Source organism: Onychostoma macrolepis, chromosome 10 (assembly GCF_012432095.1).
Source record: "Onychostoma macrolepis isolate SWU-2019 chromosome 10, ASM1243209v1, whole genome shotgun sequence".
NCBI classification, from domain to species: Eukaryota; Metazoa; Chordata; class Actinopteri; order Cypriniformes; family Cyprinidae; genus Onychostoma; species Onychostoma macrolepis.
In genome coordinates, this window is record NC_081164.1 from 13,673,607 (window position 1) to 13,879,212 (window position 205,606).

At 37.5% G+C, this 205,606-nt stretch overlaps 6 protein-coding genes and 1 non-coding gene across 11 annotated transcripts; 4 read left to right on the forward strand and 3 right to left on the reverse strand.

The window, feature by feature from the left end:
* Positions 1-37,967: 37,967 nt before the first annotated feature.
* efnb3a (ephrin-B3a) lies at positions 37,968-76,455 on the reverse strand. 2 transcript variants are annotated; one of them, XM_058788668.1, is made up of 6 exons: positions 75,980-76,455; positions 75,163-75,318; positions 62,153-62,448; positions 44,247-44,339; positions 44,003-44,065; positions 37,968-42,438 (listed from the first exon to the last, which is right to left on the reverse strand). In XM_058788668.1, exons 2-6 carry the CDS (start codon positions 75,309-75,311, stop codon positions 42,008-42,010), a joined length of 1,032 nt encoding a protein of 343 aa, XP_058644651.1. In that variant the 5' UTR covers positions 75,312-75,318; positions 75,980-76,455; the 3' UTR covers positions 37,968-42,007. The 2 variants fall into 2 exon arrangements, with proteins under 2 accessions (XP_058644651.1, XP_058644649.1); XM_058788666.1 differs by having other exon boundaries at positions 75,163-76,455.
* Positions 76,456-77,779: 1,324 nt separating this feature from the next.
* On the reverse strand, positions 77,780-95,170 carry gigyf1b (GRB10 interacting GYF protein 1b). The gene is made up of 26 exons (XM_058788665.1): positions 94,876-95,170; positions 90,514-91,004; positions 90,317-90,380; positions 89,508-89,637; positions 89,247-89,342; positions 89,035-89,149; positions 87,714-87,816; positions 87,340-87,533; positions 87,034-87,251; positions 86,802-86,904; positions 86,465-86,623; positions 86,238-86,365; positions 85,933-86,158; positions 85,676-85,842; positions 85,173-85,270; positions 84,988-85,088; positions 84,828-84,901; positions 83,521-83,652; positions 83,228-83,434; positions 82,910-83,091; positions 82,661-82,818; positions 82,405-82,568; positions 82,276-82,320; positions 82,049-82,160; positions 79,236-81,705; positions 77,780-79,154 (listed from the first exon to the last, which is right to left on the reverse strand). Exons 3-25 carry the CDS (start codon positions 90,349-90,351, stop codon positions 81,656-81,658), a joined length of 2,997 nt encoding a protein of 998 aa, XP_058644648.1. The 5' UTR covers positions 90,352-90,380; positions 90,514-91,004; positions 94,876-95,170; the 3' UTR covers positions 77,780-79,154; positions 79,236-81,655.
* Positions 95,171-96,240: 1,070 nt separating this feature from the next.
* Positions 96,241-98,012, forward strand: zgc:172339 (uncharacterized protein LOC564384 homolog). Its single transcript, XM_058789908.1, has 2 exons — positions 96,241-96,642; positions 97,142-98,012. Exons 1-2 carry the CDS (start codon positions 96,352-96,354, stop codon positions 97,739-97,741), a joined length of 891 nt encoding a protein of 296 aa, XP_058645891.1. The 5' UTR covers positions 96,241-96,351; the 3' UTR covers positions 97,742-98,012.
* Positions 98,013-101,250: 3,238 nt separating this feature from the next.
* Positions 101,251-102,410, forward strand: LOC131548744 (endonuclease domain-containing 1 protein). Its single transcript, XM_058790247.1, has 2 exons — positions 101,251-101,556; positions 101,802-102,410. Exons 1-2 carry the CDS (start codon positions 101,251-101,253, stop codon positions 102,408-102,410), a joined length of 915 nt encoding a protein of 304 aa, XP_058646230.1.
* Positions 102,411-104,659: 2,249 nt separating this feature from the next.
* epob (erythropoietin b) lies at positions 104,660-108,019 on the forward strand. Of its 2 annotated transcripts, none has more exons than XM_058789418.1 (5): positions 104,660-104,797; positions 106,418-106,545; positions 106,624-106,710; positions 107,018-107,182; positions 107,852-108,019. In XM_058789418.1, the coding sequence occupies exons 1-5, from the start codon at positions 104,782-104,784 to the stop codon at positions 108,014-108,016; spliced, it is 561 nt and encodes a 186-aa protein (XP_058645401.1). In that variant the 5' UTR covers positions 104,660-104,781; the 3' UTR covers positions 108,017-108,019. The 2 variants fall into 2 exon arrangements, with proteins under 2 accessions (XP_058645401.1, XP_058645402.1); XM_058789419.1 differs by having other exon boundaries at positions 107,855-108,019.
* On the forward strand, positions 106,033-106,114 carry trnal-uag (transfer RNA leucine (anticodon UAG)). Its single transcript has one exon. It is a non-coding gene; the product is annotated as a tRNA-Leu (tRNA).
* A 3,786-nt stretch (positions 108,020-111,805) lies between the features above and the next one.
* On the reverse strand, positions 111,806-198,733 carry nlgn2b (neuroligin 2b). Of its 3 annotated transcripts, none has more exons than XM_058789415.1 (9): positions 197,989-198,733; positions 156,208-156,923; positions 141,507-141,560; positions 132,167-132,316; positions 118,631-118,816; positions 114,435-114,700; positions 114,179-114,332; positions 112,836-113,202; positions 111,806-112,729 (listed from the first exon to the last, which is right to left on the reverse strand). In XM_058789415.1, exons 2-9 carry the CDS (start codon positions 156,692-156,694, stop codon positions 111,808-111,810), a joined length of 2,586 nt encoding a protein of 861 aa, XP_058645398.1. In that variant the 5' UTR covers positions 156,695-156,923; positions 197,989-198,733; the 3' UTR covers positions 111,806-111,807. The 3 variants fall into 3 exon arrangements, with proteins under 3 accessions (XP_058645398.1, XP_058645400.1, XP_058645399.1); XM_058789417.1 differs by lacking the exon at positions 197,989-198,733 and adding an exon at positions 141,871-142,080 and having other exon boundaries at positions 156,208-156,345; XM_058789416.1 differs by lacking the exon at positions 141,507-141,560.
* Between the last annotated feature and the right edge of the window lie 6,873 nt (positions 198,734-205,606).

The following is a 205,606-nucleotide window of genomic DNA, read 5'->3' on the forward strand; positions in this document are numbered from 1 at the left end:
TTCAAGCCATGTAGCCTACTGTACATTAGTCTGTTTAATTAACAGAACCTGATGAGGCCGGAAACCACACGATTCCAAGGTTTTAAATGCATGTTTGTGAGTTATTTATTTGAAGAAGATGATGCACAGCATTGTCCTCTGATATAGAAGTATTAAATCCTGTAGAAATGGCTTGCTTCATTGACAAATATTACGATTATTTATGCATAGAGAGAATCCCTATTAAATTTAAATACGTTTAATGAACATATCAGTCACTAGGGGGTGCTATGACTCTTTCCTGGTTAGAGTCTGCCTATCAGTGTCTTCCATTTAATTGCACTGAAAGCTAATTCCACTTAGACAAATAAAATTATAAATTGAACATTTCAGTTTCTGTAACCCCTGCTGGGGTTACAGATTGCTTATTTATTTTGGTTTGTTTATTTCAAAATGTCCAAAATGCAGACTCACATTAAAATGTTAGACTATATTTTCAGTTTATCAACTTTAGACTAATGTACATTAAAATAAAACAGAAATGGGTTTTCATTGTTTGAAAGCATACTGAGGAGACAACAATCACCAATTACTGGCATCAACAGGAAATGCATGATCATTATAGTTCACTTAGACCCAGTGTAATGCCATCCATCAATCAAATCTGAAGTCAGTTAAAGGCTGAAAATGAGAACAGACCAGTGAGGATACAGTTATTTCACTGGTCGTCACCCGTAGTCATGCATTAATGTTTCATTATGGCTTTATTGCAAATTTATTACTGTGCATTATGTATATCTTTAATGGCTTTTATTGGCCACCGTATTATATAACAGCTATTTACTGTTCCAATTTTCTGATTCACATTTTGCATATGCAGTTAAAATTTACAGTCTTTCTCTTCCAGGAAAACTGAGCAAAATATTTGTGTGTCATCCTGCACTATATACATTTTTATCTAATCAAATGCGCTCTAGAATGAGAATGTCCCACCCACTATAATGAGTTGTATGATATTTCATGTCATATCGGTGTTACTATATAGCTTTTATATAGAATATTCAATTTTTATTTTTATATTTACTTTTAATATATGTAAATATTAATAGCAGTAGTAGTAGTTTTTTTTTTTAAATACATGTCTATATAGTTTCTTTTAATAATTGTTTACTTCAGTTTAAGTTTCATATTTCATATCATATCTGATATAATAACTGTGATAATATAGATTTATTGTGCATAGTCTAGAATGAGCCTTTTTAATTCAGTTTTAATGAATTCCATTGTCACAATTTGTTATTAAAAGCATAATTTATTAGCCTAATTAAAATCTCAGTAAACACACTTAGCTGCTATAAAAATAAACAAGGCTGTCACAATGAATGGCTGAAAATATCTGAGCCTGAGTCGCATGATGGAACATGAAAAAACAGAACACGCTCTATTTCTAAATGTTTGACAGGAGCGCCATATGTTTGTTAATTATGAAGCTGTTATGAAAGCACATCAGCTTAGCTTTTTTTCTGCCGCTGGTCATATGGCTCACATCAGCTTTTTGGACACAGCTGGCTGAGGTCAAAGTCTCTCCTTGTTCTGCAACATGCTGACAGAAAGTTTCGGAGCCTGACTAGATGTGAGCCAAACGAGACATCTTTCTGACATCCGAGGGTCGTGATTTGAGGGGAATATGTGGCAAGATGTGGCAATACTGTCGCTTGTTTCCAGCATCTTCTGCAGCAGCATTATTGGACAGTGATCGCTAGGCCCACACGTATCTGCACCCACAGAACTCACAGATTCACTTTGACAACATGTCAATCAAAAAATTATGCACATTCTGTGCTTCCTACTTTATGTGATTATTAAATCGTTGAAATTAATTTAACAATACTTTGACCTACTAATAAGAGTGTAGTAGCTATATAAAGCATTATATGTTTAAATCCATTCCACAGATTTTTCCACAAAATCTGCACAAAAATGGGTCAATGACATGAAAGTCCTTTTTCAGATCTATTAAGTTAACCCTTATAAAGCCTACTTTTTCATATTTGACATATTCATTTCTAATTATCAACATGATCAAAACTATGCTGAATACACACTTTTTTTGTAATCTGATTAATAGTTTATAAAAATTTTTTAGTAAGTAAATATATTTTTGCTGTAAAATCTTAACTGATTTGTATAAAATAAACACTATATTTTCTATAATAACTATATTCTATTATATTTATCTTGTTAAAATATGAGTATAAAAAATGATTGTATTGTATTGCATTTCATTATATGTTTTGCCCCACACTAAAAATTACAGATCATAAAACTATACGCATTTAAATATAATCTTTCTAAGATATATTTTTTGGAGATATCAAGTGACGATTGATATTTATATGCATTTTTGTAAGTAGTCTTGCTACTGTTATAAATATCTCTATGATTTGACTTTTTGACCATAAACTGTAAATAACAAAATCTTCACCAAATCACATATCACTCAGTTTGAGCCTAATAAAACTGAGGTGCTTTGCTTTTTGATTATGAGCTCCATAAAAGCTTGATGTATCAGATATGAACATTAAACGTTAAAGTACATATGCATTATTATTATTATCTTTTTAATGTTTTTTCTAAAGGTTCAATAAATGTTTCCATTTAAAAAAAAAAAAGATTTTGACTATTATTTCATATATCAGGCTTTACAGATTTAAATTCAAAACTAAACTAAAATGTAATTAATACAGGACAATGACTTAAATATACTTCTACTACTTTTCAATTTCTAAATTAAAAGATTTTGATATTTTTTCTGGTGCATAAAACTAGAAATGAGGGCTAAAAATAAAAGTGGCATAAGTAGTTTTGTTTTAATATTAAGAAATGTCTGTCAAATACAAGTTATATATATATGTGTGTGTGTGTGTGTGTATGATGCAACAATAATAACCATTTTCATGACAAATATGAATAAAACTTTAAAATAATGACATTACTTAATAGTTCATGTCATATGTAATTATGTTTTTAAACAACAATCATGTGTAAATTGGTATAAATACATGAAAATACATGAAAAAACATGAAAACCAAAGGTTATATAACTTACATTTTAAACTAGTGTTTTCATTTAGAGTTTTAATTTTAAAGTAGATTTCTGAAGATTTTCATCTTCTTGGATCCATATTTGTTACTAAGCCAAAGGCCTAAAAACTTCAGCTTCGGATTCTGTCTGAGCCTAGTGATCTTATATAAACCCATCATTATCCCACAATGATCCCACAGCTACAGTAGCACAAAGATCGATGATGAAACCTAGCAATTCCACTGACAGATGCGTAAAAGATTAGCCGTTACACTTTGTGCATCACACAGGTCATCTGCAACCTGCCTCTCCGAGTCTCCAACCTTGAGAGTTGTGTTTTTAAAGCACACGCTCGAGGGAAGCAGAAAGCGATATGTCAACAATCACTCCTCATTAGAGGCCAAATAACCACAGCATGTCGCACGGCGCGGTCCCTCAGCCAATTTCTCTGTCCCTCCAAAAACGCATCGCCCTTTTAGTGTGTCCGGTTGGCGTCTGGCTCAGCAGTTTGAGCAGCATTCGTCCCTGCGGTTGTGAGCAGAGTTCTTTTTTACAACTATTTGAGGTGCTCATTTGTCTGCATTCCACACAGAGAGGAGCCATTTGGATCTGACTGACTGATTTAATCCCTCTTAAATACAGCCCTGAAGATTTCAGAGAAGACCTGTTACACACGGGGAATGTCTGATAGATCCCTGCGTATGTGTGTGTGGCCGTTGCCTTTGAAATGCTGTCTTCAAGGAGTCTGACAAATCCGTATTATTGAAAGCTCAGCAAATTTAAACCCTCTCGCTGAAAAGAGGAAGATGAGAGAGACTAGAGGAGTGTTGTCTGAGACGATGGTCGTCTTCGAAGGATCTCGCAGACAGACATGCTGAGATGTAGCAAACAAACACCGATATAAACAGAAAACGGTGGAAGGAATCTAAGAGATGAGGGAGGTGGGAGATTTACACACACAGACAGCACTAGTATTGATTTTCACCTCAGAACCGAATTCTCAGGGAACGCTGGGAAATTTTGGAGGCAGTCGTGAGTCAGACTCTTCATATAGGATTCGGCGGAGACAGAAGCTTTCTCTTCCTAACAGCTGCAGGATCCTGTCGCGTCTCGCCGCAGTCGGCTGTGTCAGATTAGCACATGTGCTTGTTTCACGAGGAGACTAAGTGTGCGATTATTATGAGACATTGATATGAACATTTTGACATCATGTAATTGTGCTAAAGTGTACTGTCTGAATACTGAAGTATGTGACTTTCGAGGTTGATTTCTTGCGGCTTGTCATCCGAGATCTTCTTGAGCTGTCAGCTCCTGGAGAAATTTGTTGCTCGCCCTGTTTGCTTAGATATGGCAGCCGGAGCACCTGTTGACCCCACCCTGCTTGAAAGGAAAAATGACTGTGCTAATCTGTCCTAGTGTATGTGGGGGTCAGGTTTTGCCTACATTATGTGGACCAAATGTCCCCCACAGGGATAGTAAAATGTGGAATCACCTATATTGTGGAGATCAGGTGGCTTTATAAACGTTCGAAACACTGAAAGGTTTCTGATGGGGATGGGTTTATAAATATTGAAATGTAAAAAGAGAAAAGTGTTAGCTGCAAAAAAATATTTATCAGTAACCTAAAAATGTCCATCATGTGGTAACATCTAAATCAATTATTACACAGCTATATATTACACAACTATGCTAGTTTAATGATTCTTGTATCACTTTGCAAATTATATATTCTCGCATAGTAAAAAATAAAAAAATTCAGAAAAATTGTAACATTCTGAATTCAAATAATTTCATAATAACTGCTAAATTGTATAATAATATAATAGAATAGTATAATATTAATATATATGTGTATCTATGTATATATATATATATATATATATATATATATATATATATATGTGTGTGTGTGTGTGTGTGTGTATGTGTGTGTGTATTATATATATATATATATATATATATATATATATATATATATATAAAATATCATATTTTGCATAGCTGTGCTAGCTTCCTGTACACCTATTTGCATAATAAACTAGAAAAAACAACAAATATTTAAATGAATTAATTTTTAAAATGTGGCATTCTGCAATCATTATGGTGATAGTTAAATTGTATAATAAAATATGTAAAAAAATAAAATTTAAAAAAAGTATAAAAAGTTATATGGATGTATATATAGTAAAATATAATATTATTTTACATACTTGTTTTAGTTTCATGCTAGTTTCATCACTCGTATAAAGTCAACTAAGAAAAACACATTTTTAAGGTCAGGTCAAGTAGAAATTGATTAAGCCAAAAAACTGTACGTTTTTACACTGTAAGAAAAATCAAAAGTGATTGAGTAAAAGGACAGAAAGAAAAAAAAAATACAGAGATGATGTATCAGGCACAAATAAAGAGAAAACTGACATATTTAGAAGAAGAGACCTTCAATGTCTGTAAAACAGTCGATAAAAAAGGTCAAAACAGGTGCATCATCCATCTTGGTTAACAGAATAAAAGGATGAATGATAGAGGAATGGAACAAAAAAATGAATAGATAGTAGACACAGGGCACCTGAAAGACGAGTGAGGCTTATCTGCATGGTAAAACGAGGACGAGTTTGTAGTTTAGAGCAAGACAGCGCCTGTCATCAAATTATAGCACGCATTAAGTTCGGGAAGGGCCAAACAATTGGCTTTTTACTTCCCTTTTTCTAATGTAAATTTAATTTAGAGAAAATGTTGATTTAATCTCTGCTTAGTACAGCATGACAGAGCAATAATGAAACGATCAAATAAAGAAAGGAACTTGAAAAGAAATGAAGGCACTTTATAAATTGTGTTCATCCTTATCTAACCACATAATTATAGGTTATGACAGACATTCATATAAACTGTTTTCTTTTAAAACCACATGCCAAAAAGATTGCACTCCATCAGAATTCCTACCTCTAGACTCAGAGATAATCACACATAATTAGAGAAAATTTTTGTTTACAAGCTAATTCTATCACACCAGAAAAATTTAGGTCACCTCTCTCAACATACCCTCACAGTTGTTCCTGTGCAAAGCTGAGAGGCCTGTGAGAGGAAGAAGCAGTTTACTTCGATCATCACATGTGTCCTTAGCTCTGAGGAGCCGACGACAGGAGCTGTGCGAGCAGCCTGCGGTCCTCCAGCAGTGTGCGGTCTCTTAGGACCCGAAGCCCAAACATCAAGAAAGTGTTGAGTTGCTGAAGTGTGATTTGTACTGGAAAATTTTGACTGCTGTTCCACTTTTTTTTTTTTTTTTTTTTTTGTAATTTCTGCACCATAGCAGCACCAAATAACTAGAGTTTTACAATTTTCTCAGAGTGTGTTGACAATGCAGATGTTACCTCCACAATGCTAAGGTCAGTATGACAACATTTTGTCATCTGTCATCATTTACTCACCCTCATGTCATTCCAAACCTATGTAAGTTTCTTTCTTATGTTGTTTAATAATTTGTTTAATTATTTATTTCATTATACAGTTTAGTAATTGCACCAGTTTAGTTTAACAGTAATTTTGTGTTCCACTTTGCTGACCTTGCAAAAGAGGGAACTAAAATATAGAGAGATTGATTACATTAGTCAGAAAAATGTTAAATTTGCTGCCACTCCCTCAGCTGTTTTATTAGAAACACTTACACAACAGGGTTAACTAGTTTTCTGTAAATTAATAAGGTAATATAACACAAAGTATAGTATTATATAAAATATAAACACAAAACACTTTACTAGATTTACGTGATTTAATAACTGTGGAAATCACAGTCTGTGAAAAGAGTCTACAACTAAAATAGAAAACAACAAAAAGGGACTAAACAAAAATATATAATTAAATACATAAAATGTATATTTTATAAACTTAACCTAGACATTATTAAATAGAACTTCTAAAAAGGAGCAAAAGAAGCACCCTGCAATTAAAAAAAAAAAAATCTGGTCTATGATAGTCTGGTCCATATAGGTATCATTAAGCACCATGATTATTTCCAAACAGGTTTACAGCCCCACCCCAAACTCATGCTATTGGTTGAGCCAGAAGACATTAGATAAAACACGATTCCACCATGGAGCCAGTGTTTACAGTTTATGTTTGTTTTCGGACCCATCCTAAAGTCAATAAGAAAAAGTATTTTAAGAAAATTCTGATATTGATACTAGATTTCTGGGTCCATGAAGTCTGAGTTTAAAAAAATGGACCGCCTATGACACATGACACTATAGCTCATCTATTACAGCCAATTCACCCCAATTCAATTTCTGAATCTCACTCAATTCGTCACACATGGACATGCTGTTTTTGCCAAGACATGTTGATCCAATTATCAAGTGGAGGTCGGCTGGCGAGTCAGAAATCTTGCTTTCAGAACATCAGAGATGGTTTTCGTAACCTCGGCTTGTCAGGTTTTGCAACCTTGTAAGTGTCAAGTTCACTAGAACATTCTATCTGATGCATTTTGAGTTTATGGAGCTACAATGTCCCAAATCTCTCCAACGCAGTTGCCAAAAGCATATACAAGCTCTTTTATCCAGCTGTTGAGGCGCTCTAACGAATACTCTATGGGCTAACGCTTCACAGTACCTATGTGAGTGTTTTTACTGTCATAAACCAGGCGATAAAACAACAAGTGCTGCTGGAGAGCCCCTCCATGACTGCACAGGGTGGACAGAAAGGGATTTCAGCTGAGACCGTTGATTGAGACAGACGAGCCGGTTAGCTGATTAAAAACGCCTGATCTCCACCAACCTCAACCTCACAATGTGTAACTTCATCAATTACAGGATTTTCCAGCACTGCAGAGATCATATCGATCCAGCACATTCAGTCAAATGCATTTACAGCAGGATGTTTTCACGGCCTTCTCTTGTTCAGAAGCCAGCTGTGTGATGGATATATAACACCCTCATAATGGCTTTCTGTGACAACATTCTCTTTCAGTCATGTAGCAATTTAATTAGTAATCTTGACGACTGCCTGTCACGGGGAGGTAAACAGAGGATGAGAGGGAAAATATGTTTATTAGACGGTTATATTTGGAAAAGTTCTTTCTGGACTGATTTAAATCGCTGCAGACACACATATCAGGGTGATTAGCGAATGGGAAAAGTAGAACACCAAACTGAAACAAATCTACTGTAATATCTTTTCAGATCTGCTCTATTATGTGAACTTGGCCAATTTTCTCTCTCGCTTTCCTTTTGCTCTACAGGATTTGTCAGGAGACGAACTCAACCATCTTTTCAATTTTCACTTTGGCTGGCCGTGAGAGCCGATATAATTATTTCTCAGGTCTCTTTTTTCCTAACGAATTTCTCTCATTGTTCAGCAGAAGGTCAAGTCCTTGTCTCTCTGCCGCCATCCGGGCACAGTGCGCTCAGAGGGCACAGCTCAGAGTCCCCCCGCTGTGGCGCTTGGAGGGCGAGCAGGTGCCCCTTTAATCTGCCAACTGCAGGCTCTTTAGTTATAATGGGTTTACAATAGTCATTTTGGAAGAAGAGACTATTGGAGGAGGGATGTCGCACATGTGACCTGATATCCATGAAGAATGAACCATCTGCTGCGCTTCAAGACAAGACCGAAGGAATGGGATACTGGAGAGAGGAACACACAAGATGTCTGTCTAGCAAAGAAAACTGTCCCGCACTCTATTACAGTTATTATTTGTCCTTCATGGGTAATTCTCACCTGCTCGGATCACATCCAAGTCATATTTCACCCTAACATCAAAAGAAGTATATGAGAATTCATATTTCTCATATCTGTAAATTAAACTTATTTTAGGAGCACTGTGCATTGCATTGTGAAAATAATTTGTAATGTAATGTCTCCTTTTCACATTCTCATTTCCAAAATGCAATTATTTAAATTATGATGCATTCACAGTGGTTAGTACAGCAGTATATGTGAAGTATTGACAGTCTTTTCATTTGTCATTTTAAAGAGTTAAAAATGCTGGACATATTACATGCATGAGAATATTTTCATGGCAATAAAGCACAGTGGAAATAATGTTGTACTGCCCTTAATTTATGCTGAAAAGTGAAAAGTATTCAGTCTGAACACAAAGTTTTTTTGTTTTATTATTATATATTTAAAATTACACACACGCACACAAACACACACACACACACACACACACACACACACACACACACACACATACAGTGGGGCAAAAAAGTATTTAGTCAGCCACCAATTGTGCAAGTTCTCCCACTTAAAAAGATGAGAGAGGCCTGTAATTTTCATCATAGATATACCTCAACTATGAGAGACAAAATGAGAAAAAAAAAATCCAGAAAATCACATTGTAGGATTTTTAAAGAATTAATTGGTAAATTCCTCAGTAAAATAAGTATTTGGTCACCTACAAACAAGCGAGATTTCTGGCTCTCACAGACCTGTAACAACTTCTTTAAGAGGCTCCTCTGTCCTCCACTCGTTACCTGTATTAATGGCATCTGTTTGAACTCGTTATCAGTATAAAAGACACCTGACCACAACCTCAAACAGTCCAACTCCAAACTCCACCATGGCCAAGACCAAAGAGCTGTCAAAGGACACCAGAAACAAAATTGTAGACCTGCACCAGGCTGGGAAGACTGAATCTGCAATAGGTAAGCAGCTTGGTGTGAAGAAATCAACTGTGGGAGCAATTATTAGAAAATGGAAGACATACAAGACCACTGATAATCTCCCTCGATCTGGGGCTCAACGCAAGATCTCACCCCGTGGGGTCAAAATGATCACAAGAACTGTGAGCAAAAATCCCAGAACCACACGGGGGACCTAGTGAATGACCTGCAGAGAGCTGGGACCAAAGTAACAAAGGCCTCAAATCCTGCAGTGCCAGACGTGTCCCCCTGCTTAAGCCAGTACATGTCTGGGCCAGTCTGAAGTTTGCTAGAGAGCATTTGGATGATCCAGAAGAGGATTGGGAGAATGTCATATGGTTAGATGAAACCAAAATAGAACTTTTTGGTAAAAACTCAACTTGTCGTGTTTGGAGGAGAAAGAATGCTGAGTTGCATCCAAAGAACACCATACCTACTGTGAAGCATGGGGGTGGAAACATCATGCTTTGGGGCTGTTTTTCTGCAAAGGGACCAGGATGACTGATCCGTGTAAACGAAAGAATGAATGGGGCCATGTATCGTGAGATTTTGAGTGTAAACCTCCTTCCATCAGCAAGGGCATTGAAGATGAAACGTGGCTGGGTCTTTCAGCATGACAATGATCCCAAACACACGGCCTGGGCAACGAAGGAGTGGCTTCGTAAGAAGCATTTCAAGGTCCTGGAGTGGCCTAGCCAGTCTCCAGATCTCAACCCCATCGAAAATCTTTGGAGGGAGTTGGAAGTCCGTGTTGCCCAGCGACAGCCCCAAAACATTACTGCTCTAGAGGAGATCTGCATGGAGGAATGGGCCAAAATACCAGCAACAGTGTGTGAAGACTTACAGAAAACGTTTGACCTCTGTCATTGCCAACAAAGGGTATATAACAAAGTATTGAGATGAAATTTTGTTATTGACCAAATACTTATTTTCCACCATAATTTGCAAATAAATTCTTTAAAAATCCTACAATGTGATTTTCTGGATTTTTTTCTCTCATTTTGTCTCTCATAGTTGAGGTATACCTATGATGAAAATTACAGGCCTCTCTCATCTTTTTAAGTGGGAGAACTTGCACAATTGGTGGCTGACTAAATACTTTTTTGCCCCACTGTACATACGAACCTTAAAATAGGCTTTATTTTCGTTATGCTGTAATCATGAGACTTACCCTTATAATATTTGTGCATATAATCATTTATAGGCAAAACGATGATGAAACCACAGTGCAACTATATATATTTATATCGTACAGTAAGAATATCACATGCATTCGTTTCCTGTTGTGGCATATTTTAAACATGAAATGCCAGGGGTAAGAACAGGTAATGACATTTCTGAAATGACATCATTAGCCCTGTTTTCTCACCAAGTTTAAGTTATTAACATTTTAGCAAAAACAGAGAAGGAGGGCACTGAAAGAAAGACGAGAGTGGAGGAGGGAGGGACTGGGAGTGAGTGCTCTGTATTTAATTGCTTTTATTCAGGTCATCAGATGGGTGAACTACGTGACAACTGTACAGTAGATGTGTAATTAGATAGGAGGAGCAGAGGAGGAGAGGAGCAGAGAGAAGGGACAGCGACAGACGGAGAGGTCACACAAAGGTTACTGAAGAACAGTGAACAATCCCACCCACAAACACACACACCAGAAGCACAGGCTCCAGCAGCGTTAGCGGTGCAGATGCACATCAAACGGACTTTGATTCATTAAGGCGGTGATTAGAATCAGGAGATGACCGTGTCTAATTTTCCAATGAACCAATGACTGACCACATTTAAATCGCATTTTCTCTCTCACACTTTCTTTCTTGAATTAGATGTATGTTGTGTCTAATCTCAGATTGTAATCCTTCACTGCAACTGTTCCTCAGCTGCTGTTGGATCCTCTCTGATGTGTAATTATAATTGTGTAACATTTGAACTTGAAATACTTGAAATTGAAATACTTGTATTCCGCTTACTTCACAGTGAAAAGGAAAAGTACATACTGCTTACTATTTTAAAAATAATATGTGCAACAGTATTTTCTTATGATTTATGGGATATGTGACCTAGACATTTACATTCGTGAGATGCACCTTTATGGTATACTTAAAGGGAAAATGATGAAACTACAGTGCAACTAGAAAGAAATTATATATATATATTTGTTATAATACAATTTACTTAATATCAAAGAGTAAAAAAAAAAGTTAATATCACATCCATGTCTCCTTCTTTGGAAACATTCAACTTAGGCTTCAGGAAAACAAGTGTCTACTGCTAACTATTTAAAATGTTCACAGTATGCATTGCACAACAAAAATGTTTTGAACAGTACCACATCGCTGCCACATTGCATGTAAAAATGTATTTAGATTTACTTTTATACAATATTAGTTGCGGTCTTCAAAACTGATTAGTTGAGCAGCATTCCGAGTGCTAATTTAACAGTTAAACAAATGTTTGTATCACTCCATTTGACTATGTTTGCACGTTCCAGAAAGGCTGTCAGTCTGTATTTATGGTGGAGATTTCACGGTGACTCTTTCTGCAGGTTACATCGCTATGCCAGTAGGTGGCGACAAGTGACTGTGTTTATGAGTAAATCACTGAACCGATTCGTTTAAAACCGCTGATTCATTCAGAAACACAAGTAAATATCCTTGTAAATGAGTCATGGAATTATTCACTCAACCAATTTGTTTCAGGGATAGTTCACACAAAAATTAAAATTTGATGTTTTTCTTCTTACCCCAAGGGCATCCCAGATGTAGGTGACTTTGTTTCTTCAGTCGAACACAAATGAAGATTTTTAACTCAAACCGTTGCAGTCTGTCATACATATAATGGCAGTCAATGGGACTCATGGCTTTGAGAGAAAGAAAAAAAACAAAAAAAAACAACTTACACAGAGAAAACCAAATTAAACCCCGCGGCTCGTGGCGATACATTGAGGTGCATTACCGACATATCTCTCAAATGGAACATTGACACTCCTAATTGAGATTGTAGATAGAGTGTCAATGGTCCATTTGAGAGATGCACTTATAAGTCTGCGATCTGCCGTAAAGCAAGAAGACGCGTCAAGCGCCGGCTGTTGTGGACGCACTCAGGACAGTTGGACAGTACGGTGGATCTGAGGTAAAAAACGATGTAAATACTGTTCAGTTTCTTGCACTGACCGATCGTTTTGTGTCTTTAGACCTCAGTGTATCGTCACGAGCCGCAGGGTTTAATTTGGTTTTCTCTGTGTATGTTTTTTTCCCTCTCAAAGCCATGAGTCCCATTGACTGCCATTATATGACTTACAGACTGCAACGGTTTGAGTTAAAAATCTTCGTTTGTGTTCTACTGAAGAAACAAAGTCACCTACATCTTGGATGCCCTGGGGGTAAGCAGATAAGCATCAAATTTTCATTTTTGGGTGAACTATCCCTTTTAAAAAAAAGCTGATTAATTCAAGAATGCAACAAGAGAATGTCCTTATAAATAAGTCATTGCACCATTCATGTAGGCTAATTAATTAGTTCAAAAAATAAATAAAAAATAAAATAAACAAAAAATACTAAGAAACAAAACATCACTACAGTGTTTTGCTGAGAAGCTTAACAGTTCTGTTGTGGCTTTGTTTGGAGGTATTTGCATCGGTGGAGCAGAAACAGGCAGCAAAATAGCAGAAGTAACTGGTAAATTAGAGTTTTCTTTAGGCTAATGAAATGTTGTATAAAAGTAAAATCAATCGCAATATTAAACAAGCAAGTATACTGCATTTCCAGATGGCTGTGTGGCCGAGTACCAAATGTTTGGAAAAACATAACGATTGTTAAATACCTACTGCTTAAATTACTATTAAAGTAACTATTACTACTACTACTACTTTAAGTCATTTCACTCTGCGGCCACCTTGGCATCGAAATCTCCAAAATGCATGTTTCAAAAATACATGTCAAATTACCAATAATATTTTACAATGATAGTAGGCTATCGTATTTTTTTTTCTTTAGCACAAGCCAGGTTTAAAACTTTTTAAGTACATGCACATCGAAAAATCGCAAATAGTATGCATACTGCATCTAGTTTTCTTCTATGTAGCATGCAGTTCCAAACATATGTGCTTGTCTGTTTGTTGTCAGCTCTGAGTAAACACAAATGCGTCTGTTCCCCAAATGATTCTTGGCAGGATCTAGCATGGAAAAAAAACCTGAGAGGGTTCCGGGTATCATCACAGATGAGGGACTTCAATCATCATGCAAATGAATTTACCCACGATGCCGCACAACTGCAGGATAAACCTTAGCGAGTCAAAGGAGCTACACTGCTCAAACATACCGTGACATGTTTACATATTGCCAATTAATAATCCAAGAAAAGACTGCAGACACGTGTTTGCAGATTCCTCAGTGTTTGGTTTAGAGATACAAAAGATTAATAATGATGAAGCTCAGTGTCAAGAGACGACTGCAGACAGATGAACGCGTTTCCATCTGAGATGTGAGGAAAGAGAGGGAGGAAATGAAAAAGCAGATATCAGGCTCAGAACGGCTGATCAGAACCGAAGACAGAAGTGGCTTCAGGACTGCCGCAGTATTGCTGCCAAGAACAGCAGCAGATGCTTGTGAAAACCAGACCGCTCTGGATGCTTGAACTCCACCTGACCTTGAACACACACCCTAGTCTCTGGACAGACACATAAAGACCGGGTTTAAAAGTGCTCCAGTTGACCACAAATCAACCCCGGGTGGAGGGAGGTCACAGTTGCGCGGTGAGAACTGTCAGTGAGTGGTGAGTCCCTGCTTGACTTTACGACCTTCTCTTTTCATGAAGTCACAAGTACCTTTAGTGCAGTAACGGTACGGTCCTGCATCCAAGAGACAAAAATAACCACCCGTCCACTGCATGGTCACTCTCCAAGATAATCAAAATATTCATATGAGAGCACTCAAAAAGGAAACATAATTCAGTCAAAACAATAAAGCACCACATTGGTTGGCAGATATGAGAGCTGCGTGTTTGTCTATGAGCGTTTTGAAGTCTATTTCAATATCAACACTACCTGAGGACATATGCCAACATTTAGTTGGCCAAATTTATTTTCTGTCTGGGTGAATCTCATAAAGAAATGGCCGGTTTATATATCACCCCCAAAAATAAACATAACAACAACAAATTATATTTTTAAAGTAGCATGTAAGAATGATTTTTTTTTTGTCACATTCTCATTGTAGCATAAAAAAAAATTATAAAATATAAATATATTATATTACATTTGAAAATCATTCAGTCTTAACACAATGTTTGTTAGTTTTTCTAATTAAAATGCATGTAAAATCAATTATAGTACAGGCACTAGCATAAAAATAATTTGCGTTATTAAAAAAAAATCTATACACATATATAATGTAATATTATATACAGCATATATAAATTATATTACATATTGATTTTATATTATAAAATCACATAAATATTAAACACACACACACACACACACACACACACACACACACACACACACACACACAGTGGGTACGGAAAGTATTCAGACCCCCTTAAATTTTTCACTCTTTGTTATATTGCAGCCATTTGCTAAAATCATTCAAGTTCATTTTTTTCCCCCTCATTAATGTACACACAGCACCCCATATTGACAGAAAAACACAGAATTGTTGACATTTTTGCAGATTTATTAAAAAAGAAAAACTGAAATATCACATGGTCCTAAGTATTCAGACCCTTTGCTCAGTATTTAGTAGAAGCACCCTTTTGATCTAATACAGCCATGAGTCTTTTTGGGAAAGATGCAACAAGTTTTTCACACCTGGATTTGGGGATCCTCTGCCATTCCTCCTTGCAGATCCTCTCCAGTTCTGTCAGGTTGGATGGTAAACGTTGGTGGACAGCCATTTTTAGGTCTCTCCAGAGATGCTCAATTGGGTTTTAGCTGTGTGCTTAGGGTCATTGTCTTGTTGGAAGGTAAACCTTCGGCCCAGTCTGAGGTCCTGAGCACTCTGGAGAAGGTTTTCATCCAGGATATCCCTGTACTTGGCCGCATTCATCTTTCCCTCGATTGCAACCAGTCGTCCTGTCCCTGCAGCTGAAAAACACCCCCACAGCATGATGCTTCCATCTTGGTCTCATCAGACCAGAGAATCTTATTTCTCACCATCTTGGAGTCCTTCAGGTGTTTTTTAGCAAACTCCATGCGGGCTTTCATGTGTCTTGCACTGAGGAGAGGCTTCCGTCGGGCCACTCTGCCATAAAGCCCCGACTGGTGGAGGGCTGCAGTGGTGGTTGACTTTCTACAACTTTCTCCCATCTCCCGACTGCATGTCTGGAGCTCAGCCACAGTGATCTTTGGGTTCTTCTTTACCTCTCTCACCAAGGCTCTTCTCCCCCAATAGCTCAGTTTGGCCGGACGGCCAGCTCTAGGAAGGGTTCTGGTCGTCCCAAACGTCTTCCATTTAAGGATTATGGAGGCCACTGTGCTCTTAGGAACCTTAAGTGCAGCAGACATTTTTTTGTAACCTTGGCCAGATCTGTGCCTTGCCACAATTCTGTCTCTGAGCTCTTCAGGCAGTTCCTTTGACCTCATGATTCTCATTTGCTCTGACATGCACTGTGAGCTGTAAGGTCTTATATAGACAGGTGTGTGGCTTTCCTAATCAAGTCCAATCAGTATAATCAAACACAGCTGGACTCAAATGAAGGTGTAGAACCATCTCAAGGATAATCAGAAGAAAATATATGAGTGTCACAGCAAAGGGTCTGAATACTTAGGACCATGTGATATTTCAGTTTTTCTTTTTTAATAAATCTGCAAAAATGTCAACAATTCTGTGTTTTTCTGTCAATATGGGGTGCTGTGTGTACATTAATGAGGAAAAAAAAAATTAACTTAAATGATTTTAGCAAATGGCTGCAATATAAGAGTGAAAAATTTAAGGGGGTCTGAATACTTTCCGTACCCACTGTATATATATATATATATATATATATATATGAATATTTCGAGAGAGTTGTCGTGAGATTTACCTGTATTTAGACAGTTAAAAAACAAAAACAAAACAATAAAAAAAAACTTCAAAAGTTAATTTCCAACCTAGACAGTTAAAGCAAACTGAAATTTTGGGGAAGAAAACTATGTGACAGTTTCCAGTGATGGACTGTTGTCTCGGTCAGGTGAGGTGGCCACAAGGAGATTAGCTGCCCTTTCATCCGCAAATAAATTTCTAAAGTATGGCGAAATCTATCTGAGTTATTTACTTTAATCGTTATTTAAATCCCCTTTGACCTGGAGGAGGGAGAAGGCTTTGCCCTTGTAGCCTCTTGTCATAACCTTGCTAACATTCTGTTAACTTTGACTTCAATGCACATGCCTTTGAGCCAACCGGATATTTGGGCATTAGCAAAGAACACTGCACATAGCAAACTGAAGTGGAATTCCTTAATGTGGGACAGAACCAGAGTGGAAAAGTAGAAGATCAGAAGCGTTTGTTTGGCCATTCTGATTCTGTCATTTGATTGCTGTTTATAGAACTGACATGAGTTCACTGTTGTAATCTGATGAAGCTTTCCAGACAAAAGCTGACTTTCATTGCTGATTATGTGTTTTTCCTGAGTTATGTGTTGTGGTGTTGTTTCTCTGTTCTTTATGAAGGTGACTGGAGAAACAGATGTGTACTGCGCTCACTGCTCTGACGAAGGACACTGCAGTATCGTCATATTCTCCTGAGACCTTGCAAAAACTGTTTGGTGCACAATGAACATTACACAGAATGTGTTTTTGAAATTTGTTCTTATTTACTCATACATTATAACATTGCTTGGCAACTCTAGGCTTGAAAAGTCTTAAAATGCTAAGTTACTGAAATATTAAATGTTTAATTTTATTAAATTTTTATATTGTAATCAACATGTACTGTAATAATATGAAAATAATATAATATAAAAATAATATAAGTTACATTTTATAAGCATATAATATATATATATATATATATATATATATACACACACACACACACACACACACACACACACACACATCTACACAGTATATCATATATAAAGGAAGATATCATATATCTCACTCATTTATGCTGATAATTTAATTTGTAATGAAAAAAAAAGTATTACATTTTAACTATTGGGGTCACTCTTTTGGAACCCACTGTATATATATATATATATATATATATAAATAAGCTGAAATAAAATATACATTTTAGATGAAAAACATACAAAAATTAAAATACTTAGATTAAAGTACTAAAATTTCCAAAACTAAAACCGAATGAATGAATAAGTAAATTAATGAATAAATAAATAAATAATAAACATAAAAAAACATAAAATAGCTCAAATTAAAATTAAAGCTAAAAAAAAAAAAAAAAAAGTATAATAGCATATAAATAATACTAAAATAACACTGATATTACCATGGTGGTCACACAATATCACATAAATGACCAAAAATGTCCGCTACAGGATGAACCAGGGCAAAAACACACAATGTGAAAAACAAAATGGAAGGCTCTTAAAATGATTTATCGGATTAATTCATATCCACCTCTCCATCCGTTTTTGTAGTCTATACAACGGCCCATTACTAATGGGAGGCTGGTGTTGTCCAGTCATGTCCTGCATTACTCATCTGTTTCTCATTTTTGCATCCTTTTCTTTTCTCATCCACTCTCTCATCTCTTACACAGGCCAATCAGGACCTTTTCTATTTCAAAGTCCATTTTTTCAAACACTTCAGCTGCCTTTCATCTCGATGTTTTTCGTCATACATAGAGAGAGACTGTGAGAGAGATGAGGAGCAGCTCATCTGGAGAAAGCAGAGAACAATCTCTTCATCTTCAAGAACCACCAGCCTCTGCATGCACAAACATCTTTACCACTCCAAGCCCTGGATCAGGTATGACATATCTCACTCTCACGCGCTCTGTCTGGCTCCCTTCTTCTCTCTGACTCTGTTCTGGAAGATGAAAGGCAGATGAAATGTTCATAGCTTTCACGAAGTCCATACGGTGCTCAAGCATCACCTTATGTGTTCCAAACACAAGTTCAACACACACACATACTTTACTTCAGAATTCAGCCTGGGTAACTTTCAAAGTCAGAAATGTTTGTAGGTTTATGTGCGTAGGTGTTTATTTATTGTGTTTCTATGATGTTTAAACTGAGATCATCCTGACTGAACACCGTCGTGACAGGAAGTCTAAGTAGTTCATGTCATATAAAAGGACAGAGACTGACGAATGGAAAAGAAAAAAAACCCCACTAACACTTGCCTGATATGACAGAAAATGTGTTCCTACCGTTACCAGTAAAGTCCTAGACAGTTCACTCAGGGGCTATCGTGAAAAAACCTAGGCAGTAGGCATAAAAGTATAGCTTCTTGAAATCCTACAAGGCTACATTTCAATATATAACATACAGTCTGGCAACAATGGTATTATATATTTTGATTCTTTATGTCAAATCATGCAATTTTTCAGGTTGGCCCATTGTAAAAAAAGTAGTACACTCTAGCATAGGCTACTTTTGTAAAACTTACTTGAGTATGAACTGAATGCAGTATTGTCGGACACTTAATTACAAGTTAATTGCAATCAAATGAAAATGTATTATAGTCTAATTTTATATTAAATGCAGTTAGCAGAGGTAGAGTGTTTATGACCCAGTTAACTACATCTTTACCTGTAATTTCATAATTACAGATAATGGTTAAGTGTACTGCAAAATGTACTGGCAAGCATTTATGGTAAACTAAACGGAGTGTCTATTTACACTACCTTGTTGGCTAACTCCGCCCACCAAAGTGTGATTGGGCTAATCAACAATACAAAAGTCAGCAATCAAACTTCTGCTCCAGTGGCATAGATGGTAAATCATGTACTGCAATATTTTTGACGCGGTTGACCCGGGTTCAAGCCTGCCTTTTGTTGAAAATAAAGTAATGGGTAGGGTTAGGTTAGGTGTAGGAGGGCTTTATTGTCCCAATAAAGTGTAATACATTTAATAATTTAAATTAAAATGATAATTTACACTCAATACATTATTATTGCACACTGTTTTATAATGCACTAGGCTACAATACTGAGGTGGAGATAATTGCCACTATTTGCATTTAGTAGTAGGCCTATAAAAAAAAAAAGTTAAAATCCTGCTATTGTAACAAGGTGTATAGAATAGATAGCTATTGATAGCACAGTGTAAATAGCATATCGCTAAAAAAAGTATGGTGACCCATTAGCAGTGGGCAGCCATTTATGCTGCGGCGCCCGGGGAGCAGTTGGGGGTTCGGTGCCTTGCTCAAGGGCACCTCAGTCATGATATTGAGGGTGGAAGAGCGCTGGACATTCACTCCCCCCACCTACAATTCCTGCCAGCCCGAGACTCGAACTCGCAACCTTTGGATTACGAGTCCGACTCTCTAACCATTAGGCCACAACTTCCCATTTTCATTAAGTGTAAATAGCATTTATCGCTAATTGCACTTAGTGTAAGTGGCATCTATCACTAAGAAAATATGCTAATATGCTAATGATAATATGCTAACATTAGTCAGAGCTATTTTAATTGCCTACTTTTCCTTTCTGATCTCTCGTTCTCTTCTTCCTCTCACCTGGTTTCTTTTGGAACATAACATTTGAACACTTTGACAAGGCTTGTGTACATAATCAGCAGCAGCTGGACCTACTGAAGCTGGCAGACGGGCAGGTAGACAGGTTTGCAAACCAGACAGGTGCACCGTTGTGATCAAACAATGCTTCTGTTTAGTTCTATTCAGCTGTATCTAGGCATTGAATTTGGAAACGGTTTCAACAAGCATTTTCTTGTATAACCATGGCTTGACACATTGTCATTGTGATTTTAAATGCAGTGAAATGCCAAAACAAACAATAATCACAATGCCAGTTTTGTCTGTTCTCAGGAGGGGGAGGCGACAGTGGTGTCACTGGGTTTTCACTGCAGTTCAAGCCAAACAATCTGTCTTACATCAAGTTTACCTAACGTTGACAAGATGACAAGCTGACAAATCCTTAATCTAATCCCAGCGATGAATCGGCATGAAAATGATCTTAATGTTTCGATCCCGCCAACAATACCCTGGAGAAAAGAATAGATTTCTGCAGCCAAACCAAGACTTGGTGGGATGAGATTGTTCACATGTTGTACACACTGATATCTGTCAAACCCAAAGGTTAATTAACTCCGGGGAAACATGAAGTAAAAATTACGTTTCTTAACACAAAAACTATTTTTTTCCCCCCCATCTTACTGCTGCTTCCAGTAAAACCTCCACCAAGAAATCTGAATGAGAAAAATAACACACAAAAAAACTTTAATTAAAGACAGATAAAGAATCAGAAGTTCTCCATATTTCCACAACAAGCCTCTCCAAAGGTGTACATTATTAGCGCAAATGGACCGAGGGCAGTTTAAGCTTCTGTTCCTTCTGATTAGGATTTGGGGTTTTGTGCCGTCTTAATAGTTTACGGCAAACTAATTAAAAACACAATCATTACGGGAGCTGCCCTGGGCTCCTTTACAGACAGAAATAAATAGAGTCGTGTTTGGGAAACTGTGCCTCCTGCCGTGTGCTAAAGGTGAAAGTGCTTTTGTGTGCATTGAAGTGTGTCGAGGAGATTCGCTTGAATAAGTGTTTTATTCAGGCAGATGAGATAACTGAGCAGTGAAGCAAAACTCGTGTCTATACTTATTTTTTATATACTAGCTTTTTTTTTTTTTTTTTTTTTATACAAATATCAAAATATACAATTTTTGTTGAATAATTACTGCTAGAGAATCAAATATATTAAAATTATTTCTGGTACCAATGCCAAGTGGATAATTATTATCAGGTTATGGTTTATAAATAATAAATGGCAGATATTCAAATTTGATATTATTTTGCACATTTATACAGTTGTACAGTGTGAAAAATCTTAATCTTAAAAATATGACATTTGATTTGCATTTTTTTACACTTAAAAATAAAAGAAACGAGCATGAACAACTACATATGCAAAATAGGCCTTGATCAATACTAATAAAATAAAATACAAATATATATGTATATACACACACACACTTTTATTTATTTAACATTTATTTATAACACAAATGTTTTTTTCCTATTACATACACGTTCCACACACTAAATTTATTGCAAATACAAATCTATACGCAAAGCTATGCTTCAGAATACAAATATAGTGCAGGTGTCATATAGATTACTCTGTTTTATTGTACTTTTAATCTGTTTTTGTGTTATTTTTGGAGCATGACAGTGTACATCCCTATTCACTGAATGGAGCAGCATGAACATTCTGCCTAACATTTTTTTATTTTTTGTTCCATAGAAGAATGTTCGTCCTATGAGTTTGGAAACAATGGCTAAAAATTTAATCATAATGGCCAGATTTGAAACAAAAATAGTGCAAGATTTCAAAAGTTTCACTTTTGCTGCAATCCATTTTTACAGCAACAAAACTCGGTGAGTTTCTCTCATGGGTCTGGTTTTGTGGGTGTGTGTGTGTGTGTGTGTGTGTGTGTGAACGTGTGTATTTAGGCAGGCCCAGCAGGTTTTGTAGTTTATTGACCTGATCATTCTGCCAGGGAATTACTGTCTGATGTGCGAATGTGTGCGCTGTTGTACGTGTGTGTCGGCACGGCAGAGCAAATATTGACATTCATCTCTCTAGCTACATTTTTCCCGGGTGCCACTTTAATTGGCCCGGAGAAAGTCACCACAAATAAATGAAAGCTGACTCTCTAAAAGCTTGTGCTAAATGAAATATTTTTTTTTCTCCCCATTGTTCGCACCACCTTCTCACGCTTCCCCACCTCCCTCCATCCGTGAGAAATCTCAAGCCTTTTCCTCTGAGGTAAATAATGACTTAATACAGCCAGATAAAGGCAGAGAAATAATGAAATAGCAAATTGCCATTTGTTTCTCTTTTATACGCCGTTCTCTGTTTGACTTGAAGAGTTCAGGGGTGAGAGAGTTGCTAGCTGTTGCAGTAAAGTACACACAGTGAGTTTGTCCCTGTCAGTTTTAACACTGTTTTGACAGGAGTGACATTAGTAAAGACACAGACATGAATGTGTCTGAGTTTTACAACAGGGGCCGAGCAAAACAGACAGCTGGTAGCACAGTTACCAAGACAGATGCAATCTTTTCAGCTACAGAGCCCTGCAGGAAAAAAAACAACAACAACAACAAAAAAAACAGCTTAAACCAGACTGAGGTGGCTTTCCTAGTCTGGGTTAAGCTGGTTTGTTTTGACTGCAAGACCAGCTGGCAGAGCAACTAAACCAGATAAACACCAGCTTGGACTGGCTGGAAGACCGTATTCCAAAAGCTTTTTTTTTTTTGCTATACTAGTCCTGGATCTATAGCCATTATATATGTACACAAGCTTCACTTCACAAACTGTCACTCATGCTGATGCTTTTAAGCTCCTGACTGCTCTGATTAAAGCACATTTAATCTCCTGAAGTTTCTTACAGATTTAAAGGTTAAAGCTTTTTTACTGTTAACACATTTCTGACAGTTTTTTTTTAAAGAATAATTTTTAGTATTTCAAGAACAAAGAGGCTAAAACTGACAGTAAGAATCTTCATAGAGAATTGAGAATCATGGATTTCATACAAAATGGAGAAGCGTGAAGAATGACTTTATAGCATTTAGTAGTTCAGGGTCTATTGTGAACTCCAAGTGATTAAATATGCTTTAATCTGTCAAGATTTTTCAAGGCATTTCAAATCCACATGTGATTTGAAAGCCCAGAATAAACAAGCTTGCATGACTGACTGAAAGACTGATTTAATGTAAGCAGATGTAGTCTTAAGGGTCAAATTTTATATTAAATAGCTCACTTCATAATTTTAGTTTTTGTGTAAAAGCAGGTTTTTTCACCAAAACCAGGTCATTTTGTTTGCCGCTGTGCCTTTAAGACTCTATTTAAAGGCTCTCCTAACATGTGAATAGCTGACGCTATGCTTGCACTGCCCTGTCTTTCAATAATGACATGTTTGCAAATCCTTCATCATAATATGACAGGTTCACACTGAAATATGTCACACAGACTGAAATTGGGATCATTTAGAAGGATATGCAGAGCTGTAGGTGCTACATCACAAGCATGGCCAGCACGTTACAGTACATTTAGCACTTTTTTTCCCCCAAGGATCATTTTAAAATGGTGGAATGTGTAGAGACGCTGTTAAAAACAGTATTTGGCAACTTATATCTAACATGGGATCATTCAGAAGGACATGCAGAGCTGTAGGTGCTACACAAGCCTCAATGTTTTTCGGTACTCAAACTGGCCAGTATGTTTTCATAGTACATTTAACACATTTATTTTCAAGGATGATGTAAAAATTAAATTTTATATTCTCATTTAATAGCTGACAGACATCTGACAACACAGGGGACTTTGGCTCAAGGACTGAAGTGAGGCCTTGGACAATGCTAGAATCAGTGAAGGTCCCACGCCAAATTGTCTTGTGGGCTTTCTTACCTAATCCTCTGAAACTAACCCTCCGCTCTGCTCTGATCTCATCCGTCATCACAACTTCTCCAAATACCACTCTGGTCAAATTTGAATGGCTCCTAATTTAGTAGTCAACAGCTTTGAAGGTCACCAAATCTTTGTTCAGCTGGTCTTCTTGGCAAGATTCTCTAATAAACTTTGACCTTTGTGGATGAGCAACTACTTATGGAAATCAAAGGCAGACATGCTGTTGATAGGTTAAGAGAGATCATGTCTCAGGAGAACATGAGAACAACACTTTCTGAATGCCTTTTGACGTCAGGTTTTATTGAGTGCAGCAGGGCCAAATTAGTTGGGGATCAAGGGAAAATGGCACTGAAAATGACAAAAATCCTAAAGGAAAATTTCTTCAGTTTTTTTTTTTTACGTTTTTAAATTGAGTGTAATTTTAAAGTTTTCAGATTTTCAGAATATATGTTAATGAACTGATTAAACTGATATATTCATTTTAAATAAAAGAGTGACGATAGTGTTAGAAATACATGACCTCATAAAGGTAATAAAAAATGAATAAAAATAAATTTCAGACATGAGCTGTCAGACTGGAGCAAATGAAAAGCGATTTATTGCTTGTTTTATTCACCTGGTCAGGAAATAAATTTGAGCCGAACATGTTTTTTAAATTATTATTCCAAAGACCAGAAAGAAAAGAAAAACGGATAGTGGGAAATATTATCTGATTTATTGTCTTGAAACACCCTAAAAATTAAGTGGAACATGTGTAGGTTTGATTGGTTTATATTAAAGCTAATCATGGCTTATATAGCACTTTACTGAATGAGTTACAGTTTAGCTTTAGACTCTCATATGACGAGACAACTGAGGAATGCAGACTGGAAATAAAGAGTTGTTAGCTTTGCAGGGACTCAAACATTTGCTTAAAGAAATTCTGTAACTGTTCTCCTCTTTCTCTTCCCTTAATGGTGCTGATGAGCGCACACACACATACACTTACACAAAGAGAGATACACTACCACCACCACTGACCAATTTTCTCTTTCAAGAGACAGACAGACACATTTGGTCTCCAGGGTAACCTAGCTTTTGTCTATCTCGTTGCCAGGTGACTGGTTGTCATAGAATCTAGACATGTACATTTAGTATTTGATACGAATCTCCAGCTGTTCAGCTGTACTTTTTCTCTGTCAGTCTTTCTCAATATTTGTCTTCATGTCCCAATATTTCTTCATTTTATCACTTTAATTTTTTTCTTCTACATTTTGTCACTTTAAAGAATGCCAAGACAAATGGCATAAAAAAAATTATCATTCAGAACTCTGTATCATCACATGTTTCAGGATTTCTTTCAGAGGAACCTAGCAAAAAAATAAAAAATAAAATAAATTAAAGGCAGACAGCCAGATATATAGATAGATAGAACAACAACAGAACGATAAATAGACAATGATAGAACGATAGATAGACAGATAGACAGATAGATAGATAAACAGACAGATAGATAGATGGATAGATAGACAGACAGAATGACAGAACGATAGAATGATAGATAGATAGATAGATAGATAGATAGATAGATAGATAGATAGATAGATAGATAGATAGATAGATAGATAGATAGATAGATATGATAGAATGATAGAACGATAGAACAATATAGACAGACAGACAAATAGATAGATAGATAGATAGATAGATAGATAGATAGATAGATAGATAGATAGATAGATAGATAGATAGATAGATAGATAGATAGATAGATAGATAGATAAACAGATAGAATGACAAAATGATAGATAGAACCATAGAATGATATATAGATAGATAGAAAGATAGTTAGATAGAGCGATAGCTAGATACATAGATAGAGCGATAGATAGAACGATAGATAGAACAATAGATAAAACAAAAGATAGATAGATAGATAGATAGATAGATAGATAGATAGATAGATAGATAGATAGATAGATAGATAGAATAGATAGATAGAATGACGGAACGATAGAATGACGGAACGATAGATAGAACAATAGATAGATAGATAGATAGATAAACAGATAGAATGACAAAATGATAGATAGAACGATAGATAGAACGATAGAGCGATAGATAGATAGATAGATAGATAGATAGATAGATAGATAGATAGATAGATAGATAGATAGATAGATAGATAGATAGATAGATAGATAGATGAATAGATAGATAGATAGATAGAATGATAAATAGACAGAATGACAGAGCGATAGATAGATAGATAGATAGATAGATAGATAGATAGATAGATAGATAGATAGATAGATAGATAGATAGATAGATAGATAGAGATAGATAGATAGATAGATAGATAGATAGATAGATAGATAGATAAATAGACAGAATGACAGAGCGATAGATAGATAGATAGATAGATAGATAGATAGATAGATAGATAGATAGATAGATAGATAGATAGATAGATAGACAGAATGACAGAACGATAGATAGATAGAACGATAGATAGATAGATAGATAGATAGATAGATAGATAGATAGATAGATAGATAGATAGATAGATATGATAGAATGATAGAACGATAGAACAATATAGACAGACAGACAAATAGATAGATAGATATAGATAGATAGATAGATAGATAGATAGATAGATAGATAGATGATAGATAGATAGATAGATAGATAAACAGATAGAATGACAAAATGATAGATAGAACCATAGAATGATATATAGATAGATAGTTAGATAGAACGATAGATAGAACGATAGCTAGATACATAGATAGAAAGATAGATAGAACGATAGATAGAACAATAGATAAAACAAAAGATAGATAGATAGATAGATAGATAGATAGATAGATAGATAGATAGATGATAGATAGATAGATAGATAGATGAATAGATAGATAGATAGATAGATAGATAGATAGATAGATAGAATGACGGAACGATAGAATGACGGAACGATAGATAGAACAATAGATAGATAGATAGAGCGATAGATAGAATGATAGATAGAACGATAGATAGAACGATAGATAGAACGATAGAACGATAGAACGATAGAACGATAGATAGATAGATAGATGAATAGATAGATAGATAGATAGATAGATAGATAGATAGACAGAATGACAGAACGATAGATAGATAGATAGATAGATAGATAGATAGATAGATAGATAGATAGATAGATAGATAGATAGATAGATAGATAGACAGAATAGATAGACAGAATGACAGAACGATAGATAGATAGATAGATAGATAGATAGATAGATAGATAGATAGATAGATAGATAGAACAGAATGACAGAACGATAGATAGATAGATGAAGATAGATAGATAGATAGATAGATAGATAGATAGATAGATAGATAGATAGAACGATATATATATAGATAGATAGACAGAACAATAGAATGACAGAATGATAGAAAGAGCGATAGATAGATACAACGATAGAGCGATAGATAGATAGATAGATAGATAGATAGATAGATAGATAGATAGATAGATGATAGATAGATAGATAGATGAATAGATAGATAGATAGATAGATAGATAGAGAGAATGACAGCTAGATGGAATGATAGATAGAACGATAGAATGACAGAATGATAAAAGAAAGATAGATAGATAGATAGATAGAATGATAGATAGAATGATAGCTAGAATGATAGATAGATGATAGATAGATAGATGATAGATAGATAGATAGATAGATGATAGATAGATAGATAGATAGATAGATAGAGAGAGAATGACAGCTAGATGGAATGATAGATAGAACGATAGATAGAACGATAGAATGACAGAATGATAAAAGAAAGATAGATAGATAGATAGATAGAATGATAGATAGAACGATAGCTAGAATGATAGATAGATGAATAGATAGATAGATAGATAGATAGATAGCATTCTATCGTTCTATCTGTCGTTCTGTCATTGTCTGTCTATCTATCTATCTATCTATCATTATATCTATCTATCTATCTATCTATCTATCTATCATTATATCCATCTATCCATCTATCGTTCTGTCATTCTGTCTATTTATCATTCTATCTATCTATCTATCTATCTATCTATCTATCTATCTATCTATCTATCTATCTATCTATCTATCTATCTATCTATCTATCTATCTATCGTTCTATCTTTCTATCTATCTATCTATCATTCTTTCTTTCATTCTGTCATTCTATTGTTCTATCTATCATTCTGTCATTCTATCGTTCTATCTGTTGTTCTGTCATTGTCTATTTATCATTCTATCTATCCATCCATCCATCCATCCATCCATCCATCCATCCATCTATCTATCTATCTATCTATCTATCTATCTATCTATCGTTCTTTCTATCATTCTGTCATTCTATCGTTCTTTCTATCGTTCTGTCATTCTGGCTATTTATCATTCTATCGTTCTATCTATAGATAGAATGATAGATAGATAGAACGATGGATAGATAGAATGATAGATAGATAGATAGATAGATAGATAGATAGATAGATAGATAGATAGATAGATAGAACGATAGATAGAACGACAGCTAGATAGATGTCAGAAACACTCACGAGCCGGTAGAATCATTGTGAGTGTGTGTGTTTGTGAAGGCATGTCTGCCCTTCAACTGACACAGTTTAGAGGGAGCTGAGTGAAGTTGGGTAAATTTGGCTAATTCTGCTGATGTGCCGGGGGAGAGAAACACACTCCAGCTGACTGAACTGGGTTAGTATTAAATGTAGGGCAAAGTTCCAAACCAAAACTACCACACACACACACAGAAACACTTTTGTAAATACAAATTGCAGCTGGTGTGCATTGGATACAAAGACGAAACAGAGTGTTCGTGCCACACACTCTCTCTCATAAACACACATTAACAATCACATGCACCAAGCTGGCATAAACATACACAAACACACAAGACCTCTCACACAAGTAAACTTTCTCGGGATCCATGTTCTGCTGATTGTCTGTTGTGTAAATATTTACCTTAACACTCTCTGAATTCCCAGGTCCCATCATCTGGCCCACCATTTCCCCACGCTCCTAATGTGGAAAGAGCCGCAATCACACACACACACACTGTTTACCTCATCATCAAAATAAAATACACACTGCTAATGAGAGCGCGAGACAGAGAGAACACTTAGATGTACAAAGACATATTCACAAAATGTGTACTCACACACACCACAAACAGATCTGCAACACACACGCAATACTCACGCAAGTGAAGAGATACAGATGCATTTGGACAAACTACTGAAGCAGCAACAGCAAACCGGATTCAGTGGGGAACAGAAGCTAACCTGACATAACACTTCTGCTCAAAGAACAGCGGCACAGCATTCCAGCTCACATCTTTTACTGAAAATGGATAAATGCAAAAAGATTATATAAAACATTCATTTATGTCCCACTGTGATGATACTTCATAGTATGAGATCTTTGAAGAATAACTGCTTCAATAAAACCTCAAAATGACCTCAAAATAATTCATAAATAAAGCCATGAAAAATCTAAACCACTTACAGGCTCTTACAAAAAAAAAAAAAAAATACATTGAAGTCAGTGTCAATATACCCCGTTTACTTTTTTAATGCACGTTATTGGTATTAATATTCTTGATTCATTGGTGCACGATATTTCAAATTTAAAAGAAAAATTTAGGAAAACATTTTCATAAACTTTAATCAAAAATTAATGTCTTGTTCTGCCTCACAAAAAGTTTAAAGAAAACCAAATGACTGAAAAGTATGAAAAAACAATTATCAACAAATGTCAGATGAAGATGGTCTGATAGAGACTTAATTTCTCTAGAATGTTTTACAGTGGAAAAACGTCTAAAAATCATTTTTCAGACATTAGTTCATGAGTTCAAAAGTGAGATTTCACAATATAGCACCTCTCATACATTAAATAAGAAATAGCCGCAATGTGTGTGGAGGTGCTGAAGACACTGCAGAGAAGCATGAACTTCAAACAAGGCTGCGAAAACAGACGGAGGGCATGACGGGGAGACAGCGGACCGCAGAAAGACAGAGGAAACAGAGACACGGGAGACAACATGGAGATTCATCCCCCTGGACCAATAATACATGCAGACAGGGTTAATGTCATATGGGGCATGATTGGAACTCTGTGCTTATGGGAAACGCTGACCTTTTAGAGAGAATGAGAGAAAGGGAAGAGGGAAAGCGAGAGAGAGAGAGAGAGAGAGAGAGAGAGAGGGAGTGTGTGTTTAGAGCTGTAAAGTCAGTCAATGACAGCTGGGGTTCCTTTGAACAGCTCAGATTCAAGAGTCAGCAAATATGTGAGTCTCTGTGTCCAATGTATGACTAGAGGGTTGAGTTACACCACATCTTCTGCTGGGGAGGTGAAGTGTGCATGTGCAGGGAATCTGCCCTAGTGTGCTGCTGCGGTTTTTGTTTCTTAGCAAATACAATCAACACTGTAAAAAATGACCGTGATTTTAACGGTAAAAAACTGAAAAAGCTATGGTAAAAACCTGTTAAATGGTTAACGGTAAGTTCCCCTAATATATACGGTGAAAAACTGTAATATACATTGCAGACAATTTTACGGTGAAATACGCTTTTGGAAGTGAAAAAGAATGTAAAATTTACAGGGAAAAAACGTAAATTGACATTCCCAGAATTCCCTGCATTGCATTTCAAATTTTGTTTGAATTTGATGTTTTTTCTTTGAAATAACTAGGTTTCTTCTTAGTTTTTTATGTTTATTAGGGTTGTATGTTACATCTAATGTTGTTAAATTAATGTTTATTGCATATTTCAGTTTAATGAGTCTCACCATGATGGTGTTTAGTGTTTGTGTGAATGACACTGTGCACCTTCTATATATGTTATTATTTAAAAGCTGCTTGTGATGGGCTTTGGTTCATCATGTGACTCTCTCATCATCACCTGCATTTGGTGGTTATCAGTGTAATACAAAGGTACAAAACAGATTTCAGTACTTTAATAGGTTGGTATATTAACATTATATCAGTTAATGAAATTGCGGTATTTAACTGTAAATGTAAGTTAAAACCGTAAAACCTAAAATGTTGCTACCATATATTTTACAGTAGAATTCCGACAACCACAGATGCCGTTTTTTTTTACCGTAAATTTTATGGAATTTTTTTTACAGTGAAGTTGATAATTATTTTCAGTAAATAAAAAATAAAACACTAAAAATGCAATCTTTTTAAATATTTTAAGTGCTTTTACATTTTAAGTGAATTTAAGCATCACGTTATTATAATGCACATTAAGAACAGTGTTGTTGTAGTATTATACTATATATTCTTACACTATATATTTTGAATGTGCTTTTAGTTTTATACTTTCAGTTTTAATTTTAATTTAAGTTTTAGTTATTTTATGTGCTTTTGCAATTTTATTTAAAGTTTAAGTATTTTTATTTAGCATTTAATTATATTTCAATTTTAGTTTCTGTAATTTGAATAATATTTTATTTCAGGTAGTTGCCTGAAAGTTTGAGATTTTACCAAGATTCTATTACATGTAATAATTAAATTAGGCTTTTTAAAGATTTACTTTAAAGGGGTCGTATGATGCGATTTCAAGTTTTCCTTTCTCTTTGGAGTGTTACAAGCTGTTCGTGCATAGATGAGATCCCTAAAGTTGCAAAGACTAAAGTTTCAAACCCAAAGAGATATTCTTTATAAAAGTTAAGAATCGTCCACGTCACCCTAAAACGGCTCATTCAGACACACATAGAAGAACTACAATAATGTACAGTATTTGAAAAATAATGTGTTTTTGAACATTAAAGCATGTCAACATATTCTGTTACACCAAATAATGATCTTTAAAATAGCATCATATGACCCTTTTAAATGAATGATAGATGATGGCAAAGTTAACAATGTAAAAATACAGAAAATGAGCATGCATAATAATAAACATCGAATACTGATCAATATCAACCAGTAACTGCTATGATACCAGTAATACTAACAAGCAAATTTATGATAAAACTGGTACTTTTTTCTTTTGTCAAATTTAAAGCTTGACAGCATCGCTTTGACTGTCACTTGATGGAAAAGAGCATAAACATTCAGCCTAACACTTCCAAGGAAGAAAGTAAGTCATATGGGCTTGGAATGATGATTAGTGATGATTTTTACTTTTGGGTAAACTAACCCTTTAACCAGATCTACACTTAAACCCTAATCCACTCTTCAACTTCAGCTGCCCTCAGCAACATTTTATAATCCTAAATTTATGTTACTACTCAGGCTTCAGAAAACACAGGGCGTGAGACACTAAAGAAGTCCAAGTCTGTGTTTTTATGTGTGTGAGGAGAGAGTTATGCAAGTTCATTGGTCATTAACAGTTTCTTCACCTCCAAAAGCCTCTCTACACTTCTCCAAATCTAAACACGCACAACTATTACCTTCATAAATCCCTGCGCTTTCTGCCACAAACTCCCCCTTTCAAAAACAAATGTTCTCTCTCACTGTCACACACACACACATGCAGACACGGCCATGGTTCACTGCCTCTGTGCACAGCCTTCCCTGTATCTTTTTGTCTGAGGGCCGCCAGGTTTTGTTTTGTAAGGAGAAATAACAAAAAGCGACCCCCTATTCCCTGACCTGCACCGCCTCCTCGCCGCTCTAAACCCCTCACACGCATTCCACACAGTGCCCGGGTCAAAGGCCACGCCAAGCACAATAACGAGTTAAAAAGGAAAGGGACAGACTGGGTGAAGTTCATTCACATCTCAAATCCAGCTCAGCAGAGAAAGCGGGATATAGAGAGAGAGAGAGTTTGAGGGAATGCACTTTGGGGACTGTATTCTTTGTCTAAATGAGCTGAGGGATACTAATCACATGTATCTGAGGAGAATTCACCCGACCTTTAGAGTTCTACAGAAACATCTACAAAAACAGCATCAGCAGAAGAGTTTATATATAACAGCCTGGTTCTTGAAGTATTTTCTCAGTAATTTTGAACATTTAAAAAGCCTTGAAAAAAATAAAAAATAAACATGCAAACATAGATACTTCTTTCGAGTAATTATTTGTGAACATGTAAAAGTATGTTCAATATAGTATGAATTTGTGTTGTTAGAATGTAATCTTCCTGTACTACATTCATAATGCTGTCATTGTCATGTGACCAAACAGCATCAGTTGGGTCGCTTCTGTCTTTTACAAATCCTCTCCCATTGCCTCATGGGATAGTAAAGTGTCTGGATGAACAGTTCAGAATTTCGCCCGAGGTAGCAAGTCATCAGGGTACATTTTGTATACCACATACTACCCTTTCCACATAGGTCTGGGTCATTCTTAATTTGTGGTGGCAAGTTTTAAAATACATATTTAATTGAGTTTTAGAGATTGCATTTGTAACAAAATATGGATGTTCCCGCCATACCTTAGAGAGGTATCATGAAATGTAATTGCAACGATATAACATTTTTAACACAAATAAAGTGGTTATATTGTGAATATAGATTTTATTTAACATGTACAGTTTTATTAAAAATACATATTTTGTTATATTTAAGAAAAAGGTTGTGTCCCCCAAATTCATGTCTGTGGTGTTACAACAATGGATGTAGCCCCTTTAAGAAAAAGGGGAATTATATTTGGACTACTTCCTGTGTGTAAAGGTTACTGCAGATGCTGGATGATCTGAGGGGTGCATGGGGAGTACATTCTCTCTTATTCATTTTCTTAAAGTTAGCTAAATTTCTGACAATTTCATGTGTCACACGTTATTAGTGTCTGTGGTGTTATGTTGATAACTTGCAGATCTGACATATTTTATTCAAAATCTTATTATCATTTCTAAAATGTCCCCTGATCTTGAAATCATCATGATGGCAGCCTCCTTTTTAGAAAAGTCTGGATTTTAGGCTGATTTGTACCAGAAAAGACAGTAACACCACGGAGCCTATAGTAACTTGCAATATAAAGTCTGTGGTGTTACTTCAAAATGACATAGACATAAGTGGCCGTGTCACCAGTGTTTGATTGAAATTATTTAAAAATCAAAATGTTCTTAAGCTTTCATTTGAATGGATATAGCATATTAAACTCATTTTAAATGCATAGCAATATATTTGATTAGAAAAAAAAACAAACAAGCATTTTTTACAAATTCTGCCTCTCATTTGCCACCTCAATTGAAGAATGACCCGTCTACTGATTTTTGCCTTCTAGTAGGGAAGTATGTATGTTGCACAAGTCAAAGGGAAACATTTCAAAACAAAATGGCTGCTCTGTTAAATTATGGCTTCCTAGCATAATAGTCAACAAATGTTAATTAAAATGGTTCAAATAAATAAATTCTGTTCTGTTTCTATTATGTGGACATATTTTAGTTGACAAATCTGGTCAAGTATGAAAAATAAGTTGTTAAATGAGTGTACAGCCTACCAGGTTTTGAACATGTCTCCTCTGAAGACTGCATGATGTCACTTCCTCTTGATCATATCATTTAAAGAGACATTCATTATTATTTTGAGGTAAACATAGTCCTTTGAAATATAAAATATACACTTACATATTATTTATAGGCCAATTAGAATTTTATTATTCATTTTTAAGTATCATTTCTAGCATGCAAATTTAAATTTGCTTAATATGAACATCATTTTTTTAGTTATTTCACATTAGTTCAAATTACTTATAGCTAGCCTGCAAATACTCACCATAAATCTTCTTGCTGCAATACAATTCTAAGCTAACAGCAAATTCTCTGACTTCTCTCTCTCTCTCTTGCATTGTGGGTAATGAAGTACTTCTCTGGGAATTTAGCACAGGGATTTTATAGTTAAAATTACACTGACTGGTAGCTTTACAGAAGCATACTATATATAAACATACGAGCAGGAGCATAAAAATGTCTAACAACCTCTCTGCGCTCACTGTGGGTCTGTCTTGAAAAGTTTTTACGTTAAATCAATTTCTCTATGGAGACTTTAAATGGGATTTTTACTTCCGGAAGCAGTCTGATGCGCTTTATTGTCTGTATTGTGTGTGTGTGAGGGCACAATCACGAGGGCCCTTGTGTGAGAGAATGTGTGTACTTGTTGAAATAAGTGTGTGGGAGAAAGTAAGATAATTAAAAGCTGTTGTGGTCTCTGTGCAGAGCGTGTCTCTAGAGGAAGATGCTAATCTTTATGACTGTGTGTGTGTGTGTGACCTGTGTCTCTTAGGGAGGATGTCTGTTCTGATGGAATGCTGACCTAGAAACCAGAGCATGGATAATCCTGACAAGATCACAAATCTCATTCTGCCACCAAAGGGATGATGTGTATGAGTGTATTTGCAGTTTGGTAGGAAGACAATGAAGATTACATTTTATTGCTCTGTTCCAAAACCTAGTGAGCTGTCTATGGAGACAGCATTTTTAGATCATCAATGCTGCTCTGCTGACAAGAATGTAGGTAACTTAGTTGTGCTGCCTAAGTTCTAAATTCTAAAATTCACCTATATTCTAAAGCAGCAGTGCATGTTGTCTTTGCGATGAAGGTGATAGGCCTAAATGAACTGCAACAAGCTCAGTAGAATAAATAAATAAATTCAAGATGGCAAATGATGCAAGATAAATGTTGATTAGCAATAAATGTATAATTAAATTCAACACTTTTATCCAGCATAATTAAATTCAACACAATTATCCTGCTTACAATGTTTGGTCCCCAGAATGTTCTTGGAACATGGAAAGTAAAAACTGACCATTATTTGTGCTTCCTGTGTTGTCTAGGCTTACAAGTATTGTGATATTAGCTTAGCAGCTAAATTCTGTTAAAATCAATTGCAAATTCAGTGTTTAATGTTGAGTGCTCCCTGTTGGGAAAAAAAAAAAAAACCGGCATATGCTGGTTAGGTATGTTTTGAAGCTGGTCATGTGTTGGTCCTAAGCAACTAGCTCCTGCTTAGGACCCGCTTAAACCAGCTCAAACCAGTTGCCATGCTTCAAAATATACCTAACCAGCATATGCTGTTTTTTCCCCAACAGGGCTTGTTCCTAATAAAAATAATCAAATGAGAACCATAAACTAACATTACTGGAATGTGCTGGAAAATGTACTATTTTTTCCATTATTTGTGTGTACTATGCTTATGAGTGAATGACTGTGCTATTAGCTTAGCAACATGCTTACATCAAATGCTATTCAAATTCATTTTGAATATCTGCTATTTGTGTGGCTGGAAAAGTTGTAGAGCACTTGGTGATTCTGTCACAGTTAGGATGTTACCTGTGTAGGTAGTAGACTGGAAAGAAGCTAGATTTAGGACCAGAGCTTATGTGTGTGTATGTAGCAAAATAACCGACTTTTTCCACATATTAAGTGTGCGTGCTAGTATTGCTAGTATATGTGTGATGCATTGATGGTACACAGATGGTGTGAAATCTGTTCATGTGGTTTAAAAAAAAGCAGAGATAGTCCTGGTATGTGTCAGAATATCAATAAAACTTTACAGCAGTGTGTGTGTGTGTTAACAGTTATGCAAATGATGAAAGAGAGCACAGTGTGTAACATTTAAGTTTTTGATTAATGTAAGACCAGCTCCAGCATATGTACGGGTCAACAAACAGAAGAATTTGAAGGGTGCACACCATACACACAAACGAAAGGATTCAATGCTAACCTCTCGCTTCCAGCCAACCCTACAATTCACTGGCAAACGCTCCGCACACACAAACAGCCGAATGAAAACAAACACGGGCACACACAGTTACGCTATCTATGAGGCCCAGACGGACCCTCTCCCCTCAGGCGGCCATTAGCAGAGCGAAGGTGAGTTTCAGAGAAAGAGGAGTACACACCGTATGATACGACCTGTCAATCACACGCAGAGCCTCAGAGGAGTATGGGAAAATATTTCTGCATTTAAATTTGACTATAATGTCATATTGTGCTGGAACCGCTTTAATAACTCTACGGTTTTGGGCAGAAGAGTCTGTCAGTGGAGAGGGGTACAGATTCTGAATAAATATTTGAATTGAAGGGATCCGTTTAATCTCCTGGTGAATGAACCGAGAGAAAATGAATGATTATGAAACTGATAACGTAACAATATCTCGAATCAAAGCATGTGTGTCCAAATGCGCTTGCGCTTCTGTCTTAACAGCTTCGTCTCCGACAGCCTGTCAGTGGCCTGCTGGCGTGGATATTATTGGACTGAAAAACAACTCTATCACACTCCGCCAGAGTCTGTTTCAAGAACAAACAGACGCTCGAATGCAGCAGCCATCGGTTCTTACGACTATACTGTGAAGGGTCATGTGGGGTTTTGGTAGTGAGGGGTTTTTACGGCGCCTGTCAAAGTGCCCATTTGATTTAGTGCCCGGACTTGACGGGGGCAACACATCAAACACTGATATAGAGAGATGAACCAAGAAGGAAGACAGAACGAACGAAACCGGGAGGGAAAGGGAGTGATTGTGCCATTAAAATGCCAGTGATGTCATCCAGCACTTATTATGAGCCAGCAGCGAACCGTATCGAGTCAATGGACAAACAGAGTAACAACAGAGATGGAATGTGGGAAGATATTATGAGATCAAGTGAGCGAGAAGGAATAAGTAAAGAGGGAAATCTAACAAAGAAATGCCAAAAACAGCATAAAACAACAAGTATGGTAAAAACACCCTCTGGGAGGTTTGAGAACCACTGATATAAAGGTGAATGATAGCCACGATAAACCAGCTCAGAGGCGAGTTTTTTTGTTTTATCAGTGAGTTTTACTGCATGGAATGTACTGTTTATTTGATAGAGTGTCTGGGTTGGAAAGAGAGAAAAAGAAAAAGAGAGTAAGGGAACAGGTGCACCAAACAGTTTTACCCCAACGTCTAATCTCAACATCTTTTAAACATATTAACATTTATTTAACATTGTCTCAGTGTTTTTATAACATAGTCCGTACATCAACTCCTGTCCAGTACATCTGGATTTTTAAAACACTGAAAATGTCCTCTTGAAATCAGCATTGTTTATACTGTGGAGTTAGTTAGAAACAGTCTTTATCACAACTCAGTATCAAGGCATTTCAAATTATGAATTTAGATTAGCTGACAAATGTAAACAAATAAAAGTGTAACAATCAGTACTGAATGACTATGTAAAATGTAAAATGCTAAAACAGGGTTTGGTGTCATTGTGTGGTTACTATTGGAATTTTTTGGTAGGTATTGAAATGCTTTGGGTGGCTTAGGTCAACATTAACCAGGCCAGATGGCTCGCCTTTGCTAAACAGAGAAGCTGGACAAAGAAAAAACTAAATCCGGCCTAACCCATGGCCTGGCTAGCCGAGGGAGTGATTTACATCTTTTCAAATTTAGGCAGCAGAGTATATCACATGATGCTGGTGTGAAGGAGAAATTATACATTTACAAAGAAACACCAAAAAAAAAAGTATGAAAAAGCCTGACAATGGTTCCTTCAGGATTGCAGGAGTCAGTAGTTCAGAAATGCATCTCTCTTGAATACCACAGTATAAAAACTCATTCAAATAATGACACAACAGTCTCTGGCTGCATCCAAAATCGGATAATTTCCTACTATATAATAGGTGAAAAAGAGTATGGGACAAATTCACAATACTCATAAAACAGTAGGGAAAAAGTACCCGGATGACCTGCTACTTCCGGCAAGATTCTGAAGCGTGTATACGATGGACACTCTCCCATGAGGCCACGGGGGAAGATTTGTGAATGGCAGTGAGGCAAAGCAACTTTCATGTATGTAGTACATCAAGTTGACATTCATACTACATAGAACACACTTTTTTAGTGGTCGAAGTAATTACTTATTCAAAATAAGTACCTACTCAAGAGAATATGCGATTTCGGATGCAGCCGTTGTAAATGGTTGTGCACCAGAAAAAAAAAAAATCTGGAAAATACAGTATATGCAGTGAAAAAATATCCCGTCCATTCAGAATTAACAAGTATCAGTTATTTCGCAAACATAACTCAAAAACAAAGCTGAATAAAGTTCTGCTCGTAGATATTCAATTTACTTGCTACTAAAAATCAATGTCTTTCGAAGATTTTATGCCTTAAGTGATTTAAACACATACAGGATGACCAGTGTAGTCTGATTCCCAAACAAATGACTCGCTTACGTATGTTATTTTCATCTTAAGGCTTGTGTGACAACTCAGTGTGGTTCCCGACTCAATATTCATATGACAATGTGCAGATAAAGATACACATTGTGTTTTTGTAATTGGTTGTATTTTATAAAAACAAATTAATGATGTTAAAAATATGAAAATGGAAAATCTTACCACTTTTTTGATGTTTAGTTTTTATTTAATACACAGTTAGGACTAATTATTGGATTCAATTTATGTCACCATTAAAAACTCTGTGAAAAGTCCATCATTTGGCAACAGACTGATAAGGACAGTAAATGCAATAAAAATCACATCTCTTATTTCCCCACCCTCCCAAATGTCTTTTTTTCAGAAGTACTGAAAGAATAGTCAATGGCGCAGTTAAGGGGAATCAGAACCACAATTGATAATTCCTTACAGTTCCCAATGCTAGTTACCATCGAAGGTTACCACAGACACAAGCAGGGTAGGTTGGATAAAACTGCATTTGTTTTTCCTTCATTTAGATTACTCTCATTTGCTCAATCTACAAACGAATTAACACTGTCGAAAGTAATGAAATGGGAAGAACAAAAACATAAAAAAAATACATTCACAGAAATAAGTAAAATGATAAAGGTGCCATTTCTGGTTGTTAGTCATTTGTGGTAATGGCAGCAAGAAATCCTTAAATCAACACGGACAGAGAGAAGTCTGAACCAGAAAGCTCAGGTCACTCCGGCCGGTAACATACTGTCTCTTCTTACATCTCATGTTGATGTCATGTCTCATCCAGTGAAATAACTCAGGTGAACCTTGGACCTGAAGCCTCAAGCTGGCACAGGGTGATAATGTCAGAGATGGTTTGGAGACATTGCCCGAAATGTGATAACGAGAGTCGAGACGCGATTGTAACCAAGCAACGAATATGTGTAACACTCAAGAGGATGTGGAGAGTTTGTGATTGAGTTCATTTAGATGCACAGTGGCATTGGCTGTCTTAGTCCTACTGTCTTCGGCCTGAACCACAATGCTCTGAGCAACATACCAATGCACAGCTGGAGTCCATCTGGGGGGGTGGTTAACACATGAAAACACAAACTGCTGTAATGTGGATATGCGTGTTAAGTGTGTATAATTTGGCATTGTGTGTCTAGGGTAAGTGAGCAGTTTATCATGGCGTATACAGTACTTCAAAAGGCCGGGCAAAGAGCGAGAAGCCCTCAAATCATCACGAGAGGACTCCCGTGCTGCGCTGAGGGGTTTTTCTTTGACCACTTAACTTTGACCTCCAACCTCTTGGAAATCTCAGAAGAGTCTCCATCTGAAACGGTCGATCATCCGTCCACACCTCCTCCACATGCGAATCCTGCTGCTCACATAAAAATGTTTAAAAAACCTCAAAAACAAACAAGCAGGCGCTGAGGAGTTGCGATAGGAAGCTGATGAAGTGGAAGGAATGAAAAACTGTTTCTTTGATGCTTAATAAATAAATCAGATGGAGGTCCGAGTTCAGAAAAGACAGACATTTACAATCAGATGAACTGAGAAAAACAAAATAAAGAGGGTGAATTCACTAAACAGTTGCACTACTTTTGCGCCCGGTACACACAGAGTCTCATTCACTAGCCACCCACAATCCAGTTTAACAAGTGCTTAGTGAATAGTGTTTAAAAAATTTCATTGAATTATTACATAATTTTTTCCTTTTCCGCACAAACAAGCCTTATTTTAGAATGCACAAACATTCTATAATAGATCCAACTAAGCCAAAAAATCTTGATTCTGCCAACTACACTAAAATTTTTTAGATTGTTCCAAAGCGCAAGGAATACTGAATTCGGTATCTTCACCAGATCCTGTCAGAAGACATCTGGTATCCAAAACCGCCTAAAAAGACGCGAATGAGCTAATATTTAAAAAAGATGATTGTGTAAAATATATAGTGACAATGGCAACGTTAATTCATCAAATGATGATCAAATAATGAAAAAAGCTTTTGAAATGGAAACATATCTAGTCAAAACCGTTTTTGGCATTTTAAAGAATCTAGATTTCTAGATCTTATCGATACTGTACAGTCCCAGTAAAGTACAGCAGATTGCACCAGTCCGCAGGTGGCGAATTGTGGCGTGGAGATGGTGTTTAGATCTTTTGGGCATGTTTTTATTGTTTTCATTGAGTGAATAGACCACTAAAACAATGCATGTGCAAATAAACGACGCAATCAGCCAGTGCACTTTCTTAGTGAATTTCCCCCCAGAGGGTAAAAATGTAAGAACTACTTATATTATTTATACAGGTATTCTTTTTTATGAATCACTCTCTACTGTTTGGTTTTGAGGATAAGCACAATAACTCAATTTCAACCATCAGAATGGACGTGTAAACTCATCTCCAACAAGTGTGTGACGTACATTCACTTGCACCTGAGTACATGTGAAATCCGTGATCCACCCGCCTCAGACACACACACACACACACACACACACACACACACACAAACACACTTGTAAATAAATGCTATGACATAAAAGCTGGATTAACCACTTTCCTAGAACTCAACTTCACATCCAAGTTCTAGTATCGCGTATAGGCTCTTAAATATAGAGTCACTTGGACACACAGCGCATGTGTGTGTGGTACCATAAATTCTGGACGGGTTGTCTGCGTGTTCGCTGATCTCATACTTTGTAGTAAATATTGGATGGACTCTGAGGAGGCATCTCTTGAACGATGTAGACGGGGTGTCCGTAATCGCCGCTGACTTTTTCGTAATGGGGGCAGTACGCCGAGTCAGAGGTCCGCAGGGGAATGATGATATCACTGGGCTCTGAGCCATTATTGTTGCCCCCGCCAGCCCCCGTAGCCGCCCCGCAGGAGCTACCTCTCTTTGGGGTAAGAGAGGAGAGCGTAAGGGCTGGGTGGTGAGTTTCGGCGTGCTTGGCTTTCCGTCGCCGGTAACACACGACAGCGATCACTACGGTGATCAGGAGGATGAAGGCTCCCCCAGCACCGCCGGCGATTAGGGCGATGTTAGAGACGGACACGGTGCCGCTGTCTCCCCTCTCTCCGGCCTCACCTCCATCACCTGCTTTAGAGCCACTTTCTGTATCTGAAACATAAAAGAGCTGATAAATCAACGACCCGACTTCTGAAGCTCACTTGCTTTTTGGATTTATCTTCTACGACAAACATCCTGATAGCATTTAGATTAGATTCGATTTAATCCATAACTAGCTTTGATTTCTTCCGGCTTGAGTTCAAATGTGCCTTGTGTTTGGCTTCAACACTGCTGGTTTCTCAAATATTTACCTTATGGAGATCAACCAGTGCAGTCTACAAGTTTAAACAGTCTCTAAGTTTAAAAAAAAAATCTATTACAAAACGCACGAGACATGACAACAGATGCATATGCATATCTATGGCATCAAGGTTAATACGTAAATGCAGCTGAAAGAAATAATTAACAACAATTTTCATAATAAAAATTGTTTACTTGGGATCTTTCTGAACCTGGGTTAACATTCTATTTTAGTGCGATTATAGTTATTATTTATATACTATTACAATATTTATTATTACATTTACATTACATTTACATTTATGCATTTAGCAGACGCTTTTATCCAAAGCGACTTACATTGCATTGAAGTTACAGTTTTTACATTTTATCAGCTCTTGCTTTCCCTGGGAATCGAACCCATGATCTTGGCGTTGCTAGCGCCATGCTCTACTATTTGAGCTACAGGAAAGCTCAAATAGTTATAATTAATAATAATTATTATTTTGAATAAGCTTTTATTATTTTCAATTTGAGTTATTTTGCTTTGCATGCTTTTTATTTTTATTTTGCTTTAATACAAAATTATTTCAGTAGAGATTATTAAATTTGTTTTATTTTAGTAATTTTACAAATATTTTGTAGTTAATGTTTTTCATCTAATATTTATGTTTTATTTCAGCTTCATTTCAATGAACAAAAATAGCTTTTTAATAGTTAGTTTTAGTTCATTTACAAACACGCAATTCGCATATCTATGAGATTTATACATCAATTGAAACTTCACAAAAATCTGCTGTAAAGTTTTTTAAAACCTACAAAATAAAGACAAACATGAAAAGGATAACGCAGAGAAGCATTAACCATCGCTTAACTGTTTCCTCCAGGCACTAAAACAAAACAGTGTAAAAAATGTGTAACTGCAAAAAGTCCTTGAATATTTCATGAGTGCGTGTTACTCATGACATACGGAACTGTTATGTTCACAGGGACCCAGGTTTGAGTCTGACTTGGGTCATGTACCGAACCCATTTCCCTTCTCTCTCCCTCCACTTTCCTGTCAACTGTCCACTGTCCTATACAGTAAAGGAAAAAGGCCAATAAAAATAAACAATAAAAAAGTGAAAATTTAATGAAGCAACCATTATTGGTTTGGCTGATTGGCTGTCTGTTACTAAACATTTTTGCTGTTTCACTCCGTAACTGGGTTAGTACCTCTACGGCAAGGTTTCATAATCCAGGTGCAGTGCTAACATCTTTTCAAAATGACAAAAGTGAAACATTGCTTAACACAGGATTAAAAGTGGCCTTAATCCTGGGTTAAAAAACAGATGTTAAGCCAGGGTTAAGCTTATAAGCGAATGTGAAAGTGTCCCGCATTATTTCTGACTCTTACCTGGGATTCTGTTGCTGGGACGGCCTGGATCAGGTTTGGGTTTTGGGGGAAGGCCATATGCAGCTATGAAAGAAAAACAAAGTGATTATATGATGAAAAACAATCAGAACATTTTGATGCAAAGTTCAATTGCTTCAATTATGAACAGGAGCAAGTGTTGACACAATGTTTATTGATTTTTGACTCCGTTTCATTGCTTAGGTTCATTCATTGATGTGTTTTTGGAGGTGATGATGATACTCACTCTGTCCCACTTTGAGAACCAGCTTCATCCCTCGCGTCACACAAACGCCTCCTCTCATGCTGTCGATCCCTTCTTTTGTTCCGTCAGAGGTAGCTTTGGAAAAAAGATGAAAGAAAAAAAAAAACCACAATATCAATATCAAGGTTCTTTCAGCATTTCCATTGGTGTGAAATGACGGCTGACTGGAACTCTCTGACTTAGCAATAAAACACTGGTTTATGACTCCCCATTACTTCACAGCAATGTGCAGCCACTCACTCATATAAAGGAAAATCAAGCATAACTGTGTAACTGGCAATTTCTATGAATACAGAACACACTGGTGTCCAATTACTTTTTAAGTTATTTATCAGAGGCACAAATCCATATTCGTGTTGTGATAACTATGAGACATTCATGACAGACTAACATAACATAGCATGAAATGAAGCATTTTTTTTTTTAAACAAATCACATTTCTGTATCCCCCCTTAAAACTGTAATTTTAGCAGGTCTCAACTATCAAGCAATTAAAATGATACAAGTTTTGATATAATCTGTTCAAGTGACATTTGTTTCATTGTAGTAAGTCAAGTTAGGTTTATTTTAAACAATACACATTACAAAATAGCTTTTCAGACTGGATTACTATATCATGAATGCATCATAATTGTGATAGAAAATTAGCTTGTGGTACAACATTATAGACTAACCATTTTACTTGAAAGTTACTCCATAATTTTGAACTAAAATGTCATTTAAAAACTGGTAATTAAAAAAATTCTAAAAACAACATTTAGCTGATTTCCATGTTTCACACACAATCCTGAAACCCTAGAAGTCATATCATTTGATTCACTTCTGCAGCATGAGGGGAAATAAATAAACTCAATCCATTTTCTTAATTTTGAGTGCATTCATTAAGCTCAACCTTTATAAACAACTCTGTTTTTGATGTTTGTTTAATGCCTGATTATACAAAACAAAATCTCACAAATCAGGGAAGTCCCATTTTTTGTAAAAGCTTCACAAATCTTATAAGATGAACAGAAAACAAACAGCTCATGTTATATTTAATTTGACCTCCTGCAGTTGACGATCAACATCTTTTGAAGGCTCAACGCTGCTTTCACTCACCATTTCTTGAAAAATGACTTTATGTAATGTAAATGTACTTTCTAATTAATTTAAGTTAATGTCAGTTTAATGAAGTTCAAATTGATATGAGTTTAATTCAGTCATTATCACTTTTGTTGCAAAATATAAGTAAAATTATTGTTGCCAGTTAATTAAAAAATGAATCAAATCAATTAAAATAAATGAAAAATCAATGTTTACATTTTACATTTTACATTTACGCATTTAGCAGACGCTTTTATCCAAAGCGACTTACATTGCATTCAAGTTACAGTTTTTACATTTTATCAGCTCTTGCTGTTTGCAGAGAACAAATTCCAAAATTAAGATTGTGTCGGTAAATCATTAAATAGACAAACACAAAAGGTTGCTTTGGAAGTCAATATGTTATTTCCATGTCAATGCACATGTTGCTTTGAGCTTGTCATTGCGACTGAGGTGGTCGTCCACACAGGATGCGTTCCTGTATGCCAGCACACTTTCTAGCATTGCTTCTTGCCTATTTAGTACTTGCCTCTCTCTCCAGGCTGCGTTGTATATAGGAAACTGTCTCTCAGGAATAACAGAGACTCGACCGCAACTATGTTGCCTTTTAACCATGTATACAATCATCCCTCAGCGTGCACATACACACACAGTCATTGCATCTTCTAGCCTTCACATTACTAAATATTTCATAGGTGAGGCGCCCCTCTGAAAAACTTGGTACTTTATCCATGTAAGTCTGAATAACTCAGCATCCAGGCACTGAATACTGCATTCAAACAATGTTCGAGCTCCATCCCCATGGTACAAAGAGCTTCATCTTTAAACTTATTTTCCTTTCCAAATAGGACGATATTGAATTCTTCATTGCAGAAACACTTTGTATTCGATCCATTCAATATTTTATTGAACCCCTGAATGACACACCGTAGTTAATCTGCAGCGCTCGGAAACCACAGCGCTCACGTTTCAAAGACTTTTCCCATCCAAAATACCTCGATTATTATGTTCTTAGGAAAACATTACGGCAGACGGCCGAGGAGCACATGACGATGAGGGGTGCCAGCAAACATTCAATAGTTTTTCTGCTTGAGGGTAACAGTTTTATTTTTTTATGTGAAGCTTGATAACAAGGAACTGAGGCTGGGCTCCATATTTGCCGGCTGGCTAATGAATTTGAAGTTTATGTTCAAAGCACTTTTGTGCAATGATGTCAGCCACAGATTTAGGATATTTTCTGAATTCAATACAAATTAAGCTCTATCGACAGCATCCGTGACATGCTTTCAGTAACCACCCAAATTCAATTAGAGAAAAAAATTAAATAAACGAATTGTGTTTATGACAATGCTCTTGCAATGCGCTTATATTAATTCTTATATTCTAACTTCTCTATAAATGTGTGTTTGATTTAAGCTATAAAGTATCTAAATAATCCTTTTAAATGAAGTGAGGCTGATGAACCTCTTGTCATTTAAAAATGTTTCTTATGCTCAACAAGGCTGCATTTATTTGCTCCAAAAATACAGTAAACAGTAATATTGTGAATTTTTTTTTAGCATCATTTCTCCAGTCTTCAGTGTCGAATCCTTCAGAAATCATTTTTATATGCCGGTTTGCAGCTCAAGAAACATTTCTCTTAATTATCAGTGTTAAAAACAGTAGAGCTGCATTATGTACATTTTCAGAATTCTTTGATGAATAGAAATCAAAATAACAGCATTTATTTGGAATAGAAATCTTTTGCAACATTAGAAATGCCTTTACTGTCACTTTTGATGAATTGAATGCATCTGTGATAAATAGAAGCATTAATTATTAAAAACATCTTTCTGACCTTAAACTTTTGAATGGTAGTGTACTTCTTGTCTTTGTAAACAGTGACTTCATGGTATTATTGGGTATACATGAGTGAAAAAGTTAATGTAACTTTGAGCAGACAAGGTTAGTATCATTTAACATATACAGTGGGTAAAATAAGTATTGAACACGTCACCATTTTTCCCAGTAAATATATTTCTAAAGGTTCTATTGACATGGAATTTTCACCAGATGTCGGTAACAACCCAAGTAATCCATACATACAAATAAAACAAAACAACTAAGTTCAGAAATGAAGTTATGTGTAATAAGGGAAAAAGTATTGAACTACTGAAATTTATTTAATACTCTGCACAAAAGCCTTTGTTGGTAATGACAGCTTCAAGATGCCTCCTGGATGGAGAAACGTTGCATGCATTGCTCAGGTGTGATTTTGGCCCATTCTTCCACAGAGTCTTCAAATCTTGAAGGTTATGTGGGCCTCTTCTATGAACTCGGGGGAAGATTTAAAAAAAAAAATATTTTAATCTGTTCTGGTAGAATGCCTTGCCCCACAGACCTCCATTATAAGTGCACTACTGAAAACACAGTGATTTTCTGTGGCAATCGACAGCATGACACAGGTGCTGTCCATGGAGCAACTTGAATTAAACCCAGAAAACCTCTTTCAAATTCATGAATTTCAAAACTTTGCAATTCGCCTAAAAAATGTCAAAAACATTACAACAAATTTATGTTAAAATCAAGAACAATGATGAAACCCTTGGATTTCATCCAAAGAGCCTCTTACAATAAAGCCAAATATTACATTTACCCAAAACTGACTTAAATAAAGAATAATCCTTAGAGAATACACACAACATATAAAAAATTCACCCCCCTCACATGTAAACACACAGAAATACACACTAACACACACTCATGGACCGAATCCAAAAAAACATGACCTTTTTAGTGCTCACAGCAGTCATTAGTCAACACACTGGAGGTGTAGAAAAAAAATGATTCATCACCTAATGGCTCTCATTGTGTTCCTCACCTCCCTCGCTCTCTCTTTTCTCCCTCTAGGGATGCAGAGATGTTGAGTAAAGGTGTAAAAGCTGAACTTGATCAGCAGAGAGAGGAACAAAGAGTTACCTAGGGTTGTCGTGATACCAAAATGTCAGTAGTCAAGGTTTCATGATTCTTGATGCCAATTTTGTTACCACATCAAAAACTAATATGCTAATGAACAAGACACTTTACTTAGAAAGCAAAATAAATATATAATTATTAACAAATTAAACGAAAAAGGCATGTAGCTTTTATATTGATCAATAAAAGGATTAGTTAACTTCCAAACAAGTCTTTCTTTCTTCAGCTGAAAAGAAATTAATTTTTTTGAGGAAAACATTCCAGGATTTTTCTCCATATAGTGGACTTCAATGGTAGCCAATGGGTTGAAGGTCCAAATTGCAGTTTCAAAGCAGCTTCAAAGGGCTCTACATGATCCCAGCTGAGGAATAAGGGCCTTATCTAGTGAAACGATAAGTTTATTATATTTTGTATATGTATTTATTACATATGACTAGTTTATTATATTTTGTATATGTATTCATATTTTATTAATGATTTAATTCATTTTTATAATCACAAAAACATTTGGATGTGAGTATTTGAAAGCAGCTGTAAAACGGAGCTATAAATACATTGAGTCTGCAGTTTATCATTGACTTGGTACCAAAGTACCTGCATTTCTGACATCCCTAGAAGGAACTACGAGAAAAAAGAGGAAGAGGGTGAGCAGAAAGGTGAGTGGGCGTAGAAAAACAGTATTCTGGATGGTTCTTATGATAGTTGTGGTAGACAAGAGGCCGTGGGTTTAAAAGGAAGATGAAAAGCAGACATGACACACACTGCAGTGCAGACTTTACAGTCTACATGTTCTCCCGAGCAGTCGAAAAATCACAGACGAGAGAGAACAACGGATGACTTCGGTAATTGAGACGATGATCTGCGGTGATGTACAGAAAAGCATGTCTGGAACTGAGATGAAGGAAAAAAACTGTCCTGAACATTTTGAAACGACCCACATACTGATCCGCTCCACCCCTCTCCCAAAATTCCCCAGCCCCCTACACAACCCCCACCTGAGAAAAGGGGATTGACCCACGATGACCAGCGATGGGAGCAACAACAGCTCGAAAAGATGGTTTTAAACCCCGACAAATAAGGCCAGCGGCCAAGTCAACCTTTTCAGCCCACTAGGAATTAGCACAATCTGTTTGGGCTGCACAAACCCAGAGTAATTTTCCCTAAGTAAGCTCAAGTTCCTGCTGGCAAGAGGGCCTCCATGACCTCATTATCCTGCAGCTGTGCCAGGGCAGGCCTAAAGGGGGCAGCACGCAATATGAGACACACTGTGGGTGTGTGAGAGATTATGTGAGAACACATTCCAACATAGAGAAGAGGCCTTCCAATGACAGAAAATATCTCCGACAAAACCACGCCAGAGCGGGACTGTTCAAGGACACCTCGGGAAATCACTTTTTAAATGTAGCTCAGTGTAACATAGGGACATAGTAAGTGATCTGAAAAGTATGGGAATCTCATTATAAACTTTTTCACTTTGCCTTATGAATATTAATTATTGGCCACCTGATTTGCTGAAAGATACACTGTAAAAAAAAAACAGTTTTTCAAAGTTGTAATCAAAACAAAACAAAACAAAACTATTACACGAAAATACAATTTTAGTTTTTAGGGTTTAGAGCTGTTTAATTCCAAAGTTTTGGAATTCCTGGCTCTGGAATTAACTCTGGAATCAATTCTTCACTGTTGTTTCTGATTCTTTTTCTTTTCTTTTTTTAAAGAATGGAGTTGCTGTGACTATGTTATGATGGCTACCTTCCTTTTACAAATCACGTCTACTCACCATAAAATAACTTATTTTTTTTGACAGAATCATTGAAACAAACTGTCTGAAAGAACTGATTTGTGGAAACGAATCCAACTTATCATCACTATTACTAAATGACTAAGAGGCTATTAAAGCGGAATTGATTCTCTTCGATGGAATTGATTCCAATTTTAGTAATTGATTCTTAATTGCCAACACTTTGGAAACAAGGAATCATTTCAAATTTTAAAGGAATCAAATCAAATTTACTAGCAATTTTGAAGTGAAACTTTTTTCAGCATCACATTATTTTTCAGTGGCACTAAACATTGTAGGATTACCCCTTACTGCTTATTTGCCAAACAGCTTTCTTTAGTGTGTCCTGAAGCTGGAAGATGGGAACATAAACTATTTTCCAAAGGTCAAAACCATATTGGACCTGAAACCTCACCTTTTGACTGTGGGAATGCAATGAACTTTGCAATAGAGTTCAGATGTTCTGGTTTTCGGGCCTGTTGCTGTGATCTGTAACACATAAAGTCCTGTCATGCAGTGGATTGTGGTTAAACAAGTCTCTTTCATCTGCCGCTACACAGATGTGATGAACTAAGTGAGCGCGTTTATGAGGAACAGTTGTTCAATTGCTTCACTGAGCTGTGCAGTGATTGGATGAATAGCTTAAAAGGATAGTTCACCCAAAATCAAGATTCTGTCATCATTTATTCGCCCTATAATGTTGTTTCAAACCTTTCTTTATTCTGCCCTTTAATATGTCCCTTCCCAACTTCCTGGTTGAATATGAAATGTCATAAAGAAAAACAGACAAACAAACAAACGAACTGCACTTGTCTAGCAATGTCATGGGGTGTTTAATTATGACAAATACCAATTTTCTTCCACTGTGATTCTTTAATTAACGCCTCCAAGTCAAGGCTCAAATAAAATCTCAAGTATCTCCAGCGGTAATAACAACATCGTAGTGACGTCCGTTATTCCGGCTTGTCTTGAAGGCAGCATGTGGCTGCCTGACACACACCCTGAGTGACAGTTCAGTCCCTATGGAAACAGGGCTAAAATCCCACAGCTGTAATCTTAAATGTCATCTTTGGTGAGCAATTGACAGGTATTAACAGCTAATCCTGTCTGACATCCTCTCCCCACACACACGTGCACACACACACACAGTGGGTTATCCTGTTTTAATGACTGACCCATCCAGCAGCTCAGTGCAGAAATGTCCAGACCGCGCACAAAGCTGCGACCCCTGCGGTGCACAGAACAGAATGGCGACAGGGACATAACTCAGACTCTTCTACTATCACAACAACAAAATACCAAACTATTTCTTTAACAAGGTCATAAACTCACAGCCAGAGTAATAAATCCAGCCACAACTAATGAAACAAGACATAACTCCCTCCTAGTTAAGTGCACTGTCCAGGCCTGCTGCTCCCTGCAGCTCAGACGAGAGACACTTAGGTGGCAGAGGTTCTGTAAGGGTTCTTGTAAACTTGGTTAAATAATCACAGGGACTGGTCAAAAATTCAAGTGAATCCCTGCATTTTGTACTTTCAGTGCTGCTTTTAATGGACATTTTCATGAGGCAACATTAAGAATTAATGATCTAAACGGGGATAGATAATAGAGAGAGAGAGAGGGATAGAGATGAGATGAGTAAAAGATAGAACAGCATGTGGGAGTGAAGGACAGTGGATGAGAAAGGTGAGAGGCCACAGTCTAATTTAAGAGAGTTTAATAAAAGGGAAAAGAAGAGAGAGAGACATACAGAGTGGTGAAGAATGTCCAGGTCATATTTCATCCTAATAATAAAAAGAAAGAAGGACTATTAAGATTTACAAATTCTCATCACCATAATGCATTCAGATTATATTCTGATCATATTATATTCTATTATATGTGTGGGTTCTCACAAAATCTATTACAAAAATGTCCAGTCCATATTTCATTCACTCTAAAATCAAAATAATTTAATTAAGATTTTTTTGGATTGTGACATTATCTTAATTTTTTTAAAGATAAATAACAAGAAGAAGAAGAAGAAATAAATGAATAAATAAAGATACTTGTTCTCAGAATATCATTATTTTAATAAGGCTTTTAAATATTATTTAAATTTGGGAGGTATTTATACATGATGATTCATTCGTTGCTCTTTTCTATTGTCCTGAAAATGAAAATCACAATGCAAAACATCTTAATGGTCTTGAACATAGAATTAATTAATTAATTAATTGTTTTATTTTTTTACTTATTTATTTATTTAATGAAAAATGCAATTTCTTATTACTTTATTAAATTTTTTGGAAGGCCAGACAAGACCTGGACAGGTTCTTGACAGGTTTCTCCAAGGTACAGAGAAGTGAAGCGAGAGCGGGAATGACTCCGAAGGAACAATCTGAGTGAGATGGTAAAGGTTTTTCTAGGTCATGTTCATGTCAATAATGTTTGGAGGAGCTGGAGAGACGAGGACAAGAAAAGGAAGGCAGAAAACAGATCTACTGTCTCACTTTTAAACAGCTTTTAAAGCGCAAGCACACCTGTCAATCAGACGCCGACAACAGCAGATCCCGCACATACTACCTGTCTAACATCAATGCCGCGTTTATACACACACACACCCTCACACTTTCAGACAAAACCCACACAGCGAACTCAAACTGCATATTCAGCAGTGTGAAATCTCTGTCCCCATGTTGGAGGTGAGTATATGATGCATGTTTGAAGAGGTGTGGAGAGGCATTAACAAAACGAGAACTCATTACTGCTCCGCGGTTCCTCCTCCCTCATCCAAATCCCAGTGCGGCCCCACCACCAAAACCTTGTACCACAAAGAGCCGAGATAAAGACACATTATTGAGAATCAGCGTGCTGAAATAACGCGCTCTGACATCTGAGTCAGCCCGCAGCCAGCAGCGTGGAGGTGGGGGCGCGGGGAACAGTTAAAGAGGAGGGAGATGGGAGAGGGAGAGAGAGAGAAACTCTATGAACTCTGCGCTGATGAGGTACCGCAGTAGACATCGCAGATCTCCATGGATCTGCCCACAGCTTGATGCGGACTAAAGTGCTATACATTAACATCATGAAATATGCATATTTCAGACAGCAGCAGTCCTTATTCATCGCCAGCTGACAGCAAACATGGTTCTGAAAGCGTATTTATAATTAATGAAAGCATCATCCCTATTGGCAAAAACCTTTTTTCAAGGTTGATATTTCCTCTAAATCTGGCTAATGTGTGGAAATGATTTTAAACATCATAAACCAGAGGAAAACCTGTAATCTCCTTGGGAAAAAAGCGGATCATTCCACTCAATTTGACTAATATAAAATGTGCAATATAAGACATTTCAAAAACAAATCTTGAAACTTTTCTATATGCACGATAAAACAGCCTGTGACAGTTTCCGTAGTCTGCTGTCTTTAGAAAGATGTGCGTGTGTCTATATACTTATCAGATGTACATTAAGCACTTCAGCTCTGAATTAATTACAGTGCTTCCCCACAAACGTCTGCGATTAATTCAGCTTAAACCTGCTTTACATACGAACCGCATTCAAACATTTCTTTGTAGATAATATCAGCTTTGAGAGCGTCTTTATAAACTTTCAAATACACTATTGTTCCAAACTTTGTGGTCAGAAAGAAATGAATACTTTTATTCAGCAAGGCTGCATTAAATTCGTCAAAAGTGACAGTAAAGAGTGCTTCTACTTTGAATAAATGCTGTTCTTTTGAACTTTGTTTATCAAAGAATCCTGAAAAAAAAGTATGACATTTTCCACAAAGCACACAACTGTTGATAATAATCAGAAATGTTTCTTGAGCAGCAAAGCAGCATATTAGAATGATTTCTGAAGGATCACATGACACTGAAGTAATGATGCTGAAACGTTGTTTTGAATGCTTGAATCTGATTGGCTGACAAAGGTTCTAAGGTGTGCAATTATTTTCAGGGAAACGTACGCCAAACGGTGTTTAAGTTCGCCAAACGATTTCAGATATTTCGAAGGTACTTACAGAATACAACAGCAAAAGAACCAAAACCCACAAAGTCAATGACCAAGCAAATAAATATAGCAAACAATAGGATAAAAATCCCAAATTATCTCCATGTTTTTGCCACAAAGTTAGGTTGATAAGCGAGGCAATAAGGCGCTGTTTTATAAGTCTATAAGTCTTACATTTTAGCTATGAGTAGACACGCTGTTGCCGAACCATGTTGAAAGTCTAAGGTAATTCACACACGCTTAATCTCTCTCTCGCTCTAATAACTTCATTATAAACTGCTCATGCCTCCGTTGCTAGGTCTAAAATGACATATTGGAATTAGGACATGTTGGATGAGATGCATAAGAAATTATTCTTAACCCACATGAGCGTTTTAAGGACAAAAACCTGACAAATGTCCTGAAATACAACATCTGAACAATATTTGAGGTGTGGTTACCGTAGTATAAGCAGAATAATTGACTCTGGTCTGTTGAATTAGCTATTAGAAAATAACTTCACATAACTTAACTTCACCACCTTGGCTGTGCATTATTTTTCTAATAATTCAACGGCTCGTTGTCAATTATTCCTTACATATGCACTCAGATTTACGAGAAAAAGTCAAAATTCTGAAAAACAGCTCACAATGCAAGATATGAAGTTCAATTACAAGAAATAAAGTGTTAGTTAGGAGATATAATTCGGCAATTGTGTGACAAAAAAGTCACAGTGTGAGATGTAAATGACTGAAGAAATGCTTTTATATCAGATACATGATGACTAGTCGACTAGTCAAATAATAAAAAGGAGCATAATGAATTGAAACTGGGATTCTTTCTTGCATTTAGCCATCTGAAAGTGCAATATATGTGTTTTATTCATAGCTTGTGCGTGCTGAATATCATAGTGCCAAAGCACCTCTGATGTGGAATTAAATTTACGCCTTGCAAGCGATGTTATTTTTTTTCTGGAAATGCAAATCTAGTTATTTTAGTGTCATGTTGTTGTATACTACAAATATTCTTAAAGGAAACAATGGAGATATCTTTATTAGCATACATACTCCATCTTCCCATTCCCCGAGATTACATCGAGGCACTGATCTCAGAGCTTGAGTTTTTCAGCACTGGCTCAGGTTCACCTGCAGTGTTTCCCTGTGTTTTGGCACAATGCAGTCTTCACTCCATTTTAACAAGATGCCAAGTCCCTGCTGGTCAAAAATGGCCCACAGCATGATGCTACACAAGCATACTTCACTGCAGGTATGGTGTTTTAAGGTGTGGGCAGCGTGAGCCCTGCACCTTTGAATTCTGTTCAAAAGCTCTACCTTGGTCTCATCTGACCACAATATCTTTTCTAGGTCTGCATTATGATATATTTTTTCTCCCAACATGGTTCTCTCCGAGTAATGGCTTCTTTTGTACCACCACCCCATGTAGGCCAGAGCTCTTGATATGATTGACTTTATATTTTATTCTTGGTTATTGAACTCTGGGGCTTCTTCAAAGCCACTGTTGACCATACGCAACTCTCCTTCTTCAGAGTTTTGAAGAACAAGCTTTCTACTCAATGTCTGGTTGGTGTGATATAGCTTGTACTTCTTGATGACGGAATGAACAATGGCTACTGAGATATCCATAGACCTAGACATTGTTTTATATAATTTGTAATTCAGTCAAGATGAGAATGTATTTAAAATAGCAACTTGTGCACTATATGGCAAGTCTTCTAAAACCTTCCATGGCTTCAGACTTGGAATATAGTGCATAAATTGTATTATGGAGATTTTTAGAGCACTGGCTACTCTCTGTCATTGTCCATCTCATTTTCTGGTCAATAAAGAGGAAATTCAAATGGATTGGATCCATGAATACAAATACAAAGGCGCTGTATGTCGGAGGAGGGCTGTCTCTTTCTCTGTCTCGTTTCCTCTGAGGTAATTATCTTAATAGGTTGACTAATAGCACCTCTCAGAAGTGTGTCAATGGTCTGGGAGGGATGGAATGGATGGGATGTGGAAATAGAACCTGACAACACACACAGGGCCCTGTGAATCACAGTCTCAACCAAACGCAAGAGAGCCTACATCAAGAATCAGTCCTGATAAGGTCAAAAGTCATTAAATCTCACCTTGTGTTTAGACCACAACAATATGCCCGAAAGAATAACACGTATTTGAAATATCTTGTTTTCAGACAATGTACTGCAGTCTGGAAACGATGCTTCTTGAGTGTTGTTCCAGTCATTATTTTTAAGTAGGAGGTGGGAAAATTCAGAGTTTCAAGCTGTGTGGAACGTAGCATAAGTATAAACAAGCTGAAAACATCTGCCAGTGCAGTGCATTGTCTATGAAAACAAGTCTTAATAACTTATGCAGTGTTGCTTCTGAAGTAAATTTGTCTTGTTTTCATTTCTTATTTTCTAAATTGCTTGATATTTTTACTAAAAAACAAGCCAAAAAAGACTAATTAATTAATGTTTCACTAAGAAGTCTTTCTTTGCACTGTATGCGAATAGTTGTTTTCATGCAGACAGTGTTTGGGATTGACAACTGTATTTACAAAACAGGCATGACTTTAAATTCTAAATAAATCTGTTCACACAGCATATTACAAAAGCGGATCAAATACTCTGTAAGAACAAATAGCCAAAGTCAGGCTTTCTTGTTCCCTTTTCTTTTCTCATGATAGCTGTAATATCACCTGTAAGTATCAAAGATGCTGTCTTTTATACCATTTTATTTATTTATTTATTTTTTAACTGTTTTTAACAAATGAAAGAGACTCAGTTTGGTTGCAAAAGCTGTTTGTCACTCATTTCAACATTGAAAATACTGTTCAAACGTTTAGGGTACAGTAAGTTTTATTTTTGAGAGAAATCAATACTTTTATTTGGCAAGGATATATTAAATTGATCAAAAGTGAAAAGGTTTCTAATGTTCTGTTTAAAAACTGCTTTCTATTCATCAAAGAATCCTGTAAAAAAAGAATCCACAAAAATATTAAGCAGCACCACTGTTTTCAACATTAATAATAATAATAATAATAAGTAATGGTTCTTGAAAAGCAAATCAGATTTCTAAAGGATCATGTGACACTGAAAAATGTAGTAATTGCCGCTGAAAAATCAGCTTATTTACAGGAATAAATGACATATAAAAATGTTTTTAAATAGAGAAATGTAATTTAATGAATGCAGGCTGCAGCCTTCGTGAAGATTTTCAAAACCCCAAACTTCTGAACGATAACTTTGTTTAAAACAAACTGTGTTGTGCTGCTGTGTGAGTGTAGCCAGTGTGTGTGTGTTTATATTCAATATTATTTCCATTTCTCCTTCACAGAGCCTTCACCTACATAACCATCCGATTTCTCCATTCTCTTTCTCTCACTCCATTCTCTCCATCCATCCCCTCAATCCCTTCATCTTCTCTCTCCCTGTCTCTAGTGAACAGCTGGTGAGGAGAATTCCCACAATCCCTCACACCATAATCTCCCTCCCTCTGCTCACACGTCCATCCATCAAAAGAGCCTTTATTCACCCCTACTGCTGCTGTGTGTGTGTGTGTGTGTGTGTGTGTGTGCTATGTCTGATGCCACTGTGTGCATTATACCTAGCTGTGTAGAAAGTTTAGTAATGTACAAATCAAATTAAAAGAAATAAACACACGAGCCACAGTGTCCATAGGGTTTTTTACGAAGATCGTATGTTTGTAAGACTCACTTTGAATGGTTCTACATTTACACAAGGTCAGGTGTGGGTTTGTTTGTGTGTTTTTATGTATATGTGTGTGTGTGTTTGTGTACTTAATGACTTTAAGCGCAGCTGCAGATGCCAGAAGGTTAATGAATCACTGTGTTAAACCGTCTATATCCCATTAACCTGAGACCTACAGCGTGATCTTTATCAGGAGAATATAAGCACACACACACACACACAGATCGCTCAGATCAAGCCGACACATGCAGAAATCGAAATAGAGCTGGAAATTCAAATGGACACATTCACAGGGATAAACACAGACTATACGCTGTGACACACACACACACATGGCGCACACACACACGTTTACACACCAACTGTAGTGTGGCAAGGGGCTCTGATTGCTGACCTAGTTTGGGAGGGACCTGTCACTACTCATAGCCATCAGATGGCAAGCTCACTGGCTCAGCATGGCAGACACACACAAACACACAACCACAAACACTGAACTTTGGAACTCAGAGAGCAGCGGCATCTGTGTGAAATTAAACAGTATGGTTTTGATTTTGACATGGCTTCAAACTGTGCAGCAAGGTATGCTAAATGTTGCCGCTAAAAATACGTAAATGTAATGGCATGCGTTAAAGTGTGCATACGAGCTGGGAAAACCTCTCAAATTTCTACTTTGCAAGTAAGTATGGGGTGCTAAATGTTGTGGGTTGAAAAATGGCGTCCCAGTATTAAGAACAAAAACTGACCAATTTTAGCAACAAAAAGTTTTTTTTTTTTTTTTTGTATGTTGAATAATTTTATATTAAAATTATTACTGGTTACACTTTAATTTAACGTGTCCTTGTTACAGTGTAATTACAGTGTAATTTAAGTACTGAGTAATATTAATTAACTGCATGTGCTTACTATATGGTTAGGGTCAGGATTAGGGTTTGGTTTAAGGTTATTTGCATGTAATTACAGTATGCATAATTTATTGTTCTTATAATAGTAAGTGCATGTAACGTGCAACAAGGACACCTTAAAATAAAGTGTTACCTTATTACTTAATTGTAATTTTATCATCAAATAAATATAAAAAAAATATTAAAATACATTCAAGTGGTGAAATAACAAAAAACTGTCTTTTAAATCAAAATATTGTATTAACATCTAAAATGTACAAATCTTAAAAAAAAAAAAAAAAAACAACATTATAAATTTTATAGCTGAATCTTAAATCAAAATCTTGCATTAAATCTAAATGTAATTTGAATCTTAAGTGTTAAAATTATTTTTAAATCCAAGTACAAATCTAGAATCAACCTAAATCTTATAAATTAATATAAATCATACATCTAAATGCACATTTTAAATCTGAATCCTAAAATAAAATCTTAAATGATAAATCTAAATGTAATCTGAATCTTAAATTTAAAAATCTATATTCAAATTGTAAATTTGAGTCTTAAATAAAAAAATAATTAAGTGTTAATGCTAAATGTAACTCAAATCTTAAATCTAAAAAAAAAAAATCTGAATTCAAATTTTAAATCAGAATCTTAATTCAAAATCTTAAATGTTAAAGATAAATGCAATCTAAATCTTAAATGGAAGTACAAATCTAAAATAATCTAAATCTTAAGTATTATTAAAATCTAAATTCAAATTTTTAATCTGAATCTTAATTTGAAGTGTTACAATCTAAATGTAAAATGTTAAATCTTAAATCTACGTATAATTTTATGCCTTAAATATAAATCTAAATGATGTTGCTCACTTGCAGACAATGTACTTTTATTGACTATAACGGGAGTGTTCTCATTTTGCTGCATCGCGCCACTCGTTTGCAGTATCACACTGTGACACACACACACACAAGTTTGTTTTTGTGAAAAGTGGGGACATCCCATAGGCGTAATGGTTTTTATAGTGTACTTGCTGTATGTGCTATTGTCCTACACCAACCCTACACCTAACCCTACCCCTTACAGGAAACTTTGTGCTATTTCAGATTTTCAATACACTCTAAGCGTTTTGAAAAGTGGGGACATGGGGCAATGTCCTGAAAAGTCACCTTCTCCTTGTAATACCTATGTTATACCCTTGTCATTATACAAATTTATGTCCTCGTTCGTCACAAAAACGTGCACACACACACACACACACACACACACCGGTTAGGGTGGGAGTAAGGTTCATCTCTAATATTTCAGTTTAACCTTGATAAATAAACCAACAAGACCTTTTCAATAATTAACAGCCCCTTACCACAAGTCTAATCCAGTGTGACAAACACACACACACACGCGCATGCAAACTCTGCTGCTCCAAAGTCGAAATATCAACGAGCAGCTGTAGGACGGGCAAACAAAGCCGTACATGTAAGTCCAAGGTAATACACTTAATTTTACCATTAATATAGACAGCGATGCAACGAGGCAAGAGCTCACACTACTATTGTGAATTATTGACTATGCGAGAATGTGCTTTGGAGAATATGATGGTAAAAGGGGAGGTTTTTGGAGAGGGATTCTAATGCAGTGGGTTTTTTGAACGCTTTTTAGGGTAAAGTGCTCCCCTGGGAACTCAGTTAGCGCCCAGTGATCAAAGTTTTGACAAAAGAGCTCGGAGCGTTTGATACACTCTGATACACACTCAGCAGGGAGAAGATCTCAGCTTCAAACAGTGCAGATCACAGGGGAAACAAGCACCAGCTAAAAGCATCACTCGCAGCCTCACACAACAGGACGAAAGCGCAAAAACCTACACTAATAAGCGGTGCTTTTATCCTATATTAAAACACATAAACAGTTTACATCCGTGATTTATGACAGCGCAGACACCATACGTGGATATTTGGGAAGGGAAAGGCACAGTGTGTATGTGCGTGAGTGTGTTTGCCATTGGTCGGCTGTTGTGACTAGCTGCTCTTAAATGCCCTTGAGTCTCACAGGCCCATTACAGCCAATTAAGATCCACATAATCACAAGCGTGTGCAAAACCGCACAGCACCCAACGCTCTGTCTTTCTCTTTCTCATTACAGGCATATTGTAGAAATTAACAACTGCCAACTTAGGTTAATTAAAAGTGATTTCCCTAGGGAACAAACAGAAACACACACACATATTCTGTGTTTTATCGATGGATTCATCTATTGGTGGAGCAACTATGAGGTAAATTTGATGGGACAGAACCCCTGCGGCTGCCGCGTGGTATTATTGCACTTGGGTTATTAGCAAATATTCCCTAAAAATGTTTGTCCATTCAAATCATTTTTATAGCGGAAATTATCACTTTACTTGCAATCTTAATTTTTGGACTTTAAACTCTATTTTTAATATTTAATATTATGAATCAGGGGTCTCAAATTCAAACTAACTGACAGCTTTTACTTTATATATACAGTATAGAAATCAGGTCACACTATATTAAGTTGCCTTAACTACTATGTACTTATATTTTAAAAAATAACAGCATATAGTTACATCTGTAATTAATTTCTGTAACTACATTTATAATTACACTGTTGACCCATCCCTTACACCTTAACCCACCCTTAAACCTACCCAGACCACCAAACCTGTCCCTAACCTTACCCGTATCCCACCTCAATAGCAGCAAAATTGTTTTGCACCACAATATGAACACATTAAGTACACTGTACTTATTTCTTGATGTAAGTACATAATAGTTAAGGCCACTTAATATAAAGTGGGACCTACAATCTTTTACAAGAAGTTTGAGAAAGGTTGTGTGCTATAAAAATCCTACAAAACTTCAAGATAAAATTATTTAATGTGATTTTTGTTCCCATGACTAATTAATTCATGGGCATTTCATTCCTAATTTCAGCGATATTGTGGCCACATTTACAATTCTTTCCCTTGTTTTTGTTAATTTATGAGTACTTTGTAGTAATTTGTTCCCTCATCTAAATTTAGTTAAAACATGGTAACGATTGAATTAAAATGAGGGAACAAATTAGTAAAAGATGGCCATGATTTTACTTAAAATGAAGAAAACGAATTACGAACTGTGAGAATATCTTTTTTTTTTTTTTTTGTGAAGAATTGATTTGTGGGTTGGATGAGTAGATAAATTATTCCTAACATTTAACGAGGGCGCAAGATAACAATATGTGGGATGAATTTGGCTTGTGGGCTGATAGCTTTAATAAAGCACAAAAAACAAGAAATTGAAAATTAAAATGATGAAATATGACCAGGCTTGAACCTGTGTTATCAACTTGAGTACCAAGGAACATTATGCCTCGAACATGTGTTGCTAACTTTTGCATAGCTAGATGGAGAGGACCCAAAATACGGAAATGATTCCCACAAATAAATGCTTTTGTCCAAAACTGTACTATATTGCGATATTGGTTAACACACACACACTTACCTATGATGTAATAGTCTCGTAAGTTCTTGAATTCGTGACCCCACAGGTTGGGCGAATACTCCTGGAACTTGATGGTAAACCTCATATCGCTGTTGGGTTTGTCGCAGGTGAGCAACAGGTTCGGGGCGCCCATCACCTCACACCTGTCGGCCTGCTCTCGTGAGGACACCAGGTACAGTTTATAATACTCATACTCAGGAGGAGAGTTCGGCCCCGATGGACTCGTGGCAGGACAAACGAGATCCAAACGATCCCCTATTTGAGGGTAGAGTATGTATCCCCTCTCATCTCCAAACCTGTAGAATTAGAGAAAGAGAGAGATGAAGTGTGAGTGACAGACAAATGAGGAATGATCGTTTCCATGGAAACTGAGATTGACAGTTTGATATTTGCTTGCGTGTACGTGCATATGAAACCGCAAGGCCTGTCTGAAGCTGAAACTGCCCTTTTGTTCATACATTTTGTACTCAAAATGTAAACATGCATGCCCTTTGGTTCAGGAGAGTGTGTGAGAGGGCATATGTGTGGTTTTGCTTGCCAATGTGATGAAAATGAGCATATGTGTGGATAACATTTTGCCTACAATAGTAAAACCCGAAATTGCTTAGATTGTGGGGACGAGTCAATAGCAAACCTGTATGAAAATAAACAAAAGTAGATATTTTGAACAACTGTACTGGTCGCTCTTTTCTATGCTCAAATGATGTAGGGTTTAAGTGCTTTGTGTTTCTGCACGGATTTGTTGTTTGATGTTAATTTATGTTGCTATCAGTCTTGTGTTATCTATATTGTTTTTTCATTTATGTTGTTTTGCATTGCACCTCGGTTCTGGAGGAACGTTGGTTTGTTTCACTGCCTGTACTGTATATGGTTGAAATGATAATAAAAGCCTACTTGAATTGTGATGAATGGAGACTATCAAGCTGCAAAAAGGACACAAAAAGTATCATAAAACTAATTCATACAACTTGTGCGCTCAATTCAAAGTCTTCTGAGGTCATACAACTGCTTTATGTGAGAAACTGAATGAAATTTCAAAGTCATTATTCATCCCTTCAGCAAGATGTTAACTGCTGTGTCCGGATCATTGAGTCAATGAACTTGAGAATTCGATCATTTTCATACCTGAATTAATCATTCAGACCAGGGGCTGAATTCAGGAAAATCTTCTTAAAGACGTTAAGAAATGGCAAGAAATTTGTAAGAATGTTAGAGCAATTTTTAGACAAATTATGAAGTTCTCAAATATGGTGTTTTCTCCAAAGACCTGCTGATCAACTTATTGAAAATAAGAAAGTCTGTCTTTTTGACACACCTTAAAGTCTGTCTTTTTGTAATGTTTGCAGATAATACTCATTTGCAAATAACAGTCTGAGAAGTAGAGCCGAGGAAAGGAAAAACACATTCCGTGTGAATGGCCCCTCAAGAAATGTTATTTACAAAACATTCATAATTTTATTCTTAAGTTAGGAAATAGAATAAAAATGAGCTGTTAAGAAGAATTTGAAGAAGCTTGGCAACCTCAGTCTTCATAATTTGTTTTTATACTTTAGTGTCCCACAGAATAATGTCTGTCATATGGATCTGAAACAATATATTTTTTTTGGATGAAATATCCCTTTGATAAATACTAAATAATGTCTTAATGAGAAACTAAAAATACAGTTAGGTTTCTGTAAGGGTTCAAAAATTAAATAAATAAATAAAACTTAGTATAAAACCAAGTAATCTATAGAAAATGAAGACCTTGATAGAAAACCAAAAAGTGTATGTGACGAGAGAATTTCCAAATATATGAACGCTTTCATAAAAATGTAACTGAGCATAACAAACAATTATTTGGTATTGTATAGTACATTCTCAGTCAAACCAAGGCCAAAGCTGAAACACAGCATTTAAAAGCTCCTATGCCCTCATCCTCTTGAGGAGAGAAAGCTCTGGCATTTAGTAGACTGACATTTTAGCTCTATTCAGCGACAGAGTCTTGTTCTGAAGTTGAAAATTTACCTCACAAATAACCCCACTGCAGATAAAGGTATTTTGCGGACCCCTTTCTCCTCATGCTAAGTGTACAAAGCTTGACATTTCCATCAGGCTGAGACATCCATGCAAAACTCCAATTAACCACACCACAGTTTGTAAGACACCTTTGCACAGACAGACAGATAGATCCAAAAAAGCTTCCTAGTCAGGAAAAAAAAAAAGAATCATGTGAGAGCAAAAGCACCTGATCTGTGGATCAACACATATCCATTAACACACTGAGTGTAGGCCTCAATCACAGATGCAACAAAAGTCAATGTGATCTCTGCCTTTTCATTAGCTACTAACATGTGGGATCCGACTGAGGGTAAATATCGTAATCTGCTAATCAGACGCTTTAATTTATCAAAACAAAAACTCACTCATCGCTGTTTGGTGAAAAACACACACTAGGCCTTCAGTGTTTACATTGTGCTGCGCATCGAACCAAGCAATTTACCAGAGGCTGTGAATTATGGTGACCACACACACACTCTCTGACCATATAAGATGAACTGGGTTCATCAGACTGTCTGTATGTTTAGTTATTTATACAGACTTGTTTAATCCTTTTGTCTCTGATATATTTACCTAATTGGAGGGCAATCTGGCATTCTTTCCTGGTTAAACTGGATTGTGATTGGTTAGTGAACTCACCCCACACTGTTTAGATAAAGGTTAGAGGTGGTCGACCTGATTACATGCTGAGGCGTTGTGGGTTTCTGTGCTGGTTTGATGCTTCTCATTGGCAGGTTTGAATCCCAGGGCTCCTTTACACTTGCACTGCAGAGCTGGAGTGACTTTGGGCCGCCCTTGAGTTTCTAAGGCCGTCGGAAGCTTTGAATCTAGACTCTGTTTTTCCCCTTTCGCTCATCAACAAACCTCCACTTCACTCACATCAACACAACATCTTCCCATGAGCCCACGCTGGGCTTTCCAAAGTTTGTTTTCAGCAAGATAATTCGACAAAAAAAGAAAAGAAAAGAAAATCATAATTTCAAATTCATACATTATCTTTGTAAGTGTATTATGTTGTTTGACAAACACAGATGAGCGTATTGTCTGTGCATAATGACAGAAATTGAGATACAAAGACAAAAAAAAGGAGTATAACCGAGAAGTTTCAAGGAAATCTTAAAATGCTTCAAGTGAATCTAAGCATCACAACATTATGAGAGTTGAGAGTTAAATTTGAGAGTCGCAAAAGATTACATTTAACAATGTAATGATTTGATGATTAAATTATTAATGCTTTTAAATGTAACTTTAAGTGAGTGTTAGATCATGACAACAGCAGTCTAAACGTGAAAAAAGGGAAAGGAGTGAGAACAATAACAAATTTCTAATATCAGCTAACTGACATGGTAACAATATATTGTGCATCCCTAATAAAAATGATGTACACCGCAAAATGTATTATTTGTGTATCATTTTATACCACTTTAATTGGACACAGCATGAGAAAGAATTTTCCTTGCTCTTTCGAAAATAAATACATTTCAAAGTTCAATGAACGATATAGATGTACTAAGCTGCAAAAATGGATCAATCTGAAACTGACACTATTATTAAGTATTAAGTTTGACAACCATGAGCACATAACCACTCACAAGTACAAATAAACAAGGGCTGTCAATTTAACAAGTCAGTGTGATTTAATAAAATATGAATCATATCCATAAGAAATTCAAGCTTGAAGGAGCGTTCACACAGGACGGGTTCCTGCATTCAGATTTAGCGATCTCTAGACGCATTTTTCAAAGCTGATGTACGCCATCTAAAAAAAGCTCACGTTGCCTCAAATCGCCAACTCTCATTGTAAATGAATGATTTCTGGCTGCTGCAAACTGCTGTCAGTGTTAAAAGGGTCAGAGAGAGTGTAGAAAATGGTCATGAAATACTAAAGCACTACATGTAGTCAAAAGTGTAGAAAATGGCCCCTTTAATTTCACAACAGAGGACAAGGGCGCATTTCATCTTACTCGTGTTTTCTTTAAGCTCAAGCAAAGGGACACGTTAACCTCAAATCCTGCCATCCTACAGATCCCAACTGTTTTCCTTCGGTCCAAACGGAAGACATTTCTATCAGAGAGCTGTCAGACCCCTGCTGAGACATACGAAGCACGGCGGCCGTTACCAAGACCACCCCAGAATAACAAAGGACAAAAATCAAATCTCAGCATAATACAATTTACTGATGGAAGCAAACGTAACATGCTGCATCTGTTTCTGACTACACTACACTGATTTTTCAAAGGCTTTTGAACATGTCAAAATTGCTCTGTGATGTGATCACGAGTTGACGAGCTGAATGCATTTCTTCTCAGGAAAAAACAGCTTTGCTTGTTGAAAGAACTGACAGTCTTTCTCTGTTAGTGGTTCCAGCAAAAACGCAAATATTTTGTGTTTTTTGCAGTGGTTATCAGGCCTGACAATGCTAAATTTCCTCTCGGTTTGGTGTTGGTGGATTATGCAAACATATTTATTCATGGAAAAGGTGATTTTTGGTTGAAATTCGAGTCAAATCAGACCTCCTTTTGCACTGAAGTAAACACACAATCAAAGTGAAATATGCCTACATATGTATTGCAAATGCTCTTTCCGTGAGCTCCATGAACTCTGATTTTAATACACCGCCATCTGAAACTGATCTTTTTATGTATGAAATATGCGGCATGAAATGCCGATGTTTATCTTCATTTACGTGGAAATTTAAGACAGGCAAAAAAAACAACATTCTAACATGGAGAAAAAACAGCTCTGCAACCTAGACATAAACCCTCACAAATCAGTGATTAAGCACTTTAAATGTAAATGTCACAGAGCAGGATTAGAATTCACAAGGCATATTCATTATTGATTCACCACTGCAGAATCACAGGTATTGAAGTTTCCTCATGCCACACTAAAGCAGCTGAAACTCAAACAAACTTGAACCACCGATTACGCTTCACCTCACTGCAGCAATGTGGAAAATGACCTCTATTTAGAGTTTATATAATGATGCTATTTTATTAATTTTAGTAATTGCACAAAACTGGGGATATTTCCTCTCTTCCCCTCGTTTTCTAAGAACGTGTGTATGCATGTGTGTGTGTGAGCATCCCCAAGAGTTACAAACCCTGAATGTCCTTAAAAGTAAACCTTTTAAAACAAATAATGCAGTAAATAATAAAGTTCAAAATGTTTTCTTTTAGGGTCTGGATTAGTGTATACCAAGTGAAGTCTAAACTGAATATGTGGACTTTTATCTTATTTTCTGCACTGATTCAGAGGGTAAATTGTGCAAATGTGAACATATTGAAACATGGTAAATATGCTAAGCGGAACTAAGTGTGTTACACTCTTATCGGTAACTGAAGTAAAACGTTTAATAAAAGAACACGCAACGGGTGGCAATTTGTATAATTTCATGAATGATAGGGGTGACCATCGGTTAATCTGATTCCATGTTGGTCTAGACTGCAGTATTGAGCTTTAATTGAAAACAATAGAAGGTATGTCGTCATTTAAACGTGTGTGTGTGTGGAGTTTACAGTCATCAAGACCTGCTGAGTGCATCCAGATTATCTTAAGGGCTCGGAGAGTGTTGTTTCATGTTCTTATCAGTGCTATTTAATTAGCTAAGGGCTGGAGATAACTTACACATTCCTGAACTCTGACAGACTGAAACCCACTTACCACACAGCTGAGAACCGCATGCCACAAATGCACAGTGACTCATACATATGCAAACACAAAAAAGGGCCTAAAACTAGGGAACTTCTGGGGGGCGATAATGGTAAACAATCAGCGGCTTGCTATGGCTGATACAACGGCAGATTTGTCCTTTTTGCATTTTAACCCTTTTAAATATAGCAGCTAATTAAGAAATACTGCATAAATGCAGTCTGGTCAACTCCTAAACACTGATGCTTTTATTTGCATTTATTTATTGTGAAATATTACCGTTTAGTGTTTTTAAACGCAATTTATTCCTGTGATGGAAAAGCTGAATTTTGGTGCTCAATAACATTTCTTAATATCAAAGTTGAAACCAGGTGTGCATCTCAATGTTGTGGAAAATGTGATACATTTATTTATGATTCTTTAATTAACTGAAAGTTCAAGAGGAACAGCTTTTATTTGAATTAGTTTTTTTCTAAGTCTTAACTTTCGCTTTTGATCAATTTAATATGGCCTTGCTGAATACATTTATGTAAAAAAAAAAAAAAAGCTTACTGATCCCACGCTTTTGAACAGTGGTTCACATGAAACCCCTCAGACACAAGGTGTTGACAAAGGATGGGGCCTTGTGATTGAAAACAAATAAATGGAGAACAAGAAAATAAAATAAAAACGCAGAGGTCCCAAAACCCCATTTTTCAAAACTGAACTACTTTTCTCTGATCCTTGAGAGTTGTTAGGTCTTAAAGGCCCATTACAACAAAATGATGCAATACTGAAAATAATTATGTAATTTTCCCAATTTATTGGCAAGTAATTTATCGGCCAGTAACATATTGTGTACCTCTACACAAAATGTGTCTACTGGGTGGTCTTCTGTTGTGGTCCGGTCGAGTAGCTCCAGGGAGCCGATGGGCTCAGAGGCCGCTGACTCCTCAGCCCAACATGAAAAGACTCATCAAGCTCCAAACACTCAGATGATTAAAAATGAACGTCACTAAAAATAACCTTCCCTTTGTTTGGAAAAGAAGGAGGGGAGGGCACAGGGAGAGAAGGATAACTCCCAACTCACTTTTCATGTGTTCTCTCGCTTTCTCTCAGCTCTCTGTTTTCATGTTCGAACCGAGCCAGGGGGGAATTAACCAATTCTGATTCTTTTTAAAGTTTGTGGATAAAGTGTTCGGCGGCCTGTTTAGTATACGCACATCTTTGCAGTGGCAGATCGGAAGTGTGTGAGTCCACCATTCGAAGCATTTTACCGCATTTATATCCATTCCGCAGAATTCCACGGATGAAGTCTGCAGATTGCGTCTGGGCCTATTAATGAGACTTCAGCGAGTTAAACCCAGGATGTCCATGATTCATCTAGTCTATAAAAACAAATGCATGTTCTCATCACTGTCTGTTTACTTTTCTTCATTGTTTCTCTTGAAAATCTATTGTTCGTGATTCACATATAAGGCCTGCCAATTACCTACATTGTTCCTTCAGAAACAAATGCTCATCCAACCTTCATAAGGATGGGAAACAAGAGACGGCTAAGGAAGAAAAAGAGAGAGATTTTTCCAATAAATTGGATGACATCAAAACCCTAATCCTGTATAGCCTCAATCCATAGACGGCATGCAGCGAAAGAGAACAACAGCTAAAGAAACAATCACTGTCATCATCATAAACGTTGTGTTTTACAAGGGGTGCCGATGTTAACAGATGATGTAAAGCGCAATGCTCGTCTCTGTCATTCACTGTAATACCACCCCCTCCCCTCTAGGTTCAGAACCATCATCGGAGTAATCTTAAAACTGTAATTACGCTTTCCACACACAGCCCTGTATCATGCCAGGGCTTTGAAGGCATGCCAGAGAGGCACCTTTGAAACCAAAAATTAAATATGAGTGAAACAAGAGAAGGAGGTTTTCATCACGAAGATGGCAGGTCCAGCTAAATAACACTGAAATTGAACGCTCAAGAAGTCAAACTATGAAGGTTCAAGGGTTTCTAGTGTAAATTAAATGCCTTTATAAGAAAGAAACACAAAATATAATTAAAAAATAAATTAATAAAATAAAAATTGAGTAAATGGAGAACTTCTTATGCTTAAACTTCTTGTGTTTCGAATGTTTAATGTCGTGTCACTAAAAGTTTTTTTTGCTCTAGCATGTTGGAAATATCCCCTAGTGCATCATACCCAACCCTAAACCTAGTGTTACCAAAAGCAAAGCTGATATAAAAACACATTTACTGATGCAACCGTGACATTTTAGCTTCCTTATATGCAGGCCTATTTTGTCAAACCGTATTTTCACAGGATTCTGACCGGAGCACTTCACCTCTCAAGCACAACTCCATACTGCGTGAGCTATAGCGAGCAAACCTACTGAACATGAAAACCCATACCTATGAAGCTGGATATGTGACGCCAACCTTCGAAGGTATCGGTTTTCAAATGTGGCAGCATGTTAAAATTGTTCTGAATTAATAACATTAAATTCCTCAAGTAATTGCATGAAAATTTGACTTTATTAATCAAAACTGTGGACCTGCAAATGATACTTTGTGTGAAAAGGAATAAAAGTCAGTCTGAGTTTTACTGCCTCTAGAGTTCATTTCAACTGGAAACTGCAGCGATTCGTATAGGTATGTTTTTTAGTTTTGCAGAAAAGTACTTAGAGGCATGCATTTCCTATGAGACCACGTAGCATATCGACATTTTCCCTTGACAAACAAAGTCAAATTTAAATGATTCAGTGATGATAATAATTCACACTGATTTCACTATTTTAAAGTTTAGACTTGTGTAATGCTATCCTTTGAATGGAGTTGAACCACATATTTAACCATTTAAAAAAAAAAAAATCAATGTACACTGTAAAAAGTGATAAGTTGACTTAACTTAAAAAAATTGAGAAAACCCGTTGCTTTAATTAAGTAAATGATAATTAAAAAAATAAGTTAAGTGAATTGTCAAGTTTAATTTTAAGGAAATGGGTTTCCTCAATTTTTTTAAGTTTTTCATTTGCACGTCTCTAAAGCTGTTCAAAGGTAAAATGCTTACAGTTTACATGCTGTCAATATGTTAATAATGTACATGTCAGGGTCTATGAAAATGTGCTAGAACTGCACTTTACCTGCGAATATATGATTATTAATGAGACCACACTGTCAGATTTGCCTACACACAAGTCTGGAAGTTTCAGAACTCAAACATTTCAAAGTATCTGACTAATCTCCTTACTGTACATCAATAATTATCTCATTTGTATTTCCCTAAAGACATTGTAGAATAAATCTCAGCGATAAAGCTGATACTATGAGCTATGAAAGAGCAACCTCTGAGCAATAAAATTATCCTCTGGGAAAGACAGAGAGAGAGCAGTGACACAAAAGAATGAGGTAATGAATGAAGAGAGAAAAAAAAAATAAGAAGATGAATAGGTGAAGGGAATGTGACAGAGAGGGAGAAAGACATTAACCCCGGAAAGAAAAAGCGTAAGAGAGAAAGTGTGTATAGAGGTAGTAATCCCTTCACAGATGGCTTTGTTGCCTGTCTGATGATGGAGCAGTCCATATGATGAACTAATGGAGGGGTGTTGTGTAGAGGATTATCCTCCCACTCTCGCACCCCTGGAAACTGAGGTCAAGTGGTACAATTCCATTTTCAGTCCATTTAATGCCACAATCACAATCTCTCTTTTAACAATGTAACATTTTCCATGAGGTCTTATCTCTTCAAAAAAACACTCTCTTGCACACAAATGGCTAGGAGATGTGGGAGGGCCTTGCACCGAGAAGCACATTTACAAACCCTAAATCCATTCTTTTCACTAACAATGTTTAATCACGCTCTGCTCTCGGTCCCTAGAAAGGCTCTATACAATATCTTTCAGCAAAGGAGTACCAATCAATCACTACAGTAAACCGGTCAAAAGTCTGAAGACCTGATGTAGGCTCTGTGCTCTGCTTGTCAGTTTTCCAAAGTATCTTTTCCTACCCTTAAAATGTTTTAATGTGAAACGCTTAACCCAGTTAAGAAAGCTTTTATCTGTCTCCAATTAGCAGCTGATTCATTAAATATTGAGGGAGCCATGAAGGATTCAATATTTAATGTTCATTTGAGGCACAGAGTTGTACAACAACTTCCCCCGGAGCGATGCATAGAGACAGTCTGTGCTCACCATTGATTACACTCATTGAGGGGCCGAAATCCACTCCTCTCCTCCCACGCACCCCTCTATCCCATAACCTGTCTGACCCGTTTCAACAGCATTTTTTCTCTCGCCACACAGGCACTATGGAGATACTAATGGTTTTCTCCAGACATCAGCGTCCTACATGACTTAACAAGACCTTTGAGTGTTAACCTGTTGGCAGGTTAAAGTCAACGACATGAAATCAGAACTGACCCCGTTTACATTTTAATGAATGTTTCTGGTCTTATTGTAAATTATGCATCAATGAAAAAAAATAAATAAAAAAATTCTTTGTAATCTTTAATAGAAGTGATAAGTTGCTTTTCTTCTTTCTGCTGGCATTAATTAGGCCAGAGTTTTCAAACTTTTTGATCCCAAGAAGCCAAAAATATGATTATCTTTACTGTAACAAAACCCAATGTAAATATATTATCTGTAAAATATTTGCTTTGTATTAGTTTTTTTCAACTGCTTTCAACACATTTTCAAAACTTTGCCTCTTTTTTCAAGACTTTACACACAAATCTAAGAATCGCACACACAAAATGCAAAATGCCTCGCATCTCTTGCAAAATGAAGCACTGCATTCAAAATATCACAAACACATCTCAAAAGCAAACATTTGCAAACACCTTTGCCATATTATTAATTCCTGTTAGATTTTTGTGTGTTACATAGAGAATTATGTGTTGTGTTTTGCAAAAAGTGTTTTATGAAATTGAAAATAAATTCATAAAATTCAGTCCTCCATGTCACCGTAGCGCCATTTTGGAGAGTATCCACTGAAAGCAAACAGCGTATGCTGTTCTGTGTCAGCTGCACCACACGGATACGCTGTTTTTGTTCAAATCAAAATGGTGCTACGGTGACGCGGAGGAGACGAATAGTTGAATAAAGTCGTTATTTTTGTTTTCTTGGCGTACAAAAAGTATTCCCATAGCTTTGTAAAATTACGGGTGAACCACTGATGGCAGATGGACTATTATCATGATGTCTTCCATACTTTTCTGGGCCTTGACAGTGTTAATTCTTTGGCAGTCAATGGGACAGTCAGAAGCCTCCCGGTTTTCATCCAAAATATCTTAAATTGTGTTCTGAAGACGAACGAAGCTTTTACGGGTTTGGAACGACATGAGGGTAAGTGATTAATGACAAAATTTTCATCTTGGGGTGGAGTAACCCTTTAAATGTATAAACCTGACAGCAAGCATTTTAAATGAATTTCAGAATTATTTCTTCACTTTAAAGATAAATATTGTACTTTTTTGTGTTATAAATATATTTCATTCATATTTAATGTTAACATATTAACTTAACAATTAATTAACTTAACCCTAAAAAATTTTTTTTTAAATTTCCACAGACCCTCTAGCACCCCCTTGCAGCCCTCACGGGGTTCCTTACCCCAGTTTGAAAACTCCTGACTTGTGTTCTACTAGGTTAAATTAACCGATTGCCAGGCAACCTTCAAAGCCTTGTTTCAATAAACTTGCATTCGGTCGTGTTTTCCATTTTTGTCATGTCATGATCCAATCAATTCCTGATGGAAAACATCATGTCACAGACTACCATTTTTTTCTCATTGAACATTCAGATTCATGCAATCTATACGTCAGGTTATGAACACAAATGACACATCAACACATTGCCGTAGAAAGCTATTCATGAAGCTTTTTTATATTAATTAACATTCTGGCATCTTTGTGTGCATGATGAAATGAGACTGAGAGAGTGAAAAGAGAGTGAGATGACCTGAGAGAGATGTGGCTGTCGGCGTGTGAGTAAACACGCTGACCTTTTCAGATATAAGAGGAACATTTATTTCATATGGATGAATGACTTTCTCTATCACTTTTTATATATGACTTTTATCTGCACAAACCCCTCAATTCCTTCTCTCTACTTCACAAGTTGAAACTCTGGCTCAGCATACATTTAATCTTTATTTTCTTCTCTGTTTTTGCCAACCATGTTTATCTTTTCCACCTCAGATCTATTTGTCTTCTCTAATTATATTTCTCTACCATCCGTCTGTCAGTGTGAAGCTCTGAAGTTCTCAGAGGCAGTTTTTTTTAAAACAAACCAACTGCCTAGTTGCCTAACCAGTATTTTTTCTTTCACTTATTCATTCACCTCCTTCTCAGGGTTGAGAGACTTCCTGATTCAGTCTCTCACCCAAGGTCTACACTCTTCATAACGTGGCTTCTCCTTTCCTCTTGTTCAGAGAGCATCCTCAGCACAGACAAAAATCAAAGGACCTTTGCATGGGTTTGCAGATTGTGTCAGTGTGGGTGAAGCATGAATGCCTTATCTAGGGAGGGCATGCACGCGACCCATAATCGGGAGGCAGCCAGCCGGAAAATGCCCCCCTGTCTCTCTCAGTTGAGTGTGTCTGTCCAAACCGTTAACTAGACTGTGTCCCAGGCCAAAGTCACCCCTGTCCCAACTGGGGTTGAGTTTATATGTACATAGTTCCCACACTTTCTGACCTATTTCCTTGAATTTTTAAATTATTTTTCAAAGCTGGATAATGGCTTGATAGTGAATTTTAAAAATCATTTTATAGAAATTATACTTGAAAAAACATCTAGACAAAAAACTTCAGAATATGGAGAACAACTACACTTACAAAAAATTAAATAAAATACTGGAGTACATTTTACAAGAAAATAATAATATATCAGTCTTTTTACAAAATTTCAAGTTTAATTCAGTGTGTTAACTGGAGTTTCTTTGTAATTAATTGTGAAACTTTCTACACCAATTTTTTCTTTCTTTTTTTTTTCAGTTTACAAAAACTGATATTGACTATAGAAATCACACTTTTGAATTATATTTTTAGGTTTTCCAGGATCCCGTATGCGGTTTACAATTAACTTGACTAAAAGAATTAAAATCAAAATGTAATTACAATCATTTTTCTATGGTGTAAGATTCTGTTCCAACTAGTTTAATGCTAGGATTATATGCACGAATGCAAATTGACAAATATTACAATTTATTCTAAACTATATTATAGAGATCTCTAATTGGAGGCATTTGACGCTTAAAGCCTTTAAAGTATTTAGAAGACTGAACTTGTTGAAAAACTTGTATCTGGGTGCATGAGTTTTATGTCAACCACCAACATACCTTCTGTTCAAAGAGTTCCAGTAGACTGGCTCCATGTTGGTCGCATCCACTGCTAAACTCTCCATCAGGAAGATTAAGAGAATTCCCAATCCACTGACCCAGTCTGAGAACGCCATAGCCATCCAGGCTCCCCTTGTCTGGACTCCCATGTTCCTCCTACAAGACAAATGAATGGGACCTAATAGAGACAAAAGACTGGTGGAGGGCTGAACTTCACTAGATCCCTCTGAGCTTGAGGAGATGGTGTGACCGCAACATCCACATCTGAAAGACTCGGAGAACAAATCTCTGAATGTTTGTAAAAGAAAGCAGATTCAGAAACATCAACCTCCTTTGTTCCATTCAAAGGAGTCAATGACCTCAACTGAAAGTCCCAAGTAATTGTCAAATTTGAGAAGGCAAAGCCATATGGTCAATGTATGAATCTGATTTGGGATGAATTTCAAACAATATTATGATTGTACATGGAGTGAAGTTAAATGTTTTGAAGCGCACGCAGACTGATGCGGGGCGCCAGGTCCACTGCGGGTGATTTTCTAGAAATGTTTCTCCATCAACCGCAGCATTAGCATTTCTGTCAAGGACTTGGAGTTGTATTTTTACTCCCGTTGAGAAAAATTAACATCCACTCGGTACAAATAATTCATTTTTTTTCGGCGGACAAAAGTGTTTAAGTTGTGTCCTACTAAGAACGCGCCTCTGGCGTCCAAAATGAAAGGTCCAGAACTTTTCGCTCATCTAATATCCAAAATGTTCACGAAAATATGATGTCCCAGTCCTGAAACAACAGTGGGGATGTCCACCAGCACTTACTTACCCAATGAATTACAGTCCGACAAGAAAAACAAGAAACAAAACCCGTTTAGGGCATTGAAAGAAGGTAAGTGGCAGTAATCGGTAAAAGTCTATTGCAACAAACACAGAAACGTTGGTGACAAGAAACGAGATATTCATGTAGTCCATGGATACAACGCGCGCCGTTCGCTCTATCCGCGTCTCTGCTGCTCTGCAAAGTCTCGCGCTTTGACTCGCGCGCCGGCAGCATTGTTGCCAGATCTCAGAAGAAACAAGCAACTTGGTCTGACAAAACAAGCCTAACCGAAATTGGCAAGCTCTGTTTTTCATTTCTAAAGGTGTAGTAGTTATTCATTAATTATGGGGAAGGCACTGTATAACTCCGTAATTTCATTTAACAATACAGAAAAATAAATACAGTCTGGATTAAAAATGTCTAAATTACAAACTTCCACAAGTAGTATTTTATTAAATAATAGATAGTACATTTAAGTACAATAGTATATTTAAATTTTAAATAATAAAAAGCTATTTTTAGTTGCTTATAATAAGCGGACATGGCAACAACTGCTTGTGGTGAGCGCGCGTGTTGATGGCTGTTGGGGAGGAGAGTTTGTGGATGCCGTCTTGAGAAAAGCTATCTTTTTAATTATTTTTCAATACTGTTGAATTTAAATGTCTTTGCATCTTTACGGCCAACAAATCAAAAGAACTACTATGAAATAACCCGCGAGGACGGTAGGGCTCGAATCGACTTCAATTCAGTAGACTATTTCCAAGAAACATGGCGTTTTCAACCGCCTCAACTTTATTCAGGTAACTCGAGGCACACCAGAACAAGGTTTGTGCACTTAAACCTTATGTGAAATAAGGTGAAATGTTAAAAAAATCTGTCAAAAACAGTAGGCCTACACACGAGTGATGCTGGGTTCCCTGGTGAATCAAATGGTGGAGGTTTATTTTGTGTAGACTTAACATGTAAAGTTATCTAGAATTTGTTCCTAACACCGAGACTGAAAAATGACTGAAAGCACGATGATTTTTATCTTAAGTAGTTTCATTAGTTTCATTTGGTATCAAGAAATCAAGCTCTGATTATCCTCGAATCTTTTATAATGTAATTTATACTCCCTGAGGTTCTGAAGCAGAAGTGTGATTGTACTGCCTCATAGTGGAAAACCGCCGCAAAGCAGGAGCCAAATCTGACTACATTTAAGACAAAACAACGAAGGTCAAGCCAGGGGTGCCCACACTTTTTTGTGTGGATCTACTTTTCAAATGAGAAACTCACCGAGACCTACCAAGTGAAAATAAATAAATAATAAAATACATATAGAATTAATATTCCTAAATAAAAAAAGCTTGTTGGGACGTCTTTATATTGCATTAATTTAATTTTTAATAAAAAATAAAATAAAACAATGTTCAATTCTTAGTACCCCTATAGAATTGTGCCTGCCTTTACCAAAAGCAGTGGTTCTCAACCTTTTTTTTTTTACTCCAAGACCCTCTCATCTCCAAATCAATACTGCAAGCCCAAATTTTTCTATTCACTAAAACCTTTGTATTTATGTATTTTTTTTAAACAAACTAAATTCAAGATAGATTTAAACTCCATGTTCTTTTTTGCAAACACACTTCGCAAAAAAAAATGTCTCAGATATTTATATGTGCAGATATTCTATACAACTTAAAAGTAGGCTATGTAAAAGTATGTATATTATGAACTCGGCGATCTGAAGGCGGCTCGACGCAGAACAAGCTGTTTGGAGCGTCTGATGCCCGTATGTACATGAACACCACGGATCCTCACAAACTTCTGCAAAACACGCGAGCATCTGTTATAAAACACTCGCTGTATTCAACTACGTGAATATACGGAGCTGTGTTCAAGCAGAAATATGTTATAGTGATAAGTGAGCCGAGAGCGCATATACACACGATTCGTTTGCGCATCAAATAACGGACACAACGCGCGCCTAATGCACGATCCTGTATGTCACTGTAATCATCTTTACCTTGATTACATCGTCAATCATTAACATTTTAGGCTACTAGTGTGAGACTGGCTTCTTTTATCCAGCCGACTGCTGTAGTTTGCGTATCACATGTTCAGGTTTGAGCCGCCGTTCAGTCTGTATTTCACAGCACGATGAGAAACGGTTGGCTGCTACGAAACACAGAATACGTAGAGAGGTGGTGCTGTTATTTAATTATATATATTTTTACCGTATTTAACATATTAGTCATAACATTAGTGAATATATTGTATTTTAGTTTTAAGTTATCTCGCACCCCCCGGCTGAGAACCACTGACCTAAAGCGCGATCGACCTATTGGGCACCCCCGGTCTAAGCCAACAATAATTGTAACAATGACAGAAAACAAATTCAGCATTTAATTTTTTATTTTCAGTTTAACATATTTTGATCTTCTCAAAGCAAAACTAAGCCCCATGTTCTGTACGTACCCACCTAATCATTTAAAACTAAAAAAAAAAAAAATCAATGCCAAACTGATAGAGGAAGGCAAACTACCTCTTTTTGTAACTTTTACCAGTTCTTTTTCAGATTTCAGCATATACCAATGTTCATAAACCTTCATCTGTACATGTCAATAATTGCAGTTATTCAATTGAACATTAACATACCAACAATACATATAAAATACTGTGGGAAACATCCCACAGCCTGGTATGATGAGTGAAGTCAACGTAGGGGGAAACATCTTCAGCCAGGCTCCGAATCCTTTAGATGACTGAGTGGTGTAGATATAGCCTGTGCTGTTTTTCTACTGAGTGTTACATTAATGTTGACTAGGGCAGTTCTATTTTGTACAATTAAGGCATGTGAAACACCCAAGATGATGGCCTAAGATGGACAGAACTCAACAAACAGGGACTAAAATCATTTACATTATTTACAGGACATCCAGTCCCCGTCTCACCCACAAGCGAGATGGGAGAATGTAGGAGTGTCTTTGTACAGACACTTAAAGTCTCTTCACATGCATGTACACACCTAGTCTGTCTGTGGGTCCCATTCTATGCTGTCAGGACAAAAGAGAGAGGAAGAGAGAAATAGTAGAGAAAGAGTTGTGGCCTCTTGCTTAATCCAGTTCGACGACTTCAGATGATGCATACTGGTGGGTGTGATGGTCCCAGCAGGGAGATCTAGGTTACATCCATCCTGGAAGAACTGAAAAACAAAAACCAGATTAAATCACAACCACAATGTGAGTAAAATGACAATTTTCAATCTCGGACTGTCGCATCTCACCTGCTTCACTGCAGTTCAGCTGTTTCACAAGCATCCATGAACTTCATAATGTCAACAATTGCTGTAATACTCTCAATTTTTCATTGTATTGACAGGCAATCACGACAAGTCTGTGTCCTTGAGATTTAGTTCAAGTGAATTGTGTGAAGAAACAAGGAGAGTTTGCTTCAGTTCATCTCCTCTCCAAACATTCATCACATCTAGACTCCTCAACCTGCAGCAGGTGAGGAAGGTTTTGAAGAAATATGATTGATAGACGTGAGAATATGCGGTTTCTCCGCACAGTAATCTTCTAAAAAGGCATAAAGGTTTTTTTTTCTTTTTTTTTTTTTTTTAAATCAAACATTCAAGATGACCATTTTTTTTTTTCAAATGCTGTAGGAAAATCCTTCATTTGATAGTGTTGCAGAGAGCAGTGGGGATTGCAGCTCAAAGGATGCAGAAAACTCCTTTGGTGTGAGGATGAAATGGATCCGCACATATTCCCTGTCTCACTCTCTGTGTGTAGCACTAAATGCAGCTGGTTGCCACTCCTTTTCGGACTCCAGGATGGCCTTTGAGTTAGTGCTGATATCCACCTCTCCATGCTTGTTATCAGTCATTGTCTTTTGTTATTTTTTTTTTTTACAAAAATATAATCCAGTCAGAATAGAGTGAAATACGCTTAAAGCAGGATTTTTTTTCTTTTCTACAGATCAAGTACCGAAATCTCCTCTGTTCCGATCCTCAGTCTCTTCCTATTCAGAGGATTCAGGCGAATAAACATTTTTGATGCAAAACATCACATATTTCAATCCCAAAACTCATGTATCGGGGGAGGGGGGAACAGATCGTCTTTCCAAAAAAAAATTACTGCTACAGATCCTTGGCTCTCAATGGCCCTGTATCAAGAGCGCAAGTAACAAGATGGCAGAACAACAGATCCATCAAGATGTTGGGAGACAAATGGAATCTCCGGGTGCTGTGAGAAAGTTCTGGAAGAGCACTAGCAGCCGGAGACCATCAGCTTGGTACAGGCCATGTGCATCCCAGAATCTGACCTCTGACAATAGGCATATTCCGAATGGTGAGGCGTGTCCCATTTCACTCAGACACTCAAGCCTTGTTGTTAGATGCACTGTTATACATAGTTTGTTTGGAATACATTCATTCATAATACAACATCCTCCAGAGGCAAATAAAATTTAAGAAAAAAAAAAAAACCCTTAACAAATAAAAAAAAAAAAACATTATTCAAAAAATACAAGGTAGCAGCCTAGAAAGTGCTCCAACTCAAAGTTCAAATACTTTGTATAGAACAATAAAAAAATAAATCATTCATCCTTTTTCAACAGCAACAAAAAAGAAAGTAACACAACTGACATACAGAATCACAGTGCCCTTGTGACTGTCTCAAAACACCAGCCAACAGAATCCACACACACACGCAGACACACACTTTCTGGACAGAAGGCAACATTTCACATCGTGGACTGAGTGAAAGGGGAAGAGTAATGTAAGTAGTTTGTATACAGACAACAGAGGAGCTACATTTATACACCAAACACAAACCCAGAAACCCCGATTGCCCTCTTAGAACAGAGCCAAACGGGTCAAACAGCACCTCAGTCATGCTTTGAAACACTGGAGGGTAAAAATGCAATGCTTGACTGTCCATCGGTCTCTTAAAGAGCCTATGTACAAAAAAAGCGCCAGCACAAACTACTTCTGTCCATTCACACACGCTCAATGAAGTACAAAATTCTGTTGAACAAAATAAAAGCATGGCATTTGTTTTATACACGTCGGTAAGCAATAAAATTTGTGCAGACTTCATCTCTTACGTTTGCACACACGCTCACAAAAAACCTCAACCTATCCTAACTTTTTTTTTTTGTCTTTTTTTTTTTGTTAAACAAGTGCAAATCTTCAAGTTTTCAAATTCATATTTTTATAGCTTTACCATGAACATAAAAATACAACAGTGTTTGTCTTTTAGGAGAGATGCTCAACTTATATCTCCCCAACAAAGTTTCTCAACCTCCACATTTGATACGGTGGAAACCGCGCTGTTTCTACCTCTTGTATGTATATTCATACAAATATTCTACACATAATATATGCAACAATATATTCACACATTTTTGCATTGTAAAAAAAAAAAAAAGACAACTCCATTTCAAATATGAAAACATTAAAGTGCAATGGTTTAGGTAAGGTGCTTTTACTGAAGGGAGGCAGAAGAGGAACTCCTCTTCACACCGAACCTCCCAATAACCTCCTTCTGCTCCTCTCACAGTGCAGAGTGAGAGAAAGAGGGGGAAAGAGAGAGGGGGTGTGGACAAATATTGCCCGCCCCTTCCCTCACTGAGCAGTGCACATTCCTCTGCTGATTTGCTCCAGGTTTAAGGCCTCGGGTAAACTCAAGTAGACGGGCTGGGTCAGTAATCCTCCACCTGCTCCAGCTCACCTCCCCCCAGGAATGAGTAGCCTGCGGAGGTGGGAAACAGGAGAACAGAGGTTGAGAGGTCTGAGGCTTGACTTTCTACAAGAAATTTCCCATCTGGGAATATACTAATGACTAATTCATAAACATTTCCCCCTTGAAGCAGGGCAGAAAATGCTTTTCAATAAGTACATCAGTAAATAGATCCTCTTTGCTAGATGAAGATCTCACTATGACCCAGACAGCAAGAATTTGACAAGGAGCCAGAACGCAGATTAAAACAACAGTAGTTCAAGGGTTATTCTGGGTAATGTATGCATGCTGATGGGTAAAGCTGAATGGAACCCAGCAGGGGTTTGTGAGTGTTTTTGCGAGTGTGCACGCTAACCGAGGATACTGGGGTCAGAATGGAGCATCATGCTAGGCTTTTTCTTCGCTTTTCCTCCCTGAGTGTCGTACACACTGCTGCCCTTACTCATGTGAGCTGCCTGGAACATTGACTGTGAGAAGAAAAACCAGGAAGACTTTAAACAATGGACTAATAGAAAATGAAAACTAAAAATGGAAAAATTATAGCATGTCTTTAAAATTCCAGTAAAACAGTATGTAATCTACCTGCAGGGGGAAGTTCATGTTCAATCCAGAGACTTCCTTGGACAGCTGTGGAAAGTTTCAGTACATTAAGACTCACCCAGTGTGCAGAACTGAACAAACGTTAAACAAGAAAGATCATCATTCACAAACCTGCTGCTGTTGTCTCTGGTGGTTCGCTTTCTGTTTGGCACGGCGCTCCAGGAACTGCTTGGCAAACTCTTTGGCTTCAATGGTATCGCCCAGATAAATACGGATAAAGTCATGAACTTCATATGGAGACTCCACCTCCTTCAGATATGCCACAATGGTGGGCACTACCAAGAGAAATGCAAGCATGATAAATTTAATCTCCGTTCCTTTTGGAGAGGACAGTAGAAAAGAGGTGAACGGCAGATGTGACAGTTACCATCCACTGAAGAGGAGTTATTTGCAGAGGTGTTGAGAGCGTGGAGCATCTGTTCACACCAAGTGGTGAAACCATCCTGAGGTTTCATCCCCTGAAGAAGCTTCAGAAGCCTCTCCTCATCGTCAGTACGCTTACGCCGATTTAGCATGTACTGATCACTGAGAACACAGACACGTTTGGGGTGAACATTGTGTGTAAAAACACTGGTTTAAATGGAAAGGTAAATTGTGTGAGTGCAAATTTGTGTACCTGAGAGAGGGACTGCTGCGGCTGTTCTTCAGGCCAATGTTGCGATGGCTGGCCTGGTTCTTCATGGCCTCATCCCACATGCCCATAGCAGGGTTGCCACCTCCGACCTTTCCTTCCATGCCAGATCCTGACCACATCCCAGATGGCCCATCACTCCACTGGCCCATTGTCAAACCTCCATGCTGAACGAAACAATGTTATAATGAACTAAAATAACAGCAACTCATATGAGGAAGACCTCTTTAAACCCATGACCCCAAACTATTTGCCAGCCATTTGGATGCATATTAAACAATTAACTGCTCAAGATGTTTTTACCCTTTGCTGCTGCTGAGCTCTCTGCTGCTGCTGTTTGTGAAGTCTCTCTGCCTCCAGCTCCAGGAGTCCCATGCTCTTTCCGGCAGCTTTGCCCAGTGACAGAGCTCCTGCCTGGCTTCCGCTCCATCCTGCGCCCCCTGGCACGCTCTGCTGCTGCTGGCTCTGTTGCAGAAACTTCATGATCAGTTCCTGCTGCTGACGGCACTGCTGTAAAACACAAACATACAAATGTGTTACACATCATAAACATTTAAGTGTGCAACAGTCTTAGCCCAGTGTGTACATGTGCTCACCTGTTTTCGTCTATAAAGCTCCTCCTCCTCTCTCCTCTTCTGTTCCTCCTGCTGTCGGCGCTTTTCCTCCCTCCGTTTCCTCTCTTCTTCTTCACGCTTCCTGAGTTCAGCTTCACGCCTCTCCTGCTGGATCTAACACACGGGCAGCACACGCTCAATTACCGAAAGAGCAATATGGGTGAAGTTTACACATACAACATGAAATGTGATCACCGAGAGGAGTGCTTAATTGGTGACATCGCAGTCCTGCTGAAGTCCAAAATTTACTTTGGTTTTTAACGTATAAGCTAGGGTGTGTGTACAGTGTGCTTTACGTAAATTTCTTCATAAGCATGGTACACATGTACAGTAAGCTTGCAAACTGGTTTTTCAAGCTGCACTTTGTCCACATGGTGGCAAAACTGCCACGGCACGAGACATGAGCAACTCTGTTTAAACAGGTACAAAGATTAGAGCCCTGCACGGGCCTCAAATTTAGGCCCTAGCCCAGCCCTTGTCCAACAGCTTATCAGAATTACCGGCTTGCCTAAAATAAAATCTATAGATATAAAACAGCTCAAGCATATAGCAGTGTTTAGACGTTAAACCTAGATAAATGTGCGCTGTATCCAATAGTTTGTGCGGAGAGTGGAAGCTAAAGTGCGCTTTGCAGGACATGGAGACGCCAGCACGATCACTTGCATTTTTTCAGTGAATATGCTGTCAATTTTGCTCAAAAAGGTAAGATTAATGAATCATTCGGAACTGTAAAGGGTCTACTTTATTTTGTGTGCACTCACAATGTCAACAAAATGTTGTGTTTTTATAAAATAAAGAAAACAAACATGATGCGCTTTCTGCCGTCTCGTCTTGAATAGGAGCTCTTCACAAAAATAAACCGAAACTCAGCGAATACATGCCTCAAAGAAATGATAAATATATCTATAGAAATCTTTAAATTACTGCTTAACGAAATAAAACAAATCGAAAACAAAAACCCTTTCATTATAATCATAATTCATAAAGATGCATTTCTCTCTAAAGGCGTGTCTAATGAGACGGCGAGTCAGTATCGGCAACTTCATCCTCATCCACTCGACTCCCGAAAACACTAGTTTATTAGCAAATAATTCAAGACCTCCTTACTATTTCTACTACCTGAGACCTCCTTACTATTTCCCTTGGACACACTCATGGTAATTACTTCTGCTGGTGCTTTCTGGCAAGCTTTAGCCTATTGCGTGCATCTGAACACAGAACTCTTCAGCTGTGCTGAAGGCACTATAGCATACGTTGAAGGCACTTTCAAGATTACATGTGTTACGTACTTTCTGCAAATGTTCAAGAGTTGGACCCTGAGTGGAGTTACTCATGGTTAAGTCCCACAGACTGGTCTCACCGCCTACAAAACAGAAAAACCAGTGTTGTAACAATAGCACTTCACAAAATAAAGTGGCTATTACAAAGCATCAATGCAGCTGGTAGTACCTGACTGCTGAGAGACTGAGGTAGGCATGTCCCACATGGGCCCGGTGTCTGGCACTGACATGGACCTGTTCATCGCAGGCATCATCCCAGTCTCCCCACACCTGAGACCCAAACACATTGCTCATAAACCCAAAACACAAGTATATAACTGGTAAACTGATGCATTAATTGTAAATCAGTGATACCTGTTCATGTGCTGAAATCTCATCTGTAGTTGTTGGTACAGGGCTGCAGTGGCAGCTTGTTCTAGTTGTTTCTTCAATAGCTCCTGGTCCATGTTCCCCTAAAGTAACAGAAAAAACAGCCAAAAAGTTGCATCTCCATCCAACTTCAATACTTTATTTTGTAGAATTTTTAGGACTAGTTAGAAGAGAACAGTCAGGAAATTACAAAGTAGAATGGAAGGATATGAGAGCTGGAAGGGGCCTTAAAGGGAATCGAATTTGGGTCGTCTGTAACATGACCTCAATATGTCGGAGCACTGCCCTAAAAGTTTAAAGCTCTGACACCTACTTGAATATTTTACAAAAGCAAAAAGCAACTCAAGGCTGTGCTTGATTTAACCATGGTTAAGGGTTTAAGATCATGGTAAAAATCATTGTAACACAAAGCTATGAGTGGTTTATTACTAATACATGGCACAAAGCATCACCAAACCCATTTCTGGATATTTCACTGTGTTCCTCACCAGAAGTGGAGGAGGGGAGGGGCCAGGAGAGAAAGGCACACGTCCCCACATCTTGATGACTTCACCCAGGGGCTGAAATCCCTCATCACAGCCACGTTTGACCAGCAGGTTCATGGTGAAATACCCCGCCTGAAACCACTCACACATCTCCACTGTAGTGAATGGACCTGAAAGAGAGACAACCAATACAGCCCACCATTTTATGCTGTAATGAACACATAAAAACCCTCCAAGATTGACGTGGTAGTCAGAATCACCTTGAATCTCCCCTTGAGGGTCTTTGTAGAACCACTTCATTGCAGATTCATGGGACAGGGGCAGAGCGCTTGCGGAGTGCGGGAGAGTGTGTGAGGTGGAGTGAGAGTGTGAGTGCGTATTCGTGTGTGTGTGCGCTGCAGTGATGTGGCTCTCCTGAAGAGCTTGAGTGAAACATTCCTCTTCAAGGGATGTGTCTTGCAGGGATGCCACCATCTTCTCAGCCTCCTTTAAAAGACAGATCTATTTTTACTTTGAATTTCTATCGTAAGAGCAACAAAAGCAAACAAAAAGCAAGCACACTGACCTGCTGAAGATGCTTCATGCCATCTTCCTCCTCGGTGTCTCCCCCTACTGTTGGAAGGTCAGTACCAGTGGTTGAGGGAGGAGAGGAGCTCTGCATCTGCATTGCGGTGCCACCTGCTGGAGCTGCATCTATAAGAACAAACTCAGTCTTGGTCCAGATCTTTTTGCATTGCATGTTCTTGGAACAAAAATGGAAAATGCACAAAAAGAGAGAAAGCAAGAAAGAACCTTCAGATGGTTGGGGTGCAGGTTTTGAAGGAGGAGTGACTATGGGTTTGGGAGTCTCTTCCTCTGCAACAGGGTGCACAGGGGCAGGAACAGACAGAGCATGTGGAGATGATGACTTTCTGTCTCCATCACACACAGCTATTGCTTCACATGTGTCCGCTGAAAAAAGAAGAAAGGCGAGTTTAGAAAACAGCAAAAAAAAAAAAAAAGTGAGGAAATGCATCAGCTTGAGAAATGGAGGACGTTAAACGTTTAATGCTCATTTAAAGTAATCTTGGTCAGAGCAGGTCACATGATGCAGAACAAAGGGCAGCAGTCAATATAAGACTTTTCTTACATTTATCAGCTGGGCTGTCCTTCTCTTGACCACCCTCCTCATCCTCCTCCAGAGCTTCAAATTCCAGTTCCTGATCTTCAGGGATTGCATCTCTGGAGCTTTTCTAAAGGGTCACACAAGCCTGATTTAATCCATCTCTTTTTTTACTCACTTAACAGGAAGTTACTTAACAGTCACATGCAAGAATGCATCTGAAACTTATTTAAAGAAAAGTGTTGTAAGACAAGCAAACCTTAATGCACATGAAGGCTCCAGAAGAATCAAAGGTTCCCATCTCCCCTTCTTCTTCATCTGTGCACCATTCAGGCAGGCCATCTCGCTCTTCCTCTCCTCCCTCACTTCCAGTCCTTCTACGTCCACCTTCTCCATCTCGGAAGTCAAAGTCGAACTTCCTACGACGGCCATCTGCACTACTGTGATCCCGCCAACCTGCTGAACGAGGACCCCCATCTTGATGAGAGAAAAGACAAGTTAAAAAAAATTCAAATAAAATAAAAAAAAAACAATATAAAAAAAATAAATAAATAAGTGAATGTACCATCACGACGGCAACCAGCAATCCTCCAGCTTCCCCCAGGTTCTGTCCCATCATCGTCCTCCTGCTCCTCTCTGAGCGTACGCCAGTTATCGCTGTCTGAGCGCGTATAGTCCTTCCTTCCTCCTGCTCCTCCCTCCTCAAAACCACCACGCCCACTATCACGCCTCAAAGGCTTTTCAAAGCGCCGCTCACCTCTGAAACAGGAAATACTAATGATTACCACAACAGAACATCTGACAATAATTCTGAGAGAGACCGTTCATTCTGCACTCATGTCTTGATGGATTTAAGTTATATAAATGCATGTTATAAACATACTGATGTTCAGACAAATATGTACATTGTATATAAAACTTTATGATGCATAAATCCACCTGTCATCCCAGCTCTGGCTACGGTGCATCTCTCGTCCTCGGCCAAAACCGACCTCTTCATCCACACTTCTTTGGTAGAATGCGCCCTCTCCTCTGCCTCTCCCTGCAGAAAAACCAAAAAAAAAAAAAAAAATTATATATATATATATATATATATATATATATATATATATATATATATATATATATATATATATATATATATATATATATATATATATATATATATATATATATAATTCCATTAACACTATCAAATTAACATGTATTGTACAATATACTAAATTTCTTGAGAATAGATGAAATGTGACCTAGACATTTCTTGAGATTCACCCAAATGTCATCACAATGTAGTCATGATTTTCTCTCTAATGTCTATGGGGTTTTTGGATAAATGCCTGAAATAAGGTCTGCGGTTAACAAGCTCCAGACACTTTCACAATATACTATGAATATATCAGTAATAACTACGCTGTTTTTTTTAAAGCTTTTACTTGTCTTGAAAAAGATAGTTGCTAACAAGTGGCTAAATGTCACTACAAAGGCAGTTTTCATACTGAACAGGAAAACCCATCTACTTATTAGTTCTCTTTAGCCGCATTTCCATTGTTGGGCCAAAAGCAGGCGTGCTAGTGCGTGCCAAGACCAGTCACGTTTCCACTGTCAGTTCCGAGGCTTGATCATGCCTCGTTGGTGCTTCCAATGGCCAGGGTTTTTCGGCCCGACGAAAACCTTGGGCCAAAGCAGGCCAACTGGGGCTAGCGGAGTGGTTATGAACAAAGGCGGAGTTTCTCCGTGTCTGGAGAGCGTCAGCCTCGCAGATCATTTCATAAAGTTAACATTTATAACACCAGCATTAAAGACTTTTAAAATAATTTTAGCTCAAAACTCACTTTCAGACAGCAGCGAGTGTTTGAAATAACTTCTGTTTGAGATCCAATGTGGATTATGATCACCATACAAGGCAGAAATATTTATAAGCGATGCAAAAGACTATGCACGCTAGCCATTAACGTTACCATAGTAAACATGGTAAATACGACCACTTGAAGAAATCAGACTTCAGCTTCATTCATCACAATCGTGTATTTATTCAGTAACATATATTATCTGTCATAAGTCTTGTCTACGCTCCGCGTAGGCCTATGTCATAAAAATATAGCCTAATAATCATTTTGTGATCGCGCAATTTTTTCTGCAATAATCCCAAAGCTGGTGGAAAAATCCTATTGGGTTTTTGTTGAGGGTTGAGTATGAACCTCCAGGCTGTCCTACAAAAATATGTCATCAGCTCTAATTCACACAATTGGTCACAACCCACCTCGACCACCTCGAGTGCTTCCACGCCCTCTAGCGACACCTGTTGGTACAGCTCCACCTCCTTTACCCATAAGCCTTAGCACAGCCACACTGTTCACAGACATGGAGAAGTTTCTCTGAAAGGTGAGAGAAATTAAGATCAGTGATATACATACGACAAACAATATTACTTATCCAGAAATGTCCCCCGTGACTACAATATGCATCACTCACCTGCTCCTCCTCAGTCAGGGGCACCAAGGCCAATGGCTGCTGAGGCTCTTCCTGCAGGATAGCTGCGAACTCCTTATCCTGCATGTCCTCAGGGATCTGAACACGCAAACAAAATCTCAACTAGGCATGTAATCGACAAAAAATTATTGACTCTTATATTAACACTTGAACTACTATAATGAAAAGGCCCTTGACTTATACAGGTGGCCTGTTCGGTTTCATTTATTTGACTTTTACTGCAGGAGCCACAAGTCACCTCACCTTGTTATCTTTGACATAAAGTGCTAACATCTCCTCGCGGCCATAGCGGTAGTCGGCCAACTTGGACTTTGGCATTGCAGGGGAAGGGGGAGGGGACGTCACACTCCCCCCTCTGGATAGTGCACGGAGCCTGAAGAAAACAGACATTGGCGTAATTCTTTCCATCACCCATTTAAAAACAATAAATCATTCTGGATTCAAGATTGTGTATATGCAGAAAACGATAGGAGAGATTGATCTTTTATTTATAAATAATAATAAATTTAATAAAAAATAAAAATCACACAAAAGGGAAACATCTGTTTCCTCCTGTTAACACTTATAGGGAAGTGGGACAGAGAGAAAAAAAAAAAAAAAAAGAAAAAAAACCCCCAGCAACAATCAATGTGGCAGTTCATAAATTTACTGACACTAAATATTTCTCACAAAGGATACAAATAAAGGGAAACGTCAGATTATCCAAAACACATTTTAAATGTTGTAAAAGTACAAAAGACCTGTTTTGTTTTTAGTGGTGATGCATTAGAAAGAAATCAAAGTAGATCAATGGAAGAAGAAAAAGTGTTCTCCTTTTTTTTGTGCCAAATGCAAGAAAAAAAAGTTTTTGGCAAGTAAATAGCCCAAAATTATTGGCCAGAGGGATGGTAACTAAAACAGCTTCTCTGGGTAAGAGCTACGTCAGAAATTTAAAATTATTTTAACTTAACTTGAATTTTGGATCATGGCTCCACATTTCCTGACCATAAATGCGCACTTGCCAGAAAGATCATGTTTATTTCAAGTCATATTATCTGAAATACATATATTACCATTCTGGACCGAAGTTAAGTGTCTCAGCAGTCATATTCTGTGTGTCCAGAGGGCTCAGGGTTTCTGTTAACCAAAGGAAAAACGAAATGAAAAATAAAGCAGAGGTTTTTGAGTAATTTATCATAATCAGAAACACACCAAAATGTGAGATTAAAATGATACAACAAGTATGTCTTAGTGGTGGGGAAGAGCTTACCTTGTCCAAAGAACAGGACTGTAAAGGACCAGTATGAATGGGGGGGGACAGGAATGAGGTGGTTCTGTCAGGACCGGTACGGTGGTTCTGTGTGCTGAGGTGGACTTGGTAATTCTAAACTCTGTACGAATATTATAATAGCTGCCAGTTTCAGAGAGATAACGGCTGATGGATATCTAGCCAGATATAAGAGCTCCAAAAGATGGCACGCCACCCTAATGTGCCAGTAACTTCAGATCTTTTAAAAAAAAAAGATTCAGCAATTTAAAAACACTTTAAAGAGAAAGAGAGATACACTATGATTAAGAATTTGTGGCAGCATAAATAACAGCAATTGCTGTTTGAAAAAAAAAAACTTTTAGGGCAGTTTGTAATGCCGTAACTATTGCTGGGTAACTTTTCTCTCAATTCTTGATCTCTTTTACTTATAATTCAGAATTTTTGTGAATTATTGTTTCATAGGCAAGCATTCGACTCCCAACTCCTAACACCTGCAGGAAAAACAAACAAACAAACAAAAAAACACTGATTGCTTTTTGTGCAAAACAAATGCATGCACATCATATGCATCCATAACAAGACAGAATACAGTGCAGTGTTTCCCACAGACTTGGACTCTATTTATGCAAATTCATTCTCTGCCAGCAGGAGGCACTTTTAGAGTGTGGAGAAATAGTTTCCCCGGTAACGCTGTACACAAAGCAGTGCTCCACTCACAAACGCTGCTTTATTAGGCATTACATGCGAGATGAAATGAAAATGACATCCAAAATTTTCTGAAGACAGTCGGCTTTCCTTCAGAAATACAGTGATATAAAAACACCCGCACCGTGTTTCGATTTTGAAACGTGCGGTGCTCGTTTATTCAACGAAGTCAAAGCTTTTCGAAAAAATCTATTTGTACCGGTCAGTTTTGATATTGTGGCAGACCGCCACAAATAAATCAATGTATGGGAAACACTGCAGTCATATTTGAATTATCAAATTAACTTCTGGGTAGTTATTAGGGCTGTGCGATATGACAATATATATCGGATGGATGAAATAAAAAGTCTGTCGTTTCATATCATGTTCTTTTGTTTACTTCGTGGTATCGCAAAATACATTGTTTACGGTAATACTTTTTAATCATTTGGATGAGTGCGATCTTTACACGTCACCCACGGGGCGTGAAGGGGAGACAGAACCAGGTGGAGAACGACCAGAACAAAACGAGGAGCTCGTTCCTAAACGAGGGACTACATCTGTAGCATGGACACGCGTTTTTAAGCACTGCAGTTTTAAAACAACCGATTTTAAGCCGTTGAAACACAAACAACAGAGTTATATGAGTGTGCCGTCTCCGTTTCTATGTGAGAGGAGCACGCTTTTTTTTTTTTGCCGCTTTATTGACTTTGAACGATTACATGAACACACTTGTATGCGTCAGAATCCCCGTCTTGGCAAGTATCCTCATAAAGACAGCGATTTAGGTCTTAAGAGAGAGGAAACAGCTAAAAGAGAAAACGCATATGTAACAGTATATTGGATCCGGACTTTGGTCTTAAAGGGGAAGCTGTCCAATATTCGTTCTGTATGCCATTCATATATAGCACATTGCTAGAAAATCTAACTTGTAACTTTAATAAGAAGAAATAATAAAAAATAATATATATATATATATATATATATATATATATATATATATATATATATATATATATATATATATATATATATATATATATATATATATATATATATAGAATCTATACATAATACACGTGTTAATTATATCTATCATAGATAGATATAATTAACACAGTGAAGACTAATTAATTTACACAATGTATGTAGCGTTTATTTATTGTAGTTTTTTTTTTCTATTGCTTGCAATTAGTTTCTTATACTTATTTCATCACTGCCTGTTTATTTATTTTCAATGAGCTTGAGTTTTTTTTTTTTTTGTCTATTTTTAGGCTTGTATTAGTTTGATATTGACATTGGTGACAAGGATTATGAAAGTTCTATGGTAAAGATTTTAATATCATAAAAACCTTTTTAAAAGAAAAAAACAAATTCTATATCGTGATATATATTGTTATAGTGATATAAAATTAGTCATATTGTGATATAAGAATTTGGTCATATCGCCCACCCCTAGTAGTTATCATTAAAGGGGTCATCGGATGCCCATTTTCCACAAGTTGATATGATTCTTTAGGGTCTTAATGAAAAGTCTATAACATACTTTATTTAAAATTTCTCAATGGTAGTGTAAAACAACACCCTTTCAAAATCAGCTCTGTTTTCAGCAAGCTATTTTTTAGTCCATGTCGCTTTAAATGCTAATGAGCTCTGCTGACCCCGCCCCTCTCTTCCGTGGGCTGACGAGCAGACTGTAAACTTCAGCGCGAAACTGGCTAACTAGCACATTATTAGGAAAGGCGATTTGCAAAGATTCATAAAAAAACCCTTATACTCACTTCTGTTGACGAAGCTGGATCACGAATGATTCGCGCAAACATAAACGCATTTCGGCAGATCGGGATCTGTGAATTCCCTTCAAAAATTAAAGTGACGTTAATTCTATGCATCTTCAGCGGCTCAGATGTCGGGAGTTAATGACGACTGCAATATTCATTATTACATCCAACAACAAAACGCCTCAATCGCTTAATCGGAGACATCGTATCTTCCCCTGCACACAGTCGACACAATGGTCGGACAGCTCTCAGCTCACTCAGGGCGGGTCTAAGGTAAGACAGCCTTGTCAATAAACTATCGTGGGAGGGGCCTGTACAGAACTACATCATTCTGACAGGAATCTCAGAACAGCCTGATTTGATTTTAAAATAGGAATTAAAAAAAAAAAAAACACTGGGTGGATTTTTATCATTATAGGATGGTTGTTTACACAAACTTTTAACACACATTTGTTCAAACAACTTGTAAAGTGAATTTTGCATCCGATGACCCCTTTAAACAACTTATTTTGTTTTCATACAGTTTGTTCTGCCTCATGTTAATGGAGAGGCTGGATGGAGTATTTTTACATTTAAAAACTATTTTATCACAGGTAGTGTGTTTTTTTTAAACTTTGTCTTCCATTACAGTTCTTATTAATATATTAAATTAGCTTTTTTAAATATTCTGATCATATTTATTTTTAATTTCAGTTTTAGTCATTTTAATACTTAAATTTTGAGTTAGCTGCTAAGGCAACATTTTTCATTCACTTAATTTAAGTTTACACACACACACATTTAGTTTCACACATACTAACTGGACTATCATTTAAATATAATTTAACAAAAGTGTAAACAACTCAAGTATACAACCTCTACTTTACACCACATGTAAATATGCATAGGCTTATAACATTAATTTAAAAATCCGAGTTAAACCTGCTGTATTATAACTACTTATGATTAATCCACAGCTGAATCCCAGCTGAGTAAGCACATATAAACAAGAGCCAAAAACTGATCAGTTTCTTAAAAAGACCTGCTAGTTACAAAGAAAAAAAGTAGCAATTTAATATTTTAGGCAATTGTGGTTGCAATTACACAAATGCATTTATTTTTTTGCTTTTTTTTTTTTTTAAACAAAATATAAAATTTTAGAAACTGTATCAAAAGTTACCTTGTTAAACTACTTTGTAATTTTAGAAGAAGACCCTTCAAATATTATATGCACCAAAAATAGTAGTACATTTAAGACACGCATCCCTTTAAGAGAGATAACTAAAATGAAACAGCTCTGGGCATGAGCATTTACACAAAACTTGTACATATGTGGATGAAATCAAGACATTCTGCACTCTCTTCATAATTGACCACTCTGTGTAAAAACATCAACAAATGCTTTTAGACAGGTCACACTCGGTAATAGTTGCTGGTGGAATTAAATGGGTTAAATAGCATTTTGCAAAAGCCAAAAAAAGAGGGACTAAATAACAAAACGCATGTTATAGCTCAGCATCCGAAACCATTCTGGGAGAACTTTCCAAACTACAATCACAACTCCACAAGCAACAGTAACGTACAGCTCAACGTGAGCAACGCTCACCGCGCTGTTATGCAACACGCCTGTAACTGAGAGGCATTTTTTAATGAAGGTTCAGAAGTTATCTAATTATAAACAACGAAACAAGTCTGAGACATTTTAAGGAGACCAAGAGCAGGAAACGCAGCAGTAACGTCTCAAATCTGCTCGCGCCTTGCTGCAGGCCTTCACTGCTCCACAACGAGCCCTTCAACTATCTGCTACAGTGCGGTTAACTCCAACGACATATGCGTGCGATTACCACTAAAATGTGATTATCAAAACCTGCACAAAGCACACTTCCCATTAAAAAGTTGAAAATGATTTAGCACGCACCTCTTCTGCGAGCCTGCTGGCCAGCTAGGCTAAACTAGCCATCCACTGTTTTCTCCAGAGTTGGATCTTCTTTAAAGAACTCACTCCTTTTGCACGTACGTGCTTTGCAGGAACCGATAGTTTGAGCCACTGGTATGTCTCTGTTTTCAACACCTTGTCATGTGTGAGTTCGATGCTGAATTCTTTATATATTTTTCCCTGTATCTGCAACGGTCGCAATGAGTGTTTTTTTCTGTCTCGCTCGGTCGTCTTGTTGTTTGTGTTTTACAAAAATGGCTGTTGGACATGAACCACATGAGAAAATCATCCAATGAACCGCGAAGTTCTTCTTCTTCTTCTTGTTTGTCGCCGGCTCGACCACTAAAATAGCGCATTACCGCCATCTACTGCATCTCGAACAACATAGTCAAATTCGAACGATATTCGTTGTTTTTGCTGTTGTTAATAATAATAATAATAATGATGATGATGATGCATATTATTATTATTATTATTATTATTATTGTAGCCTATGTAGTATCATTAATAGGCTACTGTTATAATTATGTTTTTACTGTGCTATTATTACTTTAGATTTTTGTAATTGTTTTTGTTGTAAGTCTTTATTTTATTTTCTACATTTGCAAAACACACACACACACTATACACGTATATATCATATATATATATATATATATATATATATATATATATATATATATATATATATATGTATACACACACACACACATACATATATATATATATATATATATATATATATATATATAGTGTTGGGGAGTAACTAGTTACATGTAACGGAATTGTGTAATTTAATTACAAAATAAATGTAATTGTAATTAGTTACAGTTACTGAGAAAAATGTGTAGCCTAATTAAATTATAGTTACTTCTGTAAATGTTAATTACAAAGGGGGTTACATCTGAATTTTTTAAATATATATATAGCCTATATATAGGCCTACACACAAGTATATGTACACACAATAAAGCTACAATAAAGAATGAATGAATGAAAATGTTCAATTTAATAATAAATATTACAATTTTTAAAAAATGCTAATTATTTAAAAAAAAACATTTTTTCAATGTTTTTAATTTTTTATTGGATTTTTTTTGAAGTAATGATAATAAATGAAAATCTTAAGACTTTTTTTAATATTTAAGTTTTTTTCTTTTCTTTCTTTTTAATGCTTTAAAACAAAAACATTAAAACAATAGAAATATTTAGAGGAGCAAGTGGGAAAAGAAGAATAAGTAGTTTATATATTGAACAAAAGTCTTTTGTTGGGTTTAAATTTAAGGTATCTTGATTTTTTTTTTTTTTATCTCTTTTTATATCCACTCAGTTGCAGGTGTGTCAGGTGAGCGGCGAGCAGTTATTTGACTATCACTGCAGTATGGAAAATGAGCACCCGGGACACCTAGGAGTTATTTCAAAGGAGATTTTGAAGGAGAGCTGTTTCATTTCAATCTAATGGATCACCGGACTGTTTTGCTGGCGTTTCTCTGCTTTCTGCTCGTCACTGTGCGCTCAGAAGTGCAGAAAGATTTCTCACCCGAATGCCGTGAGTTTATGTATATGGGCACTCCCCCACGGGGTCTGGAGAACCGATCACTTAAAAAGATCTGTCAGCGTTATAACGGCAAGCCTCGGTATGTCACTCTGTATGATGTGGTGGATCACATCCCGGTGTATTCTGCATACACTTTCAAGCGCTCCGACGGCTTCAAGAAGGTTGATGTTCCTTGGATGTTCGAGCCTCAGGTAACCAACTGTCGAGTTCTCATTTTCGCTCATAATGAGTAAAGCTGAAAGTATCAATAGCTTTGTAGACTTGATGCATACAAAAAAAAAATATATATATATTTTCAACTCAACCTGTTGAAAAAAACTGAAATCAGCCTTAATTGGTCTTATCTTGTATCCCAGTTTGGTTTGTTGGCTAGTTTTAAACATACTTTTGGTGGGAAACCAGGCGCCAAATACTAACACCATCTGAGAGACCAGTTTAAACCAACTAAGACCAGCCAGCAAACCATCTTAGGCTGGTTTAAGCTGTTTTTACCAGCAGGTTAAGATGATTTGCTGGTCTTATAACCAGTTTAAGACCATGAAAAGTGCAAAAAGAACACCTATACAACCAATAACATCAACAATCCTTAGGCTGGTTGTATATTATTTTCCATATGGTGCATATTTGATTGAAAATAGGCTACCTTAAAATCTTGTTGTTTTTTTACATAAATATTCTATACTCATTCAGCTCTCCACAGCATCAGACTCTGGTGAGATGCAACCATTTCCTCCCAATGATGTCCATGACAGTTTTTCAGACGCCCAGGCTGTCTTGGAAGACTACTCAAACATTGTTGACTTCGAACGAGGCCATTTGAACCCCGACGAGCACCAGGCTCACCCCGATGACAAGGCAGCCACGTATACCCTCACCAATGTGGTCCCACAGATCCGCGAGTTCAACGTGGGCCACTGGAAACAACACGAGCACATCATCCGCCGTCGACTCAACAACTACTGCCGCGGCAAGGCGTACATAGTCACGGGGGTCACCACGTCTGGTAGGATGATCCGTAGGTACAACACCGACCGAGTGGCCGTTCCAACCTACCTGTGGTCGTCCTACTGCTGCATCGATTACGATCACAATGCCCCGTTTGATGAGCGATCCAAATTCCCGGCCTTCGCAGCCTATGGGCTCAACGAGAAAGAAGGAGCAGAGGTCACAGAGATGTCTGTGCAGCAAATTGAAGATTTTTTGAAGAAGAACACCTTTGTGGACAAAAGGTTTCAGATTTTCTTTGGGAACTGTGAGCCTAATGATGCCATAATGGCAGGGCAGACTTAGGTGTCTTCATCCTGCTTCTCTTGACTTGTCGATACCTAAATTCATAAACACATTTTCAAACATCATTCAACTGTCAGAATTGTGTTCTGTAGAATGAATACCATATGATCTTAAATAAAAGGCTCCAATTAGATTTTATAACTTAATGAGACAGAAAAATAATTTATTCTAGATTCCACTGAAAACATTCTTTAGTTCTTTAGAAAACTATTTTTGCATCTACACTACCGCTCAAAAGTTTAGGGTCAGTAAGATTTTTGAAAGAAGTGTGTTATTGTTTACCAAGGCTGCATTTATTTGATGAAAGTACAGTAAAATTGTGAAATAGTATTACAATTTTACAATAACTGTTTTCGATTTTAATATATTTGAAAATATATTCTTTTTTTTTTTTCCTATGATCGCAAAGCTGAATTTTTATCAGTTGCCTTCAGTGTCACATAATCCTTTAAAAATCATTCTAATATGTTTTTTAGGAATCAAATGAAAACCATTATTTTAAATTGGAAATCTTTTGCAACATTATAAATGATGTTTCTGTAATTTTTGATCAATAATGCATCCCTGCTGAATAAAATAATTTTATTCTAAACAAATACATACATACATACACAAAGGACCTCACACTTTTGATTGGCAGTTTGAAGAACTACAAAGAACCACTGAATAACCTTCTAATCTAAGAAGATTTTGAGCATCAGACCCTGAATAATATTCCCTAAGATGCATTTTACTTAATTGTGTATGATTCAACATTTGCAAAACACACACACACACTATACACACATATATATATATATATATATATATACACACACACTTCTTTTTTTTTTTTTTTCATTTGAAGGGTAAAAATCTGTATCCATTTCCTTAAGCCTTGACTAGTAGAATGAAGATCCAATTTCAGTTTCAGAAATATTTTATATCTTCTAATTAAGAATATTTGTCCACGAGAGGACTGAAAAAGAGTGATGAAATGAGAGAGATTTAATGACTATAATCATCTGGGGCCTTAGGGGTTTTTATTAGGTCCATTAACTTCTTTATAAAACTGCAACAGCTAAATCATTTCTCACTTTGTAAGCATGTTTACTGCAATTTATCTGAATATTGTATCTCTTCTAAAATAAAAATTGACCACTTAATCTTCTCTGTTTGCCTACAGTTTGTCATTTATCAATACAAAAACACGAAGACCATGAATAACATAAAAGCTCTAGGTATTCTGGATAAATATTTTCAAAATAACATAATAAATAAAGCTGGTATCAAACTTGATCAATTTAATATGTGCACTGTCTACTGATTCTTTTCAAAGTAAAAAGTTGCTTTTGTGTGTGCATGCAAGATTAACAATGGTATGAATATGAGATAGCTCATGTAATATCAGATAGCCAAATAAAAGTGGCATAAAGAGGAGGTGAACGAAGCCCCATTCCTTCCTAAGCCCTTGTTCACACAGGACACAGACTCCATACAGACAGGCTTATCTCTGTATTCCTTTTTCTTTCATCACCTCTTCACACTCTATTGAGGACTGTTTGTTCTCTCGTGATGGGGAGTGTAGAATAGCCTGATTTACATTTTATAAGACAGCCATACAAGCCAGCCATAAAGATGATTAGCTCTACAGAAAAGAGGACCTGCATATATATGGAGAAAGAGAGAGAGAGAATCATTTGTTCTGGGAATATGTGATAAGGTTTCTGCACAGCATTTTCCTGAACCATCATGTCTCTCCCTCCTTTTACTGATTACTCCTTCCAAAGAAAGCTGCTGGTTAAAAGGAGAGGATAACTATTACTTGTGTGATTTACTCTGGAGTAAATGACACACACACACACACACACATACTCAGCTATATACACTCAAGTCTTGTTGGATGTTCCCGGTATACATTATCAGAAGTTCCCGGCTTTTTGGCATGTTCACACCTCAGGAACTAGGAACGTATTTAGTTCTAGGAACTACATTTAGGGAAACTAATTTAGCTCCTATACTTCAGAGTAGGGTCTAAAGCAGTTCTGGAACTACCAGTGACGTACGTGTACACTGTCTGACCAAACGCATACAAAATACCGGCTACCCTGCATTTTTAATAATTAAATATTACGTTTTTTTTATGCTCTTTCAATCGCGCAAACTGTACATTTACATAACATACCCGTTATTATGAAACCCATGACACTTAACAAAAACAGCTCCGAACACGGCGTCCTCCATTCATCGGTTGTTAACATTTGTAAATGCCATGGATAAAAACGTCGATGTCAGCCGCTTCAGAGTTCCTGCTGCAACCAGGAAAATGGCCCGAGGGAGAAATTGGTTCTCTATGAACCACCACGCTGGCTAGTTCCTAGAACTATGCAGTGCGAAAGCACCTATTGATGCACTTTGGGAGCAAAGGCAAGCCAATCTGGTCTAATCACACAGAAGAGCTACTGTAGCTTAAATTGCTAAAAAACCTAATGTTGGCCATGATAGAAAGGTGTAGAACACAGTGCATCATTGTTTGCTATGTATCAGGTTTCATAGCTACAGACTAATTAAAGTGTCCATGATGACCCCTGTCTACCACTAAAAGCTGCAATGGCTAGTGAGAGTCAAAACTGAACCATGGAGCAAAAGAAGAAGGTTGCCTGGTTTGATGAATCACGTTTTCTTTTAGATCTGATGCATGGATGGGTGCATGTGCATCATTTACCTGGGGAATGCAGATGCACTATGGGAAGATGGCAGGCTGGCGGAGGCAGTGCTATGCTCTGGGCAACGTTCTGCTGAGAAACCTTGGGCCCTGGAATCGTGAGCTGGCATTACTTTGACACATACCATCTACCTAAAGATTGTTGCACACCACCCTTCATGGCAATGGTGTTCCCTGATGGGAGTGGCCTCTTTTAGCAGGATAATACACTTTGCCACACTACAAAAAAAAGTTCAAGAATGGTTTAAGAAACATGACAGAATGTTCAAGGTGTTGACTTGGCCTCCAATTTCCCCAGATCTCAACCCAACTGAACATCTGGACCAACAAATACGATCCACGGAGGCCCTACTTTGCAACTTGTAGGACTACAATGCTAGTGTGCTCTTGCTTCTTACAAAACCAAGTCCAGTCAATATGGCCCACCTTCAAGTCTCCATGACTTCTTGCCCCTTGTTCAATGTACGTCTCTGGATAATAAGACACCTCTCCTCAACTATTCATTTCCACAACACCAATAGTGCAGGTCAAGTTACAGATCAAAGCAAAGTTCAAACAACAACAATATATTGTTTTCCTGCAGGTAGAGAAAAAGTTTAAATGTTGTATCCTAGATCCATGTAAAGCCACATTTGTACAAGTTCACCTGGAGGACACACTCTTCTCTTCTAGGCAAAGTGTCATCAGTTCTGTTTTGCTTATCTAATCAATGCTATTCAAAGGACCTAGCTTTGAATTCCTCTCACTCTCTCATTCTATCAAACAAGCACTCAAGTAAGACTGTCGAGAAGCTCCTTTGACTAAAATGCGTCCCTCCACCATCCTTCTGGCCCATGCCATCATAATATTGCTCTCTGAACAATGGGGAACTGCAACCGTAGTTGAAGACTTCAACCATATTGAGAGATGCAAGGACTCGCTGTATATGGGCACCCCACCACGAGGCTTCAGAGATAGCAGACTCAAGAAGATCTGCCAGCGCTACGCTGACAAACCCAGATATGTAACCCTGTACGACTCCAAAAACCGTATCCCAGTTTACTCTGCATACACCTTCAAAAAAACAGAGGGTGATCGGCGTGTGGACTATCCCTGGATGTATGAACCTCAGGTATGAAACTATTCAATCTCAAAATAAAAAGTACAAAACTGTTACTGGGATGGTACCCTTTCAAAATGATTAAATGTATTTCAAAAGTATTAATATGTACATTTAAGGTACTAATATAAACCCGCAGGGTAAAATAGGTACAAAGGTGTACCTTTTGACACCCCAGTGAAAGCTTTTATATTTTTTTTCTGAGAGGTTGAGGGCTGGCTTTCTTCTTTGTAATGATGTGTTGACCTTCTTCCTAGCTTGCAGAGCTTGATGGGAATGGGAACATGATGCCTTTCCCCACCGGATACTTACACATGAAGTTTGAGGACAGCCAGGCGGTTTTGGATGACTACTCTGATGTGGTTCTGTATGAGAGAGGCCATCTGAATCCAGACCAGCACCAGTCAGACCCACAGGACCGAGCAGCTACCTACTCGCTCACAAACGTTGTGCCAGAAATTCGTGAGTTCAACATCGGACCATGGCGCGAACACGAAGAGCGCATCCGTGTGCGTCTCAATAATTTCTGCCGAGGCACAGCCTATATTGTAACTGGGGTTACCACTACTGGAAACATGATCCGGCGCAACAACCAGGACCGTGTTGGCATCCCTGAAGAAGTGTGGTCAGCCTACTGCTGCACTGAATACGACAGGAATGCACCACACAACATACGCATCCGTTTCCCGACCCAAGCAGCCCTTGCCAAGAACGCAAAGGAGGGGAACAGAGTCCAAGAGCTCACTCTGCAGGATCTGGAGAACTACCTGACTGACAAAATGGCCATAGACAAGAATTTCCAGCTGTTCTATGATAACTGCAACTCACCTTCACCTCTTCCTCCCTACCTTCATTATGCCAAATGATCCGACTTACCCTCAGCTTATAGCTTTGGTTGTGGTTTCATTTTTCTTGCTTTCTTCTTTCCAAAGTCTTTTTTTTATTATTTATATTATTTAGTATTTTTCAATGTTATACAATACCGTTTAAATATTTGGGGTTGGTAAGATTTAAAGAAATTAATGGAAATTAAATTAGAAAAAAACAAAATAATAATTATATTTCAAAAATGTATCAGAGTTTCCTCCAAAATATTAAGCTGTGCATCTATTTTCAACATTGATAATAATAAGAAATGTTTCTTAAGCACCAAATCAGCATATTTCTGAAGGATCATGTGACACTGAAGACTGAAATAACGGCTGCTGGAAATTCAGCTTTGTCATCACAAATAAATTACACTTGTAAAAAAATAATACAGTAATAATAATAATAATAATAATAATATTAATAATAAAACAGTTATTTTAAATTGTAATAATATTTTACAGTATGACTGTTTTACTGGGGTTTTTTTTTTTTATTAAACAAATGCAGTTTGGTGAGCATAAGAGACTTTTTAAAAAACATTAAAAATCTTACTGGCTCCATTTTTTTTATATGCCTATAAAATATGATTTAATTCATATTTTGAGGATATTTAAAATTGTAATGTTAAAACAGTGATTGTACATTTTTTTCCCGATCACCCTATGTCTATAATTATTTTATTGCTTTCATCTTAATATTAATCATCCTACGTAAGCATAGTTTAATTGTGACAAACTGTCTGAGTTTACATGTTAAGTAATTCACTGATACCACGTGAATTTTGGGTTGCGATAAAGATGTGTGTCAAAACAAAACAAAGAAACAAAGAAAAGCTGTTTTTCAATCTATATTTCTATTCTCATTTTATTGTTTCAATAAACACTACTGATACACATCAATAAAAACCGAAGGACAATTCTAGTCGAGTTTCATCATTACAACCACATATAGTTTGTTTCATGACAATTCAATCATTAATACCAGGCATCATTTCCAGTAAAAATCAGATTCAAGACCTTTACAGATTTTGTAAAGATGGAAGGAAAGATAAACGGCATGGTAAAAATGTGAAGAGTAGATTCATATGAAAAAGTGTTATCCTGTGCAGAGAGCCTTGAAATCCATAAACAGGAGGACAATTCAAAACTTACTGGGATGGTCAAACAAAAACATTTGCCACATTCTGGTGAAATATTCCACCTAAATAACCATCAATGAACTATATTTTGCCTTTAAAGCAACATAAGTTTAAAGGAATGTAAAGGTCAACAGGACGAGTTTTCATTGACTGACCAATGCAAGCTAATACCATGAACAAGATTAGCAAGCTTGTGGGACATTCCTTTCATTTCTTAAGAGCATAATCTAATCTCAGAGAGACACAAATGAGCAAGGATACGCAAATGCCACAAAGCGAATAAGGCTGTATAAACCTTAACACTCTAACTCATATTCTGCTTCTCCCTTCTATTCCTTTCTGTAAATTGTCTTTGGTTGATATCATAACTGCCGGTTGTAATTTTGTGTCTATACATAGTGTCAGTAATGATGAAAGAACCATTGAAAGAACCATAATGGTTCTTTTCCTCAAAGTCTGGAAGACTTTGCAGATGTGGCCCAATGTAAACAATCAAAGTCTCCTGATCCCAAATCAACAAACCACACTGACAAATCAGCTGCTTTCTAACTATCACATTGCTCCACGTCAGGGACTTTACCTAATTTAAAATGATCACGGGTTCCAAATATACAACATTAAAGATGCTATAGGTGTTCAGAAAGTACTATTGCTAAAGAGGACCCTGGGGCCCAGCTCATAATCCATGCTTGAGTAGAGTAACCTATTTCCACAGCTGTGACCAAAAACTGCACGGCTGGCTGTACTTTAATATTTGAACGCTAGATGGTAGTCCTGTCAAAAAAAAAAAAAAAAAAGAAGCTTGCTGGGGGTAAAGCTTGCTGGTTTTAAGTTGGTCTGCAGCTTTTTCAACAAGGCATGTGTTTTAATCTGTTTATTTAGCATGGCATTTATTTATACAGTGGCCAAATACAAGTGCCTCTAGGAAAGTTTACCAAATTTGCCCTGAAACGTGATACCACTGTCGTCGCAGGATTGTGGGCTACACAGAAACACTGAATGTAAATTGAGCAACACAGTGAAGGCCAAACACAGCACACACACAACAGCGCGCTGGAAAACGATCAAACACGCACGAGGAACAGGGTCACGCAGGAGTCATACGGTGCATGCGTTGAGCTCAAATCTGCGCAGTCTGCAGCAGGGCAACTGTAGGGTGCAAAAAAGGAACACAAAAATCGCAGTTTAGGATTTAAGAACATTATGCCCAGTAAAAATGCACCTTGCGAATGCAAACGTTTTCAGGTAAGCTAAGCTGTTTATCTAAGGGGGAGCAATTAATGAAGAAAATGTTTGTGATGTTGCTAGTAATAGGCTGTTTTGTTTGTATCCGTGCCATGTCGGTCAAACAGTTCTCTCTGCATCTATTTAAAGAATTATATCGTAGTTTGTAATGCAGTTTCTTTTACAATTTTATTATATTTTATTTAATAAATAAGTAAATGCTCAACCCACGATTCCAAATACCACACGTATGCATGTAAATAACGCATTATTCACATGTGATATCATGTAGTTTCTATGATGTTGTGTTGCTGCTCAGACTTCAGTCATGCCATTCATGAACTTACCAGAACTCTCTGTTTCTTTGTGCAGCATAGATACATGATCGTTCTTATTTTGTGATAAATATTCTGAGTGATAGAAAGTCGCATATGGGGGCAGTAACTAGTTCCTTTATGAATGAATTAGTTCACTTAATTCGTTTTTGTCATACACTGAATCCCTTCTGAAATGTGAGGAATTCGGCTGTGACATTTCATTGGTTGAGAGAACGAATAGCCTACATCCCTTCACTGATTGGATGTTTTCAGTATGAACGACTAATGCAATGTTTGTAACAAATTGAATGAAGATTAATCTCATATCTGTGAAGAACCTCATGATGATTTATTACATTGATTAAAATATCGGGGGGAAAAAAATCCAAAAAGCTTTAAACTTTGATAAAAGTAATGCTCAACAGTTGAAAATGAAGAAAGAATAAAGACTTGCATGAATGATTTAACGAATCGGTTGAGTGAACAATTTAATGACTCACTAATAATACCCAAAGTAATTCACTTGCCATCACCTAACAATCCGACCTGCAGGAAGTGTCGCTGAACGCATCAGTGGATGAATCTTTTTAGTATTCTGATTCTAGAAACTGAGTCACTTGGATGAATCAAAGCGGCCTTAAAGCAGCCGTGGCTTTCCCAAGCTGCTATATTACTAAAAGAGGAGTGTGTCATGCTATTTAGAGCGGCGATCCCAGTATGAACAGTGTCAGTGACATAGAATGATGAATCAGATGATGTGTAGAAGCATATCCTGGAGATAAAGAAGCGAAGACGTGTCAGAGGTGAAGGCTGGCTGTGGTAACACGAAACACCAGTGAACTCTGGGAAATGTAGTACTTGACCTCAACTGTGAAAAAAAAAAAAAAAAAACCTTAAAGTCGATTGATGTCTAGTCTACCTGTCTGCTAGTGTTCTGTGGGTAGCGTGGCCGAGCGGTCTAAGGCGCTGGATTTAGGCTCCAGTCTCTCTGGAGGCGTGGGTTCGAATCCCACCGCTGCCATAACTTTAAAATTCTGAACTAACACAAAAGCTTCGTAGGCGTTATGCATCTTGCTTGTGTGAATGGAATGAAGAAATTAGTAAATGAATTTCAGTTTAGGCACAGTGAAAAGTATTCTAAAAATGTGTCGATGACTTCCCTATTCGCATACAATAATAATAATGAAACTACTACTATGAATAATTATTGTTTTTATCAAGACAGGTGCAATTTTTCATAATAAGCGTAAAGATAATGAATAAAGAGACAGGTCTGATTGTGAACCTTCCCACATCAGTTTACTGTGTTTATTTGTCTGTTGAGGTCTGGTGTCAGTTTTGATGGTGTTTGTGTGGCTGGGTGGAAACCAGGTCTCGCCCCTGCGACCCATCTGTGACCTGAGGGTTCTGGACCACTTTGTACGAGAAGCTCGAGATTCTGAGGTCATCATGGTGAGGTCTCTATGTGCTTTTCACAGAATGTCAGGTTATTTTCAGAAACCTCACTTCCTCTGTTTCTTTTTCTCTCAGCGAGGTTGCAGAGGAGGCTGTGGAGTGATGAAACCCTACTTAGTTCCTCTGACTAGTGTTGACTTTGCTGTTTGGGAACATATAGATGTGAGTCATGATATTTAACAATAAAAAAACATATATACATACACATAAATACATTAAATACTTAAAACCAGCATTGTGCAAATCCGTAATACAGCATAATACAAAAACATCAATATCCATCATGCATATGCAACTCTTTTATTGTTTATATTTACTAGTAAGGGTATTTAAAAAAAGGCATTTCTCATGTTATCTTCATATTAGTGAAACCTGATTTCCAGTATTGGCATATTTTATAGGCGATTCAAGCCAGTGTATTTTATAGTAAGTATTTCTACTCATTCATAGACTAAATCTATGTGTTCAGGTTCATGGACAGGCCGTGGAGGTCTGGATTGGTCTGTCTCTGCTGGATCAGGCCCTGAGTAATGCGATGAAAACAGTGAGCAACTCTCCTCTGGCCAATGCGCTGGATAACAACATCAGTAACATCCACAGCCTCGGCCACATCCTGCACAGTCTTGATTTACAGGTGTAGTAACCACTGATGTGTTGTGACTATGAGCCCATGTGTCTGTCACAGCAAGGTCTATTCTGACAGTATTGACTATTCTGGCATTCTAGTAAATTGTGCAGACGTGCAGCGTATTCAGTTTACTTTCTCTTTTTTGGCTACAGTCAAAGTGGCGGCATGATTTTGGGAAATGTGTTTTGTGCAGTGACTGTGAGGTGAATTTTCATGCCATGCTGTACTGTGGAGCTGTATTTAAAATTTTAAAATAAAACGTTGGTTGAATAAAATTACAGTGACAATAGAGATACCTAAATACAGCATGTGTATATATACTGCAGACTATGAACTAAAATAAGTTCAGTCTAAATGGATTTTTCCCACTATAGTAAACCAGAGTTCCAATGTATGATTCATTACTTTCTGGAACTATGAAAATGAATTGAAGGCTGCATCAAAAAATTTAGCTGAACCATTCCCACGCTTAAAATATAGTACTAGAGTACAATACACAATACACTTGAAATGGGAGGGGAAACTAGATTAGTAACCAAAGTAGTTGATTTTAGCGGTAGAAAATAGGCTTGGTTTGTTATGAGGCGATCCAATCAGATCTGAGAGCTGCAATCTATTCAATTTGAGTTTTTGGGATGATACATTTTCCCTAATGAGTCCATTCTGTTTCCACAGCAGGCCAGGTCCACAGTTCTTCCAGATGATTCAGCTCCTGCCAGCACACAGACGCAGGAGGTCTCCTCTCTCTCAGAACTTCTGCAGGTGCAGAGCAGTTTCCTGCGAGGGAAAGTCAGACTCCTGCTTTCAGCTGCACCAGCCTGCCAACGGCAAAACAGCTGATGCGAGCTCGGAGGAGCTCGGGAACTGTTTACAGCAGTCACATATACACAACAAACGCAGACAAGAACACTTGATTGTGACACGTTACCCAATCTAAAATCTTAAAGAGCTTACGAGTTCCAGGTGTCGCTCTTCAAATGGTCTTCTGCATTCGAAAGCCTGCAGTCGTGTTTCTAGAGTATGCATCATGTGGAGAGTGAAGCAAAACAGCAGTGACACCTTGGCTTATTCAACAAGGCGAACATGGCACAAGAGGAACATTTCAGAGCCCACAAGTGGACTCAAAGGCTTATATCGGTGTGGCGAACAGCTTGTCTGGCTGTATCCAGCCACCTGGACTACAGTACATCTGAGACACTTTTATTTAATTATATTTGTATGTTGAGTTTTCTACAAATCCATGAATTGTGCTGCTATTTGCTCATTTTTTAGTAGGCAGTGTACGCACTTCCACACAGGACACATCCTTTTCTGAGATGTGTACATTTAACGGCAGGACCAAAGGAACCCTTTTTTTGAGGGTTCAGCAGGGTTTGCCAAGTGGACACAATGCTACGAGGCTGTGTGAAGTATGCTTCCATCTAGAGGACAAAACAGGAAGTTTAAATGAAACTGTAAGTGAATAAAACCTTTTTTCAAGTAGACAGTTGAGCACAAAAACATGCAAATAAGGAGACAGGTCTATTCGTATGTTTAATAACCTTTTTTAATGTTGTCCAGTTCAGATACACAACATACAGTGTGTAGTAGCCTGTATAGGAAATAGAAATATGAATTTCGATCTTTAGACCCGTTGCGGTCATACAGTCCCCCTCATCTCAAGCCTTTTTTTACGTTGCTGAAATTCAACAAAATGAAACTCAACAGGTGCAAGTCTTTTTTTGGCGACCAAGCATTAATACTCAACAGTTGTGTTTCTCAGGATTTTTTTTCTTCATATTTTTTTCTTTAAATCCTCTATAATACATAGGCAACCCAGACAAAAAGTATCACCATGTATGTCTGGTGAGAGTGTGCTTTATATGTCTGTCAGTTGCCGGTAGAATCATCTCTCGCCCTTTATTTTGTAGAAAAATATGAACTGTTTAAATTCTCTACTTTGAAATATATGCAGCTCAAATTCACAACAAAGAGATAAGCCAGAACTCTGTGGAATCCCACCCCCACTCCAACAAATCTCCAATGGTTTGGGTAACATTAAATTTCTAAGAACTTACAACCAGGTAAGAGAAAACAAACACCCCACAGTGTCATTTAGTCCACTGAAGCGTAATGAAGAACACCCAGGAGAATGACTCAAACAGCAGGCCTCTCGGAAAAAAAACAGGGCTGACTCAAGCGATTTACATCCTACGGCCTCGTACGAGAAAATAAAACGAGCTTCTCCTCATAAACTTACTCATTTAACCATCTCCAACAAAATATCCTGATTAGGCCCTGATCGGTTCCACCCTCCGTTTTTCAAACGACACAGAATCAGATGCAGCCAGCGACTCTATTGTCCACCGCATTGTCGGGTCTTGCAGCAAATTTGAATTCCAAATGCAATTACTCTCATCAAGTGCGCTCATTCTTGACTCAATATATTCTCTAATGTGGAATTCGCTTCGTTTCCGCTTCCCTCAACATTCATTACGATTTAATGTCTTTTGTCGAAAAAGAAGCTTTAGTATCTGTAAACCTTCAAATGAAAATCTAATAAGGGTCTTCAGAATTGTGGGTGGAGGGATGTGATTGGCTGAATGAGCTTGCACCTGTTTTTACAGTGGATACGATTGGCCATGAACCCAACAATAAACAAAATATTTACAAAGACCATGTCATCTCTTACACTTATAAAAATGTACAGTTTGCATCTTGTGTTTTTCGTCATGGCATGACAGAAGGTGGTGTTTTTGCGTGTTTTCCATCCACCCACTGACAAGAAACTCCAAAAACAAGACGACGAGAGAACAAAAAATGGATGGCGATGAGAGCGGTATGCACAGTTGCTTGCATTATGGATCGTAAATGTATATTTAAGTGGCGTGAGGGGTGACGCCTCGTCCACTGTAGCGCAGTACACCTCTTCAGGCTGCGGTTAGTTTCTGAGCGCCACCGCGGCTCAAACCTGATGCACAAAGCTTCCAGAGTCAGTATCCAGAGCTCATTTAGGGCCACATCTGTCCTGCTCCTCATACACTCACACTTACATGCGCACACGTGAATGCAAACCGCCCCGTCTCCCGTCTCCCGCCTCCTCTCGGCCAGATCGTTCTTGGCACCCTGAAAGAGAGATTTCGGAAAAAACACGTTGAGAGGTGAGAGGCTGAATCAGAAGGTCTTACGGGGACTTGTGACAGGGCATATAACAAGATGTCCGCCTGATGACAAGTGAGCTCAAACTGAGATAATCACTCAAAGGTCAGTGTCAGTGAGGTGGAAGAATGTTCTGGACACGTCATGAGCTCTCTTGGGCTCTGGATAAAAGAGAGAGACGGAGAGACTCCAGCTGTGTGGGAACGGGCGCAGGTGTTGATCCTGACGCTCTGGACGTCCAACTCAGCAGAGTCCGAGTCTTTACGGAGTGAACGTTCCTTAACTCAATGTGGTGTAATGCGCGGGTTACTACAGAGGACTATACGAGCAGAGAGAGAGAGATAAAAGGGATAAAAAAGGAGAGGAGGGGATCGTGGATCTGATCAGTCCTTCTCCGGGAGATGAGCTTTGTCGCACAGCTTCCGTAATTATAAATGAAAAAAAGAAGGGAACTATTTATCCTCTTTATTATCGTCAAGAATCAGTTTCATTTCCGGATATGACCATGTATCTACAGAGGGAAAAGAATCTCCAAATGAAGTGCACAAAATACAGCTGATGTATAAAAAAAAGAGAAAGCGAGAGACAGATAAAGAGAGAGAGCAAGAGAGAGAAGACTGTTGCAGAAAAAGACAATAAAAAGACAAAGAAAGAAGAGTCTTGAAACTCGAATGTCCATTTTCCTCTTAAAAAATAAATCATGCAAATTTCCCAAAGCGCAATCAAGATATAAATTTAATGAATCTATATCTTTTTATATAGGTATTTGTAGTGTTGTTCATTTCTCTCCATAGGCAAATAACAGTGACAGTGCAAAACAAAAAGCAAAAAATAAACATAAAAAATGAGAGAGACCAAAGAAAAGAAAAACAAATTGGCACTTTTTTTCTCAATTCTGCAAATTCCTTGAATAAATCCAGTTCAGGTGATTCTCTCCACGTCCGTCCACAAGACTGCGTCTGATTGGACGATGATCACAGTACTTGGCACAAGAATGCTGGTAAAAATTAGATAGTAGAATCTTTTTTTTTTTCATTCATAGCCTTATAAGGTTATTAATAATACATATTTTACACGTATGTTTTCTTGATTTATAAAACAGTCCGAAGTAGGAAAAATTGTTCTTTTTTGGGGACTAGAAACGGCTACAGCAGAGCAAAAGACTCGGGGAGAAGAAAAGAAAAAAGAAGGGAAAGGTGGCAATGAAACTTGAGGGGGAAAAAACAGGAGAAAAAAAAATAAAATGGTAGGGGATAGCTGCTGTATTGAGTAGGGAAAATGGCTAACATTTCTCCACCCAAAATCTTCTCCAAGAACGAGAGGAGCAGGAAGAGTAAAACAAGAAAGGACGAGAGAGAAAGAGAGTGTGCTGGGAGTGGACATATAAAGGACAGGAGCAGTGTGTTGGACAGTATCCGTGTAGAGCACCACTCTTAGTATCGGAGGTCTGTGTTCCTATGCGTTTGGGGGGCCTGGTCCCCTCAGAGGGGTTACTATACTCGTGTGGTGGAGTGCTGGTGGGGCAGGGCGTTGTTGCTATGCCCAGCACTTGGTGCAGGCGCAGGGGGGTAAGTGTTGAAGGCATGGAGGGGCTGCATGCCAGTGATGGTGCTGGGGATCATGGAAAGCGTGTTAGCCGTCATAAGTGGCACGTCCTCAGGTGCCCGCCGTAGTGCCAGAGTGTAGTCCGGCGGGCACACAGGTGGTCTTAGAGGTTCCAAGTCGCCATGTAGACCACGCGGTGGAAGAGGCGTGCCGTGGTCGAGCTCCACCCTCTGCTGCTTCATCTGCAAGGACATTAGCTCCTCTTCCTGGCTCAAAGCCAGGTCGTTATGGGGCGGAGCCCCCACAATGCCGATGCCTGGCCCCGCCCCACGTTGAGGCGAGAGGCGCCGATGGCGGCGTTGCAGCAGCTCGTGCCGTTTGTCGCGTTTATAGTACAACGCGGCAAAGGCTAGAACATTGAGGAATAGCAGTGACGCGCCCACTGCTACTGTCACGCTCAGCTCCGTCGAATAGTCCCTTGTGTCGCTCGGGAATGGGAAGCGTTCAGGAGGGTGTTCAGAACCTTCGAGGTCCGGGTCAGGTGGGTAGGTTGAGACCGTGGGGTGGCGAGTAGAGCGTGTGCCGGGGCTCTGGGGCGTGCCCTTCCAGCCGGGCCGGTGCGGGCTGCCGGGCGGCAGTCGCGTGGTTATGGAGCTGATGATCTCCTCATGAAGGGTGTGGAGGTGAGGAACCAGCTCAAGCCAGAAGGCAACTTTGTTGGCACGGTAATTATCCCGGATGCGAGGCTTCAACCCGATGTGGAGGTACTGCTTGTCTTTAGAGCTGAACTTGGTCCAGATAACTTCCTCGAAGCGATTGGGCTTAGTATGGATGAACTTGGTATCCTGTGGTACTGGAATGTTCGGATCACTGGAAAAAAAATATTGAAACAAAGTGAGAAGAAAATAAAAAGACAGAACTGCATTTGTATTCTGGTCTCACTGGGTGAACAAATTTGGATAGATCAAACTCTCACCCTGTCTTGGCGAAGTTGGTCCAGTATGTCATCACCACAGCGCTGAGCATGACATCGTTCTTGGAAAAGTTGCAGGGAAATAGATCTGTGGCGCCCACCATGGGTACACCGAACACATACGGGATCTCGTCGCCATGTGCTGCGTCTGCCCACTCGGGTCGTGCCTCCGTCTGGCAGTGGTGGTGGAAGGTATAAAAATAAACAGGGGACTGGAACTCAGCATGCAGCTTAGCTGTGGCCACTGCTGGCGCCACCCACTGGTGGTCGGTAAAAAGTGCAAGTAGAGTTTTACGCCGCATGTCACCGTTGTCGCGGTCAGCCCAATCTGTGTACATGAACTTTATAGTCTCCCGCAGTATGTCTTTACCTAAAAAGGGACAGAGAGAGACCAAGAGAAAAAAAGGTGGATGTTGAAAGACAGAGTTGGTTGTCAAACAAAGCAGGGCACCTTGACCCAATATAGGAGACAGTGAGACACAAGCACCCAAGGTGAGGGGTAAAATTAGACTGATTACCTTGAACAACCGCTAAAAGAACGTGTAGATGTGTATGTCAGTGTTGTCTACAGAAATCTGTGGGACTGTCCTGAATGGCACACTTGATGTGCATGTAATATGTTTTCCAAGTGCACACTTGTGCACAGATTTCATAGATCTTCTTTGGATCTCATTCTCCATTTAGTGCATGATTAGAAACCCTACAATCATCTACATTTATTGAATATTTAAATATGACAAATGATGTATTTTAAATCTCTGCATTTAAAGGCTGGAATACACTACACGACTTTTAAAATCTGAACAATTTTTAAAACACCAGGCATAATATACATACTTACTATAGTTTGTAAATAGTGACAGAGGAAAACTGGGCATCATACGCTACAGAACTGAGGATCATACACTACCAGACTTTAAAGCTGTTCCGATCACAACAAACTCTTGCAAAAAACGTGCCTTGTTGCTAGGAGCCGCATGACAAATGAAAACGGCTGAAAATATCAAACATGTTTGATAACGTCCGACTGGATGGAATCAAAGTCTGAAGCAAAAGAATCTGAGTCTGTGACCATCATACACTACGCGATTTTCTATGGAATCTGTCAACTCATATCTGCAGACTGGCTCTGACTTTCAGCAAATAGCGTCAACTTCTCCAAACTGTAAATTGGCGGACAATTGGGACAAAGATCGCACAGTGTATTCAAGGCTTGACTCTGCATGCATTCAACTCAGTGAATAATATAAATTCTTTTAACGTTGTGCTGTAGATTCAGTGGCAGCAATGGCAGTGCAAACATCGGCCTATGTGTACATGACTATGGCTGTATCAGTGAAACTCACCATCTGGGTATCCGTAGAGGTTGTCCACAAAATTTGATATGGTGTAGTCGAAGGAAGCGGCTGAAATACCATCCTCACCCTCACTGTCATCTACAAATTTCAGCCCTTCACCCTGGTTCACCCCCAACAAGATGTCGTAGTTCAGGAACTCCCCCTGAGGACATTACACAAATGTCACCCATTGTACTCACTATCGCTAATTAACTGACATGATTAGACTCTAAACTCTGGGACCCTGCAGTGACTAAAATCACACCTGCTGCATGAGGATCTCGGGGTCATCGGGTACCACATCTCCGTCCACCACCGGTCCAAATGCGATGTGGTAGCGGGCAGGTTGGATATCTTGATCCACCAGCTCCCTGAAGCTCTTCCTTCGCAGACAGTCCACCAGATCTGCAGTGTCGCTGTAGCTGCAGCCCACCTTCTTGGCCAGGATCTTGGTGTACATCAGGGGCCGGTAGTTCACTGACCAGCTGGATATGGCGGAGCCACTCTGAGCAATGGCCCTCTGGAACAAACCTGAAACCAGGGCCAGTTACAAGACAATGACTAAGAAAAGTCAAAGTGCAGGCTATAATGTGAGTGAGTCAATGTGGACAGAGTGTGACCCATGACCATGAGCAAGATAAAGCCACTGAATATCTTTTATCATCACAAAAGGAACTAATTTCCATAACAATAAATGCTTTCCAGGCTGCTTTCTTAACTTTAGAACAGAATATTCACATCAGAATAGAGAGCACATTTTTAACTTTAGAACAGAAGATATTCTTAACTTCAGAACAGAACAGAACCTTAACTTCAGAACAGAAAAGAATATAATCTCAGTTTTAGAAAGAGATTGAATCTTATTTTCAGAACAGAACAGAAGCTTAAGTTCAGAGAATAACAGGACAGATTCTTAACTTCAGAAAAAAGAACAGAACAAAATGGAATCTTAATAGAACACATTCTTAACACATGCTTCAGAACAGAATCTTAACTTCAGAAAAAAAGACCAGGAAAGAATAGAATCTTTAATTTCCAAAAAGAACACAACTGAATTTTAACTTCAGATCAGATCAGAAGAGAATAGAATCTTGGTTTCAGATGACTGCCACACCAAAATAATTTCAATTGTACATTTTTGCATTTGGCAGACACTTTTATCCAGAACAACTTGCGTTGCATTGAAGGAAAACATTTTATCAGTTCATGCATTCCCTGGAAATCAAACCCATGACCTTGGCATTGCTAGTGCCATTCTCTACTGTTTGAGCTCCAGGAATGCCAGAATCCCAGAATGCCAGACAATGACTGGCCTTGTGTACTGGCTACAAAAGAGAGGCAAGGTGCAGTGTATTTAATCTTTAAAAATGTTCAATTACACAGTGTGTCATGTAAATTCGACCCAGACTGTCAATGTCGTCTCAGACTTTTGGACCTTACTGTATATGAAACTGTGCTACAAGTAAAGTTCTGAAACTAGTTTTAATGGTCAGAGAAACATGTTGATAAGCTAAAAAGATGGAAGTCTGCACAGTAGAAAGGTCATGCTGGCTTCAACAAGGCATAACCAATAACAGCATGAACCAACAGTCAGGGGCTCCTTTTAATTAGGGGTGCTCTGATCAGGATTTTTGAGGCCGATCACAGAAAGCAGTATCTGCCGATACCGATCACCGATACCGATCTTTTTACAGCCTTCTTTTTATTATGTAGAATTATTTATAGTGATACTCCAATCAGAATTTTTAGACATTTATTCAGGGCCTGAATTTCATTTTTGAAAATGAATTTCCCTCTCAGGTGACTCTAGTGAGAGGGGATTTTTTCATTTGAGGGGTGGAGGGGGCATTTTTTTGACATTTTTAAAAATATATATATTTATCTCACCTAAATGTTTGATCGTGCAGTGCATTTTTGTTTTTACAATCGTGCAATAGCTTACACACAGCACAAGCCTGATTTTGTGAGCTGTATGTGAGGTGGCCTTTTATGCCAGGTTCACACATAGGCCTACTCCGTTTGCAGTGTGTATGCAGTCCATGTGCGGTACGTAAGCGGTGCAGAAGCAGCACTGACTCATTGTGCTTTCACACAGGAGTCCGCAACTGATCTGTGGCTGTATACCACAAACACAACATTTATCCATTACTTTGATTTCAAATCAAAACATTGTCACTGAAAATGCTTTTTAAGCATTGTGATTATTTTTGTTACACATTACAGTAATACAATCTTTCATAGACGTGTTTAAACACAATAAATATAAGCAAAGCAACACATTATTCAATGCAATGCTTTACTTTTGCATTTACTTCTAGATTTATATATTAAGTTGCACAAGTGGCAAACCATTTAAACTACTTTTCTTACGTTATCACAAATTTACCATTGACAGAAACAGTCAGCTCTACTGCCTTTCCTTTTGCATTTAAATCTTTATTACAAGCAGTCCTGCGGTTCATAAAGAACTTTGTTTTTCTACCTCCACGAGTGTCATCTATTATTACCTCGTTTATATAAAAGTGCTCTTTCCCTTTAAACCTAGCCAAAAAGCCATATGTGTTGACTGTGAAACACAGTAGACTTTAATTATATGTATTTATGGTGTTATTACTACATTTTCGTGTCAATCCATGTTCATATCCATGCAGTGGAAACGATCTCTGAACTGCTGCAGACACACCGCTCCTGGAATCCCAAGCAATTATCGGCCGATAGTGATCGGTAGCCGATCAATCGGTGCACCCCTACTTTTAATATGAGTAGTAAATAGGGCGGGTAGAAACTCTGATTCATTACTTAAGTGAAAGTGACAAAGTGAGCTCAGCAGTGTTCGAAAAGGCTCTGGATATGTATGAGGAAACCATCTTGGCTTTCAGAACCCTGCTGCACTGTTATGTAAACTGTCCCATGGTTTTCATCTGCAGATTCTGTTATTAATTATTAAAATGTTCCCCCACCCCCCCAGTCACACACACACACACACACACACACACACACTCGCTCTATACTCTTATTACAAGACCCCCCAGCTTCAGTTCCCTATGAAATCAATTAAGAATCAGCTCAGCTGCAGTCCCACACTTCTGCATCACACACACATAGTTGTACATGCTGCTCATTATGAATTTGTCTCACATCCCTCCATTTTTATCACACAGCACTCATTATAAACTGGCATCAAATGCAGACGCACGTGTGATCTCGAGATAGCGGTGTAAATCAGTCTCGCACACACACAAATTCACACACACCGCAAGGCATTGCCAAAAATCAGTCTCACTTTCACACAGCCGCACAATATATCAATATCAAAAAAATTCAGAACATAGAATAGTATATTGTACAAATACATAGCACAAATAGGGTTACAGACTTTAAAACAATTCCAAATATCCAAAAATAAAAGTCTTCCAGGTTTGGAATGATCATTTTTGGTCAGTAAATCGGTCAATGACAAATGAGAGTGTCCATGATAAAGAGAAAGAAAAACCTATTCTAAAACACATCATGTTGTAAGAAATGTTTATCTTTCTACTGATGTTGGCTTTATAAAATAACTATACCATTTTCAAGATTTTCACGTTTCACATACATTTTCATTATACTTTGTGAGTGTAAACATCTTAATAATAATTTTTTTAAATGTCGTTTTTCAAAGAAATAATAATAAAAGATTGTCAAACTACTTCTTTTTAATAAAAGCTTGATTTTAATTGAGGCTTGTATCTTCATTATGATGTCAGGACAGTTGATATTTTTGACTTTATGTCCATCTTGAAATAAAATTCAATACATAAATGAAAAACACTCTTATAAGATGTGTATTCAAATCATTGTACTATCCAAAAGTCTGACCCCAAACCTCTTCTGACTAGAATGTTTTTCATTTCTGCATTAAAACAGTAATAGTATTTAAAAAGTAGTATTTTAAAATATGACTACAATTTCAAAAAACTGTTCTCTATTTGAATGTATTTGAATATTTCTGAGATGCAAAACTAAATTTTCGGCATCATTATTACAGTCTTCACTGTCACATGACCCTTCAGAAATCATTCTAATATGCTGATTTGCTGCTCGTGAAACATTTCTTGAACATTATTAATATTGAAAACAGTTGTGCTACTTAATACGTTTGGTACTTTTTGATACAGTGATACACAATAGAAAGTTATATTGATGAATAGAAAGGAATTTATTTGAAATCTTTTTTAACATTATAAATGTCTTCACTGTCACGTTTGATCAATTTAATGAAGTTTTTTTTTTTTCAAAAGAAAAAATCTCACTGACCCCAACATTTGAAAGTGTATGAACTACACTTGCAGTTTTAAATGCATTTTTTAATAAATAGAGACAAAAAAAATGTGTCCTAATGAATAAATGTTCATTTATTTGGTGACCTTCCTTTAAATTATGGGATTTTGTATTGATGATCAAGGCAACAGAGTTTCAAACCTTCAGAATGATGGGACAGGATGAGAAGGTTGACGCAAGAGGCTCCAGCCCCAGAGCCAAATATGGTGATTCTCTCTGGGTCTCCTCCGAAGTGTCCAATATTCTCGTTGAGCCATCGCAGAGCCTGAATCTGGTCCAGTAGCCCATAATTCCCCTTTGCAGACTGATCTCCAGTGCTCAGAAAACCTACAGAGAGCAAGAGAGTTAGACTAGAGATAAGATAACAGACAATGTGAACCAAAGGTATAAAAGACCATGATCAATACATGTTGACCAAGATCAAGCACTCTGAGGCCAAGAAGAGCAAAGTGCCTTGGTAAACTGAAAGAATGAGGTAAGACAGAGGACTAAAGCATTAATAAGTCATGCTCATTTGGAACTTCCTGTTACCATTTGGAATGATTCCAATAGACTTGAACTGGTTATGAATAATATAGACTATGTTTGGTATAGCAAAGTATGATATGACTTATACTATATTTGAAAGTTATGGTTTACATATTTTTTCTCTCACTAAATGCCAAAAAATATGGAAGCCCGTTTCCGCCACTGAATAAAAAATAAAAAATGTTATTGCGACTTTTTATCTCACAATTCTGACTTTTTTTCTCAGAATTGCGTGATATAAACTCACATTTGCGAGTTAAAAAGTCATGATTCTGAGATATAAACTAGCAATTTTGAGAAATAAAGTCAGAATTGAGTGATATAAACTCGCAATAGCGAGACATAAAGTCGCAATTCTGAGAAATAAACTCGCAATTCTGAGAACATATCAGTCTTTTTTCCCCCCTCAAAACTGGACTTTAACTCGCAATTGCGAGTTTATATCACGCAATTCTGAGAAAAAAAGTCAGATTTGTGAGTTTATATCTCGCAATTCTGACTTTATAACTCGCAATTGCGAGTTTATATCTCACAATTCTGTGAAAAAAAAGTCAAAATTGTGAGATAAAAAGTCGCAATAACCTTTTTTTTTTTCAGTGGCGGAAACGGGCTTCCATAAAAAAAAATCTGTGAAAGTGAATAATTCTTTGCTCTACATGACTGAGTCACTCACAGATGATGGAGCCTACAGGAACAGCAATTAAACAAATAAACGAACAAATCCGAATTGATTTAAAAGATTCAAATCATTCCATAGCTTTAAAATTGCTAAAATCATACAATATGTCTTCAATCACAGTACTTATTTATGACATTTTGTACTCATAAAACTGGAATAAAATTGTTCGTAAATCTGAGCAAGTTTATGAATACATAAAAAATAGTAGGCATTATTCATTGTACACTGCACATTAGACATTAAGCAGTACATTCGTTTTTGTTAATGAATCTTTTACGTGAATGATTCAATGATTGAACCTTCTGGTCTAGATGAACATGACTCTGAGTCACTCACTGTTCACCAGCTGGTCATGTAACCTACAGGAACAGTGACTAAGCAAACGAACAAAACTGATTTAAAAGATTACAGTTATTCTATTGCTAGTTCATAAATATATTTATAATCACTCAAAAACGTCTTTAATTACAGTACACTAAAAGCTTTAGCAGGACATTTTATTTTAAAGTCAATATTTAAAACACTTTTTTTTTTTCTCGTAAAATTTAGCATGTTAAAAAAAAGTAGACATATTAAGTAGACAAGTAGACAATTGTATACTGCACATTATATATTAAGCAGTTCGTTAGTATTTTTGAATCATTAAGTGAATCATTCAGTGAATGAATCCTTTGGTCTAAATGAACATGACTCTGAGTCACTCACCAGTAATGATGCCTACGGAATGGTGACTGAACAAATAAATTAACAAATCAGAACTGATTTAAAAGATTAATTCTATTGCTAGTTCATGAATCTATCACTCAAAAACACGTGTTTTAAGATACAGTACTACAAAAGCTTAAGCAGAACATATTTGAAAAAAAAAAGAAGTTTTTCTCAGGATTGAAGTAAAATTGTTTGTTTATCAATGCGTATTGAAAACATAGGCATTATTTAGTGTACTGCACACTATACAATAAGCAGTAAGTTCAGTTTAAAAAAAAAATCTTCTTCATGAGTGATTCAATACTAAAAGTCACTACAGGATATAGCCTACAGGAACAGTGACTCAACAAATGAACGAAATTCATTCCATCGCTAGTTCATAAATCTATTTATAATCGCTCAAAAACATATGTGTCTTCAATTATAGCAGCTTTAGCAGAACATATTTTCCTCTGCAACGCTCAGAACTGTGATCCTCAGGGGTGCTGGGGTGGGTTTGATGCATTAACTGTTATCGCTGCTGGTGATAGGAGCTTTATTATCATCTTGTCAAGCCCATCTTTATGATGAGTCTAGCCGATTAGCCAGTTTAGACATTTGGACTGTTGTTCTCTGGGTAGAAAAAGCTTGAGTGCCCACATCCACATACATAATTCAAAACAGGAGGTCCATATACCATTACGGACATCCACAAATAATACATGCTATCGCTCATTAAAATGGGGTGTGCGAGGCTCTGTACACGAGAGTGTAAATGTAAATTTACACAGTGTAAATGAGAACTAAAGAGCTTATGTAAGACCGTCTATTTTACTATTCTAACTGAACTGGTGATGCACTGAAAACATGAAAATGTGGCGAGAAAAAGGGTAATTTCAAACATATTTCACATGTCTAAGAAACCACTCTTCAGACTGTGAAACACAGGCTTCCTCTGGAATATTAAAAGAAATGGGGAAAAGACATAAGAGGGGAAAAAGAGATAAAAATAGACCCGTACTTAAAAGCTATGTGCCCTCAGACCCAATATAAGAGTCAGTGAGTGTGACTGTGTGTGCGTGTGTGTTTTAGAGGAAGAGAGCACGTCAAAGAAACTAAGAGGGATGAGTAGAGAAAAAAGACAAACTGCCATGTTGTTTTCAGGAGTCAGGCCTGTGAGGAAGACGACAAGCGACAACATACGGCACATCATATTACAAACAACACACAATAGGAAAACAGATCTCGCACTTGGCACCTCTACATATAAAAGGCTCCACTGGTGTGTCATAGATGGAGGGATACACAAACAGAAATAGAGCTCTTTGAAAATGTTCGTTACAGATGTTAAAAAAAGCTTTTGACGTCTGAAACTCCCACAGGCCGATAATGACTTTGTTTTAAAGGATACTGCTGCATCTGCTACATTCATTTACATGCTGTGCAAAATAGTAGCATGTATTCATGACCGACAGGCTGGTTATCCTAAACCGTGAGATCGTTTCCATGACAAAATAAAACATTAGCAGTGATTAGCATCAATGTATTTTAAATAAATATAGCTTATATTTCTGCATCTTTCTTTTAAATACATCCTAAACCACATTTCTGTGAGATTTTTTATTTTAACCCATATTATTCAATATATATTATTAAATACGGAACCATTCATTCATATATGGAATCATTATTTTTGTGTTAACCATTAAGATCAGTGTTGTTACTGGTAACTAAAACTATTAAAATGGTTTTCATATAAATAAATAAAAGCTAATTCGCAATATTAATAACTACTATAATAGTATATAAATAATACAAAAATAACACTAAGATTTTTTATTTTACATTTGTGATTAAAAAAAATAATGAATCACAAGCTTAATGTTTTTGAAAGAAGTGTCTATGCTCATCAAACATATTATTATAATTTAATTAATTGCTTTCTACTTTAATAGATTTTAAATTGTATTCCTGTGATGGCAAAGCTGAATTTTCAGCAGCCACTACTCTAGTCTTCAGTTAAACATGATCATTCAGAAATATACTTCAGAAATTGAAAACAGTTGTGCTATATATATATATATATATATATACAAAATCTTACTGTAGCGCAACGTTTACGCCAAATCAAGAGCACATATGATGAATCTGTTTGATTGCAATGAATTCCACCCTAACAGTTTAAACTTATAACACTATAAAACATCAAATACAGTTTTGTTTTATCGCCACATTAAAAAAAATGTGAGATTCGGGGATACAGGTTTTTTTGTTGGTCATACTCGCCAAGAAAAAAAACAAAATCTGGGGAAAACAATCATTTGGGCCACACTGAGCTGTGGTGTGAACATTGCTGTATTGTCTAAATGACATTAATAGGGCAGGTAACTGAATGTGTGCTAACTCTCATCGTAAGCGTCGGCCTCACGAGTCAAGGACAACCCATAGAAAACGAGACAAATTACGTATTCATCAAACTGCTGGATCAGGCCACCACAGGCGAGTCCCTAAAGATGAGTGAAGTCACTGAGTGCATTACAAATACAACTGTAGTGCAAATTAGTGGGGGAAGTGTGGACGTGAGGTCTTTTTATAATAGTTTCATATTAGGTGAATGTGAATCCTAGAGGTGCTGGATCTGTGTCTATGTGTGAGTATGCATACTGTGCGCAGCATGCACATTTCTGTAGGCACGGGATACCCGGCTGACCTACTTCACTTGGTACTGTATCCCACAATGCAACCTGCTCAACTTAACCTTCCATTTCTAGTCTGACAAATTATTTAAAAGATTTTTAACATCTCTGCTCAAATGTTGCCAGCGACATATGCGACACATTACGGGTCATGTGACAGTAATTTAGCATACAACTTTAAACAGTTTGATTCAAATAAAATGTTTTTATATAGTATTATAAAGTATATAGTATAGTATTTTATATAGTAAACTAGCATGAAAGAAATAAGCTTCAGTAAACATACACTGTAAAAAGTGATAAGTTGACTTAACTTAAAACAATTGAGGAAACCTGTTGCCTTAAAATTATTAAGTACATAATAATAATAAAAAAAAAAGTTAAGTGAACTTGACAATTCAATTAACTTATTTTTAAATTATCATTTACTCAATTTTTTAAGTTAAGTCAACTTATCACTTTTTACAGTGTATAATACTGTTAACTAAAACTAATAAAAACATGTTTGTTATGAAACGTTATGAAATAAAGTTAAAATAAAATATAAATATTAGATTAAAACTTAAACCAAATAAAAATTAGTTGTTATAATTATACATTATATATATATATATATATATATATATATATATATATATATATATATATAAACAAACAAATAGGCCTATAACAAAATCACATCACAAAGCTAATTCAAAATATTATTAACTATTAACTTATTAATAATTCTAAAATAACACTGGCATTGGTACATACTGTATTATGCACTGTATACTACACACAATTTTTGAAAAAAAAAAAAGCATGTGAAATAAAATGCATGTTGCAGCAACAAACATTTTAAACAGTAATATACTTTATTGCTGTCATATAATCTCACTACACTGCATGTTTAATTTAACTTAGTTATTTTGGTTTAAAAAATGGATGTTACGCATTTATATCATTTTGTGTTTAACAGTTATTTTATTTAGTGTAAAAAGGAAGTCACGCCAGATGCATTGTGGTATCAATGCAGCTGCATACTGCACATTATGGAAATGCACAAGGTCATTCGGGTATTCCATACATACAGAAAACTGGCATAACATGCATAATATACATTCCATATACTGCAGAAATAGTAATTGTAGTATGGAGGTATTCTGTTGGTTCGCTGTCTATGCTGAATACTGTCAGAGTGTGTTGAGGCTCCATTTGAATGTGTCGAAACTGATTGTTCAGAGGCAAGGATGTAAACATTTGGGCACCTTTATGAGTGGGAACCCCTAGTGTGGTCCGTCGGATAACTGGAAGCCTGTGTGTGCAGCACAGCCATTGGATAAAAGGCTGATCGATGGGAAAACGGTGTTCAGGAATTGGTTGCTGAGGGTTTGGTGGGTTTGACAGTCTTCATATTAACCTCCTTCTGTTGAGCTGTTTGCTGTTGCCTGGCAACCAGCCACTTCTTCTTTCAGAGGGATGTGTTTTGCGAGTGTGCAGACACAATGTTGAATGTTGCAAAAAAGCAGTGATTATCCTAAACAGCGGGTTGCGTCCATATGTGTAACGGAATATCATATTACAATTTAGCAAAATGATCAGTCAAACGTCTAACCCTGTGCACCGCTCTGATTCTCTTGGTAAGTTTCACAGTGAGCTGAGTGCTGAGTTGAATCTCCTGCAGACTTTGGTGCTGAGAGCAGCAGTTTGAGGCCGGACTCATGAATATGCACCATTCCAGCGAACGATAGATCAGAGCGAGAGAGAGAGAGAGAGAGAGTAGCATACCAGAGTGAAAGAGGGATGAGGAGGTGAGAGTACGATTCGGAGGAATAGTTGGATAGATAGATAGATAGATAGATAGATAGATAGAACTACAGAATGAATGATAAAACGATAGATCGAACAATAGAATAGACAAACAAACAAACAAACGAATGAACGATAGATAGATAGATGATAGATAGATATAGATAGATATAACTACAGAAAGAACAATAGAATGATAGAACGAACAATAGAACGAATGAACGAACAAACAAACAAACAAATAAACGGATGAACGATAGATATATATATAATAGAAAGAACTATAGAACAATAGAACTAACAATAGAATGAACGATAGATAGATAGATAGATAGGTAGATAATTCTAACGCTAATAATAACAACAGTTCTTCTTCTTCTTGTATTTCATTATTGTTATCAAATATATCTCAAAATATTTTATAAATTATCAATTACTAAAAAACATTTAATGGACCACTGTGGAAAAATATATAATTTCCCAGAATGCTTTAATTAACCTGTCCTTGGAACCAAATAATATGAAACAAGAATTGACCAATCAGCCTGAAGTCCACTGCTGTGTTCACGAAATTCCTCTTCCTGCCATTCTAATTCAATTCAAACTCCTGCTTGTGAATTGAATTCATCCTTAATTTTTTCTCTTCTCAAGCAGTAGTCAGTGTCATTCCTCTAGCTGCTAGCTGCCTTCTGTCCGCAGAAAGGCTATAAACCTCAGTACCCCATTTGTCATAGCCATTCCTCACAGGAAAGTGTGTTCCTGTCACTGAAATATTTGTATTGAAAACAAGCATATTGGTTGGTGAAGTATAGTAAAATAGTTAATCAGCTGTGCTTCGCAGGGCCCCGCTGTTAGGCTACATCAATATCCAAGAAACATAAAAACAATATTCTGTGTTCTGCACGGCTGCACCTTCCAACAAGCTACAGACAACTAACCGCCTTTTTTTCCAGAGGACGCACTGCTACTGAAAAAAGAATGAGGTGGAGAGAGGCCATTTGTACCTCAAACAGAATTTAGTGATTAGCTAAAACTAATGAGTTTTATCTCTTGATAATATTAGCCATTAGATTCCAACCTGATCTCCTGACCATTGGACCCCATTCTGACCTGATTTAACTATTTGACAATTTCATAAGAATTTGTACGAAAAGTATAACTTAGTACGCTTAAAGTATGCTTACTTTTTTTTTAACAATCATATGTTTTCGTACAAATTCCCCCTAACTGTGGAGCTTCATGCTAACGTTTTTTCCAAACAACCACATGTTATTCTATGAATTTCCCCAAAAGCCTGGGACACACTGCACAAGTTTCGGCTGTCCTAGATGAAAGATTGCCATCGTGAAACAATCGTGGCGATTTCTGTGATAATGGCTCCTATGTCGTACAGTGAGAGAGATTCAAAGATGGCCGTCGTCATAGTCTTGAGACCAAAGATAGCCTACGATAATTTTATGACAGTGTCAGAAATTCCGCATGATCACTGCACAGTGTGTTTGCTGCTACGATCCAGATTTACTGACCAGCCAATAAAAATGCAACATGAAATGGCGCGTTGATCAATCCAACATAACACTAAAACTTAAAACTGCTTACCTCAAACTCTTTTAACTTTCTCTTTCACAGCTTCCTGTAATTCGACATGCTCTTTTTGTTTACCGCTAGCGCATGTCGATAACGTTTTATTCTTCAATAGAAACTTGCGTCATAGCCTACGAGTCACTAAGTGTCATCACCGTACAGTCCTGCACATACATGTCGTACCCTAGTTTATTAGATCCATGTCAGACAGTGTGATTTGTAATGATCTTATAAGATTGCTGAAATAGCATGCTTAAATTTTTTCTAACAATCACACGTTTTCATACAAATTCCCCCTAACGAAGGAGCTTAATGAATATTTTTTTTAACAATGACACGTTTTTGTATGAATTCTCCCTAACAGTGGAACTTTTATTTCTAAAGATCATACTTTTGATCAGTAAGGCAAACCGTCAGTGGGCGGTAAGTAGTTATACGAATTCATATGAACTGGCCACCGATTTACCAAAAAGTAAAATATTTATGAACTGCCGTGAGATTGTGTGGGAACTCCTGCCAAATAACAGCACTGACGCCCCACTTCTTTTGTCTCTATAATCGTTTACTCTGAAATAGAAATAAACAAGTGAAGTTAATCAAGCGAAATCTTGGCGCCGATCACCTGCAGCGAGTATAAAAATATGAAAATGTGTCCTCTTCATTCTGAGATCTGAGGTGTCATTTACATTTGCAAAAATCATCTCCTCCACTTCTCAGATACCAACACCGCAAACATCCATTGTTTCCCTTTGAATTTATAATTACACAATTAGCGTCCACATCAAAAACTGAAAAGCACGTTTCGAAAACGCAAATAGCTCAAAGCAAACATCCTCGAGAGGTGCGCGGCAGTGCGTGAATCATAATTCAGGGATTCTGCATTAGTTGGTGGTGAAAGTGTAAAAACTGCTGAAATAAAGACTTGTGTAGAATTAGGAACCTAATTAGGGTAATCTGTTTCTTCAAATAGGACAGATTTGATGAAGGGCTGGTAGATGCAGAGAAAGAGAAAGCGAGTGAGGTGAGGGGGTAATGCGAATAGGGAAATGCAGGAAACGCTTAGGCCCTGGTAAGAAAACAGCGCTAACCCGCAAGGTCCATCGACAGCGCGTTCTTTCTTCCCCAGAGTTCATTAATTAGTTAATTAGTTAATTAGTCTGAGCAGATGGCTGTGGTACACAAATCAGCAGCTCCGAGGGCCAGCTGGGCAGAGGCAGAGATGGAAGGTAAGGGCGCCTCAGATCTGGAGAAAACTTGCTCATTGGCAGAGCGCTAATGCTAACGCAGCTAGCCTGCCGCAGTACACAGCGCACATGTGTACTAGCACTCGCAGCTCACTCTGGCCTTCTGCCACCTCCTCCTCAGAGCGTGTGTGAGGAATTTCAGATAACCACACGTGTATGAGCCTTCAGAAACATACACAAACCTGAACACGCGGGTCAGAAACAAACGCTATGTTTGTGTGTGTGCTGCATTAGCATTGGTTTGAATGAATTCTCTGCTTCACTGCAGATTTAAAAAGGCGCTTCTGACGGTTATTTTTAGCATGTTCACATATCTCCCTTCTGTCTCTACTCTTTCACTCGTTCTGTCTCTCTCTCCACCTCTCCCCCTTTCTCTGGCCCTTTTTCCTTTTATCTGTCTTTCGCTGTGAAAAGGTGCATGCATATAGCTCATACATTTCTGGCTGGTGTTTGTGCATATGGGAGCTGGATAAAGGGTCCGGTTTTGTGCTAAACCTGCTTTTATGATGTGGAACACTATTCTGTCTCTTTTTTTTTTTCACTTCCTTTGTACATTTTTTTTTTTTTTCTGTTTGAAAATGCTTCATCCAATCCAATCATCCAATGGGGCTGGAATGGCAAGACACAAACGCGTAATCCTCTTCACCGCTATAGAAAAACCTCTTTAAAGCAGAATAGAGAGAAAGGGAGAGAGACAGATAATACACTGAAAGGTTACTCCTATTCATCCATGTACCAAAATTCCTCACCCCTGCTAATAATCGTCCTTTTTGCATCCTTTCAAGGCAGCGTACATGTATTTGTGTTTTTGTACAGTGTGGGCTATTTAACATACTCAGTGTATGCATATTTTTTGTATGCATGGATATCTGCTGACCACTTGCCAAAATGTGTAGTATGGATACGCTGTGGCATAATGTCAACCTTTTTTATTGACACATTTTTTTGGACTGAAACTTCTACACTAAATGAGAACTTTCACACAGACTAAAATGCTGGAGTTGTAAAATTTGTAGGGCTATAAATTTAAGTAACACAGTGTATACTGCAATGATTTTAATGCATTTTTATTGTTTCACTATTTCCTAATGACCATTTAGTTAAAGGACTCTTCCTTGTGTCATGAAAAGTATGAGAGATTTCAGTATCAAAATCAGCATTAGTATTTTTGATTCATCTGATTTTTTTTTTCTTCAGTTTAACGATTTTAGTTTAGTAATTTTAGTATTTAAACTTTATTTATTGCAGTTATTTGCCAGGAAACGTGTTTAATGTTATTATATTATATTATATAGTTTAAATGTACAAAAAAGGTTTTTAATAATTTTAGTTAAAAACACACTGGTATTTAATTTATTCAAACTCAAATGTGGACAACAACTTGTATTTTACTTCTCGAATGAAGAATTTTAAAGCAACTTGGTTATAGTGGTTATTTTGTTTAGATAATGGGTTATAAAAAAGCTAAACTTTTTCTACTACATCTCTTAGCCATACTTGACTTAATAGGTTAGTTAACCCAAAAATGAAAATATTTGAGAAGATATATTGAGAATGCTGTTGATGTTCCCCCAACTCTTTGGTTCTTCAAAATGATTCAAAACAACTTTTTTTTGTGTTAAACATAAGAAAGAAACTTATACAGGTAAGGAATGGCATGAGGGTGAGTAAATGATGACAAAATATTAATTGCTGGGTTAACTATTCCTTTAAACATGCAATAATAAGGACATGTCACCAAAATGTAGCATATTGTTGAAAATTACATGCATAGCACACAAATATTCTAAACAATGAATTTCTTCTTTTTGTGCTCAGTCCGCTATGAGAACGGCTAATACGAGAATTGTTTGATCAGCGTATGAAATAAACAAACTTGAGAACACACACACACAGGCCAAAACTACTTCACTTACAACTTTGACTGTGATTCCCTCAGATCACTTCATCTCCACAGGGAACTGTTTCATTTACCTTCTTAGTCTGTTTAGATTTATATTCAATCTGTCATTCTTGAAGGTAAACTCACCCTGGCCTTCTGCATTCATTATGTGTTCATGGAAAAAGGGAGGCATCTCAACTACAAACCCATCTCTGTACAAAAACAGCCCAAACTTGGTACTCTTGCACCATGTGTGAAACATTCCTTGTGAATCTTTGATATGACACCTAAACAAAACTTGAAACTTAAGTGTACTTTAATGTTGTTAGTAACAGCCAGGAAATGCAGTCATAATTTGGTCTTTTTGTACAGTTTAGTGCCAGTGAAAGTGGAATATAGGCTTTTACTTCTCCCCGATTGGTTTATTGTAATTCTTATATCCTAAAATCACTTTTCAATATCTTTAAATTGACAGAGAGCAGTACTCCACTTCTAGAGTTTCGTCCGTTTCTTCTTCCTGATTAAATTACTGTAATTCTTCTATTCCAGATGAGGTCACTTAATGTGTTAAAGTTGAAGTAGAGCAGAACACCACATCTAGATGCTAATGACTCAAAAATACTCCAAAAATGAAGAGAATAAATCAATGGTCTTCTAAAATCTCTCTGATGGCTTCATATAATTCGCAAAATAGATTTTACAATTCAATAACCGAGCTCTATACAGTTGAACAGCAACTAGAACTTCCTCCCTTTCTTTTCATCACAACCTTTTCAACATCTTTCTTTAGGTTCTCTGAAAAAAAGTCAGCTTTAAAGATGAAAAACCAATCCAATAATTCAGGAAGAGAATAGTGTTCCTTCTAAAACTCAAAACACCAGTAGTCATTTTTGATTTACTGTATTGTTCCTTGAAATAACTTAAAATTCATATATGTGACCCTGGACCACAAAACCAGTCTTAAGTAGCACAGATAGTAGCGAAATTATGAAATTTTTCTTTTATGCCAAAAATCATTACACTGTAAAAAAAAAATTCTGTAAAATTTACGGTAAAAAAACGGCATCTGTGGATGCCAGAATTCTACCATAAAAAATACGGTAACAACATTTTAGGTTTTACGGTTTTAACTTAAATTTACAGTTAAATACCGTAATTTCATTAACTGATATAATGTTAATATACCAACCTATTGAAGTACTGAAATCTGTTTTGTACCTTTGTATTACACTGATAACCACCAAATGCAGGTGATGATGAGAGAGTCACATGATGAACCAAAGCCCATCACAAGCAGCTTTTAAATAATAACATATATAGAAGGTGCACAGTGTCATTCACACAAACACTAAACACCATCATGGTGAGACTCATTAAACTGAAATATGCAATAAACATTAATTTAACAACATTAGATGTAACATACAACCCTAATAAACATAAATGATAAGAAAAAACATCAAATTCAAACTAAATTTGAAATGCAACGAAGGGAATTCTGGGAATGTCAGTTTTATGGTTTTTCCCTGTAAATTTTACAGGAACTTACCGTTAACCATTTAACATGTTCTTACTGTAGCATTTTCACAGTTTTTTATCGTTAAAATCACAGTCATTTTTTACAGTGTAGGATATCAAGTAAAGATCATGTTCCATGAAGATATTTTGTAAATTTCATACCGTAAATATATCAAAACTTAATTTTTGATTTGTAATATGCATTGCTAAGTACTTCATTTGGACAACTTTAAAGGCGATTTTCTCAATATTTTGATTTCTTTTGCACACTCAGATTCTAGATTTTCAAATAGTTGTATCTCAGCCAAATATTGTCATATTCTAACAAACCATACATCAATGGAAAGCTTATTTATTCAGCTTATTTTATTTTATTTCAATAAACCTCAAACTCAAAAAAAATTACCCTTATGACTGGTTTTGTGGTCCAAGGTCACATACGTGTAGTTAAATATTATGAAGTTACAGTAAATATTAAGTTTTACAGTATTATTAAAGGTAAATATTATAAATGTAAAAAAAAAAAAAAAAAACCTGCACAAGCATTCACAGTAAATTTAAAGGAATATTTCACCACAAGTCTTCTGAAGCCACACAGCATTCAAATCTCATTTGCACTTACATGCACTTACTGGCATGTCAAGACATGTTGCGGCAGCTTTGGCGTGACAATCAATGACGTTCGACTTCACTGATGCCAAATCTGGTGCAACATGACTTGACATGCCATATTTCAATTTATGAATGAGATTTGATGGTCATGATGGAGGGGAAGATTTTCAGCAAACTTTTATGGTGCTTTTTTCATTTTGGAGCTTTACAGTCCATTTTACCATTCAAAAACAACAGAGCAGAGCATACTAAATAACAGCCTATCATCTTTCAGTATGGGGTGAAGTTTCATTTTTGGGTGAACTATTCTTTAAATATCATAAACAAGACATAAATTAACAACTATCAGAAGATAACAATAACAGCAAAAATAATAATAAAAAAATCCTCAATGCTTTTAGGAGACAATTAGACATACAAATGGTGCATTAAAAGATTATATAATGTTGAACTTACCCAGAACGCCCAGTCTGTAGTTCATAGTGACGACAATCACGTTTCCATAGGCAGCAAGAACGCTTGCATCAAACATATTGCCTGTTCCCTCCATGTATGAACCACCATGAATAAACAACATCACAGGCTTCTTCCGACGATCTCTAATATCTGTGTAAAACATAAAATGCATAAAAAAATTAACAATTAATAAAAAATATTATTAACATATATAATATCTAATAGCATCACTGTAAACTAAACAGTAATGATGTGCTTAGTGAAAGACTGATACTATGCGCTTAAGAGCTCTTGTTCATAAACATATACTGTATATAAAACATATTGTTATGTTTTAACCATGCACATTAAATTGAAAATTACAATAAGAAATATATAGCTCATATACACTACAGTTCAAAAGTTTGAGCTCGGTAAGATTTTGCAATATTTTTGAAAGTCTTTAATGCTCACTAATGCTGCATATATTTGATCAGTAAAACCAGTAGGAATTGTGAAAAATATTCTTTTAAAATATATTTTAAATTCTAATTAATTCTTGTGATGCAAGGTGAATTTTCAGCAGTCTTCAGTGTTTTCCATGTTTTCCTTCAGAAATCATTCTAATATGCTGATTTGCTGCTCAAAAACATTTCTGATTATAATCCAATTTTATTAGTATATTACCTATTATTAATAGCTAATATTATTGCATATCTATGTTGAAAACAGTTGTGCTGCTTTTGTGAAAATCTATTGATGAAAACAAAGTTAAAAAATAACATTTATTTGAGATATAAATCTTTTGTAACATTATAAACATTACATGTGACCCTGGACCACAAAACCAGTCTTACAGTAAGTAGCACGGGTATATTTGTAGCAATAGCCAACAAGAAATTTTATGGGTAAAGATCATGATCCTTTAAGATATTTTGTACATTTATCAAATATATCAAAACTTAATTTTTGGAGTTAATTTGGAAAACTTTAAAGGTGATTTTCTAAAAATAAATTATTATTATTTTTTTTTTTTGCACCCTCATATTCCAGATTTTAAATAGTTGTATCTCAGCCAAATATTGTCCTATCCTAACAAAAAATACATCAATGGAAGGCTTATTTATTCAAAATGTATAAATCTCAATTAAAAAAAAAAAAACTGACCCTTATGACTGGTTTTGTGGTCCAGGGTCATATATTTGTTCCATCCTTTTTAATCCATAATTTCTGAATAAAAGTAGTTCTTAAAAAAAAAAAGGATGGATAAACCATTAAAAGAATAATAAAAAAATAAAAAAATAAACCAACATCATTCATTAATGATCTGTAATTGGCAAAATAATTAAGCACATAAATACATTTCAGGCTTATTTAGTGTACTGATACCCCCAGTTGCATTTTTAATTATTTTTATTTATTTTTTTTTAATTTTGTGCACACACTTTATATTGCCTACTCCTTTTCTAAAAAAGAGATTGTGGAACATTATTAGTGGAATTAGTAGCGTGTTACCATTTATTTTCAAATAATGAGTCAAGGAAGAGGAGGCAAAAAAAATATTGGCTGATATTGCTTCCAGTTCACTTGTCACTCTTAAAATAGAAGGTCAGGTTGAGCGCACTGCATTATGGGATACAGTACTGTGAGTGCTGTATGTTCCACTGCATATGACACATAATGGCAAATGTAGTAGCCCATACTGCAAAAATAGTTAGAATAGTACATTAGTTCATGATTTCTGACCATATCCTCAATCGTCTCCTCACACTCTGGGATCTTTTGTCTCCCTCGCATTGGCTCATCATTTCTGCACTCTGCTGGCACAGTCTGTCTATTTCTCTTCCAAAACTCTGTTGCTCTGATGTATCTCTGTATCAGTTAGTACAGTCTGTGTGCGTTTCTCTCTCAGTATATTTGGAATACAAAAGCTCTGATAGGTCAGACTGAACGATTCCACCATCTCACGTCTTGGATCCCCTTCTAGATGCTGCATTGGTAGAGTCCCTACCTTTGTGTGGTACCTTCTCTGTCCTTCGACCCCATCTAAATTCCCCCATCTCAAGTCTCCAGATTGGTATATTCTGTCTCTTTTAGATTCACATCTATATGTGCTGTTTATTGGTACGGGTTGTTCCCCCTTGCTCTTCTCTCGCAGTGTGTTTGAGCTGCACATGCTCATGCATATATACATATGCTCTTGGAGATGCTTGTGAGAACGTGTGTGAGTGCGATCGAGTGTGCGAGGGCATTCGGAGATGCCCAGTTAGCCAGTGCTTCTGTGGTGTGCAAGTGCTGTAGATAATTCATATGAAAACCAGACCATGCAGAAACATAAATAACTACCACGACATCTGTTTACCCCGAGAGAGAAGGAGGGGGTCTGAGAGAAAGAAGGAAAGAGAGTGGGTGAGAGAGATGGGGGAAATCATAAAAGAAAGAGTGAGACAGATGAGAGAGAGATAGCCGGAGTGGCAGAGAGAGAGAGAGAGAGACAGGAAGAGATCGAGATGTGAAAAGGAAATGGCACACAAAAGAGAATAAAATAAAAGTTACACAGACCAAGGTCCTTTCACGGACACACAAAATCACACACACACACACAGGCAGCTGTGATGCTGAGTCGCTATGGAAACTGCCTCATCTCTCTCTCTCTGTCTAATAGAAGCTCACCAGCACTGACTCACTCATGCCTGTTGCCACGGAAACAAATTCTACGCACGTATTTGCACGCCCGCCTGCATCACCACCTGAATCTCGGGTTACAAACGCATTACAACGACTGCACCCTCACACACACACACACTTTTTCATCTCAATCTTTGCATGCACGCAAACACCTCTTCTTGAAGACAAACACGACTCTTCACAAACATAAAGACAACCTATGAGCATGCTCGCACACTCGTGCACAAGTATGGGCACTCATATGAACACATTTCTGGGTTCTCTTTGAATACTGAGACCAATGGAAATATAAACAAGTTCAATTATCCCAGAACCAACAGAGTTTCTCTTTCGCAAGACTAATATTAGACTGTTAGATTTTCCCGGCTTTGATATGTGTTGTTTCACACCCTCGGTGCAGCTGAACGGAGTAAGAGTTACTTGGTAGACGTTGGTGTTGGATCAGTGACACCTCTGATTCAGCCAATCAGATAGCGCTGTGTGGATCAGGTGTGCTGTTAACAGCCAATCAGAAAATGGGAAATCTTGCTTTTTGTGTCATCGAGAGGCAACACCACGATGTCCGTAGGAATGAAAAATCACAATTCACACTTGTTTCTCCAAGGCATCGTTGCAATTAAATGGAGAGCTAATGGAGATTCAAGGTATAGCAGTGTCATATGTACAATAACGTTCAAATGTAAGAATTTTATTTTTTGGTCCCATTAACTATGAATTTTGCCTCATTAAACTCCTAATTTGCTGCATATTAATAGTATGGTAGTTATTAGGTATTGGATAGGGATGTAGAATATGGTCATGTAGAATAAATGCTTTATAAGAACTAATAAATAGCCAATATGTTAATAATAGGCATGCTAATAAGCAACTAGTTAGTGAGAACTGGTCCCTATACTAAAGTGTTACTTTTTTTTTTAGAGATTGTTTTAAAATAAATGTATACTTTTGTTTATTTTATTGATCAAAGTGGCAGTAAAGACATTTATAATGCTACAAATTTCTACTCTACCAATTCCTACTCTAAATAAATGCTATTCTTTTGATCGGAATCCTGGAAAAAAAGTATCATGGTTTCCACAAAAACATTAACATTAATAACAGTCAGAAATATCAGAAATATTTCTAGAGGAGCAAATTAGATTATTTTCTAATATATTTCTAATATATATTCTGTAATAGATTTCTAATATTCTCAAAATATATTAAAAATATAAAAAAATAAAAAAAATAGAAATTTTATATATTAAATTAAAATTTTCCATTTCAATGATATTTCACAATAATACTGTTTTTACTATAAAGATGTCTCCAACTGAACTCAGATCTGCCAAGATGATTTCAATATGAATGTCTCTCATCAAATTATTTCAAGACCAAATAATAAACTTGCAAATATAATGCTATGGGCATTTATTTTCTAGGTATGTACCTATACATGTCACATGCCATACCTACACATGTCAGCTATTGTCTCATTTTTACTTCTCCACGGGATAATTAGGAGAAACAAAGATTAAATCATAATTGAGAACTCTAACAGCTCAACAATTTTCCTCTGGGCGAGTCTGATATTAATATACACGCAAGTCCATTTTTAATCAGAAGAGATTCAAGTATTATTTGATCGTACTGGCATATATGCAAATATTACATAGTTCACCTAAGAGAATAAAATAAATTTTAATCATTTACTCATGCTCATGTCATTCCAAACCTGTATGACTTTCTTTCTTCCATGGAACCCAAAAGGAATCAATTATCAGAATGTCCAAGCACCTATTTGTGATTAAATAAAAGTGAATGGTGACCAAGACTCCTCAAGCAAAATGTTGCGTGAAAGCTTTCAGTGAATTTAAATTTAGTCATCAATCGTTCGACGAGTCGTTTGGACTGCTTTTATAAAGCCTGATAAAACATGTGACAAAACTCTTACTTTCACTAAATGGAGCATCTTGTACATTCAGCTAAACATCTGCTTTTGTGTTCCAAGCAAGAAAGAAAAGTACACAAGGGTGAGTAAATGATGCTAGGGTTTTCATTTTTGAGTGAACTACCCCTTTAATGTAAATAATACTGAATAAATGTAGAATTAAATGCTGTAAAAGCAGATTTCTCCAAACTGACTTTTTTTTTCTTTTTTCGCTGCAGTATTGAGATATTTTTTGTGTGTGATGCATCGAAGAGAAGCACACAGAATCCACAAACATCTTATCTGGGACAACCCTGCTTACGAATCCATGAGTATAATCTTTGTGTGTGTGTGAGTGAACGAGGGAAGAATGGGGAGACACAGGAAGAGAGAGAGACCGTATGCAATGCGTTAGCCTCAATATGGGATGGAAAGAGTTTGAAATAGAGCGAGAGAGAGAGGGAGTGAGAGAGCAAGCACAACGCCCAGATCCTTTCAACAGAGGCCTTAGTATCCTATTCGCTTCAAAACATCCTCAAAATACAAGAACGCTATTCTGTCTCTCCTCCTCCAAGCCTGCATCTCTCTCTCTCTTCCTCTCCTATGCCGCACCTCCCCCTCCCTCGTTCCCTCTGATCTCTTGCTTTTCCTTCTACTCTCCCCCTCTCCTCAACTCTCTGCCTTCATCTTTGCATCTCTGCTCTCGTTATGGGACTTTCTACACCGCTCCATCTTTTGTTCTTTTCGGTCTGGGCTTTACTCGACGTTATTTACAGGAAAGTAAGGCAGAGAGAGGGGGGGAACGGGATCGGGACTCGACGGATTCGAACCCTGGTCCCCGTGAGCCACCGGCTCTCGTGTGTTGTGAGAAAACGCGTACCTTTTTGCACCACGACCGTCCCTCCCTTCTTGTTCCTGTCTGCCGCCCACACATCCTCTCTCACTTTCAAAGCTCCATGAATCTCATTTCATCATATACTCATCTTTATCACGACGGTTTTTTTAGGGATCTCTCCCCCTCCGTGCTCTCAAATTGGTGATCTGAGCGTTCCCCCTCTCCTCCTCTCTTTCATCTCTCCTCTCTTTCATTCTCCTCCTTTCCTCCGTCACTGCTGTGCGTTTCCTCTCCTCTTCTCTCCCGTGTTCAGAGACGCAAAATTGGATTAGCTGGCAGTGTCTCTATTTAAACCTCTGCAATTAGAGACGCCCGGAATCCGAGAACTCAGTGCATAGAGTGCGAGCCCTGCACATGCACAGACATGTATGCTATAAAGAGTGATAGTCTTTTTAAATGGAAAGAGCATTGAATAATGATACTGTAAAACCCTGGTAATTGCTTAACTATCTATTATCTTAATATATATATAAATTTGATGACACAATACATGGAATTTTACTGTGAAATACTATTTAAATATTCAAATATGTTTTTTGTAAGTAATGTGTGCATATACGTATATATATATATATATATATATATATATATAGTGTTTTTAAAAATAAAACTATACAATATATATGATATAAAAACCAATAAATTTTTTTTTTTTTTTGAGAATTTTAGGGGAACATTAATTTAAATAAGATTTATTGCCATTAATTACTTGTCTTTGTGCCGTTTCAAATTTGTATGACTTTCTTTCTTCCGTGGAATGTAAAAGAATACATTTTGAATAATGTCCTGGTTGCTCTTTTTAGTGCATTTATTCAGTTTATTCAATTTATTCATGAACAATTTATGAATTTATTAAGTTTATTCATGAACAATTTATTCAGAAAGGTTTTGTGAACTCAGTCAAAGAGTCAAAAAACTAATTTGCTTATTAAATGGACGTTGTTCCTTCTCTAATGAAATCTCTTGAAATCCATATGTGACCCTGGACCACAAAACCAGTCTTAAGTCGCTGGGGTATATTTGTAGCAATAGCCAAAAATACATTGCATTGGTCAAAATGATCGATTTTTCTTTTATGCCAAAAATCATTAGGATATTAAGTAAAGATCATGTTCCATGAAGATATTTAGTAAATTTCCTACTGTAAATATATAAAAACTTAATTTTTGATTAGAAATATACATTGCTAAGGACTTCATTTGGACAACTTTAAAAGGTGATTTTCTCAATATTTCGATTTTTTTGCACACTCAGATTCCAGATTGTTAAATAGTTGTATCTCAGCCAAATATTGTCCGATCCTAACAAACCATACATTAATGGAGAACTTATTAATTTGTCATTCAGATGAGGTATAAATCTCAATTTTAAAAAAGTGACGTGGTCCAGGGTCACATATATGTCAGGGTTTAAGTAGTCTCAGCCTCAGACATCGTTCCCATTGACTGTTGGCTGAACATCGGGTGCATAAGGCAAACAAAATGAGAAACATTTCGGGAGTTTTGTAGTTGTCATCTGATTGGTTGAATTTTACAGGATTTCTGAGAAACGTGTATGTTGCATTTTGACACACCTGGAAACAAACCCGCTGTGACACTAAACTCCCTTGTGGAAGAAAAAAGTTGTATTTACAATTGTGACAATGATCAGTTACCATGATCAACTAAATGCTGGACTTTTAAAAGTATAGGCAGACTCTGTGCCACTGTTGTAGTAAACTTGCACAACGTTCTTGAATGAATTTATTAGTTGTATGCTGGTCTGTTATTGTAGGGACATCAACTTTACATTTTCACTTTCCAAAACATGAGGCTGAATAAAACAAACTGTGATTGGCTGCTTCACTTGTCTGTCAGATGACCTCTTGGCCAGTTCCTGGACCATTAATAGCTGTAATGGAGTCCAGAGCCTACAGATCTGATTATGTGAGACTAGGGTAGACAGATTTGTAGTGAATAACAACTTAAAATGTAAAGTTAAAAGTATGATTTTAGAAGGTTTGGAATGAGAGTCATGTAGATTACTTTTATGGTGACTTTGCATCTGAAGCTTAAAATTCTCAGTTTCCATTCAGTGTAAATGGATTTGCATAGATAAAAATCAATTAATACAAACCTTATTTATTTTATTTTTTTAAACAAACGAAAGAAAGTCATAAAATTTTGGCATATCATGACAGCGAGTAAATGTTTTTTTTTTTTTTTTACAGAAAGTATAGTGTTCTCCCCACTAAAGAATAAGTACCCGGGTTGCACTTTTCAGTTACTAAAAAAAAAAAAAAAAAAAAAGTAATATTCCTTCTGATTTATTTTATTACCTGTGTACATGTGTTCACTTTTATGTTGTTTAGTTAATTTAAAAATGTATACCCTAGTAATATAGTAATATATTTAAAATACATTAATTTCATACTAAGTATAGTTCAAATCTATTAACATACTTGTATTTACTGACATATTTCTTGAGACTTGCTGATATAAAAACTTAGTACTTCTGCAGAATGCACAATATTAGGCCTAAATTCACTATTGATGAGGTTTGTATGATCTTTGAAAAATATCACTCTTTAAATGCAAGATATTTAAAGTGTACCTACAGTTTACTTGCAATAGTTCCACTTTAACAATCAAATATACTCCAGTATATCTTTAATTGAACTTCAGCACTACTTCTTCCCAATTAAAATGCACTAAGTACAAAATTAGTTGTTCGAATTTAGCAGACTTTAAGCATACCAGTTTAGTATACCACAAGTACAATTGCAATGTATTTTTATTAATCACATAAATATGTAAATGTATTTGTAGTATACTTAGCATGAAATAAATGTATTTCAAATACATTTTAGTATATTTATTTTTCACTAGAGAATACATGTTTGTGGTTCATGTTAAGGCCGATTTTTATGATCTAATCGCCATCATGTGACCTACTTTGACAATACGTATTATTATTATTATGAACATCAATATATTTAGTACAAAGCAGATTTAAGTACTTCCTATGGGTTGGCAAATTAAAATATATATATAGCCTACTGTCATAAACTGCAAAATATACAGGCACCAAATGCTGTCAATTTCTGGCAGCCACAGCTGCCAGATTTTTGTTTTTGAACATAACACAGAAACACACATTTAGTGGAAACTGCGAAAGAGTGTTACATGGAGTGAACAACATGCACACACACATTTGCAAGGACACCCACATACACAAACACACACACACACACACACAAATGAGCTCAGACACAACAGTATATGCTGTAAACACACACATATACACAACAAGAGCTAGTCAGCAACTGATTTTTGTACTAATAAATTCTAGGAAATATTAAGATATAGTATTAAGTCATTTTAAATACTATTAGAACATTCAGAATATATTTTTCTCTGCTCCTAGAAGCAATAAATCCAGCCTGTTGTCTTTTACAGGCTTACTGCATTAGCTACTCTACTGCATTCTCAGCCGGATGCATGTCAGCCAATGAGATTGCACTAAATCACAGGGGGCTGATGGGATTTGTAGTTTATTGATTTCTGGCTAATCCTTTGCCATTCATCAAAAAGGACACAAACGTATAATGAAATCTTAATAACCGTTGTAATAAAATGATGTAAGAATCATTTGTCTTGAGAAGAGATTCAAAATATATGCAGCACAAATGACCACATCAGCAGTGCATGAAGTAGTGCATGTATGCTTGAGCATATGTAGGTGTTTGTGCCTGTGGCTAGTTGAGCTAGAAGCAAAATGCAAAAACATACTAGACAAAATAATCAAGAGAAATAATGGCACACATTACAACCCCCCAAAAAAGAGTCTGAAAAACAAGACAAAAAGGGAAAAACATGCAAGAAAAATACCTTCGTCCCTCGGTCTGTTCATCGAAGACTCATCGTGTTTTTTTGTGAGCGGACCTGGGGTTAAGACAAAAAGGGGGGGAAAGAGAAAAGACAAAATTCAAAAAGATTTTACTGCGCTGAAACAAAAAGAGCAAAAAATTCCAAAACAGCAAAACAAGAAAAATGACAAACTAGCAAGAGATCATGTGTCCCAATTTAAAAGAAGAATCAAAAACAGCAGCCAAAGCAGAAGAGCAAAACAGACAACAAACTCATAGAAAGAGAAAGAGAGAGAGAAACTGATGGTGGTGTGACACTTGCTAACATCCCCACTAGCAGCTACAATGTTGTCACTTTTCTTCCACAGTTTTCCATCCACACTCACTCGTTCGTTATATGCCAGGCTTTCAATGACAAATGTCCAGCCATCTTTCTTTGTGCCCAGAGAGAGAAAGTGATGAGACATGTGGAAACACTGTAGCAAAGCTGCGTTTAGTGCAACGGCCCTCAGGAGTCCTCCGACTTAATGTCCTGTGGGACAGTAACTCCCCCTCACAGGATAAGACTGCTGAAACTGTGATCTCTCTTTTCCTGTCTTACAAACAAACAAATAAACAAACGTCTTGTGTAATGCTCTTAAGAAAGCATCTGCCGAGGACATACATTTATAGCTATAAATGAACATTTTATCCATTCAAATTTACAGACAATATCAGTATCTTGTGCAGAGTGGAATTTTAAGCCAAATCAGGCTTACTGGCTCTTTTTCACATTGCAGAGCAACGGACAAAAACAAAAAGTGGACTACATTCGAAATGTGAAAAATTACAACAAACTCGACTATGTCTCCTTTCGATCTTTTTTTTCTGCATCAAAAGTAACCATGGTAGCCATAGATTTCATCAAATGAATGTTACAGATAATAATAATAATACATGATGCAACCTGGTTTTTGGATGTTACCATCAGTATTGTTAAAGTAAAACTATTAAAAATCATTTGCAGCAATTGAAATAAAGCTGAAATAAAATATTAGATGGAATATGTAAACTTAGAAGAAAATGTAGAAAATTAGAAATGAAATAAATAATCTGAAAAAAAAGAATAAAAATTAATAAAAAATATATTATAATATAAAAAACACCAAACATTAATACATAACAAAAATACACCAAACATAACAAAATTATAAAAAAAAATATATATATATATATATATATTAATTACTAAATACAAAAATATTATCAAATGTTATTATATAATATAAATACCGTAATATACTGGTTATATAAATATACCATAATATTAAACGATTATTACGGTATTACCATGGAATTCTTTCTAGGGCTTTGAAATACCATACTAAAAGCCTGGTACAGTACATGATATTTGAAACATACCCTCACAAAACAACAGCATTTTTTATAAACAACTTTATTGAAAGAATAACTGTTGTAACTATGACATTATGTAAACTATAGTTAGCATGCAGCTATAGTATTGACATTCAGGTGCTGGATGAAACTGTATTGAAAGTCAGATCTGATGTAAAAGTCTGATTGCTTCTAGTTATTAATCTGTAGTTTCTTCTCATTTCTGGTCTCATTCACCCCACTGAAACAGATCCTAGCATTTATCAGCAGGTGCTTTAGTTTGTATTGCAATAGTAGCTTTCTGTCACTGGCTTCTTCAGGACTGGAGCTGAGAGGATCTAGTGCAGCGAGACACATTAGCATCTGTCGCTAACTCAGGTTAAATGCTAAATGTCTGTGTGGCGACAGCCATTAATGGGTATTATCAGTATGACCCCCCTACCCCCTCTCTCAGTACTGGCGGTGGGCCTGTAAGAGACGAGATAGAAATCGTCTCCATTTATTTACCGTTTATCTGCTACACAGGCTCTCCACACCAATAGACCACACACACACACACACACACACACAAACCCCATTTGTCATTGCTGTGCATATAATTCTCACCCTGTCTGTCCAGCTTACACATAATGCACATATATACAGCACAACGGTATTCTCATAAATGACTTCAAATGCTCTTCACCTGATTTTTTTCTTGAAGCACATACATTCACAATTTCATTTAAAGGGAAAGTGTCATATTTTCAGTATAGTAATCATTTTTCAATACTGCAGAAATAAATAAAAGCACACCATTAGTATGTTGATTTTTGTGCAAAGTTCAAATACAAAACGTGCATGTTATATGAAAGGAGTCTTTCAAATGATCAGTTTGTTTGAGCTAAAATTCTGAAGCGTGAGGCTTTGACACTGCATGATTTCGGATGTAGTCTGCTTGAGAATCCAGACCAGCCCAACACAGAAATGCTGGCTTAAAAAAACAGCACAACAGTTAGTTTCCAGTAGTAAAAATCCACTTCATTTTCGCCATAGGGGAATTGATTTTTAAAAATAACTTATAAGCCTTTAAAAACAGCCATACTGTGAGCTGCGAGGTTGTTAATCGATGGTATACGCTTCTGTTGACGCTATCAGTCCACTTTATTTTAAGTTACTTTTTAAATAATCATGTTTTATAGCAGAATTACTGGTAAAAACTGCATTCCCCATGATTCTGCAGAAAAAAATGTCATTAATATTTCTCGAATCTCACACTAGTTTCCCATTAAACACAATAAATGCAATCACATAGATCTATATTTACCCATAGTTTTTAATTCAATTATATGATACTTCTTCTTTACCACAATAAAGTACTCGGCCTTGTAGCTTTGAAGTTTATGTGATTCACCTCATAGCTTGCTGGTTTTCCTCATGGCTTTTAATTGTTAAAGACTTTTTTTTTTTTTTTTAAATATCTATGGGAAAAATACTTACATAACCAAGTTCAATGAAAAAGTGGACGGTCACTGTTGCACTGTATTGTGTGAGTTTGGTGTGGGACTATCAGTTCCTATCGGGAAAAAAAAGGCACAACAAACATATACTAACATATACACATTACATACCTTTAAGTACACTGAAAAAAAAGTTTTTTTGGAGTCATTTCTGAGGGAAAGTGAAGAAGTCAATCCTACACCCTACTTTATTCAGACGCATGCGCATTCCTTATATAGTCGAGTGTGTGCACCTTCTCGCATGTTCCTCTGAGCTGAATCTCCTGAGTTGCACTTAAGCTTTGAGACTCGATCAATGCTGACGTGATTTTCAGTTCAATTCACCATCTCGGGTCAGTTCTTCCAGTAAAGGCTGGAGAGCAGGAGACAGGTTGATGGGAGTATGGAACAAGCGCGCGTGTGTGTGATTAAGTCTCAGCAACGTCAGCACTTTATCGACACTTAAAGCATTTGGAGATCAAGCTTTCACTGTTTTACTGGTTCCTGCTTCCGACTGTATGGTCTACTGCCTCCATTAGGGCTCAGGCTTTTCCGAGAAACCTAATCCTGCTGGCCTTTGAAGACGATGCACCAGCTTTAAAACTAAGGCCTAGAATTCCCCTCTAAGTGAAAGAAGAAACGAGAGATGCCGTTGGTGTGGAAGTAGAGCGGAAAGCATGATAATTAAGACTTAAAATGGAGGAAAGATCATTTACGTGGGATGAGTCTTGGGTGGTACGTGGGCTGGTGAGCGCCTGGTGCGGTGACAGTCAGGAAGGAAAAACCAGGCTCTGTGGCGTTACTCCCAGTCTGAGAGATGGCAGCGTGCATCTTGAGCCGCTGAACAGTTTGTGCAGTAAACACTTTCTTTCCTGAGAAAGTGTGTGTGAGCGAATGTGTATTTGGTATTTTTTGACAGGAGTGCGTGACAGGAAACCCGGCAGTACGCCATCCCAGTGTAACCAGCAGGTTTGTCCTCTCTGACAGGCTTGCCGTGTAGAGACGTCTTCAGTATATTCTCTCTGTCTCTCTTTCTGCTTTTTTTTTTTTTTTTTTATCTCTCTGTCTCCCTCTCACTGTCTGCAAGGGGAGCAGACCTAGAAAAACAGTACATGAAAGCAATCTGCCTTGAAGGGCTGATGTCATGTGCTCAATATATATCTCCCCTCCATTAAAGACTCTAGATGAGCCATTAAACAATAGCTACAGCAGTTTCTTTCTTTCTGTTTTGTATTAACTCTTACACTGTGTCCTAACCAGACGTGACATGTCCAGTTTCCAGCGGCAGTATTTTCTCTGTCCATTCTTAAAGCAAAAATACTGCACAATCTTGGTCAGTCAAAGCATGTTTGATGTTTAATATTCAGATATGTGGAGCAAAATTTGATCAGTGAAATTTTGATGTGGGCGGGGCTTATGAGCACAACACTACGGAATTACAAACCACATGACCAATGAAATGTCTTGTTGCACTAGTGGCTGGATGGAATACAGTAACTAACACAGTGTCCTAACCAGGCGTGACACATCAAGCCTTCGGGAAGTAATTTGTCTGGACACCTTCAAAATGAAATTGATGCGTGACATGCTAATCACGTTATTTTTTCCCCAAACCCGTTAAGCACAAATTGTGGGACTATGGAGGGTGTCAGGGACACTAAACATCATCACGCCGAACAGGAAAACTCATCTACTCACTAGTCCGAGTTTACAGCCTCTTTGTGTTTATACTTACGGTCTTGCAAACTATTCAGACTTTCTTGTTTTACATAAAGAGTTGTCAAAAGCTTAATGATAGTGACGTTGAAGTCATGCGACCATGGTATGGTTTGTTCGGTCACACTTTATTTTAAGGTCCAATTCTCACTATTAACAAACTATTAACTATGACTTCTGCCTCAATAAACTCCTACTTTGCTGCTTATTAATAGTAAGGTAACTGTTAAAGAGTTACTCCACCCCAAAAAGAAAATTTTGCCGTAAAAGCTTCGTTCGTCTTCGGGAACACAATTTAAGATATTTTGGATGAAAACTGGGAGGCTTGTGACTGTCCCCAGAATTAACACTGTCAAGGCCCAGAAAAGTATGAAAAGTATCGTCAGAATACTCCATCTGCCATCAGTGGTTCAATCTGAATTTAATGAAGTGACAAGAACACTTTTTCTGCGCGAAGAAAACAAAAACATTGACTTTATTCAACAATTCGTCTCCTCTGCTTCAGCGTAGAGCCATTTTGGAGAATATCCGCTGGACGCAAGCAACGTACGCTGTTCTGTGTTAGCCGCATACCGGATACGCTGTTTTCGTTCAAATCAAAGCGTAAACAAACGTAGAAAGTGTATCCGTGCGATATACAATATCACAGTAGATGTTTTAGCAGTACCCGGTTCTTTTTTGGAGGATCTTAAAAGCATAAAATATAGACTTTTTGCATTTTCCAGTCTGCTGCCTTGCACGTCACAGCTTCACTCTAGTGAAGGGCTTGGTGAATTAACTATGACTTTTGCCTCAATAAACTCTTAATTTGCTGCTTATTAATAGCAAGGTAGTTGTTAAGTTTAGGTCTGGGGTAGGATTAAGGGATCTTTATTAAGGGATATATTTTTTTTAAGTCTCGTGTCTCTTAAGGCTGCATTTTAAAAATCAATAACTACTATTAATATACTGTGAAATATTAATTTAGTATTAATACAAATATTAATCATTAATCATCACTCCAGTCTTCTTTGTATGCTGATTTGGTGCTAAAGAAACATTTATTATTATTATCATCACTGTTATCACAACAGTTGTGCTGCTTAATATTTGAGTGGAAACTGTGACATTTTTTTAGGATTCTCTGTTGTTAAAAATAACAGCATTTATATGAAATAGCAATATTTTGTTACTTTGCAAATGTCACGTTTGATCAATTTAATGCATCCTTGCTGAATAAAATAATTTGTTTAAAAAAATGGAAATGGAAATTCTATCTGCAAGCTTTCTCCATGTATTATGATATAGACACCTTTGGATATAAACAAAACTGTGAGAGTATGGAAAACAATATTAGCTGTAATATAATATCCCACTTTTCAGCATCCAATCAAATCCTGATGGATGCAATCAAGCCCCACCTTACATCACTATTCCCGCTAAACCTTCTGTTTCACTCAAAAATGTCATATTACAGGAGCGAAATGGGTTGCGGATACCATTTCATGTTGTTTTTAAAGTCACCCAGTAAGGAGGTGAGCGCAGCCTCAAGTGACATGATGTAATGGCCAGTTTTTCAGTGAAATTTCAGGAGAGGGACGAATCACCGTCGTAATCGTCTCCAAGAGCTCCTTGTAAATGAGGTCATTGAGCACGTGTGTGCGTATGAGTGCACGGAGCCGTGCTTCTTTGCCGTTCATTACCCATGGGCGAGTGAGAAGAAGACTGTCCATATCTATATGACATAAACCTTCAGTTACTGCTAGCAATCTCCCAGCTGCTCCCACTCAAACAAGTGTCATCCTTCTCTTCCACTTTCTCTCGCTCTCCTGTCGCGCTCTATCTATCTCTCGTTCGCTCTTTCTCTCTGGTGAGCTGTCTGCATCTGCCGCATCATGCTGTGCTCTGAAATATAGCTTTTAATAAAGCGTATGGACGGTAAACGCTCGTCGAACTGGTAATAAAAATGGAGGATTCTTGGTGTTTGGCGGAGGCAGAACTGTGGCAGGGACTAACACAGTCGGCTAGACGAGAACACAGCTGCCTTCCCACACAGAGCACAGCTGGAGATAAAAGATGTGTGTGCATCTGTGTAGAGCTGTTGGCTCTAATAGACCTTTCACTGTAAAAGAGGGGCTGCCATGTTGTTAGTGGTACGTGCCATGGCAAATGACACTACTACTATTGCTCATATACTTAGGGTTGCTAAGCACTGAACTTTGGTTTGTGTCACTGACGCATCCTTCATCGTTTGTACTACAGACGTAATTGATATCTCAAATCATATGGTTGAAAGACAGATGCTATTACTATTAATTATCAGACGTTTTGCCTGAAGCACAATAAAACAGGTTGAAGGAGAGACCCAGGCCATATATGGGGGCAAGAATATCATAGGGATGAAAACTGACAATAATAAAAAAGTGAAAGGAAGCAGAAAGCTGAACATGCTCACAATGTATATATAATAAATGCAGGCTTGGTGAGCAGAAGAAATAAAACATTTTAAAAAACCATGAAAAATCTTACTGTTCAAAAACTTTTGACTGGTAGTATATATATATATATACCCCTACATAACATATAGGCCTATATAAAATAGCATTTTTTTTAGAAGCGATATTTATTTATTTATTTATTTTTTGCATTCCCCCATTACAGTATCAGAATTTTAATATATTTTTAAATAATGCTGCTTTAAAAAAATAAAAAAAATAATACACTCTAGTATTCTGATTTGCTGCTCAAGAAACATTTCTTATAATTATCAACGTTGAAAGGTTTTTGGTGCCTAATATTCAGAGCTGGGTAGTAACTGATTACATGAAATCTGGATTACGTAATCAGATTCCAACAATCATGTACTCATAATTACAGTACATTACATTTTTAAATACTCATCATTAGACTACACTTACTTTTTTCTTGATTACATAAATTCACACATTAGCAATAAAATATTCAAAATTAATTGATTCTTACTTATTCTTTTTCATCTTTTAAATGTTCCTTTCTAAAATGCTTACATGACATGGAGGTAAACAAATAAAATATTTCATTTTATTTTGATTGGTATTATTTTAAAATAATTCATTTTAATTTTACATTTTTATGACTTAATTATTAGCTTTTTATTTCAATTGCGAATTCCTTTGCGAACCCCAGAATGGGAAACCGTGACATTATATGATGTTTAATTCAGTTCACGTTGTTAATGAATGGAATATATTTTATTTGCATTTTAATATCAATATGGTACAGTATTATCTTATTTAAATCAATGTGTTAAATGAGTTAGCTCAAAAGTAATATAAAAGTAGTCTGATTATACATATATATAATGCATTACGTTACTAACGTTACTAACTTTTTGTCATGTAATTTGGAATCGGCAATGGACTGCAATTTGTAAATACCCAGTATATATACAGTATATTGTATGTGTGTGTGTGTAATAAATCACCCTTGAGAATTATGAGAAATACAATCAATTCACAAGTAAAACATCCCGTTTTATTCTGGTAATGGCAATTTAGGCAGAGATACCTGTATGATTATTTTGAATGCCAGAATGCTTAAAAAAGTCCTAAATAGGCTTGTATTGCTTCATGGAAAATAATAATAATTTCGTATTTTTTCCTTTTGATTTTGGGGTGACGTGAGCTTCTGTGAGATTTGACCCAAAAAAACAAAAAAAAAACAAAAAAAACCCCCCAGAAAAGTGGAAACTGCATCATGAAAACTGCATTCAGCACAAGACTTAGTTACACATTTGCACCGTTACCTGATTTGTGCAACTTGTTTAGTTCAATATGACTCTGGCGGTACAATAACAAACAGCGTGTGCAAACAAGTGCCGCTATCAGTGGCCACAATTAATTCTCACTGAATTGCCCGCAGTTGTTTAGAGTGATTCGATAGGGAAAACAGCAAGACAAATTTTCGTATGCAGCTGGACTGTACTGTACTTAGGGGGGAAAGAAAAATATGGGAGAGAGAGAGAGAAGGAGACAGTATAATGGGAGATTTGCCTGCAGGGGATTGTCATGATCCACAGCATTGGTTACAACCCTTGTCCCAGTAAGAAATGACTGTTTACTCTATGTGTGTGTGCATGTCACCCTACATGTTATGATTGTGGCAAAGTGGCTTTAGGCACATATGTATGCCGGCGATTGGGTTTATACGGGTGTTTGTGCCGTGATGCAGATGTGTATATCGTAGAGGTTTGCCAGCTGTTGTACACTGTGGGGAGGTGGACGGTGTCACAGCTCTTAAACCACCACATACAACACGGCTGCGGCCAAACACATCAATATAACTGATATCTGATCTACCCTGGGCTTGGGTTCAAAACATTCCACTGACTAGACAAATACAAACACATTTGATCCTGTCACATTTTATGAACACACACACTCAGAAGCTGCATGAATGCGGTGTTCTGGATTCAGATGTGTTTAGCCATGTGTTCTGCTTTTCTGAACAGCTGCATGGTTGTGAAACTGTGTTTGTTGGTGAACAGCATGAGTTGATAGTTCATCGCAGAGGTGAATCAAGCCTATCTACAGCTATCACAACATCCACTTCAATTCAGACATCCACTTTTTTTTTCTTGAGGCTGCTCCAGATTTGCTCTCAGTTATGCATTAACTTTGTTTCAGATGTTTCTCTTAAAATCCCTGTCCCTGTTAGGCAAAATCAGTTCTCTCGGCAGCCATTGTGATAACAGCCCCAGGCAGCTATTCTCTAGTAGCTGTACAGTGTAGAAAGTCCGAAATTTACAAAACTGGTTGACAAGATTATGTTTCAATAACTAACAATAAAATATAAATATAATAATAAAAAAATATAGCCTATTTAGCTTTATAAGCTAAAAACGACTATTTTCACACTGGTCCAGCTAATATGCATGCTAATGCATTCTAGAGTAAACTGACTGGCCAATGTCTCATTTATATATAAGAAAGGATTTCAATTCTTATAACCACCACGATAAAAGTTACGAGTTTCATTAATTTCTATACAAGAATCCATATTCACCATGTCACTGAGAAAAATAAAAATATAAGCAAGACATCTGCATGAGACATAATATGAATGTGAGTGGAAGATGTTAATATTAGCTTCATGTTTTTGCTATACAAAAGTTGGTTTTTGGAATACTTAGATGCATCAAAATCTTTTCAATAATCAAATTCCTATCGTAACTGGAGCAAGGTCCAAAACTTTTCCCACACCTGTTAATGTGGGTGATTTAATAACACTTATCAATCATAAACCATAATATTATTTTACATGATTTAAAAAAAAAAAAAAAAAAATTGTCCTTTTGACAACTGAATTATTTTAGCTTTTATTTGGCTACTCATGTGACTGTGTCCATCATTTGATCAAAAAATGACTAAGTGCACCTTTAGAGAGATCTAATTTGCAATTTTTCCGATCTCTAACTGTAGATACAACAGATTCCTTGTCATTATATCAGAAATTCTTGCTGTGTAATTCTGCCAATTTCCTGACATTTATTGGGATATAATTTGAAGATATTTTGTACATACTGAGCTTGCTTATTCGAAAACTCTGCACTAGAATGGTGATGAGGAGCATGGCCAGTGTGTGCATGCTTGTGTGTCACGGCCGGGTCATCAATCACCAGCATCATTGATTGAATATTGATCAGCGTGGGCCATAATTCAGCATCTCTATCACATGCAGCCTTACCAGCAGACCCACAGTGGCAGAAACCTCTCCTTTGAAACAAACAATAGAGCAAATCTTATACACTTGTGCCAATTAGAGGAGAATGAGAAGACAATAGGAGCATATGCATCTTATGTACACACGCTCTCCCTCGCTGCCTCTCTGTTTCTTTCTCTCCATCTCTCGTTCTCCTGCAGAAGAATCCTGATCCAATTTTCACCCGATCAAGGGCTGCTAGGACGGCAGAAATAGCAGCATTAGTTTGAGGTTTGTTCTTGCATCAAAAACTATTGACACCATAGTGCTTCTGCAGCGTCGACCAACTGGTTATTTATTTATTAACCTTCACCAACATCACTAGACCCCAAATGCAACACTCTCCCAACCTGCAGTTGCCGCTAAGCAAATCTACATTTACATAATACTGCCAAGCTTCAATTGACTATTGAACTGTTACCATCTTTTTGTTTAGCTGCGCACCTTATTGATTGTATTAAAGGGATTTTTTATTTGGAGCGCAGCCTTGAATGAAGAGAAGTGAGCGTCACGCTTCAATCTGCTTGACAAAACACGTCTGGGTGAAATCAAATTTCCCCTGACGTGACCGAGAAGCGGCCCCACCTCTGCTTCTGAAGCGCAGTCGTACGTCACGTTTTTTCAGAGTCAAATGCCACATGCCTGAAGGAAATACCAGTGCTTGTATGGCAGAGAATGAATAGTGTTACATTTTTAGGTGAATTTAGGTTTATGCTTTGGTTCTGCATAAATGAAATGCCACACTGCAAGCTCCTTAAACTTTGGCTTTGTCATGACACCCAGTCTTGTTTTCTGCCGGCTGTGCATTAGAATCAACACACATAATGTGGCTTCTGTGCAGTCTCTGCAGATTAAAGAGAAGAAAACAAGGCCAAATGCAATTCAGTATGCAAATTGATTTTAGAAAGAAACCAGTAAGCAATGGTGTCATGGCTTTTGGTTAGATTTTGAAACAATGAATTAACAATATGCACAAACGATGCACACATTGATCAAAAATTATGAGCTAATAATTGAAAGTTAATTGAAATAAATTCAACAAATTTGAATGAAGTCTATACATGAAGTGATCTGAGCTGAAATAGCAGAAATGGGAAGAGATGGATAAAAATATACTGACAAACCAAACATTTGCCTCATCTGGTGCTAAACAAAGTAAGCAGAATGAGCAAATAAACAGCACTATCAGCAGACGCAATTAACTGTGTGAGAATTCCTCCCGAAATATTTAGGAATATCAATATAATGCGGCCTTGCCAGCATCGCAATAAAAATGAAACAATATTGGCTGTTAAACTGGACGTAGCATTGAATTAGCATTTCCAATTAAGCATTAATCACATAAACTGACTAAACTAATTGTGGCTGATTTGTTTTATTAGTTCAATTTCAAATTCACAGAGAGAGTGATCACTTTTATGTTCTAATACAAGAGAAGATTAGAGGTGAGAAGATGCTTGTCATTTGAATTTTATGATTATCTAACTATCTGTCTATGCAATGCATATTGTCAGCTCCGAATTAGAGTTAAAAAATTTAATCTGATCAAATTAATTCTGAGTGAATATGAGAACGCTAAATGAGCAGCAACCATTTTTTGTTTATAATATCATGCATACTAATTTTTAACACTCAGCATAAATGGGCTTTAGGAGGGAGATCCCTTGCAAGATGATCATCATATTTATGGCTTCTTCAAAAAGTTTTAAAATGCCTGAGAAAAAGAGAGTGAACGAGCAAGAAGGATAGATAGAAGAGATAATTACAGTTCCTTCTAATCCTTTGGCTGTAAACTACACTTGCATCCCCACCGACATTACCATAAAACACCTACCAAATGTTAAACTGAAATGGAGTGAAAGCGCCAAGTCCAGATCCATTAAATCCCTCTCAAACCTGTGAATGATTCTCAGCGCAGTGACTGTGTAGGAATCCCCGTCAGTGAGTGTGTGCTGGACGATTTTTTGATAAGACTCACTAGCAGCGCAGCGGCGCTTGGCACACATAAACATGGGAAGTGATGAGTGTGGAGAGTGTGTACACCTCCACAACACTGTCAGATGCATTAATCACTTACTGTGGAGGAACTGTTTTTCTGGGTTGCTGTGAACAAGAGGGTTTTTGTGTGTGTTTTTTTAGTGTTGTAGACCCATCTTAACACTGCAAAGGCAGCATCAAAGTCCCGTCTGAAAAATTCACACACTTTCAATGCAGTCATCCGTCTGCATACATACTGCAGATCCACTGCATTGCTGTCTGTAAAAATACTGCAACCTTATACACATAAAACACAGATTCCCTTGTGTGTACATGCAATTCATCTTCATAATTATGAAAAAATATCTTCTCTTGTTATGTGGCCCAGATTTGCTTATTATTTCTTATTAGGGAAAAATCTATTTCTGTTCACAGAAGCTGATTCTTTGAACTCTTGTTTAAATAACACATGGACTTTTTGATGTTTCCAAGTTTACTGTGTGAAAATTCTCTCAGATTAAGATTAATCACTAATTATTTATCTCAGTCATTCTTATTTATGATTTTTACATGTGGATCTACTGCTGAAAACTGCTAAGAAAGCTCATAGGAAAGAAAAGGCACAAATTAGATATTTAATGTGGCAATTTCTTCTCCTAGACAGCAATAAGATTAAATGGAGACTTCAAAAATTATTCTGTCTCATTAACAGTAGATATACTTGACAATCTGTAACACTTTATTTTAATAGTCCACTTCAGACTCTATACTAAATATAACGTTCTGTCATGAAACTCTAGATGGCGCAGGCTGATCTTTTAGCTCAATCTGATATAATCACATGATTATTCACATGGGCAGCTGATTGGTTTCTTTCATATTAGCAGCCAATGAGTTTGCTGTTCAACATTCAAATACTCGGCTAGTGCTTGCTGTAGCAGTTGCAGCACGCTTCAGAAATCCTCCACCTCCCCCAGCTCCACCTGTATAGATCTGCTGCGGGGTGATTTCATGTATGTTATATATGGGGGTTATTTCATACATGTTACATGTGCAGGAGCAGTATTTCCTACATGCTCACAGCAGCATGTCTGTGGATGTATTGGCAGTAGCAAGTCTCGGTACTAGTAGCAACTACTCAGCAGCAGTGTAGCAGATCTATTCCGCCAAGACCAAACACATTAACATTGTCATATATATTGATAAAACTCTCCCAGAGTTGTCATGACAGAACTCTAAATAACTTTTCAACTAGATATCAACTATTAGTCATTAGAGTAGACTGTGTGTTTAATATCTGCTAACACTTTATTTCGATGGTCTCTTAACACACAGTCTACTGACTTTAAGTAATTTTGCAATTACTTACCAACTTATTCTACTAAAACTAACACTAATCCTAACCTAACAGTCAAATAATACTCTAATGAGAGTTAGTTGAATGTCTAAAGTGGACTATCGAAATAAAGTGTAAATTGACAACCTATTTTATTTTCAAAGCTAGAGCAAGATTCAAACCTGTGATCACTTGGAAAAAGTATTTCTCTAAGCTACATCATATGAGCTGCTCGAAGACTGAAATTCTAGAATCACTCCTGTAATGGATGCATCATCCAACTGCAATCTACAGCACTTAGTGAATGTATATCTACAAATTAAGGAAGACTGATTTAGTGACTCACTGTAATGGACAGGCACATTAACACACTCAAAGAGTACACAGAGTTGCTAAAATGCAAAAGTGCTATTAGCATTAGAAGACCTCCTGTGTATATGGTTTCATCATTGAAGAGCTTTCATCTCTCGAACAAACACACATTGCCTGCCACACTCCCATGACTATGACAACCCATTTTGAGAGCTGGCACAGTGAGACATTACCCAGCAGTCTCTGCACAACCCATTTACAAACTGCAGCGAGGCCCATTTATCAGAGACTTTAGCACATGCTCAGATTGTTGCCTGTGCAGTTTCAGTAACAATCACTGACTGGAGCATGTTAAATATCTCTTGCGCTAGAAGGAGTTCTTGCTCTCTTTATCTCTGGCAACTACCATTTTGTATGCACTATATGCATGTAATCTAACTTAAACCCTATATGCGATTACAAGCAACAGATTAGCTTCTATTATAGGAGAACAAAAAGAGAAGGATCCCAAGGTTATCCCGAGAATGGGTTATGAAGAAATTGTCTTATTTGAAGGTGTAATGGTTGTAAATGAGTTTGAATCCTCTGTTTTACGTCCCGTAATCTCTCTGTACCCCACACCACTACAGTAAGCTCTGGAAAAGGATAGAATCACTTGAGATGAATCAATCACTCCCAATCACCAGAGCTGGGGAGGATGAACATGCTATGCTTTCTTGTGTGGGTAAAAATATGTTTAAAGTGAGTAAGAATGAATATGGATGAAACATAAATGTACCACAGATTAACCTATATGGGTTTCTGAAACTTACCATCCTCTGTGGGAACGTAGACGTTGAGATAAAGGCAGTCCTCACTCTGGTTCTGTACATAAGCCGCGGCAGCATCCAGGTTGTCGGTGAACCATACGGGAAGCATGATCTCTGGCAGCACCCCGTGGATGTTCTGTGGGCACACTGGTGCAAACTGGGTAGCGTTACGGATCTCCTGCCAGGAGCCTGGTGCCTCCGGGGGCTGGAAGCGCCTCTCGCCTACTGGCGGGGTGGCGTAGGGGACGCCCAAGTACTGCTCGACCGGACCCAGAATCTCATTGTTCAGTTCTTTGCGTACGCCCCGAAGCTTCCCATAGCCTGTGGTGACCATAGGGTGCTTGGCGGCGGTGAGGTCTGCCCGCTGGCAGGAGGACAGTGCCAGGCGAAGTGCCAAGCCCAGCAGCCACACCAGGCAAGTTTCAGATATACGACGTGGGCAGGAGCGGGCGGTCTCCCGCCGCGATCGTGCCACGCCCACCGATGACATGCTTCGGCTGGGGTGAGCGGCGCCCCAGCGATGGGTGACGAATATGAAACAGACAAGGGCGAAGAGTTTCAGGCCGTCCCGGTGACACCGAAGTTAAGGGCTTTGTGGAAGCGAGGGTGTGCGTATCCTCAGTGGAGCACAGACGAGGCCTGCTGACACTGAGCGGCGAATAACTTCATCCTGATGTTAGTGCAACATGCGCTTCTACTGGGATTTGCTCATTAGTTTCCTACAGGGAGAGAGAGACAGAGGCAGAAAGACAGATATCATTAACTGCTGACAGTAAAACATGCATACCAATGCTATCGAACACAATAAAAGGTAATTACAGTATTGCCTGAGGTTTAAAAATCATATCAACCATAAACATGTGAAACATGAATCTAATTAAATATCATTTGTTCCACTGTATATAATCTTTCTCTTAATGTTTGTTTAATATCTTGGTTGAAATTTCTCCTTCTCTTTCTGGAATATTCTCTAAGGCGCATAATTACAGATGCGTATCTGGACCATGGGCCGTTCTCTCCAGCGTGTTGTCACATCGTCGAGAGGTGTGCCATAACAACACACATTCACTCTCGGGTACCGGGGGGTGTGAAATACTGAGTGTGCTGCTTAATTGACTCCCTCGGAGGAGAAGACAGCACCAAGTGTGTTCATTTTAAGTTCCCCCCGACGTGCCGTTGCTCTAGATTCTTGGTTCCTGCCTCCCCTCCGTTCCACTTGACTTAGCCATGCTAGTTTCAATCTCGCTAGAGTAGATGGGGGCTTTTGGGCGTAATAACTGTCTACTCCTGACAGTCTATGACACAATCACCCCCCACCCCCACTAAGCTAAAGACATACATCTACAGGCGGGAATTAACCACATGACATAATGATCTACGAGGAATGCGAGGGAAGCATTTACAGCCATTTTGGCATAAAAGGACGTTATGAACAGGGACTGGGTGTACAGAGACAGACCAATTTAAAATCGTCCTATAATGAGACACTTAATTCTGGAGTCATACAGGGTAACAGGAATCAGTGATTCAAGAACGATGATGTCATACGCAATTGGTCCTGGAAACTGCTTCTAGAATGACTAATCTACAGTGGACAGCATGTATCTGTGCTTAAAAATATACGCACACTAGAGGCATCCAGTACCAAGTGGTATTATTTTAGCACTATTTACAGTATATACCATTATTAATTAACATTTTGATTATTATTTAGCTTATTATTTAACTGTGTCCATGCCTTTTCAGCGCTAATTCGTCACTGTGCGTCTTTAGTAAAACATGACAGTACAATTTTAACGCCAAAAGACGGTTTGCACTGGCGCAAGCTGTTAGTAAAACTGGCCCTTAGGCTCATAAAAATATTGACCATAAGTAGGCCTATGTGGAAGCATTGCAGTATTTTAAGATTTTATACACTGATCATGAGGGAAAAATATGTAGTATGGATTTAAATATGCTCAAAAGAGTATTAAACATCTAAAACAGTGCCATTAATGGTTTAAGCACAACCCAACTGGCACAATAGCCGATGTTGCTCTGGAATATAGACTCCCTTACCGGCTTATTAAATGTCTGTTTACATTTTAACATGAAAACCAGAGGAAAATGTGACAATTTCAAGGTGGTTTCTGAATTTTGCAAAAATCTGCAGAATAAAAACAAGATAGCTGCAAGTTTTTCAAAGAGACTGTCAGATGGGGTTTAAGGACCAGAAAAAAAATGTTTGACTGCCAAAAGACACAAGTCAAAAAAACTTTGAAAAGATGTAGGCTGACTTCTCAACAGCAGAATGCCAATGTGTGTGGGAGTTGGAAGTGTAGTTTGGACACCATGAGGGCTGTAGAACCGCTTTAAAGTGACAACCGTTGTCCCAGGATCTACATCGACAAAATCGAGAATGAAGTAAACGTCTCCTCACAGGCCCTGAGCAAACTGTTCCGTTCTGCTGATCAAAGCCTGGAGACTTTATAGAGAAGTAAATGTATGCTAAAGTAAATGTGTGCACAGCCGCAAAGAACACACAGCCAATCTGAACAACTGAAGAAAAACATGTACGTTTGCACAGGCAAAACAGAAACCATCTTACAGAAACATCTGGGCAGCATCCTTGCAGGAGCTGGAAGATTCTACAAAGAAATCAAGAGCCAAGAGCGAAGACAGAACTATCCAGCGTATGCTGTTCTTCAAGTACTCAGCATCTCCATGGCAACCAAAGTACAGCTAATCATCCAAAAAGCACCAAACCTGGACACAAAACACCTGGAGTGGAAAATCACCAACCGCAGAAGATGAGTGAAACACTGGATTTGACGCAACACCTGACCTTCTCATGACCTTGTGTGTCAAAATCCAGAGCTCAAAACCAAATATTCCTGCACTAACATTTTCAATGACAATATAGAATAATAGCATTTAATAATACAATCAGATTTAGGAGCAGAGACACTTGAGACATGTTGATTTCAGCTCTACTTCAAGAAAGTTGAGGATAAATGCAGACATCTGACATCAACAACCCCAAAGTCACTGAATAACACTTAAGCAAGAAGAAAATGCATTTATGTTAGCATTATGTACTGTTAGTAGTTACTTAACAGACTCAAAGAAATGTACAATTATTAAGATGCTGCCAAGGTGCTGTACTGTTGGTTCTTAGCAGTTAAGTGTGGCCAACTGTTTCATAAGGCGATTCTACGGTGCCCGGGAGGGGCCATCTACGGTTCACTTAGTTTTGTTGTGGGCACGACATATTAAGTCGTGGGAACGTGATAATATGTTGTGGCCACGAGATCGTTTTGTCAAGGTAACGACATCATTATGTCGTGGTCTCGAGATGCTATGTTGAGGGAACGACATCCATTTCTCGTGGCCATGAATTTTATGTTGAGGGAACAACGTATTTTTCTCGTGGCCACAAGTTTAATGCATAAACAAACCTACGTGACCATAGCAACCCAGTATTATCAGAGATGGATAAAACATTTTTATTAACATTAAACATTTTATTTAATATTTGTATATTATTATTATTATTTGGTTATATTAACTTGTTAGGGCTATATTTTTATATTTATTTCATATAAATATAATATTTTATTATTTCCCCTTTCAATGCGTGTATCGCATTACCTAATCAACGTTCTGTATAATTATGTTATTTGCTAGGCTACCATATATTTTGCAAATACTGTAAACGCCTGACAATTGTGCCAATAGGCTACTTTATGATTGTAGGCTATTTATGCCAGTGCGTGATGATAAATGAGCGTGTTGTGTTTTCATTCACAAATGAAACTACATGAATGATTCATTCCTCAACGAAACACTAGGCAGTAGGCTATAATATTAATAATTTAAAAAAAGAAATATATGTTAAATTCAACCTTTAAACTGCATTTCCAATATAGGCTATAAATTCCAGTCAGCATAATCAACGCTTTATGTCGAGCATTTACAGTAGGCTTATTTACAAAACTGGTCAGAACATTATGTAAAGACATCAAAATGAAGGGAAAAAACAAATATAAAAATATAATAATAGGCTAATAATAATAATAATAATGATGATGATGATAATAGCTAATAATAATAATAATACAGAAGACCAGACCTAAAAAAAGTAAGCGGCGCCCCCTTTTTTCACCGTTTTGTTTTTATTTAATTTTTTTGGTTTCCCTGTCTGTCTGTCCCGCGGCATGGAAGTCGCCGCTCGTCATCCCGCCGTAGCCCACAGCAAGTCTGCGTGGGAGTTCGGTGGGATCGCTGCGAGTCCGTTTGGCAGCAAGCCCCTCCAGTCTGCCGTCTGCCGCCGTCCGCGGCTCTCTTCAGCCCGCCGTTCGCAGGAAAAGCGACGCCGCCGGCCGCGGCTCCCTCTAGCCCGTTGTTCGCAGGGATTTCATCGCCGCCATCCGCCGGCTGTGGCTGTTTCTAGCCCGCCGGCCGCCGCTCACCTTAGCCCGACTGGAGTGCATGTGGCAAGCCCGCCTGGAGTGCATATGGCAAGCCCGCCGGCCGCCGCTGACTCAAGCCCACCGGCCGCAGCTGACTCCAGTCCAGTACTGGGTCCCGGTGGATCGAGTCCACACGTTACGGCCAGGAGTGCGGTCTTGTTGTGCCCACAGGAGCAGTTTTAATAACCTTGTCATGTCTTGTCCGTGGAGACTCGTCTGGGGCAGGCGGCTCCTCTTGTTGAGACCATTCCAGCCGTCTGCCTCCCTGTCGCAGAAGTGGAGTTGGTTGCTGAGGGATCTTGTGAGGGCCCCTGACTCCTTGTCATGCCCAGAAGAAGCCTTAGCTTCCAAGCCTAGCCCAGGAGGGCTTCCTGTTCCTGTGGGCTGTCCTGTCTGTGTGTCTGGCCTGTCCTGTTCTTGTCTGTTTAGCCCTGGAGGGCTATCCTGTCCTGTCTGTGTGTCTGGCTAGTGTCCTGTCCTGTTCGTTAAGCCCTGGAGGGCTCCTGATACCCCCTAGATTCCCCAAGGAAATTTGGGGGGGGGGGTAGTACAGCTACAGCTCTGGGTAGGGTGGGTGGGCGGGACGAGGAATGTGGGGGGAGTAATGTCAGTCCTCTGTCGTTTGTGTCATGTGTTCCCGCCTCTTGTGTCCATATTTGGTCTTGTTCCTGTCCTTGTTAAGTGTGATTATTAGTTAAGTCTTGTCCAGCCGTGTTTTAGTAATTTATCTGTGATTGTCATGTGTATTTAGTTCCTGCCTGTTTAGTTAGTTTTCGTCTGGTCTACTCGTTATTCCCTGGTGTTCCTGTCTGTGTCAACCTTGCCTTGTCTTGCCCTGCCCTGATGTCATGATTAAAGACTATTATTTTGAAGTTAACCTCATCTGTGTGTTCCTCGGTCCTCCCTGCTGTGTGCACCGTGACAAATATACTATATTACGGAAAAAGACTATCAATTAATGGACACACACAGCTAGCAAGACTGTGGGATGGATGAAAATGTTTTCTTGTAGGTCTATTTTATTTCATGTACATTATGTAACATTTAGCATATTTGTGATAAATTTAATTCAAATGCTGGTTACATCGCGTGCAACTGCCTACAGTCTACAGCCTATGGTCAATATAATAATTTAATTATGTAATACTTTCTATAATAATTAATATAATAATTTCTTAATTCAAAATAAAATATGAATGAATCCCTGATAATCCCGGGTTGCTATGGTCACATAGTATTGTTTACACATTAAACTCGTGGGCACGAGAAAAATATGTCGTTCCCTCAACATAAGAAGTCGTGGCCACGAGAAATGGATGTCGTTACCTCGATAATATGTTAATATGACGTTCCCCCGACTTAATATGTCGTGCCCACGACAAAACTAAGTGAACCGAAGACAGCCTCTCCCGGGCAACGTACAATTCACTCCTATTGGTAGTCATCACTCTTTGTTGCAATATAAACCTCTGCTGTCACTAATATCAACTCAAAACTTTCTGAATATGAGAGACTTCCAATCCAATTCTCTTACAGTAAACTTAGGTTAAAGGGTTCGTCAACCAAAAATGAAAAGATTCGAAGATTCGAAAATTCCGATTCGACTATGAAAATCCTTAGTCGGGGACACCCCTAGAGGAGATCAACTCGGAAAAGTACATGCGAGGAACTTGCAGTATTAAGAAGATCCTGTTTTTGCTTGTGCGTAGATGGGTGTGTTGGAACACCAAAATATCCTAACCTATCAATATTTATGAGACACAATTAAGGCCAAAGATTCACCCTCGCCTGGTGGGGCTGCAATTGAACTTCATAAATATGCAGTTTTTAGTTGACCCCCCACCTTCAAATACACAGCCACACAAACACGCGTATAACCTGCTGAGGTGCTGTTACATCACCGCCAGCGTGTGGTAATAAATCAAGTGCGTATGAAGACAGCAAGAAAAAGACAGCATGCTCTCTCAGCTCCCCAGGTAAAAGGTTTCCGAGCTCATCAAGATCAGGCCCTTGTTATGATATACGCTCAGTAAGCTAGTGAAAATGTCTCCCAGTCATGTGATCAAGATCTCTGACAGGACAAAATGTGCCCTTCAGATATTAAATGGTATGTCAAATTGTGCTAACGGACAACTGACATGACATGTCAGAAAGTGACAGCAGTGTGACATTTTGATATACTTAAACAATGATTAAAAAACAAACAAACAAACAAAAAACATTATTTAATAAAAATAAACTTTTATTATTACTGTTACTTTTATCAAACAGTTCTTATTAGGTTTATCATTTTATTATATGAGTCTCATATTAATCAAGACACTATCACCTATCAAAAAACGTTATATATATATATATATATATATATATATATATACATTTTTTTGATGATTTATGTTTTTTGAAAATGAAGTTACAATTTCTAATTTATTATTATTATTATTATTATCACTCTGCTTTATGTGGACTTTTGCACAGTTTTAATGGAATTTAAAATAAAATAAAATAAAATAAAATAATAAATGATCTTGTCAAAGAGTGATGCTAAAGATTTTTTAGTTTACTTTAAATGATATTCAGAGCAAAAGTCTGCAAATGAGAAGCTTGCAATTGAGCCATCATTACAGTAGCACTAAATGTTTTGATGTTTCATTGATTGTCGTCTATCTTTGGAAAACACCAAAGACTAAAATACTCGATCGATTGGTGAGGACACGCACATATTTCATTTCCAGTAAGGACACCAGGGAACATCCTAGTGCTGTGGGGGCCGCGTGCAATCGGTGATCCAGAACACACAGTTACACAAACACTGTTTCTCTGAGGGAAAGCCTTATTGATAAAACTGGATATGGTCAGTTCATAAATCACTCACAGACAATTTCTTGCGAATGTGTGTTTGTGTATGTGAAATGGCCTAGCTGTGTGTAAGAAGCCCACGCGAAGCCCTTGTTGATTAGCTGCGTGTGGGCTAGGTTAGGCCCTCAGGGGCAGCAGTAAGTCTGTGAGTAAAACAACGTACGCCCCTCTTCTGCTTCTCGTTGAATGAAGCAGTGTGTTTGGAGGAAATGCAGTCCTACTGGACCTGCCAATAAAGCACTCATTGCTAAAAGGGCATGCAAAGGGACCCTAATTGAGAGGACTGTGTGATGAAATAACACACCGCTCATTCTCCGTCCACTACAGTGAGTGACTCTGACGCACACTTCCCGTTCGGCTCGGATCCTTATGCTTGATGCGTTCGGCAGCAGGTTTGGGCTCAGATCCATTTTAGTTCAGCAGATTCAGGAGATTAATGCAACTCTTGAGGTGAGTTCGATAAAAACCTGTGAGGGCACGTACAGATGATTTGAATTGCAAGCAGAATTTTAGCATTTGCTCAGTCGATATGAAAGTGACCCTGAACTGGCTCAAAGGGCAAAGTCGCTAATCCAAGGCAATGAGATATAGAGATTCATCCATCTCTCTCCAAAATAATTCTTCTCTCATGACATCATAATGCTCTTTTAGTACTGTTTGCCAAGCATTACACTTCAGCATGAAACTCCTAGTCCTTGCTAAGGCTAACATTACTATTAGGGTAAGATGTGGGATGATACCCTCTTAAAGATCCCCTGAAGTGCCTTGAAACACGCAGTGTTATTCTAAGTGGTGACTTAATTTAAACTGAAACAGGAAGACAGGGTGGGACGTATCGAGCAGCCCCGCCCTCTTTTTAAAATAGCCAATAGCGTTTTTGTTTATACAGTATCTGCTCGGGCCAGAGCCTTTGAGCTTGGTAAAGCCCATTTGACAGCCGCAGTCTAATAGATTACCCCCTAGATTCAATATGAAACTCTTAGTAAAACAAAATAGTGATCATAATCATGCTGAGGCTGTGTAGTTTTAAAAGTGTTTAATATATGCCGACTCGCGCATGATCCGCTCCGTGCTATCGCGTCTCCGGACTGGAGCCAAAGTCCGGATCAGACTGTTCAATAATGACAGAATAAAGACAGAAAAGGTTCAATAAAGTATTGTCTTTTGTTGTTATGGACGTGCCTGAAGATTTCTGTGTGCATGTGTGTAAAACAACAAACTGATGATTTATATATAATCATTTGTAATTGTATATACATTGTTGTGATTAATTGTGGCTGGAACAATAATGTAGTTGTAAAAAAAGTTGCCTGCTGAAATTGAACTGTATTTACATCTCCATCATGACTAGATAGACACAGGTGAGTTTGTCTTTACTATACATATTAGACGTGATCCACCTCATAGTAACAGTCCTGTCAGATCGTCCATCCTTTGAGTGAGAGTGTAACTTTACAGGTCAGTCAATCTGGTTTCGTCTGTTAAAGTTAACCTTTTCGACATGTTTCCGTGTTGTTGTTGCTCAGCAATGACTGAATGGCATGGACGCGATGCTGTCTGGGGGTTTGGCAAAAGGACGGTGGGCGGTGCTCGGGATGGTGACTGAAGACGGTGACTGAGTAGTTCGGACGTCACATTTTTACAGAAGTCACAAGGGCTCGTCAAAAGGCACAGCTTCTTTATGCGGGCTGTGTGCACTTTACTGTGGATTGACTGTTTTGAAACTTATATGGTAGTTACATAGCCCCTAGACCTCTGTTATCATGAAAAAAGCCAGGAAATTTCAGTTTTGACAATATGGGACCTTTAACTTGATGTACTGAAATAACTAAACTTAAAACTGAAATAAAAAATAATGAAAACTATATAGACACAAAAAATAAAATCTAAAAATAACAAAACACAATAAAATGACTAAAACTAAGTAAATTTATAAAGAAAAAAAAAACTGATTCAAAATACTATTAAAAAATAAAAACTATAATAGTATCTAAATAATGTGTAATGATTTATAAAAAGATGTAAATTTAAAATACCCAATCAAATATTTTATGTAAATGTATACTTTTTTTTTTTTTTAAGTTTAGTTTATTAATAGCATAATGCCAAATCAAGGAAGGAGAGAGTTCTGAAATAATTCTATGAATTATACAGATGCTTTTTTTTTTTTTTTTTAAAGAAAACTATGAATTCAGGTTGAATGATTGCACTCAATTGGCCTATAGTTTATGATGAATAAACTTGTTTGAAATGAGCTTTTACAGTAGTTGATGTAATTATAATTCCATGTATTATTAAAATTTACATTAATAAAAAAAATTATATAATAAATTAAATAATAAAGTCACCAGCAACAATATGCCATTTGGGGTCTTCTGGACAAATTCTGAATATCTAATTTAAGTGAATTACTGTGTCAACAGATACTCTATAACAAATAGACATAACTTCAGCATTCAACATAACATTTATATGATGTGCTTTCTATAATTTAATCAACAATCCAATTCATAGAGACTTCTATCTTTTCAATTCTTTATCTAAACATTATCCATTCACCAGCTGCAAAATCCAAACTAGGTCTGACCTCTGTCATCCACAAACAACCTCGGATAACAACCACTGTCTCAGTCTTCACAATTTAGCACCGCTTCGCTACATGATCCTGTAACGGCTCCAACCTTCTCCATCAGTCTAAAGTCGTTACTATCACCTCCAGGTGTGACCGCCTGCCCTGAGCCATCAGCCACTGCTGTACATCATCTACAATCTCCTGCCGAGGATCTGGAACCGCCTAAACCAAACAATACCCTGGAGGGAACAGCACGATTCTGACAACTGCAGGGGGACAGTCAAGTGCCAATTAGTGACATGCAGTGAATATGGAAAGTGCTTTTTTTCTTAATAGTACAAGGCTCCATTAGTGAATTTATGACACACATCAGTCAGGCAGCACATCTCATCAAACACACTCATCATAAACTAAACAAGTGAATGGGAATTACTAAGTATTGTTCAGTTCAGGGTCGCTTATTAGAACTGAAAGCAGGGTATCATTGTGAAGTCCGCTTCATTTCCATGAAATGGTTAAAAAAATTATTATTTTCATTAGAGTCAGCAGTCAAGGTATTCCTAGAACTCTCCAAGTTGAAGTTTACATGTAGCTAAATAAATATAAAAAAGGTAACAGTTCTGATTGTCTCCAGGTAGTTGACTCATCAATATCAGTATTTTTTCTTCTATAGCTAATTTTAAATGGTCCTGCAATGTGTGACTGCAAACTAAGTAAACATAGTTAATATAATCTTGGAATTAGAGCTGCATGCATAATAATTACAAAAAATGAAAAACGATGAAAACATAAAAATGACTAAAACATTAACTTCATTTTCATGTCAACATTGATTGTCAACAGATTTTATAAAATGTTGACTTATGTTACTAATAAGGGCTGTCATGATAATAGAATTTCAATTAAAAAGAAAATAATTCATGATTACAATATTACTATGATATTTACAGGAATTCGGATGGAAAATTATATCTGTTAAACTCATTTTTAACTTTGTTAATTTAGTGTTTTCTCTTTTTGGGCCAATAAATCACATTAAAAATGAGTGTAAAGCCCCGTTCACACCAAGAACGATAACTATGAATATAACGATAAAGATATAGTTCTAAAAATCGTTCTCAATATTAAAGAATAGCAGAGTCCACACCACAACAATAACAATAAAGGCACAGAGAAACGATATCGTTGGAATCACTTTCAGAACGATTTTTTACAGCTGATGAACGATAAAAATATTGACAGCCAATCGTAATCAATCCTGCTGTCACGAGTTTGAGAATTTAAAGCAGCAGATGAGTGTGCGCTTAGAATAAACAGACAATATTATTCGCTGGTGTGGACTCTAATATCGTTATCTTTATAGTTATCGTTCTTGGTGTGAAGAACCGTTCTTAACTGTACAAAAGCACACAAACAGAACTTCTTGCAGACTGGGGCTTCTAAGAAAAATGTCTAATTCAAAAAAACATATTATGTTGGATTGTCAACCATCGCTGGGTTATTTACTATATTATGTAGTATTAATATGATTAACACAATTTCACAGTTATCCCCAAGTGAAAGATAAATATACTGTACTAAAATGTATTTTAAATAAATTTATTTCATGCTAAGTATACTACAAATACATTTACATACTTATGTACTTAATAAAAATACCCTGCAATTGTAATTTTAAAGTGCTGAATTGTACTAAATTGAACTATAAAACTAATTTTAAAAATGTTCTTACTAACTTTCTGGGCCTTGAACATGTCAGTTGCATTGCTGTCTATGAGACTTACTGTCTATGAGTCTATGAGAGTACTAAAGGACTGAGATGCAGTCTCTAATAAAGACATGAAGCTCCCATGGCCTGTACATTAGTAGCCAATAACACAGCCTGGCTCCTGTCTGGCGGAGCGGGGGTCTAAAAGTCCTTAAGCGCAGCAATGACCACACATGCGATCTCAAACACATATGGATTGTTCCAGAGCATTTTTTAATAATGAGCCATTCCTCTCGCATGAATGTGATATCTGGCATTAATTCATCTGTGCTGGGAATCTCGGCGTGAAAGGCGCTGATCTGGGCCAGGTCCATCTGTGCACACGGTGCCCACAGCCTTGTCTAACTTTGTGTCAGCAACGAGTGCCCACAGCACCTTCTGTCCTGCTGTCACAGCAGAGAGGAGGGTTGTTTGATGGAGTAGCGGCCCTCTGGACAGACGCGGGGGTGCGTTCAGCCGGACGAATGGTCAGAGCCAAGTGTGAAAAGGCACATCGGAGCGGTGGCATTTGAACAAATGGGCCACCACAAGACCCTGACGTCCCGCCACTGGCGCTGTAGACATGACTTCTGGCCAGGCTGTCAGACTCAGCCAGACTCATACCAGGGTATGTCGGCAGTTAACTAAGCATAGAACGCACTAGAAGACACATGGGATTATTTGTGCAACTTTAGCTGTCATGTCAACATGGGAAAAATAACTCAGTGTTCGTAAAAAGCATCCTAACATATGTCCAAACATAATCCAGCACAATTCTCAAGTAAACCAAATGCACATTCAAAGGACACTGCTAACAGCAATGTTGGCGAATAGCTAACTTAAAGGGATAGTTCACCCAAAAATGAAAATTCTGTCATTAATTACTCACCCTCATGTTGTTCCAAATCCGTAAGACGTTCGGTCATCTTTGGAACACAAATTAAGATATTTTTGATGGAATCTGAGAGCTCTCAGGCCCTCAATAGACAGCAAGGGTCCTTACACGATCAAGGTCCAGAAACGTAGCAAGGAGATCAGTAAAATAATCCATATGACATGGTTTCAACCGTAATTTTACGAAGCTACGAGAATACTTTTTGTGTGCAAAAGAAAAAAAAACGTCTTTTCTGCGAAACGCAAACAGCATATGCTCTTCTGTGTCAGCTGTGCCACACGGATACGTTGTTTTTGTTCAAATCAAAGTGTAAGTACAATGTAGAAAACATATCTGTGTGGCGAAGCTGACACAGAAGAGCATACACTGTTTATATTGTTTATATTCTCCAAAATGCCGCTAGGGTAGGCTAGGGAGGAGACGAATTTGAATAAAGTCGTTTTTTTTTTCTTTTGCACACAAAAAGTATTCTCGTAGCTTCATAAATTTATGGTTGAACCCCTGATGTCACATGGATAATTTTACCAATCTCCTTGCTACGTTTCTGGACCTTGATCATGTAAGGACCCTTGCTGTCTATGGAGGGTCCAAGAGCTCTCAGATTCTATCAAAAATATCTTAATTTGTGTTTTGAAGGTCCTTTGGAATTTGTGATGGAGGTCTTACGGGTTTGGAACGAGGGTGAGTAATTAATGACAGAATTTTCATTTTTGGGTGAACTAACCCTTTAAGGTTAATTCACATTGCACCGACAGACTCCGACAAATCACCAAATGACAGTAAGGCTTAGTTCACACTGCAGGTCTTAATGCTCAGATCGGATTTTTTGCTGAAATCCGATTTTTTTGCGCTGTTGTTCACATTGTCATTTAAATGCGACTGCCATCAGTCTCATGTGTGAACCGCATACGGCCCTGAAATGACCTGCATGCGCAGAAGGCGGCGTGACGTCAGACGCAGCGCACTGTGTTTGCGGAAATAAAATTGGATGCTGCTCGTGTTAAGAAGAAGTGATAAGAAGAAGAATATTAAGAAGAAGGAGAGCACGATTTCCCCAGCGCAGAATTGTGACGTCTGTCGCATTTCAATGACGTAAAAATCGCATGAAATGCGACATGGCCGTTCAGACAGAAGTCGCATTGCAAAACTTCGGATATGTATCCGATTTAGGACCACATATGAAAGTGGCCTGGGCCTGATTTGAAAAAATCGGATTTGTGCTGTTCAGACTGTCATAAGAAAATCAGATATGGGTCACATTTTGGCAAAAAGTCAGATTTGGGCCACTTTAACCTGCAGTGTGAATCTAGTCTAAGTCACTTTTCAGATCATGACCAGACAATTAGCGACTGAACATGTTCAATCGCAAAAATAATCACAAACCAACGCCAACGTTGGTGCAGTCTGAATTAACCTTAAAAGTTCTTGGTAGTAGCTCAGCTTTGACAAAAATGACAAAAAAAGTTTGGCGAATGCTCGTGAGCAAAATCCAGTCAGATTTCACCACGGGTTCAGGTTAGTTTGGCAGATTTGAATTTTAATCTGCATTGACCAATAGAAAGCTTCTTGGTTTGAAAGTGACTTCTGTGGGCCTTGTCTTGCCCACAAAATGTTGCTAATGTGACCATACCTTAAAATTAGCTTGAACCCGATTATGCGACTGACTGTATTTTAGTATTGTGACATATTTCTAAGTGAAATGGAACACTAAATGAGAAAAAAAGAGGGTGAGGCTTTATTTTAGAGCACCTCCTCACCATCTGTCTCTCACAGCAGACTGACAATGCTGGGAAGTGGTTAAAGATGTTCTGCCCAAATTGTTCATCACAGTAATGTGCGCTTACAAAGTAAAAAGGGTCAGTTTTGGTTTTGTGGAGAACAGGAGTGTCACTAAACCCATTTTTTTAAAAACCCATTATTATTATTATTATTTTACTGAGCCCCAGTGAAATCCCGTTGTACCCCAGTACAACATTACTAATAAATTCTCATATGGGATTCATATAAACCGAGCTGAGAATAGTTTTCTATGGTGGCCGAGTAGTGCACAACACAACAAAATCGCCACAACACAAAGCAATGGGCACAACACAATGGAAACAAGCCGCAACACCAGTACCAATTTATTATTTATTTATTTAAGTCATTTGTATGGCTAAAAAAGTGTCATTTAAAAAGCATGGTGCAGTAAAAGCTGTTTAAAATTAGTAATACTGTCAGACCATTAACTCTAGTATGAAGCCCAAATTTTAACTTTAAAGCATTGATTACTTGGCCACAAGAAACAGCATTGTGAAATTAATTCAACAGTAATAATATGTACTAAGTTCAAGAGTCCATAAAAACCACTGGTATGGTATTGTTATGGTGTGGTATGATAAATTGTTCAAAATTAGTGTTTTGTTAGTCCATTAACACTAGTATAAATCTTGCATGCTAGTTGTATGCACCTTTATAGAAAGGCAGTGGCTATTTGCACAAAATAACTTGCTTATTTTAGATGCTGTTTACACTATTTGACAACAGAAGTGTTTTGTGTTGTGGCTTACTTCCATTGTGTTATGCTAATTTCGTTGTGCTGTGGCTCGTTTCTTTTGTGTTGCAGCTCTTTTCCATTGTGTTGTGGAGATTTCATTGTGTTGTGCAGCACTGGGCCACTATAGTTTTCTCTGATAACATTTCATCAATCAAGTTGTGTGTTTTCTATCAGCTGTCAACAATGACGTTGCTCTTTATTGCAGGGGCAGCTTGAGAATGACTCCGTGCTACAGTTAGACAATTTATATCCATTTACTTCCAAAACAGTATTTAAAAAAAGAGTATTCATTTATGAGCACATTTTTTTGATGGGGGCTTCTGCCCCAGTACTCATAAAAGTCTAGAATCACCCCTGGTGGAGACTTTAATAAGCTACTTGTAGCACAACTGCAGCACACTAACAGTCAAAGCTTGGAATAATTCAGTTTTAAATGTTTCTGAAATAAAATCATTTATATTGTAGTCTATTTTAAAATGTAAATTAAGCCTATGATGTCAAAAATCTGAATTTTCCCAAACTTTTGACTGATAGTGTATGTGCTACCTTTTTAATGTCTACTATTTTTAACTTCAGATTGTATTGGGCATGCAGCTTTACTGCCAAGTGAGCTGAAGCAATAAACAAACACACCCTCATAAATGTCCTCTCCCATATTGGACAACACATGGAAAGATGAAAAAGCAGCCTAAAACAGATTAAAAGTCATTGATTTGAAGTCAATTGATTATAGCAGAATACTTAGCTAAATGCTGCAGTTCATCATGTTTTCAACTCAATTATAGTTTTTATTTATTCAAAACCCCTCACATTGTGCGTGCCAAAATATGACTCTGGTTAAGTTAGAAATGATAAGTAATATGTTTAAAAAGATAGTTAGCTGCTGTTTATTACGAGCTTGTAATGTAGTGTACCTATTTTCAAAAAGGCAGTTTAGTTCCTTTAAAAGATGAGCAGCATGCAGCTTGGCAAGCTAGTTTCAAAGTAGCTTCCAGAACGCTGGCTTACAGTAATATCTAGTATGGGGTAATTCGACTTTTTTTAATGATATTCTTTATTAATCTATTCCTAGTTAATCCACTCCAAACTGTAATACCCTGACTGAGGGAAGTCTGGAATGATTTGCGGCTAAATCTATTCTTAGCTGATCTGTTCTTGACAGCGCCATTGGAGCTGGAGGTTAAGCTGTCCGTGAGAACAATCATTTTAGAATGGGAGTTCATGTTTCTGTGTTAATTTCAGGGTGACCCCATAATTACTCTGAGACATTGCACTGTCATCATCTGTGAGTTCAGAGCCTTATCCCACAATTCCCTCAGTTCAGCCTGCTAAAAAGTATGTGTGAGTATTTATGTGTGTGCGAGACAGAGCTATTCATAGGGGTCTATCTGAGTCCAGCTTAACTGTGATAACACTAAACTGTTTCCCTACACCCCAAATAACAAGAGAGCAAGTTTCTGGCCACAAAGAAGATAAATGAAGACGGATCAGGCTGTGTTTGAAACTGCATACTACTATACTGCCATACTGCACATATTTATGCAGTAAGCAAATTTCTGAAATCATGAATGACGTACTACATTTCCCAAAAAGTGAAGTGTAGGCATCATGCCTAACAACGCCCTTCAGCCGTGATTTATTCACGATACAGCACAGCCTCTGGTACCTTATTGCTTACATATATATACACACACAGGTGCATCTCAAAATATTTGAATATCGTGAAAAAGTTTTTTTTTATTGTAACTTATTTCAAAAAGTGAAACTTTCATATATTCTAGATTTATTACATGTAAAGTAAAACATTTCAAAAGTTTTTTTTTTGTTTTAATTTTGATGATTAGAGCGTATAGCTCATGAAAGTCAAAAATCCAGTATCTCAAAATATTAGAATATTTTCTAAGGTCAATCACAAAAAGGATTTGCCAAACAGAAACGTTCAAGATCTTTAAAGTATGTTCATTTATGCACTCAATACTTGGTCGGGGCTCCTTTAGCACAAAAATTCCAGCATCAGTGAGGTGTGGCATGGAAACGATCAGCCTGTGGCTCTGCTGAGGCACTGTTGAGTCTTCAGCTCATCTGTATTGTTGGATCGACTGTTTCTCATCTTTCTCTTGAAAATATCCCATAGATTCCATACGGGGTTCAGGTCAGGCATGTTGGCTGGCCAATCAAGCACAGTAATATCATGGTCAGCAAACCACTTGGAAGTGGTTTTGGCACTGTGGGCAGGTGCTAAAGTTCTGCTGGAAAAGGAAATCAGCATCTCCATAAAGCTTGTCAGCAGATGGAAGCATAAAGTGCTCCAAAATCTCCTGGTAGACGGCTGCACTGACTTTGGACTTGCTAAAGCACAGTGGACCAACACCAGCAGACATCACAGCACCCCAATCATCACTGACTTCGGAAACTTTACACTGGACTTCAAGAAAAATTCAAAGAAAAACTTTTTCACGATAATAATTGATATATATATATATATATATATATATATATATATATATATATATATATGTATGTATTTATATATTTTATATATATATATATATATATATATATATATATACATATATATGTGTGTGTGTGTAACCCAATTATTGCAACGACACGACTGGACAGATAAGAATAAGGTATCATTTGAAACTGCAAAGGGTCTACTTTTATTTGTGTATAGTCATAATAACAACAAAACAATGTGATTTAAAAAAAATAAAGAAAATATACAGGGTGCAATCTCTCCCGGCTCTTGTCTCTGTCACCTCTCTTCACAGACAAGTAAATAAAACAACATGAATCTCCGCAAATACTCGCCTCAAATAGATGAGAAATATATGTATAGAAAGCTTGAAATGTCTACTTTTAAATGAAATAAGTCACGTCCCAAAAAAATATTCTCTGTTAAAGTAATCCGTATGAAACCAACACGATGTCCAGTTTTCCTTTCTCAACTCATTATATCTAATGCGGTCACGCCCACACACCGATCGCGCTTTTCACGTTCTAAATATCCACGTGAGGCGCATGGAATGTAAACGCCAACATCGCCTCCACGTAAACAAACAAGTTCATCCCAGCTACTTTCTGTTTCTGGAAGAAGATCTGCTGAGAGAAATAACCCAGAATTTCAGCACATAAACAATATACACTATGGAAATGCCAGGTATGTGATGTTCATTTATATATTTCAACATGACACACTACCACGATGCTGTTCTTCTGAACTTTCTATTCATCAAAAAAAAATAAATAAAACTATCATTCTCAGCTCTTTTCAACATAATAATAATAATAATAATAATAAATGTTTCTTTGAGCAGCAAATCAGAATATTAGAATGATTTCTGAAGGATCATGTGACTGGAGTAATGATGCTAAAAAGTTTGATTGTTCCTAATAAACTGTTTAACTGTACTCGCAAGTGAATCTTAAGTTATTTTCTGTGATAGCTAAATATATTCTAAATAAACTACTTATTGTGAATAAAATATTGGCTCATGTGATTTGAAAGTCTTTTAGTTTTCAATTATTCAGATTTAAAAAATGTCCCAACATTTCTGGAATTCGGGTTGTAATATATATATATATATATATATATATTAGTGCTGTCAAAATTAGCGCGTTAACGCAGGCGATTCATTTTTTCAGTTTAATGCATTAAAAATATTTAACGCCGTTAACACAGGGGCGGGGCTAGTGTTGGCCACCCCACTTACAACTGCTGCCTCTGTCTCTTTTTTCTTGCTAAGAAGTGCATTTATTTAGTCACAGAACATCTTTACGAGCACACCAAACAGGAGACGTTTCAGACGCGCTCCACTTCACCTCACCTCACTTCAGCACCAGGCACGAGTTAAACGAGCATGGAAACGGTACTGTACTCGGCGTGCGCTCTTCAATTGGACACACAAAGGCGCTGGCCCGCGCTGTAGCCTTTCATATCATTTCATATTAAAGCGCAAAAGAAACGACGTGCATGCAATGTCGTGGTCAGTTAAGTCATGAAGGCAATTAAAGCCTTAAACTGTGCATGCATGTATTATATGTTATATATGAGTCACATTTAAAGTCGGCATGAAACGGAAGTAGCAATTGTCTTTTTTTCTCTACTGTGACATATATCCGAGTGAAACGGCATCTGAAATGAGAGGGCGGGGCTTGATTTCTTCCCTGAAGAATTGATTGGATCATTGGAAGTTGGGCGTTGCTAACAAAATGGAGGCAGATCTGAATGCCAGTTTGCAGTTAGTTGTGGGGGGATTTCTCTCCACTGGATTCACCGCTGACACCCTAGCATGAAATTTTTTTTATTTCTTGAGGATGAGGATGACGGCGACGTGGACGATCAATGGCACAAAACATGCCTAACAGTGCGCAAGAGAGAGAGAGAGAGAGAGAGAATATGAAGTCATATTCATAAAAAAAAACAATAGTTTGCGATGTCCTAAGAGTAATGTTGTGGTAATATCCTAATATCCTTTACATTTTTAAGGGTAGCGTACTCCCCCATGGCTCACGTCAGCACTGGTCAATGCATTGATTTCTATAAAGTGAAGCATCAGCTTCAGCTTTTCCCCCTGTCGTTTATCCCAGCGTTTACCCCTTACGTCACTAGCTCCACCCTTGCACCATAGCTCGTGACCGGAAGAGAAGATAAGTCGTTTTGAGGGGGAGGGGAGGTTAACGTTTTTGATTAAAGATTACAAAGGCACATGAATTAAAAAAAATAATAATGAAGTGCACGGATAAATTACAGTATTCCATTAAAAAATAAGAATTTTCAATTTTGATTACATGCCGACTTTAAGAAAATGTCTCTGAAATGGTTTTCAAAACTGTCCTAGAGCACCCAAGCACTGTCTCCCACATCTAACACACCGATTCAACTTGTCAGCTCATAAATAGAGACTTTAAGACCTGAAGTGGGTCAGAAAATGGAAAGAGAGTTGAGAGAGAATACGATGCTTGAGATCCGCATCATGTTCAGCAGTGGCAGCTCTTAAAGAAACAGCATCCAAAATAACCTATTTACCTAACCAAGCTTCTGAGATGTCTGTTCATCAAAGAACAAAAGAAAAAAAAGAGGAAATCAATAACATTTATAGCTTTAAGGATTCATCTATATTTAATTTAGAATTTAGTGTTTGATAACTTTATTAAATTTCTGTATATTTCCTACTTGCTGAAGGGCACCGGTAGCTAAATATGACATTTGTTATAATGGGTTTATGTGAAGATTGTTTAAAGTTCACTTAAATTAGAAGTGATTTTATTAAAGTCTAATAAATATTAAAATAGACAGCTCTCAATTATACTGTAATGCTGAATAGCTATAGTCAATAGTTAAATATTAGGAAAAAAATAACAATAATAATAATTTTATAGAGGCATCAGTAGTATTGGTATCAGTGAAACTGGCCTTCAGGTCATAAAAAAAGATGCCATTAAAGAAATATTAAAAATATACTGTCTTTATGTTGTTTCTAAATTAATTTGAAGATTAAATGTGAAATTATTACAATATAAAAGTATATTTAAAAAGTTTAATGTTAGGCGGAATTTCACAAAAAACATGCGATTAATTAGTTAATTTTTATTATTATATTAATTAATATATATATATATATATATATATATATATATATATATATATTAGTGCTGTCAAACAATTAATCACGATTAATCCCATCCAAAATAAGTTTGTTTACATAATATTAAGTGTGTGTGTTGTGTATATTTATTATTTATATATAAATACAAACAAATGCATGTATATATTTTAGAAAAATATATTATGTTAGTTAATATAATATATTAAATATATTTATATATATTTATATTTAAAATATAAGAATATAAATATAAAATGTATATGCATGTAAATATTTCCAAAATATATACTGTATGTGTGTGCATTTATATATACATAATAAATATACATAGTAGTACAGATACATATATTATTATTAATCATTTGACAGCACTAATATATATAAGCAAAAAGTGAATCTAATTAAAAGTAGCATTACAAAGAAAATATATATATATTATGTGCAGTACACAGTATGCTAGTGTTGTGCGAGTATTCAGCCTATATGCATATCTGTATGCTAGTGTTGTGCTAGCATTAGATGTTTTTATCTAGACAGATAGATAGAATGCTAGCACAACACTAGCATACTGTGTATGGCACATTATGATAAATATAATGTTGTATATAATCTGAGAGGGTTATTACACTATTTCTGTATGCATATGTATAAACCTAAGTAAACCCCCAAAATAGTGCAATAACCACCTCAGATATGAATATAATTTCATATGTATAATCTGAGAGAGTTATTAAACTATTTTGGGGGCTTTTACAATGTTTAGCGTGTGTGTATGTAAGCAGTATATATAATAATATAAATACTCTAAATATAATATTTAGAGTATATTGTGCATTAAATAGTATGCTAGTATTCCATTCTATGCAAAGTCTGTGTGCACACTTTGGTTTTATTTCCCAAAATGCACCCCCCAGGTCACAGCATGATAAAAAACAATCAACTAAACAAACTCATGAATAATCAAATAAAAGTCATTAAAGAAGGCTTTAACGAAGCAGGAGGAGAAGCTATTGATGAATGACTGAAGGAGACTCAGGACACAACCCAGCGGGAAGACAGATAGGTGTGAAAAACAAAAAGATAAAAAAAATAAAAAATAAAAAAAAACACACACATCTCAACCTCTGTTTGGTCAGACAATCAATACAATCACCATGGAAACCAGCATCCTCTTAGAGGAAAACACACAGATAAATATAAAGCTGATTACGTTTACATTTCCACTAATACGTTTGTTAATGCACTAATTTAATTTCACCTTTAAATTTTACCTAATGTGCTAAAAGAGTTCAGTGAGGACAGTTAAGTTAATAAACTGTATGTTTTCCATTAGTCAGTCTGGTCTGTAACGCCTACCCTACAGCTGACTGCCGTGACTCATGGCTTATTCACAGCACTGCCTTTTAGTTTATTAAGTCCTTTTACACCAATTTGTTTCAATCCCACCTTTTTACACCACATGAGGACAAACTGTCCTGTTTCGTTGTGTGGGTTGTGTGTGAGCGTTTGTGTGTGAGAGAGTGAGAGAGAGAATAGATGTCGCTTTCACTCCCTGAAGCAGCATCTGTTTTCATTGTACTGTACATGAATGTTTTCAGCTAATATTGTAACAATTAAATAAATAATAAAATTATAATAAAACTTACAAAGAATTTTGAATTTTGGGGAAAAAAATTCAGTGGTGTTCTGAAGTTTTTTTTTAAATTTAATTAATTTTTTTTAAATCAAATGTACATTCATCTCCCAGTCACATTTTCTTGGTTAACTAAATATTACTTACACTATCAGAAAAGAAGAACATTTTTATAAATATTTTATTTTATTTTATATTTTTACATTGGCAATGTAATCAATATTATATTTATTAAAGCCCAGTATTAATCTCATCAAGTTAGTGTTTTTTAGGCATTTTACGTTTATTTCAAAGTAATAACTCAAGGCAGTAACAATTTAAACGTTATACTTTACTTCTGAACTTATGTTCAGCTATTCTTTTTAATAGTTAACTTTTAACTATTTTTGAATTATTCAGATCATCAGTCATCAAAGCTCGTGATTTACTTTAAATTTCACCAAGCTAATTACTCACTAAAAACACCCACAGATCATGTTTTCAGGCCATTTCTAATCTTATCTTGACGTAATAATGTGGTTATATCTAAGTGTGTGATTAGTTAACTTGCTTTTTTATTAGTCTTGATTCGTGAACACTGGAGGCGGGATTTATTGCATGAACCAATCACAGCCGAACATAACCATCATATCCAATCATATCACGATGGAGGCATTGCCTCCTCTCATGTCACTTTCCTCCATTCATTCTGTTACCCCCCCCCCTGTCTGTTAAAACTCAATGGGCTCAGGGGAGGCGAGAGAGATGCGAACTCCTAATGTAACTTTACCTGCTGGTGTAAAGTTCTGGCCTCTTCTGGTCGACCAAAATTTTATTAGTCGCTTAGTTGCAGAAAATAAATAAATAAACATTTTAAAAATCCACAGGCGAAGTCACGCAGTCCGTGAGGGAGATCGTTAATGGCTGGTCTATGTGGTAATACATTGGGCAGGATATCCAAACGTTCGCCTATCATCTACCTCAAATATGGCTTATCATCTGAAATATGTAAGTAGCAGCAACTTTATATGGCCGGTCAATCTAATGTTAACCTAGAGAAATGTGCGCTATTCAAGTGTCTGAGCGGAGTTTGAATGCTGAACTGTATCGCTCACAGTAGGCTCACACCGGTTTAAGAGACTTCATCTCTTAAACCGAGAACATGTGCGCTTTACACGTGCGCTTGAACACTTATTAGGCAGTGTAGGCAATTAAAGGCTCATGATCACGATTTAAATGGTTTATTAATAAAAGTGCGATTAGTCAACTAATGCTTCAAATGAACGACTACTAGTCGAACAGAACAAATGTTTAGTCGAGGGCAGCCCTAGTTTCTTTAGAAAATTGAGTGATTAATACACGTTTTAATGTTATATTTTGTTATAATTGTTATAATTTTTTTGTAGTACAAAACTGCCTCCTTTGCATATACATAATAATAATAACAGTAATTCGTTACATTTATATAGCGCTTTTCTGGGTACTCAAAGCGCTTTACATGAAAGGGGGGGGAATCTCCTCAACCACCACCAGTGTGCAGCATCCACCTGGATGATGTGACGGCAGCCATATTGCACCAGAACGCCCACCACACACCAGCTTATTGGTGGGGAGGAGACAGAGTGATGAAGCCAATGAATGTATGGGGATGATTGATGGTCAGAGGCCAATGGGCAAATTTGGCCAGGATGCCGGAGTTACACCCCTACTCTTTTTTTCAAAGGACATCCTGGGATTTTTAATGACCACAGAGAGTAATGAACATCTCATCCGAAGGACGGTGCTTTTTACAGTATAGTATTAGGACCCACACAGACCGCAAGGTGAGCAACCCCTGCTGGCCTCACTAACACCTGTTAGGGGGTATCTGTGATATTTTTTTAGGATTCTCTGATTAATTAAAAAGTTAAAAAGAACAGCATTTATTTAAAAAAGATAAAATATAAAAAATAGATAAAAATAAATTTTTCTTTCTTTAAAAAAAGAAAAGAAGAAATTAATAGGAGGGACGTGTTAAATGAATAAAAAGTCATAGTAAAGACTTATATTGTTAGAAAAGACAAATGCTGCTCTTTTTAACTTTGTATTCATCAAAGAATCAAAGAAAAAAGTATCACATGTTCCAAAAAACAATATGAAGCAGCACAACAGTTTCAACACATAAATCAGCATATGTGACCCTGCACCACAAAACCAGTCATAAGGGTAAATTTTTCGAAATTGAGATTTATACATGATCTGAAAGCTGAACAAATAAGCTTTCCATTGATGTATGGCTTGAGGGTGCAAAAAAATATATTGAAAAATATTGAGAAAATCACCTTTAAAATTGTCCAAATGAAGTACTTAGCAATGCATATTACATATCAAAAATAAATATTTTGATATATTTACAGTAGAAAATTTACAAAATATCTTCATGGAACATGATCTTTGCTTAATGTCCTAATGATTTTTGGCATAAAAGAAAAATCTATAATTTTGACCCATACAGTGTATTTTTGGCTATTGCTACAAATATACCCCAGCGACTTAAGACTGATTTTGTGATCCAGGGTCACATATTAGAATGATTTCTGAAGGATCATGTGACACTGAAGACTGGAGTTATGATGCTATATAAAGTATATTAAAATAGGAAACCAATATTAGAAATTGCCATAAGATTTCACAATATTGCTGTTTTTTTTTCTGTATTTTTGATCGAATTTTGGAAATTGTACCTAATGTATTTAATATTAAATATATAATACTGTATATATATATACTATTAAATACTATTAAACACTTTCTATATACTTTATGTTATATGTTAAATGTTATCATGTGGTGGTGTGACAGTCTTTGGTGTGAATAGGCCTTTAAACTGGATAAAGGCCACATTTAATTAGTTTTCATTCCATAATGAATGATATTCGAGACTATGAACTGTGCAGTTTTATTGACAGGATGTCTTAAGGTCATGTCTACTTTTCATAACTCATGTTTTACAAAGTTATTTTGTACTTGTGAAAAAAAAAAATCACATTTTGTGATGATTGACAACAGCACACTGAACAGACTGTATATCTATTCTTCCATAGCCCTGTTTTCATTTTCATATGATTAAATGGTGTCTACCTTGAATAAGGTCCATAAGGAATTAGCTTTATACTACATTATACATTCAGGCTTCAAGCAAAGTATTTTTATTTTTTTTTGGTGGATGCTGGTTGCATCAGAGTCGACTGTCTATGCACCAAGAAACACAGATTTTCCTCTTATTCTGTCTTTTGTATCAAATTCTCTCTCTGGCATCATTAAATCCAGCCCCTGTACAGTCTAGGCCTGCCAAACTACATGCAGACAGTCATGCCAAATTCCCCAGCAGACCCCACACACATCCACGGCTTAAAAAGCAGCTCCAGCTCTCGCCAGCACCCCTCGCCGATCCTCCCACCTCAGCGAGTTAACCCACACATGAAAGCGAGTGAGACGGGAGAGGAGAGCCAGGCTGCAGTCTCCCGAGGCCACTCTCTTCTGTTTAGAGGCACCCACAGCTTTCTGAGGGAGGGATTAAACCTTCAGCACTAGCCAAGCTAACTGGCCCTAACCGAGGAGCTCAGAGGGAGGCAGAAGACAGAGCTTTGGCTAAAAAGACCAATTCCCCAATGGCACATGCATGCATCTGTGTGCGCTTCTGTATGAATGAGTACAGTGCTTATATGCAGGTTTAAAAATGGAAGAGTATGTGCAGTTAGAGAGGTGATGTTTACAATATGTAACATGGTGTTTTTATAGGATGTTCCTGAAGCTCAGCTGGTTGAACATGGCGCTGTCACACCAGAACAAGGTTCTGGGTTTGATTCTCAGGTACGCAGATGCTGATAAAATGTGAAAGTTGTGGATAGAAGCGCACACCATACTATAAAAAAATAAAATAATTTGGACACTACAATGATTTGATGTTCCTGAAGGGGTTTTCAAACTAGAAAATCATTTTACACTGACATTCACAACATTTAACTTTTTTTTCACTAAAGACCTGAAATCAGGAAGTTAATTCTATTTATCATTCAATGGATAAAGTAATATTTAAAATACATTTATTTCAAATCGATTAACATATTTACTGACATATCACTCAAGACTTACTGATATAAAAAATGATAATTAAACTGTATTTGGAGTACTGCTTGTGCACAATGCACATTCCTTAATATTAAGCCTAAAATGTGTTTTAATTAGGGCTGTGTATCATCAGTAAAGTCACGATACGATACGTATCATGATAAAGGACTGCACTGAATTTCACCTCAGAAGAATTTAGTAAAACAGCTGTTTATTAAACACTGCATACTATAGGGCCATTGCTAACTATTGGCAGAGCAGGCAGTTGACCTCTGCATTATGACTGTACCACAGTACAATATAGGTAATGGCATTTATATCATGTTTACATTGGGCACTCCCCACCAGGTACAATATTCTGATTGCTTGCATCTTGTTTTTAAGCCCATAAATAATAATGTACTCGTTCTAATACATTTATATTGTAATGTACTCATATTAATATATTTAAAAAATCATCTTAACATTGCTGGTAGGTAATCATTGCACAAATGAACGCACTGTTTACATTTAAAAAATAAATATAAGATTTAGAAGAGTTCTAAACTAATGCGCTGTCTTCACTGTATCTAACGCACACACACACGTTCACTCAAACAGATCACGTGGAGGCCACACACAGACATTCAGGAACAAAATTTTTAGGCTGCCCTGCATTTTATCAATAAAATAGCTTAATCGCACAAGAGCTATATTATCTTTCTCAACAAGGAGCTGGTAACATCATTGTTTCTAAAGGAATTTAAGCCACAGCTTCACTGTTAATAAAGAAACGCAGCAAAACGGTGGTAATTCATACATACACAGCCTCTCTCTCTCTCGTAAATGAACAGTTGTTGAATATCGAAGTGGAGATAGCTAAACTGCATGCTAACCAGTGTTTTCAGAAAGCAAGTGCGTTAATCCAATGTGGAGAGAGAGCATGTGCACATGGTTGCCAGGTTGACAAAGATAAGTAACACACTTAGCAGATATTTCCGTATTGCTCAAGTGGGAAGCTCTGTTTTGGGATTTCGTCTCTTTATATCAGGCAACCCAGTTGTGTTCCTCTGCGCCAGGTTAAACCTTGTTGTAGCCTATATATTATGCTCTATCATTATTTTTTAGAAACCTCGCACTTTTCTACTCCATTTTAAACTGTGTTCTTGTATTCAAATTAAGCGCGGTCCACTGCTAATATCAGTCTTTAAATGCAAGTATACTTGCAATAGTTCCACTTTAGCAGAATCAAATATACATGGTGTACACATGCATATATTACATATTTTAATTTGGGTTTTATACATACATTATACAATATACATATTAGTGAGAAAAAGGGTGAATGCTTTTACAGTTATATATATATATATATATATATATATATATATATATATATATTACAATTTTAGTCATATTTAAAATATATTTTAATTTTGGTTTTATGTCTAAACATTTATCTGCCTTTATACAGTATTTTTTGGAATGGGGTTCCCTTGTGAAAGAATCAACATCATTTGGGGGTCCTTGCCATTAAAAACCACTAGCCCTGTAATAGTGTTTAAAAATCATGATATATGAATGTCGTAATCAAATAATATCATGCTATTATAGCAATGGCACAATATTCTCTTACAGTATATGAATAATCACACACACACACACAAATACAAACACACACATACTGTAGATTACTTTTGGTAAGGAAACTGTACTTTAGAATCACTAATTGACTCTTTGCACATCTGAGATTGTCGCAGTCAACTGGGAATTGCTAAATTTGTCCAAAATTATGTCTACGCATCAGTTCCACGGGCTCTATCTTCTGCACCTACTTCACATTTCATTCAATTCTCTCTGCCTCTCGCCGCCCTCAGAGGGGAAATGAACCTGATCTCTGGCATCTGGTCTTGTTGGATGGATGTAAGGCGCACGAGGAGAAGGTGTATGAGCGAGAACCAATAGGAACGGGTGAAACAGAGCCACGCTCATTGCTGAAATGTTGGCTGTTCCTGTGAGTGTATGTGAACCCTGAGGAAAGATGGGGGCTGTGATTTAACTCAGGGTCCAGGACAGCCTGGATGGGCCCCATTCATCTTCCAAAGTAATTACGCATTGACGCTCCCCATTGGAGGGGGGACGTCGGCCTCTCCATAGCTTTATAAATCACCACTCGCTACAAGTAGCAGGCCAGAGGGAGAGAGATGAGCACTTTAACAGTAACATTGCGTTTTTAAGCTTAAGGATGAAAAAAATCTGACATGCAATATAGAACGTGTCTTTTTTGTTGCTTAGGCTTTTAGTTTATGGCTGTACAATAGAGATATATTTTAAAAGCAAAGAGAAATTTAACTCACTGTACATGAGCATCACTCAGTGAACTGTAGCGGTGTACTTTTCCGCCTTTAACATCACACTCCTGTCCTTGAGGGATGTTTGGACATTTTCTCAGCCATGTTGTCTTTCAACACAGTTACCGCTAAACACAGCACGAGTCAAGTTCTCAGGCGTCCTGTCTGTCTCCGTCCTCTCCAGACAGAGTGATTGGTGGCACTGGTCCCAGCTGGGCTGGCATATTGATTGGGGGTCGGGAGGCTGGCCCGGCCCGATTTGTTCCCTCAGAGACAGGGCTGTCAGTCAGGCATGCTGTACGCCTGGTTTAATGGCAGTAGCTATGAGAGTGATTGAAGTACATGGGTGATCCTCTGCTAACATGGTGATATGCTATCAGCCTTTTGGGACTTCAGCTATTCTGTCGTTCCTTTCAAAATAATGGATTGTGAGAGAGAGTGAAGAAAGGATAGGGAAAAAGCGGATTCTGGTCATGTAATCAAGAAATAGAGACATAATGCCTAGCAAAGATATTAAGTATTGAAAAGCCAAGAGTCTGTCTAGACTTATTCTTCATTGTCAAAGCAAAGAGCCAAAAACTACATCATTTTACGCTGAGAAATATTTCAGATTTTAAGCTGTGGTGTTCATGAACTTTAAATGTGAGCAGAAAAAAAATTAATGCTGTACTCTAAGTGATGACTTCCTTGTTGTGCAGCAATCAAACACAACTTTGGCAGGAAGAGAAACTAGGCAGCTTCATTTAATTTCTGGAACTGGCCCATCAACATGCCTGCTCTAAATCTGTCGCTGTCCACAAGGAAGAGGTGCTGAAACGTCTACGGGCCGTGCTGGCCAGCTTTGAGAGCAGTTATTAATTTTTTTCCCCCTCTTGTTTCTGCCACAAAATATTCTGCTTTAGTTGTATACACTGGGCTATAATTTCCGCAACATTTAGATGCACCGCGTGAGACATAAAACAATGCTGCATGTGTAGCAATTCTTCTCTCTTGTCACTTAACCTTTCTCGCATTATTCAATGGTCATTTTAATGATTCCTGCACACGACTGAATGATGTTCAGGTACTGGACAATTACACTTGGAATTTTAGCGGCCTGTTAAAAATAAACCCAAAGTCTACAAGGCACATTAACACTTTACTGAATACAAATTTATGGAGCCATTAGCTCTACAGCCCGACTTAAAGGTCAAACGAGAAGTAATGCAGTTAAATTTCAAATTGCTCAGCATCAACACCAGAGCGTGTTTGAGAGCTCTCTTGTAGATTAAATTTCTCTAATCAGTTTAAACTGATCGTTTTAGCGTACAATATAATCTGAGGGAATGCATAAATAATATTGCACTGCGTTTTTAACACATACAAAATAGAAAACAGCATTTAAAAAAACTCTCTGCTAGACTTGAATGTCAATGCACGAGTTGTTGATGAGCACTCAATCAGTAACTGATCGATTGATGCATTCTGACTCAACCAGCAAGACAATCAATAGTTAGTATTCATTATTAATTCAGGTTCATAATGCCGCTATTCTTCATTCTCACATTAACACAGAAGACATTAATGCATGCTGCATGATGACATGCATGATCAGAAGTAGTAGTTCAAGCTGGTCTGGAAATGAAATGCTATTATATTTTCTCAAATCATCCAATGCACCTGTCATTACTGCCTGCTTTCTCAAAAAAAATAAAAAAACATTGTTGCCAGAGCAGCTTGCATTCACTCCATCTGTAGGATAAATGGAAAAGTGCAAGAGTTGTTTACCAACATATTGCCGGCGACACTATGAAAACTATGAAATGAATACTGGCCTTAATTTTTTACGAGCTTTTAATCCTCATTGCAAGGCGACAGCTGCACGTAGTACTCCCAATTGATACAGGAATACAGAGAGGAGGACTCTAAAAAAGTCTATTTCTAACATTTCTGGCATCCATTCATTACCTCCCAAAATCACCACACACTCTTAAAAGAACCATTTTTCTTAAAGAAAAGAACCGTTTATGCAATTGAAAGGTTCCATGGTTTTTAAAGGTTCTTCATAACATTGATGCCAATAAAGAAACCTGAACCTAGAAATAGATGATCTTGGTTCCATATTTGCATGAGCCCATAACACAGTTTGCCTTTCTTGTAGGTCACAACCATCAAAAATCTCTGGATTCTCTCAAAGCCTGTCGAACTAAGTCTAGGAACTTTCATCCATTGAAGACACTAGGTGAGGGAGAACTGATTGTGTTGCAGAGAGACTGAGACAATCAACATTCAGAATGAAGAGAGGAAGCGTGAGAAGGAATCTTGGGGAGGTTTCTTGATGTGATTACACCGGGCAGCACTCGACTATGTTTAACACTCAAGGGCGGGAGGGTCCACACTAAAACCCAAGATCAATACGCAATTTTACAATCATCACCTCGTCCATAATTGGCTTGAAATGAACCTGCAGAATGTCAATATCAGTTCGAGAGTGTCACCGTTCACTCGAGTCTTCTTGTACCGGCGGATGAGTCATTAAACATACACCCTTGACAAACTCCTACTATTCAACATAATTTTTTGGTGCATTTTCCACTCTAAAAACACACTGCAACAAAGCCAGATGCTCACCTTCAGGGCAACTTACTGTGCCTGAAATAGGACACATTTTACATTCTGTAATTAATTCGTAACGCTGGATTTATGCCATTAGGGTAAGATAATGAAGGAAGGAAGCACACTTAAAGTGCACAGGCGCTTTACTAAACCCGAGAGCTTAACAGAGCGAATTCTGACTAAATCAAGGAACACCGGATGGAAACGGACCATTCATTCATCTGTTTCCTGTCACTGCCATGATTGTTTGGAGTTTTTCCAGGACTAATGAACCTCCATCGCTCCTCTAAAGCCGCAATGTAGCCCCAGTTGTGATTTGGGTTTCCAAACAAGTTAATAATTAAATACAGTTTTCAGAACAGCAGGGAATTTTTTTTCAAGCGACATGAATCCGTTTTCCCACCATCAACAGTTACTCCTTGAACCACAGGGTAATCCACTGACTTCACTTGTGTTTTCTACATTTACTCCCATCCTTTTTTGTTCATTTCCATCCCAGTTCCTTGCAGATTCAAGCTGCGCGCTGAAGAGCGAGGGAGCGCCATGTTCTAGGCAACTTTAAAGCTCAGCACCATCCTAAAAAATATCTTCCTGGCGGATTCTTTCAGTCCTGAGCAACCTCAAGATGAGTGGACACTCCTGCCTTTTTTATTGCTATCCAAGAAAGATAGACCACAGATGTGGCATTTAGCATGTCTATCTGTGGATTCCAGACTTCTGAAGGACAGGAATTATTTGAGAGAGCTCTAAAGTCAGTCCAGAGCTTCTCTAACAAGATGTCTCTGCATCTGTCACATAGGACAGGAAGGAAACTTGACTCAGCGCTCTTCTGAAAGGAGCTAGGTGCAGGTACACACCTCCAGGTAAAGTTACGAGGGAAGATTATGGCTTTATTAGTGCATTTACAGCTCAGAACAACGGCAGGACTCTGTCGGGCAACGGGCACCACATATCATGTGTTGAAGCTGAAATATAGATCTAGACGGGAGGGGGCTGTCAGGTTCAGCCGATGATTCATTGCTTGTGGCGATGCTGTCTACAGTGAGCGGATCATGCTGCACATGCTGGGACAGAGATAATGGCACACAGATGTCTGAGCACATCAGGCCACACAATGCAACATCCGCAACTCTACTACAACAAAGTGGAGTTCAGAAAGCGTGTAAAAACTCGTCCTCCCACCTCAGCGAGTTAACCCACACATGAAAGCGAGTGAGACGGGAGAGGAGAGCCAGGCTGCAGTCTCCCGAGGCCACTCTCTTCTGTTTAGAGGCACCCACAGCTTTCTGAGGAGGGATTAAACCTTCAGCACTAGCCAAGCTAACTGGCCCTAACCGAGGAGCTCAGAGGGAGGCAGAAGACAGAGCTTTGGCTAAAAAGACCAATTCCCCAATGGCACATGCATGCATCTGTGTGCGCTTCTGTATGAATGAGTACAGTGCTTATATGCAGGTTTAAAAATGGAAGAGTATGTGCAGTTAGAGAGGTGATGTTTACAATATGTAACATGGTGTTTTTATAGGATGTTCCTGAAGCTCAGCTGGTTGAACATGGCGCTGTCACACCAGAACAAGGTTCTGGGTTTGATTCTCAGGTACGCAGATGCTGATAAAATGTGAAAGTTGTGGATAGAAGCGCACACCATACTATAAAAAAATAAAATAATTTGGACACTACAATGATTTGATGTTCCTGAAGGGGTTTTCAAACTAGAAAATCATTTTACACTGACATTCACAACATTTAACTTTTTTTTCACTAAAGACCTGAAATCAGGAAGTTAATTCTATTTATCATTCAATGGATAAAGTAATATTTAAAATACATTTATTTCAAATCGATTAACATATTTACTGACATATCACTCAAGACTTACTGATATAAAAAATGATAATTAAACTGTATTTGGAGTACTGCTTGTGCACAATGCACATTCCTTAATATTAAGCCTAAAATGTGTTTTAATTAGGGCTGTGTATCATCAGTAAAGTCACGATACGATACGTATCATGATAAAGGACTGCACTGAATTTCACCTCAGAAGAATTTAGTAAAACAGCTGTTTATTAAACACTGCATACTATAGGGCCATTGCTAACTATTGGCAGAGCAGGCAGTTGACCTCTGCATTATGACTGTACCACAGTACAATATAGGTAATGGCATTTATATCATGTTTACATTGGGCACTCCCCACCAGGTACAATATTCTGATTGCTTGCATCTTGTTTTTAAGCCCATAAATAATAATGTACTCGTTCTAATACATTTATATTGTAATGTACTCATATTAATATATTTAAAAAATCATCTTAACATTGCTGGTAGGTAATCATTGCACAAATGAACGCACTGTTTACATTTAAAAAATAAATATAAGATTTAGAAGAGTTCTAAACTAATGCGCTGTCTTCACTGTATCTAACGCACACACACACGTTCACTCAAACAGATCACGTGGAGGCCACACACAGACATTCAGGAACAAAATTTTTAGGCTGCCCTGCATTTTATCAATAAAATAGCTTAATCGCACAAGAGCTATATTATCTTTCTCAACAAGGAGCTGGTAACATCATTGTTTCTAAAGGAATTTAAGCCACAGCTTCACTGTTAATAAAGAAACGCAGCAAAACGGTGGTAATTCATACATACACAGCCTCTCTCTCTCTCGTAAATGAACAGTTGTTGAATATCGAAGTGGAGATAGCTAAACTGCATGCTAACCAGTGTTTTCAGAAAGCAAGTGCGTTAATCCAATGTGGAGAGAGAGCATGTGCACATGGTTGCCAGGTTGACAAAGATAAGTAACACACTTAGCAGATATTTCCGTATTGCTCAAGTGGGAAGCTCTGTTTTGGGGATTTCGTCTCTTTATATCAGGCAACCCAGTTGTGTTCCTCTGCGGCCAGGTTAAACCTTGTTGTAGCCTATATATTATGCTCTATCATTATTTTTTAGAAACCTCGCACTTTTCTACTCCATTTTAAACTGTGTTCTTGTATTCAAATTAAGCGGTCCACTGCTAATATCAGTCTTTAAATGCAAGTATACTTGCAATAGTTCCACTTTAGCAGAATCAAATATACATGGTGTACACATGCATATATTACATATTTTAATTTGGGTTTTATACATACATTATACAATATACATATTAGTGAGAAAAAGGGTGAATGCTTTTACAGTTATATATATATATATATATATATATATATATATATATATATATTACAATTTTAGTCATATTTAAAATATATTTTAATTTTGGTTTTATGTCTAAACATTTATCTGCCTTTATACAGTATTTTTGGAATGGGGTTCCCTTGTGAAAGAATCAACATCATTTGGGGGTCCTTGCCATTAAAAACCACTAGCCCTGTAATAGTGTTTAAAAATCATGATATATGAATGTCGTAATCAAATAATATCATGCTATTATAGCAATGGCACAATATTCTCTTACAGTATATGAATAATCACACACACACACACAAATACAAACACACACATACTGTAGATTACTTTTTGGTAAGGGAAACTGTACTTTAGAATCACTAATTGACTCTTTGCACATCTGAGATTGTCGCAGTCAACTGGGAATTGCTAAATTTGTCCAAAATTATGTCTACGCATCAGTTCCACGGGCTCTATCTTCTGCACCTACTTCACATTTCATTCAATTCTCTCTGCCTCTCGCTTTCGCCCTCAGAGGGGAAATGAACCTGATCTCTGGCATCTGGTCTTGTTGGATGGATGTAAGGCGCACGAGGAGAAGGTGTATGAGCGAGAACCAATAGGAACGGGTGAAACAGAGCCACGCTCATTGCTGAAATGTTGGCTGTTCCTGTGAGTGTATGTGAACCCTGAGGAAAGATGGGGGCTGTGATTTAACTCAGGGTCCAGGACAGCCTGGATGGGCCCCATTCATCTTCCAAAGTAATTACGCATTGACGCTCCCCATTGGAGGGGGGACGTCGGCCTCTCCATAGCTTTATAAATCACCACTCGCTACAAGTAGCAGGCCAGAGGGAGAGAGATGAGCACTTTAACAGTAACATTGCGTTTTTAAGCTTAAGGATGAAAAAAATCTGACATGCAATATAGAACGTGTCTTTTTTGTTGCTTAGGCTTTTAGTTTATGGCTGTACAATAGAGATATATTTTAAAAGCAAAGAGAAATTTAACTCACTGTACATGAGCATCACTCAGTGAACTGTAGCGGTGTACTTTTCCGCCTTTAACATCACACTCCTGTCCTTGAGGGATGTTTGGACATTTTCTCAGCCATGTTGTCTTTCAACACAGTTACCGCTAAACACAGCACGAGTCAAGTTCTCAGGCGTCCTGTCTGTCTCCGTCCCTCTCCAGACAGAGTGATTGGTGGCACTGGTCCCAGCTGGGCTGGCATATTGATTGGGGGTCGGGAGGCTGGCCCGGCCCGATTTGTTTCCCTCAGAGACAGGGCTGTCAGTCAGGCATGCTGTACGCCTGGTTTAATGGCAGTAGCTATGAGAGTGATTGAAGTACATGGGTGATCCCTCTGCTAACATGGTGATATGCTATCAGCCTTTTGGGACTTCAGCTATTCTGTCGTTCCCTTTCAAAATAATAGATTGTGAGAGAGAGTGAAGAAAGGATAGGGGAAAAAAGCGGATTCTGGTCATGTAATCAAGAAATAGAGACATAATGCCTAGCAAAGATATTAAGTATTGAAAAGCCAAGAGTCTGTCTAGACTTATTCTTCATTGTCAAAGCAAAGAGCCAAAAACTACATCATTTTACGCTGAGAAATATTTCAGATTTTAAGCTGTGGTGTTCATGAACTTTAAATGTGAGCAGAAAAAAAATTAATGCTGTACTCTAAGTGATGACTTCCTTGTTGTGCAGCAATCAAACACAACTTTGGCAGGAAGAGAAACTAGGCAGCTTCATTTAATTTCTGGAACTGGCCCATCAACATGCCTGCTCTAAATCTGTCGCTGTCCACAAGGAAGAGGTGCTGAAACGTCTACGGGCCGTGCTGGCCAGCTTTGAGAGCAGTTATTAATTTTTTTCCCCCTCTTGTTTCTGCCACAAAATATTCTGCTTTAGTTGTATACACTGGGCTATAATTTCCGCAACATTTAGATGCACCGGCGTGAGACATAAAACAATGCTGCATGTGTAGCAATTCTTCTCTCTTGTCACTTAACCTTTCTCGCATTATTCAATGGTCATTTTAATGATTCCTGCACACGACTGAATGATGTTCAGGTACTGGACAATTACACTTGGAATTTTAGCGGCCTGTTAAAAATAAACCCAAAGTCTACAAGGCACATTAACACTTTACTGAATACAAATTTATGGAGCCATTAGCTCTACAGCCCGACTTAAAGGTCAAACGAGAAGTAATGCAGTTAAATTTCAAATTGCTCAGCATCAACACCAGAGCGTGTTTGAGAGCTCTCTTGTAGATTAAATTTCTCTAATCAGTTTAAACTGATCGTTTTAGCGTACAATATAATCTGAGGGAATGCATAAATAATATTGCACTGCGTTTTTAACACATACAAAATAGAAAACAGCATTTAAAAAAACTCTCTGCTAGACTTGAATGTCAATGCACGAGTTGTTGATGAGCACTCAATCAGTAACTGATCGATTGATGCATTCTGACTCAACCAGCAAGACAATCAATAGTTAGTATTCATTATTAATTCAGGTTCATAATGCCGCTATTCTTCATTCTCACATTAACACAGAAGACATTAATGCATGCTGCATGATGACATGCATGATCAGAAGTAGTAGTTCAAGCTGGTCTGGAAATGAAATGCTATTATATTTTCTCAAATCATCCAATGCACCTGTCATTACTGCCTGCTTTCTCAAAAAAAATAAAAAAACATTGTTGCCAGAGCAGCTTGCATTCACTCCATCTGTAGGATAAATGGAAAAGTGCAAGAGTTGTTTACCAACATATTGCCGGCGACACTATGAAAACTATGAAATGAATACTGGCCTTAATTTTTTACGAGCTTTTAATCCTCATTGCAAGGCGACAGCTGCACGTAGTACTCCCAATTGATACAGGAATACAGAGAGGAGGACTCTAAAAAAGTCTATTTCTAACATTTCTGGCATCCATTCATTACCTCCCAAAATCACCACACACTCTTAAAAGAACCATTTTTTCTTAAAGAAAAGAACCGTTTATGCAATTGAAAGGTTCCATGGTTTTTAAAGGTTCTTCATAACATTGATGCCAATAAAGAAACCTGAACCTAGAAATAGATGATCTTGGTTCCATATTTGCATGAGCCCATAACACAGTTTGCCTTTCTTGTAGGTCACAACCATCAAAAATCTCTGGATTCTCTCAAAGCCTGTCGAACTAAGTCTAGGAACTTTCATCCATTGAAGACACTAGGTGAGGGAGAACTGATTGTGTTGCAGAGAGACTGAGACAATCAACATTCAGAATGAAGAGAGGAAGCGTGAGAAGGAATCTTGGGGAGGTTTCTTGATGTGATTACACCGGGCAGCACTCGACTATGTTTAACACTCAAGGGCGGGAGGGTCCACACTAAAACCCAAGATCAATACGCAATTTTACAATCATCACCTCGTCCATAATTGGCTTGAAATGAACCTGCAGAATGTCAATATCAGTTCGAGAGTGTCACCGTTCACTCGAGTCTTCTTGTACCGGCGGATGAGTCATTAAACATACACCCTTGACAAACTCCTACTATTCAACATAATTTTTTGGTGCATTTTCCACTCTAAAAACACACTGCAACAAAGCCAGATGCTCACCTTCAGGGCAACTTACTGTGCCTGAAATAGGACACATTTTACATTCTGTAATTAATTCGTAACGCTGGATTTATGCCATTAGGGTAAGATAATGAAGGAAGGAAGCACACTTAAAGTGCACAGGCGCTTTACTAAACCCGAGAGCTTAACAGAGCGAATTCTGACTAAATCAAGGAACACCGGATGGAAACGGACCATTCATTCATCTGTTTCCTGTCACTGCCATGATTGTTTGGAGTTTTTCCAGGACTAATGAACCTCCATCGCTCCTCTAAAGCCGCAATGTAGCCCCAGTTGTGATTTGGGTTTCCAAACAAGTTAATAATTAAATACAGTTTTCAGAACAGCAGGAATTTTTTCAAGCGACATGAATCCGTTTTCCCACCATCAACAGTTACTCCTTGAACCACAGGGTAATCCACTGACTTCACTTGTGTTTTCTACATTTACTCCCATCCTTTTTTGTTCATTTCCATCCCAGTTCCTTGCAGATTCAAGCTGCGCTGAAGAGCGAGGGCGCCATGTTCTAGGCAACTTTAAAGCTCAGCACCATCCTAAAAATATCTTCCTGGCGGATTCTTTCAGTCCTGAGCAACCTCAAGATGAGTGGACACTCCTGCCTTTTTTATTGCTATCCAAGAAAGATAGACCACAGATGTGGCATTTAGCATGTCTATCTGTGGATTCCAGACTTCTGAAGGACAGGAATTATTTGAGAGAGCTCTAAAGTCAGTCCAGAGCTTCTCTAACAAGATGTCTCTGCATCTGTCACATAGGACAGGAAGGAAACTTGACTCAGCGCTCTTCTGAAAGGAGCTAGGTGCAGGTACACACCTCCAGGTAAAGTTACGAGGGAAGATTATGGCTTTATTAGTGCATTTACAGCTCAGAACAACGGCAGGACTCTGTCGGGCAACGGGCACCACATATCATGTGTTGAAGCTGAAATATAGATCTAGACGGGAGGGGGCTGTCAGGTTCAGCCGATGATTCATTGCTTGTGGCGATGCTGTCTACAGTGAGCGGATCATGCTGCACATGCTGGGACAGAGATAATGGCACACAGATGTCTGAGCACATCAGGCCACACAATGCAACATCCGCAACTCTACTACAACAAAGTGGAGTTCAGAAAGCGTGTACCGCGATCAGACATTGTTGCGGAAAATCAACCACTACCAACTCACGGGTCACGGCCGCTTTGAAAGATGTAAGGGTTGCGTGACACTTCAAGGAGAGCGAAGGTTTATAATGCTCGCTTGTGCAAGGCATAAACATTCAGAAATGCTTATCTGTACAATTGTATGCTCAAATGCTGCGTCTAGGACGAAGAGATAATAATGTTGAATAAAAACGGTATTTTGCAATTTCACTGACATTGCGTTTACAAGTGTAGACAGAGGTCGGGCTTTTGTGGGAGATGAAAGCTTTCCAATAAATTCTGCATGGACACAGAATAGTGTCTGACGAATAATGTTGTGCATGTGTGAACTGAAATAAAAAAAGATGCTCTGACCTTGGGTATTCCTTGGAGTGAAAGAAAGGAAACATTGTTACTGTCATCATGAATTGTTAATATAATTATCCCTCTTTTGCATAAGTGAATAAGTAAAGCACTCTGAATCAAGACCTCTGTTCTGTTCTCAAAATTACTACTGTCCATCACTGCCAGACAGTAGCACCAAACAATAAGGATGTTTCTGATTTATTCACAAACTCTGTTTTAAAGGGGCCAAGTCTAAAACCCATCTCTTTCCGTTTTGCCCAGTGCTCAGAGAATTTTAAAGTTTAATAAGGCTGCAGTCCATGTGAGTGCTTCCCAAGACGGCATACACACACAAACCACAGGCTGCACAGAAGGGCACATGGAGGGGGTTACATCAAGCTAACACTGCACTTTTCTTCATTATTTACCTGTTCTGAGGCCTGGGCCAACCTAAGACACAAGCAATTCTCTGTCCCCCTTACATCACAAACACTCCAGCTCTGGGTATACAGCACTCTAACGTTGTTCTGCTCACAATAACGGAGACCATTTGCCCTGACTTCAGGGCATTCCGGCTGTGCTTCATCCATCTATCAACATATTGTAAGACTCATTAAAAATCAGGTTTGATGTGGGCATTCAGTTGAGCACAGCAGAAAGAGCAATAGGAGAGGTGATAATGCACTTGAACTGTAGCAATAGAGCAAATAATGCAAGACCCTGTAAAAAGTTTCAGATTGTCTAACGATTGATCATTATCCGTCAATCTGACTTGAATAGTATTTTATGACATTAATGTAACAGGAGTTACATTAGTCTCTAACAAGTGCTTTGTTGTGGCTTCGTGGCCTTTAACAATGTGAAAAACACAATTGTCGCCAAATTAAATGTACAATTTTATAACAAATATTCTATTGAATTACATATAGAATCAGTAATTTTCAACCTAAATCATAACTTGGGTCTTTCTCTTGGCCTGATGCACTTTAAAACGTTATTTTAAATCATCCAAAAGAATATACCACAGCTTATTTTTATCAACAGCATTCTAAACTCCGCAAATGACCGAAAACCTTCCAAGTCTAAAAATTTGATTCATACAAATACATGCCCTTGCCATATTTCTATAGATTTTTTTTGTCCTCTTTAGAGTGGGTCACCAACCAGGGGGTTTTGTGTTTTTATCTCATTTAAGACAGTATGATGGATGTGCACAGTAACTCACATGAAGTCTGAAGGCCGAATGCTCCACATAGACATATGCTTTGAAATCAACTACTAGTTTTTCCTCAATCCACGTGAGGGACTGCAGCAGAACTCTAGCAAAGAATGGAAAGCTTTGAGCAGCATGAAGTCCTCACCTCTGCTACATCATACAAGGACAGCAGACAGATTTAGTAGCACTAAACGATCTACATTGGGTCATATCAGACATTAGACCGATCAACCAGCACTTGGGTTGGGAACGGGCACATCCTCAGCCTTCAGGAGAACAGAGGACTCCTTGTCTGTGCTGAATTCTGCCATTGACAGAGCACTGCCCAACCACCACAGCATATAAATGTGCTCCTCTGTGAGAGCCATGGCTTCCTATACACCTCCATACCTATGCGTGCATGGGCGTCGTGGGTGTGCAGTTGGTTTAGGTGGGTTGTCTTTGCTCCATCCTATCTCACACTTACGTAAATGCCATTAAACATTTAACAGGCGATGGGAAGTCCGTGGGTTGCGGATGTTTGCCATCATTCAGGGCGCATTACCATTATCTATCAAGTGCAAAAATAAATCAATCCTCACGTTGCCAGAGGGACGAGCGATGGATGCAATTAGAGGCGCAAATGGCCGGTAAAGGCCACGCGACAACGTCGCGTCGAGATCATTTGATTCTAGATCTGATGAACACGTCGTTTTTCTTTGAAGCAGACGAGACATGCCAGAATAAAATAGTAGGATATGCGGATATTGGCCAAGTGTGTCAATCACAAAACCTTTATTTCCTTATTAACAGGCCATGGCAGTCGGCATTGCCTGACAAAAGCGCACCTTTATTGAACACTTCTAATTAGACATCTCATTCGTGAACGGTGCGCCAAACCGATACAGACGCGTTACTCGCGCACATCGTGCAAATGAACATTTATGTATTATAATGACAGACAACAGAAACCCTCTTACCGCGATGAAAGAGATGTAGTCGATGCGTCTCCGGTCCTTTCCCGGTGATTATTCGTACTTCAGTGGTGAAGCCGGTGTTTATGCCATCGGTATTTTTTTCTGAGGTAATTCGTCATGAATGTGTCGCAGGTTCTCGCACAAATTTACCTTCTTCGCGTCAGTCGGCGTCCCCAAAAACAATAAAAGAAAAACGGAAAGAAAAGAAAGAAGACATAAAAAGGAAGGAGGATAGGGAAAATTAAGAAATGGGAAAAAAACACCTTTTAAAACCTCCTCCTCCTTTTTTCTTTCTTTTTATCTGACAACACCCGTGTCTTCTGACGGCGAGGTTACAACATATTTGATCACTATAAAGGAGGTAGGGAAATGATAAAATAAAACAATAACAGAAACAAATGCGTATAACGCATTAGCAGCTAACTCAGCGCTCTGTCGTCATGGCGACCCATTTCAGAGTCCGTTCGTGCATCAAAAAACACCAAATAATAAAAACCATCCGGTGGCACGACTTCTCATCTGCTCTCACTCTGTCTCACTCATAAACGAGTCCTCTTCTTTTGTGTACAAGTGGGAAAACAATTGAGATTCGTCTTCCTTTCTCTCACCGCTATCTGATAATAGCGATAATAATAATTATTATTCCCACTCGTGAACAATGAAGATGTACATGTCTCTCAGATATCCATTTCGCACTTCACGCACAGCTGTCAAGATTCAGGAGTCCAGAATCCCGCTGTCCGCCTCTCTCTTTCTCTCTCTCCCTTACACGCGCACGCGCTATGGCAAGCCGTTTACACATTTGTTTTCTAGACTAGGCTCCAATAGTTTTCAAGTAATTTAGTCTAGTAAATTTTTCAGTTTCACTAGTAACTAGTACCTGTTCCTTTGCTAGTCACTATTCCAACAGTAAAAAGTAGGCTAGCCCATACCTTTTTTTTTTACCAATATTGCGATTTAATATGCAATTATTTTTTAAAGCTCTTTATGTTCTGTATTGTTCAACAAAGATAAGCAATAAATCATTGTATAGTATGACTAACACAATATTAGATAGATTAAACATAAACATTATTTTCTGTAGGCCAGGCCTATATGTTACATGAAATTAGGTGATGCATGAATTGATATGAATGACATTTTTATTTAACAACTACAATCACAGTAGTATATTGACTGATTTGTTGAACTTACAGCCTTGTAAGCATGTAATAATTATGACAACATAAAGCGCTGACAAATAAGCCTGGTGTAAACATTAATATGAAAGTCAGTAACAAATCACACAAACTAAAGTAGATTGCAGAAATATAAAAACAAATCTGTTGCTTTACCACACTGGTATTTAGGTAATTCAAAGTCACTGTAATAAACTTATATGTAAACATGTGGATTGCACTTTTTAAACACTGTCTGTAAACTTTAGACAGACTTTAAATAAATAAATGAGAATATATATTAGTGCTATCAAAGTTAATGTGTTAATAATGCGTTAACGCAAATTCATTTTAACGCTGCAGCACGCATTTTCTGTTTGACCTGTGGCCTAGCCCGTATTGGAGAAATGGAGATGCACAGTGTTGCCAACTTAGCGATTTTGCAGACCCCTTTAGCGACCCCCCCCCCCCCCTTCAAAAAAGTGCCTAGCGACAAATCTTTAGGGTTCTAGGGTTTCCTTTCTGAGACTCGCTGCTTTCTCTCTCTGTGCGTCTGCATCGTTCATCGAGCAATGGAGAGGAGCAGCGCTTTCAGTTAAACACAGATATTATGTTGCTTCTCTAATTTTACATGCAAGTATAGCTGAAATCACAGCACAGCTATTGTCATCATCTTATGTGTATTTGATTTTATCAGATGACGGCTCGATTATCAGGATTTTTGTGCAGATTAACATTTTGGAAAGGAGAGCTTGTTATGTAGCCTAATGGGTTGCGTTTGAGTCACTATTTCATATTCATTCTGTTGTCTGACAACAGAAACAGTAAAATATACCAATGACAACAGTTTTATTGAGAATTTAGCTGCATCAAAATACAGTATGTGGGCACAGAGAGGCAAACAAATCGAATAATAAATAATAAATGTACATTCTGCATGTTCAGTAGAAGAGAGCTGCCCTGTCCTGCAAAAATGTAAATAGGTTTGTGTAAGTAAATTGCTCAGTGCAAAGAAAGAGAAGTAATGGGAACCTGGAATTTCTTTTTTCTTGTGTCTAATAGACATGAACAAGTTCTTTGAAAAACATCTATGACCTTTAAAACATGTCTACTCTATGTTGACTGTGGTTTCAATAATAATAAACATACATTTGCATAAAGCATCCATATTTGTCCATGCCCATGTTGATTAGAGTATTAAAACTTGAAAAGTATTAATTTAAGGTACATTTAGAACAAATAAAAATGTGCGATTAATCACAAGTTAACTCATGACAATCATGCGATTAATTGTCATAAAAAAAATAACAAATAAAAACGATTTAATTGATTGACAGCCCTAATATATATATATATATATATATATATATATATATATATTACCTTATTATATAGCCTATATTATCTTAAGGTCGAAGTCTTCAGTAATGAAATGCACCATAACACTGTTACTGCTTGAGTAATTTCCATGTGCCATTCTGAAGTACGTTCATATATATGCTTTCAAACATTTCCACGTGTAGCGTGTAAGGGTTGCCAGGTTTTCACAACAAAACCCGCCCAATTGCTACTCAAAACTAGCCCAATTGCGTTTCGAGGGGGGTCCACCGCTAAAAATTGCATTCCGGGGGGGTTAAAATACACATTTTTTGGAAGGGTTCCCCTGGTAAAATTAGCATTTCAGAGGCTAAATATCACGTTTTTGGAGGCAAACCGTGGACTTGGCAACACTGTAGCATGCCAACTTGATGCTTCCTCTGAAGACTGCTTAGATGTGTTCGACTTGAAGCAGCACTGCTAGACCGATCGGTGTGTCTCATCAAAGTACCACGAGAGCTATCAGAGAGCGTAGGTCTCTTTATGCTTTCTCTCACTGTACTTTGATGTCATACACCAATCGATCTTCAAGTCGAACACACCTCTTTACTCTCGCGTGTCATGTGACAGTGTAATCGCAGCCTCTGCGGTTGAAAAATCGAATTTTTTCATATCGCGATATTATCGCAAATGCAATTACTCGTTCAGACCTACTCAGGAGGAGGACGGACACCCGGGAGGGGACCGCCAGACAGAGTCCATGGGGGTAACGAAGGAGGGCAGAGCCAAGACAGACCAGACGGAGATAGGAGGGACTTGGAGCAGGATGAGCCCAGTAGGACCCAGGCCACAGCCATGGTGGCGACCCATGGTGGAGCCGATGGAGGGAGAAGCCATGGAGGACGAATGGCTGACGACTCCAAGGGGCCGACCAACGGCAGCGGAGCAGGTGGTGGAGGAGCCTGAGGCGGAGACGGAAAGCCGATGAGCCAGGGCGACAGGGAGGATCCAGGGGACCAAGGAGGAGCAGATGGCGCCGGCGACCGAGGCGGAGACGGGGATCCAGATGGCTGCGGTTGAGTTGGAGCGACAGAGGAGGAGCCGAAGGGATGGAGGGACGAGGTGCAGCCGGAGGAGTGGAGTCCCGAGGCGCAGGATGGTCGACGACAGACCAAGGCGGAGCCAGAGGGACGAGGGAGCACGGCGGAGCCAGTGGATAGATGGGCCACGGCAGACAGGAGGGAACTAGGAGCCATGGTGGAGCCGACGGGTCAACGGGCTGAGGCAGAGTCAAGGGATACTCCGACCATGGCGACGCTGGAGGATGGAGCTCACACCGTACAGATGGTGGGCTGAGGGCAAGCAGAGGGTCTGCCAGACGACAGTGGAGGAGGAGGCAGGAGCGGGTGGGAGGGCGGGCATTTGTGAGCCTCTGGGCTTTCAGGGCTGAACACAGGAACAGGAGCCCTCTCTGGGCTTAACTCAGGAACATGAGCCCTCTCTGGGCTTAACTCTGGAATGGGAGCCCTCTCCTCTTCGTTGTGGCACAGTTGCGGCGCCATACTCAGCCGTGGTGCAGGGGGCGGAGCTCCTCTCCGCGCTCACACCGTCTGCTGCTCTCGCACCTGGTGTGACGATCCGTGAGGCTCTGGCTCTGTGGCGATACTCAGCTCTGTCAGGCTCGGGTTGTGGCTCGCGCAGCGGGGAGATGGTGGACTGGACACTGAGTCCGGAGTGGCACTGGTGAGATCCACTGCACGAAGGCGGCGAAATCCTCTCAAGCACCGTCTTCGGACGACAGCGCTCTGCACGCGATGTTTAAACTGGCGTCGTAGAACGCACTGAGATCATCGTCCAGGTAGCTGGTGGTGTTTGCTAAGAGCAGGAACAGTCTAGTATGATCCTCGAGAGCTTTGTCCCCCTGCTCCAGCAGGAGGAGGAGGAATTCGGGGCGAAGAAGGGCATCCATACAAGGAACACAATGGAAACAAAAACACTGAGCGAAAATGGGAAACAAAAACTGAGGGTAAACACACGGAGGTAACGGTGTTGGTCAGGTCTTCTGTCACGCTACGCTGTTCAGGGAGCACGCTGGAGGCACGAGGAAACGTTTAACAGTCTTTAATCAAGGAAACACTGGGAATAATCACAACAGGAGCTTGAGCAACACACGTAGAAAACAAGTAGACCCGACAAACACTAACTGAACAGACTGGGGCTTATAAACACAGGATAACGAGGGACAGACAGGTGCAGGGAATCAACTAATAATCAAACTAAACAAGGACAGGAACATGACCAAAAAAGGACCAAAAAAGTTGCCAAAATGAAGTCTTTAGGAACGCATATTACTAATAAAAAAATTAGTTTTCATATATTTATGGTAGGAAATTTACAAAATATTTTCATGGAACATGATCTTTACTTAATATCCTAATGATTTTTGGCATAAAAGAAAATTCAATAATTTTGACCCATACAATGTATCGTTGGCTATTGCTACAAATATACCAGTGTGACTTATGACTGGTTTTGTGGTCCAGGGTCACATTTATCAGCTACCTATTTTATGAGCATTATCTATGCCAGCTGTTACTAGAAACATTTCTTCTTGCTTTGAATGTAAAGGCTAGTCAGAGTGGCTATTTTAAAGTTATAAAAAAATGTTATTAGTAAGATAAAGATAAAAAAAAACGCAGCAATTGTAATTTGCCTGCACATTGTGTCTATTATGCATTTCTGGTAATTAGGAATAAAAAAATCTGATTGTTTGCTTCAGCGTTATTTTTCATTTATTTATTTATTGTGATTTACTGTAAGAGCAAGATGAGGCCCTTTCTTGTGAGGTGAAACAGGAAAATGAGTAAAATGGGTAAAATATAGTAAAGGTCAATAGTGGTTAAATTAACTCTCCATTGACGGAATTGTACGTTATTTATGAGGCAACGCTTCCCATTGATGGAATTTTCTGTTTTTTCGTGTTTTCACTGTTATACAGTAGGAAGCTCTATTACACATCTTCTAAAAGAGTACTGAATGTCTGGAGCAAAACACGGTGAAGAAGCAAAACTTGATCATGTACAGTAGTAACCAGATGCATATGTAAAATAACTCAATCATCAAACATTATCAAAGACCTAATTATACCAAATGAAATTATAACCCAGGAAGGGGTGTACAACTGTACAAGTTTTGGAGGTGTTGATCGAAGTGATCTACTCCATCTATAGTTTGATCATCGACCTGAATCTGATCCAGAGACAGACTTTTACAAAAATGTGAGCTTTGTGTTCAGAATGTTTTTTATTTTTATTTTTATGAAACTTACATTTGTAGGGATGCATTTTTATAATTTTTATTATATTTTTTTATTATTATTATTATAAAACAGAGGCTCTGTTCTCTTTTTTTTTCTTTTTCTTTTTTACACATTGCATGTTCAGATATTCATACAACAAAATATTCTAGGCCATGAAAATTTTGCGAAAATAATTAACCTGGCAGTGCCTGCAACTTGGTAATTTTAGCCTGCAAGTAGATAATTTTAAGGAATAAATGTTAAAACCGCTTGCCACACTCACACACATTTAACAGCTACCGCAGATTGATTGCAATTCTTAGCACTACCTCCGGTGGCTGTAGCGTCCCTTATGTTCACGTTTTCACATACTGACGCTTTGTCTGTACTGAATTTACATTCCGTGCTGCTGCTTTGAGTACTCTCATCCAGCTCTAATTAATTAATCAACGTGATTAGGACATGATTTCACATGAACCATCTGAATCCGCCTCTATGGTGAAACATTTCTCCCGCCTTAAGGCTCTGCATCGGCGTGACGTCAGAAAAATCGTCAAAGTGTCCTCTCTTCATCTTGCATCATAAACTCACTATGACGTGACACTGTTGCTACTGATAAACTAATGGTCAGAACTCGATCAAATGGCAGATGTTTGAGGGAGAAATTTAGTAAGTGGGTATCACAAAGTACTGTGGTATAGTAATGTAATACCAGTAGTATTTCGATATCATGATGGAAATGAATGATAACCAAATTCATGCACCAAGACACTTAAAAATATCATGACAGAAATCATGATATGTGTCCATGGCATTACTGTGGTACACTTTACATTTAATACAATAAAAAAAAAGGAAAAGAAAATACTATGGTATATTCCATAATTTTCGCCAGTGTAGTTTAATGAGTGACAGAACTACAACTGTGGAGTTGAAATCTACTTTACCATACTCTAAAGTACCATACCTTTGCATTATTTTGTCCTTCGTGAGATCTAACAGGACACTGACACACACACACACACACACAATATCAACAGCCCCTAGTGTGGAAGAAAATGATAAATACCCAGATCAACTAATTATAATCTGTTCCTTTCATTCCTCCACTCCAATACATATACATATTTTTCCAATACACACAACCGATAGAATATTTAAAAATATTTTTTTATGAAATATACATGTGTGCAAATACTGGGCATGAAGGTTGAACTGACATGCTAGTGACCCGAATTTCCGAAATCTATTTGGGCAACAAAACTAAAACGTAAACGGATAAACATCGCCCTCTTGTGAATATGTCATCATATTTTACTGATGTGTTGTCATTCAAATAAATAAATAAAACTATAAAACTGTCAGTAATCCAAGTACAGTAGCCAATAAAGGCTACTACTTACAAAAAAAAAAAAAAAAAAAAAAAAGAAGATGATGTGATTTCGATTGTCCAGACCACCACAAATAGGCTAATATTTATTTATGAAATAAGCCACGAGAAGCCATGCATTACAACAGAGGAATTACCGTGGTAGAAATAAATCAGTCTATTACTCAAGTCAACAAAAAAGAACAGCAATATCAGTGTCAAATAAATAGTCACTTTTTATTACTATTACGGACAGGCTAGTTCATTCAAAAATTAACATTTACTCACACTCATGTCATTTCAAACCTGTATGACTTTATTTCTAATGTAGAACATAACATGATAATAATAAACAATGAATTTTGAATTATTAAGTATTCCAGAAAAAAAGAAAGAAAAAAAAAACATTCGACTGTAATTTTGAATACTCAGTTTTGACTGGACAATTGTGACATTGAGTAGTGAAATATATACATTGTA

What these genes read in the sequence shown, in the direction of transcription:
- gigyf1b (XM_058788665.1), bottom strand. Translation starts at nt 90,351, where the DNA reads ATGACTGCTGAGACACTTAACTTCGGTCCAGAATG. An exon ending in AGCCAGAGCTGGGATGACAG is followed by an intron (nt 87,534 to 87,713) that starts GTGGATTTATGC and finishes TTCCTGTTTCAG; the next exon opens with AGGTGAGCGGCGCTTTGAAA. An exon ending in CTCTTGAACATTTGCAGAAA is followed by an intron (nt 83,653 to 84,827) that starts GTACGTAACACA and finishes CCCGTGTGTTAG; the next exon opens with ATCCAGCAGGAGAGGCGTGA.
- nlgn2b (XM_058789415.1), bottom strand. Translation starts at nt 156,694, where the DNA reads ATGTCATCGGTGGGCGTGGCACGATCGCGGCGGGAGACCGCCCGCTCC. An exon ending in CTACGTTCCCACAGAGGATG is followed by an intron (nt 141,561 to 156,207) that starts GTAAGTTTCAGA and finishes TCTTAACCCCAG; the next exon opens with GTCCGCTCACAAAAAAACAC. An exon ending in CCTGTCCCATCATTCTGAAG is followed by an intron (nt 114,701 to 118,630) that starts GTTTGAAACTCT and finishes CCCTGGTTTCAG; the next exon opens with GTTTGTTCCAGAGGGCCATT.
- LOC131548744 (XM_058790247.1), top strand. Translation starts at nt 101,251, where the DNA reads ATGCGTCCCTCCACCATCCTTCTGGCCCATGCCATCATAATATTGCTC. An exon ending in CCTGGATGTATGAACCTCAG is followed by an intron (nt 101,557 to 101,801) that starts GTATGAAACTAT and finishes CCTTCTTCCTAG; the next exon opens with CTTGCAGAGCTTGATGGGAA.
- epob (XM_058789418.1), top strand. An exon ending in GAGATTCTGAGGTCATCATG is followed by an intron (nt 106,546 to 106,623) that starts GTGAGGTCTCTA and finishes TTTTTCTCTCAG; the next exon opens with CGAGGTTGCAGAGGAGGCTG. An exon ending in CTGTTTGGGAACATATAGAT is followed by an intron (nt 106,711 to 107,017) that starts GTGAGTCATGAT and finishes CTATGTGTTCAG; the next exon opens with GTTCATGGACAGGCCGTGGA.
- zgc:172339 (XM_058789908.1), top strand. Translation starts at nt 96,352, where the DNA reads ATGGATCACCGGACTGTTTTGCTGGCGTTTCTCTGCTTTCTGCTCGTC. An exon ending in CTTGGATGTTCGAGCCTCAG is followed by an intron (nt 96,643 to 97,141) that starts GTAACCAACTGT and finishes ATACTCATTCAG; the next exon opens with CTCTCCACAGCATCAGACTC.
- efnb3a (XM_058788668.1), bottom strand. Translation starts at nt 75,311, where the DNA reads ATGGGAGTCCAGACAAGGGGAGCCTGGATGGCTATGGCGTTCTCAGAC. An exon ending in GGTTCTCAAAGTGGGACAGA is followed by an intron (nt 44,066 to 44,246) that starts GTGAGTATCATC and finishes TTTCTTTCATAG; the next exon opens with CTGCATATGGCCTTCCCCCA. An exon ending in TCCCAGCAACAGAATCCCAG is followed by an intron (nt 42,439 to 44,002) that starts GTAAGAGTCAGA and finishes TTTATGTTTCAG; the next exon opens with ATACAGAAAGTGGCTCTAAA.